General features: G+C 37.4%; 15 protein-coding genes and 1 long non-coding RNA gene across 53 annotated transcripts in view; 7 read left to right on the plus strand and 9 right to left on the minus strand.

Moving 5' to 3' along the window:
• Positions 1 to 6,023: 6,023 nt before the first annotated feature.
• Positions 6,024 to 11,295, plus strand: LOC306996576 (uncharacterized protein). Of its 3 annotated transcripts, XM_079609242.1 has the most exons (7): positions 6,131 to 6,198; positions 6,296 to 6,668; positions 7,804 to 7,836; positions 7,972 to 8,310; positions 8,447 to 8,605; positions 8,702 to 8,730; positions 10,148 to 11,295. In XM_079609242.1, exons 4-7 carry the CDS (start codon positions 8,106 to 8,108, stop codon positions 10,247 to 10,249), a joined length of 495 nt encoding a protein of 164 aa, XP_079465368.1. In that variant the 5' UTR covers positions 6,131 to 6,198; positions 6,296 to 6,668; positions 7,804 to 7,836; positions 7,972 to 8,105; the 3' UTR covers positions 10,250 to 11,295. The 3 variants fall into 3 exon arrangements, with proteins under 3 accessions (XP_079465366.1, XP_079465368.1, XP_079465367.1); XM_079609240.1 differs by lacking the exon at positions 7,804 to 7,836 and having other exon boundaries at positions 6,024 to 6,198; XM_079609241.1 differs by lacking the exons at positions 6,131 to 6,198; positions 7,804 to 7,836 and having other exon boundaries at positions 6,276 to 6,668; positions 8,453 to 8,605; positions 10,148 to 10,285.
• rap1gap2a (RAP1 GTPase activating protein 2a) lies at positions 10,378 to 91,139 on the minus strand. 19 transcript variants are annotated; one of them, XM_079609222.1, is made up of 25 exons: positions 90,830 to 90,959; positions 68,767 to 68,802; positions 36,091 to 36,175; positions 29,278 to 29,313; positions 27,119 to 27,151; positions 26,598 to 26,630; positions 23,704 to 23,928; positions 23,197 to 23,300; positions 22,651 to 22,729; positions 21,644 to 21,697; positions 21,238 to 21,321; positions 21,043 to 21,143; positions 20,712 to 20,841; positions 20,473 to 20,628; positions 20,315 to 20,386; positions 20,142 to 20,228; positions 19,788 to 19,922; positions 17,885 to 18,031; positions 17,646 to 17,761; positions 16,414 to 16,509; positions 16,072 to 16,189; positions 14,718 to 14,817; positions 13,873 to 13,940; positions 13,572 to 13,610; positions 10,590 to 12,277 (listed from the first exon to the last, which is right to left on the minus strand). In XM_079609222.1, exons 3-24 carry the CDS (start codon positions 36,094 to 36,096, stop codon positions 13,602 to 13,604), a joined length of 1,989 nt encoding a protein of 662 aa, XP_079465348.1. In that variant the 5' UTR covers positions 36,097 to 36,175; positions 68,767 to 68,802; positions 90,830 to 90,959; the 3' UTR covers positions 10,590 to 12,277; positions 13,572 to 13,601. The 19 variants fall into 19 exon arrangements, with proteins under 19 accessions (XP_079465334.1, XP_079465343.1, XP_079465337.1 ...); XM_079609218.1 differs by lacking the exon at positions 90,830 to 90,959 and adding an exon at positions 81,185 to 81,257; XM_079609208.1 differs by lacking the exons at positions 10,590 to 12,277; positions 27,119 to 27,151 and adding an exon at positions 10,378 to 10,511 and having other exon boundaries at positions 90,830 to 91,139.
• On the plus strand, positions 90,004 to 94,696 carry xaf1 (XIAP associated factor 1). Its single transcript, XM_079609239.1, has 8 exons — positions 90,004 to 90,282; positions 92,320 to 92,455; positions 92,663 to 92,719; positions 92,807 to 93,038; positions 93,145 to 93,209; positions 93,302 to 93,529; positions 94,188 to 94,252; positions 94,344 to 94,696. Exons 1-7 carry the CDS (start codon positions 90,047 to 90,049, stop codon positions 94,224 to 94,226), a joined length of 993 nt encoding a protein of 330 aa, XP_079465365.1. The 5' UTR covers positions 90,004 to 90,046; the 3' UTR covers positions 94,227 to 94,252; positions 94,344 to 94,696.
• Positions 94,697 to 96,141: 1,445 nt separating this feature from the next.
• Positions 96,142 to 100,337, minus strand: LOC306996573 (uncharacterized protein). Of its 2 annotated transcripts, none has more exons than XM_079609237.1 (5): positions 99,979 to 100,337; positions 98,662 to 98,898; positions 98,075 to 98,530; positions 97,934 to 97,984; positions 96,142 to 97,442 (listed from the first exon to the last, which is right to left on the minus strand). In XM_079609237.1, exons 2-5 carry the CDS (start codon positions 98,798 to 98,800, stop codon positions 96,943 to 96,945), a joined length of 1,146 nt encoding a protein of 381 aa, XP_079465363.1. In that variant the 5' UTR covers positions 98,801 to 98,898; positions 99,979 to 100,337; the 3' UTR covers positions 96,142 to 96,942. The 2 variants fall into 2 exon arrangements, with proteins under 2 accessions (XP_079465363.1, XP_079465362.1); XM_079609236.1 differs by having other exon boundaries at positions 99,975 to 100,337.
• Positions 100,338 to 101,228: 891 nt separating this feature from the next.
• Positions 101,229 to 108,417, minus strand: LOC306997945 (synaptosomal-associated protein 25). 2 transcript variants are annotated; one of them, XM_079611580.1, is made up of 8 exons: positions 108,231 to 108,417; positions 106,912 to 107,086; positions 106,192 to 106,233; positions 105,774 to 105,822; positions 104,717 to 104,828; positions 104,084 to 104,221; positions 101,839 to 101,983; positions 101,229 to 101,739 (listed from the first exon to the last, which is right to left on the minus strand). In XM_079611580.1, the coding sequence occupies exons 2-8, from the start codon at positions 106,963 to 106,965 to the stop codon at positions 101,674 to 101,676; spliced, it is 606 nt and encodes a 201-aa protein (XP_079467706.1). In that variant the 5' UTR covers positions 106,966 to 107,086; positions 108,231 to 108,417; the 3' UTR covers positions 101,229 to 101,673. The 2 variants fall into 2 exon arrangements, with proteins under 2 accessions (XP_079467706.1, XP_079467707.1); XM_079611581.1 differs by having other exon boundaries at positions 101,260 to 101,739; positions 106,912 to 106,990; positions 108,231 to 108,366.
• Positions 108,418 to 108,785: 368 nt separating this feature from the next.
• On the minus strand, positions 108,786 to 114,107 carry capns1b (calpain, small subunit 1 b). Of its 2 annotated transcripts, none has more exons than XM_079611578.1 (11): positions 113,651 to 114,107; positions 113,187 to 113,240; positions 113,063 to 113,093; positions 112,787 to 112,879; positions 110,181 to 110,238; positions 110,030 to 110,094; positions 109,853 to 109,921; positions 109,591 to 109,669; positions 109,317 to 109,433; positions 109,152 to 109,210; positions 108,786 to 109,041 (listed from the first exon to the last, which is right to left on the minus strand). In XM_079611578.1, exons 2-11 carry the CDS (start codon positions 113,231 to 113,233, stop codon positions 109,015 to 109,017), a joined length of 645 nt encoding a protein of 214 aa, XP_079467704.1. In that variant the 5' UTR covers positions 113,234 to 113,240; positions 113,651 to 114,107; the 3' UTR covers positions 108,786 to 109,014. The 2 variants fall into 2 exon arrangements, with proteins under 2 accessions (XP_079467704.1, XP_079467705.1); XM_079611579.1 differs by lacking the exon at positions 113,651 to 114,107 and adding an exon at positions 113,397 to 113,585.
• A 1,173-nt stretch (positions 114,108 to 115,280) lies between these two features.
• Positions 115,281 to 131,699, plus strand: LOC306997197 (transmembrane protein 87A). Of its 5 annotated transcripts, none has more exons than XM_079610361.1 (21): positions 115,281 to 115,541; positions 115,889 to 115,955; positions 116,065 to 116,156; positions 116,240 to 116,359; positions 116,508 to 116,558; positions 117,252 to 117,320; positions 118,292 to 118,354; positions 118,445 to 118,553; positions 119,372 to 119,433; positions 119,599 to 119,782; positions 120,220 to 120,319; positions 121,293 to 121,386; positions 121,545 to 121,612; positions 123,334 to 123,446; positions 125,525 to 125,583; positions 125,672 to 125,775; positions 129,397 to 129,467; positions 130,041 to 130,102; positions 130,317 to 130,369; positions 130,565 to 130,595; positions 131,015 to 131,699. In XM_079610361.1, the coding sequence occupies exons 1-21, from the start codon at positions 115,404 to 115,406 to the stop codon at positions 131,054 to 131,056; spliced, it is 1,752 nt and encodes a 583-aa protein (XP_079466487.1). In that variant the 5' UTR covers positions 115,281 to 115,403; the 3' UTR covers positions 131,057 to 131,699. The 5 variants fall into 5 exon arrangements, with proteins under 5 accessions (XP_079466487.1, XP_079466484.1, XP_079466483.1 ...); XM_079610358.1 differs by having other exon boundaries at positions 115,330 to 115,541; positions 129,280 to 129,467; XM_079610357.1 differs by having other exon boundaries at positions 115,333 to 115,541; positions 121,545 to 121,616; positions 123,338 to 123,446; positions 129,280 to 129,467.
• A 653-nt stretch (positions 131,700 to 132,352) lies between these two features.
• LOC306997198 (uncharacterized protein) lies at positions 132,353 to 138,224 on the minus strand. Its single transcript, XM_079610362.1, has 3 exons — positions 137,830 to 138,224; positions 133,965 to 135,993; positions 132,353 to 133,117 (listed from the first exon to the last, which is right to left on the minus strand). The coding sequence occupies exons 2-3, from the start codon at positions 135,808 to 135,810 to the stop codon at positions 133,095 to 133,097; spliced, it is 1,869 nt and encodes a 622-aa protein (XP_079466488.1). The 5' UTR covers positions 135,811 to 135,993; positions 137,830 to 138,224; the 3' UTR covers positions 132,353 to 133,094.
• Positions 138,225 to 144,246: 6,022 nt separating this feature from the next.
• On the minus strand, positions 144,247 to 169,174 carry LOC306996779 (nesprin-2). The gene is made up of 13 exons (XM_079609657.1): positions 168,763 to 169,174; positions 157,707 to 157,987; positions 157,466 to 157,616; positions 156,370 to 156,552; positions 155,499 to 155,636; positions 154,328 to 154,522; positions 153,010 to 153,235; positions 151,736 to 151,812; positions 151,176 to 151,227; positions 150,614 to 150,777; positions 147,745 to 147,882; positions 147,378 to 147,442; positions 144,247 to 145,949 (listed from the first exon to the last, which is right to left on the minus strand). The coding sequence occupies exons 2-13, from the start codon at positions 157,964 to 157,966 to the stop codon at positions 145,733 to 145,735; spliced, it is 1,866 nt and encodes a 621-aa protein (XP_079465783.1). The 5' UTR covers positions 157,967 to 157,987; positions 168,763 to 169,174; the 3' UTR covers positions 144,247 to 145,732.
• Positions 169,175 to 175,484: 6,310 nt separating this feature from the next.
• Positions 175,485 to 176,681, plus strand: dharma. Its single transcript, XM_079609243.1, has 4 exons — positions 175,485 to 175,497; positions 175,587 to 176,172; positions 176,278 to 176,465; positions 176,563 to 176,681. Exons 2-4 carry the CDS (start codon positions 175,851 to 175,853, stop codon positions 176,659 to 176,661), a joined length of 609 nt encoding a protein of 202 aa, XP_079465369.1. The 5' UTR covers positions 175,485 to 175,497; positions 175,587 to 175,850; the 3' UTR covers positions 176,662 to 176,681.
• Positions 176,682 to 177,199: 518 nt separating this feature from the next.
• clip3 (CAP-GLY domain containing linker protein 3) lies at positions 177,200 to 190,205 on the minus strand. Of its 2 annotated transcripts, XM_079609251.1 has the most exons (14): positions 189,779 to 190,205; positions 187,911 to 188,059; positions 187,597 to 187,736; positions 185,519 to 185,612; positions 185,146 to 185,307; positions 184,816 to 184,934; positions 182,510 to 182,746; positions 182,278 to 182,413; positions 182,021 to 182,167; positions 181,208 to 181,342; positions 180,953 to 181,076; positions 180,186 to 180,250; positions 179,723 to 179,795; positions 177,200 to 179,606 (listed from the first exon to the last, which is right to left on the minus strand). In XM_079609251.1, the coding sequence occupies exons 2-14, from the start codon at positions 188,038 to 188,040 to the stop codon at positions 179,549 to 179,551; spliced, it is 1,620 nt and encodes a 539-aa protein (XP_079465377.1). In that variant the 5' UTR covers positions 188,041 to 188,059; positions 189,779 to 190,205; the 3' UTR covers positions 177,200 to 179,548. The 2 variants fall into 2 exon arrangements, with proteins under 2 accessions (XP_079465377.1, XP_079465376.1); XM_079609250.1 differs by having other exon boundaries at positions 182,278 to 182,746; positions 189,779 to 189,906.
• A 2,526-nt stretch (positions 190,206 to 192,731) lies between these two features.
• On the minus strand, positions 192,732 to 198,422 carry LOC306996584. Its single transcript, XR_013797119.1, has 3 exons — positions 198,284 to 198,422; positions 193,256 to 193,363; positions 192,732 to 192,865 (listed from the first exon to the last, which is right to left on the minus strand). It is a non-coding gene; the product is annotated as an uncharacterized lncRNA (long non-coding RNA).
• Positions 198,423 to 202,303: 3,881 nt separating this feature from the next.
• LOC306996581 (cytochrome P450 2M1-like) lies at positions 202,304 to 206,777 on the plus strand. The gene is made up of 9 exons (XM_079609256.1): positions 202,304 to 202,642; positions 203,782 to 203,944; positions 204,115 to 204,264; positions 204,469 to 204,629; positions 205,318 to 205,494; positions 205,629 to 205,770; positions 205,839 to 206,026; positions 206,113 to 206,254; positions 206,493 to 206,777. The coding sequence occupies exons 1-9, from the start codon at positions 202,451 to 202,453 to the stop codon at positions 206,675 to 206,677; spliced, it is 1,500 nt and encodes a 499-aa protein (XP_079465382.1). The 5' UTR covers positions 202,304 to 202,450; the 3' UTR covers positions 206,678 to 206,777.
• A 2,461-nt stretch (positions 206,778 to 209,238) lies between these two features.
• On the minus strand, positions 209,239 to 254,465 carry gipr (gastric inhibitory polypeptide receptor). Of its 4 annotated transcripts, none has more exons than XM_079609253.1 (14): positions 254,260 to 254,465; positions 218,741 to 218,908; positions 217,897 to 217,996; positions 217,244 to 217,351; positions 216,780 to 216,901; positions 215,293 to 215,399; positions 214,769 to 214,922; positions 213,688 to 213,847; positions 213,434 to 213,494; positions 213,260 to 213,329; positions 211,411 to 211,499; positions 210,617 to 210,755; positions 210,421 to 210,462; positions 209,239 to 209,995 (listed from the first exon to the last, which is right to left on the minus strand). In XM_079609253.1, the coding sequence occupies exons 2-14, from the start codon at positions 218,795 to 218,797 to the stop codon at positions 209,642 to 209,644; spliced, it is 1,563 nt and encodes a 520-aa protein (XP_079465379.1). In that variant the 5' UTR covers positions 218,798 to 218,908; positions 254,260 to 254,465; the 3' UTR covers positions 209,239 to 209,641. The 4 variants fall into 4 exon arrangements, with proteins under 4 accessions (XP_079465379.1, XP_079465378.1, XP_079465381.1 ...); XM_079609252.1 differs by lacking the exon at positions 254,260 to 254,465 and adding an exon at positions 238,265 to 238,470; XM_079609255.1 differs by lacking the exon at positions 254,260 to 254,465 and adding an exon at positions 238,265 to 238,470 and having other exon boundaries at positions 216,780 to 216,929.
• Positions 241,814 to 275,059, plus strand: eml2 (EMAP like 2). 6 transcript variants are annotated; one of them, XM_079609245.1, is made up of 23 exons: positions 241,814 to 241,857; positions 255,107 to 255,351; positions 259,615 to 259,800; positions 260,089 to 260,215; positions 261,705 to 261,806; positions 265,754 to 265,782; positions 266,574 to 266,703; positions 267,245 to 267,394; positions 268,197 to 268,266; positions 268,767 to 268,877; positions 269,047 to 269,142; positions 269,708 to 269,842; positions 270,024 to 270,123; positions 270,317 to 270,471; positions 270,777 to 270,902; positions 271,366 to 271,497; positions 272,107 to 272,174; positions 272,305 to 272,393; positions 273,236 to 273,333; positions 273,445 to 273,532; positions 273,623 to 273,718; positions 273,896 to 274,026; positions 274,639 to 275,059. In XM_079609245.1, exons 2-23 carry the CDS (start codon positions 255,282 to 255,284, stop codon positions 274,762 to 274,764), a joined length of 2,415 nt encoding a protein of 804 aa, XP_079465371.1. In that variant the 5' UTR covers positions 241,814 to 241,857; positions 255,107 to 255,281; the 3' UTR covers positions 274,765 to 275,059. The 6 variants fall into 6 exon arrangements, with proteins under 6 accessions (XP_079465371.1, XP_079465370.1, XP_079465372.1 ...); XM_079609244.1 differs by lacking the exon at positions 241,814 to 241,857 and adding an exon at positions 253,889 to 254,103; XM_079609246.1 differs by lacking the exon at positions 241,814 to 241,857 and adding an exon at positions 254,125 to 254,240.
• A 6,310-nt stretch (positions 275,060 to 281,369) lies between these two features.
• Positions 281,370 to 288,358, plus strand: part of gpr4 (G protein-coupled receptor 4) — a 22,544-nt gene continuing 15,555 nt past the window's right edge. The window contains exon 1 of one of the 2 annotated variants that reach the window (XM_079609258.1): positions 281,370 to 281,502. The gene's annotated coding sequence lies outside the window, so the exon portion shown is untranslated. Of the gene's footprint in view, positions 281,503 to 283,461; positions 283,701 to 288,358 lie in introns of those variants that run through there. The other variant, XM_079609257.1, reaches the window with a different exon arrangement.

Raw genomic sequence — 288,358 nt, forward strand, 5'->3', positions numbered from 1 at the left:
GAGCAAACAGTCAGTCAATGTTATCATGACATTCTCTACATGTTTCTGAGATTTCTCTGTGGAGAACGCAGGAACACCATTTTATGAGTATAAATCCTTTAAAAGAGTTGCATTTCCTGAAGAAAATACTAGCACTAAAATAATAGCTTTAGTTTTCTTTGCCATTCTGATACACTATAGCACACATTTTTTTTAATTAACATTCTATTAAATTAACATAATATTCAATGTTTATCTAGAGATATTCAATGCTTATTCTTCTTTTTTTTTTAAATGAATTGTAGTAGTTGATTTTTCATTTGTTGACACTTGTAAGCCAACTTCACTGTTGTGACCTACCTAACAAATATAAAATACAAAATAAATGAGCATTAACCTTTACCATTCTTTTACAGAACATTGTAAATGTCACAATGAATTGCTAAATTTGATTTAGTACAGAGTGACACTTGTACTAGATATGATGATATAAGCAGTATATGGTACAGAGTTGAATGGGTTATGAACAACTCTGAATTTTATTTCTCATTCTACTTCTGTGTAGTGTGTACTATCCGGCTTGTAAACCCATTGTAAATCTATTAGTGTCACATATCACCTGCTCTCATTTTAGATAAGAACAGAAATAAAATGGGCCTTAGGTGAATCATTTGATGACATAATCAAAAGCCATTCCACTTGCAAAAGACAAATGTTGACATAAAAAGCCCTGCAGCATGGAGAGTTCATTTAAAAAATAAAAATAAAAACTCAACTTGTAAACACCAACCATGCAAAATCCTCTTGTCTGTTAAAGCCTCACGAACCCAGATTCCTAATGTCCAGTTAATTCAAGGCTGAATTGCCAGAGAAAAGACAATGGCCCACTGCCAAACGCCTGACACAAACTCAAAGCACAAGAGAATCGATATGGAACAAACAATCAAATTTAAGTCAGATTAAAAGGCTTCAATGTCTGGAACCAGAACACAAACAATAAATGGAATGAAGCCTGGAGAAAAATGCAGCCATGGTCACATTTCGCCCATGAAAATCTCATGAATTTTTCATTGGAGAAACATTCTTACAAAGTGCCACACCAATGCTTGTTTCAGACAACATGCTGCTATTGATTTCCAATTCGGATTCATAAAATAGCACGAGAAAAAAGATGTGAAATCTTTTTCATAGTTGTAGTTTTAAAATGACAAAGTCTTACACAGAAAAACTTCACTATACATGCTCATAAAACATCCCACGTGATGCAATCTCATTGCAATTCGTATCCGTTTTACATTTTGGCAAACTGGGGGCTAATTTGTGTGAATTCGTATCTCATTCGTAAGTTTTCATACAATCGGTTTACACCCCAGTGACAGGTATATTCAGGGGTGGAGTTAGGAGAGAAGCTTAATCATTTTTCATGCGAAAACGTTTTGCGCATGATTCACATTGTACAAATTCATATGAAATTATCACTTTGCGAAATAGTTACGTTTCTCTGTCATGAGATTGGGTTAGCGCACAGTACAAACTAATTAAAAGTTCTCATGTCCTTCCTTAAATACACAAAGACAGGATGGTAACATGGCTATTTAGTTCGACATACTTTTTTTAAAAACACAACAACAAAAAACAACCTTCTCTAATTGCACAACCTTAAAACAGCATGTACCAGTTGCTCTACATATTTTCTAAAAGTGTGCTTAAGTTTCATTCTCAAGCTGTTGTTGACATCACAAGCAGCACAGACATCGTCATTCCCTTTCTGCCTAATGTTAAAGACCCAGCGTAAGTCTCACAGTATCAGAAAACCAGCACAATAGACCCTTTCTCGCTGTAACACTGCGTGCAAAAGAAAAGCTTTATTGTGCACCAGAATAGACACATCAGGCTCTGTGTCCATACGTCACGCTCAACTGGGTGTTTTGTGTCAGAACAGGCCTTTGTAGCTAAAATCACTTGCAGAGGTGTTGACCACATAATGGTGTTTGCATTCCATGTAATGCATTAGCGTAACATCTTACACTTGTCATTTTTTTTGCCTACTTCTGCAATGTGGGTTCAAGAAACCACAGAGAGCCTCAAGCCAGGGGGAAAAAAGAACCTTGTTGTACATTCAATGAAGGCTGAGGACGTAATCTGATCACGGAGCAAACCGTTTTGCCAAGAAATCTTTCTTTCTTGTGACTGTACCAGTCAGAGGACACTAATCTGTCTTTTCATGTGTGAACAAAAATGATTTGAACATGGCTCTAAGCATTAGCTAACTCCTTTGTCCTGCAAGGCACTGTATACATCGAAAATATGGAAGAAATTAGTGCTTTATTGTCGGTTTAGTCAATTGTACACTAACGTTTGCTCCTGAGCATAGACCCTGTGAGTGTTTGCTTTTACTTATCTTCTTTAAAGCACGAGGGGTCATGCTTATTCTTGCCCATTCCTGAGTGGTCATTCCAGGTTTCCTGTTTTGATTGATAACAATGAGGATTGGAGATCAGGGGCCTGTTTCAATAAGGAGGTTCAACCAACTCTGAGTTAAAACTTGAACTCTGAGTTGACTTACCCTGAGATGGGAAACTCTGAGTTTTCGGTTACAGATCAGCTGAAATTAGTTAGTTCAATCAACTCTAAGTTGACTGACTCAGAGTTAAGCGCGTGCACCACAGCTATAGAAAGCCATTATCAATGGAGCGCAGATACTATGAGTAACCATGGCAACAGCGCCAGACAAAGAGAGGAATTACTGTTATACAGTGTTGGGTGTAATTAATTACCAAGTAATCTAAATATTGTAATTTAATTAAAGGGATTACTGTAATTTAAAATAAAATATGATGTAATTACATTAAATGCTGCATATACTATTGCATATACACAATTCTGTGTAAAACTATAGTGTATTTAACATACATTTTTAAAAGGTATATTTTTAATGTAACCTTCTCCCTCTACACACTTTGGTCAATTCAAGAATAATTTGTGCAATTGTATTGTTAATTTGAAAGCATTAAAAGTGCAATTTCTTGTCTCTCCTTGTGTTTTTCAAGTGGTTGAGGTTGATATGGGATTTAGTAATTAATAATAAGTAGATCAATACTTTCTAAAGATAGTAGGCTAATTACATTAATCTAATTACACTGTTGAAGATGTCATTTGCAGCTATAGTAATTAATTACTATTTTAGAGTAACTGTTATAATATCAGGTGAAACTGGAAGAACAGTTATTCAACCTAATTTTAATTTTCATATAGGCTATGTGCAATCCTGCAGGCATTAAAAGAATGTGGCAGCAGTTGAAAATAAAAAATATAAAAACATAATTAAATCAGGTAAGGCTTGAGAATATCATGGGTGTAGGCCACCTGACTTTATAACATTTGACATATTAAATAACTAAATAGCATCCAGTGTCTAGCAGTGCAGCAGCATTTTTGGCTGAGGGAATTCCTTCATCAGAGTCAGTCACTCCCGAAGATCCAAGGGCCTTCATAAAATGTAAGACGTCTACATATGTGTTATTTTTTATATAGGGTATTTTAAATATTTCCATTTATTTGACTTTGGGTTGGGTTTTTGCAACGCATTCTCATCCTAGGGCGTCATATACTGACACTTTTGACAAATCGTCTACATCCAACGCACATGGCACCCTTTAGCGTCAATATGACACGCACAGAGATTTGTTCGGTTATGGTTGGGTTTAGGTCTGGGGTAGGGTTAGGGTTAGACCGCTAGGAGGCGCCTTCTGGCCCATTTCTATCTGCGTCTCATATTGACGCTAAAGGGTGCCAATGTGCGTTGGATGTAGACGATTTGTCAAAAGCGTCAGTATATGTCGTTGGTCCCAAAAGATTCTGATGGTAATATCTGTCTTTTGGAGCCTCCTGTCCCAACACAACCCCAGGCAGTTGTAAGTGCCTACTCAATACACCAGAAATTATGACAAATAGTAGGCCTATTATAAAGTGCACTCGACCAAATGCTCATCTTCACCAGACGATGGGGATGAAACAGTTTCTGCTGCCATAGAGAGGCCTACAGAGGTAATGTTAATATTATGTGTCTACAGATCAGACAATCTACACATTCACATTTGTATGTGGAGTAGCCTATAGAATCTAAGTTTATATCTAAGTATATAGACTTCATCTTATTAATAAAAAATTAAAAAACAGCAGTAAAAACAGCAATAAATAAATGTAGGCTACAGAATGAATAAATTAAGTGTTTAAACACCGCTTCCTCTTTAAAAAAGGGGAGGCCGCAAGAAACTCTGGGTTTACCGAAGAAAACCTGCTCCCGACCAGGTTAGGTTCACAGAGTAAGTTACCATGGTAACTGACTCTAAGTATAAGTTACCTCTCTTTCAGAAACGGGCTTGACTTACTCTGCTTTCTCAGGTTTGATATACCTCCCATTCTGAAACGGAAAACCCAGAGTTTCCCTCATTTCAGGGTTAACATACTCCGAGTTTTCGCTTAACCTCCTTTCTGAAACAGGTCCCAGGTTCACTTTCAGATCTGTAAAAAGGGAAGGTCACAAAGTTTTCAAAAGTTCTGCCGCAGCACGTACGAGCATATGAATCAGCTATTTTTTAAGACATTGTGTAACTTTGGGTTGGTGTTGTAGGCCTACTGCAGGCGTTCCAAGGAAAACAGACACATCCTGAGATTGTAAGCCCACACTGACGTCTTACACATCTGGTTGCCATTAAGGTTCGCTGACTCAAGTTACTCGCTCGCAGGAAACAATCGCACAGCTTAAAGGAACCTTCTGAGGGAGCTTCCCTTTGCTGAAATGCTGCATTTCACCCCAATGTAAATGATCACATTATCGTCTAACCCTCATGTTGTTAAACCATGATGAATATCATATCACAGAATGCCATTAGTCACTTTCAAAATTAGTGAATTGTCATTTGCAGCTCAAAATTGTATAAGTCCATATTATTTATCTTAAAAATGTGTTTTTTTATATTTTTATCCTTTATTAATCATTATTAAACCAATTCTATACAAATATGTTGTCAGTGCACTTCAAATAAACTGGTTATTGCCTTTATTTTGTCATTCAAACATATAGCCTAGAAAAAGACAAGGCCTGTTTAAACATTTAAATGTTAATACATTTTCTGGCTTAAATGACTGCAGGGCAAACAGTTTACAACTGATCCTAATTCCAGAGCATGCGTTTTTCAAACACCCTGACTTCCTGTTGGGCTGACGTATGACTATGAGGGTGAAAGTTTTTCGGCTTGATGAGATCTAAGTGTATGAATTTGGTTACTGTGTGTGAAAAGCGTTGCACTATACAGAGGACCTCAGTAATAATAATAATTGTGTGTGTGTGTGTGTGTGTGTGTGTGTGTGTGTGTGTGTGTGTGTGTGTGTGTGTGTGTGTGTGTGGAGAATCTTTCCATATTGCAATTATTAGTTCTACTTCTTAACAAAAAAAAAAAACTTTAACTTTCAAGGCTTGTCTTTATCATATAAATTTGACCCTTTTAAAATACAGATTTCAAGCAAATTTATCAAGTGTAATCTACTGTATATATCAAGACATTGTGAACGTCGTTCATCTTAAAGCAACAGAGCAGCAGCAGGTTGTGTTTAAGATCGGCTTTTATCTCCAGCAGCAGCAGCTGTGTAATTGGCCGCACATGCCTTTTTATGCCTCAGCAATATCCACATTTCCCAGCTGACTGCTGTGAAACTATTTAGCTTTGAGCACCACCATGTGGCTGAAAAAAATAGAACAAACTATTTTTTTGTTTGTTTTGTTTTTTTCTTCAGTAAGATATCTGGAAATCATTGGCACGTTTTTATGTTTAAGCATAAATCAATGTATAATAATTAATTGATCATAATAATATCAACAATGTATAAAAATGTCCCAGTGGTGTAAGTATTCTCTATTCACTCTTTGTATCTTGTGCAGTTTTTCTTCTCAGATAAAAAAAATCTTATTTTAAAGATGTTTGGATATGTTTTACTAGAAAATGACAAAATATTAAGCAAATTATTTATTTAATTATTTGCAGTAGGCTATGGGAAGAAACTCTAAACAGAAACAACACAAAGAAAAGAAAAAATCAACTGCACTATGAAGGAAACCCTTCCTTATAGTTTAATTTCCTGCCCATGCAGTGTAAAATTTGCCTTACCACATGCTGGATAGACAAATATATTGCAAGGAAGGATTCAAAAAGTAGCAATGTAAGTCTATCTAGATTCCATCATTCGTCTCCTAGTTTCTGTCCAGTTATAACGGGATGTCAACAGTGATTTAGATTGCGATTCTCTGCTCCAACAGGAAGGAAATGATCCAGATTTCCCTCTAGCGTGTGGCAAACTTGCCTTTCCTTCCTTGAGTGCACATCCGTCCATTCGGCTGAAGCTGCCAGGCGTATTTAAACTGAGAGAGTACATTTCCCTGCAGTGAATAAAGAGAGTGTGGGTGTTTACGGAGCTAGAAAGAGTTTAGAAGAACTAAAAGTAACTTTTGTTGATGTAGCGGAGACGTGACAGAAGAATCGGCTGTTAACTGTAAAAGCGCATCCGAACCTGTATTGTGGCTGCGACGACAGTCGTCAGATAGTAGCCTAGGCCTATGGAAAAATTGTAAAGGATGAAAACCGATTACAGGTGTTCCTTGACGTTTCTGGCATTTTTGTGTATGCTAAAAGGTAAGCCACTCCTCAAATTTATAGTTAAAATCACGGTACTTACAAAAGTAGACTACTTAAAACGTTTTTTCTTAATAAAATTAATGTTTTAGTTGGCTACTGGCTAGTGTAAACATTTACAGTTCTCAAACTTTTCTTTTTAATGTTTTTGCACCCAAAAATGAAAATTCTGTCAACATTTACTCACCCTCGTGTTGTTTTAGACCTGTATGAGATTCTTGCTCTGTTGAACACAAAATAATATATTTTAAATAATATGGGTAACCAAACAGTTTTGGGGAACCCTTGAAGTGGAGGGAAAATAAGTCAATGGTGCCCAGAACTATTTGGTTACAAGCATTCTTCAAAATATCTTCCTTTAAGTGGGAATCAGACTTAAATACCACAATTGAAGACCAGCTTTGGTCAGGGTTGTGTAAAGACAGTTTATCTGCCACTATTAATGCACGGTATAGACTTACCCACTATAATTTCCTCCATCAGTTGTATTTAACTCCGGAGAAGATTCACAAGTTCAATCCTGAGTTATCTGATACATGTTTCCGCTGTACAATAGAGGTGGGCTCCTTCCTACATTGTACTTGGTCGTGTGTAAAAGTACGAGATTTTTGGATTGACCTTTGTAGTGTCTTGACGAAGATTATACAAATTCCATTACCGGTTGGTTGACCCAGAGTTTTGTTTGCTGGGGAACTTCATGAAAATTGATAAAATATTAAGCAGGTCTCAGAAAAAATTTCTGGAGATAGCTCTGGCAGTGGCTAGAAAATGCATTGCTGTCTCATGGAAGTCTGATTCCCCCTTATCTATAACTAAGTGGTATTTAGAATTGAATGGATGTGTGCCTTTAGAAAAAAATAACATATATCCTTAGAAAGGGATACAACACCTTCATTAAAATCTGGCAACCCTATCTAGATCATGTGGATAATGTGATATTGGAATGTGACTGACCTCAAAGACATTGTTAAATTACATGCCTAATGTAGAGCATTGGAGCACCCTTTTGGGGAGGGGAGGGGGGTAATAATTTTTCTTTTTTTTTCTCTGCTTGTTCTTCTTTTGTTGTTTTTGTAAACTGAAAAACTGAAAATAAAGTATTTAAAAAAAATATATCTTCCTTTGCGTTTAGCAGAACAAAGAAACTCAGACAGGTAACAACACAAGGGTGAGTTAATGACATACTTTTTTTTTTTTTTAACTATCCCTTTAATAGTAGCCTAGCCTACAATCGGAACAGGCTATAAAAAGTGCTTTTGTGTAACTAAAAAAAATCAACTCGCTTTTTATACTCTGATTTCAGCATGTGAACTGTGCTCATCTATTCGAGCAAGTCGTGCTTCCAAGTTTGTTCCTGAGGGAAGCAGTCTCGAGTTGAGCTGTGAAGTGCAACACTGTGGGGTCCTTGGCTGGACTGGAGGATGGGTTTTCCAGGAAATGCAGAGCACAGAATTTACTCGCCTCACTCCCTCCGAACGAATCGAGCTGTCTAATTACAGCTCAACAGCCAATAGCACACATCTGTTAGTCCACATTCACAACATCAACCAATCAGATGCTGGAGCATACAAGTGCACAATAACCTGGCAATTGCCTCCGCAATATAGCAATGGGCATGTGACATATGTTAATGTGACTGCAGGTATGTGTATTCTGGACATGCTATTGTTTTGAAATTTGCCTACAGGACATTGGTAAAAAATTAAATGAGAAACTATGAATTGGATCATCAACCTTTAGCTGAATCAAATCCATTTAATGTCTTTATTTCTGGACAGCAACAGTAGACTCATCGTCATCGGGAAGAAACCTCTCTCATAGAGTTCTGCTGTGCCTCAGTGCCTCGATGTGCTTTCCTCTTGTTCTTGGATTAGTTCGGTGTCTGACCGGGGTCAGTCCACCACCACCCCCTGTCCCGCCTCGCTCCTACACTTCCTGTAAGAGCCAACTCTCTATTCTGCAGATGTCTGTGTTTAACTCAACGTGTTATTGTTGTTTAACTGCCTATTCTTTAAATTACTTTTTTTTTCTAGTTGCAGCTAGAGTGAAACCAAAAAATGAAGTAAGTACCTTAGTTTCTTGTGCTTTCTGGTTTGTTTAAAGCAGTCATGGACAGTGGTTTTTTATTTAATAATGTTTTCTGAGGTCCAATGTTATCAAGATTTTTACATAAAACTTTTTTGTGACATTACTGTCGGATACAATGTATTTGGCACTGCATCATCTGTTATTTTCAGTCTCTCTGAAAAGCCTGCAACTGTGTCTTGTTTAAAAATGAATCCACAGTAAAATGAAGTGAATAATTGAATAGTCTTACTGACGCCATTTGAATGGAACTATGTTAAAAATAAAGTTAATCCACGCTTTCTTAAAGGGATAGTTCACCCAAAAATGAAAATTAGCCCATGACTGACTCACCCCTGAAGCCATCCAAGGTGTACATGACATTCTTTTAATGTCCTGGCTCTTCCAAGCTTGAAGTGTCTATGAAAGTCAATCAAAGCGCATCTATCCATTATTAAAGTGCTCGACACGGCTCTGCGGGGGTTAATAAAAGCAGTCTGAAGTGAAGCGATGCGTTTGTGTGAGAAAAATATCCATATTTAAAACGTTATCGACTAAAATAACTAGCTTCCGGCTGACAGCCGTACGCATCGTTTTACGCCAAAAGAGTAAAGGTCCTTGCACACAGTGTTCAATGGTCAACGGTTTTGGCGTAAATCGATGCGTACAGCCGTCTGCTAGTTATTTTAGTCGATAATGTTTTAAATATGGACATTTTTCTTACACAAGCGCATTGCTTCACTTCAGAAGGCCTTTATTAACCCCTCGCAGAGCCGTGTCGAGCACTTTAATGATGGATAGATGCGCTTTGATGGACTTTCAAAAACATACAGCCATTCAGTCCCATTATCGAGCTTGGAAGAGCCAGGACATTTTTTAATACAGTATAACTCCGATTGTATTCGTCTGAAAGAAGAATGTCATATACACCTAGGATGGCTTCAGGGTGAGTCAATCATGGGCTAATTTTCATTTGCGGGTGAATTATCCGTTTAATGTTAGGATCACAAGGTTGGGTAATGCAAAGACGGTTTGTAACCCCAAGAAACATCTCTATGGTTGTGTTGTTGGAGCGATCCTTTGTTCGGGTCTGTCTCGTATTTACCTCTACATGACATGTGTAAATCGGTGGGCGGGGCCAAAGAGGCAATGATGTAGAAGTAGGAGTTGCTCTTCTTCTGTAGAGGCGGTCTTTCGTCGCATTATGATGTCATAATGTGACAAAATCCGAAACGAGTCGTTTTCTGAGCTCGATTTCAATAAAAGCTGGTTTTGGACTGGAAGTTTTCAGTTCTGAAGCTTACAGGATATTTTTATAGTACAATGACCTCTTATATGTCAAAAGATCAAGAGAAAATAGATTTCTCTATTCATGACCTTTGAATGTGATCGATTTCTTGTCATTATTTATGCAGTTGGTGTATGCAGAAGTTGCACTGAAAAAGTCAAGGCGGCAGAATGATTGTCCAAAACAAGTGCCTGAGCCAACCGTTTACTCCTCTGTGCATTTCTCCTGAACAGCAAGACTTCATCTTGCATTCCTATCTCGCATGTGGCTGCGGGTATTTTTGAATACCAGAACAAACATGACTGTAAACACAGTGTCTGACTCTGTACAGTTGCAATGTTAGACACAACAACACTTGTGATCCTTTGAAATGTGAACCCTAGCAATGTTACACTTTGATTTAATATAGTTGTAATGCCGTATCTGGTGGTGTTGATCTCCCAGAGATGCCTGTAAGATGTGCTTTGTGTATATGGATTGTGTGATTGTACCTGAAATAAAAGGAGACATATTTTAGCAAATGGCATTGGATACATTTTTCAAATGATTTAGACAACAGACCACAATTTGACACAAAATACATTTTATTTTATAATAAATTCTTAATGGCACATGCCATAACCAAATATACATATACATCATCTTTTAAATTATCTTTTAAATTGTTTTTGACTCTGTATTTTCTTTTTTTTACGCAACATCAACAACTTTTAAAAGCAATAAATAATGGCAGTACAAACATATATGCCATCACATTTTATGTGAATGTTCTTACTATTGTACAAGAATATTTAACTCGCTCTCTGCAGTCTAATGCCCTCACCAATAAGTACCGCTGAAAACTAACAACTGATTCATGAGGAATGAGAAGAGACACACATTTGTAAATAAATAACACAATTTCCCCCAAAAAAATAAAATAAATTCCTTCAAAACATTATTCTGCCAGCCATGGTTGAATAACGGTGCATTTACGAAAATGGAAATACATTTTTGTACATCCACAAGTCCACAAACCATGTTGATGCGTCTGGTTTCACAGACAGTGCTTAGATTAAGCCAGGATTAAGCCTTGCTTTCACACTGCAAGCGGATGCGGACTGTACTTCACAGTCAACGTACGGCTTTTTAGCCCAGGGTAAAGCAAGGAAAACTACACCTTACCTCCTTTTCATTTAAAATGCAGCATACAGTACATACTCCAAACAGAGTATGTGTGAAACAGGCGTTAGTTCGATTAGGGCATTTAAGTCGCTTTTTTAAATGTGGTTTAAATTTTTTTTAATTTGCATTCAGAGATAAAACAACAGCACTGAAATATTTTAAGATATGCCAGTGCAAGTTATTTAAGTTAAACCAGCTCAAACATGCATTTTAGTCTGGGAGCCTTTTCTGTGAAACCAGGGGGTATAGTGAATCATTTAAATATATATATATAAATATATATATTTGTAAAGTATTTTTTTGTTTTCAATTCAATTGTGCTAATATACCTGTTCAATAAAGTCAGCAGTGGCTGCCAACCCAGTGTTGAACAAATGTATTATAGTCTTTATTATAACTAAATGTATACTAAAAAGATGTTGCTTTAAAATATAATAAAATGTGTCTCTGTCAACCACACAATGGCATGTTTTTTTTATTTTGTTAAAACCTTAACTAACAATAACCCCTGGTAAATCTTCCTCTTTGGTTGCCCCTCAGGAAAGAAATCGACCTCTTCACACATCACTCGGAAATAACAGAACCAACTCATTTCTCAGCAGTGCACGGTTCTCTAAAGTCAAGAGTATTTTAAGGCTTACACTGATGGGCGATGCGTTACAAGACTCAAAATGACCCGTAATCTCTGCAACAGACAGGGTATAGTAGCTGTACAGGAGCTGATAATGCAGTTTTTGTAGTCCTTCTCTCTTGTAACATTTAATGACTGAACTGTTCAAGTATTTCAAGTGGCTGTGTTAATATTGAGCATCTGTCTAGAAAGCAAATCGCAGCTAGCCAAGGACAGTTTTCAACACTTGTTTGAGCACTACATTTAAAATGTTGGAATAACAGAGACATTTGTTGCTTTTTCTACTAAGACTGGTGTCCTCTAAACCCTTTTTGTGAGATATTGTAGTTTTCAGTTGTAGGATCAGTTCTTAACATAGTGTTCAGTTGTGTAATATGTTGAACATTAATAACTGTTGCATCGGCTAGAGAAAATGGTCCCTTTGTTTCTTCAAATCTATAAAAGTCCATTCATAGCCACTGCCTAGAAAGACAAAGAACAGACACACTGGGTAAATTATGTACGTTGAAAGTGAACAGATGCATTAAAGTACATACAAAACTAAGATAGAGAGATATAGTAAATTTATAGTAAACCTCTATTAAATGTAAATCAGTGTTATTTTAGTATTATTTACTATATATACAATAATATTATTTGTAATATGTGACCCTGGATCACAAAACCAGTCACAAGTCGCACAGGTATATTTGTGGCAATAGCCAACAATACATTGTATTGTTATATTGGAAAATTATAGATTTTTATTTTATGCCAAAAATCATTAGGATATTAAGTGAAGATCATATTCCATGAAGATATTTTGTAAATTTCCTACCGTAAATATATAAAACATTTATTTTTGTGAGTGAATGCAGCACAATCGCGAACATAAATGGACAACTTTAACGCCGATTTTCTTAATGTTCCGATTTTTTTGCATCCTCAGATTCCAGATTTTCCAATAGTTGTATCTCGGCCAAAATATTGTCCTATCCTAACCTAACAAACCACACATCAATGGAAAGCTTATTTATTCAGCTTTCAGATGATGTACATAAATCTCAATGTCCAAAACATTTTTTTTTGTGTGTGTGTGTGTGTGTGTGTGTGTGTGTGTGTGTGTGTGTGTGTGTGTGTGTGTGTGTTTTGTGTTGAGTTTTGTGGTCCAGGGTCACATATTTTGAATTATCTTTCTATTTATCTTTTATTTATTTTTTTATTTCAGTTTGAGTCATTTTAGTACTTCAATAAACTTATTTCAGTTAGATGCTAAGGCAACATTTAAAAAAAAAAAAAACTTTTTCAGCAATTATCAAAAATTCTAGTTTTAGTTTTTGTTAACCTTCTGGTGCTCCTCATTTGGGAGTCACGCTTGTGTTCTTCGCGGTCAAAAGTGCTTGAACACCTGAAATGTAACTTTTTTTTCAGTGCTTCACTTTCACTTTCACTTTATTTGTTTATTTATAAAGCACTTTACAACTGCACCCGCAGACCAAAGTGCTGTAAAATCAGCAGCATAAAAAAACATACAACTTATGAATACAGATACTAGCCCAACATCTCAAAGGCTAGAGAAAATAAGTAATTTTTAACACAAGCTTTAAATTAAAAACATTTAAAGATGTGATCATCTAAGTTCAAGAGGGAGACTATTCCAAAGCCTCAGACAGCAAAGGCCTGATCGCCTTTTAACTTTAAATGAGATTGAGGGACAGAAAGCAATGACTTATTATTTGATCTTAAAGACGTGTGCATACAGTAACATGTAAAGTACCTTTTGTCCAGGCAGTGGCTTCTGTCTGACCTAATGACCCTGAAAGAAAGGATGATTCTCAGTGAATGTATTTGCGTTATTCAATTTGCAAATGGAAACAAAATGCACTTTATAGATCTAAGATAACAAATGCACTTTCACCATAAAACTCAGAGTAACACACGTGCTGTTATCATTTCATCATCACCGTTGTTATCAATCTGATCTACCATAAAACTATGGTATTCATCGACTTTGAAACCGATATCAAAATACACACCCACCCGCAATATTAAAGGTTATTCGAGGACAGGGTACTTACTGTGGAGTGGCTCAGCTTGTCGAAGCGGAATTTCAAGTTTGACCTTGGTGAAGTTTTGCTCTTTACATCTGAGGAAAACAGGGGGAGTTCTTTTTTTTTGTTACAATGTCAACATGCAAGAATTTGTGTGTATGCGTTTATGCACCTCATGGCCAAAAGTACAGTATGTGAAAACCACCTTCAGTCTAACTGATGATTTAGACTATTTAAAGGGGTCCTATTATGCTTTTTTACTTTTTTTCTTTTCTTTTTTTTTGTATATTATTAAAAAAAAGTTTTTATATTTAATATTATTTTATTATTATCTTTTTAATTTGTTTGTGCATGAAAAAGATGAAGCCTAAATTCAATCTGTTCATCATATAAAGTGATCAGGTCTCTTCAGAAAATTTGGACTAAACCGCTCAATTCATATGGAGTAGTTTTACGATCTCTTCATGAACATTTTGAAGCATAAAAGTGATAGTTGCGTAGCTGTCAATGGAGGGACAGAAAACTCAAATTTCCACGAAAAGATCTTAATTTATTTGATTCTTTAAAAGTCTTACGGGTTTGGAACGACGTGAGGGTGAGTAATTCAGGACAGCATTTTCATTTTTGGGTGAACTATCCCTTTAATTGCGAGTCTGACTATTTCAACTATTTCCAATTGCCTATTAATACTTAAAGGGGTCATATAATGCCATTTTTGTACTAGTTAATATGATTCTTTAGGGTCTAAATGAAAAGTTTGTAATATACTTTAATTTTATGTGAAATGTTCATCGAGCATCTATGCGTGTGGTTTTCGGGTGTCTGTCCACTTACTTTTAGCCATGTAGTGTATGATTGTTTTGTTTTTTCACCTGTGGGACTGCGGCACATGATCAGTGGCGTTCCGGAGTTCTGGCTTTCCACGCTGAGAGACGGACTGTAGACAGATGAAGCCGTGGACGGGTGACTGCTCTACAGGACACAACACACACCACATGATAGTCTGAGTGAACTGCAGTGGCACTGTTAATACTACTGCATTTGTTATAGATTGTCCTAGAACTAGCTCTGGGGCAGTAATTAGGCACATTGACAGGCGTCAGGCTGAGTGGATCAATGCAAAGGGCCATTTAGAAAGTGTGCGATGGTTATCTGCAAATCAATTGTGTACTGGAAACTTCTAGATGTGACAGAAGCGTAATTGAATTGTTTTCATAGTGAGCTTTTCCGAAGCGATTATCCGCAGGAGCTTTGCTACAGAAAGAAACATACGGCAGGAAGTATTTTCTTGATCATTTTGTCTCAGTTTAAAAAATATCTAAAAGTCCTAGATGTGGCTGAAGCATAATGTAATTGTTTTCAGTGAGCTTATCTGAGGTAATTATCTGCAAGAGCTTTGCTAGAACCAGATACACACTGCAAAAATTAATCATTTTGTTGTTTTCCCACTGTAAAAACACATCCATAAAACTTTTTATTACTCAATGTATTACTCAATTGAACAAACTTTTGGTAGTCTTAGATTAAAACAAGAAATATATTTATTTTTCAAGGTAGATTATATATTTTATAATATATAAAACAACAAAATAAATAATATATATCATTGTATCATCGGCCATAGGTAATGATATACAGCCATATCGCACGGTTACGAGTGTGATGTTGCGTTTATACAACAGTTTGACGGCACACGTGAGTAAATAAATAAGAAACAACATTGGAGTGTCTTTAAAAACCCTCTTTTGTGCAGAACTACTTCCTACTACTACATGGATTCAAATCTCAATTTGACAGTAAAGTCCCTTTAAGACTTAAAGCAAAACAATTCAGTCGAACGTACAGCACTCTAGTACAGGATTTAAGTGAAATATAGACTTAATATAAAGTTATGAATCTTATTTTTCCCCTTAACCAAAATCAATTTGTTCTGGAACAAGTAATAGATTAATAAGACCAAAGATTGCTCGTTGGATATACCCCAAATTAATTATATCTCATGTTTAAACACTATCTACATAAGAGCCAGCGGCAAATTCCTGAAGGACTGGCCGAAATAAAGCCGTTCTCTGCGGGTACATGCGGAGTATATAAATATATATATATATATGTGTGTGTGTGTGTGTGTGTGTACATCTTTTGAATATCCTGAAAGGTCAACACAACTGTGTGCGCTTACGTGTGTGTGTGCGCTTGCGTGTGTGTGTGTGTGTGTGTGTGTGTCACCATTTCCAGCTCCTCCAGTCCGTCTCCATCCCCCGCTGTGCTGCTAAAGCTGCTGGTGCTGGAGGAGGACCGGGAGATATTAGCTCTGCCGCTACACTCTTTCAGCTTCACGAATGGCCTGCAGGAACAATCCAGCATGACAGAGATCACACAACAGAAATCCACAATTCTTTATTTGCTGAAGAACTATCAAATAAACAGGAAGACGTTGCTAAAGAAAATGTGCTTGAAAATTTAAAACTGCACTTCGGAGTCATCAAAGGTCAAAACATCCCAACATTGCATTTAAAACAGCTGTGGCTACATGAGGAACTGGAACTCAGAAACAGCACAAAGACCCACCTTTCTTTGTTTGGGCAGATCTCTGGTGAACTCGGATTGGACGACGTCTCTGACCTCACTTCCTGTGAGTGAGGGAATACTTCTGTTTTTTGGTCACTATGGAAACAGAGAAAACAGTTTATGTAGCATTTTTCAGGAATACTAATGTACAAACGTAGCACACACAGACACACACAAGTGTAACGTTGTGAGCTACATTTGCTGCGTCCCAATTTGCATACTATCCACCTTAAAATTGTAGGCTACCTAGTATCCCAAAGGTACCAAGATGGTCTACTATTTGTGTGCAAAGTACGATTAGAACTACAAACCCAAAACATGCGAGAAGAGTTCTCTGCGTGAAAGTCCCACAACTGGCTACTACACTTCTATTCAATATGAAATCAAATGTGAAGGATGTTAACTGTGACAATATGATTGACAGGGCAGTTTAAACGATGACAGGATACATGTAACTAACTGACAGAGCGGATTATGTTTAAAGACACAATTATGTGTTTTTGTCCACACTTCTGCGTTTTTGTTTAGAAACGGAGACCTTTTTCTATGGTTGCACCTCCAGTCCAGACTACAACGGCAAAAACAAAGAAGTTTAGAAACGCTGCCGACCCCGTTTTGCGTTTTGAATCTCCGGAGGGCGTTTTAGACACAATTATGATGAGGTAGTATGTCTCAAAGCTTGCCTACTCTTCTGCTACACACTCAAAAGTATGTACTTTTTCTCCACCACAAAAACAGTACTTACTTTTAGGGCATAGTATAAGTAGGCTTATTGGGACGCAGTGATCATCTTTGTACAGGTGAAACTCTAAAAATTTGAATATCGTGCAAAAGTTCATTTATTTCAGTAATTCAACTTAAAAGGAAACTAATGTATTATATAGACTCATTACATGCAAAGTGAGATATTTCAAGCCTTCATTTGTTATCATTTTAATGCTTATGGCTTACAGCTATGAAAACGTTTTCACAATATTCTAAATTTGAATTTGGAGTTTTCATAAGTTGTAACCATAATCATCAAAAGTATAACAAATAAAGGCTTGAAATATCTCACTGTGCATGTAACGAGTCTATATAATACATTAGTTTCACCTTTTAAGTTGAATTACTGAAATAAATGAACTTTTGCATGATATTATTTTTTTTTCGAGTTTCTCCTGTATATAGAGTCAGATTTTTGTACATCAGTGTGTGTATATTCTATATAAAATGATGTGTTTTTTGAGTACCCTCGAGTTGGATGTTTCTCAGTTGGACTTTCTGTGCTGGAGTGCAGTCTGGGGAACAAACCAGAGCGCCGCTTTACAGGACTCTTTAACGGAGACTTCGCAGACAGCACTGGAGGCTGACGAACACAAACACACAAATAAAGCATCAAGCTCATGCTCTGCTGCAAGTGACTTATCAGCATACACTTGATAAGATAAGAATTTCATCTGAATAAATGAATGTAGGAGAATAGAAGTACAGTGAAGGTGCTCTTGGTGCACTCCATGCTGTTCTGCTGGAGTCCTCCACCGCTGACGCTGGACGGGACCCCCGCCACGGCTCCTGGACTCTTGTGTTTATGAGTCACCATCGTCTCCATGGAGTGGCTCCTCACACGCATGGCCCTCTGACAGAGAGAGAAAGAGACAGAAGAAGAGGGTAAGAGAAGGACAGAGAACAAACCTAAATGTAGAACCTGTATTGAGTACAAGTACAATACTTTTTTAGAGGCAAATTATGAGAAAACGTGAAGTTGTCAGAGATTCATCACAGAATATTCTTAAACTGGCTAATAATGCATTTAATTTAAATTATTTATTTGTTTATATCAGCCCTAATAATTATAATGAAGTTTGGAAAACGGAATTGTATTTCCATGAAAAGTCAGTAGGTGGAGCTAAACACTAACTTATACTAAAGCCAAAAGTTAAAGAAAGGCAGAAAACACTCTACTCTACTCTACTCTTTAATTTCATTTATATATGTATTTTTTATATATTACGTTTATATACTTTTTTGTGACTTTACAAACTTTCCACAACAAACATCTCTAAAAATATATTTTATATTTGTATATTTTATTTCGTGACATACAATTATATTATACCTACAACATATACAGTTCACTTAATATTATAATACATTATAATATTTTTTATAATATATAAATATATATATATAAATGTATAACTTAATATTATATATATATATATATATATATATATATATATATATACACATACATAAATATAACATTTAAATGTTATATATTATATATATTAAAACTACTGTCAAATATTAATTTAAAAAAATTCTACAAATCAAAAAATTTATAATATGTAAAAACTTGCACAAAAGTACAAACAACCTACAGAGAAATCTAAGAGTCTTGTGTTGTTGTATACATGTTTAATGTATTGATGTATTGTTTAATGTGAACTGGTCATCTGCACCAGTTCGGCTTGGTAATGATACACAGTCACAGCTGCTACGCAGATCAGAACTGCTGGATATGTGTGTGTCTGCAAACTGCCACACACACACCTCCACCCTGCCTGTAAACACCCACACAAGGCAAAATCATGCATATGGTCACTAACACACAAACAGGCCTTATAATGAGAGCTTAGTAGTTCAAAACAGCCCAGTTTCATGCATTTTAATATCTAGACAGACAGAAGGACCTGCAGACAGACCGATCAAGACAGACAAGTACATTGTCTTACATAAAAATGACATTCAGTGGCAGACATTATAACTGTGGGTATACATATACTAATGTTTGAAAGTTTAGGGTCAGTAATGTTTTTGAAAATAAAAATTATGTTCACCAAGGCTGCATTTATTGGATCAACAATACAGTAAAACAGTAATAATATGAAATAAATTATTACAACTTCATTTATCTAAAAATGTAATTGCAAAGCTGAATTTTCAGCATCCTGTCTTCAGTCACATGATTCTTCAGAAATCATTCTAATATGCTGATTTGGTGCCCAAGGAACATTTATTTTTATTATAAATGATGAAAACAGTTGCTGTTTAATATTTTTGTGGAAGCCGTGCTATTTTTAAAGGATCATTTGGTGAATAGAAAGTTAAAAACAAACATCATTTATACATATAAATCTTTTGTAACACTATAAATGTCTTTACTGAATTTAATGCATCCTTGCTGAATAAAAGTAAAATCTAACTGACGCCAAAATATTAAATGGTAGTGTAATGTGAGAATATATTATATCATTTTAGACGTAATTGAGAATTTTCTCTATATAGAATACAGAAGAACAAATCAAAGTGCAACATCATTCAGTAAAACGAATCTTTAGGTTCTCTGAGATTTCAAGGGGTCAAGTGCAAGTCAGGATAAGACATCTCACCTTAAAAGACTCCAGCAGCCCCCCATGATTTTCTAGCTTTTCTTCATCTGAAGCTGAGCCCAGTCCTACTGTGGCCTGTGTCTGTCTGTGCAATTCATCGTGAAGGTTATCTAACAGTGCTGCTCGTGTCCTCTCCTGTCAAACACACACACACACAAATAGACAATGAAGCACATCGACTAATTAAAGAGATAGTTCACCTGGAAATATGAACTCAATGACAGCATTAGTAAATAATGACAGAATGTCTGAGAAAACAAATCTGAACTGTGAAATATAAACTCGCTATAAAGTTGGGATTTTATTCCGTGGTGGAAACAAGCTGTTGTTGATATATGTTTTTTTTTTTCTCACCTCCAGCTTGGCGAACTTGTCTGACTTGTAGCATGCGTTTTCTGCATTGATCAATTTTGCCAGGATAAATTCCCGGAACTCAGGACCCTGGGGAAGAATTGATCTCCATCATCATATGATACAAATCATCATCTCTTGATGCAATATTTAACTGAAGCAATCTTCTATATTACCTTTTTAAAGACTGAAGGGTTTGGAAGAGGGGGGCCGAACGAAGGGACATCCTCTCGCGCTGTGACGGACACCTGTGAACACAGATCAATATCTCACATCAGTGTTGGTTAAGGGATTGATGGCTATCTGGAGTAATTCATTGAGGTGTTTGGCAAACCTTGTACATGGTATGATCAGTACAAGGGTTTTCTGCCTGCACTAACACGTAGGCATGAAGGAAGTTGGAAGCGATCATATCAGGGACGAACGGCGTGGGCCCTTCCTGGAAGACGGCTGCGACAATGTCATTGCCAATATGTCTCTTCCTCTGGAGCTGAGAGAATATGACACAAGAGAAAAATATTTAGAAAAACAAAACAAAAAAAACAGAAGAAATTCTGGATTTGTGTAGCCCACCTGCTGAATGTCTCCTTCTGTAAAGGGAAGCTTTGTGGAAACGTGAAATATGATTTCTCTCTGACGGAACGTAGTATAGACGGACTCAGATCCCGTCTGTCCGTGAGACACATCCAGACCGCCTCTGAAACTAAGCAGCACAATATCACCAGACAAATTAGTTCTGCGGAAGCTTAGGAAGATCAGTATGATTACTCAAAATCACGCACAATGGGTGGACTAAATTATTCACAAATGAACTCTATGATTATTCTTTAATATTAAAACGGGCCTTTTGTGTGTGTAGGTGACCCCTGGCGGCAGTTTTCAGAGTCTAATCTCCGTCTCTCACCCTTTAAAATCCTGCAGTTCAATATTGTCTCCTAAAACACTGAGGAATTCAGCAAAGGCAGGCGTCTCCTCGTTGTTGCCGAACAGCTCTTCCTCTGATGTCTGATGTGAAAAGACAATAACAATGAGAAACTGAAACAATTCAGTGAAAATAGGCTTCAATAAAATGAAGAAAGCTACTCGAGACGACTCTCACCTGACCGAACTTCTGATAGATGACTCCGAACTTGAAAGTGTTGTTCACTTCGTGCTCATCAAAACTGACGATCAGTTGCGAGGCCTTGGGGCGAGAGAAAACAAAAAGTGAGCAAAAGCGCCCGCTGGGGGTAAATATGTGTGTCAGTGCCTTTCCATAATTCAGGCGTTTGTGTTTGCCATGCAAAGCCTCGAGACGGTCAAGGCTTCTCTCAAACACTCTATGTGGTTCAGGCACGCCAGGCAGTGTAAAGCAGATGGATTTGTGAGTCCCCTGGAGCATGGGAACATTTTAAATTCAGATGACTTGGGTACTAGGGTGAGGCGGAGCAAAGCGCAGCCCCATTTCACCCTGACGCCTGGAGTAGGTAAGTCACAGATGGAGTGAGAAACAGAGAAATGCTCACCCTAGGGTAGAGGACGGGGTTGAACTTTAGGCCCGTGACATCATCGCAGAGCAGCTGAAACACACAGGACACATCTGATGTGAGCATCTCGCATCTTTTCAAGTTCAAAGGAGGTCTGCTAAGTATGTGGTCTTGAGAAACTTTTGGAGAATTTGTGTCCTCATGCACTTTAAAAGTTTGATTATAGTTGGACTCTAATCTTTGTTGATTGGTTGGTTGAAATAATTAAAATATACACTGTAAAAAAATTATATGATCAATAAGGTATGACAACATATGTTTTTACATTGCTTTAACTCATCAAAATAAGTTAAGCAATTTTCAGCTTTTTTCATAAGTTATACAAGATTAATCTTTTTAAGTCAGTTTAATGTAATTTAAGTTGAAATGACTTAAACATCCAAGTTGATTGTACTTAAAAATGTAATGAAGATTAGGCTTTGCCATCACAGACATAAATTACATTTTGAAATATATTAACATGAAAAATGTTCTACTGTTCAAAAGCTTGGGGTCAGTAAGATAATGTAATATAAATGTTTTTGAAACAAATCTCTTATTTTCAACAAGGCTGCATTTGTTTGGTCAATGGTTAATACACTAAAAAAGCAATATTGTGAAATATTATTACAATTGTTTCTCAAGATGCTAAAGACTATTCCATTGAAATCTCATGCTTGAATGCTCAAAATGAGTTTTTGTGGAAAAATATATGGTGCGCCTTTTTATTAAATATAGAATAGTTTGTTCCTTTATTTTTGTTTTTAAATGGCCATACTGTGAAGCAAAAACAGCCAAAAAGTATTCAGGGTGCATGGGAACTTTTTCAAAGTATTCCAAATGGCACCTCATAAAATTATTTAGAGAATGCCAAAAGTCTGCAAAGCTGTTATGAAGGCAATGGAACAATCTAAAAGACCGTTTTAATTTGTTTGGTCACTGCATATTTGCATTTATTTTATATATGATGAATTTTGACTGGTACTGCACGTCTTGCCAATACACACCTTGGCTATCTGTGGTACACTTGGTAACTGGAGGAGTCCTTCAAGTGGGATCCGCTCATGAAGGGTCTTTGTTTTTGACCTAGAAAACGACACTCAATAATAAATGCTCAGCTATTTACTATGACAATACCAGAGTTTCAATATGTGTTGGGTAGGGCTGTAAACGATTAATCGCGATTAATCGCATCCAAAATAAATGTTTGTGTTTACATAATACATGTGTGTGTATTGTGTATAATTATTTTTGTTTATAAATACACACGCATGCATGTATATATTTGAGAAATATTTGCATTTATATACTGCATATATATTTTTATATAATTTATATTATATATAAATAGAAGTATTTTATATTTAAATAACACATTTTTCTTAAATATATACATGCATGTGTGTGTATTTATATATACCGGTACAAAATAATTATACACAATACACACACATGTATTATGTAAACACAAACTTTTATTTTGGATGCGATTATTCGCGATTAATCGTTTACAGCCCTATTGGAGTGTGTGATGTTTATGGTGGATGTGTCACCTGAGCATGATGCGGAGTGACTCCTGTCCGTCTACTTCTTCATACTTCAGAGACATGATGAGGTGTCCCATACTACTGGCTGTGCAGTAATAGTTCATGTGCTCCTGAGAAAGGTGTTTACACAAGCGTCATTACATAGGTTCCTTCCTGACAAATTTTGATATGGTTAATTTTCCAATAGACTTTTCATTTCAAGCGTGGCTTGTTCAAGTCAAGCTCTCTGTGAAACAGAATTGATACCAAAATGTAGAGCACAAAATGTTCGCGCCATCACACCTCATGTCCAGTGTTACAGGACTGTGAGTGAATAAGCTATGGCCACGTGAAACATTACCTCAGACGGGACACTTACTTTCAGCTGAAAGGGCATATATTGAAATTGTGTGGCCGTGGTAAGATAACCCATTATAAAATAATGTGTACATGGGTGTTTCTTTAACTATGGGTACTTTGGACTTACAGTATAGAAAATAAACATACTGTCTGCAATAACAAATGAATCCTGACCTTGCCCAGAAAGTGTTTGCGGTAAGCGCGTGAGGTGTTGTTACACTCCAGTCTGTAGCTGGAGCCTCCTCCTCCTCCACCAGGACTAAGACCATCATCCTCCTCCTCACAGAAGCTGCTGTCTGAGGACGTGGGCGTCCCGACTGGAGCCTCGGGATCCTCAATCCAGTATCCGCCAAACTGAGGTAAAATGACCTGAGGGTAGGGACCACCCTTCTCCAGGACCTACATAGCCAATATGAAGAAAAATAAAGGGTCAGCAAAGTCATATAACTTAATAACAGTATATAATAACCTTTATTATTAAATAGCCTAATTCACAAACCTTACAGATTAGCAATTCAGGTACTTAATTATTATATAAATATATCTTACTATTATATGAATAAACATACACTATAGTTCAAACGTTTGGAGTCTCATGCTCACTGAGGCTGTATTTATTTGATCAACAATACAGTAAAAACAGCCATATTGTGACATTTTCTGTAACACTTTATTTTAATATAAGTAACTTTGCAACTACATGCCAACTAACTCTCATTAGAGTATTAGTAGACTGTCTGCTTATCTGCTAACAATTTATTTTAGTGGTCCCCCAACAGACACTACCGACTAAAAGTAACTTTGCAACTGCGTATCTATCAACTTATTCTACTTACCCGAACCCTAACCTAACAGTCTACTACGGTCTACTAATACTCTAATGAGAGTAGTGTAAACTAATTTTGTATTATTTTAAACTGTAATTTATTCCTGTGAAGGCAAAGCTGAATTTTCAGCATCATTACTCCAGTTTTCATTGTCACATGATCCGTCAGAAATAATTCTAAGATGCTGATTTGGTGCTCAAAAACATTTTTGATTATTATCAATGTAAAAAAAAAAAAAAAAGTTGTGCTGCTTTTTTTGAATTCTCAGAATTCTTTGAAGAGTAGAAATTTCAAAAGAACAGCATTTTTTTTAACTAATGTTTTTACCGTCACTTTTGATCAATTTCATGTGTAATTTTAAACGATGTTGACATTATTAATGAATGTTATTATCATAGTGTGAGACAAACAGAACTTGATCGCCTGAGATGGACCCTCACATTTGTTACTTCTCCCCACTTCCTTCCCTTCACACATTCTTCATACTTAGAACATTATAATTTTTTTATAATTTTTCCATGTCAATAAAAGTGAATCATTTAAAATGTTTCAGTGCGACTGGTACAAAGATCTCGTCTCCACTGAAGTAAACCAAATGGTGATCATGGTTCAGAGATACTTTGCTTACTGGGTGTGCACAAACTACCTGCTGTTCCTCGACAAGGTGTGAACTCCCTATGTCTATAACTCCAGTCAAAACTAAGCCCATAATGCTGAATGTCCTCGGATGCTCAGCAGCATTATGTCTTTTTTCTAATGACCGGTCTGCATCTTTTACTCTTTATCTCGAAGCATTTAATGTTAATGTATTGATTGTATTGAATGTAATTGGCATAATACATTTACCTGACTAATAATACATTGTTACATTTGGATTTATTCTGACTTACCGGTACTCTGAAATTATTAACTCTAGTAGATTACGTTAAATCCATAACAATCACAGTTCTACGCTCAGGTTAGTAAACGGACTGGAATTTAGCTTAGGTGGAGCAGAGACGCACACCCAGACTGAAGTTTTAGATATCCAACTAACACACCGGCATTAGTCATGTATACTTAGACTGTAGAGGCTAATAATGGGGTTTCCATTTAAAACAACAGAGTGTTGTTTGACCAATCTAAATAAGGGTGAGCCTCAACCTCTGATTATTGTTTAGTATTATTCTAAGTGTACGTGGAAAACCACGACATGATTATACAAAGTTACCACTAGAAGTAGTTAAGTTGGTCAGCTTGGTTCTATGGTAATGGTCATGACCTCTGGTTAGATATAGTCTTACCTTAATTAAGTGTGTTCAGTTCTATGGGGACTAAATAATATATTCTAGAATGAGCAAGTAGAGTACAGCCGTCTAGGATATTAGTCAATCGCACTGACAAGCCTGTGATTATGTATACCTGGCCGGTTACGAGACTCGAAGTGTTATAGGAATCCGGATGAACGAGTGTAATTTCAACAAAAAGTTTACCTAAATTGAATGATTAACAAACATCAATTAAACCTTTTCATTTTTGGAGTCAGATTAAACAGAGGTTATTAAATTACTTTGCCACACTGAAAAGACAATAACACGCATTAACCTTCTCCTGCCTATCAGAAACTGTCGTCGGACCGATTGGGTGACCCTTACAATAGCTACCTATGAAAACTATGGAAAAATAAAAACACTGTAAAAAGTGGTAACATGCAATTGTTAATTTAAAAAGCGATTTCTACCTGCTTTAAAAAAAAACCCTATAACTTTATTGGAATAAATGAATGTACTTCGCTTTATTCAGAAATATTAAATTATATTTTTGACTTCAATAAAACCAGTTAATTTAGATTAGATAAATATATGATATATTTATATAATAATCTAATATTATATATTATATCTAAATATATTAGATATTTAGATAAGGTTACCATTTTTTTCTGTGTAGCAAAGTATATGAGATTTGTTGTAAGGGACAACAGCTTGAGCTTAGCAATCATTTTGCAAACCTATCAAAATGCAGAACAAAGTGATTGACCAATCAGTATTAGTAATCCAGCGAGCTGTATAATAAATAGAGACAATCTGTTCATTTCGGTCCTAAAACACTTGAGCATAATGAAAACTCTCTTGAGCTAATTTGCTACTACACGAACATAATAATATACAGTACATATAACTGTAGGCTTGATTTGTGTGTGTGTGTGTGTGTGTGTGTGTGTGTGTGTGTGTGTGTGTGTGTGTGTGTGTGTGTACTCACATCCTCAATCCGGGGGTAAGGGATGTAGTCATCCTGTAGGAGAGACAAATAAATTTGATCTCAGGATAACACCGTAGAGCCGACTGCACAAATTACAATCTGTTTATTGCAATGCGAGCATCCCAAGAGCAGGATAGAGAAATAATATCTACAACACAATATGACTGATAAAAACAAACAAAATAACAGCAGCTGCAACAAAAAAAGGCATCTGATTTTTCTCTGCTTGCATTCCAATAATCATATATGAGATATAAAGGTTTTTAAGTCCGCATTTGGACTCTCTGGTAACGTCTGATGGCCATCAACACTGACCTTTACATCACTAAATGTACAAAAACACTTCAAAATGATTGATGTGGATTGATGTTGTAAAACTCCAGACTGTGGCTGATGTTTATCAGAATATTTATAGAGAAGAAAAGACTGAAGCAGAAGATATTATTCATACACAACTCTCCCACTCACACGCATGCACTTGCAGACACAAAATACACAAACATTCAGAATACCAGCCCAACCTTGATTCTCTTAGTCTCCTCAGTTTTGGGAATCTGCCGTGTCCAGGTAAGCAGAAGAGAGTGGAAGAGGAAGAATGCATGACACACTAAAACAGCTATGTTTATAGTCAATGAAGTCTTCCAACCCTTTGTGTCCTTTTCCCCCCCATTTTAAATTGTTTTAATAACACTATGGTGGCTAATATCAAGATATTTGGTCAAAAACTGGTTACCCTGGTAAAATGTTTCCTGTTAGTCTAGGAAAAGCAGTTACCAAGAGATAAATAAAGGCAGAATCTTGTTCAGTTTGAAACCTTTATAATGTTTGGCTCCTGTGATGAGGCTAAAGCTATTTCTATGTTTGCTTGTTATTGCCCTTTGTTGCGAATCTGAATATTGGGACATCGATGACACAATTATTTTGATGATCACGAGGGGACTCATTAAACGTAATGTATATATTACCAATGGGGCTGTATAACACACCATTGACAATCTTCATTTTAGCTGTTACACGGTTAAAGGGGTACTTCAGTGTTGCAAAATGGGCTTTCAATAAAACTTGGCTGCCTATATAGTAGAAAGGTACAAATGTTTTGAAATCGGTGCCTACGTGGAAACAGAGAAAAAAAAGGCTGCTGTTTTCCCTTTTGACAAATAGGAAAACTTCAACACCCATAATGCACTGGGCATGTTTTTGTCCAAGGCCACTCCCACCCAGTCTGCTACAGATACGTTTACCAGAGTAAAACAGCGCCTTTCTTTAGTAGGAAATACTTTTAGTTATAATGGTGTTGACTTGTATTGTTCCCGGGTGCAAGAATTCAAAGAGTAAATTTTAAAGAGTTACTTTCAGTTTCCAGTGAATGATCCAGCGTGTGTAGGGGGAAAAACAATTATTAATTAAAATTACATATTTATTTCGATTAATTTAAATATAATTTTGAATTAATTAACTTTATTTAGAAATTAAAACATTAAGTGTCAACATTTTAAAGTTAAATAAAATTAAACAAAAATAATTGAAAAAATAAGATTTTCTTCAAATTTGATTCCTGGTCAGTTCTTAAAAGTTTGTGGCATTGTTTCCCTTTCATAGACATTAGGGCCCAGATTTACTAACAGCTCGCTCTAGCGCAAACCCTCTTTTGCCGTTAAAAAACTACTGTCAGGATTTACTAATGACACGCAGTGAAGAAAATGAGCTAAAAAGCCTTGGACAGGGTTATTTTTACGGCTGACCTTATTGCATATGCATTAGGAGTTTCCCTTTCAGACGAAACATTTATGGGAGGAGAGTATTTAAATAAATAATGCAAGGTGGTTTACTAAGGTTTGCGCATGTCAGATGCTAATTTGCGCTGCTCTTGGATCGCGTTGGTCATTATAGAAATCACACGAAGAACTTCCCACTCCCATCAGCACTTTATTGGGATTGTGCTCACGCTAATGTGCCCTGTTTAGTAAATCTGGCCCTAGGAATGAAACAATAAACAAAATCTCTTTTAGAAAAAGAAAGTAGGAAAAGGCCAATTCCTTGGGCTCTGTACATGCTACAGAATGGAGCTGACTAAGACACACCTAAACACCTTCGTATTTGATTGAGAACATCACAAGTGCATGTGATCCATTGGAGAGAGACATCAGCCCTTCAGACAAACCATCGATCGGTCACTCATACAGAGATCTGTTCAAGAAGACCGAGGGCTTTAATAACACCCGACTAAGATACCACGCTTCTGCCTCAGCATATTGATCGGCTGATCTTTAGCTACCTGCTGCCCATCATCTACACACCCTCACAAACATGCACACAATGACAGCACAACTGTTATATAACAGGTCAGGGTGTCCCGTTCCCAGTCTCTCACCCTGTGGGGCTCCTACAAAACCCCACCCATAGACTGACCACAGAGAAAAGTTCTGGCCAAATCAATGCCTTTTCAAATGAGCTGAAATGTGTAATTATTCATTCAGAATAACTGCTGATGATTGGTGGTCCACTGGAGAGAGAACACTTAGCCAGCACTCAAGGTCAAAAACATGCTGTGATTATTATATTAATGTAGAGTAAAATGCTCTTCAGCTTAATTACAAAGTTAGTGGAGGAATACTATTACAGGAATCTTAAAGAGCGACACGCACTTATAAGATCATCTGAATAATGGAAGGAGTCTTACCTGCATCCTTTCCAGCATGTCGAAGAACTCCGCCGACTGGGAAACAAAGAAAAATTGAGAGAAGTCAGTATTTGAATGTCTAAATTGACATAGTTTTGTGGTGGTATTTACATCAAACCCATTTGTTTTTTTTTATTTATTTATCTTTTACTTTTTTTATTATGGAAGGAAATTGAAGAATCAAGAAAGAAATATTCCTAAGAACAGGTTAATTTTGACACCACTTGTTTTCTTATTATTACTTTTTCCATGTTAGCAGTAAAGACAACAAAACTTGGGATGCACCATTATTAAAATTCTGTCCAATAAAATTCCGATAATTATTTTCATGTTATGGATGATAAAAGATAACTGTCAGATATAAAAAAAAAATCTGAATTAAACAATCAATAAAACACTAAAAACCAATATCAATCGTTTTTGATTCTACGGATTAATGTGAGCATCAAAATATTATACATTTACAATATGAAAATGTGGATATTTTGAGAATTAATACATTTAACAGTATTAAAAATTATTAGTGCTTTTAAATATTAAAGTTAAGTCATCATTAAATGATGGCAAAGGCAATCTACATAAATAGGTAAAATGAGCATTCTCAATTAAATATAAGATAAAATAAAATAAAATGAACTGATTTATTGTGCATCCCTAATAAATAAAAAACTATGAAAAAATGTATTTATTACAGTTATTTAAAAAAAAAACTAAATAACTTTAAAATATTCAATAAACAAAAAATATTTTTCCCATTTTACAAATAAAATAATTAAATAAATGAAACAAAAAAACATTTTACATTTTAAAAGTAACGTAGGCCTAATGGTCACAAGATCATTTTCTGGACAGCTCTGCTCACTTTGGACATTCTCTCAATCAACATGAGGTGCATGGTTTTTAAATCATACAAACAAAGTTCCCATGTATTCTGGGCTCTCAATCTTACACACCCAACTCACACAGCCTTGAGGCAAAATATACAAGCCTGATCATATCTAAAATCAAATCAACAACAGTCTGGAATTGCACATTTGTAGTGCTATATCATAAACACTGGAATGTGATATGGGTTGAGATATGTTTAATGCATGTCGAATGACAGTAAATTACTCTTTTCTCCCTAAAGACTTAAACCATAATACATCTTCAATGTAAATCAAACGTACCGAACCTTTACAGCCTCATTTAATCAATGGGCTGTGCGACCGACCATTTGGGCTTAAATATTAGAAATGCACCAGATATTTAAAGAATAATTTTTAGTAGACCTGAAGGGCTTATAATAAAACAACCTCAACTATTCGTGATAAACTTGCACAATACTTCAACCGAACCCAGAGTCTCTTACCTCAACAGAGCACCCCTGCATGTTAAGAGGCAGACCACCCCAAAAACATCAGATTATTGTTCAAAAGAAATCCCTTTGGTTTAAGGATATTCGTATGATCAGACAGAGTAACAGATGTAGGTGGGTGGGACAGAGCAAATGTAGATCGGTTAATGTTTAACCCGCCATGGATCCAAGGGCAACTCGGCTTCACAAAGTCAACAAAGTTCAGCCCAGCTGAGGCTTATTTGCCCAAATAACCTTGAGGAATTGAGACCACAACATCAATAGGACACATAATGGCAACTCCTTAATTCTAAGGCAGAACGCAAGGCCAAAGAAGGAAACCAGTGAAAGATGTGTAGATTTTTGGAAAGGCTTTGAACTTTTTGTAATGCAATGTTGCCTGTTGACCTTTTTGATAATATATTGAATATTGAGATTTTTGAGTGAGAAATTCACTTGAGTCAGCAGTCCAATGCAGTAGCAGCTCCTGACATTACATTTAGGTAGAGCAGGTTCTAGGTCTTAGCGCAAATTGTGTCAAACATTTTGTAAGCTTTATAATCTAATATCCTTGCGTTATTCAGCCTGAGGGTGGCGCTCTAATGTTGATTGACAGGCACACATAGAAAGCTAGTATTGCCTTGGTATAGTATTTATTGCCTCAGAATGTTTTTTTAGAATATTAAGTTGAGGTGGAATTCCAATAAGGAAAAGTAAGTCATGTCTGTTCTCAGAACATCCAATAAAATAAAAACAGAACTATTCACAAGAGCATGTTTACACTAAAGGATTTACACAATAAGGAAGAACAGACATTCCAACTTTGATAGCACACGTACATCTCGGAGACGTCTATTTGATGTGCGCGTTTACATCTGGAAGATGTATTTTTTTTAGAGTGTTTGCTCGCCTGCAATACGTTTCCTGTATTTCCAAATAGACGTTTAGAAAATGTCTTTAAGATGTCTATGATTTAGTAAAACTGACATATTAAAGACTGTCTTAAATTACTATGATGCAGTAATGTACACTGAAGCGGATTCATATCGTCTTGATTTGGAGCGAGATTTACGCAAGGTAACGCGAAAAGCGGGACGGTTTAAAATCTACCCAAATGGCTCTAAATTAGAGCGTGTTGCAGTTTTACATTGGAAACTTGTGGGGCGCTGTAGAGCTGGGGAGAACACAGGCACCATCTTCCCCGATTAGTATCATGATAAAAGCCTGCCGTAGCCACACACTAAATTTTGATATATCCCGCTCAATTTACGACTCAAAATAATCAGGAAAATGATCATCATAATGCTGAACACACTTACACTTTTATTATTCATTCAGTTTATATAGAGGTCTATGTGTTAGATTCATATTTTGGTGGGACACTGCCCCACCTGCCCTTATAGATGACGAGTACATCAAATCAAATATAAACACATCAGAGCTGCATGATAAAAAATTCACAGTCTTAAATGATGCCTGCGGTGTCATAGTAAGGTTATAAAGAGACAAAGCTTATCTGCCATGACAACCTGTTAGTTTCACTGTTGTCTCAGGCAAGATTAACAGGATCTTTGAAGCTTCCCCCAAAATACAATGAACTGAGGAACAAGTATCCTCGAGCAGACAAAAAAAGTTATTGATAGTTGATAAAACACATTTAAACCTGGTTTATAATGACTCAAATGGTTTGTTAACACTTTACGGTGAGGTAACACATTACTTATACTTTTATCTAAATGAAAGTTTCTACATGTATGAATACATTTTTAACATGTCAGGTTGTATGAGTTAACATTCCACCGTGTGTGTGTGTGTGTGTGTATATATACTGTATATTGACTTTTAAAAGACCCCCTAAAGCGTGCGGTGGGTTTGGTGGGGGGTAATTTAAAATGAATGGGGGAAAGTCACGTGAGAGGAGGCAATGTCTCCACCGCGCTATGATGGGATACGATTGGTTTGTGCGATAAATCCCGTCTTTTCATACATGTTCCGTGTTCGCGAACCAGTCTGAATGAACAAAATGATGGAGTTAATGGGAAGACTAATGAAAAAAAAAAAAAAAACTACCCCACTTTAGATATCACCGCTTTCACTCGCGTCAAAATCAAACTTTAAATGGTCTGCAAACATGATGACTGTGGGGGGTTTAAGTGAGCAATTAGCTGGGTGAAATTAAAGATACATCTTCATTTCTGTGATATATTATATTGTTTAAATTGTTATGGTTTAAATATAATGTTTAAATTGTTACTGCCTTTAGTTGTTATTTTGGAATAAATGTAAAAATGTTTAAAAAAATGTTGATAAGGTTAATAATTGGTTAATAAATAGAACATTCAAATGTCAATGTAAAAACACAATATATAATTGTATCTGCTTTCTTTATTTTTTTTTATGTAATGTTTAACCAGTAAAATGTGACAACATTAACTGGGACATGAATTTACATTTGAATTTACATTTGATTTAAATAAATAAATAAATAAATAAAAACTGTGAGGACTTTGCTTCCTTGTTTCAGAACACTACTGCAAGCCACTGATATTAATATGTAACATTTCAGGTTGTATGAGTTAGCATTAGATTTATTGGCCCCATTCATTTTCATTGTAAGTGCCTAACTGCAACCTAGATTTTTAGAAGCCAGATCTATTTTTTGAGGTAATCAATATAACGCAACAAATGCTGTCAAATTAATCCCGGAATATTCTTTTAACATGCCTTATTAATAAATGCTAAAAAAAAACAAATTTGATAATGATACCAAATGCATTAGCAAATGTTAACAAATTAAACCTTACTGTAAAATGTTACTTTTTTTAATATAAACACTATATTTACTTGAATATGCCAAGATGTGTTTTGACCAAGTAGTTATAGGTATACATAGACGCACAAATAGAGACAGTGAGGTAATAAGTGCATCTGACACTATTTTACAGTACTGGGTAATAAACAAATATTACATAAAGATCTTTACGAAGATGCACTAGAATGAATGAATAAAGCTTCATCAATAATAAACACACATCCAGGCTAATACCTCTCACATTCTGTTTCCCCCGTCACAGTGTGTTACACAGGCGATCATACCTCTCTCCTCAGATTAGCTGCGTTCCTCTTTGCAAACACTTTCAGTCGCACAAAACAGGAAGAGGATGGCCAAGTCCGCACCCTTAAACTAGTCCTACCAGTGTGTCTGTACTTATGAGTTAAGTTCTCTCATTCTCTCTGCGTCTCCTGTAGTTCTGCTTTGAATATGACCAACAGCTGAGCCACAGATCAAGAGAGCTTATCACATCCACACACTCGCTGTCCTCCCTTTCCTCTTTTCTTCTTTAGGCTCTGGGTTTACATTGGGAGTGGCTACTAACTGTGTGAACAAAACATAATTATAGATCTTAAAAAGACACGTACACATGCAGATTAATATGTCCTTACTAACTGTATTGTGTTTACACCCAAACACAGGTGTTAATGGAGTCTTTGCACATTGTGGGAGTGTTTTTAGGGAGTGTTTTTAGTGTGTGTGTGTGTGTGTGTGTGTGTGTGTGTGTGTGTGTGTGTGTGTGTGTGTGTGTGTGTGTGTGTGTGTGTGTGTGTGTGTGTGTGTGTGTGTGTGTGTGTGTGTGTGTGTGTGTGTGTGGTGGTTTTGGCTACATTGTGTGGACCAAATGTCCCTACAAGGATAGCTAAACCTAAAAAGAGGTACAGTACATTGTGTTTTGTTAACATGTGTTCTGCAAACATTTCCCTGTAATGTGTAAAGTGACTCAGTAGTCTAAGGACAAGGTTAGAACAGGAAAAAAAAACTGGCTATGTGAGTTTTATATGACAAATATACTTTAGAATTAGTGCAGCACAAACTAAAATGCTCGCCAATGCCTTATGCTCACCAATGCTGCATTTATTTGATCAAAAGTACTGTAAAATAGTAATATTGTGAAAAAATATTTCAAATTTTCAATTTATAAGAACTGTTTTCTATTTTAATATATTTTTAAATGTAAGTTATTCATGTGTATTAATGTGCATTACTCCAGTCTTCAGTGTCACATGATCCTTCAGAAATCATTCTAATATGATTTATTTGTGCTCATTTCTTATTATTTGTGCTGCTGAATTGTGTGTGTGTGTGTGTGTGTGTGTGTGTGTGTGTGTGTGTGTGTGTGTGTGTGTGTGTGTGTGTGTGTGTGTGTGTGTGTGTGTGTGTGTGTGTGTGTGTGTGTGTGTAAACAATGATACATTTATTTCAGTATTTTTTGATGAATATAAATGTATAACATTTGTAACATTATAAATGTCTTTACTGTCACTTTTGATTAATTGTATGCATCATTACAGAATAAAAGCCTTATTTCCTTTAAAAATATATATATTACTGACCCCAAACGTTTAACTACTAGCCTACCTTCATGTCATTTCATATTTTCATGACTTATTTTCTTCTGTGGAACATAAAAGAAGATTTAAGAATGTTTGATTTCAACAATTTTTGTCCATACAATGAAAATCAATGGTGTCAAAATAACATTGGACCACATTGACTGTCATAGTATAGGCTAAACCATTTAAGTAAATGATGACAGAATTTACAAGATGCTCACAAGAGAGGCAAAGAAATGTAAGTTCTTTTAAAATAGAAAAAAATAAAAAAAGCAATATATATATATATTTAAAAAATAGCAGGTGATAATGAAACACCTGATGGAGAACTTAATAAATTTCAAGTATAATGTTCAACTAGTTCTGTGTGCTTCAGACGTTTAATCAGTCCGTATGAGAAATGATCTACATAATTAAAGCACTGGCTAACAGGATCATGACCTCTGAGTTCGACTTCATGTCTTCTCATCTTAATATCACGCCTGACGCCTCGGCCTTTCGCCCTCCCTTCCCGCATAAACACCCACCTCTCTCCCTCCTCTTCTGATTTTTCGGCAATTGCGTCTCATTTCAAGGTCACACCGACTGTGCTCCGCTCACGCCACACGATCCATCTCTGAACTCTGTACCAGTTTTAAACAAGACAGAAAATCTTTCCAGACCCTCTTGAGGCTGTTGCACATATAAAAGAGATAGTGATACTGTGCGATCTCAATGGGACCTGAATGCTCCGAAGAAAATGGATTTCTCAGTCCAAATGAATTAGAATTACATTTAGAGGTAACCTTGAATGAAAAGCTTTACCTCAAACACACCGCATGTACCTTCACAGACAGCACCGCAGGTTAATGTGCATGTCTAAGTCGGTTAGAGACATTATGTAAGAGCATGTTGACATTTCTGTAGAGAAACGAGGGTCATTTTATATAGCATGGTACAAAGGGCATTCTCACTTTCTCATGCTATCACGCTAATAGAGGTTAATTTAGTAAAAAGGTGTGACAGAGATGAATGCACCAGATTTCAGCTAGCAGCAGCTAATAGAGCGACGCTTGTGTTGTGTGTGAATGTGGGACCACAGCACTCACCTTCATGGTGGGTGGTGCAGTGCGGGGAGGTGAGGGTGGACATTCTCCCAGAGGCACACTGGAGATGGTCAGCAGCTCTTGCTTCCTGCAAAACACACACACACAGTTACTCCGACTGGAAAACGGTCAGCAACTAACTTAAAATGCAGCAGTTTTGCACAGAAGACTGGCCGGTGTAGATGTAGATGCAGAGGTTTTGCATATTTGAGTGGAAACCAGCATAAAACAGGATTTTTTTTCAAAAGAAGGAATGAAAAAACGAAGGAAAATTTTTGTTTAAAACACATGTGGAAAGTCCTTAGAAATGCACCCTTTACATCCATGTTTTTGAAAAACATTTATATAATTTCCCTTTATGTTGGTTGTACCACTTAGCTGTAATTTTGCAGGCAAAATATTTATTTAAAATATTAATGTATATTATATTAAAAATATATATTTTTTAAATCCCATACATTTTTAAATAAATCTTCATGTTGAGATTACTTAATAAACATGACACCATCATGAAGAAAAAAAATCCTAAATGAAAACAGCAATAGCAAAATTATTATTACAATTAATAATAATAAAGTAATAATTTAATTACTATTATCATTATTACTATAAATGGATGTTCAAATAAACAGATTAACCAATTGGACACAAAATGAGTGACATGTGACCCATTTACATTTTCACTAATTATTTAATATTAATTATTAAACACATCTAAAAATGATGATTTTAGGTTTTAGTGTCCTTTTGAGGGAAATTTGCTTTTATCACTACAGGCAATTCTGATCCCCACAGCCCACACACAGTTAGCAGATGAACACACTTTAGACCCAAGATTTGGTAGTTTTGCACTAAAACAAAAGACTGGCCCTCAGACGTACAGTAGATGTACAGGTAGTACACACACACAGGGTCAGTGCAGTACCCTTTGAAAGAGTATACTGAAAAGAACATGGTTTTGCCTCCAGAGACAAAGGTAAAAGACTTCAGGACAGAAAAACCCAATAACATCAATTCTTCTGTTTGCCTTGGTATCTGCACAGAGACATAACAAGAACAACTAAGAGCAGCCAGCCCTGCAGACAAACTGCTGTAGGTCAAAAAAGAAGAGGGATAAGGAGGGGGGGGGGGCAAGGCGTAAGTCTCCAAGCAGGAACATGATCGCATTTTAAAAGCAGTTCTTTCAGCCAAAGACAAATGACAGAGGGTTTACTTGGAATCAGAGGTTAAAATTAGTCAGGCAGACAAACTCTGGTCTAGAAATGCAGCTCCTTGCAGACGGTCTCAAGTGAGGGTCCATTAAAATCTTCCCTTACATTACACCTCTGAGGGTCATTAAACTCCAAAAACATCGACCACATGAAGAGCTGTAGCTGGAAAATGCCACATTGATGCATATATGAGGCTGTGAAAGTTTCAATGGAAGATGTAGGGGAGTCATTTCAATCCGACAGGATGGAACCAATGACATAAACACAATTTATACATAATATATTTATATCATAATACCACAATAACCACAATGGTTATATGCATTTGCAGAGATTTTGACTGTGTAACTAGATTTAGTCCAACAAAAAAGTTGTAGAACTTTTTATAGGAATAAAGTTGTATGAAAAAAAAAAGTTATGATGTAAAATAAAGACGAAATGTATATGATTCAGCACTATTAAAAATCAAATAACCAAATTTGTGACATTGGTCAGAAAAAAAAAACTATGGTAACACTTTACAACAAGGTCCCATTAGTTAATGTTATTTATTGCACCAAGAACGAGAACTATAACGGTAATGATAAAATAAAGATATAGTTCTAAAAAAGTAATAAATATTAAAAAAGTATTGCAGAGTCTACACCACAACTATAAAAACGGCACAGAGAAACAATATCATTGGAATCCTTTTCAGAAAGATTTTTTTTCCAGCTGACGAACAATAAAAACACTGGCAGCCAATCAGAATCCATCCTGTTTGAAAGAGCTTGAGCATTTAAAGAATACAACTTTTAATTTGAATAATTTATTAGTAAATATTGAAAATAACACTAACTAATATTAATAAATGCTTTAAAAGTATTTTTTTTCATTTTTCTTAACTAATGCAGTTAACTATTGTTAAAAAACCAAATGACTAACCAAAATGATTAAATCAGAAAATAATGTAAAATACAAATTATTTTAATAGTGATCAAATTTATGAATGAAACATGCAGTAGTCTAATGCAGTGACAAAATTTGCTGTTTTGTTGCCTAGAAGGTTTCAGAATGGGCAGCTGTCCTGGGCATCACTAAAATATCACATTAAGTGGAGGGACACAGTCAATGTTAATGTACTTTGTTGATGCGTATATTCCCTTTTTCCCTTTCTGAAATACACCCAGCACACAGAAACCATTCACTTATACTCAAAAGCCATATGTGAGTGTGCGCCTGGATGCCAGCCTTTCCATTGTTAACGGGAAACGGAGTCTACCCATGACTGCAGCTGCTTGAGGGGACATGCTCCAGAACACCAGGACTCTTGTTAAAAATGACCAGTTGTGCTCCAGATTCGTGTCTATACTGCACTGCACCTTTTTCCCAGCTGGGTCACCAGAACAATGCCAGCTGCTGCTATGGATCTAAAGTCAAGAGGACAAACAGATGGACAACAGCAGAGGCTGACGTCAAAGTTTGTGGGACCAATCCCAGTCTACTGTATTTTGACACAGCTCCCTAAAATAAGGCAGATGCCAACATGGGCTGCGTAGCATACAAGTTTCTTGCTAGGATAAACATGGTTTGTACCGACTGACCACACTATGTGTTTTGTGAGGTGAACTGAGAAACCATAGAAATTCAAGACACATTTAGAAACCAAATACTAAAACCATAAGACAAGCATGTTGAGTTTTTTTTTTTTTTTTTTTTTTTTTAAAGCAATGGGATCATAACAGGAAATAAAAAACAAAAAAGTTCAATGTTGTGACATGTTACAATCAGAAATACATATGCGCCGCTTTTACATGCAGTCTGAAACCGGTGTAGCTTTACAGGCGATGTATTGTTGATCAGCATTTTGACTGTCTAATGACACTCTTTGCTGATGTAACTGCATCACTGACTAGGCCTACATCACTCTCACTTTGCATGAGTGGACAGGACCACAAACACCACTAAATGCCCAGTGTTCGATCATTACTCATCGTGGGAGATTTTCAGTCGTTAATGATCTTAAACATACAGTTTACCAAAACAAAAAGAGATAAAACACTTAAGACTCAAATTATCTAGAAAATAATGTTGTAAACAATGTTGTAAAATTACAAAACAATACACTCAAACTAGACTTAAAAATACAATTTCAGTATGAAATGTTATGTTTAATTCAATGCGTTACTTGCAGTTTCTTTGTTCAATGTAAAAAGTGATCAATTGACTTAACATAAAAAAGTGAGGAAACCCGTTACCTTAAAATTATTAAGTAAATAAGCTTCACGGCACGCGTAATTGAATAAATTAAGTTGTGTGAACATAACACATAAGTTAATTTTTTTTCAATTATGCATGAAGTTTTTTTACTTAATAATTTTAAGTTATGTGAACATAACTTAATTTTTTCAATTACGCATAAAGTTATTTACTTAAAGGGGTCATGAACTGGCTTTTTATTTTTTTTCATATTGTTTTCTGAGGTCAACTTTTGACGTTCACTTGGTTTTTACATTTAAAAACATCAAAATGAATAAGTAATAGGCTATTTTCTACCCTGGTTTTGAGCCTAGCTCCTGAAACGCTCGGTTTTTATGGGCGTGCCGCATTGAAGACTTGGAAGTAAACGCCCATTGCTATGATTTGATAACAGTTTTGCATATTATAATGAGTTTCATGTAATGCGCGACTCGGTGGGCGGGGCTAAACAGGCGGTGTTGAAGTAGCCGTTGATCTTCTTTCGCAGAGGCGGTGTTTGATACCCTTTAACGTCATAGATCCCCACTTTGAATAACCTGTCATTCACTGTGCCTGGTGTCAATAAAAGCTTTTATTGGACTAACAAGGACGTTTTCCGTTCTGAAACTTACAGGATATTCTTATAGTATGATGACCGCTTATATGTCAAAAGCTCAAGGAAAATTTTATTTCTCAGTTCATCACCCCTTTAAGCCTACGGGTTTCCTCACTTTTTTAAGTTAAATCAACTGATCTCTTCTTACAGTGTAATAATTTGTGAAATTTAGTAGCAATTTCTACACAAATTGTTGTGTGTGTGTGTGTGTGTGTGTGTTCACTGTGATAAAGATTGCATTTGATTAAGTTCATCAAATGTACATGGGGGATGTGGAAAGAGGCTGAGAGGTTTGCTGTGCTGTGCACAAGGGAAAAATGAAGACCTATAAACAGGCTTATATGAAACTTTTTCCTGGAACTCAACTGCAGAGTGCGTTTATGATGCTGACTTATGAATAAAGCCTTACAGCAGCCGTGAAACACAATTAACAATCACAGTAATTCACCGTTATGGCTTTATTAGAATCTTATCAGCTCATATGGAGAACCGGGAAGTTGTGATATCTCTAGTTGTCCTGCACAAGCTGTCTTCCCTCATTTCCAGTCCATAGTTTCATCACAAGGCTGTATATCTGCCTCTTTAATTAGGCCTGATTCAATACTAATCACATCTGCCCAGTGATTATGATTATCTAATGTTCCGGCAACATGCCTCATGCTTTGATTACACTCCAGAGAAACAAACACAACATACATGCTGAGTAAATATATAAGCGGTCTTGATTCTGATTGGTCAAAATATTCAGAGGTATAATATTTTTGTAAAAAGACTCCAGGCAACCAATTTTCTAAAATAAACAGGATCTTGTATCACTCTGTGACTTCTTTCTTATCGCATAATAAAATAATTTAAACTTGTTTTGTTATTTTACATTAAAAAAAAAAAAAAAAAAATATGCACTAGTGTTCAAATATTTTGAGTCTGTAAGATTTTTTTTAAAGTAAATTTAAAAGTAAATTGTATGTAAACATTTATAATGTTACAGTAGATTTCTATTTAAAATAAATGCTGTTCTTTTAAGCTTTCTGTTCATCAAAGAATCCTTTTAAAAAAATTGCGGTTTCTACAAAAATATTAAGCAGCACAATTGTCTGTTTTCAAAATTGATAATAATAAGAAATGTTTCTTGAGCATCAAATCAGCAAGTGAAGGATCATGTGACACTGAATTGTCCATTTATTCAATGATTTATCAGGAAAGTTCCCGTGTTAGGTTTTTTGTGTGTGATTCTCACATACTGACTATACATTATCACTTACAAATTAAATAGGACAAGGGAGAACACCAGACTAGAGGAAAGGACATATTGCCTGGGGCTGACAATTAAATCCTAATTATAAATGTTATTTTTGACCTTGATAAATACTTATGAAAACCGAAAATTAACTTGATCAGTCCCCCTTTGATGATTGCAAATGGCAAATCACTGTAGTAATGGACTTAATATTCAGCAAATTAGAAAGGAAAAAAACTAAACAATGACAAGCAGAAGCAATTTTATAGTTACCTACCAAAAGCACTGTGTATTTGTTCTGCTCTCATAAACTAATTTAATATGATCCCGCCAGGTTCGTTCTTTTACAGATACAGTCCGCGGCCTAAACATTATCTACAAGCTATTCGATTATGCAATTACTATGACAGTGTCAAAGCTCTGCTCATCAACTGAACTGACAGTTCCCATGCCGAGGTGCTCCTTTATCGTTCTTCTCCCAGCAAGGGATTATGGGAAGCAATACCAGTGTTGTTTAAATAGATAATGTTATTCCTTAGATAACTCTCAGAGTGGTCAGAGTGCAGCTTCCTGTTGTACGTTGATATGTTGAGGCTATTTATAGAAAGTGTTAAATGTGGACTGCAGCCAGTGTCCCAAACATGGTGTACCACATTCAGTCTCACACACACTGGCACACAAACAAATTAAAATGCCATGTAATACAAATGTAATTTTGACAAACTCCCTATGGAAATTTAATTAAGAAATAATTGCTGCTGAAACAGAACGTTTTAACACATGAAAGGAACAATCGATACGGAGTGCTGTTAAAACCCTCTCTGCTTTTAGACCCTGCTGTGCTAACAAGAATTAGAAAGTCGCTCAATAGGGCTCAATTAAGGCATTCAGTCTTTTTTCTTTGATTTTTTTCTTTCTTGTTTAACTTTTGTAAACAAAGTATTAAAAGTACTAGAGGAATATGGCATTGTGCCATGGGGACAAAGTGTTACAACTTTTATTTGATCAAATTCAATCTTAACAGAGAACACGACAATGAACATCCAAAAATAACATTGTAAAAAGACTCCGAGCCCAAAAAGGTCACTCAAGTTCACTGACTAGTTCCTACAACTCCAAACACTAGCAGTTGGCAACCTTGTTAGGATCAATTAAAGATGCAATATACACAGCAGGCTAATTTACGAACCTCTAGAAAATCACCTTTTTTTAATAGGAAGCTGGTTGGGCCATGACTCTTTGCACCTGTTCTCCATTTTACTCTACTGAGATTTTGCCCACCACCTGTAGACAATCAATAACTCACTTAATAAAGCAATTCAGTCACCATTACACATTAGCAAGACTAGCCTCGCTACTATGGCAACTGCTCAGAGGTTGACATCCTATATGGCTAATAACTCTCAGCAGGATGAGAGTAACAATAAAGAGCTCGGAAGAAAATGTTATACATTTACACGTTATTTCATTCCTTTTCCACAGACCAATGGCAAAATAAAACTGTTTTTCAGCTTTAGTTAAAGAAGAAGTTCTGAGGATCAAACAAACAATCTAGATGCGGTCCATGGATCAAAATCAATATGTTTTAATGGGGTCATAAATTGAGAAATACCATTTTCTTTGATCTTTTGACATGTAAGAGGTCATTGAACTACACAGAAAAAAACAATAAGTAAAATTTACTTAATTTCTCTTTGCCAAGTTTTTGCACGAATATTTTGTAAGTAAATTTCACACGCATATTTTTTTAAGTAAATTAAATTTCACATAATGAATTAAGTGTAAGTAACAAAGAAAATAAGTCATTGTAATATCTATTTAGTTGAAGTTTCCTTTGCAATACATTTCACTCAGACAATATAACATTGAATTAAACCTCACTTTTAAAGTGTATGCTTCACTTAAAAAAATCTAAGTAATCAATCCAATAGATATTGTGTGAGACACCATATCTATATTTCATAAATCATGTGTGTGAACGCAGAGACCTCAATACTTGCAATACACAATGACGGTAACATTTGATGGATTGTTTTTGTTTGAATGTGTCATTGAAAATGAACTCCAAAAGTCACAAAATGGCAAGTATGTAAACCTAACAACCAAAACAATGATAAAACAGTGTAAATACAGCTGGAAAACAGTGAAAAATCAACCTCATTAATTATTCAAGGCCCAGTGCATGATGGGAACACCAGTATCAGAAAAATTTAGTCATTTTACTTAATTTTATAACGTTGATATTTACGCTTTCATTTCTACACGATTGAATTGAGTACTAGAATTTACTTAGTTTTTCAAAATTCTTGCCTGACTAACTTTTTCATGTAAATTACATTGTTTTTTTCTGTAGTATTTACTTCACCACAAAATCATTTTTATCAGAGTATAAAAATATCCTGTACGCTTCAGAACCCTAACTTCCTCATTAGTCCAAAAACAGCTTTTATTTAAAACCAAGCTCAGAATATCGTCAGTGTGACGAAAGACCGCCTCTACAGAAGAAGATCAACGCCTACTTCTACATCATTGACTCTTAAGCCCCGCCCACTGATTCACACATGTCATGTAGTAGTAAATATGAGACAGGCGCGACTGCAATGTCAACTACATTGGAGCCGACAGTAATGTTGCAACACACAAGCGTGAGTACCAGTGTTTTTTTTACTATGCGTCACTATTGCTTTGTCTGATGCAATCGCTTGATATTTACTGAGTATTTATACTGCAGCGCCGCAGTCAAACTGAATAGGTGTCATATGCTGTTCTTTCCTTTGCTTCAGCATTTATGGGGTTAATGCGTTGGATTAATTCCGTATATGGAAGAAAGCATGTAGAGAATGCTGATGATTTAGTTGTTTTTATCGAAGCCATTCACTGAAATCCTGAATAAAAGCTTCAGTGACCGACATAATGTTTTATCATCAGTAAGACTTTACAACACATTTCATTCTATTTAAAACACGACACTGCAAATGACAATGTATTTGCGTTTGAAAAGGAACTAATGGCCTATAAGAACAACAGTGTGACAAACAATGGCACATTCATTCATAATGCCATTTACACAAAACACTGTATTCTTATCCTTTGTCCATTATAACTGTGATAACTCCAAGTAGCTACTTACTTATTTTGATATGCACAACTGTTACCCAATCATAGCAGTGGGCGTTTACCTCCAAGTCTCCAAAAACAGGATAGAAAATGGCCGATTTTGATGTAAAATTCTTTAAAACATTGTTAGTAGAACTCAGAGAAGATTTTTTTTAAATGCAGTTCATAACCCCTTTAAAAGAAAATCGTATTTCAGTCTTTCTACTTGTTATTTCTACGTGTTATTTGAGTGAAATGTGTTTCAAAGTAAATCCTACACCCCTCCCCAATGTATCTGTTGTATATTTCAGAAAGTGGGACCCACCCAAGAGGATTTTCATGTTTGGTGCGTCGGCATCTAGTATTATAAATAGTATTACAATTACTATAGTATTGCAATGGTACTTCTTGCAAGTGCAAGTTACAAATCGGAATCAGATTCTAAAAAAGCTAAATAAAAAAAACAAGTAGGCTACTGGCAAGGGAACAGACACCAACCTGTTGATATGTAATCCCTCTTTCCAACTGTCTGAATAAATCAAAATCATTCTCACATCAACAATATCTTCCCTCACCTGTTTGACAGTATTCAATCTGATGTACATTTTTGCCTCCGGCGTGACTCCGGGAGCAGCTCCTGTTTATTTTCCTTTAGACAAACTGGACAGTTGTTAGTTTTTGGAGGCTTTCCACATTCAAAAAGTCCAAAAGAGTCCCATCAGACCAGCACAGGGGCCTTAAGGGGGGCTGGTGAGACGCTGCCATTGAGCAGGGCTTTTGATATCACTGCCTCTATTAAAGCAACCTGTGCTCCTCTGGGGTTTTTAAATGCATTAACCCTTTGTCCATATCTCTAAATCAACAGTCTAACAGGAGACAAAGAGGACGCCACAGGGTTTTGAGAGAGCGAGAATGGGAGAGAGAAAGGGGAAAAGAAAAGTGACTTCTAAAAATACCCTCCTCAGTTCAACTTCTCTGTAAATACAACCTGTCAGTGAAACCGTTTCGGAAGCACTTGTTAAGAGAGACATGGTCACCTCATCTATTCCACTTATACGGATACAGTTCAATGGACCACTACACACATATACACACATGCGACACTTTTATTTTGATAATGAGTGGCAGCTATACTATCGCCCTATAAAAGGTAAAATGCAGAAACTATGGCAACAGTGAAGCTGGGGGAAATGGCTTCAATGTCTTTTGATTGAATCTTGATTGATTTGATATCACTTTTCACACTCTGTCTTCTCTGAATCGGAGTTTAGTTGAGCTAAACTAATCTGTCACAGAACAGATCATATTCTAAAAGATCTGATTTGTTCACAAATCGATTAGGAGGTTGACATTAGGCTTATTTTTTGTATTTTTATTTATAAAAAAAAAATACATAAAAAGCAATGCACTTCTTACAGTGACTTGAATGCACAACTTGCAGCATCTGGTCAACATGTATTTATATTTTTATGTACATTTATGTATTCAAACTGGAGGTATAATGTTTGAAATATCTAAAATATCTAGGTGATACAGAGAAAAAGAATTAAAAAGCAGGATGAAAGCGAAAACCATATTAAGTAGTTTGGCATTTGGGGGGGACATGGGGGCAGGGACAGGAAATTACATCACAGTAAGGAAGACTGAAGACCATCATAATAATTCATAATAATTGTGTGTCAAGGTAAGCAAGTCTCTTAAAATATTAGTTAATTTGACTTTTTTATGACATGGTAAGGATATTCAGGTTGTGGTACAAAAAGCATAATTATATTTATTTATGAATTAATCATAAATACTTTTTTGTTTTTATTTTTGTTTTTACTTTAATGATTAATATGTGGATATATTCAAGGTGCATAGAATTTTAACTTTTTACCTGCTTAGAGTCATTAAAATGAAATGTTGATACAAAATCAAATGTATTTTCAAGCTGAACTAGATTATGAAAAAGATCACTTTATCACTTATTTGTTTTTGACTCTTTGACAAAATGACCGTGTTTTGTTTTCGCACGGCAGTATAAATCAAACTAAAAGTTCAGGGACATTCAGAAGGAATAATATTCCATCCCCTCTCATTTAATGTTTGCCTTTAGTAGGACTGATAAGGAACATCAGAACATAATCCATCACTTGCTCAATATGCTTTGTTGCCATTTGACCCCTTTACTTTGAGTTTTTACAGTGTGTATTTTACTGAGTGATCTGCACCATTGTGCTGGCAGCCAGAGGACTGTTTTACAGCCTCTTCTGGATGAATGAGCTGCATGGTTTTTTCCAGGTACTCAAAGATGACTCGCTCTTACAGTTGCAGACGATGATGCATCTGTGATACCGAATGAGGAACTGAACTGGAATCTTATGCTGGGAATCTTATCCTCGGACCTAGAGGACATATGCGAGGCAGAGGGCAAAAGGTGACCTAGTTTAGTTTAATTTCATGCAGCTGCTAATCAAAAACGCTTTCTCAACAACAGAGAGGGAGAGAGGGGGGCAAAACAACGGAGCGAAGAGGAAGTAAAGGTGGGAGGAGGGCACAGCGGAGGTACATAAGGAAAAAAATGACACACGGAGAAAAGTGAAAAAAGCTGAAGGAAAATAAAGTGTGATGGAAACAGAATGAGTCAGGAGGTAAAGGCAGTTCATGTGAACTGCAGGAGACAGGATCACGGGAGAAATGAGTGATGAAGGTGGAGAAAATTAGATTTCAGTGAATGAAACAGGAAACCAGAAAAACATTTGCTTTGGTGCTTAATGAGCTTATGAAGAAATGCTTTCGCTGCTGCTCTCATATGCAGCACTTGCCAAGATAAATGGAAGAGGAGCATCATGTAAAATAAAGAATCATTAACCAAAATAAAACATGAAACTAGTCAAGGTGGTAGAGAGGCTGAAAACAACAAAAAGAATGCAAAAAAAAAAAAAAAATCTAAAGAGGTATTTGTCTTGTTTTCCAGTAAAAAAAAGATCAAAAGTTTTTTAAAAGAAATAAATTTACTTGAGGAGCAAAATCGCATTAGATAAAGACATTTTTTAGGGAGTATATAGCATCATTTAACCCACGGGAGAATATGAAGCATTAAACTTTCTATTTATTGTATTTGTTTTTAGATGTATGCTACAAAAAATGATTCTTAAATGCTTAAAATAAAATCTGCCAATCAGGTAAAAAAATATATATTTTATTTCTGTAAATATGTCTTAATTAAATTCAACTGGATAATATTTTAAATGAAAAACTTATTTAATACCTTCACATTGTTTTATGGATTTTTTTATATTTATACTGGAAATCGAGACAAAAGCACTGGTAAAGAAGGCTCTTTTTTAAAGAGCTTTTTACAAACTACAAAGAGCATCATCAACATCATTAAATTACACTCTCGATCCTTGTACCAAACCTTTCATTTTAAGATAAAACAATGCAATTACCACAGCATTCAACCCTTTGATTAAGGCAAGAGGGAGCAATGACTTTCCTGACAGACCAAACTTGAAACCACCAGCCTTCAAGGTGATTCACATTATAATGTTGACAAATATGCCCTGCTTATCACTCATTCAAACACAGCAGACCTGTAAAGCCTGTCAGATATAGACTTTCTTCTCACGGAGTGCCCATCTGAGCTGAAGAACGGGACAGAACGGATCAGGAGGGAATAAACAGGGCGACTCCAGCTGGGCCGTCTCGCAGTGATGTCAGTAACCATGCCAGTTATCCATGAGATCTATGCAAATGGAGCCGCACACGCGGCGCCTCTGAACACAAATCGCATTGTGCGCATGGCCCAGAGTGGCATGACACCTGCGTAAAAGAGTTTGTTTGGATGCGTGTTAGGACGTGCCTATGCGGTCAAATCGTTTTTTAATTAATGATTAGACAAAGTATACACTAGGGCCACTGTTAGTGATAATCATGCCAGTTGATATAGAGCAACACGGCTACTGACCAGCCACTGGAGAAGCCTTTAGTAAATGATAGCTGAGAAATAGTTTTGTGGTTTCTTCCTCGGAGGTTTACTTCTACAAACGATCTGACCTGGATGACCCTGACAAGGGGAGTTTGGTGAAAACTATCTGCCCCTCTCTCTCTCTCTGTTTACTCTGTTTAACAGAGCTCTATTTGCTTTTGAACTCTCTGTACATGGACTGTTACACAGGAAAGAAAAATGTCAAGCGATCTTTTTAATATCTTAACTGTTTCTCTTACAGCAATGAGATCTGATAAGAGAGCAAGGAAGCTTTTTCTTGTCCTGAAAAAAAACAATTTGACAACCCCCCAACGCAACAATTTGAATAAAATGAAACCTAAAAATATGACAAATTAAAGTTAATTTAAAGTTAAACAAATTACAACATTAGTATATTAACAAAAAAAAATCTAGAATAACACTGCTCTCAACAATGTCTCAGCTTTGTACCAAATTTACACCAAAGCCTGTGATTAAATGTGTCAAACATTTATCATTCTTGCGAAACTAAAAATTCTATACAGTACATTGACTGTACAGTACATCAACAATTGACTCATTTATGTTACGTCATTTCTCCATCAGAAACAGTTGAGATTGAATGGCACATAATTGAGAACTCTGTCAAGTGTCCTGAGTTATGAATGAGCAATACCTAAGAAATGAAATTTTGCTTTGGGGCATATGAGGAGGGACGCTGCAAAGTACGAGAACATCCTCAAAAGAGCCACATAAAAAATATCCTTTACTATATACTGACCCAATTACAACACACTCTGGGACAAAAATAAATGTATGAAGTGTACATAAAGACCTAAACATAGCCATAAATGCAGGTCAACTAGAGCGCGGCGGCCAATAACAACACCAGAACCGAGCCAGATCAGAAATCACAGGTCAGATTAGTGGGTGGGAGAAAAAAAAAGTTCACCCACCGCTCCTTCTCTCTCTCTTTCTCCTTCTGTCGTCTGGACTTGTGCAGTAGTCCGATCAGAATGACAGCAGCCCGAATGCCGGCTTTTTTGGAGTTCACTCTGGCTTCAGGATCCGACATGCTGTCCGGCCCACACTCCGAAACACACTTTGGACCAGGACCGTCCTGTGCTATTCTGGTATGACCAAGCTCTCTGCCTCTGGCTGAGGGACTGAGAAGAATATACATCTCCGTCTACCTCTCTCCTTCTCATGCTCTCTCTCTCTCTCTCTCTCCTTCTCTCACTCGCTCCTACACCAGTTGTCATTGCCTGCGCCTGTCTGGATCTGATAGGCTGAGCAGACCGCAGGCCCCGCCCCCTTCTCACCAGCTCCTCCCTCTGCTGTGTTCCTGGACTGCTTGCCTTTCTGTTGCCAGACCTTTCCGCACTCGTTCAGTCTGAAATAAATCTGTTCTATTCTGCCCTCTTCATGCAACTACGAAACACGGTCAGACTTAATTGCATCTTGCATCTTTCTGAATCTCAATGTGACCTTTTGTTTAGTAAAACAAAAGATATTTTTTTTTATTTATTTTTTTACTATCACTCTATCACAACGTCCTTGACCCCTTTTCTTATGTTCTATGGCATTTCCTACCAACACAAATAGGCTCAGAACATTCAGGTGTATAACAATAAGGCGGTATTTGTGACCTTCCTCTGCCAAAACAAGAATTCCCATTATGTTTCAGTATATTTGCATCTGCATGTTTGCGCGTCCCTCAGTCCAGCTAAAGGTGCGTATTTCGGTATGCTCCCCCCTGCATCTTGTCTGACCTGTTCTTCATTTTTCTCTGCTGTCTGTGTTTGTCTTTCATCTTCTCTTTCTGTTTGCCTTTTCCCACTGCAGGAAGTTACTCCCTCTTCTGCTGTCTGCCTAGTGTGCTGGGTCGGACTCTTTCCATGCATATCTCGCTCATTGACGGATTAATGCATGGGCCTGCTGAGCAATTGCCCCAAGGAGGTCTATAATACCTGGAGAAGGCTATCCGTTAGCATTTCCATTCATCTCAGTGGCAGTTGCTCAGCTGGTGCAGAAACCCCCAGAGGTACTGGTTAGAAATCTACCCTTTTCTTGCTCATGCCACACTGAATACAAATAAAATATATTATTATAAATATTATAAAATACTATATATAGGGGAAAATTAATCTTGGAAAAAATTGTATATAAATTGTGATGCTGGTTGGTCTTTAACACCCAACATCAACACTGAAAGTATGCAGTGTGTCATGGTACAAATTCACAATCCTTCCCTAGTCTCACTGGTTGCCCAAAGCTTGTAGTCAGATGTACTCTTTGTGTTTAATAAATGGCAATAACCCATCCAGGTTTTTTGTTTCTGTTTGCAAAAGATTAACTACCCATGTCTGCAAAAACAGATGGTTCTCTGACAACATAAAATGAAAGCTAAAACGGAAACATTGGCCAGCTGGTCCTTAATCAATAAGGATTAAAGTCGACATAAAATCAAAATTAACTTTCCTTTTTACTTTCTTAAAAGGCATTCCTTGTCTTGGTCGCACACTGGTCAAATAAAAATATTTATATTCATATTCTTTCATTATAGAATTGCTACACATCTAAAACATCTGTATGTATCGACTGACGTCACCAAACACATTTATTTTTCAACTCCGCTCTTTTAACCGTCATGGTCCAATCAGTTCCACATAAATACTGTACAATTAAGTTCCACCCTAACTTTTTCTCATTGAATATCCCGTTTCTCTCAGAAATACAGTTAAAAAATTCTTCAAACATTCTTTTATATATACAAATACTTCTGAATGTGAATGCATATGAATGCGTTGGAGATTAATATTTTGTAAATAAAGTGGTAAATAATTTTTGGGACAAACAAAGCAATCACGTTACTTCATAAAATTGAGGTTAAATCACATGGATTACTTTTATGATGCCTTTACTTTCTGGTCTTGAAAGTTGTAGTTGCAGAAAGCTCTCAGATATCATCAAAAATATCTTCATTTGTGTTCAGAAGATGAACAACGTTTGGAACAACACAAGGGTGCGTAATTAATGACATAACTTTTGGATGAACTAACCCTTTAAGAAAACTGGGTTGTTAAAATCAGACGTGAACTTGGTTCCTTGACATATTGAAAAGACTGAACTTCAATCCATACCAGACCTGTTTCAGTTCAAATGTGCTGCTTACTTAGTAAAAAGTATACTGTAACTAAGTCTATATGGTAAGATATTGAAGTATCTGTTACTTTGTTATATGTAGTGCTCCCTCGTAAGTGCAAAATAGTAATAAGTTAAGAATGAGACAAAAACCAGCAGGAAGCTGCAACAACAAGTGCTTCAAAAAGCCCATGTGCCCCTTCCCCAGACTCAGGCTCTGCCATGGTAACGTTGCTTCAGATTCTCAAAATCTGCCACCAGGATCCTCATCCCCACGGCAACCCTGAGCTTCCTCTGGGGAAGGGGAAGGTTGACAAGCAAACCGAGTCATGTGATCATTGGAAGAGATGTGGTATCTTGTATCTGAGGAGAGGTACTGGGAAAGGAATATGTGAGGTGTCTGGTAGGGAAGGTGAACCTTTTCCTCTCGGCTGAGCCGTTAAGAGCGATGGAGAGCGAGAGATTCAGAATGGACACAAACTGAGCAGTCTTTCAACAAAGATCCATGAAGCTCCAGGCTGAACCCCTCAGAGAGACACAAACACAAATGCATGAGCAAACACATCCCCCTCTCCCACTCCCTCATCTCCTTACACACACAAACATTACTCCCACTGTCCCTCAGTACCACACACACACACACACACACACACACACACACACACACACACACACACACACACACACACACACACACACACACACACACACACACACACACACACACACACACACACACACACACACACACACACACACACACACACACACTGTAAATACCTTAATATTACACAAATTCTTGTCTTCCAAACATCTGTAGTAGCTCACAGCAACACACATATCCCTCACACATTTCACTGCACTTCACATGACATCCCAGTGGTCTTCTTCATTCATGTGCAAAAACACACTTTGGCCACTCATGAGGGGATGCATGGCCTGAGAAACACCGCCAGTGACAAGAGAATGGTGACAAGATACATCACATAACCTGCAGAGTGTCGGTCAAATGAAAACTCGACTCCAGTGAAGGCTAGACACACGCATGCTAACACGAAGATTAAACACGAAATCAAATCCTACAACTCGGTCCGAGTTGAAATTCTTTGTTTCTGAAGCAAAAGCTTCTGTAAGTGCGGAGGTGAGAAAACTCATAGAAAGATTATACTGCTCAGGTTAGTTACATAGCTATATGTAACATATTTTGACAGTTTGCTAAGCAATGTTAGTTTAATTTAATATTGAAATTTTTTTCCATACAAAACTTGTCAGCTCCACTGAAGTAAACAATACCATTTAAATTACAAATAGGCGTATATTGGACAATAAATCCTATAGCATAAAGAATATTAGACAGAATTAACTTATCCTAAATAATATTAGACAAGAATACATAAATAATATTAGCCGAAAACCTCCTAGCATAGTTAGCATTAGCTAATAATATTGTAGCATGAATAAAAATAGCCAATAATATTCTAGCTTTACTATTAGCCAATATCCTACAACATACACAACATTTGCCAATAATAATTTCCTAAGATAAACAGTGTTAGCCAATAATATCTTTGTATACAAGATATTAGTCAATTGTCACATAAAATAGTATTAGTCAATATCCTTGCATAAAAAATGTTAGCAAATAATATCCATGCACATAACGTTTGCAAACATGAGTTATCCAAACAAATCCCAACGGATAAATGCAAGTCTCGTCTACACAATTTCCCACTCAACATTGTTTCATTCAGAATTATTATTATTAAATGTTTTTTGTTTTTTTAAACAGCTGTGTTAAAGAGAAAATGAAGGTGACGAACACTGCAGAACACAAGGTTTTAAGGTTGCCATCAATCCAGTTTCTGTCTCAAGCTCACACACACTAAATTCATCAAAATGAGAGTAGTACAGTAGATAGGTCTATTAGCCAGCCAATATAGAAATCTGTTGACGTTGTGTGAAGAATGAGACAAGACAAGACAAGGTGACTGAGAGAGCAGCTGAGTATAAATCCAAGCCAAACGCTACAGACAGAAATAACCGAGCACCGCACAGGAGAAACATGTGGCCCTGGAGCCAAGCCCAGCCAAGCCAGAGCTATTTAATGAGCACTATATCAGTGTGTGTTTATACACTTTCACACTAACACACAGGCTCTCATACAAAAAGATAGGGTCATTCACAATCTCTGAAACACACACACACACACACACACACACACACACACACACACACACACACACACACACACACACACACACACACACACACACACACACACACACACACACACACACACACACACACACACACACACACACACACACACACACACACACACACACACACACACACACACACACACACACACACACACACACACGAACCACAGCATCTTACTTTGGAAAGCACCAATTAGCCCTGTTAAATACAAATAAGCAATATTTAAACTGTGGAAGACATAATAAAGTGAAAAAAAATGTGTGCAAAAATGTGTCAGTGCTGAACATAAGTAAAGGGAAATAGTCAGCTGCTCATTATCGCAAAATAAACCTGCAGGTTGGCAGGTCTTGTGAAGGGGTTTATTTTTGTGATAATGGCCTTCTGACTGTACAATATCCAGATTATTTCATGGCTACTTATTAAATACTAAATAAATGGACATGAAATATCGATTTGAACAGAACATAATTTTATTTAACGCAAGATGAAAGCGTCTGTGGCAGTGTTGTTATTGTCATCTAAAACTAAAACTATTAAAAATTATTTTTGTTAATTGAAATAATAAATAAATAAATAAAATAAAAATCCATACCTAAAAAAAACTTAAACAAAAATTAGAAATGCTGCCTTGGAAAGTAACCAACACAGTTACTCACTGGAAATATGTGCCTATGGCAGCATTTCTGCTAAATTATATTCTGTTGATATTATATTTCACGAGCAATTGAAGAGAAATGTCCAGTGAATGGTGCTAAAAGCACGTCTAATTTTACCCGAAACATGAACATGAATCTGATAACGTTTTATATGGTTGCTGTACAGTTGTAATCAAAATTATTCAACCCCATTGCAAATCAGGTTTATTGGCAAAATGTACAGACTTTCAGCTGTTTGCAATGAACAAAATCAAACAAAAGTAATTGTAATAGCTCAACAAATGTTTCGAGTGGTTTTCCCAAATTAAACTAAAATGCAACTTTTAATGACTTCTAGTCTCAAAATTATCCAACCCCTCCATGGCTTCATACTTCAATTAATCCATCTTGCCTTCCACATGCTGCAGGTTTCCATTGCCAGAGGATGCAAATCAGCCCCAGAGCATCACAGAGCCCCACCATGCTTACCTGTAGACAGAGTTTTCTTTTCAGCATATGCTTCATTCTTCTTCCTCCAGACACACCACTGATCCACAGGGCCGAAAAGTTCCAGTTTTGTTTCATCTCTCCACAGAACAGAATCCAAAAACTTCTGTGGCTTATTTATATGATTTTAAAGACTTTTCTTGTGCTTTTGGGTCAGTAGTGGTGTAGTAGGAGGTATGGCATGGGTTTACGTGCCTTACTGTGCAAGCTGAAACCTCAGTGCCTGTTGCCACCAAGTCTTGCAGGTCTCGCGGGTTTTTCTGAACCTGCCTTCTCAGAAATCTGGTTGCAGCCGTTGATAGCTTCCTTTTTCTGCCCCGTCCAGGAAGTGTCAACACTGTTCCTTTAACTTTAAACTTGCAAACTACTGTATGCTTCCAATGGTGTCTCTTGGAATATTTAGTGCTATCTTTTTGTATCATGTTCCTTGTTTGTAAAGGGCGATAATATCTTTTCTTTACTTTTTGGACCATTCTTTTGACTTAGCCACATTTCTAACATGCAGTCAAACATGACACTCAACAAACCTAGCCAGTTCAGATACGTCATGTGTTCTAGCTCAAGAACACCTGCTGCAACTAATGAAGCCCTTGATTAGTTGCTACAAGTGTGCTTGAGACAACACTTGTTTTGCAGATTTGTGCTGTGAAGGATTCTATTCAGGGGGTTGAATACTTTTGAGAAAGCAGAAGTCGTTAAAAGTTGCACTTTCAGTTGGATTTTGGGAAACCACTTTAAACTATTGTTGTGTTGAGCTAATTCAATTACTTTTGTTTGATTTGTTTATTGCAAACAGTTGAAAGTCTGTACATATTGCCAATAAACCTGATTTGGAACAGGGATTGGATAATTTCGATTACAACTGTATATATCACAGCAGTTCAAAAATTAAATGTTTGGTTAATGGCATCAAAAGGTTAAACTAATCGCATTTTAAATAACATACCACCTACACTAAATCCTACCCTAAACCTAACCGAGTGTTAACAAAAGCAAATGTGAGATAAAACACATTTGCTTAAGAAACCATGCCATTTTAGCTTGCGTCTCCAAATCTTTAAGCTTGTCCATCGTGACTTGTGTTTCACGGGACTCGTACCCAAGCGCTCCACATCACAAGTGCACTACTACCAGGTGATCTACTAAGCAAGTTCACTACATTAGAAAAGCCAAACATATGGAGCTGGTTATGTGATGCAAATTTCAAAATGTATTAGTTTACAAATATGGTAAAAACAATTTGAGGTCATAATAACAGTTTTGTGCCAGAAACCGTGTGAAAATAAGCCCTTATTTATAAACAATCTGCCTCCATAATAAAAATTTGTGTGAAAAGAAATAAAGAAATAAAGGTTGTTGGCACTGTACTGCCTCTAGTGTCCATTTCAGCTGGAAACTGAAACTTATGGAAAGATAGTAACGTGTTTCTTTTTTGCCAAGGTGAGGTTTGTCATTCTGCGATGATGACAACCCTCTAGCGTAATGTGTTTCAAAGGACAGGCACTCAATTTACGACTGTGCTTTTTTTTCTCAAACATGATTTAGGATCAAGCCGTCATCACTTAAATCTTCTCGGATCATGTCCCAATGAATGAATGTATTTTAAAATATAGACTACAGAGCACGCATAATCACATACATTAAAGAGATTAATGTTTTCACTGTACATGTTTGTGTTAAAAGATTGTAATGCTATTATTAACAGTCAAGGTTGTTTCAAAGTGTATGTGCTCTTGGCATTACATATAACAATGTTCAGACAAATCTGAATGAAATGAGACAGTAAAGTCGTGACATGTGCTCAAATTTACTGTAATGACATTTGAAAGACAAAAAAACAAAAATCAAGAGGCCCTGAATATTAATTTTTAAATTAACTTGAGTATATAAACTGGTCTATTAAGTCTATAATGCATCATATCTGTAATGTTGGGTTGCCCTAGAGTACTGTTATGGCACTGCACTTGTGTTTCTGTTATTACTTTGAAGGTTAATAAAGGTAATTTTCCTCTGTTCTAAGAACAGCGGGTCCAAAGGTAATATCCGAATGAAGGTCTTCTTCATTCTCTACGGCTTTGCCTCAATAAGCTTTCTGTGATTGTACTTGTTACACCAGTTGACTGTTTGCACAGTCACTTTGGTCCAAAAGCATTTGCAAATTGAGAAAATGGTAATTTTATGGAAATTAAAGCTCGATTTAAGGGTGACCTTTGCAAATGTCATTGATATGTGGCATGATAACTTCTACAGAGAAATTGAGACAGAATTAGTGTCAAAAAGGCTTCAAAGGCTTCAGTTACTAACATCTAGGTAATTGGTCACCTATTTTAAGTCTCAATCTACAGTAACATGTCGAAAACTTCTCAAACCAATGCTGTAAGCCAACGTTGGTAAGCAGAATAATAACTGTGTAATAACAAAGAGCTCTTTTACTGTTTCTTGATCTCTCTTTGTAGCAACTTCCTGCTTCCACTTTACAGAATAACCGCAGTCCCACTGGGCAGAGTGAAGGATTGGTCACCTGAGGAACGGTTAGTAACATCATGAAACCGATTCCTCCTGGCTCATGCCACAACGACACAAAGATTAAAACCTAAGGAATAAAAAAAACTGACGTCAAAAATCTGACGTCTATTAGCTTCCAGGCAAACCCCCGAGGAGCTGTGTTTTTCCCACACCGCTATGCTCTGAACTCAGGAGCGCAAGAATCTCATTGTCACACCTGATCATTTTATGGCAGTTTGCCAGTTTCTAACTTCATCTATGAAAAAGAAATCGTCACTATAATTATTACGACCTCTCTGCTCCGACACAGGGCATCCGGGACACTGGCCGACAGATCATCTATCAGTTGCAAATGTCTGCACCCTGTAGATAGGCAATATGACAGGCTGCCAGGAGGTTAACGTGACAAATCTTTCACTTATAGAAGTACTGAATCCCTGAGAAGAGATATATCGGTGAGAGGGAACTTGGGTAATGAGTATTATCCCATAAATGAGCATCCAATTGAGGATTATGACAGGTATATGATGATGAAGGTAGGTGGAATCAAGTTATTAGAAACTTTTTTCCGGTGTTCTTTTTTTCCAAGCTCGTTTTTTTTATCGTCTGCCATCATCAAACACTTTAATAGCACTAATATTTTAATAATATAAGCAATATTTAGCAGATTTCAAAGGGAAAATCCATATTTCATGTTTTCAATTTCAATATAGCCTACACTACCGTTCAAAAGTTTGAGTCAGCAATGATCTACTAAATTTAATCAATTGTGACAGTAAGGACTTTTACGCAGTTACAAATTAATTATATTTAAAATAAATGCTGCTCTTTTGAAGTTTCTATTAATCAAGTAATCTGAAAAAAATTATCACAGCTTCCGCAAAACAATTAGGCAGCACAATTGTGTTCAACATTGACAATAATAATAATAATTTAATTTAATTATTGACCACCCAATCAGAATAATTTCTGAAGGATCGTGTGATCTTTTTTTATTTTTTTTCTTCCCTGTATTTTTTATCAAATAAAATGCAGCTTTTGTGAGCATAAGACTTCAAAAACATTAACAAAAATCTTAACGGCCTAAACATTTGAAGGGTATACTACTGTACTTCTAAATTTATAGAAACTCGTTTACATTTAAAACTATTCATTTTATAGTTATGTATTTCACTTAAAAGTCACTTTTTTTTTTACACAAACTATAGCCTAATACAATAAAAAAAACAATTATCGGTACATCCCTATAGTTAACATCATCGCTTATTAGTGACGTCAGTGGAAAGAGAGAGACATTTCAGAGGACGTGCTACTACATATAGATAGACTAAAATCTATAGAAAGATTTTGATTGTTGAACGATTTTCAATACTTTTTCTCAGAGGCAAATAGCACAGGCTGGCATTGAAATCAATGTGCTGTGAATTCATTAATAAAAATTTGGAGCAGATATAAAAGACTGACGTTTTCTCATCTTTATGCAGCTACTAATTGCTTAGCTGCCCTTCCGTGCTGCAAAAGCAGGTTATCATCTCCAATTAATTTGGCTCAAGAGACACGGAGTGCACCATTGTTCCACGGCAGCTCCATCAAAATAAGATTCTTTGAGTGAATGCACAGCTTTGCCTGAGTATTAAAAAGACTTCTGCATCTAATCTCTGTCTAATATTTCCCCCCTTCTCTTTCCCTGTCTGTTTTTCTCTTGACCAGACAGACAGAACGTTCCTCTTTTTTTTTTTGCTCCGCCGTGATGCGTCCGGTCAACCAGACCCAGACTGATCTCCCCCTCTCCTCCTCCTCCTCCCAAAACCTTTCTTCCTCTTCTGCTGCAAATGTCATTTATTTAATTTGAGTCATAAATCAATTTGCTCCCATCCTTCTGTTTGTGGAGAGGGTTGACAAAGCTTGGTCTGACAATTGTTTAGCCCCTGCCCCGATTTCCCTCATAGAAGGGCGGATGCTTGCTGAAAAAGAGGAAGAACAACAGGATAGACTGATAGGAGATGAGTAAATACCGGGCGATCGATATGATATACAGCGCAATATACCAATACCACAGCCGTGAGGTTGCCATGTTGAAAAGTAACAGGTAAAATGGCAATAATAGCTACAAACAAGAAATTCACAAGCAAGACAACTGATTTTCTCTCTCTCGGATCTGTGACGCAGACAGAAAGCAGTCACCGGCCTTAGTTATAATAGATTTCTCTCAAGTCATTTAGGATTGCAGATAGGAGGCACACTGAATCCAGCTGCAGGTCTTCTTTCATGCATATCTTATGTAAAAAGACAGAGTGAGAGAGATCGAAAAAGCAGGAACAAAGAGAAAAGGAAGAAGAGGACAACAGAGGTCAAAGTCAATTTAGCGAATATGATAGAAATTTTGGGCATATCCTGTGTGGCTTGTGTCTCATTGAAAGGAGGCACGTTTTAACCTTAATGCAACCTGGTCTTGCCTTCTCAGTCCTTCTGCTGTCAATGGCACCTTGCTTGTGCTTCTGATCCTGATATTTGGTATCGGCTCCGATACTGCACATTTTACTGGATCGTCGGGCTGTGCTATTAATCGTAAGTGATTTTTCGTTTTTGATTTTGGCTTCCAACTAATGAAGCCAATCGAAAACAAGATAATCGACGTGAAACAATTATTTTGCGGCTGCCGCATACGGTCTCGTTCACCTTTCTTTCCTTTACAGCGTTAAGCTTTCGTTTCTCCCTAAAATCCCAAACTTGACATCCAAATCAGCGAGTGTTGTCAAATGCAGTCTACTGTTTCTAAACTGCGGGACGTGCTTGATATTAAACGGTGTTATTAAAAGCGTATTAAGCCACAAAAGAGATCCTGTGCGAGCGCTCCGAGACGGGGTGGAACGTGCAAAACCAAAGTATATTGTGGGCTTCAGATACACGCAAACAGTCGTGATATATGTATATATATATAATAGCCTACAAATATGTCAAAAAGTGTTTTGGTAAGTATCCTCGTAAACACAGTCGGTAATGTCTTAAGTGAATGTAAACACTGAGAAAGAGCACATATGTAACAGTATATTGGATCCGTGCATTAGCTCGTGCGTATACAGTCATTATTGTTTATCAAACAACAAAAGACAAAGATAAAATCACTCACTGCTCTTGATTGAATAAACTGTAGTTTTAATAAGGATTAGTCTATATTTAAAGGTGCAATAGGTGATCTGGGAAATGCTAACTTTAGCCTGCTAGCATTGAAAGCATACGATCCCGCCCTCACTGCAGATCGCCGTCCAAAGCCACGCCTCTTCCTGAACACATGCACATGCACAGACCAGAAGCGAGACGACCAGAGACAGCGTTATTGGGTTATATCGTGTCATTCACTAGGGAGAAAACTTCACAGTACAGTAAGTTACAGTTCTACAAAAACTAACGTAAACAACTGTTTGCCTGCCATTCTCGCTCTGTCCCGCTTAGACTGCTTAACAGTGATTGCAATCAGGATATGAAACTTTCAACCAGAATAACAAAAAAAATGTCTGTAGAGAATCACCTATTGCACTTTTAATTTATACAGATTACTTTATTCAATTTCTTTATTCAATTTCAGTTGTACGGTATTACTTATCTGAATACCACTGTTAGAACAGCTTCCTGAAAAACCTAAACCACCATTTATTTAATTTGTATTTTTCTTCTGTTGTATTTTTGTCGGTTTTGTTTGTAATTTAGTTTCTTTGTTCTTATTGTATTGCTGACTGTTTTACTTGTCTTCTGTTACTATTTTGAGGACTTTTACTTACATTAATTATAGGCCTAATTGTGAAATTTCACTGACATTTAAAATTACTCATATCATGAAATATGACTTATGAAATATTACTCATATCAATATTGAGCAAAATAATAATGCGAAACGGATCGGGTATGGGTCAGAGGGGGCCAACCCAAGTGAGATACTGTGCGCTCACGGTTGTTACTGTTAAGATCCACAAAAGGCAAAAATGCATTATAAAGCGCCATAAATGTTTTTGTGCACTATATTCCAAGTCTTCCGAACTCATTCAATAGCTTAACGTGAAGGACAGATGAATATTTACTTCGCAAAATTAAAGTTCATGGAAAATCTTCCTTCTCTGCGGCTGTCAGTCATTCTCCGTATTCAAACAGCGTGTTGCGTTCAGTTCAGACAGTCAGCACGGTAGAAATCTCTCCGAGATTATTCACTTGATCTGTAGGTAAAGGTCTGTGGATTTGCATAACATTACTTCATCTGGCTGGAGTTTATTGCTGTTTTTAAATGATGTGTTAGATCACAACGCTGGAGTAAAGGGGACTATGAATTGGCATTGTGCGCACTGTGGCTGGAATTTAATACTATGAAGAAACAAATGCTCAATAAACTGCATAATGGATATAATATATAATATACTAAGAAATCTCTTCTCTTTGATGCCCTGAACTTTTGAATATGGAGAACAAAGCGTTGTGAATCCATGTTGCTTTAAACACATTATTCTGCACCCAAGAGGCGCATAATCATAAGTGGTTTATGCAGCTTTGTATTGGAGTCTTTTATATTATTAGCCTATAGTTTTGTGCACTGAAAGATTATTGAAAGCCTATATCTTGTTCTGTTGCATCTATAATATCTTGTTTCTGCATTAATTGCACAACACAATTGAATTAAACGTCTTTTCATTTTATATGATTTATTCTCTTAAATATAACATTTTACATTTTTATATTTATATATACATCTTATGAATTGTTTAGATGTATATAAATCTAAATCTAATAAATAGTTTTTCACAAATGTATTTTATAAGAATACAAGTAGTAATTTGACGTTTATTTTTTATGTACATTTTACCATATTTAGCTAGTTTTATTTTCCCCCTCGCAAATTATGTTTCACTAAATGCTTAGATTTCATAAAATGTTTTGCTGCTGAATTATTCACTCACCTACTTGATAATACATTTTTGCGTTGTAGATTGATTTTTCATTTGTTTGTTGTTTTTCTCTATAATAAAGTAGTGTATTTAGTCAAATGTGTTTAACACATCAAATATTGATCATCAGTTGCACACGCACGCACGCACACGCACACACACACACACACACACACAACACACACACACACAACACACAACACACAACACACAACACACAACACACAACACACACGTAGATAATATATTATACAATGATCAAGAACATACAGCACTGGTATCGGATCGGTATCGGCTGATATTCAGTATTTGGAATATCGAAATTAGATCGGTTATAAAAAAAATTGTATCGCTGTATAAGCTCCGATAGAAATGCATAAATGTGTTTCAAGTAGATGCACAATATAACGGTTATCTGTCAATATTACATATTTTTCTCATTTGTCAGCAGGGACGGACTTTATCGACGAGCGAGGTAAGCGGCCTCTTAGGCCCCAGGGAATCAAGGGGCCTTGACAAATACCAGAAGTCTCTATAAATAATATATAACGTATTAATTTTCTGTCACATTTTGTATATTCAGGATATCACCATCAAAGTTTAAACATTATTATTATATCTGCAAGAATGATTACAGGCCATTAATTCCTAGAGAAATCAATGAATTTCTTGCATTCTCCAAAGCAGAATAATCTCTAGGGGCTCATATGAAGATAAGACTTGGTGAAGGGCATCAAACCTGCTGTGGAAGGGACACAGCAGTTCTCGTTTGCTTGAAATAAGAGAACATCTTATTTTTCACATAGAAGTTATATTTATCATTATATAAAGTTGGTTAAACTGTATCTGCATACTGTACAGTATACACATGTATGGTAAATTGTCATTTATATCAAAACTCTTTATTTCTTATATGTTTACAACATAAAAATTTATGTCAAACTCTAATCTGCTAAATGTGACTATAATATATTAAAATATTAAGATTTTATAAACATCAACATCACGATTTGAAGCTGTTTTCATACAAAAGGCGATATACAAAAAAATTTGACTTGACTTTGTATATGAAACATTTACAGATATTTATCTATTGCAGATGTTTCTATAATATTCTGTACAAATCGATATTTTGGATGTAATAATGTATACATATAATTTAAGTAACTATACAGTATATTAGCTCATAGTACCAATGAATAAAAATCTCCAATATTGACCAACAACCAATTTGGTATTGATATATCATGCATCTTTAATATGCATCACACATATTCATTACATTATATATTATCTTTGCATGGGAAACCCTAAAGATGTGAACTCCATTGAGATTAATGGTAACGCTAACATATAGCTATCTCTCTTTCCAGGTATCATAGACCTCCTTGGTTGGTCACATGACCGGCATACACCTTGGGGGGCTTTAAGTGTGAATCCAGAGCAAAGACAAATGAAGCGAAAACAACCTTACTACACCATCCTCCACCTTCCCTTCTCCGTGTCTTTATCCTTCTTTCTCACCCTGATCCCTTTCGGAAACTCATCCTGTGGAGCCACTGTCCAGCGCACGCTCATCAAAATTAATTTTTCCAAGCTGCCTGACACCACTTCAATCAATAAAAGGAGTCCTTGACACTCTTATCTTTCATGTCACTGAGGTGGTTTTTAATTTTCTACACACTGTACATGCACTAAGTCTCCAGGCTTTGAGATGTCAGCGGATTTTCGACGGATGTGTGGAAAACGGAAAGACTTGTGGCTATGAGATGAATTCAAAACAAAAGCAGACTGACAGTTCACCCGGTGAGTGTCACATCCCAGAAGGGTTATGTGGGATTTATTCATCCAATATCGCAATAACCTTCCACATCTCAAGGACGTTCGGCCCTTAAGTGAAATCAATCAGGGCAACAAAAAAGAAAAAAACATAAAAGGACTAAATCTAAACGCTCCTTTAAGATCTCCGCTCAGGCCCGCCGGAGGTCTCTTAGCCCTCCAATTCAGACAGGAGAGAACCATGAGCTATCCTCCCAGTGGGCCCTAGGCTTCTTTATGGCCCTTAAAAGCCCCATTAAAATCAAGCTGCCAGATGGTGCCCTTATCAGAGCCGTCAGAACGTTGCAATGGGGGCAGAGTAGTAAATATTTGTCAGGAGAGGAGGGCAGCTGCTTCTGAAGACAGATTTGTGGAGGAGTCATCGTTGTACACGAGTCCGCAACGCCGCAACGCCTTCTCGGACAGATTTTGGCACTCGCCGTGTGTTTGTGCGAGCGAGAGAAAGCGAGAAACGGAAAGGTAGGAGGTGAAGAGAAATAATCATTCTACAGTTGGTGATAATCATTAAGCATCTGTAGCTGTGGGTCTAATAACAATAACACAAGCTGTCTCGGGCCGAGGCGGTGCCAAATGCCACCGTCATCCAAAACAGCTGAGCAGGGAATAGCCAAACTATTCCACACAGTCACATTTCAGCGCTGTCAATCAGCGCCAGATGTTTTCAAAGCTAATGATGAACACAGTAGCTTTCATTATGTTTGTCTTTCTCATGGCAACAAGGCCTCTCGTAGCCTGGAATGCTCTACCGTCTGTCTCTGATGTATTGCTACTCTATTGTCATGACCGTAGCCCACGAGAGACTGTTTCACATTGTCAACATGCTGAGCCCTATTCTTCACCGCCTACAAATGATGCGACCCTCTTTCATTAAGTCCCTCGTTCAAAAATAAAGACATTGAGATGATACTATTATGTAAATAACCACATTTTGAATGTGTCAACTGCGGTCTAACGTCACCCTTCACACCAAACACCTGTTAAATGAGTTTCGTTTCATTGTTTAATTTGAAATTCAACATAAAATCTATTACTGCATCTATTAAAAGTCAAACCACAGTAATTCACTTTATAAATTGAAATTACATTATTGTTAAACCGGAACGAGTTGAAAACAGCAGTAATTTATTTAAAGACAATAAAAGTAATGAAATTATTAATTTTAGTTAAATTTAAATATTATTAAGCCTCCTAATAATCGTATAGTAGTATAATTATTATTATATGTAATATATTATATTATTAATTAAAATACTACATCATAGTAATAGTATAATAAAAGCATATTAAAAATTACAATATTATTATTGCACCGGAAATATTTTTCAATATTAATAGTGGTAGTATAATTATTATTATATTTAATATTATATTATTATTTCATATATTATATAGTAATAATAAAAAAAATCATATTAAATGTTGCATTATTATATGCCTGCATTAACAGGTAGTGCACAGTGCTAGCAATGTTAAATTCATGGCATGGGTTCAATTCCCAGGGAACACACAAAATTATAAAATGCAGACCTTGAAAAGAAGGGGGGGGGGGGAAGTATATGTATAAACTATGTCCTCTTGAAAGAAGCAAACATTCAAGAACACTGCCCTCTAGAGGACAATTACTGAAAAAAACTGATTGTGTATGCGTTATACATTCATCTCTGCTGCCCTCTAGTGCCAAACAAGTGTGAGAGATCACGGACACTTATAAAGATATTATGCAAGTGTATGCAAATTATTCTCACAAATCCTTACAAAAAAAGGTCTAAATTGGCCCCAAGGCACACAAAGCAGGTTATTTGAATGAATAAACAGATTTTTAGTGTATAGAAACTTCACAGAGTTTTTGGGGGAAACGAGTGAGATTCATGTACATGTGAATGAATGACTGAAGGGTTAATTACTTAACATGCTACATTAAAAGTGCAAAGAAAAATATTGCAGAAGGTCAGAGCGGAGATAAATTTATGCTCCTTGACATTTAACATTTTGGTAAGAGAGCAAACTCATCTCCATATACCGTCTGGAGTCATGCGTGTTGTTGCTCTCAGTCTCTGTTCAGTGTAATGGGTAATTGTGGGTTTATGCCTCTAATTGTCTCCTGTAGGACTACAGGCATAATTGAGACAGCTGCAGATGTGGCTGGAGACACAGCGCCGTCCCAGAAGACGCCGCATTGAGCAGTCGTACCGCTCTCAGATCAGCCCTATACTCCCCCGATACATGCACAGCAGTGACTCAGTCGGAGCGCTCTCAGTGGTCTTTTCAGTCTAAACAGCCCATTTCAAGTCTCACACAGCAGAAGGTTTTCAGGGGCAGATTGCTGACCCAGGACCAAATTAGTTTATAAATAAAGGACAACAGTCTTTCAGAGTCGCTTAATGTCACTGCCTTCAGCCATTCACAGCACCCCGTAGAACAGGCTGTTGGGTCCAATATTAGATCGTTATGGGGGAGATAATTAAATCACAGGACTGGGGATGGGATCAATTGTGACAGCTGAAACAGCTCTTCAGGCGTCATCTCATTTAGGTGTCAGATGTTTTACCTCCAGTCCTGCATCAAGACAGCAATCTAACTTAATTCCCTGTTTAAACTGGGCATTTATGGTTTACGTAAACACGTGTTTTAAGCATTTTTTAAGGAAGAACCAAATAGAAATCGGAAATACAGGTGAATCTAAAAAAAAATTAATATCGTGCAAAAGTTCATTTATTTCAGTAATTCGACTTAAAAGGTGAAACTAATATATGATATAAACTCATTACATGCAAAGTGAGATATTTCAAGCCTTTATTTGTTATAATTTTGTTGATTATGGCTGTTTTCATAAGAGACTGCTCTAGAGTTGCAGAAGAGATATCAAGAACGTCACATGCTGTGCTTGGATCACTTGCAAGATAATCAGCAAAAGATCTCAATATGAACTCAAAACATTTCTCATTAAATTCTTAAACGATCTATCCTATGCAATCCACATTCATTTTATGGCTCTTACTGTGTCAAATGTTATTTCTGAGGAGAAGCATCTGAAATAAAATCTCTCTTAAATCAGAAATGGATACTCTCATTTACATATTTTATATAATCTACTATATTATAACGTTTTTATAATATAAATATAAAGCATTTATATTCATTAAAATAATATAGAATTATTAAAAATTTGTTATACAGATTACTCTACCGTTCAATAGTTTGGGATCAGTAAAATGTTTTTAATCTTATAGAAAACGTCTCTAATGCTCAACAAGGCTCCATTTTGATAAAAAACACAGGAATAAATCACAGTTTAAAATATATTCAAATAGAAAACTGTTATTTTAAATTGTAATAATACTTCACAATTGAACAGTTTTCACTGTGACGCAAAACTGAGATTTCAGCATCAGTACTCCAGTCACATGATCATTTAGAAATCATTCTAATATGTGAATTTGCTGCTCAAGAAACATTTCTTATTACCAACGCTGAGAAAGACACAAGTGCTAAACAAAATATGCAACCGCAACATAAAATACTCAAGCAGAAACCAGAAAAACTCACCAGATTTTGCGAGGCATCTTACACGTTGCGAGGTGCACCCAAAATACACGGCTCTCTCCTCTCAGCCTCTCCCTCTCTGTCCTTCCATTTCTAAAGCATATGCACATAACACTAAGCTTTATTGAATAAACAAAAGCACCTGCATAAACAGGCAGACACACAGGCCCTGATTATGCTGTTCCTCTAATGTGGCCCTGTCCTTCAGGTGGAGAGAGCCGACCATTCACTTTGTAGTTGCAGATGCGACGGGGGGAAATCATTGGTTAGATTCTGCCCGGCAAAAGCACAGCCACATAGACAACGCGCCCAGACACACCAACCTGTTCTAATACACACACATTTTTTGATGGTCCTTGCATTGTTAACTCATTTCCATGGAGACCAATATAAATAGTAAGCAGTGACATCAGGAATTGTTATTCGTGGCAGAAACACACACAGAGACATGTGACATGACCAAATCTGAAGGTATATAGTAGTATACTGATAGAATTGAGCATGCTGTCCTTCTCACACACACACCACACACACATACAAGCTTAAAGACCACCTGTGCTAATCCACAGCGGGGGGCTTTGATGTCGGTCCGTTTCTGTCTATACCGAGCTCACGATTATTGCCTCCACTCGCCTCTTTCATCCCCGTCTCTCGCCGCCAGACAGGCTGATAGACACTTGAAGGTTGAGACGTTCATAAAGAACAGGCATGAGTGAAGATCTCACACCAAAGACTTCACACAAAGTAGGATTAGCATGGGCACGGGGAGCGAAATGATTGCTGGATCAACGGTAGATGTATTGACTGAATATCCAGGCGCGTCATTAAGGCAGAGATTTAGATGGATCGAGTTTATTCGACACACACACACACACACACACACACACACACACACACACACACACACACACACACACACACACACACACACACACACACACACACACACACACACACACACACACACACACACACACACACACACACACACACACACACACACACACACACACACACACTCACCGGGTTCTCAGGGCGGCAATGCCGGACTTGTCAATCCTGTAGAGCAGGAGAGAAAGAGAAAGAGAGAAAAGATTGACTCAATTAAAAAAATAAAAGACCAAAATCATCAATACACCCTTTGAGACAATAAGATACACCTGCTTTTTAACTTTAAAAAATACATTGTATAATTCCAATAAATAGGAATGCACTCATTATTTATAATTAATAAGCCATAAATGCGGTCAATATGTAAATTGTCATATTCAGCCAACACAAATTCTAACACTAATTCTAATTTAATGCTAAAACTGTGTGATGCTCCAAAAAGGACAAAAACACCATAGGAGTATCATAAAAGTGGTCTGTACGACTTCCCTTATACAAAAAAAGAAGTTTATTCAAGTGTGATATTAGTATAGTTCTTTTAAATAAAAAAAACGAGAAAGTATACTTTCAGTACACTGTTCATGTACTTCTCGTACTTCACAGAAATATACTTTAAAATTGCACTTAAGTATACTTGACTTATACTGACAGAAAAGTTTAAGTACATTTGGCTTATACTTGTACTCTGTCTTTTGATCAAGAAATAGCCTACTTAAGTATTCGAAGTTGTAGCCTATTAAATATTTGTTTCACATAGATTTACATACTGTCTTATAAACTTACATTCAAGTTTATATAACAAGCAGCTTTGGGTTGCAAAGTGCAAAAATAATACATAAATAGTCAACTATGATGTTAAGTTCACTTAAAGAGAACTTACTAATATAGCAGTATAAAACCAAACTAGTAGTTTACTGAGAGTACACTTCAAAGTATCCTTTCATAAACTAAATAATATGTTTATAGTATTTATATCAGTATAAATATTTTCACTTGTAGTATCTCAAAGTTTACAACTACTGTATTACACTTAAACTATGCCTAATTGTATACTTTTATACACTAAAAAGTTGGGTAATTTAGTCCAAAGCACACTAAAAAAGCACACATTTTTAAGTACAAACAACTGATTAAACTTAAATTACATTAAACTGGAAAAAAGTTCCAAAACTTTTATACTAGAATGTTACTACATAAGTAAAGTTTAAGTATATTTTAAGTATACTTTAAGTATACTTAATAAAATGACTATATATTTTACTAAATATCTTGCCCTTTGGTGCAGCAGGATAAACATCCTTCAAAATCGGTTTTGTGTTTCAAAAAAAGAAAGAGTCATATGAGTTAAGAATGATTTAGCAAATATCCTCTAAACAAGCTGGTGTGGTGGGAGATGCAGGTTTGAATTTGGCTTCTCCATGTCAACTGGTAGGCTACAGTAAATAAATTGATAATTTCTAAATCGGATTAAATGGTCTGTCTTTGATCTTGGACGAGTATTTACTCCTATTTAATTTGTTTCTCTGTTCAAATCTATTTTTTGTGTAATTCCACTGAGGCCGAATTACTGCCGTTAGGCCTGATGTGGAGAACAGCATGAGGTTTATCATTTCAGCTAAATGAGTGATGAGCCAAACACATGCTCTAGAAAGTTTATATTTCTGTTTCACATGCAAAAAGAAAAGAAAAAAAACTTGCAGACATATTCAACATTTCCAGTTTCGGAGAACTGTTTAAGGACATCACATTTCAAACATTGTGTCCATTTGAATGTGTGAACATTTACAGCCCAATGACGAAAGAGAGATGTTCCATTCCATTCAGAGAGTCAACCATCAATCATTCACCTTTACCTGCAGCACACACAACTGGATACATTAGAATACAAAAGAAGAGTTGACATTCATTTTCTCTAAGAAACAAGTCCACTGTGCCTTACATTAGCTTCCCTATTATCAACCCAAACCCGAAACTGAAGCGACTAATAAATGTGTATATTTATAAAGAAAGCCAGCGACCTTCACAGCAGCAGGCAAAAAGAAACCAGTTTTGCAAGTCAGATTTTTTATTTGATTGTATTTTGATTATCTGTCTCACTGAAACATGCTCTCTACAATGAAATTCATATTACTCAGAGCAGCCAGTGACACTCATGCAAGCAAAGGTGTGAGATATGAAAGCTGGTATCGTCACGGTCCCCAGTTGTGACGCATCATCTAATCAGTGTGTATTGTTGTCAGACGACAAGCTTTGTCACTGTGCGTCACTATCATTACATCAGCTCTCTGGCCCACCACAAAGCACAGAGGTAGACCACCATTAAAACCGCAACAGTCTGCATGCTCATTGTGCACTGCATAACATGTAAAGAGGTGACGCTAAAAGGTTGCTATATCACTTCTGTTCATCATAGCTTTAACTTAAGATACACCACTGAGTTATTGAATGGCATGGAACACTCATTCTCCCACTAGAATTACATTTGGTCACATACAATCATCTCTAGACATGTGCCGGTATACGGTAATACGATTTATCACGATAATGAACATGCACAATATTGTTATCGTGGGCACTTCAAAGCACCGTGAATAACTATTTATTATGAATTATTCCGATTTTTAGAATACTTTTCCCATCAACTGGTTAAAATGCACAACACCGCAAGAGGAATGCACACACTGATGTAAACAAGCCCAACATGGATAAGAAGCGCATGGCGAAACAAGTGAAGGATACGCGTTGAATGAAAATTCAACTTTCACCCTCTGACAGCAGGTGGCGCTTAACGAACAGCAGAAATGCAGCCATTACCCTGGTAACCCCGTAAACAAAAGCAGCTGTGCTACTTTCTGTTTCTGAACAATATTTAAATGTTTTAAACCGCCATTCAGATTTTTGTATTCGCAATGGTGTTCATTGCAGAACCAAATACTTAAATACTTTTAAAAAAAAATCAAATGTATTTTTATTCACATTTTTATCTGGAGTCTAGATATTGTTTGAAAAAGTTCTGATTATTTATTGTTTGGTCACGCTTTACAATAAGGCTTCATTAGTTAACATTTGTTAACAAACGAAAAATACTACTAAAGCATTTATTAAATCGCATGTTAATTTCAACATTTAATTACACATTATTCAAATCTAAAGTTGTAACTGTATTATTTACCGGACCTGAGCTAACATGAACTAACAGCTTTATTTTTTTTAACTAACTTTAACAAAGAACAATAACTTCTGTAACAAATGTAGCTATTGCTCATAGTTAATGTGTTATTGTATTAACGTTAACTAATGAGACCTTATTGTAAAGTGTTACCTATTGTTCTTTATAATTCTTTTACACTTTAATCAGTTTAAAACGTTTGTTTACGTTATACATTATACATTTGTGTATTGCTTTATTGTATTTAAATGTTCAGTGCTTTTTGTATAAGAAAAAAGTTATTAAACCTATAGTATGACTACACTTTTTTTGCAACTTATTTCAATATCGTGATAATACCGTATACCACGATAAAAGCTTAAAAATGTGATATCGTCACACGCCTAATCATCTCCTTCATCAAAAAAAATTTCACTTGCGTCGCATTGCCCAGCTCCGTCCCTTCAATAGCATCAAAGATGCCGAAACAGTCATCCATGAATTTATTTCATGGCGCCTTGAATACTGTAATGCCCTTTTCATTGGGTCACCAGCTAGCCATTACCAGATTGCAATATATTCAAAACTCCGCTGCAAACATTCTCACCCACACTAAGCGTTCTGCCCACATCACACCTATTCTGTTTGAACTCCACTGGTTAAGGGTGTCCTGACCTATCATATCAAGCAATTACTGCTCACTTTTCAATCTTTACATTACTTGGCTCCCCGCTATCTTTGAAATCTGCTCCTCTCCTAACACTCCGACCCGATCACTTCGGTCTTCTCAATATGGCCTTCTCTCTGTCCATAGCCTCTCTTTCTTGGGTAGATCATTGTCACACCCTAACTCTGAAATTCTCTCCTCTGGTCATTGAATTAAAAATAATAATATTTCTAAATTCAAATCGCAATTCAAAACCTATTTGTTTTCTAAATGTTAAGTAATGTTCTGCTTGACTCTGTGCTGCTGTGCACTACCTTGTCTATGCAATGCCCCTTTTACTCTCTTTGTATTATCTTTCCTGTAATCTGATTGAAATATTCTACTCCACTGTTGTGCTATTGTTATTATTGTCTACCATATTGCGGTCATCTTTTCTTTATTGTATCTCTACATTTTAAAGCATCCTTGAGCAATGGAAATGCGCTATTTAAATAAAACGTATTATTATTCCTTCTTTCCCTCGCCATCCTCACACTCAGTCAAAGAGAATTTCTGTTAACTATTTAGCTCCATGCATACAGATTTTTCCCTCAGATTCTGTGTTCAACAGAGTTCATTCATCAAAGTGTCAGGGGTACGTGCAGAAAATCAAATCCTTCTCCATCCTTTAACCATATAACCTTAATGTTTAACTGAACTAAAGAAACAGAGGGCTCAAATACACAGACCGGCAGTCAAAGAAACCAGGAACAGGTGATCCAATCATCCAACGAATCAGAAACCATGCATGGTAACAAATGAATGAATGAGAACACAGGCAAAACAGGGACAAGGAAAACCATGACAAAGAAACTAACTAAACAATGCAACTATAAACTTAACAAGACATAAACGTGACACAAAGACGAAATATTTCATACTACACCCGTTTGAAGAGCCAAAGCAGAAAGCACTTTGATTCGTCAAAATAATATTATAATAATTATCATCTTGTTAGGAGAAAGAGTTTGCTATTAGATAGACTGTGACAAAAAATGACATAATAAATGATCAACTGTTTTCAACATTAATAACAATAAGAATTATTTCTTTAGCACCAAATCAGTATATTATATTAAAATATCATGTGACGATGATTCCCATCAAGCTGTAATTCCTCTACGAGGAAGTGAACTCTTTTTCCAAGTTGAAATCTCGTAATTACAGTAATTACAAGATGTCGTGAACGCACCTTAAATTGCAATTTTGCCATCACAGGAATAAATTACATTTTAAAATTAAAATAGAATGTTTTTTTGTTTTTTTTCACAATATTACTGTTTACTGTGTTTTTGATCAAATAACTGCAGCCTTGATGAACATAAAATACTTCTTTCAAAAAAATTAAACAGTATTTTAACTGTAGTGTATGTATATGCACACGTCTATCATTTTTACAATCAAACAGTTTTTCTTTTATAAGAATAATTCTAAGAACACACAAAAAAAAAGCTTGGCAGCAATTGAAATCAATTTCAATTTCCTGTCTTTTTTGGAATTTGCCCTTGTAAAGAAAGCATGAGCTTTAAGGCCAATACCAGTTGATTTTCACCTTTATAATGCTGTTAAAAAATACTTTTCTTTGCAACATTTTCTTTTAAAGTGTCTAAAAGATCATTTAGAAAATATATTGAAAACAAAGAAAACAAATAAAAAACACAGAATGATTTACTAGATGGGCAGTTTTACATAGCTTGATGATGTACTCTCCCAAAATAACGTATCTAAATTAAAAAAATGCATCTAAATGGAAATCTATAAAGTGTATTATGTAAATTTAGCCATAGGCCACAATTTGCCATGTTTCTCACTAAAAAGCAAATGATTATATGGAGGGCTTTTTATTAGCAAATAAAAAAGCAGATTTATCTTATTCTACCATAAACTCAAATGCACTGAGCTCAACTGTACTTTACTGAAGCGCAACTTTTGAGTCACAGTTTGAGGCTAGAGAGAAACAAAAAAGTATCCTACCATCCAAAGCCCCCAAATGACACACTTCTTTTCCTCCTGTACATGCTGACCACGGTGATGTCTCTCTCTGTCTTTATCTGCAGTGACAGACAGAAGACTTCACCTCTCTTTCCAGCCTTTTAGGGGAGGCCACCAGGGGGAAGAGTAAGGGACAAGAGGGAAGGAAAGCTGACGCCTCCTCCTACCTGTTTCCCACCCCTAACCCCCCTCTCTTCACTTCACCTCCCTCTATACTTTATAAATGTGTCTGTACGGCTTTTTAGGTCACACCAGCTCCTCATTTTATCCAGCACAGGAAGTACAGCACCATTTATGTAATGACTTTTAATCAATAGAGCCCAATGTGATTTTTAGTGGATGCCTGATAGCATTTTCCCTCAAGTTTTAACTCACAATACCAGACTTATGTGTGAAATTTCTTAAATAAGATCAGTGCCATTTGTTTTGATCTTTTGTAATATGATGCACTGATATATAGACAAAATGTAATATTTTAATTTCTAAATGTGTGGCCAAACATTATTCAAAGACAAAACAATAACGGACAATGACTGAAAGGAACAGAGGAACTTACACAAGGTGACAAACTCAAATACAAACAGATGTGGTCTAATTAGGAACATAATGGAATCACCATGACAACTGATTAATGCAAACAAGAAAGTAGGCAGACAGCAACAAAGAGGAACATAATAAGAGTCCATTAAAACTAAACTAAATCTAAACTGAACATAATGGTGACCTAACGCCCCCCTCCGGAAAGGCAGTAATACATCGATAGGGGGACAGGGAGGGTGGGGGCTCTGGAGGCGGACGAGGGGCTGGCGAAGAACCAGAACTAGGCAGGAGGAAGAGGAACCAGGGCGGAGCAGACGGCGGACGGACCCCTGGAGGAGTTGATGGTGGACACAGCCATGGAGGATCTGAAGCTGGAAGGAACCAGGGAGGAGGCAATGACAGGATAGAAAAGGTGGACATCCAAAGCACAGGTGGTACGAATGTCCACGGCGGAATCGAAGGTGGGAGGAGCCAAGGCAGAGTAAGCGGTCCGACAACCAATGGTGTAGCCGAGAGGTCTTGGGAGACCCTGGTGGAGCCGAGAGCCTGAAGGGACCGGGTGACAACGGAGGTCCTGGAGGGCAGTGTGGAGCCGCAGCGACGAGCTGCCGAGGCATTACCTGAGTGCCGGAGGAACGAGGTGGAGGCGGTATGACCGAGGACCCTGGTGAAGCCGCAGGGAAGGCAGAGTCAGACGGAGCTGAAGGGGTGGAAAGCCGAAGTGCAGCGGAAGGATTGAAAGTACACGGCGCAGGCAGGGTGATGTCCGACCAAGGTGGACCAGGTGGGATGAGGAAGCATGGTGAAGCAGAGGGGACGATGGTCCCGAGTGGAGCCGAGGGAGGGAGGAGCCAAGGCGAAGTCGACTGCTCGACGGGCTGAGTTGGAGCAACGGGCCTAGAGGTCTGAGGTAGAACACAGGAGTCGACACACCTTGGCTAAACTGGGGAACCAGAAGTCCATGGCGGATCAGACCAGGTAAGAGCCAATAGAGGAGCCGAGGAACTGAAGGGTGCCAGCGAAGGTGGTGCAGAGTGACTGACTAGCCTGGGCAGAGGAGGTGGGAGAGGGAGGTAGGTAGGGTGTATTATCCATTGTAATGAAGAATATAAGCTGGGCAATACAAGCAGTGAAAAAGTCTCTAAGCTGGGCAGGACTAGCGGTAAAGAAGGCTCAGGACTGGGTGGAATCAATGGAGGGAGGCTGTCTTCCTCTTCCAGCGCTTCTCTATTTCCCACTGGCTCGTAGGTAGAAGTCGGCGCACACACCTGGTCAGACTGGGCGGCTACTTTCGGCTCCGTTGTGGGCATGGGCGTTTGGTCAGGGTCCGTGGCGTAGATCAGCTTGGTCTCCAGCTCATCGGTGGGTCTGGCTCCTTTCCTGCCATCGGCAAGTGCTCTGGTTCTGCAGTGGCCATTAACGCTGGCATCAGCTGAGGGTAAGCGCACTACAGACATTGGAGGATCGCCTCTCTCAGGGGTTCCTTCTTCCATGTCTGGTAGATCTAGGGGACTATAATAATTCACCCCAGTCCAATAAAGAGACTTCAGTGTCTCATCGTTAAAGTCTGTTTTTGCAGCCAGTTGACAGAAGCAGGCGGAGTACTCCAAGATAGAGAGGGTCTCTCGGGCGAGTTTAATAAACTGTCTGGGCTGCAATATCTATTTTCTTCCTCAATTGGAGGGTCCGTTATACTATCACGTTTTAGTCCAATGATGATAAAGAAGATTCAGGTAGATACGAGTTTATTAAAACAAAGTAAACTCCGTTAATCCACATAAATACGAGACAGCATAACATGCACAAACAATAACGGACCAGAGGTACAAAGGAACAGAGGAACTTAAATACACAAGGTGGCAAACTCAAATACAAACAGATGTGGTCTAATTAGGAACATAATGAATCACCATGACAACTGATTAATGCAAACAAGAACATAGGCAGACGGCAACAAAGAGGAACATAATACAAGTCCATGAAAATTAAACTAAAGCTAAACTGAACATAATGGTGACATCTACACATCAAAACACTTTCAAATACATGACGCATGACGCTAAACTCAAAGCACACCTCCCTATATGTGATGTTTATTGAGCACAGTACAGTAGTGATGCACTTTGATAATGAACGTAGATGTAACGGCTTGAAATTATCACAAATAATTATTTTAATTTCCTCATTCTCAGAAAGCTAGAGAGCTTTTTAAAATGAAGAGAGGACAATTCATGATCGCTGTGGACATGTACTTCTCTCCCGCACCCTTGCATTAACATCCGCTTCGATAATGATTAACGCTGGCATTGGCGGAACATCAATATATGTGGTAATCAGACGAGTATCACTTGAACTTTTCTCACCGGCTTTGTGATTCATAACGAATAGAAAGGGTTGAGATGTTTTATGACTGGTCACAGGCATTGATTAAAAAGGATTTGATCACATACACACACATACAGGCACCCACACACACACAAATGTGACAGACATCATCTATCTAAGTGCATTGGACTTGGCAGACAGAATGCAGTCTGTCAAATAGGGCGCTCCCCACGGCGTGAAGTCAGAAGCTCATAAAGAGATGACTCAGCGTTGGTTGAAATAGCCTGATGCCTTGTCTACCGAACCCCCGACTGTCTCTTGTTATTTACACCTTTATGTAACAGAGAGCAACAAAAGAGTTTGTGCATGAAAGCAAATAAATACTGAAGTAGATATACAAATTTTATATTATTTTGTCTAAATGACAAGGGGAAATGAGCATGTATTTATTCATTATTATTATGTATAATTAAATATATAATTCCAACAGAACTAAAAAAAACAATATAATACCAATATATATGCATCCCTTGTCAGAATAACTTATTTTGCGCTGTATTTTAACAGGCCATTTTGCCTCAATTTACCTTATGTCTGCATTTATAGATCATGTAAGGCTGATAAAAATCTACTGACTTTGAAATTTACTATGTATCTTCTAGCTGTATCCTGAACATTGATACACTATTGGACAGTTTGCCTTTTCCTCTCTAGTTGTGTAAGCAGTATTCCTTCTCTGATAAAGAAGAGTGAAGGGCGTACATGTTGTGAATGAGTTATGAGAGAGAGAGAAAAGGAAAGAGTGAAAGCTGCATAGGCTTAGAAGAACCAGTGCTGCAACAAACTTAAGGTTAATCATACCTTGTAAAAAGAGTGAAAGAGGGAGGAAGGAAGTGGAAAGGGCCCCTCTCTTACACATTTATCTGACTTGGAAACCACTTGTTTCCCGAATCTCAATTTCAAATGTCCTTTGAACTTCTTTTGGCATACATGCAACTAAACTTAGTCCAATAAGAGTAAATGTAAAACTCAATGGAAAATACAATGGTGCTAAATGTTACATATTGGAATAGCACTCTTTGTTTTTTAATGCTTTTACAACAACTGACACAACAAATGGAAAACTCAATCAGATACACAAATGATTACATTTTGACATCACTGCCGGGAAATAATCTGACTTTTTATTAAAGTCTTTGCCGGGTGATTGGTTTGGATGTAAACAATGGGTTATTTCAGGGAGTTTTCAGCGTAACAACGTGCAAGTTAAACAGTGATTGGTTATTGGGAATATTGTGCAAGTTCCTAAGCCATTTTAAGGTTAGGTATACCTATATATAGGGTAAGAAATGCAGTTAACCTTAAAATGTGATTGGTTGAAAAGAATTGTGCTCCAGGACAGATTGGGCAGGACATAAGGCAATGACAACTCATTATTCATAAGTTTCCAACTTGTTGACCATGATTTTGCTGATGGTCCAGCAAACATAAGTCCCAAATTTAACTCCAACCTTAACCTTAACCCTAACCATTAACATTAATCATTGCTGCACCCACTCTGAAATCTCATTGGTCTTTAGTCCTGTTTCTGATTAGCTGTCATTGTGTCAAGTTGTGAAGCCGTTTTGGATACAATCTGAAAACTTCTTGCATCACACCTGGTTGGGACTCCAGGCCTAACTCTAACATCGAAATGCTTCCAGGGGCGCAAGGATGGTGAACCAGCCCAGATCTTTGTCCATTTCACCAAACGACATTAGACTCACGTTAAACCGTCATTGGACTGTGCAGCATATGTTCCATATGTTAGAAAAGTCTAAGCAAGGCGCTTGGCATGATTGTGCTCTACCTAATGGACTGAAGACAGTGTTTTGTGGGCTCAGCAGCCCTGAGCCAAGACTGATGGGGCTGTTTTCCAGCGCTCCCGCTAAATGAACGCCATGCTCTCTCATTAGATTAGTAGGTAGAGAGGGGGTTGTATCACTCGCACACAGCGCTCACACGAACTGGCTCATTAGATCTACTGTCTGGGCTTCCCCTTATCTGTCGCTGGAATCAAGCCGCCAAAACCTGAAAACAGGATGACAATTCTGCTTTGCTTTTATTTCACCTCATTATTTTTTCCCCCTTTATTTCTCCACAAAACCTTCGGGGTTCTACTTTACAATTCTACTTTATACTCTCACCTTCCTCTATTCATTGGATATGCTGTCCTCTCATCGACCTCATCTCTCTCTCATAAGGCCTTCTCACATTTTGACTTCCCGTGCTTGACTTCGTCTCTGATCCACTCATTAGTGATGAGCGGCGCGCTCTCTCACCCGTCTCTGTGCTGCGCGTATGGATTTCGATAGCCGTGACAAAGAGCTCAGCTAGTACACCCACTCACAGCCTGCAACCCGTTTACACCCACCCAACCGGCAAATCAAACACATCCACATATGTGTGTGCGCATACACCGACACTAACAGAAACAAATGCTGGTCTCTGCAGTGCTTCTAGCTCATCTGCAGTCCCTTATGTTTTTGAGTTTACAAAGAGAGATGGACAGCAGAATGTGGTTTATTAGCCTCGTTCATGCTGTCATTAGTCAAAATTAGACGATTGATGATTCTTCCGATGTTCTTTTCTCTTTTCATTTTACACCTTAGCCTTTCCATGTAATACTTCCCAGAGGAGAGGAGAGGAGAGAAGTCGCCCTTCACTCTTGCCATTACAGTGACTCATTATCCATTTAAGTTTCTGCTCATCACTCATTCCCTTCAGCGAATCAAGACAGGGCAGGTACAGAACAGAGGTACGGAGGGGGAGGAAAGAGAGAAAATGAGCTGTGGAGCGACTACGCCGCAAACTAATGAGAGACCGCAGGGGGGGGAGAGAGGGAAAGACACTTGAGAGAAAGTGAGAAAATGAGCAACGGGGAAATGACCGGATGAGTATCACAACAATGGAAGGATGAAGAGAGAATGGAGGACAATAGAGAGAGCAGATGAGGCTGATGCACATGGCAGGACCCACAATAGACTTTGAGAGACATAATTATGCCGTTATGGTGAACTGTGCACACTCTTGCACTGCGGACGGCAACATACAGTTCACTTATTATCACATGCATGCATACAAGTAATCGCACTAGCTCAGCAAAAGCTCAAGCTACAGGTTGCAATAATAACCGCAGTTGTTCGGCAGAATTTTCTGTAATATTAAACCTAATATCATATATCATTTCCTTCTACAACCACAAGGAAATGTGGTTGTGTATTTATTTAAACTGTGTAAACTTCATGCAAAAACTGTTTTGCATCTTTGATGCTTAAAGTCGCTTTCATTTTAGCATTATGCAAGGCTCTTTACGATTGCTCTGTTTGCCAAATCCCGCACAGCCCGTGCAGAATGACTCATATGCATCATCCACATATTTAATTTTTTTCTAAAAATTGAGCCATCGTGCTGAAAACGTCCCCTGGCAGCCACAAACAATGGCATACACTGAGGGAATGAGTCACAAACGCAACACACACACAAGCCAAAAACAAGCTATAACTATTAATTGAAATAGTCACGTAGGTTTTAATGTCACGCGGTTGCGTTTAAAGACTTTTTTTTGTAAGAAAATATGCAAGTTTAAAACTCCATGTCAGTTTAGAGACCCTGATCCAACTCATGGGCACAACGTAAGAAAACAGACACATATACAAACACACCCTAATATATACAGTAGCAGTTTAGTCAGGTCCCACTCAAACCCAAACGCTGCAGTCCATTAGTGTGACAAAATAACCAGGAAATAAGCTCTTGAATTCATATAGCACTTAAATAACCATTAAACATCACCTTACCTTGAATCTGCCATCAGAGGCTCTCAGAACTGAGTAAACACAGCAGTGCTGCATGAAACGACTGGTTCAACACGAGTGAGGAGAGAGAACCGCTCAGAGAAACAGAGGGAGAGAGAGAGAAACAGAGAGAGAGAGAGAGAGAGAGAGAGAGAGAGAGAGAGAGAGGGAGAGGGAGAGGGAGAACAAAACAGTGGAGGGAGGGAAAAGGATGAGAGAATGTGAGCGAATCGTGAGGAGAGAGAGAGATGTGTATAAGAATGCAGGTAGTAGTTGTAGTAGTTGCTATGGCATTTAATACGCTCTGGCCCTCTATGATGGGCTTGTGAGGGAGTGCGGATTATTCCTCAGATGTTAAATTAAAAGAGCCACAAAAGCCAACCTTACAGAAGATTTATGGCACAGGCGAACTCATATACAAAGCTAGAAAGGCATAAGGTTAATAACTCGGGGGCAGAAAGCACCTCTATTGAATTTTTCGATTTAAACGCATCTAAAATTCAACAGATTTATGGCAGCTTATAAGGCCCTTGTATCTGATGCTACTACTTTGGTTCTGTGTTAATTAGGGATGCATTGGTTTTAGAAATATGGTCGTTACCAAAAAGGTAATATCGGTAATTATTTTAGTCATGCTATGGCCAATGGTAAAAGCCTGATATTCAAATTCTGCATTATTATAAAACACTAAACATTTAAATCAATAATTTTAAATGCTACAAGTTAATTTAGGTATCACAAAATTATAATGTACAATATGTAAACGGTTAATCATTTTGAGATTGGCTAAAGATTTCATTTAATAGTGTTCCCAAATAAGTGTTTTTAAAGATTAACTTTAAATGAGTGTGCACAATGAAATGTCCAATGTCAGACGATATTCTATATGCAATATAAAACAGATATCGATGAATTAAAAGAAAAAAAAATTCTACTATCAGCTGATGGTGCCATTATATTATGCATCCCAAGAGTTACATGCAGCATCATAGCGGCCAGTCACGGCAGAATATGCTATACATTTATATTTACTATTTTTATTTATAATTTCATATTTAAAACATACATTTTACTGTATAACATTATTTTGGCAATTGCAATTTCTGTATTAATGCATTTTCTTTTTTTAAATGTATGTATAGTTTTTCACAATACATACATATTGTTTCAATCATGAGGTTTATATAATGTTTATAATTTTTTAATAGTCACATTTAGCAGATTACAGCTGGATAATATATTTTACATGTTGCGACAACAAGCACACTATAAAAAAAAGTTGCTGCCCTAATTTTTTTAAAGTCATTTTAACTTAAATTACATTAAACTTGAAATTAGTCTTAAAATTAGTTGAAAATTGCTTAACTTATTAAGCAATGTAAAAACATATGCTGTCATAACTTTTTGATCATTGAATTGTTTTTACAGTGCAATCGAGCAAATGAAACCTGAATATATCACGCACTGTATGCATTGCGTACATATATCCAAGTACCGGTAAATATATATACATAAGTATATATCCAACTTTCTATAAAGAGTTGGGCGATAATAGTTACACTTAGAAAATAGAAAAAATTATGTCGCCTCTCTGCAGCATCAGAGTAAATAGAGTACTAGCGTCTGTGTAAATGCATCTTCAGCAAAGGAAACAAACAGTTCAGAGCTCAAGTTCTCACAGTAAGCCATGCAATACAACGAGAACATGGATCTGTAGTTTCTTCACATGCAGACACATGTGCCTCACTGGCCAGCATTATAACAGCATGTGGTCAATGCAGTCAGCCACCGCTGGGGTCCAGTCAGATCAATGTCCACACACACACACACAGAACTCTCTCTCTCATCCGCACGTACTGGAGGAACATCAATAATCTGGATTCACGAGCAGTGCGTCATAAATATGAACCATAACTGATGAGTTTTCTAGAAACGTTACAACCAGAAAACCGAATCAACCCCGATCCTCGCTCACCCTGCAATCTTCCACTAAAAGAGCCTGTTGATCATTACCTGGTTCTTTCATTTGTCCGTTTGTTTAGAGCTGTTGTCTCCATCTCCTTCAATCTCTTGGCAGTTTAGTGTTTGAGAGCCATTGCGCCTTCTAATTGGTTCACTTTCTGGGGTTGCCTTGGTAACCCTCTTTGGAAATGTTCTTTGGAGTTCTGCCATAAGGTTTGGTTGAATGAACATATGTATATATAGCATTAACCCGAAAATGACAGCAATTTCACATAAGGTTTCACATTTTATCAACCTGTTCTTTTCCCTGCAATGATATGACCAGATTTTATAGGACTTAAAAATTAGCATATGGCACTGCAATGTTTGACAGCCAGCTAGAGGTGTGACTTCCCTCTGAAAAGAAATCCATCAGCTTGTAGTTTAATTCGAGTGTATATGCCAACAAACCCAATGTAAGATGGGCTGTAGACATGTTAGCAAATAAAAAAGGGTGTGTTTAATCAATAAAATATATATTTTACAATATACTATATTATATATTGTATGCTATCTGTTATACCATTAGTATATTATTTAATATACTATAATATCTACATTACAATATACTAAATACTATATACAATATACTAAAAGAAAGCATATCTTTTTACTTTAGCTTTTAACTCGCAAGTGATGTTATGAAGTATTCTATGTATTATGTTTTCTTATTTTAAATTTACATTTTGTGTTGTTGTATTTTATGTATACTAATGTTTATTTGCATTAATGTGAATACAAATATATTAATAAATTGTTTCAATTATAAATAAATAAATAAATAATTTTGATTTGTTTATCAATATTGAATATGTATATATGTATTTTATTTTTTAAACAAAAACTGCATTATTTTGATGTATATTATAAATAAGTAAATAATAAGTAGGTTACTTTAATTATATATTACAAATTAAAATGTATACATTATAACAGTAAATGAATACAATTAAATTAATGTGCTTATTGCAATGGATTTATTTAGTAAATTAACATAATTTCTCGTATGAAAGGTGCTATACAAATAAAGTTTATTATTATCAATATTATTATTATTGAAATAGGATAAATTAAAGGTGCATAAAATGCATCTTAATAACCGTCACCAAATAACAATCCCAAGGTCACTTTATTGTGAAATTGTTGTGATACTGGTCTGCGATGCATTAAAACAATATTAAGTTTCATGCATTCTTTTTTGGACTCTGAGATCAGATGTCCCAGATCTGCTCATAAAAGCAATCTGATCTAGAGCAGTGATCAGAAACTGATCATATAAATCAAAGGAAAAGAGAGCTTACCTATGTAAGACCAGAACTCCACTCTCTGTAAATGTTGAATTGAGGATAAAACAACCCTGTTATTTGCTTTGAACTGTGGTGCTGGTCTGACTGGTGCAGCAAGGACTTGTGAACTTTAGTATTATATAACGAGGACACACACACACACACACACGCACACACACACAAACATACAAGAAAAACAGGCCTGCAGCAAACAATCCTACCCTTAAATAATTTGCTTGTTTATGTAAAGCAACATCAGGCCAGATTACCCTGGTGGCACCTCTAATGTTGATCACAATTCTGGTCAGACATTGCAGGCGACAGCTGACCCACTCAGGCGGAATTAGGGAATGAACCAGTCTGTGTTAAGTCCTCTGTCCACACCCATCTGCGGTGATAGTGAAAACGCGAAACTCAATACCGTAATTACTGTGATTCCCCTGGCGTGACACAGCTGTCTGCTCTTGTGCGGTTTCTGCTGACAAACATCCATTAGCTGCTGATGTCAGATGTCTCCGAGGCCTTGATACAAAAGCCTTGTTCAATTATTTTGAGAATTTTTTTTTAAAACTAACAGCTCAATAAAATCTTGAACTACAGAGTCAACATAAGTGATCTGCTAATGGGGCCAACCAGGGACATCCATCCAGCAGTCTCTCAGACTCCTAATGTTTCACTAAAGTGACAGTATACGTGAGTTGAGCAATAGTCATCCAGAGAAGATACAAAGCTGAACACCATGAACTCCATATTAATGCATACGCATTGTAAATGAGTAAACTATACTTCACTCGGGAGGGTAACATCTATAGCTTGGATGCATGCAATACAAACAGAAGCCTGAAGTTTTCCTTTCTCGTAGAAACAGGCTGGCTAAAAACAACGGTTAAAATGTGAAATCATTTATGTGTATTTTGGGTGCATTACAAAACTGACCACAAAACAACGGATTCAAATATCTTGTTCAGGAATAGCCTTATGAAACATACCCCTCTATATGTAGTTGTAATCGAAATTATTCAACCCCTGTAGCAAATCATGTTTCATTGCAGCTTTACAGACTTTCAGCTGTTTGCAATGAACAAATCAAACAAAAATAATTGAAATAGCTCAACACAACAAATATTTCAAGAGGTTTCCACAAATTCAACTGATAATGCAACTTTTAATGACTTCTGCAGTCTCAAAATTATTCATCCCCCGAATAGAATCCTTCACAACTGCACAAATCTGCAAAACAAGTGTTGTACACCTGTAGCAACTAATCAAGGGCTTCATTAGTTGCACCAGGTGTGCTTGAGCCAGAACACATTAAAGGGATAGGCCTAGTTCACCCAAAAATGAAAATTACCCCATGATTTGCTCACCCTCAAGCCATAGGTGTATGACATTCCAGGGCTCCAAACTGCGACTAAAATGGTCGCATTTGCGACCAAATATATTTATTTGCGAGTGAAATTTCTGCCAAGGTCGCCATTGGCGACAATACAAATTTACTCCCTTTGATTGTAAAATCTGCATCATACATGCATGTTTTATAACCAGTAGCCTATCGCTTCATTTGTTTTGTTAACGTCATGAAATGAGACGCTTTGTGTGAACTGAGTGAAAGCGCCAAAATATGAACGGGTAAAACGAATGTCACCTTTCGCGCCAGAAAAAAAATGTCAAAGCGAAAAATATTGGACTTCTTCAAGCAATCCTCATCTCTGTCAATCACCAGACACATTATACCAGACCAGACTGCATGACACACCTGCTAACAAAAAATATGCGATATTTTAAATGCGTCATTCTGTTCATAGAACGCTCCATATGAAAGTTTTTTTTTTTTTGCAAAGCCAATCTAGCGCTGGCTCCATGACGAGCCAATAATCAGAGTTGTTCCCTGCACCGCACAGCTTAGTTTCTAGATGTAGAAACTAGAATGTTTTGCCGGACTGGACAAAAGCGAAGCGAACTGGACGAGATGAGACAGAGTGTCTGCGCGCGAGCAATAGTGCGCGAGAGAGACCGAGTGTGTCTGTGCGCGAGCAATAGTGCGCGAGAGAGACCGAGTGTGTCTGGGCGCGAGCAATAGTGCGCGAGAGACTTCAAATAACAACTACAGAATTTTATTAACTGACATCGGGATCCCGCTTACATGGGTACCTTCCAAATAAATCAATAATTTGACACAAAATATTGATTTAAAAACGATTGTATTGCTTCCGTGTCCATGACAACGCTGTTTTTCATGGCAACTGTGTCTTATCAAGAAATAATATACTGCATTCTACATTAGAATTTAACCAAGCCATGTAATAATAGGTAATAATAATAATAACAGAAGATAATATCTCTAGTCAATACTAATAATTATTATAAATACAATGTATATAAAATATAAATACAATTTAAAATATTAATAAATTATTTATTTTTATTTATTCTGGAGATGCACTGAATTTTGGTGAATAAGAATAATAACAGAAGATAATATCTCTAGTCTATCCTATTCCTAATAATTATTATAAATACAATGTATATAAAATATAAATACAATTTAAAATATTAATACATTATTTATTTTTATTTATTCTGGAGATGCACTGAATTTTGGTGAATAAGAGGACCCATTTTATTTTGATGCACATTAGCAGGAAATGTAGCACAATATGAATGTAAAAAGCAGTTATAATTAGGCTATGTGACAAATCAACAAATAATCGTGATAATTAATCGTGATATCAATATTGATCAAAATAATCGTGATTATCATTTTGGGCAAAATCGTGCAGCCCTACTGAGGTATGATCACGAGACACAAATTTTTTTTTGTGACTTTTGTTCAAGAACGGGCAAAGAAATAGCGGGGAAAACGGAGTTCATTACAGGAACTAACCATTTAAAAAAAAAGACACTGTGAGAAAACACGGGGACAGTAACAAGCATAAAAATGCACGCGATCACATAATCGCGAAGAATGCTCCACAGACTCCACCGTTAGCACGTGCAGTTTCTCGTGCATGCGAGCTGCGGGAATTTATTATTTATTATATTAAAAAAATTATTTGACTGTATATAGTTCATAAGTCGGAAGTGATATTCAGTTCCCAAATAAGCTTCAGTTCCCAGAACATTCACAAGATGAAAATGCTGAAACTGTAAGAAGAGGAGAGACACACAACAGGGTGACTAAAGTACATGCATTGTTATGTGGCTCTTAAAAAAATTATTTGGCGCCTGTTTTTTCCCCCTATAGGAGCCATTGGCTCCTTACTTGATTTTTTTGTTTGGAGCCCTGCATTCTTCTTTCAGACGAATACAATCAGAGTTGTTTTTAAAACGTCCATGGCTGTTCCAAGCTTCATAATGGCGAACAGTGAATGGCCGTTTCTGTTTTGAAGTAGATCAACGTGCATCCAATCCATGATAAAACATCATAACAGCAAAAAGATGCATACTAAAGATGTTTGCCATGAAGGGGTTGAACATTTTTGAGACTGGTCATTAAAAGTTTTTTCAATTAAATTTGGGGACACCTCTTGAAACTAGAGATGCACCGATTGATCGGCTGGTAATCGGATCATCGGAATTGTCAGATTTTCACGTGATCGGCCATGACCGGCGACCGGCCGGTCAGTCTGACATATGCCGATTTTATGCCGGTCATCGCGTAACATCAGCATCACACGTGCACACGGAACGCATATGAAGGAAACCTCGTGAATTACGGCCGTTGCACACCGCAAGCGGCGCATATTTTTTCGCCATGCATGTTAATCAATGAGTGCGTTTACACCGGGAGCAGGAGCAGCGCGTGAGCGTCAAGCAGGAGCGTCGCGTGAGCAGCAGAGAAGCGCGGGTTTCTATTTTTTAATTAAAGTGAAAGCACACTTTTGATGGACAAAATAAATATGATTTCACACAAAAAAAGTTTTAACAAGCACTGGAGTAGGCTATGTCAGAAAAGAAAATGAAGACTCAAAATATTTATAGAAAATGTACCGATTTAAACTTGTTTTTATTATTCAGTTTGGGTAAAAGTATTTGGTGTTTTATAAAAAAAAAAATATTTGTGTGTGCTGTAAAGTGGTTAGAAAAAATTTAATCGGAATCGGCTAAAATCGGTATAGGCAGGTCAAACTCATTGAAAAATTGGAATCGGCCTAGAAAATTGTAATTGGTGCATCTCTAGACATTTGTTTTGTTGAGCTATTTCAATTACTTTTGTTTGAATTGTGCAATGCAAACAGCTGAAAGTCTGTGTACATTAAACCTGATTTGCAATGGAAGTGGAATAATTTCGACTACAACTGTATATAAACTATACATTTCAAAAGTTTGGATCAGTAAGTTTTTTAAATGTTTTTGAAAGTCTCTCATGCTCACCAAGGTTGCAAGGTTTATTTAATCAAAAATAAAATGAAAAGTAATATTGTGCAATATTATTACAATTTAAAATAACTGTTTTCTATTGTATTTTTTCATTTTAAACTGTAATTTGTTGTGATGGCAAAGCTGAATTTTCACCATCAATACTCCAGTCTTCAGTGTTAGTGATCCGTCAGAAATCATTCTGGTTTTGGTGCTCAAAAAAACATTTTGTATCATTATCATTTATCAATTTTGAAGACATTTGTGCTGTTGTACTTTCTTTTTTTTTTTACAAAGTTCAAAAGAGCATTATTTATTTCAAATAGAAATCCTTAGTAGCCTAACATTATAAATGACTCTAATGTCACTTTTGATTAGTTTAATGCATCCTTGCTAAATAAAAGTGGACTAATCATTTCTTTAAAAATATCTCCTATTGTAATACAATATAGTAAACAATGATGATAATTGCCATTGTAAAGAATAGGGATGGATCATAGTCTGATCCGGTCAAAAGTTTGGAAACATTACTATTTTCAATGTTTTTGAAAGAAGTACCTTATGCTCACCAGGGCTGCATTCATTTGATCAAAAATACAGAAAAAAAAAGTTTTATTGTGAAATACTATTACAATTTAAAATAATGGTTTTCTATTTTAATATACTTTAAAATATAATTTATTTCTGTGATGGAAAGCTGAATTTTCATCAGCCATTACTCCAGTCTGATCCTTCAGAAATCATTCTAATATGTCGATTTTATTATAAATGTTGGAAACTTGAGCTGCTTAATTTTTGATACTTTTTTCAGGATTCATGAATACATTTTTTAAAAGAACAGCATTTATTCCAAATAAATATTTTCTAGCAATATACATCTTCTATTAATTTTCTTAAAAAAGAAAAACAATACTGTAGGCTATATATTAGTACAAAATATTTCTATTTTAAATATGCTGTTCTTTTTAACTTTTTATTTATCAAATAATCTTGAAAATATTCAACAGTAAACCTTTTTCCAACATGGAAAATAAATCAGCATATTAGAATGATTTCTGAAGGATCATGTGTTTTACTGACAATTATGGCATTCATTTATTTTTCTATTTTACAGAAATATAGTTACAATACTGTAACCATGGTAAAGAGCCATGTTATAAATACCTGTGATTGGCTAATGAAACTGCAGGAGTTATGGAAGATGAGACATTGCAACTAGATGTCAAGTGAAGTGTTGACTGTTTTTCACCACAACACAAGGCAATATGAATGTTGTACTGTTAGAAAACAAGAGACTTTTAGCGAGAAGATGTTATTTACGACACCTGTTAAGTTTCGGTTCTACTTTCGGTTCAGAGTAAGTGAAATCAACAAATCCAACACAGTAAACCCAGTCATCATCTCAGCCTATAGTCTAACTATGGACACTGAAGAACTGATTCTGTGTACTCACTGGTGAGTGTTTTACAATGTATTGTAAACATATTGCATAGAGATTTAAGATCGTCTATTTATGTTCATTGACAATGCAAACAAATGATATCGTGTTCGTCGAGTTTTAGACTAAGTTATATCATCACGACAAATTTCTCTCTGTCAACAGTAGCCACAGCATTAGAAACGAAAAAAAAAAATCTACTTATTTAGTAGCTAGGCTAAGTTACACAACAATAATGACTTTTTCTTAATCGTGTTGATAACTGTGGCCTAAATTTAACAAAGTGAAACTATTTCCATGGGGGCCAGCTATGGCTGACAGGAAACTTTAACGTTACGTGAATATAAAAATTGTGAATTTGAATTAACTATAGGCCTATTGTCGACGCATTTAATTTGCTTTGGTGATTTGCTGAATCATTCAAATTGAACAGGATTGATTATTGAATAATTGTAACGTTACCGCTACATAGGCTAACTTACCTAATTGACCTAAACACTTAATTTGTTAGCTATTATACCTTGTTTGGAAGTTTATGACCAATTCTAGCATCATATTACTCACCCCCATGTCCTTCTAAAACCGTAGGACTTATTTCTTCCTTCCGTCGATCACAACATGTGGATTTTGGAAAGGTATCCAACATGACTGCAGCTTTTATGAAAAAAATAACACAAACGCATAATATCTACGTATCATAGAAGTATGACTCGTGCTCCATTCAAATCTCATGAAGCTATATGATAGCTTTATGCGAGAAACGAGCCAATTTAACTCATAACAACTCTAAAAACCTCTAGTGAGCTCTTAAAGCTGTGACTGGTTCATTGAGTCAGTGTTGAACTGAAGAATCGGATCATTCTGATTCGCGAACAAATCATTCAGATCCGTTCTCTTTTTATTGAAATAACAATAGGGGAATACAAAATGATACAGAAACACTTGAATCTATAAAACAATTCTGCATTTTATATCAAAAATCAATCATACATAACATCACATCACATCAATTATCCTTTTCCATTCAGTCCCGTTCAGACATCTATGATTCAGACCTTTTTTATGAACTCGATCAACCGTTTCATTCAATGACTCAAAAGAATGATTCATTCACGAATGAATGAATGAAGGCCCCATGCATAGTTTTTTTTATTTATCCCAAGTTTCTTTCATTATATTAAAACATTATGAAATGAAACGCAGTTCACTTTCATTATATTAAAAAAAGGAGTGCTTATTCTTCTTAAAAGTATTTTGTGTTCTTTAGAAAAAAGTCATATAGGTTTTGGAACAACGCTGATGTGTAAATAATGGCAAGTTTTTGGGTTAACTGTTCCTTTAACTCTATAATGCATAAAGGGGATCAAATTGACCCAGCATCCTTCAATTGATTATTTATCAATGAAAACATTGTTTGTTTGATATTCCATGAATTCTTCTAAAAACTTGTTTCTGACCCTCATCAATGTAATTTTCATAAATCATATGGGGAACTTTGACTCAACACAGTATTTTTGGATACATTTGTCAATAATAATATTCTCAAACAGTATGCGATTTAAGATGCAGTAGATGAAAAGCTACAGGAAAGGACAGCTGATGGTTCAAACAAATGAAGAGGTGCAAACTCTGCCTAAAAGTTATGCTTAGAAAGGTGCCTTTGTCAGCTAATTTAATTTCCACATGCTCTGTGAGAAATGTGGGGATATACTTTAGATCTATATTAGTTTAGAGATCGTTTTAAAAATAGTACAGCTGTTTTTTTTAATCATCTTTAATGTATATTAGGAACAAAGTGGACAAATAAGCATGTTTGATATTAAAACATTTGTGTATCATCAATTATTTTAACTAATTAATTAATTAGCTAATTAATAAGACGCTTATTTTTGAAGAAAACCATTCATTCCAATACGGGTCATTTTGACCCACTTTATGCATTTGTGTAGTTTTTTTTTTTTTTGGTTCATGCGTTAAGAAAACAGTGCATGTACAACCCAAGCGTTTCCATCCTCCAGTCTCTGTAAAGAGTCTCTTTTAATTTTTTTTTGCAGCAATAAAGAGGTGGCAAAGGCAAACTATGACCTCCATGAACCACACTGTAAGAGGTTTCTGTGTAAATGCCCTGACTGCAATGACACTATCCCTCGAGATCAGCTGGAGGAGCATAAAACCGAACAGCACGCGCAGGTCATAACCACACCACTCAACACTGGTTAACTTTCTGATCTATGCTCCTTTTTACAAGCTCTTAGCCCTGTTTGTCACACACACAAAACACGTTTTTTGATGCATTTTCCTACTGAACTTTTTCCACTTGACTTGCTTTTTACTCATCATTGCAATCTCCCTCCTCTAAAATACTGTTGGTGGTCTCCTTTTCATCATGTCTTACAGGTAAAATGTAAGATGTGCAATAAAAAGATGGAGCGAAGGCATTTGTTGGACCACCAGGTGAATATTTAATCTTACACCTATCTAAGCTGATGAGCTCCGGGTGTTTTTCCCCCCACTTATTCCTTTGTTGTTTCTGTCTTTCAGAAAGACGAGTGCTCCGAAAGACCTCAGGTCTGTGAGTTTTGTCAGCTCGAGCTTCCTCTGAGCAACCTGAAAGAGCACAGAGTGTCCTGTGGGAGTCGGACCGAGCTCTGCTCCGACTGTGACCGTTATGTCAAACTGAGGGACCAGCTTGATCACGCTCAGATCTGCTCAACTACCACTCCAGCGACCTCAAAGGACCTTGTCCCTGAAGAAGATGCATCTGACACTGACGGTTAGCTCAAGACACTATCAGTTTTAAACATGGATATGTTCTAGGTCTTAGTATTGCCAAGTTCTGGGTATTTTCATTGTAAAATACTGATATCTGTTATCTCCAGAGCCGATGTTGCAATGTCAGAACTGTCTGACATACATTTCCTCAGACAAACTGGAGGATCACCAGGTAAAATAAGGAAATAAGATATTATTTATGTACAGTAATTATGAAAATCTCCTTTTTAACGCAGCAAATCTTTTATTATTCCGTTTTACTAGCTGCGTTGCAAGTACCAGATTTTCCAGAATGCAGACGACGACGAGGATGATGACTCGGATGAAAAATTCAAAGCTGGAAATGCCAGTGCTTCAGACGCTGCAGATTTCTCCTTCTCAGCATTGCAAAAGACAAAGAGAGACAGAAACATTGACATGGACCTGAATAAGATAAGCAGCTGTCCGCTCTGTCATCTGGCTCTTCCTGTAAAGACACTCGAGTGGCATGAGGTATAGTCACCGTGCTGATAATGATATTTTAAACTTGTGCGGCCTCAACAATCTGAACAGTCATTTTGTTGTTGATTTAATAAACACTTTGGATTAGTACATTTATTGTACCAAAATTAATACACTACCGTTGATAAGTTTGGGGTCATTAAGATTTTTTGAAAGAAGTCTCTTTCACACTAAGGCTGCATTTATTTGATTAAAATGCAGTAAAAAATTAAAATGCAGTTTTATTATATTTCAAAATGTTTATTCCTGTGCTGGCAAAGCAAATTTTCAGCATCATTACTTCAGTCTTCAGTGTCACACGATCCTTCAGAAATCATTTTAATGCTGATTTGGTGCTTAAGAAACATTATTATTGTCAATGTTGATTCAATGTTCTGATTAATATTTTTGTGAAAAAGAACAACATTTATTTGAAAAATGCTTCATTTTTGATTGATTTATTGTATCCTTGCTGAATAAAAGTATATATAAATTATAAAAAAAAAATTAAAGTGACCCCAAACGTTTCAACAATACTGTAAATTATGTACATTTGAGCCTCTGTTATTCTACTCTAATATAATATACAATATTTACTGATGATTCATTCTATATTTATATATGTATTTATATTGTATTGTGTTTTTTTGTTTTGTTTTGTTTTTTAAAGAAAAAATGTGAATTATACAAACATCTAAACCTGGCATGATGGCTGGTGAAAGCCAAGCTAAATGTGTAAGTACACAAATAATACATTATCATCAGTGTAACTTTGCAATGCAATTGCCATCCATGAATTGTAATAAATGTATGAATTATCTTACAGGGTTGGTGGAAACTGCAAACTCGTCAATCATCACAAATAATAATATAGAAAATTTTGTTGTGGAAATAACATACTGAAGTATTTTGAAGATACAGTAACTAAAAAAAAAAGTTTACAATGCTTCTGTTGCCTGATTTTAATTTGATAATAATGAAACTTTAAAAAGTGACTTATTCGGCCCAGTGAAGCCAAAATAATGAAAAAAGTTTTGCGCTGAGTGCAAGTACTTTATGTTTATACTTTATTTTCTGACTACTGCCTTTTAACCCTTTTTATGATTATTATTTGTTTAAAATGTCCTGCGTGTCAAATCTGGACTAACCTAAAAATAAAGATAACATAAGACAACCAAACTATTTAAGTGCATGAAAAGATGAATGTAATGAAATGAAAAGAAAAATTTTGTGTGCAGTGTATTCTAGACTGTTATTTCTCTCTATTACCATCCGCATACCTTTGTATGAAATGTCTCGAGGATCCAGCTCTACCAGATGAAGTTTATGAAAATCTGGAGAAATGGGGAAGATCACAAGATGCAGTTTCAGTCAGGACGGCCTTTTCTTAATTTTCCTATCATATCTTACTATTAGTTTTAATAATTGTTACTTAATTGATGTATTTAACTGATGTTAAATATATTTATAAAAATGTATTTTAATGGTCTATTTGTCCATTTGTAAATTGATTTCTCCCCCCACTAGTTCTCCTACACTTGGCAAAAGTGCAACAGTGACATCTAGTGGACATTTTCGTATTCCTTTATGAGAAACCAGTGTTGAGAGTGGATTCAAGAGTAGGCCTAATCGTTGTTTAGTCAAAATCTCATAAGTAACTTCAACAGGTTTTTTCTCTCTCACATCTGTTAACAAAGTAGATTATACAAATAACCTTCCTCTCACTTTATAAAGCTTCCACATGGTAAATTAAAAAATGTTGCTGGACTATGGACACTTTCCCACTTTATCATCATCGCAAATCTATTAAAATGTTTCAAACATCCCACCCAGTGCTGGGTAATTTGACTACATAACATATAAGAATACGCATAATCAGACAGTTAGCCTAGTTTCTTTTACTTTTTGATAACATTTATTCACAAAATGGCAGTAAATCAATCACAGATAATTGATTTTAAAATTTTCCTTTCTAAAAAAGAAAATAATTCAGAAAGTCCTCTAGTTTTATGAAATCGCACGTATTGCTGTCTTTGGAAGGCAGTTTTATTATCATTTTAAATTTCCATGATAGCTTTTCATTAAACTCACGAACCCCCTGCAGTTCAATGTTATAAATGAGGTAGGTCAAAAGTAATAAGATTACATTAAATGAGCAATTAGATTATGTTGCTATAACTACAATTTTTGTCATGTAATTGGAATAAGTAACGGACGACAATCAGTGGCTGTTTAAGACTCTTTGATGTCCCTGCACTGACACTTAGAAAACATTAGGCCTACTCTATTAAAGGGTTAGTTCACCCAAAAATGAAAATTATGTCAGTAATTACTTACCCTCATGTTGTTCCAACCGTGTAAGACTTTCGTTCATCTTCAGAACACAAATTAAGATATTTTTGATGAAATCTGAGAGCTGTCTCACTCCTTCAAAGTAAAGGCATTGTTAAAATAGTCCAAGTGACTACGGTGGCTCAACCTTAAGTTTATCAAGTGACGAGAATACTTTTTGTGTAGAGCACGAATAAAATTACATACGGAAGCCAAAACCCATTTTTTCCACTTTTCCTGATTACCTGTCACACTTAATCAAAAGAAGCAAAACACAATACTGATTTTTAAAGTAATATTTCAAATTATACATTTTATTTTCATCTTTGACATTGGGTTTTAAAGTAGGAGACATATTTTGACAGTGCGCTGACTTTTCATTTCTGGGAGATCAAACACAGGTCCATAGGAGCTACATCTAAAATAATGCGCCTTCAATCACAATTCAAAATCGCATCTGGAGAAGAAAAAAAAACAACACACTAAGGAGTCTTTGGAAATTCAAGTGAAGAGAAACTACTAATAACAGATAATGCACATTGGCTAAAAGATTAAAACATTTACAGCAGATCTGTCCAAGCAATGCTTGAGCCAGAAACTGATTTAAAAGAATTTCAGAGTAGCAAACCCAAATAAAGAAGACTGTAAAATCTGATTACATAAATTAAAACCACCCAACTTCATGGCCACTTCGCAATATGTTAAAAAGCACCACAAATATAATTATCTTAAATTACCAGTCAATTTTTAAATACATTTTGCCTCTTATATTACCTGCATAACAGCACATAATTGGTCCAAACAGTCTATGAGACCCAGTCATCTACTGAAAATATCATTCAGTATATATGAGGAACTCTACAAAGAACCTATTACAGCTCGCAATGCTTCTCATTTTGGTTATTATGTTATGAACAGAGAAAACGTTTTAGTCCTGTCAGCTCTGTAACTCAATATATAAGATATTTAAAGATTGCCATAAACTCTAGTGTCACAATATCCTCAGCTTATTGTATTTTCTGTGCTATTAGCATTCACTGCTTATGTAACTTGCTCCCAGTTGTAGCAGTCGATAGCGTTGCGGTGTTCAGAAGCTACGGATGTCCGTTGAACTTGTCCTGCAGGAGAGTCAAGGCGTTGGAGGAGAAGTCACGTAGGACGTGGAGTGTTTCACGCTGCAGTTGTAAGGTGTCACGTGAATACTGCTGCTGGGCGTGGACCAATTTCTGCACCGACTCCGCAACACACTCCAGCGAGCGAGACAGCGACCCTATCAGCAGTGTGGTGCCCTGCTGTTCCTGCAGGCTGAGGGAGGCACTCTGGGATAAACGTTCCTGCAGACTGCGGGGTTCCACGGAAGCAGGTTGGGGAGGGATTCCAACAGGAGCTGGACGTGATGATGATGATGATGAGCCGGCCCCAGAAGGTGCAATAAATGTCGAGGTCCTGGCAGCTGAAGGCCCGTTAAATGTGTTGTGATTAGGCTTTTCTCGAACTTGAATCTTCTCAGAAATGGGACGGCTGAGGAATCCAGGGATGACAACAGGATTCTGATTTGGTTGGTTTCCGGTTTCAATAAACTGCATGTTACCACCTGGAAGGAACAGAAACATGTTCATGCTAATTATAAGCATTGAAATAGAAACCGTTTTTTATTTGGATATGCACCTTTTTTATGATTTATGACAAAAAAAGTGACCAATTTATTTATTTTTTTAACAATAATATACATTTTTCCTTTATACATGAAAAACATATACGATGACTAAGACCTGTCATTATTTATCTACAATAAACAAGAACCTTTTTTCTTTTTTTTTTACATTGACATTAATTTTTTTAAGGTTTTCAAAAAAAAGTTAAATATACTGTAATTTCCTTTCTTTTTTTCCAATATAATATATTTATAAATAAAAATTCATCATGTTTTTAGGGAATTGCACCACATAGTGAATAAAAGTTTTTCAATTAAAAACCTGCTCATCGTAGAAGAGATGCATTTCACTTTATGTACGAACTGCATTTTTTATACATTTTTGATGCATTTTTAAAACGCATGGCAAGTAGCTCTGCATTATTACTTACCTTCCTTTTCTGACGTGTCAGTCTGGAGGTCTATAAGAGGCACTGCTGAATCTATCATTACAAAAACAAATTTACCAACTTATTATTTAAACGTTTAGTAATGAATCACCTTGAACTTACTCACTAAAAAAAGAAACTCACCGCTAAACATCATGTGTGTGGGAAGCACCATATCTACTTTGCTTGGGATACTAGTGTGGAAAGGAGGTGGCATTGGTAAACCGAACGAATGGGGCCTGCCATTTGCCATGTGTGAGGAGCTATGTGGTATCTCAGAGAGACCTGGAATGTCTTCGTCTTCGTCATCCATTTGGTCATCAATTGCCAAACTGCTCACATTTTTGTTAAGGTTAGACATCTGAAGGATCTGGTGCACCATGGTTTCTATGGGTGACAGCTCTTGTGCGATTTGGGTAGCCGTGGCTCCCGATGCCCTCATAGCAGCCACCCTCCGTTTGGTGTCGCATTTGAGGTCTGCCCATTTCTTGATGACTTCAATAATTTCTCTGTGACACTCGCTGACCTCATTGATACGTGCCGTCAGATCCGCCCAAGTGCGGTTTTTCAGATCCTTCGAAATGCCCCTGTTGAACTTTCCTGTTGAAGGCATGAGTTCGTTTAACTAGAATCCTTCATGTATGCAAAGCATCATTTACATACTTTCAAATCGCTGTCAGGTCCATTTGCACTATGTGATATAAAGATAAAAAGGTGTGTCTGTGTCTTACCAACTAGAATATGCCGTTTTTTCTGCACCTCGCTGAGCAGCAGTTCAACCTCCTGGAATGTGAACCGTGACTTCCTTTTCTTAAAGCGCATCAAAGCACCTCCTGGCCCTCTGTAAGGGTATGGCAGAAATTCCGACATCCTTCCTCCTTCGAAAACTTTCGCTGCTACCAATCACAAACCAAATCAAACTGTGCTTCTAGACAGCATCCATCAGAAGGTTTCCATGAATTATATGGCTGAAATAATAAATAAAATATAAAATTATTATTATTCATCCAAAAGCAGCAGCATTTAACTTGTTCATCCTCTTCAACTTGCCTTAAATACAAAAGTAAAAATATATTTATATAAATATAAACACTTTTTATAAATTTAACACATCCTTGCTGAGTAAAAGTATTAATTTCTTTCAAAAAAAGAAAGGAAAAAAATGACTGAACGCAAACTTTTGAAAGGTAGAGTATATTGTTACAAAAGATTTATATTTTAAATAAATGCTACTTTTTTGGTATTTTTCTTTATCAAAGAATCCTGAAAGGTTTTTTTTAAAAAAACAGCACAACTGTTTCCAACATTGATAATAAATCAGTATATTTAGAATGATTTCACTGAAGACTGGAGTAATGGCTGATGAAAATTCAGCTTGGCATCACAGAAATAAAAATACCACACTATTACTGTTTTTTTTTTTATTACAAGTAGCCTACTAATGTGTGTGTGTGTGTGTGTATTTACTATCCCTATGATTAATAATGTGATGACTGCTGCTTGTGTTCTGCTCTTTAAAAGGACAGAACAGCCACAGACAGAGATTATTTGGGAAAAGCACAGATCCACATTTTTCTAGGACCCTTTTACTTTAAATTAACTGTTACGACTAATTGCGGCGTGATCTCACACCGCCTCGCCGGTGTGCCCATATGCTTCCTGCTTCTTTGTTGTTGTCCTGCCTAATCGTCAGAGAGCAATAGGAACAGAGAGAATCGAGCGAACGCCATCACGGACACACGGCGTGTATCTCGAGCGTTCAAATCTGCCATTTCTGTAATATCTCGCGTACAGTATTGGCTCATAGTCATAACGTTACACGTAAAGATAGATTCCATTTTCGTAATAAGCAAACAATCGTCCAGGAAACGCTAACGGATTTGTATTTTGTTTGTTGCTAGCCTGCCGAGTAGGAAAATGGACTACGCACGCATTTCGTAGACCTATTTACGAACGAATTTAGCGTCAAATCTAAACTGCGTACATCAGAACGGCGAATAACTTTCTTGCTATTGATATAAGTGATAGATTGGGTGGTAATTACCTACAGTGTGGTCGAATGTGTCCTAGGATTTGTCGGTGTAGTCTTGCCCGATAAACTTCGTAGGCAGTGATCCCCTGCGTCGCGCAGACTCAGCTCTACGTGTTTTTCCCCCTCCACAACGATAGTTCGCCAACATTCTATAGTAATCCTTCCCTGTGCCTGACTGTGTGGAAGCATTCCTAACTACACACGAACACCCTGTGGCCCAGTCTAAGCATGTGAATGTGCAACTCACAATTAAATAAACGTAAATTTAAGTTGCATTTAATACACATACAAGTTGAATATATCGCGTAAAATATTTGTGGACTTTGTACGCTTCCACCCCCCACCCACTCTGATAGGCTGTATAGTAACTTTCGAGGCTATATCCGGCGCTCCAACATTTATATAAAAAAAATGGAAATATATAAAAATTGTGATTTTCTTGTCTGATATTAATGTAATATTTAAAACATAGGTTTGACATAATTTAAAGGCATATCATTTTATATATGCACATCATAATGGTAAATTCTTCCTAGTAAGAAATACTGGAATTAATTTAGGCCTTAATACATCTGAAGAGATTAAATTAGAAACATTAAATTGTGTTGCGTCTCTATTGTCTTTCTTCTGTGGTTCTCAGGTCGTCATCAATGTACTCATTGAGTATCATGCATATCTAAGCGGAAGTTTGGAAGGCAACCAAATGAAATTCAATATTTGAGTGTTTGTTTAAAAAAAAATACCATTATTTAAACAGTTCACTGATGATGTGGCCATGCAATAACCATGGCAATAACACGCCACCATCTTGAGGTTCTTTCTCAGACACGGGGAGTGGCATTGTAATTGCCTGCAGCAACCGGTAGGTGGGTGTAGTGAGAGTTCCTCAAATATGCCAGCACGAGTCTGGAAAAAAAGCTACGTTGAGATTTGTCTAACGGTTTAAAGGGATAGTTCGCCCCAAAATGAAAAATTGGTCATTTATTTTCTTCCGTGGATCATAGAAGAAGATTAGTTAGGATAATGTTAGAGAAGTAACCAGTTTCATTGTAAAAGGATAAAATCTCAGTGAATGGTGACTGAGTCTGCCAGTCCCTATCATCGCAGAAGAAAAAAGGTTGGAAACAAAACTAATAATATAATTGGAAAGAGTGTTCATTTTATTATATTTTAGTATTACTTTTGATTTAATAAGAATGCAAATAAATAAAATAAATAAACAAATAAGTATGCTATTTGAGGAACCTAAGCAAGTAGGCCATTTTTAGCAGAAAAAATGTTTGTCAATCAGGAAAAGCACCTTGGATTTATGGATTTATTTTTTTAAAAAGTTACTCAAAGTAAACAAAGACAATACATTTACCAATACAACTTTAAGACAGTCTGATTAGTGAGCTGTTATCACCCACAAGTGTTCTGGAGGCTTAAAAAACAAGTTAGCAGTCTAAAACATTTTATGTACAATACATGTTTAAATCACAAGACTAGTTACAGTATATTAACATTCTTTTAATTTTTCTATAAAATAAAGCTATGTTGTCAGAACATAATAATATGAATAATTTACTGTCATATCAGTATGCAGTCATCCAAGTTCCATAAATAGCCTAGTAATTTTAAAGATGGATAACCTAATCATTTGTGTCATTTTGTATGCACATTTTCCTACAGAAGACTGTAAACATGTTTAACAAAGGAAAATCCCATGTTTTTATCTTGATATTAGCTTTGTGGCCCTCTGGTTGGCCTCATTGATGCGGGATTCATTGACCATGGCCTGCAAAAAACAGAATCAAAGAACAAAGAATGGTTAATATAAATAGGTTCAGCTGCTCTTTGTATAACAGACGTCTCTGAACCCTTTCCAAACACTGACCTTGCTCTGTATGCGTTCAATCTGGACATTCTGAGTGTCGATTTCATTGCCCATGTCAAGTGCCATGCTTCTGAGGTTGCCAAGGATACTGCCGACCTGGGCCAAGTTTTCCTCCATTTCATCCTCTCTTACATCGTTTGTCACTCTGTAAAACAGATCGCACACAAAAAGTCAATGACACACTGTCAACTGACTGTTGATCACTATATTATCCCTCCGCTTGCGGCGACTGTTTACATACTTTAATAATAAAATAAACAAATACAAATTAAAGTAAACGACAGCAGCCCCTCATGGACGACTGCTGTCACATATAATAAAACATAAACAAAACACAACATAAGTCCAGGCCTGTTCCTCTCTCACTCTTCACTGTCGCCGCTCCTCCTTTATGCTTCCGCTCCTCCGTGAGAGATGTGAGACCGGTGTGTTGCGCAGGTGTCGCTTATCATTAATCACGCCACCGGCCTCACTCAGTTCTCCCACGGCCCTCGTCCTGCTCGCCACACTTAATTTCCGCTGGTCCCACCCGGCCTCCCTCTCCCGCCTCTTATCACCTGATTCCTCTAACCAGTCTCCGCTGCCTCCCGTCAGCCCCTCTACTACTCCTCGGCATCCCCTTGGCGACGTAGATCCATCTCAGGCATACCATGGGCCAGCTACCCCTGGGCGAGTGGATCCCCTGGCTCCGCCTCCGGCCGCTTATCCCGTCGTTCCTCCTCGGCTCATCACCCTGACTCCTCCACCTGAAACCTTCGGCCTTCCGGCTTCACCGGGCTCCCTCGAACCACCGGCTCCGCCTGGGTCAGACATCGCCCTTATGCCACACACCTACGAGCCAGTCCGGTCGTCATCAGTCATCCCAATGGCCTCATCAAGAAGATCCCTGCCATGGCTTCTCCCTCCTTCGTCTCCTCCGTGGGTCTCCATCAAGGCTGGCTACAGTTACGTTGTATGTCTTTGCCTTTTCTTGCCAGCCTGAGTTCGTTATTAGTTGCCATTGTTACTCATTTGATTAGTCATTCTGCTCAACTGGTCGTGTTTAATTACCTTTATTTGTCTCCTGTATTTAAGGGGCTGTTTACACGACACTGTTTTCAACTAAAAACGTAACACTTTTAATGTGTTTTGGCCGTTCGTTTACACGACAACAGTGTTTTGGGTGCTTTTGAAAACGGGTTGAAAGTGTAAGTTTTAGAAAATGGTCTCTGTGTAAACAACAAAAATGCAAATCTCTAAAGACGATGACGTCAAGCAGATGCGTCATGCACATTACGTGTTCAGTCTATAGTGTTTCATCGCCATCTAATGGCCTAGCAGCAGAATACAGCATTTTTAGTTGTTTTCGTTGATCCGTGTGAATGTGGATCGGTGGAATGTGGATAGGTTTGCACTGCACAACATCAGGAAGATCAGGCCTTTCCTAACTAAGCATGCAACACAACTTCTCGCCCAGGCCTTGGTTATCTCTAGGCTTGATTACTGCAATGCTCTTCTGGCTGGTCTTCCATCATGTGCAACTAAACCTCTACAAATGATCCAGAATGCTGCAGCCCGTCTTGTCTTCAACGAGCCCAAAAGGGCCCACGTCACTCCTCTGTTCATCTCTCTGCACTGGCTACCACTCGCTGCTCGCATCAAGTTCAAGGCTTTAATGCTTGCTTACAAATCGACCACAGGCTCAGCTCCCTTCTACGAGTCTACATCCCTACCAGAAGCCTGCGATCGGTCAATGACCGCCGGCTCGTGGTACCATCACAGAGAGCCACAAAATCACTCTCCAGAACATTCTCATTCACGATTCCTTGCTGGTGGAATGATCTCCCTACCCTTGTCCGGAATGCAGAATCCCTGACTACATTCAAAAGACAACTGAAAACTTATCTCTTCCGTGAGCACTTGACATCATTTTTTTTTTTTTAAACCCTTTCCTTTAATCCTCCCTTGTTTGGCTTATGCTACTCTGAGCAATGCCTGAACTTTGTATTTTGAGCACTTCTTGCGTTGTTTTTGCCTCTTCACGATGACTCGCTTGCTGTAGTCCTCAGTTGTAAGTCGCTTTGGATAAAAGGGTCTGCTAAATGACTAAATGTAAATGTGGATCGTTTTGAAAATGGTGTCGTCTATACACGGAAAATTCAAAGGAAAAACTTCTCTGTTTTAAGTATATCAATTATAAATATATCCACCAAACCGCTTATTTATATATTTGAGAAAGAAATGGTAATGTCAAAAGTCCTGGCACCTTCTAATATATCCACCGCTCATGGTCATCTTCTCTCTCTCATCCACCACTCGAGAGGAGGGCTGGCTAGACACCACCCCATCTTGATTATTACCCCACACCTTCTTATACGCCCCACTTGCTTCAAAGTCCTTTAATCTGAGAGAAACCATGAGAAAGACACAAAGTTACCTAAATTGGTCATTTATGTTGTCAAGAACCTATACCTTGAGATATTATCTGTGAAATTTAGGCAGTAATTGCGGACTCTGACGACACAGTTATTTGGTGTTGCATCTGTTTTGAATGAACCACACAAAAATCACAGTACATTTTATATTGGGTTGGAGTTGATCAGCATACTTCTGTAGTTTAAGTCATGAGTTTCATGAGTTCAATGGTAAAGACCAGTGAGGGTAATTTTTTTTTAATGGTATTATTACTCCTTTCACAACGTTACTTATTAGGGCAATAATACATAACACACACACACACACACACACACACACACACACACACACGTATGTATCCAACTAGTTTACTGTGATTTTTTGAGTTCACATACGCAACCACTGGCATAAAATGACACAAATGAGGTATGCAAAGTTTACATGCAAGCATACTAGAAGCCGAGCCCCTCCAAACATCACATACTTATCACAGGAGCACAGACCGCAGCATTTGCCCAGAACTGTAAGGTTTTTCTCAGCTTCCCTCATGTCCTGGTTGATCTGGTCCAGCCCTTCCTCAATCCGTTCCAGTTGCTCTGGATGACGGAAGGTAGGATCACAGAGTATGGGAGTTTCAGTGGTTAAAGTATGGAGACGAGATAAAAAAACACAACAACAGAACAGATGTCTTAGCAAGAAGCGCCACACACCCACAAGCAACTAAACAATTACGGCAGCTCTAGCTCAAAACGACAAGCAAAACAGATATATGAACTTAAACATGACTGAAAGACATTATATTGTGACAAAAAAAACACTGTGTTTGTTGTGAGCACAGGTGGCACACATTTTAGGTTCATTTTGAATGTTTGCATGGGGAATTGCATTCACATCAGCTCACAAAACAGCAAAAAAAAAAAAAAAAGACAAATAGGAAGCAACGTCAAAGCAGGACAGGTTAACCAATGGGACAGAGGCATGGGCAGAGAGGTGACATCATTGACTGCCAAAGTCCAGCCATGGCTCAGGTGTCTGGGAGGAGACCTACTTTGTACATGGCCAGATGCACAGCCCACAACACCTGGCCATGTCAATGAGATTTTTCTCAGCCTCCTTCATGTCCTTGTTGATCTGATCCAAGCCCTCTTCTATGCGGTCCAGTTGTTCTGCCCATGCGGGGGAGATAGGGGAGGGCATGGGTGGCAGCAGGAAGGGCAATTGAAAGGGGTAGAAATATGCGAGCATGCACATACAAACGAATACATGGTACATATTTCTATATGCACATATATGGCTGTATATACAGTATATGTCGCAAAAGACGAGTAAATAACTAAAGATGAAGAACACATTGTGTATACACCCACATCTTGCTTGCACATATTATCATTAGCATACAGATAATAGCTATACCTGTCATAGAGATGCAACAGGATTAATGAACAACTAATTATGCATTTGCAAGTAATTAGTTCATTGTTTAGCTGCTGTACATTTGATCTCTATTTAATCACGGCATGTATGAAGATAACTCATTATACCTCCCTGCTCATCCAGCATTACAAGCGTCCTGATCCCTGCATCTTTACTCTGTTGAAGAATTACACAAATTATTCAGTACACATTGACATAGATAATTCAGCAATATTCTTTAAAACTAAATCAGCTTTATATGGATGGGTGGGTGGGGTGGCTGGATGGATGGGTGGATGGATGGATGGGTGGGTGGATGGGTGGATGGGTGGATGGGTGGATGGGTGGATGGGTGGGTGGGTGGGTGGGTGGGTGGGTGGATGGGTGGGTGGATGGATGGATGGATGGATGGATGGACAGATAGATCTGATAATATATTTTACTATCAGCAATACAAAACACAAAACAACTGTTGCTGATCACAGGATGAGGTAATTACAATTATTAAACATATTATGCATGCTGTTGTTAATAATGATCACTCACCCCCTCCAACAGAAGCTTCAAGTTTCTGGTGATCTCAAGGGACTGTCGGAGGTAAAGATTGAAAATACAATGTTGACTAAAAAGAACATATTGAAAACTCAGTTCAGCCAGTTTATTAAGTGTGAATCTATGTGCTTAATTCTGATTAGACTGAATAGTCAGTCAGATTGTACTGAAAATTATTGATTGTAGTGAAAATGACTTGAAAGACTTTATAGTATTTTAATATCACTGTAATATTGTTGCAGCCCAATTGTTTTTTATATTAGACTTTTTTTAATCAGTGGCAGGACAATAATAATAAGCACTCTGAATCTGGGTCTGAACCCTGTTGGGTTAATTTTGCCATAAAGACCGGCGAACTGTCCCTCAGCCATTATATAACACCCAGTGGAAAATCTGGTGATGAATAATGGCTTCATTTCTGTTTTCCCCGCTACGTCACAATGGGAATCGTAATCATTCTGCAGGTGCATATAAAATATGTTTAGCATCATCATCCTGGTTGCTATGTACCATGGGAATAATTGAGACCTGTAGTAAACTCTAACAAGGCAACACGGAAAATGTTTGATGTCATCACTGTAGGCCTATTGATAAGCAGTTGTGCAGCCTCACCAAAACAGGACAGCAAAACACACACCATCAGCTGAAGATCTACACCGATCAATGCAAATCAATGTAGAAGTTTGCTACTTTAATCATTGTTGTTGGAATTACCTCATCTGTCACCTGATTGGCCCTCCCCTGCAGGTCCTCCACTTCAGATGCCATGGTGGAGTCGGCAGCCAGCTGAGTACTGCAGCGGGGGGGAGGACAGGTCGAGGGATGCGGTTATTCTTAGAGCAAAGGCTTTATAAACTCAGCATGCCTCAGATTGACAGCAATAATTGGTCTGGTACAACGGAGAAGAAACAGCACAGCATAAAATCAGACCCCCTCACGCAACACCAAAACCATCATTTATTAATTGCTAGGTGCATCTCAGAATCAGCACGCATCCCGAGCATTAGGGTGGAAAATTATATATCTCGACCAACCTTAAACAACTGGAGCTTACACTGTTTAGAGGGTGTGTTTATATTGTCACCAAGTCTTTCACACCTTTATTTTGTGACTAAAAAAACAACCAGCGGTATAGGCATTTTAAACAATGCAACTCTTATTTGCAGCATAAGTTACTTTGAGACATCTTCAATGTCTCTATGTGCAATAATTTGACATATGAACATGAACCAAAGATGGAAATATATGAAGAAAAGGTCAAGATGTTCCACATCAAAACAAACACTTAAACCCATACAGATCTTGAAATGTTTAATGAAAACCCATCACAAATGTTTCCATTTTAAACAGCTTCTTTCATACATTTCCTCAGAGGAAACTGATATTCTACCTCTGTGGGTAGTTTTAATTAGTACATCATGATGAACTTATAGTCTTATGATATTAATTGGGGGGAAATCATTTATAAATTATCCCTGTACATCAATCAACACAAATAATTCTGAAATATACAATATGAACATGCAGATGTATGACTTGTAAGAAACATTTGATCATATGGACTAATAGATCAGCATGTGCATCTATGAAATATGAAAAGAAGCAATAAACTAATGTTTTTATGATGAATTTGCTTCCAGTACACATGAGACAATACACAGATTATATATTTCTATCATCTGTTGTTGTCTCTGTGTGTGTGTAATGGAAGCAAATTGTTTGTGCAAATAATATGTATATAGGGAATATCTAGGGATTAATCTTGAACTAAATCAAATCTGTCATGATTAAGTAATCGTTTGCCTTCGCGTAGGCTATCTATTACACGGGTACAAAAATCTAAAACATTTTTTTTTTTATCAGAATAAACTATAGGAGTGATAAAAAAAATAACAACCTCAAAACAAATAGCATCCCAATGCAACATTAAAGCCTAACATAAACAGATGCCATGTTCTATGATAAATTAGATTGCCAAAATCATCTAAAAGTTTATTTTTCAACTAGACGTTTCAAAAAAGAATGAAACTCACCGTATGACAGCAGATACACGCTTAATTTTTATTTCCCCTGAGGATGACGCGAAGATAAAGCCCGTTTTGTTCACCTATACTCGCGCTCAACACCTGTTTGCTCATTGATCTGATTTCAGCATCATCTACTCAGCGCGAGCAGCAGTTGTCTTCGTCCCAGGTAACTCTGAGGCCACGCCCCCATCATGAAGACGATTGGCTGTTGTTCTATTCATATCTGGTGCTGGGCTGTTTAATTGGCTATTGTGTCTGTCAGTCATTTTCTATTTCAGCCCACTGATGCGATTAGATTGCGTTGCTCAGAGCAACCGGTGTTTGCACACGTAATGAGTTGAGGTCTGCTTTGCTTTTGTGTTTTCAGAACAAATTACGTTTATTTATACATCAGCTTAATAACTCTGCAAAAATGACAGCTCATTCACATCCTCAGTGATTAAATCATATGGCTCTGGAATGTTGTTAAAAGCTATTATCTAAAACATATGAACATGGTTTTTAATCTTTGGTTGAATGCACTTTGTAAAACTATAAAGCCAAACATGGAATTAATGTAAATGACACAATAGGCATGGAATAAACTATGGAAATGTGGCATAAACTTGACAACAATGGAAACACTATCAGGCTGCCCAACAAAGCTGCCATCTAGTGTAGAGGGCACAGTATGATCATGCTGTCATGCTAACAATTAAACTAATAATTATGTCAGTTAATAAAACAAAGAGAGGCCACAAAGAAGAACTGACAAATTAATATAACCATTGTGCAGTATATTCGTCTTCATTCAGGAGTACATAGTCAGCTGCAACCACTGTGAACAAGAAACAAAAGAGTTATATAGAAGATAATTTAGCAGACTCATGGTACAAGTCATAAAATGTTGGTTTCTTGTGGTCTTCAATTGTAGTTCATGTACAGTACCTCTTGAATGTCGACTTTAATGGTGCCATTGTTGTCTTTATCAAGTGTCTTGAAAGCACCTGAAAATAAGAAAATATTAGCAAGGCAAGTCATGCTAAATCTAAAAAAATACTGAGCCTATGATGAAAGAATAAAGAAAGACTGCAAAATATTCTGACAACTTACGACACATGGCATCCAGGCGCACAAGACACCCAATGTAATTATCAAAATCCATGTTGCCCTGTTCATCACTATATCGCCGAACGATCAATTGGAAAAGCTGGTCATTGAGCGGGAACCCTAAAGGATGGAATAAAATAACTAATTAAACCCAACAAAACATATTCTATTCCACTCTGACTTCTAGTATTTTCCCACAATATAAAAAAAGCACATAGAGGCCTTTCAAAACTGCAACATAAGATGTAATAATGTCAGCACTGACAACACTGCTCACCTGCTGCATTGAAAGCTGCAACTAGCTCACAGGACCCAATCATACCAGATTGATCGGCATCGAAAGTCTTGTAAATGCCCTGGATTTAACAAAAATAGTTTGCTTTGAAACATTTATGACAGGAAAGGGAAATCTGTCGGATGTACAAGATAGCTAATACATATCCTAAGTGGCAAACTTGTTGTTAAAGCAATTAGAAAGAAAAATAGGTGTGACCCTATAAGGTCAAGTACAAAAAGTGTAAAATGAACCGTTATTGTACCTGCCACCTCTTGATATTATTCCAAAGATACTTGAACTCCTCAAATCCCAGTTTTCCAGTACTGTCACTCTGAGAGCAGATAGTTAAGGTAAAATTGATGTACCATTTCAACACTTATTCATAAAATGTAATACTTCTGTTAACATTCTGTTAATGATTGATTGTATTGAAGGATACGTCCATTACTGCAACCATGCTTCTGCAGGACTCGATAGAGAAACCATCCGTCTTCAGATTGCCATCTAGAATTGAAAATAAGGGATCGTCTTATTAGCATCTTTTACATAATGCCTCATTTGTGTCATATGTATATGTTAAAGAAACTTACGTTTGGAAATAATCTTGTTAAGGATGTTCATCAGTTCAGTAGGGCTCACCTCCATGTCCTATGATGAGAAAAAATTAATAAAACATGTGAGAACAGCCACACTCTTCTTTTAAAGGGGTCATGACATGAGAAACCAAATTTGCCATGATCTTTTGGTATATAAGAGGTCTTTGTACCATTAAAACGTCCTGCAAGTTTCATAGCTTAAGACGTCCTCCCCATTATAAACAAATCATTTATTTAATCAAGCTCTAAATACAGCTCGTTCTGGATCCATGGTAAGAAGTGACGTCACGGTACGAAGTGACGTACCAGCGTTTGCATATGACCGCCTCCAGCGCAAGGCAACTACGCTCATTTTGTATCATTGTCGCGCCCGCGCACCGCGCGCCTCACAAGTGTTCAGTCGACGGACAGCGAGTGGGTCTGTGTACAGGGAAATTACGATGCCGCAGATGTGCTGTTCCTGGCTGTGGACAAACAACATCTTTGAATACGCTGCGAAAGATCCAGTCGTCAGGGAAAAATGGATGCACTTTATTTTTTGCGGACGTCTCAGTCACGGCAGTGTTAGTTTAAGCGTTTGTTCTATACATTTGAAGGATGACTGTTTTGAGAAAAAATCCCAAAATGATGCTGCCTTTGCCAGAAAACTGTTGCTCAAAGATAAGTCCGTGCCGACTATTCTGGGCTCAACAACGACGACGCAAACTGTAAGTAATGTATTTAAAACTTTAAACTACTTTTTAAATACGCTGAATCCGCAAATGTTCTGGCTGGGGGCGTTAATAATTGATGCATAGGCACTGACGTTAGCCAATCATAACAGTGGGCGTTAACACTGAACTCTTAAAGGGGAAACACCCCCAAAACAGACTGTTAGAATCAGAGGATGAGAAACAGGGTGGGACAAGGTCATAAATCACTACATTTTAAAAGTTTTTTTGTAAAAAGAAACTATAGTAATACTATAATTGCACCTAAGGGAACATAATAATAAAATTTAAAAAAAACATGTCATGACCCCTTTAATACAAGCTCAAAACAATCTCACTTTTTTTAGAGACTAGTAATATCCTAAACAAAGAACTTGTATATAAAATATATTTAAATCAGCAGTTCTCAACCAGGGGGCCACAGTAAACTGAATGACTTTAATTTGATTATTTATTTAAATCTTATTTTATTATTTTAAGTGTAATAAAAATGCTAAATGCAAAAATCAAGTTGTAACGTGGAAACTTATTTTTCCCCATTTCAGTAATTGTTGTTTTTACAGAATCAAATCTTGAATATTACAAAAATCACAAAATTATTCATTACATTTATTTAAGATATATAGATGTATACACACACTCCCAGTTTCTGGCTGTCTTGTCATAGTTAATTTGATTACCGTATGCTGTTTGCAATGCATTATGGGAGTGTAGTTCTTTTCCTTAGTAAAGCCATTAAGTACACAGTCTTGTACCTTTGTCTTTTTGCCTGACTTTCAAAAACTATTTTGCTTCAAATCAAAGTTTGTAATGTTGTGATTCACCTTGTAGCTGATTGGATTGGTTCAAGGCTTATTGGTCTTTAACAAAGACTTAAAAAAAAAAAAATCCCTATGGGAAAAATTTATGAAAAGAATACTTCCGGAAGTCCCTGTTGCACTCTATTGTTATAGGAAAAAGTAACTTAAGTGATTTTCTCTAATATCCCCCCAGTTTCACAGACAAGGTTAAGCTAGTCCCAGACTAAAATGCATGTTTGAGCTGTTTTAACTAAAAACAACTTGAACTGAAACATCCTAAAACATGTCAGTGCCATTGTTTTGTCTCAAGATGCACACCAGTAATGTTTTTTCTAAGGCAGTGCACATTTATAAAAGCTACTTAAATGTCCTAATTGAACGAAGGCCTAATTCTGGTTTTATCTAAGGGCTGTCTGTGAAACCGGGCCATTATGTTTTGATAGTAGGCTAATTTTCCACTAGCGTAAAAAGAAAGTATCCCTTTAACTTTAAAGAGAGCTCCTGGATCTAATGAATCCAGTACTCCAGTAAAGCAGGCTACCACGCCCCTCTATGATTCAACACAAACCAAACCAATTGGGTCACAATGGCAGGAATGTGAAAAAGAGGAACAGCCAGTCATACTTCTTGCCCCCGGACTAGTTTGGTATAGCCACACCCATGTTGTCATTTTGAAGTTAAGTAACTCTGAATGAGATTTACAGGCCTATACGGAAACAAACCCAACTGAAAACAGGGAAAGTCATGCTGGGTGGAGCAAAGAGATGGAATGTGGACAATGGCTTGATGTGGAATTTTCAGGGTTGAGACGGAACATCTGATGAATGTGTTCTAATGTGTCTGATTTGTAAAACTGTAGTCAGACTTTTATGGATCTTTATATGCAGGTGTAGGGATCATTTGAGAAGCATATTCGGATGCAGGTCATAGGGGATGATACATTTTCCACGTGAATGAAGCTGCCTGTGCTGATCTTATTAGAAACTGCTGAACCACAGAATAAACATTCGAACACTCCAATAAAATGGAAATTAAAAACAACATTGGAAAGAACAGATAAAAAGTATGTGGTCAGGAAAGGTCTACTCACATCCCCTGCAAGTTGTTGAAATACTTTGCGAAACTGCCTCTCCTCATCAGTCTCATTCTGGTTTGCATATGCCAGCGGTCTTCTGGGAGGAGGCTGGAAGAGCAGACAAGTTAAGTACTGTGAGAAGTGCATTCAACTTTTTCATGCGCCATGTAAGAAATCAATGGACCACTATATTTGTCTTCCAGGATTCGCCAAAGTGCTTAATGACATGGCACAACCTCAACCGTAAACATCACTATGAAAAATTAGAAATAAATAAATATGCAAACTTACAGGGTCAGAAGGAGCAAACTGGTCGACATTGCTGTGTTGCATGGAAAAAGCAAAACGATACCATGAATTTGTTGAAAATGTATTATTTGAACAAGCAGCAGTAAAGTAGTAAGAGCACGCTTACCTGACAGCATCTACGAGCCCTTTAAGTAATCTTTGGGCCAAAAACATCTTGAGACTGAACAAGACAGAAAAAGAAAATATAAATATGTGATAAGACAAACATAAATATACTAAAATAGATAGACACAGACCAATATCCATTACAGTCAGCTGACTACAAGCCTAATTTATCGTTATCTAGCAGTAAAAAATATTGTTTTATGGTACTTACCTGTGGTATTCTTTTTAAAAGGTAAATCACTGAATGAATAAACAAATTATGTAAGTAGTCTACTCTACAGGCCTAAGGGAATTTATATCAACACAAAAATTGGTAACGCATTACCAATCTAGGTTTAACTAACGTTAAGTTTAACTAAAAACAACTTTAAAGTTACAGTTTAGCAGGCCGCTGTGGTTTAATCCTGACGCACATCCGAAATTAATAATGCTAACCATTTGAACTAATATTAAATAAGAACTTACCAAAACAAAGACGCTGAATGGATCCAGTGAAAAGGTACAGAGAAGAAGAAAGACGCGCAGCTCAGGTAACGTTAAACAGATAAAAGCAGCTGTTTGCAAAAGGCGACCAGTTCTTGATGAATAGAGCAGTTCTCCACACCCAGTCCAGTGATTTGTCAAACGCAAGGTCCTAAAACCAGCCTGGTTTCTCAACAACTGCAGAGGTGATGCGTCATGACGTCAAATTGTAGGCCACAAATCTGTATTCTCAAATAGATAGTAAGCGCGCTCCCTAGTGTACAAATCCTGTACTGCAGACTTGATGTTTGTGACTTTGTTCAAACAGTTTCAATGAAAGAAAACATTTCTAACAACATTTTGTTATTGCTGTCTTTATTTCTAATAAATGTTACCAACTAGCCAATGACTGTAATTGTTTACTAACACTACAACAAATATTGCAGTTTTAAATGACAACAAAAATCAAGCAATACAAATACCAACAATATATGTATTAATTAATTAATTAATTAATTAATTAATTCATTCATTCATTCATTAACCAAAAATCAAGTGTTTTCAAGCTTCTTATTTTTTTTACCCAGAGAGCATTTTCAGGTACTGTTTAATTTAGTTAAATCTGGTTTTAGAGAACTACTTTTAAACTGACTGTAATCATCAAACATTCCCATTTACAATGACCTGACCAAATATGTGCAGAGAATTTATGAAGCTAATAATTAGAAAAGAAGAAAAAAGGTAGCCTATAAATAAATACAAACTGTACTTTCTAAGAACTACCATGAAACCATTTATTTGGGCAATGCACTTATTCAGTTATATTGTAGCATGAGACATGTCAATGAATATTCAGTTTAAGACCTCTCTCACTTTTATGGGAAATGTACTTTTTGGATTTAGTCAATATTATAAAGACGTTGAAAGCACTTTTATTGAATTTATTTAGTTACTGACCAAATTTCAAATTCATAATTGCAAGTTAAAAGCCAACTTTCTTACAACTTGTCTCTCAGTAAGGCTGTCTAGACAGCATTAGAGACTCATTGAATAACCATCATCATCATCAACTTTTATTCCAGACTCATGGTCCATTCAGATGGCTCAGACATGACATACAACATACATTTAAAAAAAATAACCATATACAAGAAAATAAAAACAGAAGAAACTACAATACAGCATTTCTATATAGACACTTATACCAGTGTTTCCATAATGATGATGGGTATGGTATGGCACTAAACCTGGGATTTACTAGTAACATAACAATGCTGTTCCGGGAGTCGTTCAGGCGAAAATATAAGAAATTTATACCTTTAAAATAGTGCTGTCAAATCGATTAATCATGATTAATTGCATCTAATATATATATATATATATATATATATATAAACTTTTCTATATATATATACTTTGTAAGTTCTACAGTGCATATATTTGATATTTTTACACCTGATTGTGCCCCCTTTTATTTTTATATCATTACTTCTATATTGTTTTTGAAGTTGGTTTTCTTTTTTTTCTTTATCTTTTTGTTATTTTTTGTTATGCATAATTGGATAATGTGTAATATTGTATTATTTTATGCATCTATAAATTATTCAATGCTTATTCAATTACAAAAATGACCAATTCAATGCTGGTTCAATGACCATATACGTCACCACCCACCAAGTGACGTCGAACAGGATGTAGATTTACACAAGGAAGTGTATCGCGCTGAAGTTGTAACGTCAACTGCTTCCTTATAACAATGGCGACTGTCACGGCCGAGTCTTTGGTATCGCTAAGAATTAGAGGAGTACTGATTGTTGTCATTCTTCATTTCGTATTTATACCACCGCTGACAGCTATATCAGAGCCGGGCAAATGGATCATGAATGTGGATGATGTAAGTGCATCACCAACTGCGGTATTACTCTTCTTCAGGCTCGGTGAAATCTTGACCCTCGCGTAATCATGTCTTCTAGACTCGTGTGATATTGACAGTCCACTGACTTTGCACATACAACACCAGTTAACACTTACCATATATGTAAAAACATCGATAATATGATGTTATGTGCCTAATACTATAGTGGTGAACATGTATCCTAAATGTTTAGGCTAAGCTATTTTAGAGTTACAAATACATTTCTTTTATAATAAATGTACGTTACATGAAGGATTTTGTGGCAAATGAATACATTTGTGTGTAACTAGTAAGATGGTGAGTATTCTCCTTTTTGTGTATTTCAGAAAGTTAAAGTGAACTACTTCTATTTTCCAAAGACAATGTTCAATGGCACTGACATTTCAATAATCTGTGAGTATGCTCTTTACTTTGTCATTTCCCCCCCCAAAATAATTTATCATGCATCAGTGAATCGGTTATGCTTTGCATTATTTGTATTAATCGACTGAACATGTTTCAGGGCACAAAGGAGAGTGCAATGGTCTCGTAAACTTTAGTGTATCATGGTATTTGCGGAGTTCTTCTTGCCACGATGAAGTGTTTGGACTTAATGTGAGTGAATTGTTATCAAAAAGTGCTGTTTTTGACTACATTTACAGCATTTTAACATGCAAAATTCTCTTTTCTCCACAAAGGCTGATTTAGCAGTATCATATTTTAACAGCACGAATGTACTGCGGACAGGAGGCAATGGTTTCTACATTGGTCACTTGAATGAGCCTATAGAGTGCACTTCTATTATCGATGGAAATAAGGTACATGACAACTTCTCTTTTTAATACATTGATTCTCGAGTGAATGTCCATTTTGTTACCGTTTTAGTTTATTTAGGTCAGACTTAAATTAACATGAATTTCAAAGGCTCTGTCAATAAGCATCTCTTTTTCCCGATTGAACACCCAGTATGCAGTAGAAAACTCTGATCAACTTAAAATGCTCGTGCCAATCAATGAGGTGAGTTGAAATATTACAATTATATATGGGGATAATGTACTGTCAACTGACCATTATTTGCAAAATAAAACCCAGCTGTGTGATCAGGACTTCACTCATCCCTTGGCTGCTCAAATAATGAATAAATAGATATGAAATATTGATTTGAGAATATTGCATGAGATGAAAGAGGCCATGGAGTGATATGCTATGTAGGAAATCTGTTGCCTAATAATCAATTATTCAATGGTGCAGAGTGCTGTGATTGACCGATCAGAATCCATTATTCCAAATAGCTTTGTAATAAGTATTTTATTTGTAGTTCTGATGATCTGACACAGATTCTGTCTCGCTGTTAAACTGACAATTTTTTAGAGCTAACCTAAATAGCCGAAGCATAAACAACCAGAAGACTTTGCTGTTCCTACGAATATCTGGTCTAACCAGTTGTGTCGTTAATTCTTTTGAGTGTGTGTCCGGATTCAGAAATTCATTAACATATTTCTAGTATAGATTTTGTCCAAATAGGAGAGATCCTGCCAAATTTCTAAACCTGTGAAATGGGAGAGAACAACAACATAATAATTTTAGGAAAAAACATTTTGAATCAAAAAAATTTTTTTTAGTTGCTACAGCCCGAAATGTAATTTAAGCTGCAGCCAGAAAATGCAGGAAACGCCTTGGGAATATTGTCTGCTCTCTTTTGTGTTTCAGCCAACCACAGCTAAAGAAAACAGACGAAGGAGGGATGTGGAGAAGAAGATAGAAGTACAGGCGAAAGATGTTTGTTCATTTTCTGTTCAATATTTTTTAGCCTCACACTGAAAATCAGAATTGAAACCTTAAAGGATTAGTTCACTTTTAAAATGAAAATTCTGTCATCATATACTCACCCTTAAGTTGTTTTAAACCTGTATGCATTTCTTTCCTCTGCTGAACACAAAGGAAGATATTTAGAAGAATGTCTGTAACCAGACAGTTTCTGGTTCCCATTGACTTCCATAGTATATTTTTTTCCTACTATGGAAGTCAATGGGAACCAGAAACTGTCTGGTGACTGACATTCTTCTAAATATCTTCCTTTGTGTTCAGCAGAGGAAAGAAATTCATACAGGTTTAAATCAACTTAAGGGTGAGTATATGATGACAGAATTTTCATTTTAAAAGTGAACTAATCCTTTAAGAATTCACTCAAAATGAAAAGTCTGTCATCATATACTCAACCTCCAAACCGGTGTGACTTTTTTTCTCTTGTAGACGACAAAAGGAAATGTTTAGCAGAATGTCTGAGCTGCTCTCTGCCATACATACAAAATTAATGGAGACTGGGCTTTCAGGCTCCAAAAATAGCAACATAAAAACATAATAAAAGTAGTACCTACAACTTGTTCACTATATTCTGAATCATCTCTGAAGCCATGTGATAGTTTTGTGTGAGGAACAGACAAAAATGTAACTCCTTTTTCAAATTTCTTTATATTGTGGTCACCATTTACTTTCATTGTATGGAAAAGAGCAACTTTATACGTTCATGTGAACAACATGAGAGTGAGTAAATGATGACAAAATGTAGATTTTTTTGGGGGGGGTTAACTACTCTATTTAATGCCTTGTTATGATTATTAAGTGATGCCTGTGATGGTATTTTTTATTGTAAAGGATGCAAAGATGCAATATGATGTTCAATGCCAACAAGGTTAAGATGTAAATGCAGATTTATAGAAGTACACTTTTTCATATGTTTGTATGATCAGGCTGCTGGAACAAATTCATCACCTGCTCCGAAAAGCAAAGGCTCTTTATTAGAAAAAACCTCAGTGAGTATGATTTCACAGAATCACAATTCGAAAATGGGTCTTTATTGTGGCTCTTTCTTTACATGCATTTTGTTGTTGTGGCAAAAACAGTCTAAATCGCACACCGGAGTGGTTAAAACCTGGGAAGACAGCCCTTATATGTTCATCATCCGAATTGAGGCGTTTCCAGCTACCAAAGACGTGAAATGGAGCAAACCACGTAAGATTATAATTAGGCTTAAGTGTCCTAACCAGACGCGATAAGATTCCAGCGACAAATAATTTGTCTGTCCACACTAGACGCGACGCGACTGCGAGATGCGTAAAAATCAGTCAAAACCCACAGCCAATCAGAACAGCATGTGGGCGGAGTCTCGCGGCAAGTGCACAGCACCAGAGAGTAATCTTGACGGCAATTGCAAGAAGATGAATAAGTAGGCTACATAATCAAATTCACAAATATTACACCATTTAAACATTATTCAAATACATAGGCTACTGAGTTACTAAAACAATCTTTGTCAAATAATACACTTGTTTGTTCACATTTTGAACGTTCTTGTTTGATCTGAGGTGAATTATTCATTGTTGCTTTTACAGCTACAAAGCTGGGAGCACTAAATGATATTCAAAGTCACATTACACTCTTTTAACATTAAATAAAGCACATAAACAGTACCTGAGATTATCATTGCCACACTTTGTGTTTGTTGTTCCAGGGCGGCGTCGCAGAAAAATAGAAACCGGTTCTAAAATAGAATCGTCGCCGTCGCGGCTGGTTAGGACAAAAACTGATTAACATGGAAAAGATTCCTTTTATTGTGCGTCAGAACAGAAAAATCAGAACTCAAACTACATATGAAACCCATAAAGCCAGATCTTTGATTATCAGCATAATGTCTTGTGAACATGAACAGCCCAGTTTGACATCAAGGGTCCTTTTGAATGACGTGTACAATTACTAACAAATTTGATAAATAAACATATTTTAATGTTAATAATTTTAAGAATATGTTTATATATTTCTTCAAACTACAGTGGAGGTCAGGATGCATGGCCCTTATGACTACATCTCAGCATCTGAATGGCCTTTGATGATTGTGAGTATCTTTGTTTGTTTTTGTCTAACTGCACTTTTTTAAGACTCTGATTCCTATGTTATTGTAGGATTTACTGTAGCAAAATATCAGTGTTTTGTGTAGTATTTTGTTAGATTCTTCTATATGCAAAAGCTTCCACTTTTACTTTTTGCCCGTTGTCCTCAGTTCTACATGGTGATGTGCATCATCTACGTACTTATGGGCGTGCTGTGGTTGGCTCTCTCGGCTTGTTACTGGAGAGACCTGCTGCGGATTCAGTTCTGGATTGGTGGAGTGATCTTTCTGGGCATGCTTGAGAAGGCGGTCTTCTATGCAGAGTTCCAAAGCATCCGTTACGATGGCCAATCAGGTAACGCTAGTTAAAAATGTGTCCTAAAAACAGATTCATTATTTATTCATGTCACATTTCAGCTGCAGACACACAGTATGGTCTCACATCAAGCTGTTTGTTATATTTTATGTGTAGTACAACATACAGTATGTGCACTCAAATTAGGTCAGTTTTTAAATGGTCACTGTGAAGAGAAATGAAGGCTGTTTAATATTTAGCTTGTAATGTTTTAATAAGCATTTGTAATAATCTAGTACATTTAAAAATAAAGCTGCTTTTTTATGTTCAACACAAAGGCAAACTGTTTATATGTACAGTATAGTATTGTGGCCCATTATATCAATAAATCCTTAGGCTTATGTTTGATGTGACTGATTCTGTAATGGTGCTGTAAAGCTTTGATAAGGTTACTATAGTGAATGTAGTCATCACGGTGCATTATTTTGTGTGTGCAGTTCAAGGTGCAGTGGTGTTTGCAGAGGTACTTTCGGCTGTGAAAAGAACCCTGGCTCGAGTGTTGGTCATTATTGCTAGCCTGGGATATGGCATAGTCAAGTAAGTGATTTTAAACCGTGATAAATGGAGGCGTAATAGACTAGAATCTGGTCTAATCTTTTATTCAGCGAGGATGCATTAAATTGATCAAAAGTAAAGACTTTGTTACAAACATTGTAAGTTTTGCAAGAAATATTTCTATTTCAAATAAATGCTATTCCTTTGAACTTTTCTATTCATTAGAAAATCCTGCAAAAAATGTATCACGGTTTCCACAAAAATATTAAGCAGAACAACTGTTTTCAACATTGATGATAATAATAATAATAATAAATGTGTTTTAGCACCAACTCAGCATATTACAATGATTTCCAGGATCTAAAGTTATTTTAAACTGTAATAATATTTCATAAATGTTTACTGTGTTTTTGATCAAATAAATGTAGCTCTGGTGAGCATTAAATTTTTTTAAAAAAGTGACAGACCCCAAACTTTTGAACACTAATATAAGTGTAATTAGGGATGCACAGATATGAAAAATTTGAAAGCTGATAACCGATATATTGGCCAATAAATCTAAATCCAAATTTCTATATAATTTTCGAGAGCCTGATTACCAAACCAAAAGTCTCACCATTAGAACCCATGTCCCAAGCACACAATTGTAATGTTCTCATTTATGTAGCCTATATGACAGCACATGTTGCACATAACAGTATTTTCCTTTTTTTAAGTGATTCCAAACATATTTCAAGCTATTCAAAACCATTATGGAGAACAGTGCGCATCTGAACGGTCTCTGCTGAAGGAAATAGTCCATTTATTGGCTTAAATATTTCAGCCAAAACTTCTTATCGGGACAATAACGGTAACATTAAAAATGAACATTTATCAGCCGATATATCATGCATCCCTAAGTGTAATACTATTTGCAGTTAATTCTGGAAGTGGAGTTCAATTGCAGCAATGCATTTACTATAAGAGTAATCTTCTATACATGTCCCCATTCAACAACTCTGCCTTTTTGCTGCAGGCCAAGACTAGGAGCATTGCTGCACAGGGTTGTGGGAGTAGGATTGCTCTACCTTCTCTTCTCCATTATAGAGGGCATCTTGAGAGTCAACACGGTAAGGAGAGTCTCACCGCTGAATCCAAACACATTTTCACTGCCAATAATAAATAGTGACTAGTGGAGAAATGTCTCCTCCTTTGTGGCAAACCTTCTAATTTAACATGATGCTATTGCACCAAATGTCATGTGAAGCTTAATGTTTCTCTCTCGCAGGAGCACGGTGGTACAAGCAGGCTGCTTTGTGACATTGTTATGGCCCTCATTGATTCTTGTGTTGTTTGGTGGATATCCTTTCACAACTCAGTCTTCTGTTAAGATTGTGTCATAGTAGTGTTCATTTTGTGGTGTTATTACAGTGACTTCTGCATGGTGTAGTTTAGGACAGGTAAATGGAAATGACAGCAGATTCAACAGGGTTGAACTTATAAACTTATAATTGTTTCTACTTCAGTAACAATGCATACAGTACTCTGTGCAATTCTGTTTGTGATGCTATGTTATGGACATTTGAGTCTCATTGCTCTTCTCGGATTCTTTTGGCACTTGTGTTGGTGGTGGCGTACAGTTTAAATAATGCCTTGTGGAATATCTTTTTTTTCCCATTTTCAGTCTTGCTTTCAAGCTAGTAGCATGATGTAAACCTGCCTTTGTTGGGCTGAATGATGGTTATGGGTTGCAAAGTGTGAGCATTTAGAACTAGGGCTGGGCGATGTATTAAATTGGATTGCAAAATCTGGATTGGATTGCAATATAAAATTAAACGACATAGGAATTTAACGCTACTCGATTACTGAAATGCTATTTATTTCATAGGTATATATTCACAGATGCCTCATTAGTGTCTGTTTCTATGGGCTGCTACGTAATTCGTCCACCATATTGGAACAGTCAAATCCCTTAGTTTATTTTATTTTTAATGTAACAATTGGATATTGGATATATTGCATAAATTGCATTTGCTACATAAACCAGCACATTCTGAACGGTTATCCAATTTCATTGAATTCATTAAAATTCATTGAATTGGTAGTGTGACTAATGAACGACATCATGTTAACCGTTCCCAGATGGCGGACATGTCGACATTTATGTAGCGGTCGAATGTGGCATCTGCATAATATACATATCTATGATTATTTGGCCATAAAGTTTCCTGAGAACATGTCGTTACACAGACATAAATTACATTTTAAAACATTGAAATAGAAAACAGTTGATAAAGTAAATGCAGCATTGGTGAGAGTGCTTTAATTTATGCTAAAAACATTTTTTTTTAAATGGTTTTGTTCACAAACCATTTGGATGAAAGGATATTTTAGTTTCATGGAAATTTTTAATTTGCGTTTGTTCATTACTGTACTTCTTGTGTTAATCATTTTGGAAAGTATTTGGTTGAATTGACAGTTCCTTTGAGAAAACAGTCAGCCTTTCAAGCCATCTCTGAGCAAATAAATAAATATTGAGGTTCTGAATATCTTAGAAAGGCAGTCGTCCAGCCCTATGTAGGACCCTCTGATGGTGGTGTGTGTGACAGTGCTACTCTTCTCTCTCTTTCTCTGGCTCTCTCTGTCTTTCCCTCTCTCTTCCCCTGTATTGTTCTGCCAGGCTGAAGATGACCTGGTGTTGCTGGCTGCCATCCCCTTGGCTGTTCTCGACTCTACCCTCTGCTGGTGGATATCCTACGTTTCTCCAATGCTGCTTGTGTGTGTCCCTCTTTCTCTCTTGCTGGGTTGTTTAACAGTGGCCCTCTGTATGTCGGCTGTTAATCGCCCTTTTTTGTCCTCCTCCCCTTTGTGATTCCCTAGATTTTCTCCATTCATAAAGCTTGACTCACCTAAAGGACAAACTCGTCCATGTTACAGCCAGTGGGTCAGGAAGACTCTCTACAGTTCTCTGTCATTTCTGTTCTGTTTTAACTGCATAGTAAGCTGTGACTGATTTAGATTGTGACCATTAGGAAGTTGCTGAGCTCTAGTGATCAGATATAGTCCTTGACACTCAGTCACATCTTCATTAGCCTGGCCCAGACGATGAAGCTCCTTCGGCTGAGGAGAAACTTGGTCAAGCTGTCCCTGTACCGACACTTCACCAACACACTCATATTCGCTATCATCGGTGAGGACACACTGCACACTTCTACGCTATTGTGTGAAGTGTCTTTGACTTTAATCACTGGCATTTCAATACAGTACTGTAATCCTTTCAATGCAGACTGAATTATGATTGGTCTGTCAAACATCTGGGTTACATGATTTATTAATGGAAAGTGAGCCGTAATTGGGGACATTCAATCTCTGTCTCTCTCTCTCTTGCTATATTTAGATTGGCAACTCTTCAAACTATAATTTTACCAAAAAAAAATAACGCTTGCATGCACTGATATTCCCTTCATAATGCACTACCGTTCAAAAGTTTGGGGTCTAAAAGTATGTTTAAAAAAAAAAAACTTTTATTCAGTAAGGACACTTAATTTATTAAATGTGACAGTAAAGACGTTTTTCAATGGATTTTCTATTTTGTAATACACACCAGGGATAGACAATGTCCGTCCTGGAGTGCTGCTGTCCTGCTGAGTTTAGCTTTAACTCTAATCAAACACATCTGAACAAGCTAATCAATGTCTTCAGGATTACTAAGGTTCACAGCCAGGTGAGGTTTTTTTTTTTCAGGATTGGAGCTAAACTCTACAGGACAGCAGCACTCCAGGACTGACCTTGTCTGGGTTTGACCTCCTTTTGCCTTAGGCATATCATTTTTTTTAAGAGGTTTTAATCCATATTGACATGATAGCATCACACAATTGCTTGTCGGATGACGCATCCATCATGCCAATCTCCTGTTCCACATCCAAAGGTACCCTTTAAACCTTATTCACAGCATCTTTGCTTTTGAATGGGTATTAAAGCGAGGCTGTGAGGGACAGACATGCATCTCTTCAATTGGCTGTACTGTTATTTAATGTGTTTTTGGATTGTTCTGCTCACGAAACACTGGAAAAATATATTTCCAAGAAATTTCAGTCGACAAAAAACTCCCGACAATATAAGCTGTGGAAAATTGTAAAATATCTAGGATATTTATACTGCTTTTTACAGCGGATGCCATTGGAATCACGGCAAGTCTATCCCTTACAGCCTCACTTTAATACCCGTCATGGTGCTGCTCTGAATAAGGTCTATTGGATTGAGATCAGGCCATTTGAGAATAGTAAGAATATGAACTCATTGTCATGTTCAAGAAACCAGTTTGAGAGGATTTAACATTTGTGACGTGCGTTATCCTGAAGTAGCTATCAGAAGATGAATCATGCTCAGTTGATGTACTCAGTACTATGAGGCCCAAAGTGTAACAAGAAAATATCCCCCACACCATTACGCCACCACCTGATGTTTACTCCAAATTCAGACCCTACCATCTGAATTTCATAGCAGAAATCAAGACTCATCAGACCAAGCAACCAATTTTGGTGAGCCAGTGTGAATTTGTAGCCTCAGTTTCCTGTTCTTAGAGGACAGGAGTGGCACCCGGTGGTCTTCTGCTACTGTAGCCCATCTGCTTCAAGGTTTGACGTGTTGTAACGAGTGGTTATTTGAGTCTGGCCATTCTCCTCTGACCTACAAGTTATGTTCAACCACAGAACTGCCGCTCACTGGATATTTTCAAACTATTCTCTGTAAACCCTAGAGATGGTTGTGCAAAGATATCTCAGTAGATCAGCAGTTTCTGAAATACTTAGACCAGCCTGTCTGGCACCAACCGTGCCATGTTCAGTCACTTAAATCACCTTTCCTTCCCATTCTGATGCTCAGTTTGAACTCCAGCAGACCATGTCTACATGCCTAAATGAAATTGAGTTGGTGTCATGTGATTGGCTGAACGGGTGGTATCTAATAAAGTGACCGGTGAGTCTTGAAAAGGAAGAATCCTGAAAATATATATCACGGTTTCCACAACAATGATAATAATAAGAAATGTTTCGTGAGCACCAAATCTCCGCATATTATAATGATTTCTAATTCTATTATATTTTACTGTATTTTTTTATCAAATGAATGCAGCCTTTATGAGTGTAAGAAACATTTTAAAAAATCGTACCAACTCCAAACTTTTGAACGGAAGTGTATGCAAATATAATTATTTTTGCTTCTTTTTTTTGACCATGTTCTCATAATGAAATTCTCATTGTCTTTCAGCATCTGTTATATTCATTGTGTGGACAACAAAGACCTTCAAGTTTACCAAGTGCCAATCTGTGAGCACTCTCTTACATGTAATAAATATCTCTTCTGTCTTTTTTAGTTACGTATATTTATTTGACACCTGTTTGCCCTGAACTGTAGGACTGGAGAGAGCTGTGGATAGATGATGCCTTCTGGCGCTTCCTGTTCTCCAGTATCCTGCTCGTCATTATTTTCTTATGGAGGCCTTCAGCGAACAACCAGAGGTAAAGCACTTCACCTCTATCCATGCGCCAACCCCGTTTGTAAACTCCGCTTATAGTGGAGACAAGATCATCAGTCTCTCCTTTAGTGATCGACCGATATATCGGCCGGCCGATACTTTGGGCCGATATTTGCGGTTTTTACCGATGCCAATACACGGCCGTTGCCGATACACGGCTGCTGCGTTCGCCATATTTTTTCCCCGGCATTATTTACAGACAGGCCGTCCACAGGCAGCTCTGTGTTGCTGGAGACGCTGCACTGCCCCTCCCCCACTAGCAGAGAGCTGGAATTTGCTCTTCAAGACAACGATAAGTTTTAAACTTTCAAAGCATATTTTAACTGTTTGACTTGGCTGAAATATTGCCATACACTTTAAAAGTGGGACACATTGCTCTATATGTGCTTGCAACTATAACTAAGCAAGTTTGTGGGTCCACATGGAAAACGCGAATGCCTCTATAAAACGGCTTGTCATTGTATTTAGGGAGCTGCAAATAGGTAAATTGTAGGCAGGCTATTCGTATGCAGAGCCGTCGCATAGGCTGTGCGAACTGTGCAACCGCACAGGGCCTCGCGCCACTAGGGGGCCTCGCAATCTTGCGTTTTTTATTATTACTATTATTATTTTTAATTTTGTCTTTTGTGGTGGAACACGCAATGTAATGCTATATAGAAATATATAGTTTGCATCTTAATTTAATCTTTGTTTTATCTTTGTTTTATTATTTTATTAGTTCATTAACTAATTGTTAACTCAACTAATTTAACGTAAAGAGCTGGATACTAATTAAATAAATGTCAACTAGCCTAAATGCATTGATTAGAATTTCCATAGAATAAAGATTTTTATAGTCGACTAGTAGTCATTCATTTAAGCAATTAGTCAACTAATCTCACGTTTATATTAATTTCTGCTTAAATAGGCTACTGAGTGCATGGAGGAATAGCCTATTCCGCGCTCAAGCGCATGCATAAATCTTGCCCCAAAGCAGGCTAATGATAATATGTCTGAAAAAATGACGAGGCATTTTTATTGTTTATTAATAAAAAATATATATTTTTAAATCAGTGTCGGCTGCAAACATATCTATATACATCTCCGCTGTAAAGTGGATACGCCTTTAGAGAGAAATGCACCTTATGGATTACAGCCTAATCAGCCGGTATTTGCTTTCGATTCGAATTTTTTCGTTTAAAAGCGGACATTTCAAGCTTTATATAGAAATATTCATCATGTTTTTGAGGCTATACACTGTGTTTCAGTTCATTTTTGAGACGCGCTCCAGTTTGCGCATTTTTGAGATGCGCTCGGCCCTGTTTGTTTTATTTTATTTTACAAAAGCACAACGTTTTCTTGTTGTTGAGAGTTTACACAAATAAAAGTAGCTTGCGACTGATGCATTATTCTTTTCTGTATGACCAGAAAAGATTGAGTAGCCTATTTAAAGTTGTTTCCACTGTTGATAGGAAAATGAAAGTGTTCGCGCCGACGCCTGCCGCAGTGCGCGCTCCACGTCTCCACACAATCACTTGGATATGCACCTATAGCTACTAGCGAACATTAAGGCCTATCTAGGTTAAAGTTAGAGCGAGCTGCCATGCCAGACGGATAATTCCTTTTCATGTTTAACAAATAAAATCATGCATTTTCTACCTACAGCGAGTAAGCGCTGCACCAGTTTGAAAAAGGTAAAAGCATAACGAGCGTAGCGAGAGAGGGGCCCAACTGAGGGGGATGCAGAGATGTTGCTGCGTTTTTATATTAACATTTCTGATTGTTTAAATTATCAGCCCTCGGTAGCCCCCTTAAAATGCGGGGCCCCAGGCAATAGTCCGTCTTGCCTGCCCTATTGCGGCGCCTCAGACTATGTTCATGATTATGTTGTATTATTCTACTTGATAAAAACGTATTGCAGCGAGTCGAGCGAGATTATGCGTGCAATAGAACTAGAACAGTTATGCGTGACTGTTCCACATCAAAGAGCAGGGCCTCGCATTTCAAGTTCGCACAGGGCCTCGCACCCCACCTGCGACGGCACTGTTCGTATGCATACGGTAGCTGTTACGAACACTGGTCATACATAGGATTAAATAATGCCGACGTTGTTCCGTGGTATTTGTGGGAGTTTTATTCAGCGACCACCTGGCTGGGGTTTGGACGCGTACGTGTCTCTCCAGTGTTTCCCACAGACTAATTTGTGGCGGTGCGCCACAGAATCAACACCGAACGCCACATATTGCGTTTTTTGGCGGTCGCCAAAGCTAATTTTTATCCCGCCAAAGCCTTATTTGATCGGTGAGTGATGTATGATTGACTGCTGCAGCGCTTGTGACAGGTCGCGTTACTGAACGAGCAGAGAGAGAGAGAGCGCCCCTCCTCCGGCCGCGCGCGCGCATTCTCACTGTACGTTCACACCGCCGCCAGCGAGAGCGGCAAAATTCGCTCTCGCCGCCCTGCCATTGACGTTCTTTTTATTAATGTCCCTGTATGTAAACAGGGACACGTCGTACAATAACGGGAAACCCGCAACAGAAATAATTAACTTTTCCTCCATTTTGCTTAGGAACTAATGTGGTCGGAACCAAAGTTTACAGGATTGTGTTCTCTGGTATCCTCTCAGGAGGAGGACTTCTACATTCCGATTGGTTGCCGCTGGTTGTGGCCGAACCGCGTCATAGCTTATTACCATAAAGTTGACAAATTTCAACTCTTGCAATTAGCGCTGGGTGTGAGAATTGTGCTAAAAAAAAAGCTTCTCTAAAAAGCGTTCTGCGCATTCAGCTGACACAAAACACACTTGATCAATAAACCCAAAAACCTATCCAGTGATGAAATGTTTTCTGTGTTGACCCAAATCTTGAGCGATGTCCTAAACTGCCGGGATAATCACACAAACGCGTACACGTCCGCTAATGACTCCTCCGATTCCCACACTAATGACTCCTTTGAACCGATTCCTTTTTTATGAATGGTTAAAACAACTGATCTATCCAACACTGAACTCACCAGACGTCTGAATCAGTGTAGGCTATGACAAATACTTTACAATAAAGTTCAATTTATTAAACTCTAGTTAACTACATTAGTTAACATTAACTATTATTAAACTGCACTTCTACAGCATTTATTAATCTTTGTTAATGTTAATTTAACCATTTATAGTAGCCTTATTAAATCAAAAGTTGTATTTGTTAACATTAGTTAGCCTAATGCACTGTGGATAACATGAACAAATGAACAGCTGTATTTTTATTAACAAAGATTAATAAACAATAGGCTACAGTAACAAATTTAGCTATTACTCATTTTTAATTATGCTTAAGTATTTTTAGCACTGAACTCTTTTTTTTTACTTGTTAGGGTTAGCACAGGTTACCCTCAACTGTTTTTACTATTTGTTAAATCGTTTTTTTAAGTTCAATAAATGTTCCTTTTTTAATTTGAGACTTGTAACATTTGTCATCATCATGATAATTGTGTCAATTTTATGATGTAAATTGAGGGAGCAAAAGCAGTATCGGCTCCAAATATCGGCTCAAGAAAATCGGCAGCCCATATCGGCCATCGGCACTAAAAAATCCATATCGGTCGATCCCTACTCTCCTTCTGAACCCTCCAGGTATGCCTTCAGTCCACTGGTGGATGAAGTTAGTGAGGAAGAGGAGGAGCAGCTAATGAATGAAGCCTTCGGTAAGAGTTTTAATTAACAAATTAGCAGGTGTGAGACACAAGAAGTGGCTTATATTTAAAGATGATGATGTAATTCTGCATATGGGATCTTTCAATGTATGATATATTTGATTTAAAGTCGCAATGAAATCGCGACAGATCTTTTCTTCTGTATTGTGATATACATCCGAGTGTAACAGATTATCAAAAAAGAGAAAATGTAGGGAGGAACTTGATTATATTCATTGGTTGGTGATTGGATTGGAAATGTGGTTGTTATGCTCAAAAGTGGAGGCAGATGAACTTGACCTTCCATGTGTGGAGTTTAAGCAGACTAGTTGAAGATTGGTCTCTCATTTTCACAGGCATATTCAGTTGGCAGTTTTTCACAAATTTTCTCAAAATTGAAACGTATTCATGGATGAATCATTCACAATGAGATCTATTTGCATTTCACGCCGACTTTAAAACAACATAGTTTAAATTTAATCAGCACACTTGAATGCTGCGCATCATGTCTGCATGTTTGGTTATCAGCCTTTGTTTGCTTGACTGTGTTTAGCCGGTTCTAACCAGTTATTCTTGAATCTACAGAGGGTGTGAAAATGAGAGGGATGAAACCAGAGACCAACGGAAGTGCAAAACTCAGCAAAGTGGTAATGAACAACAATACTTGGCATAAACAATGAATAGCTTTACTGACAATAAGCATGTTGTATTGCCATATATAAGAATGACTTAAGAAATATATAAAACACCATGTTGTGAGAAAACAATCGCTCATTGTGTATTCCTAGATGTGCTGCATGTTTTTTGTCATGTCAAGGCATTCCCCTAATGGTAAATATTTACAATTTGTGGTCACTACAGGATGAAGATCTCAAATGGGTTGAGGAGAACATTCCCTCATCGATGGCGGATGTGTAAGTCCAGGGATCATATAAAAGTCATATTTCTACAGAAATTATGATTAGAATGAGCAATAACTGGTTAATTTTTAAAAGGAAATTCACTTTTTAGTCAGGTTATTTGTACAACCAAAGACATTATCAGTTTGCCTGTAAATCTACTAGCAATTACTGCCGTGTCATTGACGTGTCCTTTTCTTTGTTTTGCAGCGCACTGCCGCCTCTGCTAGACTCAGACGAGGTAAGTGTCTCGTACTCTGATAGGCCAGCAGTGGGCGCCATTTGAGCTTGCAAAGTAGAACACCGAGAGCGATCAGCCTGTCACGTCACAGTGTTTACCCTCGCGCTCTCTCTCCGTCGGTTGTTTTCTTTCTGCTTGGAACAAAAGGAGCGCTGAGGCTTTGGAGGTTTTGTCTGACTAATAAGACCTCACTAAAGCTAACATTGGACGTGTTCATTTCGAACCACAGCCAATACAGACAAATCTCTTAAAGAGGAGATCAGAGATTACATGCTACAATACATGCAGGCTTTTATAGGCGTTTATGTAACCGTGTTGATTATTTCGAGAATTTGATTGTATTGCATAGCCTTTTAAAATTTTCTCCATTGTTTAAAAGATTAACTCTAATGATTTTGTCTTTCTTGCCCCACCCCCAGGAGATCATGACTACGAAATTTGAGATGTCCAAAATGGAGTAAATCTATGAAGATGTATGTATTGTGTGTGTATATATGATATGTGTATGACAATGCACAACTGCTTTATCCTGAAATGAGCTTTTCATAAGCAATGTCTGTAAATATGTGGGGCGCTGGGTAATGCACTAAAGGACTTTTTGTTTTATTTTTAATTGCCTGTTTGTATTTATATTTTCTCAGATAATATGGTGTAAGAGTTTCTTAAAACATAACTGTAAATTGCCTTTGACTGTTGTTTACATATCTACAGCACAAACTGTGATTAAAACACATTAGTTTGTGCATTGTGCTCTTTTACTAAGAGGCTTTTCCACAGCAATCCTCTTAATCACATAAAGATGGGACAACATGTCAGATGAAAGCACTCTTTTCTGGTTTTCTTTAATTCGTCAGTATGCTTTCATAAATGAAGAGTACCTCTCTGACCTGCTGGTATTTTCAGTAAAAGTGGCCATTAAGTGTCATCTTGCTGGTCTGTGGACCATTAAGCAGATTGCCTTTCAATGGATTTATCTAACGTGAGATTTTAATGCACTGTGTCATAGTTAATAAAAACCCCTCTGCGTTTGGGTACAGTTAGAAAATGAGGTGACTAGATTTGGCTGTCTAAAACAAAGGGCAAAGGTTGTTTTTTTCCCCAATTGATCCAAGCTCACCTCTCTCTTTTTGCAGAATCCTTTTTTTCCCCCTAGAACCAGTTAAACTACTGGCCACATGATATCTAGCAGCATGTGCAGATGCTCATTGGAAAGTAATGTATTTTTATAGCAAAAAAACAAAGTTATTACTATTGACCTGTTTTGACATGTAAGTTGAGACGGCTGTTGAATGTTAAATGCTTTGACAACATATGCTAAGTCTGTAAAGTCCACCCGGGTTGTGTTGTCAATTGGTATTGATTTCATCTCAAAGCCACATTCAAAAGTCTGTCATGCAGAGTGTCGGTTTCACCCGCTTGCCAATACAGTCTCAATATCTCTGTCCTGTTTTGTCCCTGTTAAGTCAGCTCAGTGTATCTGTTAATACTTCCACACAGTTCTTCATTAACCCTGACCCTGCGGTGAGCTATAGGGAAATGCTGCACCAAAACCTGTTGCTAGGCATTCTGTTAATCTGCAGTTAACGTGCTAATAGCATGATCTTGGCGAATTAGTGTAAATAGTTGACAACATTATGGTGGGCAAAGATGGGACAGTCATAATCATCTGAGCTTAATAAAATATGTTGGGGATGAAGTGAGATATTAAATTCCAGTTAAAGCATCCAATATAAATAAAGCTTTGTCATCACAGGAATAAATTAATTTTTTTAATTTATTCAAAAGTATTACTGATTTTACTGTATTTTTGATTAAATAAACAGCCTTGGTGACAAAAGGGACTTTCCAAAAACATAAAAAAATTTGAATGTTTCCAAACTTTTGACCGGTAATGTAAATAAATCGTGTTGCTTTGCATACAAATTACTCAGCATTTCTTTTCTAAAATCTGTAAATGGCAAAGGATGTCATAACCTGCAAGAAAACCCAGAGAATTACTTAATGTTTAATGGTGGTTTATTCATATACACAAGATAACAGTCTAAAAACAAAAACACAGAGATTAGAGCACATTCCGTATTGAATTCACAATTCGGGGGGCAGTCTGGCGGGCTGTTATTTTAATTGTGTCTGTATCACATATATCTAGTCAAAAGAAAACTACAAACATAATGGCAATTAATATAAAACTAACAGTCTTTATGATCACGGTACTTTGTGATCACTGAGATTAACATTTCAAAGGAATGTCATTTATGACAATATAAAATCTCACTAGTAGACAGGCAAAACATTTACAATGATGGAATGGTAGCAAGAACTGCACTGATTGATGATTCTGAATTATTGCTTTTCAAGATTTTTTTTAACTATGTGGATTGCATCTCTCACCATGGTGAATCGTGGCGTAAACATGTGATTACTCCATATTTTGGGGGGAGGGGGGCAAAGCTCCTCGCTGAACGAATCCCATGCAGATCTAATCCTCTTTGTGTGGCGTCACACGTTTCCCGCCTTTTTTTCTGGTAAATAATAACAGAAGAGATTTCAGAATATATTACAATATATTTCTACATTTAAAACTTTCATTTTAATATTTAATTATTCACATGTTTTTGTCACAGATAAGAGGTCATTTAGGTTCACCAAAAACACATTTTGTGAACTTTATAATACAGAACAGCAAACACTACACAACTGCATGTGAAAATCCTCGACTTCAAGAACACCATTATTATTGGGTCCACATTAACATTGAGACATGCTATAATTTTTCATTTAATAAATTATTATAGGTAGAGAATACTTCCTGAAAATACACAAACTGGTACTTTGGGTAACTTCACAACAGCTCAATTAAAGCACCTGCATCTTCCTCACTGACCCTAAAATTCACAACTTTTTAAAGGGGTGATGGAATATAACAACAACTTTTTGACACGTGTCCACAACACCAGAACATGTTCCCCACAAACACAAATGCTGAGTATCAATACAGGGATCCCTGATTTAAAGTAACTTCTCTGTGACAGTAACTGACATCAATATCTGTATAACTGCTATTATTTTCAGGCTGGAAACACTGAAAACTACTGTCCGGAGGCTCCTTTTCCTTGGCTAACTGTTCAGTGGCTGAGGATACAACTGCACGCACGATGGAAGCGGCAACCTCATAGAACATCCTCTTCAAGGCCTCCTCTTGTTCATCTGCATTGGTCTTCGCTGACCCAGAAAGGGACCCTCCACATTGAGGGGCCCCATCCCCCCTGTTCTCTACCTCAACACTAGTACCTAGTCCTACTTTAGACTCAGCTTTGTCATTTCCATTTTGCTGTAGATCTTTCGAGTCAATTGGGGCTTGACACTCACCGCTTTGGACAACTGCATTGACAGTATCGCACTTCCCGTCTTGATTTAGGATTTTCCCATCCTTCGGACAAGTTTTGCCACTAGAGTTTATGGTCTCCTGGTTGGTCTCCTCATCCTTCACATCATTCTGGGTTGTTGCTTCATGATTGTGTGCTGCGGTGTCCTCTGATGTAGCATCCGAACATCCATTCTCACCATTGGCTTTTGGCTCTCCCTGGCCTCCATCCTCTGGTGCTGGATCTGCTGCATGAGGCTTGTCTGATGGCTGACCAGATGGTGCGCTAGTGTGGGACCTCTCCTCTCCATCAGAACTCTTGTGCTCGCCTGCCACCTGAGCTTCATTATTGCTCTCACTCTGAGCCACAGTCTGCTCCTCTGATTCAGTCTGTGGGACATCGGTTGACCCAGCTGCATCATCAAGGCAATCCATGTCTTTAGCCTCGCTCTCAGCAGTTTCATCGCCATCTTTCTGGGCTGTTGTACCCTCCCCCATGTCCATGCTGGTACTCTTCCCCTTTCGCAGTATGAAGTTCTTTAGTGACACAGCACGGTTGAAGTGTGTCCTTTTTGCCTTGGCTGTCTTGCCTGAGTCTTTACCCGCCTGTGGTTCATCAGTCTGCTCTTGTTCACCCGCTGCTTCCTCCTCTACTCCACCAGTGTCAGCTGCCTTCTTTGATTTTGGAATAACTCGTTTTTTGAAAGAGGTCCAGATCTCATTTGCATGCTGGTCCACAGACTTTGCATGCTGTGTAGTAGCAGTTGCTCCTTTCTCCTCATCAACGTCAGCATTAGTCTTCTCCTGTGTTTCTACGTCACTGGCTACCTTTACATCTTCCATCTCCTGTTCTGCCTCTGGGTCATTTTCATCTTTTACATCTGAAGAGTCTTTGTCCTTTGGTTTGTGGATTCCAACAACTGATGAATCTCTCTTCAGACCTTGGAATGTCCAAGATCTCTTCAATTTCCACCTTTTTTGCCCAGATTGCTCTGACTTTGTCATGGAATCCAATGTCCCAGTGTCTCCTGCTCCATCTGCACTTGTTCCATCTGCCCCCTCAGCATCCTTGGACTCATCTGTGCTTTTCTTGTGACTTTTTTGAGCCATAAGTTTCTTAAAAGAGTGCCAGCGTTTCATGTTTTTTGTTGTTTGAGGGTTAGACTTGTCTGGCTCGTCTGTGGTCGGAGGCTCTTCTGTTTGGTCAGCCACAGTTGTGCTGGCGTCAGCATCCTCTATTCTGTCTAGTGATTTCGACCGAACCTTGTCATGTTTTTGGAGCCCCCCTGTACCATCCTTTTTGTCTGTGCTTTTGTGTGAGAATATTTTAGCGACAGGATTGCGGATGAAGTCTCTGACACTGGACTTCTCTCCTTGCTTTGGCTTGGCACCAGATGCCTTTTGCTCTTGGGAAGCCTCCTCATTTTCTGTGGCTTTTTCAATAGTCTGCCCATCAGCTGCAGCCTCGTTAGCTTCTGCTGGCTGACTAGATTCCTGTTCTTTAGGGCCTGCAGTATCCCCTTGATCATTCTGATTGGAGGCCTTATCCTGCTCCTCGCCTGTAGTATCCTCAGATCCTGTATGCTGCTCCTTCTTCTTCTTCCCTCCCATTACTTTTCCAAGCCCACTTTTATTTAAAAAAGAGTCCCATATTTTTTCAGAGGCTGGTTTGGATTTGCTATCAGCTGGCTGCTCTGTGCTTGGCGGTGCCTCAGTAGCAGGCTGCGTTTCCTCTGTTGAAGCCGGGGCTTCCTCTGTTGAAGCTGGGTCTGGCTTTGTGGTTTCCACCTCAGCTTTATTCTCAACAATGTCTGCTTGGACAGGCTCTGCAGTAGCCTCAGTTGCCGCCATATCCAAAATCTCCAATTATCAGGAATTTCTCACTGAAAAAAATACTTATTTCCTTCTGTTCTTTATGGAACTGAGTTCATTGATGATCAGCCAACAGCTCTGAGAGTGTTCCTATCCAACGTATTTCCATAAGAATTAGGCAATTCTGCATCATATTCCGTGCTGAGAAGATGGACTTCAAAGCTAGAAGGAGAGGAGACAACAATCAGTTTTAAATTGGCTGTATGTATCAGCATGTGAGAAATGTTTTTTACAATGCTTGAAACTTATGTATCTTAGTTCTACAATTTAGCTTATTAAGCCCATTATATATATATATATATATATATATATATATATATATATATATATATATATATATATATATATATATATATAAAGATCTTATAAACCTCTAAACTCTTCACCCTGGGTCAACTCATGTCGCTTAACACTGGGGCTGGTTTTGTTTCTACACAGAGGATTCTTTTGTGATTACAAAAATGATCTTATGTCAAGCTTTCTTAATGCTTAAAGCAATTTAATGCTTCCTCTGAATGACCCACTTGAGATTTTGAAATTATTTTACATTGTATATTTGGTCTAAGATGCTTGAGGTGAAACCACATGTGACATAGTTACATAATTGATTTTTTCAAAGAACCATATGACTGTATGCACCGTAAAATGAGTACAGTAGCATAAAAAACAAAAGCAATATTCTTTGCCTTGTGAAAAGCCTGATGGAAAGAACATGGCTTAATTGGATTTTGCCGTGACTGAGACTGTTTACTGATGGGACACAAGACCCTGCTTGCCCATCCGAGTGACACTGGGACAATTGAGGCTTGACGGTTTTGTCCCCTCTTTTCATGAACAAAACCCTTCCCCTTTGTTATGCAAACGCAAGAGAAGAGACTTGGAGAAGCTCCCTTGATAAAGCCCTAAGTGTGGGCTCAAACCTTGCTTTGCAGAAGTAGAACCTAATTCTAATGAGAAACAAGGGAAAAGCCAATGCAAATGCTTGAGACAGCAGGTGCCAGTGCTCTTCAAAACCTCATTTGCATTGCTAATGCGTCCCTAACCATCTCCTCCATTTTGTAAAAATGCGTTGATATCAACATCACCCAAGTTATTTTAATTGAAGGCGTTGCGCGAGTAGTACGTTATTTGCCAAAAATGCATCGAAAAGATCTCAAGGAGACATCCTACTTCTGTTGTGTCTGGAAAACATGCTGAACAATACTCATTCATGCCACTTGACTCGGATCACCAATTTATAGGACCTTACAATAGTTCGTAAATAATTTAAAAACATTTAGATTCGCGAAGCTTCCAGTAATCAGCAACATGTCTGTCATCGTGTAAATGTGTGATGTGGGAATTATGAAATCATCATGCAGCGGGAAAACAACAACCTGCGCGCCATACACACACAAGCGCGCGCGCATTCCGTCTATTGTGGCAAAGCCATGCTTCTTTTATTCTCGAAATCTCGTTGGTATCCAATTCAGCGACTAAAATGTTTTTGTTTCATAAAATGGCATTTAATTGATACATTCACCACAGACTGAGCGCAGTTTAGAGCAAATTCACACTTGAGTGCGTCTGATAATAATATGCGAGAGGACAGTCTGGCACGTTTGGCGAAGTTGATCGCATGAATGAATGAACTCGTAACAGTTGCTTGAGCAAACACGCAATTGTGAAGCAGATGTCCTTATTCATAAACATAAACACAAAGCAAGAAAAGCAGGAAACGGATTCGTTGAACCAAATGCTCAATTTTACCATGCCTACGAATTCAAATCCAGGGCGCAGTCATTGCGCGCCTATTGTCCTTTCCATCTAAATCTCTGCACTTCCTTATAATGTCCATTGTAAATGCATTGCTCAGGCGAAGCGTTTAAAACAATACGTTTGTATTTTGACTCAGTAAAGAAATGTAATCAGATCTAGCATACAAAATTAAGTTGTGCACGACAGAAATACTTAAAATTATACCCCCAAAAAGTATAACTAAGAAAAGAGTCTGCAAACCTTGTTTCTCGTGTGTAAATCCGTCCCGTGTGCTGGGGGAAAGGTAATAATCTGCTCCAGACTGGAAAAGACACTGAAACTAAATCCCTGCTCGCATCCTCATGCCTTGACTGAAGAGAGATCAGTGTGCGTGTGAGTGTGTGGAGAATTGCGCGCGGGGACGTGGAGGGTCGAGCGCTGGTATTAACAGACGCGCAGCTGCGGCTCCATCTATCTCACCCTGTTGCCCTTAGCAACCAGGGAGACCACCCCCACCCTGCCAACACCACCACACACACCCGCCCCCAACACTAAGAGGGTTACAGTACGGGGTTGAGATGGTAACTTTAATTTCAGCCACCACTTCCCCCGATTTGCGTGAAATGTGGTGATGTTGCATCACGACCATTCAGATTGGCTGCGGCAGGTCCGCAGATTTTTTTTTGGTTTGTTTTTTTGTACCCCATGATGCAGGGCAACAGATCGAGCGCTCGAGCTAACGTCTGTAACACACTGCTTTTGCTATTTGTCTTACACTTTCATGTTGTAATATTTCAAATTTTTCTGCTAAAATTGAAGTAGTTTGAAAATCTAGTAGATATAAAAACCAATAAAAAACATGGGCATTTTTAAATTTAATGCATTAAGTTACTTGGGTTTAAAATAGAAAGAATTTTCAAATAAATAAAAATGGAGACATATTTCTACTGTCATCTGATGAGGCTTGTGGATGATAGTGATGTCACCCATAGCTAATTTCTAATTGGTTAACCTGATGGTGTTACATCTCACTACACACTCCCCTACAACTCTGTTCAAATGAAAAGGCTCCACAAATAGAAATGTGAACAAACCGACCTCATTATCTGAAGCTAATTGTTGGGGAATCAGAACAAAGGCACGTGTGCACATTGAGTTGATGCAACTGGACAGTAAGAAAGATAAATGTGTCTGCATCCCAGAATGCTCTTGAGACCCTAAAGCATAGAGCTAAGGGATGAAATAGAATATTTAGGACTGTGCTAAGGCCAAAATGGTGTTTTATTGTGTCCCTGCTCAAAATATCGGACACAGTTTGCCCTGAGGACAGAATAATACGCGTTCCACTGGAAATGCATTGCTCTGTGATGAATATTTCATACGATTGAGCATCTGCAAGAGAATTCTGTTCTCCTTCATTGAGCTTTAATTTCCTCATGGAGGATGCCACATCTGTCTGGAGGCATCATGGAGTCAGACATTCAGTCTCGGTCGGGTTCAGGGCGCAACTGATCGACACTGGAGGATAATCATGCGGCCAAAGAGTCATAGTAAAATCATCCTCATTCAAGCGAAGGGGAGGAACATAAGGGATTGGTCAATTTGAAAGGAGTGACCTATAAATAGCAGGATAACAGGGGATTATTTTGACAGGACATAAAGTAACTCTGTTATGACTGTGTATGTGGCGATGCAGATGCTCTACGTGGATGTTTAAAAGACTGTGTTTGTCTGACTTTCACTGCACTTCAGAGATGGTAGATCACTTGGCAGTTGTAGGCTCTAGGCTAAATGGTCAGGATGTGTTTGACTGAGCAATGTGTCGCACTTTACTAGTTGTGCTATAGGCTACATTGTTTTAATGTTATTTTTTTCTTTTTATTAATTGCATAGTTTTTATCACAATGCAATGCCACTGTGAAATGTGATAGATAAATAAATAGTTTTTATCACAATGCATGTTTTGCCACTATGAAATGTGATAAATAAATAGTTTTTTTAACACAATGCAATGTCTTGCCACTGTGTATGAAATGTGATTAAATAGACATAGTTTTTTTTAACACAATGCCTTGTCACTGTGTATGAAAAGTGATAGATAGATAGATAGTTTTTTTAACACAATGCCTTGTCACTGTATGAAAAGTGATAGATAGATAGATAGATTTTAACACAATGCTTTGCCACTGTGTGAAAAGTGATAAATAAATAGTTTGTAACAATTCAATGCCTTGCCACTGTGTATGCACAGTGATAAATAGCCTACACTGTGATAGATAAACAAACAAATAAATAAATTGTGATAAATGAATAGCTAATGAGTTTTTTTCTGACCAGCTTAGAAACACAAATAAGCAGAAATGTCTGGAAGTCAACTCTTGTGAGCAAAAACAACAGGGGGGGATTGTATTCCCACATTATGGCATGTTTCGGTCATAACTGTGGAAACGATATGCGTCACATGCTTCTCTCAACTGCCCACAAAAACCTGCAACTAAACGCATGTAAATGCACATCTGACGTCACGTAGGCTCAAGCGTGAGGATGGGAAGATGTTGCAACGCGGTTGAGAAATGCCCAGGCTTCAGGTGGGGTGGAAGGAGCAAGTGTGTATTTCTGCCACGCTAATGCCGCGCGACAGCATGTGCTTGTGCGAGCAGAGGGGTGAAGATGGGGGTGGGGTGCTTCTGCTCTGACAGATTCAACCGAAGCTCACGGCTCTGACTGTCAACTCCATTTCCCGCTCTCTCATCCACCACAACCGAGGTCTTATTTTAAGAAGCCGGTGTCGTGGCGGGACTGACCAGCACGTGCTTCCGCACGCAGCTGTAAACACCGGGATCAGAAGTGATAAGTAGCACCGCGGCCGCAACGCTGGGTCCCTAAAGGTTAGCCTGAGAAGTACAAGCAGTTTAATCAATCCAGGCTTTGCACACTAAACAGGTGAGATGTGCAAGGGGATGAAATCAGTATTTAAGTGATAAGTTTAGCCTTTTGCTTTGCTACTGGCAGCCCTGTTTAAATATTTCACGTTGGAGAAGGCAGGAAGAGGACTTATCCAGGCTTACTGTCATTGTCAAGTGAAGTGCCTGTAGAGGGGGAATTAAAGGCTGCACAAAATCTCACTCCAGCAGCAGACTGAAGAAAGTCAGGACGTGCATATTCAAATCTAGATTCGAAGGATCCATCAGCATTTATTTGGGCTGAAGCAAAGTCTCCTCCTTTTTTAAGGAGGCTATTTAGGTAATGGCACCTTCCATGGGACATTAATCTGTGTAATTAGGTTTGAGCTTCAGTGTGTGAAATAGATTGCTCTGGCATACTTCACTTCTCTGGAACCTGCAGGAGAACTTTGGAGGAATGGGCATTTTTTTGGCTCTCCACCTCCCTATTTATTTCCTCACCTGCACAAAACATCCATCAGCTCCTGTAAGGGGAGATTACATCAGGCATGATCTGGTCCAAAACAAGACCTGGCCTTGCTAGGGCTGCTGCTGTTTGGATGATGATGATGATGATGATGATGATGATGATGAAGCAATATCATGCACTGAAAGACTGAAAGGTGGTTTTGTGCTTAAAGTCAGCATGAAATGAAAATTCACCCTGTCTGGATATTATAGATCTTACTGTGAACAATTCATCTGTGCATGTTTCATTTTTAAAAAACATTTTCACCCCGTAATGTTTAATCAAAATGTCTGTAACTGGATCTTCAAGTGAAATCTCTCTTTGGTGACGTATGCAGGACTTTTCCAATAAAACCCGCCCCTGCAAGCTCATTTTCATCTGCAACACCCTCATCCTCAGCTATTAGGGAACGTTGATGACCTACTTCTGGCGAGATTCTGAAGTGTGCATACAATGGACACTTTACTATCCCATGAGGCTACGGGAGAGGATTTGTGAATAGCAGTGACGTGACAACTGACGCTGGTAGTTCACGTTATAAGGGCAACATGGCGAATTTAGTACGTCCAGATTTCATACAACATACTTTTTTTAGCTGTTGTGAAGTAATTACTTATTCAAAATAAGTACCTACTCAAGAGGGTATGCGATTTCAGACACAGCCCCCCAAGTCCCTGACCTACTTTTATCCCCCCGATAATCCTCTACATTCGCATGTATGTCACAATACAGAAGAAAATATCTGATACTACTTCCATTTCAATGCAACTTTAAAGGGATTGATCACCTCAAAAGGAAAATTTGACCATTTGCTCACCCTCACTTCATTTCAGACCTGTATAAAAAAAATATTTTAAGTAACACAAATGTTGACCCCATTGACTTTCAATGTATGGACAAATATATATATAGGCTATCTTTTTTGTTCCACTGAAGAAAGATACAAGTTTGGAACAACATGAGGGTGAGTAAATGACTTGACTTACATTTTTGGGTGAACTATCTCTTTAAATTGCAATTATTTGAGAGTAAGGTGCAATGTAAACTTCACAAGCCATTTTTTGCATGACAGCTATTCATTTTTGAGCCGTTTGTCGATTAAGCAATTTTAGATCTTTCCTCCCACTGCCCCGGTGGACAGCTCCGACAAGCTGCACTATTCAGTGACCTTTTATAGTATAGTGCTGATTGGGTAATGTGTCCCTTACGGCCTAAACGTAACGTTAACTTCACGCGTGGACAATATTTGAGGTGCAGCTGTTCTAGATATCCAAACGAGCGCTGTCCTGAAGTGTTGGCTTCAGAGGGATTTCCATGTAATCTCTTTATTAGCAGACAGCCTGTCGATCTCAATCACTGGTGTTGCTGTGCGGGAGGGGGGGTGGTGGTGGTGGGAGCCAAGGTCCCAGCCAATGGTGCCCTATCCTGTCGATTAGCTCTATGCTATCGCATTAAGTTTGCCCATATGTGTTGGCAGGACACAGAAATGGTATTTGAAACCAACAGATCATAATTGTGAAATGCTTCTTTTAGTATTGATCAAAAAAAGCTTTGGTGCAAGGTGGGATTGAAACTTCTGCCCATTAAGCGAGGCATGAAATGTGTGGCAGACATAGTTCTGATGTCTGAATCTCACATCGGGAATAACCAACGAGTCATGCAATGAACAAATGAGCCACACAGATGTTTTCTGTATGAGATTATTCATACAATAAACTGGACATTTCGATGGAAAAAAAAAACTTGGCAGTGGCATTTCTAAATGTATACTGTAAGAAAATGCATATTTAGTAAGGATGACCAGTGACCAAAATATTGCATTGAGAAAATTAAAAACAAAGATTTAATTTATCAGTTAAGAAAATAAATGTATATATTTTAATATTTATAATCGGCTTTTTCTGAAGGAGCATGTGACGCTGGAGTAATGATGCTGAAAATTCAGCTTTGACTTCACAGGAATACATTACACTATGAAATATAAAACAGTTCTTTTAATTTGTAATATTATTTCACAATATTACCATATTTACTTAAATGCAGCCTTTGTGAATATAAGAGACTTCTTTCAATTGGGTAGCACTTAATTTACAGTCCTGCTCCCCATGGACCTACTAGGTGAATTTGATTTCACCAAGTACCACATGTTCCTGGATCAACATCTTTGTTGATCCTGGAACAACTTTCCAATCAACCAATCAGATTTGAGGGACAAGTTTACAGTTTATTTCAAGTTCAGGCTTAAAACCAGGGTGAGGTGCTTCAACATCAATATCATTTCCCTCTGATTTTAGGGAAAAGTTATGGGTAGGGTTAAGTTTAGGGGTAGGGATAGGGTAAGGACTACATTTTGGGACAAGAATATTATTCCAGGATCAACAAAATATGTTGATCCAGGAACATGTACTTGGCAAAATCACAGTGACCGTACAGGTTATGTACTTTGTAATAACTAGGTACACCAACCCTGAACCTATACCCCACATAGTTACCTTATATTACCTAGTACTTCTAGGCAAGTACACTGTAAGAACACATAAGTGCACAAAGTGATTTTTTTATTATTATATATATATATATATCCTAAACCATTTAGGGCTTTATAAGTCAGTAACAATACTTTGTAATTGACCCAACGCCTGTGATGAGACGACTCGACGCCTGTGAAGAGACGACCCAACGCCGCCGATATGTTATGCCCTAAATTTATGATTAACTAACTGTATTTTTGTTTGTACATTTTTTAAATGCATTTTCTGTAAAGCTGCTTTGAAACAATATGTATTGTGAAAAGCGCTATACAAATAAACTTGAATAGAATATATACATTTCCAAACTTTTGTCAGGTACATGTTGTGGTGTTTACAGCGTTATAATGGTTATTGGTGTTGTGTTACTAACATTCTGAAATACACAGGAATTCAAATGGCTGGGCTTCAGGATTAGTTCGGCCACATTTCAGCTGAATGGTGCAAAAACAAAATGCTCTCTCTGTTCTCAAGCGTGGCAATTCCCCTGACACAGGCAAGGCCTGTTGTGGTCAGTGGCATCATATTAATTCAGAGTAACCAGTGCAAAACTGAGTTAGTGATGCTGCCTAATCAGAGTCAGGTTGTCCCAACTCACATTTTTTTAATTTTCTGATACACATCTGCCCTGTCAATTTGTAATACCACATATAACGGATACTGGTGGGGAGTTAAGAGCCAAAATTAAAATGCATTTACATTCATAAAAAAAATAAAATAAAAAAGAATCATGCAAGTTAGGCAGCCCAGATACATTTTTTTTATTAAAAAGCCATCTCCTCTGCCATCTTTCATAGGAACTATTACCGCATAATCCCTTTTCCACCCAATCCAAACACTCTTTATTTCAGCAATTACCAATGTTGTAACAGCAGCACTGACCTTCAATGCTTCGGCAGAGTTCAGAAAAGGCTATTTCCTCTATAGGTTTTATTGCTAGAGAACTCCTCCCTGTTTGTTCATGCCGTCCTCAGGTGGATACTAGAATTTATTTGCTTGGGGTTTATGGGCTCTAAGCTTGCAGAGGTATATGGTTCAATTTGAGACTCCGCTTTTGCTCCTGCCAAGTAAATAAACTCATCATCAAACAAAAGACAGGCTTGCTTGCATGCACAGAACACTTGTTTTTTTTTCTGCAGTGTTGACTACAGAACTCCCAAGAGCTCTGAACGGAGAGAGATGAGGTTGAAAGGCCATCTGCAGACGTTTCCAACTAAGATCATTTGTGTGCTAATTGAATTTGAAACATTCTTTCATAATCTTTTTGAGTGTTCTTCCCTGGCAGCAGCACAAAACCTTCTTTCAGCAAGTCCACCAAGCCAGATACACAGAAAGGCACTGACTGCTTCTCCCCAATGAGAATCACACGGCGTATCACTCCACACTCATTCCAGTGTCACCATTCACAGCCAACCACTTGTTTTCGCTCATCTCTTTTATTTTACAAGTCATAAAAAATGGATAACAGTGCAAAAGTGATTTGCTTTAAAGCCTGGTTGAGTCTTCTTCATTGGACTGATGCAATATATTAAATACAGTGAAGAATGCCCATTTTAAAAAATACTACAGTGATTACAGCATACAATAATACATACAATATTACAATATAGTGGTTCTTGATCAAATATGGTGTTCAATTTCATACTCTCTCTTTACAAAATTGTCTACAACTACATTTTCAGCAATTTTTTTAAACAAAAATTCTTGAAGCAAATGCTCTCTCTCACACACACACACACACGTCATAATCTGCCTCTAACAAACCTATAAATAATGGTTGGCCAATAAATGCTTAATCTGTCAGTAAAAAAAGAAAAGAAAAAAAAGTAAACAAGGCAGTTTTAAATAGTGATGCTTCCAGAGCTGTCAAATCATTTCAATTTTATACTATTCACTTTGACATTGTGAGAAAATTAGTGTCAGAGCAGAATTAAGTGCACTTGTTACATGGGTTTGCACTCACAGGCTTGGATGGCCTGGAGTCCAACCATATTTAAAGCATGTGGACAGTGCCTAAAGATGGTCTTGTATAATCCATGACCAATGTGACGCTGGCCATGCAGCCAAACATATAGCAAAACTTTCAGACTCATTCCATTTTCACGTTACACATGCTTTCATTCTGGGAAGAAAAAAACAACAATATTTAAGGGAAACCCTGAAAACAATCCCAAATGTGCTTATTAACCTCTTTGTCGTTACTGTAATAATAGCAGCTTGCGTCCTCAGGTGGGAGGGGGTCCTTTATAATGTAGGGCCAGGTGGAATGAGTGGGTCAGGGTATTGGACCGATGACATGAGGTATCGTGGACTGAAATGAGGTACCAGATGATCACAGCAAGCAGGAGGGCAAATAGGATGACAAAAAACCCCAGGGGCCACAACTGCCAGGGGCCTCTTTGCCATAGGCTGCTAGTAGAGGTCTTCGGTTTAATCGGGCCACTGGAAACAGAAAAGTATATGATAAAAAGCAATTTTTCAGCATTAATAGAAGAAAGAGACTGCCTACAGGTCTCCGCTTATGGTGATAGTTGGCATAAATCAGCTGTGCCCAATCCTGCTTCATGGAGGGCCAATTTCCCAAGAGGAGCCCAACCTGCCCCAACACTTGTGCCTGGAAGTTTCTAGCAACTCAAAAGACTGATTAGCTGGTTCAGGTGTTTAATTAGGACTGGAGCAAGATAAAGACCCACCAGGAGCATAAATCTATTTTAATTTAAGCTTGGTATGCATTGGTGACGTAAAATTGCTTTAATATGTGCGAATACTGCTCACGGAAGAATTTCTTGAAGGACAGCCTTCATTTAACAATTCTAAAATGTTTCAACGATTCATGTAAAAAATGACTTGAAGCTAGGACACATATGTTTAAATGTTGGTTAATGTTTAAGTGCATTTAAATTGATTTCTCTGACAAGATTGGCCTCACTGGTCAGGGAAGCATATGACTTCAATCTGTCAAATGATTCTCATTGCATTTTTGCGGTCAAATAGACCTTAAACATGCCTTTTTTTGGACACTGCCCAAATGGTTAACTAAGAATATTGGGTATCTAATTATGTTGGACCACAACGACTTTGATAAGACTTTTCCCCCAAAATATCTTAGTCCAGGTTTAGAAAGACAATTTTAGAATTTAGAAAGAGTAAAGGCTGATACTCAGCCTACGGCGTGAGTTCGACGCAGAAGTATAAATTGGGCTTAAATTATGACCGTTTTCATTTGAGTGAAATGAAATCCCTTTAGATTTACATCCTGAATATACAGACAGGCAAATTCACTATCATTCAAAAGTTTGGGGGTTTTCAATGTTTTGAAAGAATCTCTTATGGTCAACAAGGCTGCATTTATTTAAACAAAAATGTGTAATACAGTAATAATGTGAAATATAGATATTTTTAAAAAACTGTTCTTTATACATTTAAATAAAGCAGAATTTTCAGCATCATTACTAGTCTTCAGTGTCACATGATTCTTCAGAAATCATTCTAATATGCTGATTTGGTGCACAAGAAACATTTAGTTTTTAATATCCACGTTATAAACGTTGTGCTGCTTAATATTTTTTGTTTTTGTGGAAACGTGATCCATTGTTTTCATGATTCTTTGAGTAGAAAATTCTAAATAACCGCATTTATTTAAAATAGAAATCTTTTGTAACATTATAAAATGTCTTTTGTCACTTTTGATTAATATAATGCATACTTGTTGAACAAAAGTACAGTATTTTAAACTTTTGAATGCTAGTGCATTTCTGATACCTATTTTTCCAGCTGTTCAGAGAGAGAGAGAGAAAAAATTCAGGGTGCAGTTTATCACAACAAAATACATAATTAGTGCCAACCATATCAAATCAAACAGTTTCTCACCGACTCGACTTTGTACAGGTGTTGTCCTCCAATGAGTCGGGGAAAGAAAGTCTCTGCTGCTGCCTCTAGTGACAGAAAGGGACAAGACGATAATAGCTTGAGATTAACAAAGCCCTTCAGGGACTCTATTGTTTACCAGCTCTTTGGCACTGGCACACATTACAAGTGCAATTATGTGTGGGGTGTGTCGAGGTGTAAATCACATCATAAAAATCATGCAAGGCGCCACATTTGCTACACATTAACAGGCCTGGCTTTAATTCACAAACCCTAGGTGACCACAAAAGTAGTTATGCAGTTTGTAACACATTAGAAGCTACTGTGTGAGGGTGTTTGGGGCGTAAGTGTCTGCACGAGAGAGATATACCTGTGGGTCTTCGTGACATTGGTAATAGTGATGCTGGAGGTCACATGACGGGGACGGTCTCTGGGGGAGCACGTTCTCCTGATACTCAACTCCCTCCTCCTCCTTTCCGGAAGGCAGAGATGAAAAACTGGAGCGAGGCTATAAAGATTCACAGAAGCAACAAACACTTTTGATTGCCAAAGAGCGGACAGCACAGTTCTCACTACATGTGACAGCTTCGCTATGCTACAAAAGGCGCTTGTAAATCGAAAGAGACGGGCTCCATTAACTAAAAAGGTTCAAGGCGGCTCTGTCTTTTTGTGCCCTCTTGTTTTTCTCATTTGCTCTCATTCTTTGAGTCCGTTAATGGGACCAACAGATACGCTGCCTCTACCTTTTCGTGTGACACATTACACAGGCGCTCTTGGCCCTTTAGCAGTGCCAGTTCCCCACTATGTTTGTGCCCACAATTACGGCTGCCATTAAAGAGCCAGTTAGAGCGGCTGGTCTTTTTCCCCTTCCCTGTAAAGCTGCCAATTAGCCATGAGCACTGAGAAATTACAAGAGGCTCTTTGAAATGGAAATGGCCCCTCTCTCTCATCAAGGTTTTTCCAAGGCTTCGGCAGGCAAATCGGCCTTTGCATCAGTGCAGAGGATTCTCTTTCCCAGAAACCAACTTCCCCCCTTCCCTCTCTAAAGGAAGCATTGAGCTTAAGTCGAGATGGTACAGATTCATTCGAGATGGATTAATTAGCAGCACGGCTGAATAATGTGTGCCTCATATATTCCTTGTATACATTTATTTTTTACGATGCCCCTAAAATAGGCTTTTTTCTCCCACAGAAAGATTGATAAATATTATGGATTTGTGATTAAAGATATGAACTAGGCCTGCGCAATATTGGAACAGTTTTTTACTGACATTACGATATTTTGCTTTTCTGCTATATATATATATATATATATATATTTTGTGATAAACAATTTCACTAGATGACTAGAATAGCTCTATTTGGAAAGAAAATCATTAGTCATTCTAGAACGATTTTGAAGGGGAGTGAATCTCCATAGAAAATAAAAAAATTACAAGCATAGATAAATAAATTAATAACAATTGTATACAATACAATATATAATAATTTACATATAATTTATGTAACAAATTATAATAATGTGTTACATTTATATAGCGCTTTTCTGGGTACTCAAAGTGCTTTACATGGAAGGTGAACCTCAACCATGACCAATGTGCAGCATCCACTTGGATGATGCGACGGCAGCCATATTGCGCCAGAACGCTCACCACACACCAGCTTACTGGTGGAGAGGAGACCGTGATGTAGCCAATCAGTATATGGGGATGATTAGGAGGCCATGATGGACAGAGGCCAAGGGGCAAATTTGGCCAGGATGCCGGGGTTACACCACTACTCTTTTTTGAATGACATCCTGGGATTTTTAATGACCACAGAGAGTCAGGACCTCGGTTTTAACGTCTCATCCGAAGGACGGTGCTCTTTGACAGTATAATATCCCGTCACTATACTGGGGTGTAAGGACCCACACAGACCACAGGGTGAGCGCCTCCTACTGGTCTCACTAACACCTTTTCCAACACAACAAAATACAAATAGACGGGGAAGAGAGCATAATTCTGTGTTCAAGTATACCGTCTGTCCTGCTCTGTGTGCGTGCGCACAGAAAACAGCGCAAGAGTTTCAAATTTAGTTCTTTCACGTCTTGCGCTAGAATTGTTTAAAATCGCTTGGATGTTAACCTTAAACATGCAAATAATGAACTTTCGCAGTATGATGGTTAAACTTTGCAATTAATCCGTGAATTAAATGCATTTCGATCCAGCAATGTGACTACTGCGGATGCACACTTTGCGAAATCGATGCTAAAACAATATGGTGCAGCCCTAATATGAAGAGCACATTCAGGCAGTAAACAGATCTTCAGCAAGTCATTGTGAGGTGGAAAAGCAGCATGATGACTATTACAGAGTCGAGACTGTTATAATGTGCACAGCCTGTGACTGTTGTGTCTTGTCTTAATGAGATTTGGCAAAAAAGTCTCCATTCACCGAGCATCCATTCTGCATTTATGACTGCAGCACTAAATATGTAAACTAATGAAGCAGACATCAAATCCAGAACAAAGTAAGGAATGCTGAGCCATGCAGTGTAGAATGAACATACAGTGGGGTCTCAGAAGTCCACTCGTGCAATTTTGTGATTTAATACCATTTATAATTTTTTATCCATTCAAAAAAAACAAAACATTATCAGTTTCCGGTAAAAAAAAAAGAAAAAAAGACGACTTTTTTTTTATTGCAGTCTCAGACTTTTGGACCCCACTGGATATTAATTAATATAGGATTATTTACCTATTAAACATCAATAGCTACAACTTGGGTGATGTGTAACATTCATATTCAACACCCATCACTTAGTGAGTCTGTCCTACCATTGATGAAAAGTTCAATGATTTTATATAATTATTTAAAGTTAATGGCTGTATAAATGACAACTAAATATATTTAAAGGCCAAAGACTGATTTTATGAGCTGCAATTCATTATAAAACACATGAGCAGCAGCAGCAGCTGGCCATTTATTGCCTCTAAATAAGTGACACTGATATACCACTGGTATTAACAGTGACTTTGCTTTTGGCATTAGTTTGATTGATGTCAATATTATTGAATTTGTTGATGCAATCTACGAGAGCCATTAAACCATTTTTGACAGACAGTGTAATGAGCAGCATTACTCACAGAGAGGCTTAAACATATGCATACACATCCATTCAAAAGATATTTGAATGTTTTTGTGGAAACCGTGATAGTTCTTTCAGGTTTCATTGATCCATAGCAAGCAAAAGCATACCTGTGAAACATGCTCCGTCTGGACGGCTTTAGAACAAAGTTGATTCGTCTGGCCCAGCCAAGCGCTGATGCGGTCAGGGTCAAAGGTCACAGGCTCAGGAGACCTAGTTTCAGGTGTGGAAGTCTTAAACTGTCTGGCGTAGTGAGGCTTGCCGTCTCGGATGACTATCAAAAACAAACATGCAAAACATGTTAGCAAAGCATAAACAAATCATGACTATGATGTAAAAGATTCCAGAGGTTGACTGCAGATTAGACAAGACATTTACCATAAAAATGTCTAATCCCTGGAATATAAGCACCAAATTTAACTAGCATAGATTATTGCTGAATAGATTATGATACAATGGGCCAAATCACAATACAGAGGCTCAAAAGTTGAGATCTTTGCCCATCATGAACCTTATAAATTAGGTTTTTAGGTGGCTATTTTTCAAGGATATTAGAAAACAAGCCAAATTGAGAGCAGCTCTTCCATGATTATCAAGTGATTAAGCGGTGAGAGGGACACTGCCTTCAGTGGATGGCACCAGACACTGACCAATCAGGAGCCACGGCTTTACCTGGCACTGGCATCTGGGGTGGTGCCGCACGCTCTAAGCTCTTCTCAACGCCCTGAAAAACACATTCAGTATTCACCTACATTAAAGATATACACAGATGCATGTTATTCACAGCCATTTTTACCATCAAGGTTGGCTTCTATACATTAAGATGCATTTATATTGAAAGTAATGTACTTAAATGCAGTTTAATAGGGTGGCTTAAAGTGTTCTAAAGTCAGCACAATAAGTAAAAACATACCATCTAACTCAGACCTGTAACAATCTATTTACATGTTACATACCCCTGCATGCTACAACGTGCAAGCACACGTGTGCTTATGTCCATGCATGCATACAAAGACACCAACCACCATGTGATCATTTTAGTTGGAGGCCAAAAATGGCTTTGCAAAAAAAAAAAAAAAAAAAAAAAAAATCCCCTAATTTGCATTTCAATTACATTTAGTTTCTAGATAGAAAATGTATGCAAATACACAATGGATCAGCAGTCCATGTTTAAATGTATAGTGTAATGGAAATAATTATAGAACGAAGTTGGAGCTGTCAGATGGACTTACTGGATGCGAGTCCACAGGACTCTTGTAGACTCTCCTCCTCAGAGGATATTTGGCTGGTTCATCTGAGCAAGACACACCTGAAAGGATGGAAGAAAATGTTCCTGATAGGTCAAAGTTAAATTCTGTTTTAAAGTGATAAGCTGATAGAAATGTGTAGCATTCTCAAAGTGTAAAGCGCTACGGAAAGGATTAAACACTCCAGTCCTCATTTGGAGTCATCATGATTATTACATAATCACCTGATTGTAATTCACATGTGAAGCATAAACATCTCTGGAGCACCTGCGGTTGTTTTACACCACATGCACGCGGACGTATAAACAGTGTTAATTTATATCGTGAATGCAGAGTGCTCCAGTTTCATTTTATTTTAACAAGCACTTAGAAATGTTGTGTGGAACGTGATCTATTTAAGGCAGAAATATAGTATTATTATTGCATAATATGCTAATATTTATAACATCAACAGCAACAACAGACGCCAATAATACATACACAACAGAGAGCAACAAAAATAGTCAACAACAATAATATTCAAATTACAACAAAATAATATTTAGGTTGGTTGAAATTTATATAGACCAATGGAAATATCAAAATTGTATTTATATATTAAACAATTACTGCCCTGTGCAATATTTTTACAGAGCTTTAGAGAAAACAATACTGTACATCAGTGTTATAACTAAAACTATTAAAAAGAGTTTTCAGTAACAAATATGAAAAAAAAATTTAGTTGCCAATCCACCATTTAAATTATTATTATTTTTTATTTACACACTAAACTACTACAACTAAAACTTAAATAATTAAAGCTATATAGAAATGTGCATATAAAAATAATAATAAAAAAGGACAAAACCACATAGCAAAATTAAAATAAAAAACTGAAATTACAAAAGCCAATTCAAAATATTAATAAAAAATATCATAGTATATAAATAAAACTACAATAACACTACCGTACATTTCAATGTATGATGTCAAGTGTAATGTGAATAAACAACAACTTAAAGGTATGTGTATCAAACTTACACAGTAAATTAATTAAACAAAAACGGAAAGCTAATCACAATTATTTGCATGTCAATTAATCACCACCTAAAGTTTTATGATTGCCATACACATCTGCACAGGCTTTAAATTGAAGCCCGGACCCGCCCCGTGCCCGAGAACATTTGGCTCGGGTCAGGTAGCAGACCACTAGATCGCCATGGCCTTATTTGCAGGTAATGGATATGAAGATTGGATTGTATTACAGGGGCAATCCCTACCTGCAGCAGCACTGAAGGAGGACGAGTCGGTGTCATCCCGGGAGATTGACCGACCAATGTCCACCGAAGGGTCCCACTCCAGAACCTGGTGATCTTGACTGGATTGAGGAAGGCAGGCCTGAGACTGAGGCGCCATGGTGCGCTCTAAAAAACACTCCTCCTCCAGCATACTCTCAGAGGGACAGCCAGAGTCAGGGGCACACAGAGCCCAGTCCTCTTCAAAAACCTGGGATAACACAATTAAACCTTTTAAAACACTTACTCATCTTCAGTGTCACATGATCCCTCAGAAATCATTCTAGTATGATGGTTTGGTGCTCAATATATATTTCTTATTATCAATGTTTAAAACAGTTGTGATGCATAATTTTCAGGATTCTTCGATGAATAAAATCAATGTAATGCATCCTTGCTAAATAAAAGTGAAAACTTGCACATTAAATAATTTTGCAGTTAATTATATTACATCTATCACACAATTATTTATGCAATACAAATTGTGTGACAACAAACATTCTGAAAGTTCTTAGAACATTCTGAACTGGGGTGAGGGGGGGGGGGTGCGTGCCTACATATTATAGACATTGTGCGCTTTTTCAGAGCTATGGAAAATATACTGTGGCAATTCATCATGAGATGTCTGGTGTGGGATTTTTCTATAAACATCCTATATCTGACAACAGCATAAAGAACGCTAGATTTTTAGCATGTCTTAACGTGATCCACTTGGACCTAAAGAGACAAAGGCTCACACAAGGAACTTGTTCAAATGGACAGTACATGTATTGTACAGTGGCTGCTTGGCTACAAGACAACAATTCAGGCTATTCAGGGGGTGTATTCATCACTCCCCTGCCAGAACGTATGAAGTTGGATGCTTGAGTAGTTTTCCCTTGGGACAATTTTTGGAAATATGCAACAGCCATGCTTTGAGCAACAGTGAACTTGAGATGGCACAAATTAAATTATCATATATAATATATATAAAAAGCTATCAGGGGAGAGAAGGGACTTTTTAAGATTTCATAGTCAATTGTGCATATGGTGTGTGACAATACTGATCTATGGAGGATTGACCAAAAACATTAGCTAAAAGCTACCATAGATATATCATCAGTCAGCTGCTTGGTTGGCCAATATTCAGGGTGGCAAATGAGTTGAAATGATTATACACACCTTGATTCAGACCAATATAAATGGAGCAATTGAATTACAAGTTCAAAAGAGACTGTGAGAAGAGTTTCAGGATTTATCTTAGTTAATTCCAGGTGTCAAGAAAGTTTAATCTCATTTGTGCACATGCAGCGTGGATATATACCAGTCTCATGCTGAGCAGGCGTGTGTGCAGGCCGCCCAGGCCCTGAAAGACACGAGTACAGTGGAGCAGGAGTTCCTGCAGCTGGCCCTCGATGGCCTGGGCGTCCGCCGGCTCGCTCCTTTGGATCAGCTCTTCTCCATGCTGGAGTAAATCGTTCAGTTTACCTGCACTCTCTCCAACCGCCTCTTGAAACCCCTGAGAGACAGATATACACAAACACGTTTAATAATCATACACATACAACATCTTTCCTTGATAGCAAGTTCTATAGATAAACCCCAAAATAGAATAACTCATTTTGAATGGAAAGAAAATTAAGCCCGTTTAGAATCATTCAAATTTCCAAAAGCAAAAATCTCAATAACAATTAAGCATGTTTATGCTCAATTTATAACAGCAATGCTATTTTCTTAGTACTGAGGAATAAAAAATAAATATGCAAGAATAAAAAAAAAACTGAAATAATTACTCTTCATAAATTAACTATAGTATGTTTATTTGTATTTAATTTAAACATTATTTACATATTAATACAACAACCGCAATACTACTAATAATACTCACTTATGATCATTATTGACTATAATCATTATTATCACTGTTACTATCATAGTTATCACTATTATTATGATGATGATGATCATAATCATCACTATTATATTATCATCATCAACATCATCACTATTATTGTTATCACTATTATGATGATGATGATCATGATGGACTATATATCATTTTTATCATCATCATCAACTATTATGATTATTTATTTTTTATTTCTTTAAAAAACATAAAATGTCTGGACTTATTAAAAAAAATGAAAATAAGAGCACCTTGCAGAGAAATATTAATTGTAACTTTTAAGATCATTTAAAATGTATTCATTTTGTATTAATCCCCCCCTCCTCATTTAAGAATAAAAAGGATTAATTTATTTAAATAAACTCTTGAGGATTTTTGCAATAGGTCTCTTGTTTCTCATACTCTCAGTGACCTACTGGTTAATAAAGCTCAGAAATGCCTTTCAGGGATTTGAACCTGTAAATTAGGTGTTAAAGATCCGCACTTGTTGTAACACACAAACCACACTACCCAGACGGCAAACAAACAAACAGAGATCCGATTTCTCTCTGCATGGACCGATCCATGGATCCATGTTTCCTGAGAGTACCTGAAGCTGGTGCATCTTCGAGCAGGTGTCTTTGCCTGAGAAGTGCTCCACTTCAGTCAGCCTGAGGTCCATATCAGCCAGCCACACTGCCATCTCTTCCCTCTGCCTCTCAAAATCCTCCCGCTGGCAGACCAAATGCTGTTGCGCACACACACACAGACAGACAGAGCGAGCATCATTCTGTCTGACCGTCTACACCCTGATGCTGTTTTTAGCACAGACAGAGACTGACAGGAAGACACACCAAAATTATAACAAGGACGTCAAAGCGGCAGACAGGGAGCGGAAATGGCATAAACAAAACAGACACTGTAAAGCCCACAGTAAAGGGGGGCATATGCAGTGCAGCCGAGCATAGACCTACAGTGCGCAGGGGTCACTGCGGCTGAAAGGACAGAATTATGTAAGCTGAACGCAGGCAGAGCAGAGGGCTGTATGGATAAAGAGTTAATGGGATTAAAATGAGGGAAGGAAAGGGGCAAGAGAGACTTACGCGAGTAGAAAGTAGCAACTAAAACGCCTTTCAAAATCGTGTGCTTTTAACGTTTTTCAGCCCCAATAAATGTATTGAGAACCTAAAAATGTGTAAACTGTAAAATATTATAATTTTATTATACTCTATCACCTGTGTTTTTGATGGTTGTCACTGTATTATAAAGGTACAAAACAGACTTTAGTACTTCAGTAAGTTGTTATATTTACATTATGTCAGTGAAATATGCAGGTAGCAACTAAAATGTTGCTACCTTTTTTTGCGGTAAAGTTCTGGCACCACAGCTGCCATTTTATTTACCATGAATGTCATATTGTTTTTACAGTGAGCTTGCTTTAAAAGATGTCACCTTTGAGAAGTTTGAGGGTCTTTATATACCTTTAACCTGCGGCACACAGTCTCTACTGTGTTACTGAGCTGATCCCAGCGCCGGCCGCAGTCCTTCGTCATTTCTACAAGCCGCGCGCCCATAGTACCTCTAAACAGGCCGACCAGAGTTCGACTCTTCTGAGTCATGCCGTCCAGCTGGGTTAAACGCATCCTGGCCTCAGCACGCAGGTTCTGGAAAGAGATACAAAAACAGTCGGTCTTGGGTTACTGAAGACATCATGCCATTAACTAGGAGGTAACCCCCTCTAAAGTGTAAAATTAACCACCGGAAGGTAAAAAAATAAATCCCACCAGTTCTCTGATTAACTAAAGCAGGTTATTTTAAGAAATTTGTGCGAGGGTTTAAGACAGAGGGAGGCGCAATGGTGCTTAGGAGGAGAGCCAAGGAGTTTGATGGCCATTTGGTGTCATTTATCTTCACTGGCACAAGTCCCGGGCTTCAAGGCAGTCTGAGTAAATGCGCTGTCGGTGCGCGTGTAAGTGTGTCTGTGTCGTTGATTACACTTCCATTGTAGAAAGCGTCAAAACACTGGCCGGTATCCACTCAGCAACAGACACCTGTAATGACTAATCTGAGATGGCCTTGCACTCATCTTATACAATAACACAGCAGCTAAGAGATTAAGTGTAAATCTTTGTTGTTGTTTACCAAATCCATTTAAGAGTTTTCACCCTCAGATTTAAACTAGAAAATGGTCAGACTTGTGGTTTTAGCTCTACTGTGTTTTTAGGCCTCAGCATTTTCTTTCTTTTCTTCTCCTTTGTGTACAGGGTCCTATCGGGTTAGGAGTGGGTAAGAGTGTTTGGAATGTATATGCATGTTATTTTAGGATACGTGTAGTAGGTAATGTAAGGGAAAGTGAAAGTGTACTTTTTTGTTTGTGTCTGTGGTGTATGTATGTGGTTTTGAATTTGAAATGAATAAAAAGTTAATAAAAATAAAAATTAATACATTTTAAGATTTTCCATTCACCATGAATACATGTTATTATTCCTTTTCTTTACAGTCTTCTTTACACACACTGTCATTGACCCTAAAATTAAGCATCAAACATCACTGAAATTAGACCCAATGTCTCATTACCTCATATTTTTGTAACTCCTCTTTTGCTGTAACATACAGCACATGGCTGGAGTTCGGGGACGCTGCTATTTTCTCAGCTGATCGAAGCCAGTCGTCCAAGCAGGATAGTTCTTTCTTGAATTCATACCACAGCATCCACCTCCTCTCCAGCCTGATGAACCAATGATAAACAATTAGATAGGACAGTCTGTACAGATCAGTTATACAGACAGGTTTCCAATACACATGAATGCCTACTCACTTGACGCAGCCCTCAAGAGAGAAGGAAACATCTTGGCTCACGTCTCCAATGGACCACCACTCATTAGAGAACTCATTCAAATCATCATGTAGTTGAAAGCTTCTCGTGGGACCGCAGGTCTCAGAGGACTGTAGGTAGAGACCACTTTGGTGGTTCGTATCAACACATGTTTGCATCTCTCCTCTGTCTTCATCACTTCCTCTGGGGCCTACTCTAATGTTTCCATGGTGACTGACTTTGAGTGACGTCTCTTCTAACATCCTGGCATCACCAAGCGCCACCTGTTTACAACAACACAAGGGTTCATTAGGATCAAACACAGCATGATACACAGACATAGTGTGACCCTGTTGTCAAAACTAAGGTCTTTCAATTACAGTATCTAGTCTTCCTTATGAGGATGTTAATGCATTGTGGGATGAATTCATTTCTATGCAACACAAAGGTAGGGTAGGTGAATTGTTCCCGAATGATTTTTTTGTTTCTGCGGGTTCAAATTTTCCTTTATATATTGTCTGTATATATATAAATATAGTCTGTGGAAGGCGTAGGACCATGAAAATGTTCCAATCATTGCTTTCGGTCCAAAGCCCTGCTCACGCAGACATTATACGTCATTAGCTTGTTTCATGCTATGCAGAGTCGAAAGACAACAACAACAACAACCTTTATTTATAAAGCACATTTAACACAATACAAATTGATCCAAAGTGCATAGCAGGACTACACACTACACTATAAAAAAATATAAAAAATTACAAGTTTCCAAAAGCTAAAGAATAAAAAAAATGTTTTCAGAGTAGATTTAAAAATGTCCAATGAAGTAGCAGATCTCACTTGATAAGGGAGAGCATTCCAAAGCTTGGACCCAGCCACAGAAAAGGCCCGATCACCCTCTTTAATTTGGAGCAACATTGTGACATTTAAAAGCAAGTGATTTAAAGATCTAAGTGCCCTAGCAGGACAGTATGGCACAATACGATCACAAATATACCTTGGTGCACAACAAACATTGTACCTTACAAGTACCTTGCAAACAAACATAAGGATCTTAAAATCAACTCTAAACTTAATGGCAAGCCAGTGAAGGGATTCCAAAACAGGAGAAATATGATCCCTCTTAGTAGACCCAGTCAAAAGTCTTGCAGCTGCATTTTGAACAATTTGTAATCGAGATAGTGTAGATTGAGGAAGACCACAATAAAGAGAGTTGCAATAGTCTAATCGTGATGTTACAAATGCATGAATTGCAACTTCTAAATCTTTGCTTGAAAGAAAGTTCTTCAACTTTGCAATAGATCTTAAAGGGAAAAAGCTTCCTCTAATAACAGCACTAATTTGTTTATCAAAAAATAGTGAAGAGTCAAAGATCACTCCAAGGTTTTTGATTTGTTTGCATACATTTTCAGAGCAGGAGAGGAATCTGCCGGACAACCCAAAATTAAAACCTCCGTTTTATCTTAATTTAGCTGCAGAAAATGATTTGTCATCCACTTCTTGATCTTGATATCATCTACACATTCCAATAACACATCAAATGAAGCAGTAGTGTCAAGCCTTACTGGAAGGTAAAGCTGAGAATCATCTGCATAACAGTGATATGAAATGTTGTACTTCTGAAAAATGAGGGCCAAGGGGAGCATATAAAGGGAAAACAATAAAGGTCCCAAAATAGATCCCTGGGGCACACCAAATAAAACAGGCGCAGATGACGAGGAACAATTTCCTACATTTACAGAAAAAGTCCTATTTTCGAGGTACGAAGCAAACCATTGTAATACAGTGCCCTTGACACCTACCATATATTCTAGCCGTTCAAGAAGAATGTTGTGGTCAATGGTATCAAATGCAGCGCTCAGGTCTAACAAAACCAGCACAACACAAGAGCCTGAATCTAGAGCAAGCAAGATATCATTTGTAACCATCAACAGAGCTGACTCAGTGCTATGTAATCATCTAAAGCCAGATTGGAACATGTCCAAAATATTAAAAGAATTAAAATAAAACTGGAGCTGTGAGAAAACAACTTTCTCTAAAAGCTTAGAGATAAAAGGCAGTTTAGAGATCGGTCGATAGTTACTGCACATTTCTGGATCAAGTTAAGGTTCTCAACAAAGGTTGCACAACTGCATGTTTAAAACTAGCTGGAACGACACCTTTGGCTAAAGAGCTGTTTATGATAGCGGTTACCATATGACTAATGGTAGAAATAAACATCCTTAAAAAGACAAGCCGGGATAATATCTAACTTAGAACCAGAACACTTCACAGTAGAGATTATATCAGCTAGTTGAGTTGGAGAGACAGGTTTAAAGTTTGACAGACAACTCATAGCGTTTAATAATCAATCAATTAACATGAAAATTTCGAAAATACATTCATAAAAAAGATACAATAAAATCATTAAATAAATAAAAACATTATCATATATATGACGAATAAAAGGTAACACTTTAAAATAAGGTCTCATTTGTTAATATTAGTTAAATGTATTAACATGAACTAACAATGAGAAATGCATGTGTTACGGTACTTATTAATCTTTGTTAATGTTAGTAAATAATACGGTCATTCATTGTTTGTTCATTAACTAATGTTAACAAACAACTGATTTTAATAATGTATTAGCAAATGCTGTAGAAGTATTGCTCATTGTAAGTTCATATTAAAGGGCACCTATTATGGAATTTCGAAATTTACCTTTCATGTAGTGTGTAACATAGATCTAAGTGAACAAAAACATCCTGCAAAGTTTGAAATATGAAAGTGCACCGTATATAAAGTTATTGTCTTTCAAAAGTAAGAGTTGACTCTGAGTCATTTTTATGAATCGTTAGAAGACCGAAGCTTTTTCTCTGACTAGATGACGTCAACTTGTCAAGTTATTTGAATACGATACGCCCACTTATTGCGCTCCAAGGCCAGGGAAAATATCATGGCGACGAGACGCTGTGTTCTGAAGTGCGACTCAAAAGCCAACTTTTTTCATCTGCCCAAGGAGGAGCATTTGAAGACTAAGTGGCTACAATTCATATATACAACTATACCACAGAAGTATTCCGAGCCTTGTGCTTTGTTCGCGCCATTTTGAAGACGATTGCTTTTTAAATGCAATCAAACTTGGATTCGCGAGCCGGCTGATATTGAAGGAAGGTTCATTTCTAAGTGTATTTGCATCAGCTTCCTCCTCCGTATCACAACCTGTAAGTGTTATTAATAATTGTTGCTTTTATGGTTTATGTAGCATGCTTAATTATTATTTTGTTTGTTGTGTAAGCACCGTTTAGCTTCTAGGTCTTCAATGACAATTGTATTGAGATATGTGAAGTGTTTGTCGTTGTTTTCGGAGTTGTCTTAAAGAATAGAGTAATACCTCGTAGTAACGTAACTGCATTTTTTATTTTTGTAAAAACGTTTTGTTTATGCATCGGGCTAATGCAAACAAAGACTGATTGTGCTTTTACAATATGAACTCTGGGCTATGCTCGCAAACATAACATTAAATTCTTTATCTTATTTTTAGTTTTTTACTACAAACTATAAAGCAGTGGACTATAATCATTATTATAACACGATTTAATTGATAAAAGCATCATTGTACTCTGTGTTAAACAATAAGTATTATCTCTGTAAACACTGCTGGGTCATCTGACCAATCGCAGATTAGCGTCGCGCAAAGGAGGGGTTTGGAAAAATGAGTCGTTGAACGAATCATTTGGGAGTCGGTGAGCAAATCAGGTAAAAATAAATGCATATTATACGAAAACAAAAGTGTTTTTTGACATTGCATGCACGTAAAACTGTTGTTGGGGACTCCCTAAACAACATTAGGAACATTTTAAATGTCATAATAGGTGCCCTTTAACTAAAGTTAACTAATAAAAACCTTATTGTGAATTGTAAAGTTGACAAACAAAAATGAAAAGTGCTAAATATCCACCATTGCATAGTTTTCTTTTTAAATCTCTCATCTAAGAAGAATTTCACGTTCACTGAATCTGGTTAGAAAAGCTGTGGTTTATCTGCATAAACAAATTAAAACTTTCAGACACAGAGGAAAGTCTCCTGTGCTCTAGGGTATCATTTCAGCCATCAAAAATCATAAATCAGTTTTATGCCCATTACCCAAAGGAGTTACGGCGCTGCCGCCACAGCCCTGGCAGAAAAGGAAAAAAAAGCACCAAATAGATTTTCCTCACTCTAATACCTGCATAATGTGGCTGGCAGAACAAGGTCAGCTATGCCAGGCCATGGCTGCTGTCAATCAAGAGTGATGGTCCCAAAAACTACCTTGGGCTGACCTCATGAAAACACTTTTTTTTTTTTATGTTCAAGAATAGCTTAATAGCCTACGTCAGTCTCATAAGTGGTCTGCATCAGTATTTATGAAGGACTTGCCTTGCGAGAGCACTTGGGGAGAAGAGTTCTTTCAAAACTTCAAGCCCAACCAGCTAATAACTCAAAGTTAGATGGGCATAATTTACCAGCAACCTTGCCGTCCGCCTCGGCCGACTCCACTGTAGGTACACACTGACTTCAGGCTCAGCCGAAATAATGGTCCTTTCTCAAGGTCTGCTGTGAGTTTGCCCCAGTGGAGGGCATTAAGGCACTGGACTGAGTCTCAAGGCAGTCAGGTTGAAAATCGAAGTCACTATTATTGCTTTTCTCAACCTGCAGAGAATGCTGCTCTCGCCTGAGGAGTAATGGAGTGCAAACACGACTGCAATCCATACTCTGTTCCTAACCTTTTCAGAAGTGAACAAACTTATAGCAGGCTGCAGGCCATATCCCATCTCATCTGTGAGCTTGTGTCTTGAGGAACAGGCGTGTACGTGTGACACCCAACAGGCGTGCAATGACACAATGACTGTTAATGGGACGTTAAGAATCGGATTTCATGCGGATTTTCACCCCGTAGGCCTATAGTACATCTCAGCCCAGCTTAAGTTACATATCATAATGCTCCAACACACAAACCAAACCAGGGAGATTGTCATACAAGCCTACGACGTGGAATAGGGGTATAGCAAGTTCTCACAGGTGTAAATGCAAAATAAACGTCATCATTTTGATATCCAATCCAGTCACGGACAGCTTGACCATAGTAATCATATACATGTAATCCTGCAAGAAAGTCATGGACAAGGATCATGGTAAATTAATATAAGATAGCAGGATCAAAGCAGCATGAGACACCCAAAGATGTAAATGACAGGCCGGATTACAGATGCTTAGTCATCCCATTCAGCTCGTGCCGGTGGTTTGGCTAGAAACAGACGAGGCAGGTGCATCTGGGGATCTTTCCATAACACAGCCCGCATTTGAATGAGCTGGAGTTGAATAAACACGCAAACTGCTGTCTGCGAGTGTGACGGAGGACAAAAAGCCCTTACATTTAGGCGAAAGGTGATGCAGGATGAGTCTGCATGTGGAAGCAAATGAAAAGTAATGATGCATTCAATACATCAATGGCGTTCAAAATCACTCTCTGGCTCCTTATTCAGGTTTTATAGTCCTGTTTTCCAGATCACATGACACCTTCTCTACAGACACAAAACACCCTCACAGAACATGAATGTCGCTCTGGAGAGAACATCGTTTTTCTTTCTTGTCGCCGAATAAACCTCACGGCAAACTGAGGTAAAGTTACCCTTTCGGTGGCCAATGACAATTACTTCCCTTGGCTTATGATAAGCATGGGAAAGGTCATAACATTTTAAAAAGCTCAGACTGTTGCTGTTTTCATTCGAAGCAGTAAACACCAATCTCTTGCCAAGCTCAGGGCTCGGACTGCATCTCATCCCACACGCCGCCAAGCAAAAAGTATAACCGACAATTTCTGCCCACATTCTATTGATTAATTTGAGGTGGAGGACAAAAAGGTGGGTTTAACAGCACGTCTAATGACTCTAATCAATCACATCACTGAAAAGCTAAATACTAATTAGACTCATGGACCAACATTCTAGATGTAAACTAACTTTCCAACAATAACAATTATGGACTAAGACCACAACATACAGCAAGGAAGGATATAAAAGATAACAATGTTCAATCTAATTAATATCAGTAGATCTAAACTGGTGACCCAAAAAGGAGAGTAAAATTACAATGCTAAAAGCAAATTGGTGAAAAAAAAGTGGTGAAAATCAAGTCTTTAATGTTGTTTATATGTCTATGTGATGTTTTTAATATGCTTTGAGACAAATCATGCGCAAATTCAGTCAACACCATAGCTGAGTATTTAGTGTACCGAAGATAGGCTGCGTCCGAAATCTTAAAAATACTCCCTTCGGAGGCTGCATTCCAATGTAGGAAGGCATTAGGGCGCATCTGTATCAATTGTTAGCTTCACAAGTCAATCAGATGAAGGTTTTACAGGAGACAGGAAGTGAAGGCAGCATAGATGTATCCTTCTCTGCATTTGATATCCCACAATTCTGTGCTTTCCATTCGATGAAAGCTGAGCTAAATAGTAACAATGGTGTCTGAAAGTCGCGGTTGGTGGTCAGTTTGAGTGTTAAAGTACTTTTTAACCTATGCTAATAACTTTTGATGTCATTTCTAGTGAGAAATTACTATTGTAGTAATTAAATATGCTCTAGTTATCCTCCAAGCTCTCTCTATTTTACTGTAGAACATTAAACCGTTACACTGCCTCAGAAGTTTTGTGTGGTACCTTTGTGTGTAAACGCTGCCTGCAAAGTCATTGCCTCATTGGGCAGCGAGGCAACAAATTAGCTGCTTAAGTTTTCGAACCAACCAAAGTCTCAAAAATGTGTTTTGAAACCATGTAAACAATCCCGTCAACGTGCGGGCGGTAATTATAATGACCTAAAATTCCCATCATGCTCTGTGGGCATTTTAACACAATGAGCAAAAGACCACCTTTAAGAAAGGACAGGAAAAACAGCTACATATAGCAGGTGAATTATGCATATGATGTATATTACGGTGTTATGATCAACTATATGTCTTTCTCCGTTGACTTTCTACGATGTTCACAGAGTTTCTAAGGAGGCCGATTTTAAGGCAGCAGCTGTCTGACTCTGAGATAGCCAACGAGAACATGTAACATAAGCAACACATTATTAGCTGTTTGATAACGTAGTCAAGGCTGATCATATTATTTACCGTTATGTGTCTGACGAAGAAAGCAAAACATAAAATGCATTACCATTCTGATACATCAACTTGTAGACAACCCTGTATCATTTCTGGTTCAAACATATGTCTGAATTAAACCAATATTTCCATTTGCCATCGTGTAGAGTTTAAAACAGTTGACAGAGGGGATCAGGTAGTTTGTGCAATTGAGTGGAGGGGGGGTAATTAGCATATTCATGGGTCAGCGTATACTAAATGAAGCATAGGTGTAGTTACATTCAAGCTATTTCAAGGCATTAAGAATTTCTTTTCAAAAGGGGAAAAAAAAAGTTTAAATGTCATTTTGACTATCAAAGACTACATTTATAAAATAATTTAAATAAATGATAACCAATAAAAATAACTGCCTTTTTTGTACTTGCAAAATTTGGAAAAATTTAATTACTATTCAGCTTCTGTCAGGTTAATAATTTTGCATATTGAGCTTATATACACTCGTATGTTTAAGTTAGGTTTTACAGACACCTGGAACCGTGTTGGGCCACCACTTGATGTCCAATGTAAAATCTTCAAGCAAAACCAGTGGTTTAACCTGATGAACACCTCAACCCTGCACAATTTTAACACCATTTGCTCAGTGGGAGTCACAAAATTACGACAATCTAAAATAGTTATGCTTGATTGAGCCAACCCGTTCAGAAATGTTATTTTTAATCGAAAACGTGTGCACACACTTCCACTGAGGTGACAGCGTTCCACCCACTCCCGTCTGTACCGTCCCATGGAGGCGGTCTGAGGGACATCTGTGTTTCCGGTAATAGGTGCTCGTGAAGACGGAGGAGATAAGGACCCTGGTGCTCTGCACCGCTTGAGCTCGAACCCTCTGTTCTCCCTCCCCGTCCTCACAGAGACTGCAGAGACTGCACTCATTGTCTCTTTGGTGCCACAGGCCCAAATCGCAAACAAACAGGCCTTTCTCAGCACCCGGATAGGGAGAAGAGGCCAGTGCCAAGACACCTGATCTGATCCACTACACACACACAAAGCAAGAGATGAACCAGGCCCCCCTCCTCTCCTTGGGCCCCTCAGAGGCCAAGCTGTGTAGAGGGCAAAAGAGCATCGGTACAGCAAACTCGCCTGTGAACTACAGTTCATTATCGTGTCTCAATTCAAGTCCGACCGTGCCCTTCATTCTCTTAATAAGAGTAGAATGCTCTCTGAGAAATTGTTAATTTGTGATTAAAGTAGCTAGATCAGCCTTCAAATCCAATCCAGGCTTCTTCTAATCCCATTTACAGCACTCGCAATCTGGTGAGAGTTCTCAGACAGCATCCTCCTGGAGTTGCCTCCATTTCCCATGCTTAAGACAACATAATTCCAAAAACAACAGATGACAAAGAAGATCTGCTGCTTTGTGACAACATCAAAGCTATAATGAGGACATCATCCATTAATTGCAGCACATATTAGCCACAGGCAAGTTTCTCGAAAGGGACTCATGTTAAGAAGATGAATTTGATCGCGTCATTGAAATGATTGCCCTCTCAGCTGTGATTCCCCAGCTAGCAGACGCCTGACAGGTGTTGTGCTCAGGGAGAATAACACAGACTCATTCACCTGACAATTGAGGATTCATTCAAGGACAGACAGAGAGTTTTACACAGCAGAATGTCTGTTTGCCATGCCTGAAGCAAGGTCATTCTCTCAGGAGAAAGAAATAACGTGCCTTTCTAATCAATTTAAAGAGAATATTATATATATGCGTGTGTGTATATATATATCATTATCATGATATATATTTCATGTGTATCACATATATTATGTGTATATATATATATATATATATATATATAATGATATATTTTACAATAAGCACTCACTATCATACACAAACTTAAATAAAACATTTTTATATATTAAGTAAATCCAAAGCTATGTATAAAGTAAAAGCTGAACCAAACACAGATCACCTTCGTCCCTTTCTGCTTTCATTATATGTGCATGCCAGAATACAAAACTGTCATTCATCCTTCACAAGTGTTGGTGAAATCTGATTCCTGGTTATCAAACAAAGCTCTGCTCAGGGGGCATCTGCAGTTTCAGCAACGAAACTGGCCAGTAGCAACAGGGAGGAGAAAGCTCTTAAAAAAAAAAAAAAGTCTAACAATGAAAGCCAGTAGCAGCATTAGACTGAATGGCCAATTACTACCGATGCATGACGCCATTCATCATTAAACTCAGCATGGTGTCATTCTGGCAAAGAAGTGTGTTTTGTTGAATGCATCTATACCCTGTCCTGAACCATAATGGGTCTGGGAGGGGATATTTAGAAAGTAAAAGACAAAGCAGAAAGCTCTCTTTTGCCCTTTTAAACCAACATACATTTCTTTTAACCAACAATCTTCAAATAATCCCACTTCTGGGGTCTTTCTATAGCAGGAAGCCAGAACAGTATAACCAAAGAAGAGGACAGGAGAAGGAGAACTTCATTCTCTGTGCTCACAGCACTTTTTCCTGACACTGCTTAAACCCTGTTTTGCTGGGCCTCATAATCAAATCATTGGGTTTAGGTCTACATTTGAATAATGAACTACAGTAATAGTAAACATCAAATTAGAGGGTATATTGACGGCAAATCAGATAATTGTTTCTAAAGGGCTCACTGGATGGCCCCGGGCAGATTGAGATAAGAGTAAGATGTCTAGAAAATAAAACACCAATTCAAGTTTTTCAAGCCATGCAGTCCACTCAGATGGATGAAAAGGCAGAACAAGCTCATATGTAGTTGTTAGTTTCACAATCAACTGTCTGAACATTAATTATTTAACACTTTTCATATTCTCATCATGATGTAGGCTAGTAGTAGCCAGTGTTCAGTTTTTCCCATCACAGAGGACACTGTAAACTACATTCTTATGCTAATGATGGCAAGTTGGCAACCACAATGGAGAGATCTGTGATATTAATGATAGAAACATATGGAGAAAGATATGACATCTGGAGGTTAAAATTTTAAATCAAATCCCTGATTTTATTTTATTCGTTTTTAAATGAAAATTAAATGTTTTAAAATATTTATATTAAAACACTTATTCTATTTATACATCAAGTACATACATGAAAACTCATTCATTAGTGCACAAAAATCATCCAGGGGTAGTACATTGTGAAGATGGTTAATAAAATGCATAGAGCTGTAATGTAGACAAACAGCAGCCACTGAAAAACAGCTTAGCCTACTGTGAAATTCCCATACTTCCATTTGAGATATTATAGTTTTACTGACTTGCTAATCACTTCTAATGTGGAAATAAAAAAGAATGAGTGGTGTGTCCAATCTTGACTAATAGTAGGCCTTATGTCTTAAAGCAGGTTGTAGAGGCTCTATGACTGAAAATGTTATTTAAGCCCATTAAAACTAATTAGATAAACAACAAAAGACCTCTGACCCTGAATACAGGCCCAGTTTAAACTGCAAGAGGCATCAGATGCCATTGCGGGAATAATCAATGGGCATGGAGAAGCTATCACATTCGGCAGTAGTCTTGTAACCGGTGTTGTCACCCAACTGGTGAGTCATGCATACCATTCCACAACAACAGAAAAACATTTAAATACTTTGAAAACAATGTCTTGTACAGAGCCAAAGCACTTAAACACGCCTTTTGCAAACTGTCACGTGCAATTACCATCTGGTACAGGTCCCAAAAAGTTTGTCCCTGTGTTTACATACTAGAACAAATAATACTTAAAGAGAATTCGATTAGTGATAAATATGATTTTCGTCGAAAATCTACCCATAAAAATTAAATGATTAAATGCACGTGCTAAATGCACAAACGCGGTGAAGCACGTGAACAATGTCATGTTTGTAAGCGATTAAAAAACAACGGGCCTAAAAAGGCAATAAAAATGGGCGGAATTGTATTTAATTCCTTTTAATACTTACGTGTAAACCTGTCACTCCAGCTTCCAGCTTTTTCCTTCAGGGAATCCCTCGGGGTTTCAGCAATCATATACGTGAGCAAAAGTTTTTATCCGCAGGGAGAAAATACTTCTCATCAGCTTTGAAATGCCAGGTATGCTTTACTAACACACATCAAATAAGAAACAACGCTAAGTTATGTTGTGCGATAAAGAGAAACTCTGTTGCAGGTCACTTAACACAGTCACCAGTCTTTTGAGTTGTAAGCAAATTGAACTGTCACCTGACACAGGTGAGAGGAAGCCACGCCCATCGAGCAGTTCACCCGCTCCTCCTACTCACCTTTACAACTATACGGAAATAAAATATGCAAATTGTTATTTTTGCACTAGAAAAGGTGAAAAAAGAGAGAGAAAAAACTATTCTAAATGAATGTACACAACAAGAAAAAGTGCTAAATAAAGTAGGCGTAGGCCTACGTTAAAAATAATTTAGTTCATATTGAAGACACATGTGCATTTATCTCTGCTGTGATATTATCTCAGAAATTAGCTGCCATGTCATTTAGGAACATTTCATTAATACTTTTCGTAACACATATAGACCTGTAAGCAGAATAGAGGCATGCAAATAGTGTTTATGATACAAAAGAGGCCATGCAACCATTTTAATCAGCATTTTTTTTATCAGTATTGTTGTATTTTTATGAACTTTTTATGAAACATGTAGGGCTGTAGGGAGAATTTGGGGATTTTCTATTATTATTTGAAAGTGCAAATGTTTGCATGTGTGATGATACAGTACTCAATATAATATGCTAAATAACAAAACTAAAATTTGGAGTGATCTAAAAAGAGTTATCTGAAGAAAATGCAGTTAAACTAATTAAAATTAAACTAAAGATAGCCTATATGATTAAAAAAAATCCCCAATATTGAACGTGGTTGAGTGTGTGTGTGTATATATATATATATATATATATATATATATATATGTATATATATATAGCCTATATATATATATATTTATATATATATATATATATATATACATATACATACAGTATTTATATGTGTATGAGATAGATAGATACAAGAGGCATCAAATAATTTTATTCAGTGTGTTTCTTTCAAAATAAGCTGCTCAGTACACTGACTTGGAACTGCAGCATGAATGTATGTTGTATTGGAGGGATGGATTAGCTCACTGTATATTAATAGGCAGATCTCCCAAAGGAGCTCCTTTGTTGATTACGGGGAAACAAAGAAAAAGGTCCCATAAGGGGCCAATGCAGTCTCTGCTGTCTGACAACTGCTGGATATGAACTTGGCAGGACACCATTTAGCCCCCTTGAAGAGCATGTGTGAGCAGACGGTCCTAATACACCAGGGTGCACCAATCCGGCGGCCAACCTTCACTCATGTACCCCGTGTTCACTCATGCAGTCACCATTTGTCTCTTTTCTCACCCAGTAAGGAGGAACAGATCCTGCATATGTTCATAAGTCTGAGCGGGGAGGGGTCCAGTGATTCACCACTCACGTCAGAATGAATCGGTCAATTTTGCTAATTATGAATAAAACACAGTGTAATTATGCAGTGGGGTGCATTTACTTGCTTTATTTATGCAGCTAAGAGAAGCCGCCAAATTTGAATGAGCAGAAAACAATAGAGATGTGTCCATTGAGTTTGAGAGGTGAAAAGGTCACAAGCTTCATTAGTCACCAAGAACAAGGATTTAAAGGGACAGTTCATCCCAAAATTTACTCACCATAATCTTGTAGTTCCAAACCTATATGAACGCAACAGAAGATATTTTGAAGTAGCAAATGTATGAACATTTTTTGCTCTTTTGCAATTTTTGCACTTTTTTTTTTTTTTTTGCCTCTTTGCAATTACATAGCCTATTAATATTCACCTTTGGCTGTGTTCAGATGTTTGCTGTTTTTCTGCAGCCTACAATCAGAAAGCAAGACATAATTATGTTCGCATAAATTAACTCCATTCTTCCAATGAATCATTCAATGTTATTGTAATTATGTAATGCCGTCATCCACATGCAGGTCTTCCAATAGAATGTCTCCCTCTTCTGGTTATTCCGTTTAACACATTCAACGTCATCCTTTGATCTCGGGCTGTGTCAATATCTTCCTTTCGTTGCAGTACTGTAAACCTCGAAGCGTGTCAAATGAGTGTGCTAATATAAGATGTCTTCTTTAGAAGGGTTTCAAAGGACGCCAGAAGCTTTGCTCGCATTTGTTAGCTCACGAGCCAAAGCAGACAGAAATTAGGTCACCACTGTGTTTCAATCCCATGGTTTCAACCAGCAGAGAAACGCGCGGGAAATGAGCATTCTTAACATTCTCACTCAAATGCCTCATATCTTCGTAGCCCAAGAAAGAAAAAAAAGGCTGACTAGTCTGAATCTTGTCTTGGGTGTTAATATTTCAGTTTAGCTCTCTACTCTTTCCTTTGTAAAAATCATCAACAGTAATAGCTAACACATTAGCCTACTCTGGAGAAAGATGATTAAGCGACTCTTGAAACTTATTTATATGTAGAGCAAGTATATTTTGGTTTGTAGCCTATTACTTAATGTTAAAATTCACTGTATTTTTTCTATCTTCTATCTTCTACTTTTTTCAGCGGACACAAATTTGTGTGATAGTCACCCAAAAATTCTGTCATCAATAGGTCTACAGTACTCACTCTCTTCTCGTTTCAAACACTTTCGTTCATCTTCGAAACAAGATGTTTAATGTATGTCCCTCCATTGAAAGTATATTCCCTCAAAAATCTAATAGTTCAAAACATCCATGAATAGTTTTGGGTGAACAGACTTTCAATTGAGGGACAGAAGAAATCTCTCTGATTTAATTAAAGTTAAAGTATTCAATTATTTTCCAAAGGTGAACGAACGCCTTATGGGTTTGGAAACGACATGAGAATAAATGATGGTAGAATTTGGAAACACTTTATTTTAAGGTGACATATTTACACGTTACTACATAATAACAGTAAATTGTGCATGATAACAAATAATTAAACCTAAACCACCAAACCGTAACTCTTTAATAAGTAGCATATGTAGTTCATTAATATTACCACTTATTTGAGGAAAGTACAATGAAACTATGTCACCTTAAAATAAAGTGTAACCCAGAATGTTCATTTTGGACGGGCCCCTTTTGGAGGTGAATTCAGGTTGATTGGGACACATTGTCCCAATCAACCCGAATTCACCCTAAATAATAACATTTTCTTTCAAGTTGATGTCACTGATTTTATACTGCAAATTGCAATTGCTATTACAATGACATAATTACATTTATATGGTTTAAATGTATATGCCAAATGTATACCATCTCATGAACCTCTGTATTATATAACTCCTAGTTTCTGTCAACTGTGATAAATACCTTTCCTTGGCACAAATTTACTCTTACATTTGATCTGCTCTTACTACAGTATATCTAGTGTAAAGTTGAATTTGAAAAGCTGACCATAGGAGTGGTATAATTCCCTTTTCACAAGATTTAAAATAAGTATTTGATGTCCCCTGAGTGTGTATGTGAAGTTTTAGCTCAAAATACCCCACAGATATGGCATTTTAAACTTCACACTTTTTGAGGGTGAGCAAAAACACACATGCACTGAAAATGTCAAAAACTTAGCCTTTCATGTTCAAATCAGAGTTAGATAGAGAGACTCAAGAAGTGACAACATGTAGACAATATTTCTGAATGGTTATTGATGAATTTATGTAGCTTAGATGTGTAGTTATCTTCTAGTCATTGATTAGCATATTCTGTCTTGATAATCTATAAATAGCGTTCCGGGGGCGGGGTTTTTTACATTTTTAGGGTTCGTGATGTCACTAACCCGGGAGGAATGTTGTGTAGTCCTTAAAAAGTGATTTCTTTAAAAGCAAATATATCCCTTTGCTTTGAACTTTGCGCGTCATAACTTTACAGATGTTGTGTATGCTCAACAGCAACATTACACATTAACTAAAGTTAGAAAAGTGAAATCATATAACCACCCCTTTATGCTTGACCTAGTATGGCACACAGTTCATAATTTGAATTGCTTTGTGACGGGTCAACAAATCAAGTTGGCCTGATGCAGACACTCTTACCTGCCTGGGATGAGATACGAGTTGCTTTTCCAGAAGCTTGGCCTTTAATGCAGCAGTTCAGCTCACTGTCACTGACTCACAACACCAGGACTGGACTCACTGATGATCCCTTGAATGCGAATAACAATGATGCTCTTTAAATGTTTCAATTGGATGGTGGTATGTCATTTTTATAAGTAAACAGAGCAACATATTATGTTTTTCCAGATGCATTTATGCAAAAGACACCATCAGGGCCTATTTCCTCAGTAAAGAATGGCTCAGCTAATCTTAAATCCTAACTATTTCTCAGAGAACTGTACTGTTGTTGTGGCCCGAATATCCTTTATGACAGTGTCTTACCTTTGATCATAAATCATTTGATTGAAGTATGTGAACTCCATTGAGAAAAGCGAGAGAGTAACCTTCAAAATCGCCCTTGTTTGTCTATGCTTTGGATTGATTGCTTTAGATTAGAATATTCAAACTTGCCTTTGTGTTTTTGGGATGCACATCTACCTAACTCACTGGAGCTTGAATTCCATCCCCAGATCAGTTTGATTTGGCAGAGCTGTATAGTTGGGAGTTCTCAATGAACATCCAGCTCTGTTTGGAGGAGTTCATGCATTTGTTAATTGCCTATTGGCCCAATTCATATCAATGCTTGTCAGTGGCATTGTGCAAATCCTGGCTGTACAGATGGATGCTTACAACCACACTGATGTTCTCTAGAAACGCATCGCAGAACTGAATATGGGTCAACCATATGATTCAGTTGAATGCTCTGAATCAGATTGTTGCCTTTATCATGCAAATGAGGTTTGTTTAGTGTGAGTCGCTGTACTTGTTGTATGACTGATTTGACTGAAGTGGAAGATACTGGCTGATTAAACACATATGCTCTTTTATCTTGCTATACTGAAAAAGTAATCCCCACTGAAAAAGTAATTGAGGTTATTGTTTATGAAAGTCCCACATGTATCAAAGAGCTTACAAGTTGTTATGATGAATGGAAGGGCCAAGAACCTTTCATTCCTAAAGATTGTATACTCATTCACAGATTCTTGAAACAAAATCCCTGTAACTGATCATCAGGACATTGATAGTAAGTTTGATGTTTAATACATAAAAAAATAAAAAAACGTAGTACAATAAAGGACATGCGGTATTTTCATTTTCTGTAGGCCTATGTGCTGTGTGGGCCTTGCAGATTATCAAATGATCTCATTTGGCAAAGAGACAAAACCAATATCCGCTCAGTGGGATTTTCATGAGTATTCTTTGTAAACCCAAGTAGCTTTAAAAGAATTGAATATTAAGCTGAGTTATATTGGGAGAATCTGCTGGTTTGTAAAATGCACACTAGCTTAGACATTACTTGTGACATCCCTAAGCTACAGATGCGGTTAGTGCTTTAAAATAACCATGATCATTTAATCTTGAGTTAACCCTGATTTATTGGCATGCAACACATATGTAACGCTGAAGGCTTTTGAATAATTCCTCTATCCACAGACAGACAGTGGCCTTCTTTAGTAATAATATGATAATGCAGTCCCTGTTTTTTATCCTGTTCAATGGATATATAAACGATGCTATCATTTATTATAGCTTGTATAATAAAACAGGGCTTTTAAAAAAGGAGCTATTATTGTTTATATTATTTAAAATAATATATAATTGTATTGGGCCTAAATCTGTAGGGTTGTTCAAAATTATGTTGTTCATTTGTATTAGCTTTATTAAAGCTTCTAAATAAAACCACAAGATGGCGACATTTATTCATATGTTTTGGTTTCTGTGGAGCGTTTAAAAAATAGTAGCCTATTCATTATGATAGCATAAGGTAAACTGTAATTAAAACACAAATTAAAATAGGAAAGAAAGAAAGAACATAGGCTATCAAAACACCCTTGACCTTTTTTAACAGGCCAAGGTGCCGTTAAAATTAATGACTTTCAATTGTGTTAACTTCAGAGAATGACGTTCAAAGCGCACGTGTCTCTTTGAACAAGTGTCAAGTTATTTCTTTATGATAAACTGAATTCAATATAAACTTTTTCTAGTATTACCTATAACATGATTCATGTAGTAGCATAATTTATATCCCATAGCCTAAATTAGATTCAGGTTTCCAAAATGCGTTCCATGGGGTTTATTTATTATTATAAACTAATAAAATAGCCTACAATAAAAATAAAACCTTTCAGTAAAAAGTTTTTTAATGCATAATAATATTTCATTGAGTCACTCTAACAAGTCTCCTCAAGTGAGACATTTGTATCATTGTAGGCTATTGTAAATAAACAATAACAATTTCATTACTTTGACGCGTGCGATCACTGCTGTGTGATAAGAACGTTCAGTGCGTCATGTGATCAACTGCTAAATTTAAGTGCTTTCGCGCTTTGACTGTTTAAACAACAAAACACATATTTTTTACAAGCGGAATATCACATTTTTCATGTTATAGTTAACAAGTTTGAGTATATTTTGAATTAAAAAAGGGAAATTAAATAAAAGCAGTGGCAATGACATAACAGGGGATGACGCGTCGCCATGGAAACAATAAAAGTGATAAGTTCTAAATAACGGTCGCCTTGAAAAACTCACGCTGGGGGATCAACCATATTTTAAACACAGGTGTGAAGAAGGTTAAAGTCAGTAAACAAAACCAGTAGCCTAACTTGTAGTATCGAAGTGTGATCAATCATTAATAGGAATCATTACAGGTGTAGACCTATTTCAAGTGTCAGGTTAAAAGGGTTCAAGGGTCTTCAAAGTGGATCTTCAAAAGGTAATTTCCTTTGACTTCCACCTTTACAAAGAGGCGTTGATGGACCGACATTAAATACATTAATACCTCAGTTAAAAAGATACAGGGGGTACAAATAGGCCTACAACTCTCTAGCTCCATGTCATTATTAAAGAGAGCCAGAGGAGAGAGTGCATATAGTCACACCAGCTTCTCTGGGCCGCTATAACGTTACTTGAACATGGCCACTCAGAAATTTTCCAACTTCTCTATCGATTACATCTTGGGAGATGCCAGCAAACAAGCAGCAGAATCACCTGGATTGGATCATCCAGCATCTTCTCAGGATTTCCCAGGGCACTTGACCAAACTTGACCTGCTCTACCTGGATGGATCTAGAGGTCCTTGTGACCATGCAGCACTGATGATGAACTTTCCATCCTCATCCTCATCCTCATCATCATGGGCAGGAATGTACAGCTGCTGTGTTCCAGTCTCATATTATCAACCAGCTTTTAGTTCAAATTACTATGCAGGTCAACAGTGGCCTTTTGCCGTATCAGGTATGCCTTTTTTTAACTTTATTGCATTTTATTTATTTTTAAATTATTATTTTTAAATTCTTTTTTTTTGTATTGTTTTAAAACTAAATTTGTAATCGCCTCCAGGTTGTGAAACAGCTGAGAATCACTGTCACCCAACTGTAGCTCAGAAACAGCGCAGTCGCATCCGAACGGTCTTCACCGACAGCCAGACGGAGCAGCTCGAGCGGCTCTTCGCGCTCACGGACTACCCGACCGCGGAAACCCGGGCGGACTTAGCCAAGAACACCGGCCTCAGCGAGGAGACTGTGCGGGTAAGATAACGCTCTTTAGCTGGAACAATATTTCATATTATGTGCTAACGTTTCCCTCTAGTCTAAATATATAAAATGACTATACATTTTTTTCCAGGTGTGGTTCAAGAATCGACGTGCACGCAGAAAGCGACAGACAACCTGCCCTGACAAAAACGCGAGGCGCGCTCCCGATGATCATCAGGAATCGGATTAATTTATGATTGAAAAATCAACACGCTCAATTACTTTTAATTTTTTTTTAAAAAAGTACTCGTTTGTTTACAAATGTACATTTTTATAAATAAACATTTTCTCAGTGAAAAAAAACTTGAGTTTGGCTTATTTGGATGGATAGATAGATAGATAGATAGATAGATAGATAGATAGATAGATAGATAGATAGATAGATAGATAGATAGATAGATAGATATATAGATAGATAGATAGATACAAAAAAGTTGCTGCCTTACATTTTTAAGTAGGCTACCGTAAACTTGGATGTCTTTAAAGTAAACTTAAATTACATTAAACTCACTTAAAAATTAGTTAAATCTTATATAACGTATACAAAAAGATGAAAAATGCTTAAATTATTTTGATGATTTAAAGCAATGTAAAAACATGTTTTCATAACTTACAATTTTTTACCATAATATAATTTTTTAGAGTGTAGATAGATAGATAGATCGATAGATAGATGGAGGATTAGATAGATAATAGATTATATAATCAACCAAAACAACAGTCAAACTAAGTATAAAACACTAATATTTATTATCCATTTATCCATAGTCAGGATAGTTTCACTTTAAGTAATTAATAGGCTTTTTTTTCATGCTGATATACTGTAGGAAAAAGAAACCTGCAAATGTATACACAGCATGCAGTACAGTTATGTTGTCCATCAAATCCAAAACTGAATTCATGAATAAGATCCACGTTAATCTGATTTACAGAGTATAGTTAACATGAAAACAAAGCACAGGACGTTAAAAAAGTACCTTGTGAAATTATTAAAATATAGATTTTCTCAGACAAATAAATGTTTACAAATGAACTATACCAATTACACAAACTGGATAGAAAATGACAGAAAGCGTTGCTGACAATGCTATGTCACACGTGGAGGGTGAGCCAGTCAGTGCGAGTTACTTACATATGAAATTTCACTTTACAGTCATACTTTTACTCTCATTTTGGCATCAAAAACTGAATGTGAATTGTCCTGAAATTAAGGTAAATAACAGTGATATATTGATGCGTTGTACAACTTTAAGTCACCAAAAAGCAATATACTGTACTCTATAAGTCACAAAATGATAATGCACAATTTCAGATTTTTTTTTTTTTTGTGAGCTGACCTTTGCACTCCATCAGAAGATGCACTATTCTACTCACTACAGTGTCATTGCTAAACCTACCACACAAATTCAAGAATTCTTCAATGAAATAATGGCATGGCGGCTGAAGAAATCAAAAGCTGTTCTGCTCAAGCAATTTTGCAAGTTGCTCTTTTTTGTAAACCAGTGCAGTTGGCCAAGTGTTCACAAGAAGGAGAGTGCACAAGTCAAGTCGTTGTTTTTTATTCTCTCCTTAACCAAATCTGCCCGCTCTAGGATCCCTGTAGTGATTTTCCCAATACTGTTGGTTGATCCCAGGTCATCTATTACGGACAGACACTTTTTTACTCATGCTGTGCTACCGTAGGTGGTATTAAAGTAGCCAGATTGTAGATAGCATGTTGACACAAGAGTAAATATTGCTGTTATTACCCACACGCTTGAATACGATATCATAAGCACATACTGTTTTCACGATCAGGATTTTAAAGAACAGCATTTACAAAACTGATCCAAGTGAAAACGGATGGAGGGAGAGTGAGAAGGGATAGGTAGTCTGGTCTAGCATCTCTTGACTTTAGACGATAGATGAGGATTGATTTTTTTATTTTTTGTTAAAAATAAATTGTACAAGGAGCGAATTGTTCTTCACTTTAAACTATACTACTGCAAATGCATTTAATTGAATTTTTATTTAGATATTTTTTTTGGTGAGAGAAACATGATTGTGATTGAATTTGTATGGTTATTCGGGTTTACAAAATAAACAAACCCTCTGATTTTCACCTCGTTTTTTTATTAAAATGGTCAAGAATGAACATGCCTCATTTTAAGAGTTACATTATTGATGTGTGATTCTTAACAGCACATTATTTTGGAGTGAAAGATACAGTCATTTGCTATATCATGGAGCTTGCGCTTTGGTTTTGTGGTAGATTTTAATTGAATGAAAAGTTATTAACTTATATCTAAAGCAGGCCTCTCTCACCTCATTTCAGAGCAGCTTATGACCTGAAAACGTGCCCATGCCTGCTTATTTCATGCAACATATTCTATATTTGAATCTACACACTTGCAGTTTCACTGTAGATGAAGAAAACATTGGGCTCAGATGACAAAAACCCTGTTCTTTTTTCACATTGGCAGCATGACTACAGACTGCATAAATTGTGACGAGCATAAGATCATTTGATGTTTTTTTAGATGTTTGCTAATGTCACCTAGTTCATTTAAAGGCATTTGAAACTTAGAACCCAAAGTTTATATATAATAAAATACTGAAAAGTAAGACAGTAAAGGTGCATAATACAGCAGCATGTTTCCAAACAAAACAAAAAAGCACCTTTACAAATTAAAACAGACGTACAAGTCTACTTTTGTGTATAATGACTGTATTATCAAGCTTGAATACTGCCAATAATCTACCAACGGTGGTTTAGCAAAAAGAAAAGAAAAAGAAAAAAAAGAGAGAGATATGCATGGCTTTTAGAGGGGATGATTTTCCCTTATTTTGATTTCATAAAAGATTGTTCGTCTATAATTCAATCATCGGAATGCAGGACGTTAGTTACTTGACAAGGCACTATTTTTTTGCTATTGAATTGCTGTCAAAGGGGTGGGACAGCAGTCTGGGTATTTCACAGAGAGAAGCACATATGAACAATGGAAGTACACAGAATGGGTGATATTTTATCTTGAGGAGGAACAGGAAGAGAAAGAGAGAGAGAGAGAGGGGTAGAATTAAAGATGTAAGCAGTGGATTTAGGTCTGCATCTCTGCACGGAGCATCCAGGGAAACCAGCAACAGAACAGCAACCTGCTACAATAGAAACGCATCATGAAAGTAAAATGCTGTTTAATCTTGTAACACAGGATGCATTATAGATTCACAGCTGCGGCCAAAACGGATATGTTACTTGTGGGACACAAGCATACCTGGATATGGAACTTTCAGATGTTATGTCTTTCGGAGATCGCACCGCATTAAAATTCCTCTTCGGCTGGGACACTGTAGAGAAGAGGAGGTTGAAACTTTACAAACATGTACCTGAGACTGCCATGTGGGAATGTTGTCCATTCATATACATATTGTATGAAGCATATTGCATAATAAGAATGATATATTTCTGCTCTTTAATGCATGCAATTAGGCCGCTGAACTACAGGGGAAAACTTATTATTGCTATTACACATTATGGACAGTAAGGAGCGCTGTATGCCAAATTGAATATAATGCAATATGGAGAACTACATGTGAGCTTGTTTTGTTTATTATGTGAATACATACACTCTGATTGTGAAAAATATTGCTTTAAATACAGGGGAAAAAACATTCATATTATTCCATAAAGGAAATATTTTCCAAATTGATAAACATGCTCCTTATTGCTATACTTACTAGTCACCTGGTGGACTTTCTTCACTAGTGTCCCATCCGCCTGGGGATCTCTGGGCCCTGAAATTCTGCAAGATTTATAACAAAAACATTTTTTAAATTAAAACATACTGCTGATGATTTTTGGTGACTAAATCTAAGCAACCTCAACATATGGATGTTTAAATTGACATTTAACTAAGTGTTCCTGTTTTTCACCTTTGGAATTTTCTTTTCATCTTACACCAGATGGTTTCACAAAGACTTCATAGCGTAGGTAGTATTTTAGCACATTTACTTAGTCTTAGGCCCCACCCCTAACATTGTTCAGGTACTTTATCATTATCCTTTCATTAATAGTGAAACCTTCCTGCAAATGCTTTTGCTCTCCAGGAATAAAAACCAAGTGGAAAGCAATGGTCTGAACCAGCATGGTCATAAAAGCAGAACATGTAACTGTAAAAGTCGTGTAACTGTAAATAAAGCCCAATTTGGACAGGAATAGTTTGCTAAACAACGTTTGAGTTGCAATTCTTATCACTCGACGTCTTTGATTTCATGTACCGATTTCATTCACATTCAGACGGGATTAGATTTCTTAGAGAACCATTGAGTTTGCTGTAAAACAGTAGGTCATTTGCTCTGGAATATTTACTGAGGTTGTGTGAGAAAAACAAAACTTGTCCGATTCGGACGGGATTAAAATGGCAAAGTAAGTCTGTGAAACATTAATTTCTCTATCAACCCCCTAACTGGTCACGACTGAATAGGGCTTCAGTTGAAGATTTTACCTCTGAACACGGGAAGGTGGTGCAAAAACTCCATATTTGGGCAAACAGTGAAAGTAACGCACTCCAAATACACTGCCATCATGCTTTCCAGTGGGATGCTCCAACTCCACGCCAAACCAATATCCTGATCACAAGAATGCACACACACATACATGTATACTCATTTCATATTAGTTATTAGGGAAACACAAACTGTGTCCGACTTCTCAAATCATTATATTATACCATTATCTATAGACCTTCACATAGACATACCAGGGGCAAAGTCTGTCTTTCCAAAAAAGCGGACAATCCCTTGTTTTTGGCCTGCCACCAGCACCTGATCCCCAACCTCAACCTTGACTCCATCAGGATCCAAACTGACCCCGGACAGAGACTTCTTTCTTGGAGCTGGTGGAGAAGCAAATCAAATGTGGAACTCAGATGACACACTTTCGATAAAGAAGTTTTCTATTTTATTAAAAGAAGGTAACTGTTTTCTATTTTACCAGAACAAAACTGAATATTAGAATTATTTCTAAAAATATCATGTGACACTGAAAACTGGAGTAATGATGGTGAAAATTCAACTATATTTGAAAATTGCATTGCATACAAACAGAAAATAGTGATTTTAATTTGTGGTCACACATGATTTGATATTTTTAAATTTGTTAGAAGATGAACAGTGTTCATTCAGATAGACAATAGCCTACAGAATCATATCACACATATAAATTAGATTAATTATTATTATTAGTATTACTATGATTGTTTCAAATTGTCTTGATATCTATTTATCACTCAGTGAGCTTATATCTCTATATATTTTTCTCTCTCCACAACATCACCAGAATTGTTTTTATTAATAATAATGATTACTATTAAATCACCCTAAATTAACCTATTGCTTAAACTTATCACTGTACCTGTATACACTACTATATCTACTACACATCTATATATTTAGCTGTTTCTATTGTTTGTTTTTAAGTTTTTGTTTTTTTATGTGTGTGTATATGTGTGTCATTGGTCTCTTTGTATAAGCTGCTGTGTCTTGTTAATAAAAAATATAGAATTATCACTCACTCTTCACACGATCTTTCTCTTTTTTCTCTTTCTTGATTTTGCCAGTGACGCGAGACAAATCCATGCGAGGGGTTTTTGGGGTGGAGGTGACCGAAGAGGGGGTCTGCTCAAGAGCTTTGCTGATTTTTGACACAGGGGCAAAGATGCCTGAAAAATAGAAATCAGATTATTTCATCCGAATACTCAGTCTGAGTCAATTCAAGCTTGCTGTTGTCATTACACATGACTTTTATAATACAGAAATGAAGAGTACACACCTTGTTTCTGGGAGCAGATAAAATAGCGGATCCCACCCACACTCCCGTCATTCTTGCCCTCCGCCTCGTCCAGCTCAATACCAACCCATTGCCCGCTAGCAAACTCAGTGGTGCCACAGAAACGGAGGGTGCCAGTCTGCAGGAGAGAGGCATTACATTTTAAATAGCTTATTTTCTCTAAGGACCTTGAGACCACAATCACATACATTCCCCAAATCTTTAATACACCCACCTTTGTGTCGTCCAGCACCACACGGTCCCCTAGTTTGAGGCCCAGGGAGGAGAGCATGAGGTTGCCGGGGATGTTGTCATAGTTGGGCAGGGTGGCACGGGGTAGGTTACAGCTGAGAGGCACTGCGTCCAGCAGCAACTGTTTCAGCTCTTTAGCCACCATGGCGGCTTCAGCTTTATCCAGACTCATGTCCATGGGGTCAGGGACAACCTCAGCTGGCTCTTGACCCTTATCATTCTATAACATACAGAGAGATTATATTTGTCAGTGATAGTCAAACCAGGCCAACATTTATCTTTTTTCTTTTTGTATTTTTATATTATATTTATTGTAGTATTTTCAGTTTAACAGACAAATAAACAGTACAATCACAGGACAGGACCAAAGACAAATACATGCATAAAAAAAACACAACACAGGCAAGGTCAAAACAGATTTTTGCCCAATGTGACATTATGGACAAGGTTAAACTGTACAAATGGGCCAAATGAGATCAATAAAATAGGTTTAAAAAAAATACATTTAAATAAATAAATAATTATAAAAGATACCGCATAGGCAAATTTGCAATGGAAACACCGGCGAAATTTAAGGAGCGTGACAATTCAAAGAAAACAATTAGATTTCAAATATTGTCATCATTATCTCTGACTTTGACTAATAGTCAAGAAGCCCCCAAGAAATTTCAAATCCACCTATATTTACAGAGAGATACAGAGAGAAATAATAATAAATAAATTACACCTATGAATTTTTACCTAAACAAACAATATTTATCATTTTGAGATTACAGATATGGCCTGCTGAGCCAATGACTGAAGTCACATTTCAGTTTTTAATCATTTTTGTGTAAATATTGTATACACTACTGTTCAAAAGTTTAGGGTCAGTAAGATTAACAGATTTGAAAGAAATGAACACTTGTATTCAGCAAGGATGGATTAGTTTGATCAAAAGTAACATTAAAGACATTTATAATTCTTTAGAAATAAGATTTTAAATTCAGATAAATGCTGTTCTTTACAACTTTCTATTAATCAAAGAATCCTAAAAAAATGCATCAAAGCAATTCGTTAAGGTGCCAATAATGTTCATAATATTAAATGCCAGGTTTATTTGACAACTAGATTAGGAAGGATATGACACTGAAGACTGGAGTAATGTTGCTGAAAATTCAGCTTTGCCGTCACAGGAATAAATTACATTTTAAAATACATTCCAATAGAAAACATTTTTTTAAATTGTATTTCACAATATTACTGTTCCCTGGTGGTATTTTGCAGTTTCAGAAAACAATTTCGCCACAGACCAGGAAAAACCTCTGAAGTCAGTGGCGCGTTATTCAGATGCTACTATAAGGGCGCATGCTTGGCCATAAATGTAGCGTGTGCACAACAAGCATACACTTTGCTTCTCTCATCTACACAGACGTACACTCTAAAAAAAGCTGGGTTGTTTCAACCCAATTTTGGGTAAAATATGGACAAACCCAGCCGTTGGGTTACATTTTTACATTACATTTTTAACCCAACGTTTGGGTTTGTCCATATTTTACCCAAAATTGGGTTGAAACAACCCAGCATTTTTTAGAGTGTAGCAGTTCCCACTTTTGCAAAGCATACATAATTAGGCTACAAGGAAAAATATTGCCACATGAGGGAAATCATTGTGGTGTCCATGAAGATATGAAAAAATAGGCATAAATCTAGCTTACACATTTACCCAAATTATTAAGACTAATTGTAGTAATGACAGATCAAACCTGTTTGATCAATAGTGACAAGACACATACAAAGTGGGTTATCCGTCAAGAACCAGGAAACAAAATTCTGAAGACTGCGAAATCACCTTTACCATCATGTAAGTTGCGTGTGCCTGGCAAATCTGCTGTTATAATAGCAATCCGCCATGGAACAAGCGCTCTTAAAGGGAATGTGAGATGACGCTCTGATTGGTTTATTTCACATTACGCCCAAACCACACCTATGAATAATGAAGCTACTTCAGACCAACCCATTTTAGATTTGCGTCGGGCGCAAGAGTAATTTATCCCGTCGGTATAATAGCAACAGCGAGATCCGCCCACAAAGTTACTTGCTTTTTCGCATTTGATTCTTGCGTTTCAGATCGTTAAAATAGGGCCCGTTTATTTGTTAATATACTTATATACATTGGGTTCCATACTAACATTATTTGGCTACTAATGTATTCTGAAATACAGACCAATCAAACATTGAGCTGAGTGGATTAATAACAAAGCCAATTAGACTGATTAGCTCAAGCGAAGTTTAATTCATCATGCTCACTCTGACAGTAGGGTTGGCTCCGTGCTCGAGCAGACACTTGACAGCACCCAGGCAGAGGTTGGAGGCGGCGATGTGCAGGGCTGTGCCATGATAAAAGTCACTGCAGGTGGAGTTGAGCACTGCGTAGAGAAACAGACACCCCAATTTTAGTGGAAAATGTAATGAGTTGCCAAATGCTCATTAGCCACTTCATTATTTGCTAACAATTTAGCATTTTCTGCCTCAGATTGTATGTGAGAATGTGGCTAGATTGTATCTAAAGCATCTGTCTACTTGAAAAGTTCAGATGCCGTCATGAATACAAACACTCTTTATGCTTTTGGAAGTCACCTTTAGGCTTGCAGGCTTTGAGCAAAACGCGAATCAGTTCTGGCACATCGAAGTAAGCTGCATAATGGAGGGCGTTCATGTTGGTCCAGCGACTGCGCAGACTCACATCAGCTCCCAGAGCTATCAGCTGATTGGACAGCCGCAGCGCTGCCTCGGGATCACCTGAGAGGAAAACACTTTGTTACTAGGAGGAACGGTACATGCTGCAGGCTAGATATGCGTTTATAATGTTGTCAAGTGTGAAATGCGCAGCAAGGTTTGAGCTTTTAAAGGATTAAGAACTCAAACTTTAATTATCTCAATAGATTTGGATTGTGGAATGTAAGGCAAGTCAGGGCAAAGGACTCCAACTGTCAACTCCAATGTCACTTACCTACTCCGTGAGCCCCTGCTTTGCAGCAGTAGTGGATAAGAGTCATATCCGTCAGGCCGTCACGGTCATTGACATGGCAACCTCGCTTTAAAATCTGAAAGTGATAGTGACAATGTGAAATAACATCAAGTGATCATCAATACATGTTGGACTTCCATGCATCTGGAATCCAATTAATAACTAATGCAGCAGCCACGCACAGAAATTCTGGCCCTGAGTAGATGAAGTTTTTCAAAAGCAACTGGGCACTTTCAAAGCTGGACAAGAGCCATATTAGTGAGATGCACTCTAATGGTGAAAAATCATACCAATAAATATTGATAACAAGTGACAGAAGGAAGCCTTTTGCTGAGTCATCCTCAATGTCACATTTTCTCAACTCTTTCACCGTCATTGACGCAAATTTCCGTAATTTGTGTGAGAAAACGCTTCCCCGCCATTGACGGAATTTTCCGGCTTTCCGTGTTTTCACTGTTATATGGTAGGGGGCGCTATGACACATCTTCTGAAAGAGTACTGAATCTCCTGATCAAAACACATGCGAAGATGCAGAAACCAGCGATATCATATGTAATCATATGCATAATGTAAAATAACGCGATCATCAACATTAAAAAGCATAGATATAAAAACTGCCAAATGTTACTGAATGAAATGTCGACCCAGGACGAGCTATAGGACTGTGCAAGCATTAAGAGTGTTGATGGACTCGATCTACTCCATCTGTGTTTTGATCATCTTTCTGAATCCGATCTGGATGTAGTCTTTGAAAAAAACGTGATTTTCTCAGCTTTTCGCTCAAAATGTAGCTTTTTTTAATGAAACTTACCTACATTGAAGTGTTGATAAAAAAAGAATGCATAAAGCTAAAATTGTTTAAAAGCAGAGGGTCTGTTCTTTCTTTCGATATATCGCATGTTCAGATATTTATATAACAAAATATTCTGGGGGCCATGAAAATTTTGTGAAAATTAATGCTGTCGGTGGCTTTAAAAAAAAGAAAAAAGTTAATGATTTAGATTTCCCCGTTGAAAAATATAACTTATAACCAGCCTATGTTGTTGTTTTTTCTGGTCTTTTCTAGTCAGGTTGGTCTGGTTTAAGCTGGTCTTGTCACAAGGGTTGTAAAAGCTTATAACCTTATGAAACTTCTTACATTGATTACTCATCATCACAGGTCAGACTCACAAGACCAGATACTGGTGGGCACTGGGCAGTGAGAGTTCTTCTTCAGCTAGATCTGACATGTGGAGCGGATTTAGGGCAGAACTCAATGGAGATCAGTCAAATGTAGGAAGCTTATTACCACTGCCATCAATCCCTGCAGCTCTACCACCTCTAGGGACACCATTATACAGCAAGGTACCTCATTCTCTATTACCCATACATCTTTATCTTAGCCTACATTTTGTTAAAGCCCTAAAGTTTGAGTGTCTGTACCAAACATTCCTGTGCCTCAAACAGTACAGCGTGGAGCAAGAAACACCAAGGTCATTGATTTGATTCCCAGAGAATGCATGAACTAACTAAATGTGCAATGTGTAAATTAACATTATGACCCTTTCTCTGTAAAAAGGGTTCTCAGTATTGGTTCATCCACTGACATAATTTTTACCAAATAAGTTAGGTAAAAGTTAATATAAAAGTTAATATAAAACTTAAGACATGGCAAAATGATTTGCACATCATTCCTGTCTGTACACTCTGTACTCAAGCATGTAAATTATTGAAGAAAGATTAAAAAGGAAGCTGAGAAACTCTCAAAAAAGGTAAAGAGGACAAAAGCTTTCAACAAGTTTGAACACAACCCATGGATTAGAAACCAGACTCTATCCTCAAAATCAGAAAGACTGAAAAGCTGAATAGAAACTCAATACACCTCTCTATACTGTACTTGTAGACATGGCATTTATTTATTGTTCACTCTCTTCATTCATTCCGTATAAAATAAATGCTATGTTTCAGCAAGATTGCATGAGTAGGTTTTGTAAGTTGCCCATATTTTTTTAGCAGGTTTCTTGTCTAGCCTGCTGTCAATTCCAGAGAAATACGTGAAGCTTTATTAGACTGTCTCTCACCTCATTGCCTATGATGTCAATCTTGTGTTGAACTTGAGGAACCCATTGGCGGATAATGGCAAACAGTTCTGGGATTGTGGTCCGAGAGTCTGTCAGAATCTCCATGCAGGCTGGATCATTCGGATCAAAGAAGGTAAACGCTGGAATAGAGGCAAGTAAAATGCAGGATATAAATACAGGTTTAGTTAAAACACCCAAAAAGATGGTTACCAATACATTGTGCTGTGAAATTTATAAAGAATATTCAGGATTAGATTTATTTTTGTTCTATCTGTAATATTTTTGGGTAGAACTGACTTAGTTGTGAAACCCACCATAGTCTTTGGGCAGTGGAGCCTGTGCAGATGGATGCACTATGGGTTTCTTGCGGGGTTCATGAACAGGGCTGATGAACTCGGTGCCAGGCTGGGCCTCTTCCACATCAGAAGTTTCCTCTTTAGTCATTCTGCTTATGTGATTGGGCCTGCACATATATTCAAACAGACATCTTTCAGTATTCTTTTTGTTTGATCCCTGCTCAATGACAAGAGAATAAGTGATATTAGATGTATAATCATAATCGTCTAGTCTACTCCACAGATATTCCTCTCTGCAAAGGCTCTAAGTTTAGTATGGAGTCTGGTGGAGAGGACGAGTGACTCACTGCTTCATGCACTGTCTGCTGGAACAGAGGAGAGTTCGGGCCTCACAAGACACTGCGCCATCTTACTGGAGATCCATGCTGAATATAACTCACTGCAATTTACTTTGATGTCTCAGATGCCCGTAACTGTATTCTGCTCAGTCAGCCATCAAAATAACATTCAGGAAATTATTTAGACAATTCGAGCCAACGCTAGTATGTGTGCACTTAAGAATCACCACTGTGAACCTGCATTTATTAAATTAATTTGGAAGTTACACTGAATATTAGCAAAGTAGATGTTGAGAAGCTATCAACATGATATACAATTTTTCATATGCAACTAATATATTTGATCATTTTTACCATCTAAATTGATATACTTGCAAATTACATGACCAAGGGGTATATTAAAACTACACTGAATCTAATGTACATGTACATGTCATTTAGAGTAAAACATTGAACATCCATTGCCATAGTAATCAAAATAGGCCTACTTATTCATGTGGTATCTTCAAAAGCCTTTGATTTTACATTGAGTTCTGTAAAGGATGATTCATTTATCAGACTTTTTTTTACTTTTCAGGTTTTATTGTGACCTCCCTTAATGCCTATTTCACAAAATGTCTGGATACTCAGTATCTGATCTACTCTACAACACTATTTTATCAGGGCAATGATCAAAGTGAATATGAGCTTTAGCATCTCTTGCTCTATTTAATTTTAATAATACATTATGTATTCCTACAAAGGTTTTTAATTGCAGCTGGAATATACAAGCCCACACACATTAGCTGTTTGTGGTATAGTGCTTTCAATGTCCTTCTCTTGCATCAGACTGTGGGAGACATTGATGGAGTTAAGATGTCAATTAAACAAATAATCCTTATGTGATGTTGCATTGTAATGATAATTGGCACTTCAATAAGAATTCAAATATTTTTGAAAATTATATCCAAAATAACACCACAATTTCCTGTTGTATATGACTGCTTGGTTAAGATTCAAAGCATTGCCATGGTAATAATAAATAAAAAAAACAGACTATAAAGGCGATAAAATGCATTTCACGACATATCAACTGTAAATGATGAATGTATACAATTCAGTTGTTCATTTTAAAAAAATTTTTTACAAATAGCATGTGACTCTTTAATTTACTGACATAAGAATAAGAAATATTATTTAAAGGATATCTGAGCTACTAGACTGCTGAATATTTAATTTCACGAAAAAAGGGGCGTATTCAGAAATGGATCGTGCACAAATGGAATTGACACTGTCTTTAATCTCTTAATATGATTGATTTAAACGTCGATAAATAAATTACAGTGATCTATAAACTGTATATAGCGACTAGATGTATACAAACAGGTGCATTGTGTCCTTATATTCTGTTATAAAGCATGTCAGTCTTGCTCTGTGTCAACAAGAAAACATGGACGCTCCATCACGCAGCACATGAAAAACAAGCTGGTTTTTCTCAGGCGGAAAAACATGGCCATTTATATTTTGCGTTAAATCGAAGTTGATACAACGAAATAATATCCGTCTTACCTGATAACAAGCCTCAAAACAAGGATTTATTTCCCCCTCTTTTGTCAGTCGTTGTGCTATGGAGGATGGAGATGATGCTGCGCCTTGTCCTTCTCTCTGCCTGCGTCACGGATGTGACTCACGACTGGACCACTCTTCTCTCTGCAGATCCTCAACCAAACTTGATGATGCTCGTTGTAGAGCTTGCTAGTTGTGTCTCCAGCTTTTTCCGTTACAGATACCTGCCATTTTAAATACGAACGACAACATCTGAACAGAATGTATGTATAAGTAGGCTAGGCTACAGAATAACTTTCATGGCTGGCTGTGTCCACATTTAAATTGAATTTCTGCCAGTAATCTTAAACCCGGGCGCAATAAATTGAAGATTGTCTTTGGCGCCTCCATGCACAGCAAACCGTTATGGTGCGTTCATCACACCGGACGCGAATAGCGCGTCAGGCGCGAGTGATTTCAATGTTAAGTCAATGCAAAGACGCGTTACGCGCGTAAAACGTAAAAAAAAAAACGTAAAAAAAAACGTAAAACGCGTGTAACGCGTCTTTGCATTGACTTAACATTTAAATCACTCGCGCCTGACGCGCTATTCGCGTCCGGTGTGAACGCACCATCAGCTATCTTGAAAATATTTTAAATAACACGTTGATCACAGCCATCTCTTTTTTTACGGTCTATGATCACAGCTAAAGGAACGTTCTCGTAACTTTGGCTTACGTTCTGAGTCTGACAAGGTTCTTGATTATATGAATGAACAAGCATTGTTCCAGTAAATGTAGCTAACATACGTTCAAAGTTACTTATTAGCACAAAACATTATTTATATCGTTCATTGAGTGTTATTTTCCCCTGAAACTTTTTAAATGGTCGTTTAAACGTTTAAATAGTCTATCGTATCAGAATTTTCAGAGAACGTTTGAAAATAGCTAGGCCTATACATGATTTTTTATCGCTATGGGGGAGATATGGACAGTGTGGATTTACTTTTAAACTAACATATTTAGATACAAGTTTAACATGTGCAGGATGATGATGTTGTGTTATTATGAAAGAAATATGAACAGTAGCTAATTTCGTTGTTATAGCACAAAATGTCAAATAGCCTATTAAGAGGGGTAAATGGCCCGTAGGAAGCTCCCCCTGGATACATTTTTACAGAATGTATAAATTCATTTTGATATAATTCTTATTAATATTTTATAGGATCATTGTGTCAAAGTGTCATCTTACCCCAAGAGTTTAATTTAATCTTTTTACTATAACTTTTACTTCACAAATCTAAAAAAAAATGTATGTGTCCACGGTGTTGGGGAAAGTTACTTTGAAAAGTAGGCTAATGCAATTCAATATTCAGTTATTCCCTTAAAAAGTAACTACAGTAATTGTGTTACTTAGTTACTTTTTAAGAAAAGTAGTGTTGTGTTACTTTTACTATTGGGCTTGTTTTTTTATTTACAATAAAAACAAAAAATCTAAAGCCATTTTGCTTATGGTTTACCTGAATCATCGAAGGTCAGCAGCAAGTACAACAGTCAATAAAGTGATATTAAATGCATAAAACAATTTGTTTTATTTAACATTATTTAATGATTGGTGGTTTGTGTAGTACTGATTTTGCATTTCACTGATTTCATTCATTTTGAGGAATACTGCATTTTTTTGTGCAGATGAGTAAATACTTGCTCACATTAACTACAATAACCATCATGGTTACTATGCACACAACTCCTCTGCACTTATTCATGATTTCTATCAACATGGGGACAGGAGAGCTGTCAGTCAATACATGGGAAAACAAAGTAACTCGCAATACTTATTTGAAAAAGTAACTCAGATATTTTGTTGTAAATTTAACGAAAGTAATGCGATACTTTACTAGTTACTTTAAAAAAGTACCGTAATCTGATTACGTAACTTGGGTTATTTGTAATGCGTTACCCCCAAGACTAGTCTCCACAAATCCTTCATAAACAAAAAAAATGTATATTAAACATAATCAATGTCATTGTTACAGGCATGTGCAGACAGGAAGATGAAGACAGATAAATATAGTTCCAAACATAGTCTAATAAAAGTCCAAGAGAAGGAAGACAGGCATGAGTACAATACAACTAAACATAACAGTGACCGGACACAGAATAATGGTGAAGGGGAAACTTAAGTAAATGCAAACAAGGTAATGACAATGGGTCATCTTACCCCATGGTACCCTATTATACTGTATATAGCTACTCTAAGTAATATACAGAGTTCTTGTATTCACTCTCTTTAAAAAATTTACCAACTAACCATAGTTAATATACCACAATGTTCCCTTTAAAAACACCAGACTTTAAAATGAGTGTTTGTATAAAGATTAACAGTCAGAAGTGGACAGCCTGCCATTTGTCACAGAGCTGACTATTTGTCTTCACTCACATCAAAATGCACATCCAATTCATTACCCAATTAATTACAACAGTTATTACATTTAAAAATATAGTGTATAAAACAGTTTAATGTTGTCACAAGTAATGTCTCTTATCATTTAGGTGGCAATCGAGTGCTTGAAAGGAGTTAAGTTGCAGTGTTTAAGGAATAGAAGCAAGTCTGTCAGTGTTTGATGAGTAGTCACATTTTGTTCCTGCATGTGGACGGTCAAAAGCTTTGGTGTTAATAAAGCTCAAACGTTAATGAAACCAAGATCTTACCCCATGGTACCCTTTTATAGGTACACCATGTAATATACAGAGTTCTTGTATTAACTATCTTTAACACATTTACCATGGACATCATCAACCAATATTCACAGAATGTTCCTGCAAAACATCACCAGACTTTAAAGAGAGTGTTTGTGTGATTAACAGTCAGAAGTGGACAGCCTGTCATGTGTCACAGAGCAGACACTTCGTCTTCACTCACATCAGTTGCAAGATGGATATAACATTGGCATTGACAAATGTATTATATGTTGTCATAGCTGTCTTGCTTCCGTTATTGCTGTGGAAGAATCGAAGAAAGAAGTCTGGGTGGCTGCCTCCAGGACCCGCTCCGAATCCACTGCTGGGAAATTTACTTCAGTTTGATGTCAAGGAACCATACAAGTTTTACCTAAAGGTCAGTATTCAAAATACTATAATTATGTTAATTAGCAGCTGTCTGTGCTAGGATGGTTGTTTTCAGTACTTACAAAGATGTTAAGGGAACTGTATTTGTGACAAGACCTAAACGAGTTAAGTGCACAGCATACAAAACTAACTAAATAAAATAGAGTATTTAAAAAAAAGAATAATTTCACACTAAAGCATTGAGGGTAATTTTCTTTACTGTAGACTGTGAAGGAATACATCATTAAACTGACATAATATTCTCCTCCCGATTCCCTTGCTTTCCCATCATATTCCCATAACCCACTGCCTGGATTCATTATTGTTTGATCACTTCCATGTGTCTCATTATCTGGATAAACTCTGCATATTTGAGCCCTGTATTTTCACTCACTTGTTACGAAGTCTTGCTAGTGTCACACTGCATTTTTGAGCGCTCTCTCTTGTCTCCTGTTATGGTTCTGACCTTCTGCAAACTTCGACAGTGAGGACTCTGCAGAAACTAAAAAGTGTGTTTCCCAATGTTTTAAAACAGGGATATGGCATTTGTCTCTTTAACCTGATTTTCTAAAAATTTACTACTGCCGAAAAAAACCCTGACAAAGACCGCCAGCAAACGAATGTAAGCGGATTGTTGTAAGCAGTTGTTTTAACCTTTTATTTGGGTGAATTTTATAGCTACCCCCATTGTAAAAAGCTCCAAGCAATCGACTTCCACTCACAATAGCATTAACTATCAATAGCTAACATTCCCTATGCTATTTGCTGAATCGCTACGTGTTTTAGTTTTGTCATCAGGTTGTTTCTACACGTCTGTATGGTCAATAAAATGATCCTAAAGTTTTCTGAGTCATCATTTAAGGTTAACACATTTTCTTTGTATTTGGCTACATGATGTGGAAGCGGCAATAATATCCCTTCCATTATAATTAGACCAGTGTTGGGAGTAACGCTTTACAAAAGTAATGGATTACAGTAACATATTACTTTTTGCTGTAACGCAGTAAGGCATTACTAATAAATTTTCAGTAATACTCGGTACATGTTCAGTAGCCTAACGCTTGCGTTACATAACACTTTTAGTTTTAATTATAAATATAGCTGCAAGCAGCAATCACCGGGGCCAAGCGCAAGAAAGACGACAAGACGACAAGACGTGCCAAAGTGGCTGGGAGTGTGAGACCAACTGCAGCAAGGAGCAATTGAAGACATTTAAAGATGGATTTTGGCAAAATGGTTGAAAAATCACATACAATAATAAAAAATATGATTATCACTTTCGACCAATAGTTGGCGCAGTTACGAAACTGATGTGATGTGGTCAGAGTGAAGTGACAATGACACATACAAAGTTTGGTGTCAATATGTCAAGGCATTGCAGATATAAAGCCTGAATAGTCATTTTGGCATCATGCCTCAACTTTGCCACTGCGGTATACAAAAACGGTTTCGTCTATCGACACGGAATCCATAACTTTTACTCGGCACGGTCTGGAGATGACACGATCCGATTTTGGTGAAAATTGGACGTTCTGTCTAGGAGGAGTTTGAAAAAGTAGGTTTTAAAAGAAAATAAAGATGGCGGACAGGAAGTTTGACTGACTATGGGAAAATTGGTATCTATGTTTTCAGCATAACCCAAGGAATCTATTGAAATCAGTGTCATTACTATAGGCAAATTTATTCAAAAGTTATTAGCATTTTTGGAAATTTCATTATAACTTTTGACCAAAAGATGGCGCTGTCTCATAATCTTTTGAGTACCTTCAGGGCCTTGTACTGATAACCCATACTGAGATTCGTAACAATACGTTCATGCGTTCATAAAATATAGCATTTTAGCACATAATTCAAAATGGCCGACAGCCAAAATGGCCGATATGGGAAAATTGGATATCAGTCAACTCAACATGACGCCCTGAATCTAACGAGACCACTTTTGTGATTTTTGGACAAACCGTTCAGAAGTTATAAGCAAAAACATAAATTATTTATATCTCCGGACCAGTAGGTGGCGCTGCGCCGAAACGCAGCATGTAGCCTCAAGTCATGCTTGTGATGACATGTACCAAATTTGGTCTGAATCCGATAAAGCGTTGTGGAGATACAGCCTTACGTCTGTTTTTGCAAGTGCTACGTAAAATTTATTTGTGCGGTATTCGAGAACGGTTATTCGAATCAACTTGATTTCCATAACTTTTTGTCATCATGGTCTGGAGATGATCTGGTTAAATTTTCGTGAAATTCGGAGCAACGGCCTAGGAGGAGTTCGAAAAAGTATGTTTTTCGGAAAATTCAAAATGGCGGGAAAACTATTATGACGGAAAATGACGTCATAGGGTGCAGTCGAATCGTCGTGAGCTCAGGAATCAGAGGGAAAATAATTTTTTTTCTAGCCCTTATGGTTCAAAAGTTATTAGCATAAACATGAGTGAAACTTTGGACAGCTGGTGGCGCTAGAGGGAATGAGTTGGAGACTCCAAATTTGCTATGGTAATAGTTCAGGCTGTCTTCTATCACTGTGCCAATTTTCATAAGTTTCCCCCAAACGGTTCTATAGGCTGCCATAGACGCCCAGTCGGAAGAAAAAGAAAAAGAAAAAGAAAAAGAAAAAGAAAAAGAAAAAGAAAAAGAAAAAGAAAAAGAAAAAGAAAAAGAAAAAAAAGAATAAGAACCGGAACAGATACACCTTCAGTGCTTGGCCCCTAAAAAAACAACAACAAAAAAAAACAAGACTGAGAGACAAAACGAACGAAAAATGCAAGTAGGCTAGGTTACCTGTTCGTGGTAAGTCACTAGCCGCGTGTGGTGTGATGTCCAAGTTAGTATATAAAGACTAAATGGCAGCGTTTGATATATTTGTATAGCGATTTATTTTTTACAGGAGTGCCGTAAGCATGATTTCGGCCTCTGTGCTCGCGCTGGCCAGTGGAAAAGCGGATGAAGATGGAATGAAGAATCCCAGCCAGCAAAAAGTCGTCTATTAGACGTTGAATAGACGTAATTTTTACGGTCTAATTACGGTCCACTGAAGGTTGAAAATGAAAATTGAAAAGACGTCAAATTTGTCCGACTTTTCAACGTTTAAATTTTTTTTATAACTTTGACGGAATATGTAAAACTCTTTAAATTTATTTGAGATAATAATGAACATGGTTTGGTAGTTTGTTTTCTCTGTTGTTTTAGCATGTATAACAGACTTATCCTAGCTGTCTTAGATTATCAGTTGAAAACATTTTAGATGATCAGTTGAAAACACGTAGTCAAACAGTCCGGCCAAAACTACTTAGTTGAAATCACGTCGTAAACCAGTCCAAGGCCGACCGACATATTTTCAACCATATTTCAACGTTGAAAGACGGTAATTGTTTGCATTCGCAAGATGGACGTGCTCAGGCTACTCTATTTGTTCTGTGTTTTCTTTCTAAGCAGTTAGGCTATGTTTAGGTGGTATTTTTCATGTTTTTCATTATGTTTTCATCACGCAATCATGTTTTTGATGCGGTGGTGACGCGTTTATGTGTAAGGGTGGCGGCGGCGCTGCCGATAAAGCACCTAAAAGCTGTCACAAAGAACCGGCAAAAGCAATGATTATGAATATGTCAAATATAGCAAGGAGACATTTTAATTGTTTGTTATTAAAGATGAAGTTGACGATGCTGACTCGCGATCGTAAGACGTCATAAACCAACGTGGTTGAACGATACTTTGCGACATACGTACGGTTTCGGGAAACAGTCGTGACTAGTTGATTTCTCCAACGATGCATCGTACTATACGATGGCCGTAAGCGAAATCTGCTGCCAAAAACGGGCCTTTTGAAGAAATTCATAGAATTTGACTCTGCTACAAGACCTGGCTTTTTGAAGAAACTCAGAGACTATTTCAGGCTTTTTGATGAAAACCATAGACTCTTTTTTTTTTTTTTTTTTTTTTAAAACCAAAAAAGCTTACAGCACCTGGTATTCCCAGGCGGTCTCCCATCCAAGTACTAACCAGGCCCGACCCTGCTTAGCTTCCGAGATCAGACGAGATCGGGCGTTCTCAAAGTGGTATGGCCGTAAGCGAAATCTGCTGCCAAAAACGGGCCTTTTGAAGAAATTCATAGAATTTGACTCTGCTACAAGACCTGTCTTTTTGAAGAAACTCAGAGACTATTTCAGGCTTTTAGATGAAAACCATAGACTCTTTTTTTTTTTTTTTTTTTTTTTAAACCAAAAAAGCTTACAGCACCTGGTATTCCCAGGCGGTCTCCCATCCAAGTACTAACCAGGCCCGACCCTGCTTAGCTTCCGAGATCAGACGAGATCGGGCGTTCTCAAAGTGGTATGGCCGTAAGCGAAATCTGCTGCCAAAAACGGGCCTTTTGAAGAAATTCATAGAATTTGACTCTGCTACAAGACCTGTCTTTTTGAAGAAACTCAGAGACTAATTCAGGCTTTTTAATGAAAATCATAGAATCTTTTTTTTTTTTCTTTTTTTTTTTAAACCAAAAAAGCTATATAGGTCGCTGCTTAAGCTTAAACCTAAGGAGGTATTGCTTAGCAGGATAATACCTATGTATAATTTTGAAAGATATTTATCTAACTTTATTCATAAGGAGGTATTTGTAAGGAAGGTGACATATATTCAGGTTGTCAACAAAGTTAGACCAATAGGGAACAACATTAAGGATGCTAGTGACATCTCTCTGGAATAAAGAGCGAATATTACGATTATTATTCCTCGTTGTGGTTGCGAAACATAGGGGGAGACCGGGGATGGTTGTAACAATTTTGACCTTTCTGTCAATATCTTGTAGTACTTTGAAGTCAGTGTGTTCAAAATGTGATCCAAACTAGTTACAAGTGTCTGCTATTAAATGACATAGCTATTATCTTTGCAACACAAACAAATGCATGGTTTAGTTTCAAACACGAGGAGTGAAATGTTACAATTCACCCCATAGTCTGGGTTAGTTGTAACATACCCTGAGGTGAGATGTAACATTATGATATCCACCAGGGTAATATGTAACATAATGAAATAAGGATTTTGACAAAAAAAAATATTTTGAAAGGTTTTTATTCAACACTGACATTTCAATATAACTGATGTGTGTGTCACTCTTAGTCTCAGTGTGTTTGTCACTCTCAGTCATAGTAATTGACCATTATAAATTGAACTTGAACACAAACATTGTTTGTTTGTAAGCATGTTTGTTACTGCCAGTGTTAGTATTGGCCATAATAAAATTGAACACTTGAACATTGTGTGTGTGTGTGTGTGTGTGTGTGTGTGTGTGTGTGTGTGTGTGTGTGTGTGTGTGTGTGTGTGCGTGCGTGTCATTGTTGTTACAACTAACTCAGAGTCATGTAAAATGTCCTTAAAAATAAGTTTGTAAACCCCTTTTATATATCACTTATTTCAATAGCTTACTCACCTTGAAAGGTTTCAATTAAATGGCAGAAGATCAACTGTTGTAGTCTGCTTCACATATTAACCCATTTGTCTAAAACAAAAGTATAACACGTTTAGTACAACACATTTGAATAAAAGGCAAAAAACTTCATAAGAAAAAAAAATACTATAATTGGATGCTTCAGCTAACGTTACTCCTGTATTAATACAGTTTCATGCACATGCATGACTATTCATATAACAACATTCATTATGAATATACCACATTTCTGCCAAAATACCATAGTTGCAGTTTGTGTAACTACAGTAATGTTAAATCAGGGTAATCTGTGTAACGTTATTGGAAACAAACCATAACAAACTTTCTTTAACTAATCATAAACTATTTGTTTATTTGTTGCACAATGTTTCTCATGTTTTCCGCTTCAATGTTGTTGGGAATAAGATTTTTCATCTTACTGATAAATGATCCGTGCACTACGGTTCAAATGAGTAGCTCTTTCGTTCCGCATTTAGTGACAACTGTAGTCTGCACCTGTACGAAAAAAGTATGTTATCAGTCTGGGAGCACTGCTTCAGCTGTGACAGACCATCACTTAGCTGCTATATCCCAGTCCCTTAATACATTTGCTATAACAAATACCGTAAAACAGGCGTAATGCTAGATAGTGATTTCAGACTAACGTTAGGCCTAACGTTACTTAGTTTATTGTAGTAGGTAACGTTAAAGCTAGGGTAGGTAATGTTGGAGAGCTAGCCAGATTTGAAAGTGGCACCTCTTCTAAGCTTCGCCCCCTCCTGTCAGTGCTCCGTCCAAAGCTACGCCCCCCCCACAAACATGAACGCGCATCCACATTTGGAGTCAGCTGCATGTACCTACGGCTTGTAACCAAGGGGGTAATCCATCCGCCGGAAACTGAAGCCTCCCCGGGCGCCGCCATTGTAGCAGAACTTCACCTGCTGTTAGCATTCCATTGACTCCCATTCATTTTGGCGTCACTTTGACAGCGAATAACTTTACATCTGAGGCGTCCAAAGACTTCATTTGTCCATTATTTATTTCTAAAGAAACTCGACAATGTATAAAAAGCTCCATTACCTTGTACCTTACGTTATGGCCCCGTAGAAGCCATTTTTGTAAAAAATAGGCTAACGATTGCGTCATAATCACGAGACTCTCTGTCGCACTGTAGAGGAATTACCGTATAGACCGGCGGAGAAGCTCACGGGCAATCGGGGGGACGTGGAGGCATAAAGTCCGATAAAGTCAAGAGAGAAGCCCATAGAGAGTGATAAAGTTGCTCCTGCTGCTAGCTCATGGACAGCTAATGCTCACGCTCTCCGTCTCTGCGAGATTCGGAAGGGGATGATTCAGATTTCTCTCGGCACGCACAGCTACTAGAAGACTGACAGCTGTCAGACACGTTGCTCACGTGACCAAGCTCAGTTTGAGTCTGCGCAGTTCGCCTGGCGATTAGAAAGTGAGTGCTTCAAATGGGCTTCACTTTTCTCCGTTGAAATCTATGGGGTCGCTGTGTCCATCTTATATACTGTCTATGCCTGTAACGCAACTGGCTTACACCGACAGAGAAGCTACTGTTAGCATTGGGATTTTTTTGAGAGGGGGCGGGATTTTTGTTGGTCAGGGGAGAGACGCACACTTCGATTAGACTGGATAAACACATGCAGCATCTTAATTGTTAAGAAAATGAAACGAAATAAATGAATAAATCAAGCCTTTATTACAAAACACTAGGCTATATCATACAGCATTCAGAAAAATGCGCACCCCTAGTTCCTCCGTCTATGGCCCATGACGCGATGAGCATTTACTATAGCTACTTTAAAAAACGCGGGTCAGGAAGCGGGTCAGGTACAATATTTTCTTTTCTTTTTTTTGCGGTCCGAGTTGCGGGCAGGTTAGTTGAAAACGTCGGTCGGGTGCGGGTTGTTTATACATTGACCCGCGCATCACTGCTGTGCACGCAGTGGTGCTCGGGCACGAGACATGAAGGCATCTGATTGGTTCTTTACATTCGCACCGAATGGCAGTGATTGGTCAGAGTTTTTACTGTCCTACAGCTGCTACAGAGGTCAGATTTTTTTTCATTCCTTTTTCTGAACACATAATGTATTGACTACTATCAGAATGGAAGGACCATTTCACCCAGTATAAAAAAAATATGTTTCTGAACAGGATTACCTACCCTAGCTTTAACTTACTGACATCTCTAAACGGTTTTGCTAGTATAGGCCTAATGTTTTAATTAATTACTTTATTGCTGCTAGCGAGCTAACGGGGATAAGTTAACGTTAGCTAGGATTAATTTTCAATCGATCTCACTTCCCGGAGATCATTAAAACAGACTAGGGTACTTATTCGTTATTTAAAAAATATAAAATTCAGTTTTATAATTATATTCAACGTCTCAGTACACAATACTTATTGTTATATATATACATAAAAACTGTATGACTTCCCTTTCATAATCAGGATGCAGCAGCAGCTTCTGTGTTGACTGTCTGTCTGGACCGTTAAAATTTGAACCGTCGCTGCGGAAACCCAACAGTCGGGTTATTTCTAGAAATTACCCAACAATTTTATAAATGACCCAATATTTTTGGAAAATAACCCAACACATTGTGTTATGTGCAACCCATCGGTTGGGTTAAATAAATAACCCAACGTTTTTTAGTGTGTAGACATGGTGCACTCAACTCTGTATTAAAGTATCTCCAAGAATATACTTAAAATACCTATGATTCACTAATATGCAAGTCTGAAGGTGAACAGCTCCGAAGCGTACGTGCACTCACAACGCCATCTTGCGCGCCTTCCCGTATGTCGCAAAGTATCGTTCAACCACGTTGGTTTATGACGTTTCGCACGTGGTGGACTAATAACCTATTTTAATTAATCTGTTTGAGATCGAATTGACGCTAGATTGTGTCATATAAGTTACAGACATGGCATCTGAAGACCATTTCTTTTATTGCCTTTTAATTTTGTAGTTCTGTAAAGCACTTTGGTCAGTCGGTGGCTCTTATAAAACGTGCTATAGGCCTATAAATAAAATGAACTTGAACTTCTAATTTTTCTCAGTTATTTTGCTTTATTACCAGACTCAATATTTGGTTCTTTCTTACATGTAGCACGTTCGCTCATGCGCAGTCTTCAAAAACGGTGCTTTAAATCTCTTGACAAACTACGTAAATTACATTTGTATCTATAAATAAATAACACGGGTTGTACTGAATGTCAGCTTGCTTATTTTGCTAAAGATAAGGATTTATTCAGTCCACATGTCATCCCAGCTGGCATTCGACTGACCTTAAACGTTTAAATGTGGTTGAAATAATGTCAGTTTATGAAAAAACATTAATTCAACGTCAAAACAACGTTGAACACCAAATGGTTGAAATGGTGTTGTTAACTCACTATGGATTCAACATAGAAATATAAATACAATTTGAGTTGTACGTCAAATCAACATTATTTTTACAACCATGAACAATATCCAACCGTTATCCAACACGGACACCTGCATGTCATGTAAACTAGAAACTATGCTGACAGCTCGAGAGAAACGATGGTTTCGAGAAACACCAAATCGTTGAACTATGCTGATAACGACGGAACTTGCGACCATAGTTGGCTAACGATGCTTTCGGAAAACGCACCCCTGAGCAGTCGGGTCCGTAACGGAGAACTGTCAGCTAACAAATTTGTGAATATTTTGCACAAAAAAGGAAAACTTACATAATAGAGACTCAGCCATTCCGCGCTGTACTGTTGCTGCGGTGTCACGTGACAAGCAATGACGCGTCACCATGGAAACAATAAAGTTATGAAACTCACGCATGGGGGTCGGCCAGAATAATTTAAACGTATGTGTGAAAGGGTTAAAACAAAACAAAAATAATAATAATGGCCTTGCCTCTTAGGCTTCCATACTTTTTTGACTGGACAGTTAAAAACAGACCGGTATATATTTTATATGTCTATGACTATGGTTATAAACACCTATGCCGGTTTGAAAACGCCCCAAAATTGGGAAACGCCCCCTTTTGTTCTGCAGAGAGACCTACAATTGTGTATTGCGTTGTCAAATTCAACCTAGAAACAAACGTCAGTTTTGGTTACTTTCTGCGACTCGGCTCAAAAGAACAGTCAAGTGAAATTTGAAGGATGGATATATTGTTGGCATTGAAGACAAATGCAGTGTCTGTTGTCATGACTGTCTTGGTTATGTTATTGCTGTGGAAGATTCGAGGCAAGCAGAGCAGTTTTGGGCGGCTGCCTCCAGGACCCCCTCCGAATCCACTGCTGGGAAATTTATTTCAATTTAATATCAAGGAACCATACAAATATTACCTAGAGGTTAGTAGGCCTATTCATTAACATAATTCAATCATACAATTGGCTGATGGTATGATTGTGTTCAAAGGTTGCAAAGATGCGCAGGTAGCCTGTAGTGTTACACCTGTGCAGGTAAACTAGTTAACTATTAAGTTCACAGAATATAAAAACGTAATGAATAAAATAAAGTATAGGCTAATATACATTCACCTGAAATCGTTGATACACTCTTCAAAATAAAGGTTTAAAGAAAAATAGGTGCTTTCGCAGCGATTCTAAAGAACCATTTTGTGTTGGTGCAGATGCCGCTGTTGGTGACTGTTTGTGTGGCTATGTGTACTATAATATAAAACTGGTTTTAGGCTACTGTAAAAACTACTTTGTCTTTTCTATTTAAAAAAAAAAAACTTCTCAGAATCCTTTTTCACGCATTGACACTGTCCTATGGGAAGAGTTATGAACATGGAGCCAGTCTATGTTCATAAAACCTCTCTTCAGCTTTCGTAAGTTAGCATTTATGTTTCAGGGGTGGTGTAGATTACATCATATAGAATCTGAGACAAAGGGAAAAACAAGTTCATCTATTGCAATTTTCTCCTATCTTTGCCTTGTACATCTGGGCTGCTTTCCAAGAAACACATATATGGAGTACATTCAAACAGAGGGAACAAGAACTCCCCTCTCCCCCTTGCAGCCTATAGCCCTATAGGGTTCAGAAAAGTCAGGGTGAGAGTTTTATCCTACATATCTAGTTATACATCTAAATAAACAAATTACAATGTAGTTTTTGCAGGCTTTGTGAGGTGCATCTACTCCACTGTTACTAGGTGAGCGTCACTATTCTGGGATTTCTGAGCCCCTAGAGAATTTTAAGACGGCTGAAAGTAGCTCCATGTATTTATGTTGCTCAAAGATTATATTCACACACTGAATTGCTGTTTGTAGCACTTCAGTGCTATCTGTATCCAAACTTGCACTACAGACAAAATCATCATCAAAGAACAATGCACTAAATTACATTGTTTTTGACCCCCATTAAAGCAGAATTATGTTAACGGTTGTTAGAGCCAACGGCTCTGGTTAGAGCTAATTTGAAGCGTCATTTGAATACACACATTGAATGTCCCATATCAAACCATATATACCTTTTCTTCCCGTAGGTCAGTAAGAAGTATGGCTCTGTTGTCACCATCTGGTTGGCAAACACTCCTGTAGTGATCATTTCTGGATTTGGAGCCCTAAAGGAAACTATGATTGGTCTTGGTGAAGAATTCAGTGGCAGGTCCAACTATCCCCTGATCATGAAGGCCACTCTTGGATATGGTGAGAATATATATATATATATATATATATATATATATATATATATATATATATATATATATATATATATATATATATATATATATATATATATATATATATATATATATATGTGTGTGTATATATGTGTATATATATATATATATCAGAAACATTTTCTCTATGCGCAGGAGTTGTCTCCACCAGTGGACATAGATGGAAGGAGATGCGCAAATTCTCTCTCATGACACTGAAGAACTTTGGAATGGGGCGCAGGAGCATCGAGGAACGAGTCAGGGAGGAGGCTGAATATCTTGTGGAAATGATCAAAAAATTTGAAGGTTAAATCATTTTTATACAATCTTATATTCATATTATCAGATGAAACAAACTGCATAAACTACAAAGTTTACATCTGACAAAGGGTGCGTCAATAAAACAAAACTATAATGTGTCACATCTCATGTTACAGAGCATGGTGTGAGTTTTTACAAAACTCTAAATTGAAGAAAGCTGATCTCTTTGCTCTTCTTTTCTCCTTAAAGGCTCTGCATTCAGCCCTGCCGACATGCTGTCTAATACCGTGGCCAATGTGATCTGCAGCATTGTCTTTGGTCATAGGTTTGAATTTGAGGATCCACAGTTTAAGTTTCTCCTTCAGACTGTAAATGCTTACTTCAGTATCATCAATAGCCCTCTTGGACAGGTCTGCACTCTAAAGATTTATATATATTAGATATTATCATTCAGCAGTATTTTCTGGTCACAAAGGCTGCATTTATTTGATCACAAATACAGTGAAGACTTGTGAATTATCATTCAAATTCAACATAGCTATTTTAATATATTTTTTGTTCCATTTGAATGTATTCTCAAATATAATTTATTCTTGTGATGCAAAACTGAATTTTCAGCATCATTACTCCAGTCTTCAGTGTCACATGATCTTTCAGAAAAATCATTATGATATGCTGATTTGCTCTTCAAGAAACATTTATTGTTATTTTCACAGTTGCTTAATGCTTAATGTTTTTGTGGACACCGTGATACATTTGTTTTTCAAGATTCTTTAATGAATATATTATATGAATATATATAAAGTTTAAAAGAACGGCATTTATTTGAAATGGAAATCTTTTGTAACTTTATAAACGTCTTTACAGTCACTTTTGACCAATTTAATGCATTCTTGCTGAATACAAGTATAAATTTATTTAAAAAAAGAGAAAAATCTTACTGACCCTAAACTGGTGAATAGTCGTGCACATAAAAAAGAAAAAAAAGAAAAAAAAGAAAAAAAAAGTGAAGTTGTACACACACAAAAAAAAACGTTTTGCATAAATTATTTATTGTATTTTGAGACACAACTTGATGTTTCTTTGTCTTCTTCTCAGCTCTATAATGTATTCCCTAAGTTAGTCAGTCTCTTCCCCGGTAAACACCATCAGCTGTTTAAAGACCTAGAAGAGGCCAGAGAGTACTACAAGCGTGAGGCACAAGCTCGGATGAATAATGTGGATCCCTCTTGCCCACAGGACTTCATTGAGGCCTTTGTGTTAAAAATGAAAGAGGTGAATCATTGAAAGAAAGGGTCATTTAAACACATTTAGCCATGGTCCTGAATACATACCACCATCTGGTGGTGAGAACATGACATGATCAATTAAACACAATGTTAACATTTCATACCCGTTTTCTTTTGCAGGAGAAAGACAAGCCTGACACAGAATATCATATCGACAACTTGGTTTCTTCAGTATGGAACTTGTTCAGCGCCGGCACAGAAACCACTTCATCCACCGTCAGACAGTCTTTACTTCTAATGATGAAGCACCCAGATGTTCAAGGTGAGGTCAAACTAATGCTTCTCTCGCCAAGAGTCAAGTGTGATTTTACTTTCACTTGTTCTGTACAGAGCGTGTTCAGAGAGAAATCGATGAGGTTGTAGGACAGGACCGTTGGCCCTCCACTGAAGACAGACAGAGGCTGCCATATACAGATGCTGTCATTCACGAGGTCCAGCGCAGCATGGATCTCACCCCCATCGCTGTCCCACACAAGACCATGTGCGACACTAAATATAATGGCTATGTCATTCCTAAGGTATTCTTCTCTCGTATACATCATCTTGATTCATTAAGTGTTTATTTACATCTTTCTATTTATGTGTAAAATAAACTTTCTTGTAGGGAACAGTGGTTTTTCCACTACTATCCTCCGTGCTTATAGACCCCAAACTGTGGAAGAACCCAAATTGTTTCGATCCAGAAAACTTCCTGGATGAAGATGGCCGATTCAAGAAGAATGATGCATTTGTTGTATTCGGCATGGGTGAGCTCAGATCTTCATTGTGTATATTAGACCATAATATGCTGCTCTTAGATGAAAACTGAAGTCAACACATACTAAATAATTATGTTTATCAGTGTTTTAGTCATTCTGGGACAAAAATATCCATGCTAAATAATTGATTCCTCAGTAGTTGCCTTTAAAGAACAAATCACAGACAAAAATGGATGATACATAGAGAAAAGATTTTTAAACCAACTTCTGTGTGCTCTCTTGACAGGCAAGCGTGTGTGTCTCGGTGAGGCTCTGGCTCGCACAGAACTCTTCCTCTTCTTCACTTCCCTCCTTCAGCACTTCACCTTCAAAGCCATGGTGCCACCAGAGGAGCTCGACACAACGCCTGCAAATTGCAGTTTTGGCCGCATGCCCCGCTCATACGAGTGCTATGCCATTCCTAGGATGTAGAGGAACAGTCCACAAAATAACAAAGAAAGCATTCAACATACTCTCATTTTATTTTGATGCTTTAATGGAAATAAATATGTCCAAAATGATATTATTGCACAAGTGTGTGTCTGTTTTTTTTTTTTTTGGCAAATACAAAATGTATATTTAGAGTACATGTTCATGTCCTCAAGAAGTCTAGACGTTACCCACTTTCTGCAGAGTACATTCTGGTGAATTAAAGCCTGCAATACCTGATTTTTTTTTTACACAGAAGCGTATGTCTGTGAAATGTTTTGAGGAGATGAGCAACTATTTTTACAGGTCAAACAATACAATGGCACTTTTACAAACAATGCGGTTTAACATCCGAGTTGGCACAGTTTTTTCTACACCTGGGGGCTTTTAACACAGAACATGTTTTTGTGTTTAAAGGTACACTGTGACTGTTCAAAATTATTATACAATACATCTCAATCCTTCATCTAAAGTGTTTTTGTCTCACCCTATTTCACTGGTAAGCCTATTAGCCTATACTTGTTTATATTTTAGACCCAGCGGGATGTTTTTTTGCGGGAAATTGCGTACACGTATGTATGTCACCTGCCCATGCGTGTCTCCTCATATAGATAGAGTAAAGTTGCTCCTACTTTAACGGGTGTATGGTGTGGGTGTGGTATAGATTAATTGTCACAATGAGCAAGAAAGCTAAATCTCGAACCTCCATTTTTAAATAGAGAAACCCTCCCATTTAAAAAAATATATATAGTAGAACAGAAGAATGTATGTGGCAAAACGAGAACACAACAGAGCTCGTAATAAAATGAGAATCAACATCAGGATTTGCAATGTTGTAAAAGCGATGTGGAGATGGCGTTTGTATTACTCATCAGGTGTGTAAGGTATTTTAGTGAACAGATAAATTGCTATGTAGCTCTAACAAAGTTCATTGTAAAGCATTGTCTATTGTAAAGGGTCATTTCATTGTGGTTGCTGTAAGGCTGGGCTAGAATTTATTTTCAAGTAGACCATGTCTAATAGGAATATTAACATCTTCAGGATCCTTTCCATCTAAACTGGTTATATCTCTTAAACCTAGAAGTGTATGTTTTATGAGCAATAGTCATGCAGAGTGCAACCAAAACAATATTCTTTAGTAAAATGAATGCAGTTTTTTTAACCCCTAGAGGGCCAAGTTTTAAAAACGCATTTTTTTTTAAATATTGAAAACTATTAATGCAAATATTTTCTAATATTTGTATTATTTTATAATATATTAATGGTGCCTAATTTAGAGATAAATATAGTCTACATGAAAATGCCCTTGAAATACAAAATATTAAAGTTATATTAATACATATTATTGAAGTAATATTATTGAAACAAAATACAGTAGCCTAGAGGTGAGGAATACCAAAAGTTAAAAGACAAAAACGCAGCTCAACGCAAGTTAAAAGTAGGCTACCATGAGATGGTCTTATTTTTATTTATTTTCATTCCAGTGCCCTGCATCTCGCGTTTTTAAGCGTAAAATAAAAACTGTTCTGTGTTAACGGCCAGTTATTCTGCAATCTGTATGATTGCTGAACAAAAATAGAGGGTGATAGTCTAGATGTATGAAAAATAGCCTAAATATTAACGATTTACAGTGGCTTCATCAGAACTAGACAAACTGTACCAGAGACTACAACAAAGACATCTTATATTTTGACAAATTCATGCCTGACCACAAACTCTTTGCACTCGGTTAATGTCATTCTTCAGCACTCTCCTAGGATGGTAAGAAATGTCGTCAGGGGACGAACGCAACTCTACAACAGATCTGTGCAGTTCTCTCGACGTCCACTAGGTGGCTTTAGATGTCAATGTATCTGGGGAATAACTCAATGTGAAAGCAACAGAACAACGGCCTCCGCTTGATGCACGAAATTTAGAAATTACATAATAAATTGAAACCACAGTGAAAGTTCAGGTAGGCTACAACATACGTAGATATCACTATTATTAGTGAACTCTTCCATTCATAGTCAAAGAAAAAGAACGTGTCCAGTGAAATGAAAGAGTACAAAATGTAAGAATAGATCACTTGTGAGTGGTAAAAAAAAAAAGTAAAATAAAAAAAAGAGGGGATACACTGATTTAGCCTTCATTAAGTTTTGGGAAACAATCTGTTTCCATGTTTGATAATGTTGTTACTGTTACCTAACTAAATTACCCTCTAATCCTTTTAGACATACAGTTCACAGTTGGTTTCTGTCATGGCACTGAATGAAAAGGGATTAAGCCATCGAGTGGAATGCAGAGACATAAAAAAGGAATTAGATTTCCTGCTGTTTAAGAGAGTGCCTAGACCTTCTGGTTGAGCAGGTTCCTTCAGAAACCATATGCTGATTTGTTGTTGCTACTCAAAATGTCTTATTATTATCAATGTTGAAAACAGTGTTGCCACTTAATATTTTTGTTGAAACTGACACGTGTTTTTAAGGATTCTTTGATAAGAGCATTTAATTGAAATAGAAATCTTTTGTAACAATGTAAAATTATTTGATCTAACTTTTGACGTTAGATATTTTTGATCTAACGTTTGAATGGTATGTGTGGCTTAAGCGTCCAAATACTTTTTTTGGTGACTATATTGATGGTTATTTTTGTGTTTTCGTAGGCTAGGCGATGTTTGTGTGCCTTACCATTTAACTCTCAACAGATAATCCTCATTCAATCAAAAATATGACTTTGTGGCAATGAAGACATTGAGTTGATCCACAGTGTTGGCGCATAACATAATTCATCTTGTGTCCAAATTGAGGTATAGAGGTAAATATCAAATGAGAAAAAAACAAAAACAGGTCTGTCTGGTGTAATGTGAGAAATGTGATGTAGGAATATCCGTTTTATAGTTCAAAAACAATGCGATCTCTTATTCCAAGACACTCAGTGATATCCAGCTTTGTTTGTCCAATCAATGGCCAGCACGGTCCACGTCATTCAGCAGTTGCTCTCGGAAAACATGGTTGCGCCCTCTGCGGCACACTGGGGTAACGCTGGCACTTCCAACCCGTTCAGAACCTGTTTTCGGGCAGAGATGTAACAGTACGCCTTGCCTTTCTTTGCTCCAGCATGGTAGTGTTGTTGAACGGTCAGGTGGGCGTCTGTGGGTGCTGGGTCTGAACACAATTGGCAGCCACTGTCCAGAGGGCACTCTGGAGAGCAGGCTGGGTCATGGTGGCACAGAGGACTGGCACCTCCCTGCTGTGTGTTGCTACCTGTATTACGCTGGTCATCCAAAATGCTTATTCCCAATCTCCATCGCTGCCATTTCTTTTTGATTTCTGACTGCACCTGAAATCAAAGACATGATAGATAAAATAGCAGTTATGTGAATATATATAGCCTAAGAAAGCGGGGTTATTGTCATTTTTAAAAATCAAAACATTAACAAATAAAAATGATAAAATTAGATATAAAAAAACATTTTATTTCAGCTAATAAATGAAAAAGCATTCATAATTTTAATTTAGCTGAAGTACTAAAATACATTTTCTAAAATTAAACCGTTATAGACAGAACGATAAAAAAACAATCAATAAAAATGACTAAAAACGTAAAAACAGAATATATAAAAATAAAATCTAATTAAAAATATTAAACTATAATAGCATATCAATGATAATACAATACCACTAATTATATATATATATATATCGTTTTTATTTAATTTAATTTAAATACATTATATAGAGTATACATTAAAAATATTACAATACCTCTTTATTGACAAAGCAGTATAGTATGGCCACCAGAAATCCCTGTGGGGCAACAGCAACAAATGTGTCAAAATGCATTAACTGGAAGGATATACACTACATTAAAATAGTGCATGGAAAACAAAAAAGTAAGTACACTTGATGATCTAGGCCATGTTGTGACACGGTCTGTCTCGCTCGGTCCCCTTAGTTGTACCTGAAAGGAATTGAAGAAGAGTTCAAAGAACAGGTTGACATTGCGAAGTACGCCCTCAGTCTGTTCCTCTGTCATCACAGCAAACACCACCTCATGAATCCCTAACAGAGGAATGAGGGTCAGCGTCGACTTGGCTAACCTGAGGGACCAAGAATATTACACACTGATTATTCAAAAACACAATCCGGCCCATCTCACTTCAAAATGTCACCAACTTAATCTCATTGTTTCAGATTTTAAAAAAAATATCAAAACCTTTTAGGTTTTATAAATGTTTGAAGAGAGATTTCATAGGCAGATAAGTTGTCAATAGTGAGGCACTGTGGGTGAATCAAGGATCTAATTAGCCTGGGTCATTATTACCAATATATATGTGCTTGTTATATTTCAATACACGTTTTATTCCACTATGGATAAGCAGCATTTAAGCTTAAAGGCTAAAAATATATTCTCTGCTGGGAAAAGAACAGCTCTCTAAAAAATATGCTGCCCTCTGACATTTGAAGAAGAGGATGAAACATTTCCTTCAAAATGGTTGAAACATCAAAAGCTTGCTAAGGCACTTTATGTGACAGTTCCAGTTTACATAACATGGATGAAATCAGAAATACCGGCTACAAGGAAAAACCAACAGATCAGGTTGTTTTAAAAAGCAAATTTGATATTACAACAAGCAACAGACTAACAGATACTGATGAACATAAATTCATTTGTTGAAAATAATTTGAAAATAAACAAAAAAAACAAAACACTTCATTATTAAATTAATTTAAAACAACAAGACAAATTCTTACCTAAATTTATAATCTGTATATCTCATCTGATGTGCTTTTAATTTGGAGATGAGGATCTGAATAATCCTTATAAATATGAAAAAGTTCACCTGCAAAATATGATTATTTATATATAAATAATTACATGTGGAATGCTCAATGTAAAGGTACACAAAACTTCTCATTCTGGAGAATGCACAAAATTGCATAAATTATCCCAACTGAGTGTGACGGATCCGTTCAAACCAAGCCACAATCATTTCGGAGTGCAGAAAAACATTTCCTCAACACAATCTCAAGAGTGCTCTAGACTAATGAGTCATCCATGTATAATGCAAGAGTGACTGGTTATTTAACTGGTTATTCATATGCTGCGTTCTAGTGTTGCACCAGCCATTCGTAAATTCGTTCTTAAATTGGAATGTAAAGTCTACACTAGAGGCTTAGTAACTAGTTTGTAACTAACTCTGTACTCTATTCGGTTGCACCATTTGTTTATAAAGCTAATAGGTCGTAAGCTCTCTATAAAGTAATGCGTAGTCATAATGTGACATTTACCCTCAATGATCCAATAGCAGCCTTCAAATACGTAAGTTGTGAATTACATCATGAATAACATATGTTTTTTTATATGTAAATAACATTCAGAAAATGTATTTGAAATTTGAAAATTGCATGACATTATATTATTTAAAATGCACAACATGGACCGATGCATATAGAGGAGCGCATTAGGGCGGGTTCTTGTTGAACAGCCTCTAACAAAGTGATCTGCACATAATGTTCTCTCTCAAGTGTACATGTCAGCATTAGCATACAGCATGTCTAAAGAATTGAAGTCTGTTGGGTAAAACAAAAGCTTTTTTGATGCAGTTCAGTCTGTCTGCTATTTTATTCTAACCATTACTCCTGATGGGAGACTTCCGTAAATATTTAGTTAAAGGGAAACTGTCGCCAAAATTGAACCTAGGCTCCTTTTGTTAATCTACCCGAGTCAAACTTTCGTTGCATTCGGAGATCGACTACTTTTGACTGACAAAATTCCAGCCACCGGAAACATTAACTAATAAAGTGAGTCGTACAAAAGCTTTCTTTTTTAGTAAACTTTCTGTACACAAACAATGTAGTCAATGCTCAAGTTCATGTGTATCCCCTGGTGATACTGCAAGCACAGTTTCATGTTGTGTCGAGCCGCCTTAGTGTTTTAAAAATAGTGATTTTGATGCTATCATAGAAGTGCCCCTAGCACTCCCATTCAAAAGGCATTTTGAGCTAAAACGAAAATACGCTCAAATCTTAAAAGTGGCGTTTCCATTCTGATTATGCTTTTACACGAAGGTTTGACTCGGGTAGATTAACAAAAAGAGCTTATAGGTCAATTTTGGCGACAGTTACAATTTAATAGAGTTATGCTTTTGTAATGGTGGAACACAAAAATATTTAGGTAATAAGTGCGGAAGTTGTAACAGTGACCATTTAAGTCAGGTTGTATGCTACAAACTTACGCATAGCTGGTGCAACCGGCCCCAGATGACTCAGAACTTGGAATTCTCTCCCCTGCCACTCAAAAATAACAACTGGAACATACTAATAAAGATGCAGCAGATCTGTCAGCTCTGACTATGATGAGAAGCACCATTTTCTGTCATTTCCAAGATGGTAGAAACTAATGCAATGTTCTATTGGTTGAAAATGTCAAGTTTTGAGTTATCTGGAACACAGGTCGGGATTGGGAAAAATTTCCAGTATTTAGTAGAAATAAAAGATCTGTAAGCACATATACTGTAAGCCTATGTGAATGACTATAAATACAATCCGAGAACAAATTAAAATTTTAGACAAAATGAGATAAATACACAGGGAAACTCACTAAAATTGCCAAAAGGATTGGCGTTCGGATGATCCACCAATATGCCATATTTTCGTTGATCTCCCAGCACCTTGAGAAATGTGTAGGGACATTTGTAATGCTTAACCAAAGTTGCTCTTAATCTTTAACCAAATGAAAGAAAGCTGTTGCATCAAGACTTCTGGCACATCTTACCTAGTGTTCTCATACAAGTAACGAACAACTATCCAAGGCACCACAAAGAGCACAGGCGTTCCTGTCAGAAAACAACAATACACCTGCCTCACATTTGTGCATATTAGCATTTCATTTTTAATTGAATTGTGGTAATTGTTCAAACTCATTCTATGTATGGAAATGTATGCGTTTAAATTAAAAGTTTTTTTTAGTTATTTTGATTTTATACTATATTTAATGTTTTTTATAAATGTATTTAGTTTGTTACACACCCCAGCCGATGAAGAGGTACACACAGAAGTAACTGTTCTCTGAGAAGACCATCAGCACCACCAGGTTGTGAAGATATAGACCTTCTACCAGTAGCCAATAGTAGTTGGCCCCAACACAATACTGCATCAGGACCTGAGCCACACGGCAGCCTGACATCACCTGTGGGAGTTTAATGTGGGTTTACTGTATTAAACAATGCACTTGAAGAGTTTTGTAGCAGGAGCGTTTCCTCAGAGGCAAAATTGGATGAAAATAAATCCACAGTACAAAGATAAAACAATGCAAATATTATAATATATGAAATTAAAAAGTGTATAAATAACACTTTTTTCTAAAATGGCACTGTCCAACAGTGACACCAGCGGTTAAAGTTACAGCGGGATGCAACGTCTTTCTTGCTTCCCCTAAGCTCAATGACTTTTAACAGACCCCCCTAAAGTGTGTCATGGGTTTGGTGAGTTTAACTGGGAATGAATGGGGAAAAAGTCATGTGAGAGGAGACAATGCTTTCATTGTGCTTTGATTGGCCTATTACCATGTTAGTACTATACAATCTGGAATCATAAATGGGTCTGGACAATTAAATATTGGTGTTAATGGGAAGACTAATTAAAAAGTAAGTATACAACCCTAATACATGGATATCTCGCTTTACAACACATTAAAAACAAACTTGAAAATGACTTGAAAACATGATCTTTTTTGTTTTTGTTTTTTAGTAAGCACTCAGCTTGGTGGAAACCGTTGGTAAGCTACATCTCTGAATGTGACCAGTGTTTACTGATCTTTGATGATCAGTATTTTGATGACTGATGATACGATAATAATAACTTATTTAGTTTTTATTTTGTGATAAATGTAAAGATGCTTAAAAAACTTAATTAGATTTATATGTTTAATGAATAGAACTTTAATTACAATGTTAATATGAAAATGCAAAACATTAAGTGTAACCGTCACATGAATTTACATTTGATTAAAAAAATACTGAGGTCTTTGCCTCCTCATTCCAGAACAGCAACTGTTTCGCAGCGTGTAATTACTGTAATGTAATTGAGTCAGTACTGTATTTCTGCTTACCTCGTCACTCAGAACGATTGAAACATCCTTGTTGTCCCTGAACTCTGGAGCGTCTTTCATGAGAAGCGCGTCTCTCGTGAGGATGGACACAGCTCGCAGGATGAATGAGGCAAACAGGTTGGTGTGGATGTAATTACGTGTGCAACGCAGCTTCCTGCAATATTACACACAAACACATTATGGCTTTTCACACTTGAAATACTTAACCCTTGGGTCAATCTAAACCCTGGGTGAACAAATCTTGCTTCAGACTGCTCATTTTAATCAATCCTATAGGTACTCATAAACTGTACATTCATACACTGTAAATTCCTGAAGCCTGGATTAACGTTCTTATTTGGAGTGTCAGTGTCATTGATTGGGCGAACAGCACCCGACATGTTCACATTAAGGCTCTTGCTTTTCTGTCTTTTAATTCATCATATTGCAGGATGATGAATTAGGCCAACAGCTTTATATTGTTTTTTCTTCTTCTTCTGCATGCCATGATCTGCTCACTTTTCTGGAGGAAAGCGGTCACTCACCTGAATATGAGAAGTATGACGAGGGCTAAAGACAGGCTGGCCAGGGACAGAGAGTAACCAACTGTGTACATCACCCTGAAATAGGCCAAGATCATCATCTGATTCTCCTGTGAAGACAGCGAGTGAAAGAACAGCACTATACAGACACGAGCCAATTTAATTCATGTGACTATTCTGAAAGAAAAACCTTCTCAAATGTCTTGTGTGGGACATGAAGGCAAAGCTTCAGAGCAATTCAGACATTTTTCTAATTCTGCCATACTGACAATCACTGAAAGCTGCCTTAGGCAGAGTGTAATGACATCTTTATATTCACAAATCACACCAGCGAGTAATAGCCAATAACTCTGCGAGCAGGAGATAAAGTCTCCTTCGCCAATAAGAAATGAGAGCAGAGCTCTGCAAATGACACTGTGGGACTGCTTTTCAAGTGCTTTAGTTCATGAAATTACAGAACCGCATAAAAATTCACACAGCGAGTTTCATATTTTACATAAATTCTCCAAACACCACAAATCAAACTGGTTTCTTTCACTGAGACTATTTCCAGTCGTTTTGAACAACAACATGTACTCGCCAGTGTGAATCATGAAAATAAAGATGTCATTACTCTCTGCTTGAGGTGGCTTTTAATGGCTGTCAGCATAGCGGAATTTAAGAATGGACTCCCTTACAATTCATGAATTGGAATTTTAATGAACTGGTACCACAGGAAGTTAAACCAGAATTTGAACTTGGATGACAGTAAGTGGAATTTACTGAATTGCAACTCCCATTCAACAAAGCCACAAAACTAATTTAATTGGTCCAGGATCATTTAAATAATTACATGATTAATTTGACTAATTATGCCTATTTATTTCCTGATCTGCAGATATTTGTCTCGAACCAAGTTCAACAAGATTTTAACAAATTAATATATACTGAATAATATAAAGCATATATTATGGAAGCCATATACTTATATATTTAATTATCTCACCCATAGGGCATATTCATTCAAAAGTTTGGGGTCAGAATTGTTTTTGAAGGAAATTTGTTTTCAATTTTTGTCTGCAAGGATGCATTAAATTGATTTAAAAGTAATACAGTTTTTTATTTCAACTAAACAGCTTTGAATTTGTATTCATAAAAGAATCCTGAAAAAACACTGTTTTTTTAACATTGATAATGATAAGAAATGTTTCTTTAGCAACAAATCAGCATATTTATGATTTCGGAAGGGTCATGTGACACTGTGAAGACTGGAGTAAATTGATAAAGACAGCTTTGCCATCACAGTAATACATTTATTAAAATATATTAAAATGGAAAACAACTATTTTAAAATGTTTAAATTATATTTAACAATATTACTGTTTTTTTTAATTAAATAAATGCAGCTTTGGTGAGCAGAAGAACAAAATAAATTATTACGGACCCCTGACAAAATATACATGTACATTAATTTTAGGTGATATATATATATACTGTATATGTCTCTTTACCTGTGCTATCTGCTGGTTGCCATCTGCATTGCATTGTGAGTGGTCTCTCCATGTGCGGCTGTGGTTGACAGTGAGCCACTGGCCATCTGGACCACATTCCCGTGACACAAACCCATTACGCACTAAAGAGGACAGTAATGCATAACAGGTCTTCTTTTACTCCAAACATGTCTAGTATTGGAGAGTCTTCTATGAACCTTTTTATTAATTGAGTGCATGGAAATGACAACCAACAGCATAATTTATGGTAGTCACTCATTCTTATGTTAGTATGTTCTAAATTTGTCTTATGAATTTTACCTGGCAGAAGATAAACGAGTTTAAGATAAACAATAAAAGTAACATTTTCACATAAACAAATATAAGATCCTCTTTTAAAAATGAATATGGTGAATTGCATGACATTTATGAAGCATATTTTTTTATTTTTCTATGCCAACAGGCACTATTATTGGCAGTGGTACCTTGATCATACCAAGGCAGATACCAGGGGCACGGCACTTTCACCGTTGTGTTGGGAACTCCATCTGTCCAACAAGCGTACATATCAAACATGCTTTTGCAAAACAAACCTAATGGAGAAAATAGAGTTGATGTGAATATAAAGGTGATCCAGAGAGTTTTAATAACTTTCCATACTCCTGCCAGAGCTTATTTCATATATAAAATTGTATATCTAATTGTTGCATTCCATGTTAGAAAAATGATCCTCATTGACACTCCTTATGCAAGCAAGAGTTATATGGCAAGAAAGATTTCTGGCAAACACAAACATTTAGAGTGGTTAGTGTATGCCTGTGTGTTTACTTCTCTTTATATACATAGTAAATCTCAACTAGTTGTTTTCCAATGTTGATATAGAAACACACACACACCACACACACACACACACACACACACACACACACACACACACACACACACACACACACACACACACACACACACACACACACACACACACACACACACACACACACACACACACACACACACACACACACACACACACACACACACACACACACACACACACACACACACACACACACACACACACACACACACACACACACACACACACACACACACACACACACACACAGCTAATGCCTACCCGAAGGTGTGGGTTGATGTGAGCTTATCTTCAAGATGCACTCGTTCCGATACCTGTTCCATTCCTGCACTGTGTCCTTCACCGTCTTCCCACTCACACTCTGAGATAACACATGACACCATGAGGTTACAACTTCCGTGAAACTAAATCAAAATTGGCCTTATTTACTGTCTTAATACATGTTTCTGGTCTTATTGTACACAACGCTGCATGCAAGACAGTTTTCCATGTTTTTTGCCTTGCAATTACAATGAACATAAACATGGAAAAGTGCACACAAAAGCACTATAAGGCCATGTGTCCATCAAAGAGTTTTCAATGAGAGCGCCTCATGTTTGAAAACAACAGCACCGTGATGAGGCGCTAAGCGTCTATTTCATGCTAAGCGCTTGGCTTTTTTTTCCGTCTGGTTGCCGAGAGTTAAAAAAAATTCAACACTGTAAAAAGCAGCGCTCATCACTGTCACTTCACTGTCACCGATCAACCGTCCTCTCTTTCTACGTGGTTCAGCCATATCTTCATCCAAATCAAGGGACACAGCAAGTACTTTACTGTACGTCAACATTTCAGAAACAAACTATCTGCGAAATCAGAAACTAGTAACACTTCCGCGGATTTTCCATAGCGCTATCGAGCAGCTGGCTAAAAATACTTTGGTGGACACACAGCCAAAAAGTAATACAAGTAGGCCTATAGTATTGCAGGCCATATGAGAGCTTTATGGAAAACACACACTCAAGAATTAATGCATTTTTAGGAACTATTCCTTCAAATACATATAGACATATACATTTTGCAGCAAAAATGAATAGCTTGTTGTTAATCCATTTCTATTGATCAATACCTCAGCTCTGCACAAGACGGACAGAGTGAGGAGGAAGATGGTGGAGGTGCTCTTCATCACTGAGACAGGTACCAGGGGCCGGACATCTTAGAGCTGGGCCCTCGTCCAACCAGAACCAGAGCAGGCCATTCTTTCAGACCTGTACGCCACTAGCTGCGCCCTTCAGGACTGAAACATAGCAGAGAATACTAAGGGCAATCTGACAGCTCGAAAATAATTAATAACCAGATGGCTTCAAGCCATTATGTGGTCTTATTAAATCATTAACACATGAAAGTACTCCATGTGGCCAAAACCCGCTTTAACTTCAACCTGAATACTGCTCGATTCTTTTCTTCCCCTCACATCTACATATATACTGTGTGCACTTCAGTCTCTATATAGTCATAAAAATACAGTCATTATACAGAAACAGAAATCTGCCTTTTAAAAATAATTAAATACATTAATACTTTAATAACACTGTTAAATGTAATCTTGTATAAATCTCTATATAAATATGAACATATTTTTATATATTTTAGTTATTTAAATTTATAGAATTAGTATAGAATTTGAAAATAGTATAGAATTTAATATTAATAATTATCCGTTTATTAGACCATCCCAACTAAAATATGTCTGCGGAAACAGAAGAGTTAAATACAGAAAGAAAATTCCATTGAAATTTGTAAAAGTACAGAGCATTTGAACAGGAATTATGGATGGGAAAACTATTAAAAAATGCATTAAAGATTAAGATAACCATTTACGTTTAGTCAGAATCGGTTGACTGAATAGAATAGGTTGCCCTTCAGCAGTCAATATAATCCAGACGCTGTTGCTAAATCTCAACTTAAATCGATAATGGTTCAAGGAGGAAGGTCATTTGATCTCCAAATGAACACTTGACTGAAGTCACTTCAAGCGTGCCCGAAAGGAGGAAACGGTATGCTTGATCGAGATGATGTGTAAATAAATGAGTGTCCTGCTAAATCATGTATGATCAGGTAGGTGTTGAATAATTGAGTTGGTTTCGTGCTAAACAGGCTGGAAAGTGCTGAGGGTATAAACACAAAAACAAAAAAATTCCGGAAGAGGACATTACTCACTCTAATCACATTGCTAGGGGAATAGAAACAGTTTCCTCCTCCTCTTTCCCTTGAACTTCACCTGTAATTTCAATAATTCAACACAGAGGGGACAACTTTGACCTTGAGTGCGGTCTGTAAAGTCTTAATGCTTGAGGTGATAATTATGATTATATAATTAGTTTAGTTAATTATATAAACATGGAAAATGGTAATATTTTCTTTATATAAAAAGTTTCCCTAAATAGTGGTGAAGCCGTTTCAATTGGTTTTGTTATTTTAAAAAATCTAATCAAATACTGAATTTTATTATTTACTTTTTTTTTTACAAAACTATTTGCATTAAATAAACTAAATAAAATATTTTGACACAATCCATATTTAACCATGTTTGGAACAATTCATGTCAAAATACAATAATATCAACAACAAAACATGCAGGAAGTCTTTTCTCTGCCCTTTTAAATCCTGTTGCCTATTTTAGTAAATAGTTGGATTTTATTTTAACTGCATTTAGCATTGTTTTCCCCTATAGTGACCAGGACTAAATGTGTCTTCAGCAGATCTCATCAGCCTTTATTTATGTAATGATTGTGTTGTCATGTTACCATGATAGTTCTGGGCACATTTTTAAACAAATAAGTCATTTGTAGGGGTGTGCTTCATGACTCTTAGAAAGAGTATGCAATAATTTACTCCTGATGGCCAGGAACCAATTCTGCAATGTTTATATTGCCTCACTGTCATGATTCTGCCCTCATGTCCTTGATTTTTCTCTAGTCTTGAGGCAGGATCATGACAGACCCATGTTTTGTGTGCAAGCACATGGCCTGTTTGGGCCATGGGCTTGTTGTCTCGTTATGTAACCCCGCCCCCTTGTTATCCTCGTCTTGTGATTATTGTCTAGTCAGTTTCACCTGTCTTTGTCATTAGTGTTCCATATATAATCCCCATGTGTTTGCTGTCCTTTGCCGGTTCATTGTTTGATGTGTCACATTTTGTGAGTGTCTACCCGTGAGTACCTTGTCTGAGAAGAACGTCTTGATCTTGTGTTTGCTGTTTGTTCATAGTCTAGTTTTTGTCACGTGTTATCCAGTTAGTTACCCCTCGTTTGTATTGCCTCTGTTTTGCCCCCTCGTGGGTTTTGTTTTCTGTTTTTGTCTTCAATAAACCTCTGTTTGAGTTATCTGCTGTCTGCGATTGGGTTCATCCTACCAACCCCGTAACAGAATGAACCGGCCAAGAAGGAACCCAGCAGACAGCAGGTCCTCCCGGCTCCGGCTACAACCGGAACAATGGTGGTTGTCGGCTCCCACCGACAGAGAGCGGGTCAACTGTCCGGTCCCGTCCGAGGGTGAGTGGATCCTGAGGAATTATGCCCGACTCTGGGATCATTTCTCCCAGGAGGATCTGCAGACTTCTTCCTCGGGACCTCCACCCTCTGCCTGTCTGCCTGTGATCCCGGAGGGTCGTGTTTTGGCCGTTGTTTCGCAGGGGAACCAGGCCAGTCCTACCGCGACTCCTGAGACACCTTCCACGTCCATCAATCTTCATGGTAAGCGTGGAAGGCACCCGTCGTGGGAGTCAGCATCGGAGTCTTCCTGCTCGGAATCCTCCTCGCCTGCTGTGAGTTTCCCAGTTCCTGTAACGGATCCTGCTTCACCTCCCTCTCCGGTCCCCAGTCTGGCCACAATCTCTGCTCCGCGTCCCAGGAAGAAGAAGAGGAAGAAGGGAGCTTCTGGTTCTCCATCTCTACCTTCCTTTGAGTCCGCGATGGCACCCACGCCAGCCGCGGAGAGCGCAGCACCCACGCCAGCCGCGGAGAGCGCAGCACCCACGCCAGCCGCGGAGAGCGCAGCACCCACGCCAGCCGCGGAGAGCGCAGCACCCACGCCAGCCGCGGAGAGCGCAGCACCCACGCCAGCCGCGGAGAGCGCAGCACCCACGCCAGCCGCGGAGAGCGCAGCACCCACGCCAGCCGCGGAGAGCGCAGCACCCACGCCAGCCGCGGAGAGCGCAGCACCCACGCCAGCCGCGGAGAGCGCTGCACCCACGCCAGCCGCGGAGAGCGCAACACCCACGCCAGCCGCAGAGAGCGCAGCACCCACACCAGCCGCTAAACGCGCTGCACTCAAGCCGGCCGCAGTTAGTGATGTTTCTGAGTCTGCAACATTCAACGCCTCTCCTGACTCTGTGGTGATGAGTGTCGCTTCTTCTTGGGGAAGCCTTGACTCCAATACGGCCTCTATGAACTCTGTTCCTGGTCCTGCTCCCTTTCCGCCTGTCAATCCCCTTGTCTCTGCTCCGTTGCCTGCTGCTGTAGTCCCCACTGTCCCCGGTCTTCCATTTGTTTCCCCTGTCATGGCTCAACCCCGGACTGTTTCCCCCAAGACATCTCCTCGTGTGTCTCCAGCCAAGTCCTCCCGGATTCCCCGTCCTCAGCCCTCGTCCCAAAGACCCAAAACCCCCAGTCCTCCTATCCACCCTGAACTGCCCCTTAAGGACTTTGTGTTTCCCCCACCTCCTCTGCCTTGTTTATTGTTTTTGATTTTGCACCCCAACCCTGTAATTGTTTATTCATGTATGCCTTTGCTGTTGTTCGTCATGTTTTGTTGGTTTGTGTCAATGTCTCAGTCTGTCATGTCCCGTGTTTGATGTCCCCTTGAGGAGCGTCTGGTAGCCGCTCCTTAAGGTGGGGGTTCTGTCATGATTCTGCCCTCATGTCCTTGATTTTTCTCTAGTCTTGAGGCAGGATCATGACAGACCCATGTTTTGTGTGCAAGCACATGGCCTGTTTGGGCCATGGGCTTGTTGTCTCGTTATGTAACCCCGCCCCCTTGTTATCCTCGTCTTGTGATTATTGTCTAGTCAGTTTCACCTGTCTTTGTCATTAGTGTTCCATATATAATCCCCATGTGTTTGCTGTCCTTTGCCGGTTCATTGTTTGATGTGTCACATTTTGTGAGTGTCTACCCGTGAGTACCTTGTCTGAGAAGAACGTCTTGATCTTGTGTTTGCTGTTTGTTCATAGTCTAGTTTTTGTCACGTGTTATCCAGTTAGTTACCCCTCGTTTGTATTGCCTCTGTTTTGCCCCCTCGTGGGTTTTGTTTTCTGTTTTTGTCTTCAATAAACCTCTGTTTGAGTTATCTGCTGTCTGCGATTGGGTTCATCCTACCAACCCCGTAACACTCACCTTAAAGGTCCTTTTGCTTAATTCATAGAGTATATTTAACCCCAGGATATCCACTTGTGCCCCAGCCAAAAATATAATCACACAAAACACTGGACACGACTGTAAATCACATCAGTTTGCCAACCCTTATGGCACATCAACCGACATTTCACAAGCAACCATTTAAGGATAAGAAAAGATATCTTTAGATATTACATCTCTTAGAGGCAAGTGGAGAAAACACTCGCCTGCCAGTTAAGCTTGGCAAGTGTGTTTTATACCACCAGGCATGTCAGTTTCCAAAAGACAATCAACCGTTTTTACAGATCAACACTGCTGAGAGGAACATCATCACGGTGCAGGAAATCAGTTAATGTTCTACGTCCTGCTGATTATAATGTGGGTTTACTATTCATCTTTCATCACAATATGAAATAACAGCATGAAAACAATAATTTAGCAGGTAAAAAGTAATTTAGTTCATTTCATTCATTTACTTGTAATACACTTGAGCCCTATTTGGATGGGACTAGTCCAAATCTGTTTCACAGACGTACTTTGTGATTTGAATCCTGTCCAAATCTGCTAAATCTACAACCTCTCTGAAAGTTCTACCGCAAATTCTACTGTTTTTCAGCAAATTCAAAAGTCCTATGAGAAATCTAATCCCGTCCGAATCCCGGAAACTCATTTTAATATCGGTGTCAGGTAAGAGTAAGATACTTGTCTAGATTTCGCAGCGCATTTATGAAAGTTTATTATAAACAGCCACTGCTATAAACTTGTGAAGTTTATTTTTATAATAAATTGATATTATATCAACAAATAATAAATTAAAAACATATACTGTACACCATTCATGATGCACGCAAGCACACCCTCTGTAATGCCCACATCAAGAAAACACATACACACTCCTCTGTAATGAATACGGATGTTAGTCGAGTCTGAATCGGTACATGAAATCATAGACGTCCATAAGAATTGTAATGTATTGGAGAGTTATTTTGAATTTAAGTTGAAAGAATGTGAGTAATGTGCTTAAATATATTATGTATGGCTAAAAATCTATTTAAAAGGTAGGGTGAATTGCCCTAATGTGGGACACTGCCTAATGTGGGACACCTAAGCTCTAGTGTTTGTAGGTCCCACACAAATACATGAATGACAGTGAAACTATGGGTTAGAAAAAGCTGTGGTGTCATGTTATCAAAATCACATGACCTATCAAATGTCCAATCATATTTTAGGGTGGAGCAATCATCAAACAGGAGACACCTTGTGTGAAGACCATCCGAAGGTTAATGACATAGAGTTTTAACAAATTTGATATTAAGGAGTTAAATACATTTTAAACAAAGCAATCCTGCTACTTTTTAGCCTAATATGCTTATGAAATGTTTGTCCATCAAAAAATAGTGGAACTTTGTGTGCATAATCTATATATTTTATATTTTTATAAAATTTCCTAGTGTCCCACATTAGGAAATGTGGTTTCCAAATCCGGGACAGCAGGATCAGCCTAATGTGGGACAGTACTTCAATGAGTCAAAAATGTGTGGTGGGGAATGATTTATGGGACAAACATGGTTATTTACATGGTTTTAGTCTTGTAATGCAATATTTGAATACTGTTAATGCAGATTTTTACAGTCATGTTTATTTTTTTATTCTTTTTTACTTTTTTTGTGTGTCTATCTCTCTCTCTCTGTGTGTGTGTGTGTGTGTGTGTGTGTGTGTGTGTGTGTGTGTGTGTGTGTGTGTGTGTGTGTAAAAGGTAGGTAGTTGACTTAAATGAAAAATAGCTCTGAATTTAAAAACGCAGTAGAAAACCAATAAAGCCATTCCACTTTATTTTATGCATCTGATTAATTCAATGAAATGTATTTCAGATCACAATGGCAAAGGTGAGAAAGACAGGGACAGATTGTCTGATGCAGAAAGAGAGGCAGAAAAAGGGAAAGTTGTTAAGTAAACTGAACTAGATAATATTGTATTATCGGTCTGATGATGTTCAGTTATCCATGTTTCATCCATCCATAACCAAGAAAATGACTAACTAGGATTTAAGAGAGAATCTAAAATAAAATAAGATTTTACTATTCTACATGTATCAGTGTGATTTTTGGTCTTTTATCATAGATTTTTCAGTGTCCCATATTGGGAACACAACTGTCCCACTTTAGGAAAGCTGCAGATTGTCTCAGACGACTTGCTATAAGAGCACTAATATGTCTATAATTTCTCTTATGAATGAGTTATCTGAATTTTCTCTTTTGATTTGATTAGGAAACATACTGGGGTTTTTAAAAAAGTATTGGGTGTGGATTTAATGTTTTGGTTACACATCGCAATATGTCACAGAAGTCTGAAGTGCAAAAAATGTCCCACATTAGGGCAATTCACCCTATATAAAAAAAATCAGCTTTCTGGACACACACATTTTTTATTTTATTTTAGGGCTTTGGGTAATTTTGACCCGCGAGGGAAGGATTGTTTACAGAATGGGAAGAAAGTATAGGGGTTAAAGTCTGCTCACCAAGGTTGCATTTATTTGATCAAAAATATGGTAAAAACAGTATTATTGTGATGTAATTTATAAATTATTTGATGTTATTTATAAATTATTTGATGTTATTTGTTATTTGTTATTTATCTGTTGGATTTACCGGTTTAAAATTTAATTTAGCTTTTTTAATGAGCTTCAATGAGGACCAGACTTTGTCTGTCTATGCAAAACTATTAATGTAACCATTATTTTGTAGGGTAACTTTAATGATTGTTTGCTGAGATACATGACAAAAAATGTCAGTGCAATTTCAGGAAAGGGATCAGGGATCAGTCCTGCACTTTTCTTAATGCTTGAGAGAAACAGAAATTGAAAAGATTTTTTCAGAGTAATATAGCTGATGTTTCAGGCAGTCCTGCACTCAGAGACCTTCACACACTCACAGTGTCACTAATAACAAGTGCAACACCAACTAAACTTTAAAAGCAGCAGCAACATTAATGAGCCAGATTCGCTACGGCTATTTACTTGTTTACACAACTCAACGTCCGCCTGCAATCTGACCTTGAATGCACCAGACATCATTTATTACCCAGTGAACTACCTATCCTACTGTGTGGCATCTAACCAAGGCTGTAACCATGTCTTGAACATTGTTGTAAAGGAAAAGAAATGAGAACGATAGAAGTTCTGTCTAATTGTAACTGTGAAGTATCAATTGAAACTATTTACAAATAATTTTAAAATATGCACACATTCACTCTTATTTGTATGTCTAATAAGTTGAAAATGCAACATTTCTTGTCTTGACATATTCAGTTATGAATTAGCCTACATGTTTGCATATTTTGATACAAAAAAGCAAAATTTTATATCAAAAAGTAGTTTGCATCACTATATCTTACTGTAGTTGGTTTAACATTTCTGTGAACAGCAAGGCCCACCTTCTTTGGATTGATTGATAATTTTGACGAGCGCTGTTAGACCACTGAGGCAGTCTAGCCTAAAAATTTAACTTAAAAAAAAATGTTGTGCACGTTTAATTAATTTTTTAAAGGGTTACATCATACTTATGTTAAAAAAAGTATACTTAAGTTCAGTTTATTAAGTTCAAGTGTTTATTAACACTAATATTAACACAAATATCAAAGTAGAAGTATACTTATAAGTGTACTATTTCAATAGACTACTTGGGATTGGGACTAAATTGGCCTAAAAAAGTATACTATATACTTAAAAAGTAAACTATAGTTTATAACTTCGTTTTATGTTTTTACTGCAACTATAATACAGGTGAACTTATGTCTACAAGTTAAATACCTGTAGCCATCGCCAGCATTTTTGATAATTTTCACAAAACTTACATGGCCCCAAAAATATATGTTGTATGAATATCTGAACATAATATATCAAAAGAAACAACAGAGCCTCTGCTTTTAAACAACAAAACAATAACAACATCAAAAACAGCTTGTTTCTGCATCTTCTCCTGTGTTTTGCAATGGAGATTCCAAGGCGTAATATCGCCCACTATAACAGTGAAAAAATGTATTGCCGGAAATTTGTCAATGGCGGGGGAAAGAATTACATGTACATAGATTTGAAGTAAACTCATATTTGCACTACCTGTTGACTACACAAAAAACTGATATAATTTAGAACATATGTTTTCTTTATAAATCAATATTTTCAAACAATATTGTATAAGACAGTATGTAAAACTAAGTAAAAATGTATTTATAGGCTACTGAATCAAAAGACTAAACACAACTACAAGGCAATCCAAGTATAGGCTACTTAGAATACTTAATTATACATTTAAGTATATCTGGATAAAAATATTGAGAATAATATGCCACATTTACTTAGACTTTTTTGTCAGTATAAATCAACTTAAGTGTAATTTTAAGTATATTTCTGATAAGTACATAAAAAGTAGACTGAAAAAAAGTAACTTGCTAACTTTTCATTTAAAAGAAGTATACTAAAAAGCACACTTGAATAAACTCTATTTTTTGTAAGAGTTGCCCTATATCAACGGTGTGCAGCATCGTATTTCTGTCAATTAATGTGCACAATTACATAATACTGAAGTTATTATGGGTAAAGGGTACTTTTGTTATGTGGCTCACCCAGAAATGATAGCCAATGCTTTAGACCCCTGGCTAGCTTGATTTAGATGATGCTTTCTTAGTTCAACAAGCCAGATATAATTCATATAAATCATCAAGGTCTGTATTGAGTTTGATGGGTGACTGTTGTTCTCCACTCCGAGGAATGCAGAATAGGCACATTTGGAGATCTACTGTATGACTGCACTGAAACACAGGACCTCCTTGCACTGAATTTAATGGCATACACTCTCTCTGTTCAAAGCAGCTTGTTTAACATTCCTATACTACATCTTTCAAAGCCATCTACGAAGATCAAACATGGTTTTCCCAAAACCAGACCCAAAGTTAGAAGGGTCAAAAAGAATAAAAGCGTGTCCATTAGCTGTATCAGTTTATTTATTTCTACAGGACTGTAATGTACCCTCAGTGCAGTCCTTGAGAGTGATTCAGAATGACTCCATTAAATCAAAGGTTTTTTTGTTTTAAAAACTGGAATTGGCAATAAGTCCACAAAGATTTTAGAATATCAAACTTAAAAAAGCCAACATGCAGAACTTTAGAAATCTTTGAGATAAGATTTTGTATGAGGTTATTTTGTGCACAATTGAAGATTCCTCCATTTAGTGTAATACAAAAAAAGTTATGTGAAATTATAAGGCAATACATATAGGCTATAATAATAGTATAATGACTTGAACTATTTTGCTATAAAACAATAGTCATACCAATCCAATCTCATAAGAACACTTAAATAATTTACGTTTCATTTGAATTAAGCAGATCCTACAAAAACATAAATGTTCATACAAATTCGCCACCAATCTATTTCACCAAAATGTAAAATAATTAGGAATTGCCATGAGAGTGTGTTGGTGAGTATAAAGTAAGTTACTCCACTGAGACACATCCCAAATGTCCAAGTCCTCCATCAATGATCCTACGTGCCTCTACTTACACCAAAAACAATCATTTCCAAACTCATCCATTTGTTTTGTGCTTCTGAAATGAGTAGTTTGATTTCCCATTATGATTCAGATTAGTATTACAATCTGAATCATAGGAAATCAAACTACTAATTTCAGGAGCACAAAACAAATTGATGAGTTTGGAATTGATTGTTTTTGGCCCTACAAAGGCAAAGCGTAGTACCCAAACAAACACTAAAGCAAATAAAAATATATTTTTAAAGTATATTATATTTAAAAAATTATATTTTATAATTACATTTTTTATTGTTTTAATATCAAATTTCCTTTTCTCTCCTTTCTCTGCCTTTGTAGGGAATAACTCTCTATGAAACATCACCTTACAAAATGTTAACTTCACCTTACTTTATTTTAAATGAAATTCTCTCATTTCAAATGAGAAAATCATGCAGATTCTTTTCTGACATGTTCCTTATTTCTAATTAGAGGATATGGTGGAAACCCGGTGATCCAGAACAATGCAATATTATTCAATGCATTGCACATCCACTCACAACATGTATTGCACAAGAGTAAACAAAACATAATCTGAGAATGTACAGTCTCATAACAACTTTCATTTGTTTCTATTTTAGGTAAATGCAAATGCAAGATCCTCCTGAGACCCACAGCTGTACAGGAACATTATTGTATGTTCAGGATCAGTCTGGCATATACAAATAGAAAGCACGATCAGAATAGCACCACTTTACGATCCAGGAATAAATACTGATGCTGGTGTCCAGTGAGAGAAACGTGAACATAAACATTTAAAGACAAGAAAAAAGCAAGGAGCATAAAATCTTTTAAGGGGATTTGAAAACAGGGAAAATAATCAAATAACAAGAGACAGGTCTTTCCATGAACTGTCATGACAAACAGACAATTCTGCAAACCAAATCATGGATAGAAATTGATAAATCGCAAATCAAGCAAATAAAGCTGGCAGACAAAAGTACTGTCTGCATGATCTAAAAAAAAACAATCAATGATAATCTGAAACTGAACTCTTGACTGAGTGAGCTGTGAGCATATTAACTGCTTTCACTTTAGAGTGGAAAACTTTCACATGAACACACACATCGTCCTATTAATTATAACGATTATGACGAAGTGTTGAAAAACATTAGCACTGTGTATTTTTCTGCTCCTGCTGCGGTGCCAAGGCCATCCCCTTTTAACTCAGCTCGTATAAATGGGTTCATATTTGCACACAAGATTTGGTACTAATCGTAACCATAAAGTAGGCTACTACATCACAATTCATTTTCATACATCCTCTTTTTCAATTTTATATCCCGCCTTTAATAATTCACACATTCTTTTTTTTTTTATTAACCCATTAGACATTTGTCAAAAGTCTACATTTGCCACATACAACCATAAGTTTTACTAAATTATTTCAGATGTTATACATTTTTAAGTTGTAAGCACTGGTTATTTGTATTATTTTTTTTATAGCACAGTTTATTGCAATAAAGTCTGTCTTCTTCATCGATTTATGTTCATCCAAAACCATTGTGCTGTGTATAAATATTACCACCACTGTGAAAATTTGAGAAAGTGTTTATTTTTAGGCTACCACAGACCTTCATTTGAAGTTACATTGTTTCTTGCATGCAGCTGACATATTTGATTATTTTAATATAGCCTACATTTTCTATATAAATATGGGATCAAATTCCCGCCAAATATATAGCGGTCAAGTATAAAAAAATAGTAAGCGTGAATCAAAAATTTAAACAACATGTAAAAATATATTGCATAAACTGAAAAAAAAAGCAAAATGATCAGAATAGCAAACAACGTGGTCACGGATCAAAATATAATAAGCGTAAATCAAGAAATAACAAGCATGAATAAAAACTTTAAACACATTAAAAGTTATTTTGCACAAAACTTAAACTTATGGTCATGCTTTCTTAAAAAGTATGTTTTCCTTGGTTTTATTACTGTGTACTTTGTGCTTTCTTGCATTTTCTGCTCATATTTTACTCTTTTGTCCGCTTGTGCTGTTTTTCTCTTCGCTCTTCTTTCTATGTTCTGCGCTTGCTTTCCCAAATGTTGCAGTTCGAGTTTCATGTAAATTAGGGCGGGTTTAAGCGTCACCATTGGTCCACTAGTTCTAGATTGACAGCTACTCCTCTAGCCAATCAATCGAAGAGGGGAGTTGACGTCACACCAATGCGACTCGTGGCTACTGATGCTTACTTGTTATAAAGGAGAAGACGACCAGCATCAACTCAGTTGGCAAAAAAAAAAATCCGTGGCAGGACACCTTTAAACTGCATGTGTGCCTGCAACTCAACCTGTTGCCGGTATATACGTATACCTGGCAATATGGTAGCCTATTGTTAACTTCATCATCCTAACGACGACTGTTACAGTTGCCTGTCTGATGATCCATCATTCACCTCTAATGCACTGGACCTGGCCGTTTTACTTTCATATTTAATCAATAACAAGGATGGGTAATGTCGGTCCTGGGTCTAGAGTTTAGCTCCTCCAACCCTAATCAAACACACCTGAACCAGCTAATCATCGTCTGTAGGATATTTAAGACAGGTGAGGTTTTTAATCGGAGTTGACGCTAAACTCTGCAGGACAGCGGCACTCTAGAAACAAATACCTATCGCTGATGGAGATGTTGCTGTATTCAAATTTTAAGCTATATTTAAAACATTAATCCTAAAGTAATATGCAATTATGTAGCTATGTAAGTAAACACAATACGTTTATAATAAATCACTGTATTAAATTCAACTGGTTTCTGTATATCTTCTCTGTAACACAATCATTTTCAATCTGGTCAAATTTGACGAGGTTAATAAAAAAAGGTAGGCAATGCGTAGCGGTGACAGGTCAAAGTCCTAAAGTCTTCAGACAATGGCCGTTTTAGTTTTTGCAACGAATTGTAATGTTTCATAACTGCAGAATGTTTTACTACATCAGCCTTAGCATATTGACATCATGAGGCAAGTACTATTGTTTAACACCAATTACAAGTATGCAGTGCACATTTTACATTCTCATGTATCTCAAAAAAGATGAATTTAATTATTTATGTCCAGAGTTCAGATAGCTTTAGCCGTCTGTTGTGTTCATGTAATACATATATATATATATATAGACAGTTCTAGTTCTGCTATTCAGGATGCCTGTTTTACGTTGCACATTCTGACACTGTGAGGCCACCGTAGGTGGGCGTTTTGGACGTGTGGGTTCCGGAAAATAAACGAGTGAGTTGATACATTGAAAGTTGAAACTAGTCTTCATTTTTTATCAACATAACATTGGCGACGAGGATGGCTGATGCCCCGGTTTTTTCTCTTCCACCTCCGGACTATTTTCTGCCCCTCCCTGGCGAACCTGTCGTTCCTTGGAATCAGTGGAGAACGTCTTTTGAACTGTACCTTTTAGCCATTGGATTGGATAATGCCACTAGCGCGAGGAAGCGCGCTATCCTACTGCACTTGCTCGGAGCGGAGGGGAACAGGATTTTCAACACGCTCGATGGTACTCTGGACACTTACGATGCTGTGATTACGGCTTTGACTGGACATTTTGTGAAGTCACAGAACATCCTCTTTCAGCGGCTGGAGTTCAGACAAAGATGTCAGCGCCCTGGTGAGTCTGCTAGGCAGTTTGTAGCAGATTTAAAAGCCTTAGCACAGCGCTGTAATTTCGGCGTCATGAGAGATGAACTTATTCGAGACCAGCTCATTGAGAAAACATCTAATCCCAGAGTCCAGGAGGAGTTGTTACTCAAAGATGCAACGCTGTCACTTGAGGATGCATTAACATTCGCCTTACAAGTGGAGGCGGCCACTCAATGTGCTGCTAAAATAGCAGAAAACAAGTCTCATACTGCTGTTATTGAACAGCCAGTGCAACAGCTATCAAGCTCAGGCAACCTGGCTGACCCTGCTGCTATACAGGTCGCGCGCCCCCAGCAAACACGCCAGCAGAGACGCTGTGGGAATTGTGGCTCCACCCGTCATGCCACAAGGGCTCAGGATTGCCCTGCTAGGGGCCAAACATGCAGACGCTGTCAGAAACCTAACCATTTTGCTAGATGGTGCCGGTCTGCTCCGGCTGACTACTCTGAACAGTCAAATGACCCGGTGGTACCAGTGCGCACCATAGGCCCCCACCCAGGGACCTTCTCCAGGTGCCCCGTATACCTGGATGGCCGCTGTGTCCCTCTTCTCCTTGACACTGGGGCCAAGGTGTCACTGCTGAATATTGACACCTGTAACCTACTCTTCTCAAACAGACAGCTGCAGCCCCCATCCACTGCTCTCTGTGGCTACGGCCGCAGCAAAATCGACGTTGTTGGCCTACTTTACCTCCCAGTTCGCTACACCTCTACAACTGTGGACCGCTTCCCATTCCACATTACACGCCACGGTGAGAACATCATGGGCCTTGACCTCTTTCTCAGCCTTGGTTTTACCCTACAGGACAACAGCGGAACACGAATATTACATGTGGGCTCCCCTTGGCAACAAAGCCGACCTGAACTGTTCAATGGCCTTGGGTGTCTCACCTCATTCACACACAAACCACTCCTGGACCACAGTGTGCCTCCCGTGGTCCAGCCCCTTCGGCGTGTTCCCCTGGCTCTGCGGGACGGCGTTACACAGGAGCTCCAACGCCTCCAGGCTGATGGCATCATAGAACCCATTGATGCCTCTCCGTGGGTGTCCAACCTTGTCATCGCCAGGAAGAAGTCAGGTGGACTGAGAGTCTGCGTCGACCTTCGCCAGGTCAACAAGGCAGTGGTGCCTGACAAGTACCCTCTTCCGACGACAGAAGAACTCACAACCCACTTCTATGGCTCTCGGGTCTTTTCTAAGTTGGACTTACGTCAGGGCTACTTACAAATCCCTTTGCACCCGGAGAGTCGGAACCTGACGGCTTTTATCACCCACACTGGCCTGTATCGCTATACAAGGATGCCTTTTGGGCTCAGTTCAGCGCCAAGCTGTTTCCAAAAGATCATGTCCACAATTCTCGCCAGCTGCCCCGGTACCGTGGCCTATTTGGACGACATTGTGGTACACGGGCCAGATGTTGACACACACAACGTCCGCCTGGAACAGGTCTTTGACTCCCTCAGCCGCCACCATGTCACCTTGAACACTGAGAAGTGTACGTTCTCCGCACCGGCCATTGATTTTGTCGGTTTCCGTGTGTCGGCAGATGGTATCTCCCCTCTCCAGTCGAATGTGGCAGCCATCACCGCAGTCCCAAACCCCACGACAGCCTCGCAGCTGGCTTCGTTCTTGGGGATGACAGCCTACTACATGCGTTTCCTGCCGCAGTACTCCTCTGTCACGGCCCCGCTGAGGATGCTGCTCAAGCAGGATGCTCCCTGGACCTGGACTTCAGAATGCCAGGCAGGGTTTGACGAACTGAAGCGTCTCCTCACCACGTCTCCGATCCTGGCACACTTCCAGCTGGACTGCCCCACATTCGTGACCTGTGATGCGTCTGCTGTGGCTCTGGGCGCCGTTCTGTCACAGCTCCATGATGGCGCGGAGAGGCCCGTAGCCTTCGCCTCCCGGGCGCTCAGCCCCACCGAGCAGAAATACTCAGTGGGTGAGAGGGAGGCCCTCGCCTGCATTTGGGCGTGTGAGAGGTGGCATTTGTACTTGTATGGACGGTCTTTTACCCTACGGACGGACCACCAGGCTCTGACAGCCCTGATGTCCACTTCGGGCGGAGGACACAGACCCCTTCGCCTCTACAGATGGTCAGACCGCCTGCAGCAGTATGACTTTCAGTTACAATTCACGCCTGGAAAGACTAATGTTGTAGCAGATTTTCTATCCCGCCCTGCCGCCACCCAGTGCTCTGCTTTCTCTCCAGAGGATGAGGAGGAGGTAGTACACCTGGTCCACTCACCACTGAAGAACACGGTCTCTCTCCATGACCTGGAGTCCGCCTCAGCAGCCGAGCCAGCCTTCAGCATGATTCGTGATTATATCAGACATGGTTGGCCTCCCCGCGTCCCTCCAGAACTGGAGCCATACTATCGAGTGAAGCATGAACTGTCATGCTGGGGTGAGGCCTGCATCGCTCGTGGCCTCTGTGCTGTCATCCCAGTGGCCCTCAGAGGGTGTGTCTTGCAAATGGCACATCAGGGACACCTCGGCATCGTCAAAGCCAAACAACGGTGCCGTGATGTCGTGTGGTGGCCCGCCATGGGCCGTGACCTGGAGGGACTTATCCGCTCCTGTGCAGCGTGCCTCACCAGTGGGAAGACTGGGCTACCCGCTTCAACTCCACTGCAGCCAGTAGACTGGCCGTCTGCACCATGGGACCACTTGCAGCTTGATATCTGTGGTGAGCTGTACAATGTGCCACACCATCAGAGGTTCCTCGTGGTGGTCTACGACCTGCACTCCAAGTGGCCTGAGGTGGCTCCCATGGGTACGGTTACCTCTGCTGCTGTGGTCAACTTTCTCGACCAGCTGTTTTCCCGCTGGGGCTTGCCTTGTGCAATTACCACGGACAATGGTCCTCAGTTCCTGTCCTTGGAGTTTACCACCTTCCTCGCCAACAAGGGTGTTACCCATATCCGAACTTCCGTCTATCACCCCCAAGCCAACGGAGGGGTGGAACGATTCAACCAATCCCTAAAAAATGGACTGCGTGCTCACATGTCTGAGGGATACTCCCTGATGGCCGCACTGTCACAGACCCTCCTCCACTACAGAGCAACTGCCCACTCTACAACAGGGGTCTCCCCTGCCGCACTCATGTTGAAAAGGGAACTTGTGCTTCCTCTGTCAAGACTCCGTCCACCAATGGCCGCGAGACCACGGCCATGCTCAGCAGCAGTAAAGGCTCACGTCAAGAGACAACAGAGTTCCATGAAGCGGAGGTTCGATGAGAAGCACAAGGCTAAGTGGCCTGTTATCAGAGTGTCAGACTGGGTCAGAGCCCGCCGGCCCCACAGAGCTAACAAGCTGTCATCATTCTGGTCGGCTCCGTACCAGGTCAGTCGGCAGCTCGGCCCAGCTTCATTTCAGCTGACTGATGGCTCCCGTTGGCACGCTAGCTGCCTGCGCAGAGTGCCCTCCCCTATTTACCACCCTCACCTGGCAGGGGTGGAGCAGAGCAACCCAGCAACTGAGCCGGCCCCTCGTGTGCCGGATCCCACTGCGGCACCTCTCGCCCAAGCTGTTCCGGCCGCTCAGGACACCGCTCCTGCTTCAGCCCCTCTGCCGGCCCCCCTTGTTCCTGAGCCCCGCCCTGTCAGGGTTCGTACGCGCCCTGGGCACTTCGAAGACTTTGAAGCTACCTTCCACGTTTGAACATTCGGAGGGGGGGGGAAATGTTGTGTTCATGTAATACATATATATATATATATAGACAGTTCTAGTTCTGCTATTCAGGATGCCTGTTTTACGTTGCACATTCTGACACTGTGAGGCCACCGTAGGTGGGCGTTTTGGACGTGTGGGTTCCGGAAAATAAACGAGTGAGTTGATACATTGAAAGTTGAAACTAGTCTTCATTTTTTATCAACATAACACCGTCTTCCCCTGGAAGCAGTGCTTCTTTGTTGTTATATTTACTCAGAATGAAGTGCATCACGGGCGCGCACGTGCATGACTTAATCACGCTGGTATGCCAAGCGAAAATAATTAATTTAATAAATGCACATAAAGCACAAATAAGAAATTGAACAGTATATAAAAGTATTAGAAAAATAACATTTTAGTATATTATAACGGAATTGAAGAAATTGTACAAACATAAACAGCTTGTACTAAATAAGCATCACATAGACAGTATAGAGCTGGTAAGTCCCGCCCCCTCCGCTAACCCCGCTGGACCTCAAAGTTGAAAAACCGTCAATGCAAGTGAATGGGAGAAAATAATTATTTTCTGGTCCCGTTTGAATTGTGCCATGAATTTGAACATATGTTGACTGTGAATTTTTTATATAATCTTTCGTGTGAAAAATGCTACAATTTAGCGGGTAGAAGTTTGATACGGGTAGACTTTGTGTGAGAGCACTTTGTGGACTACAACTCTTCGCTGCTTTCGACGCGTTTGAAACGTCAACACCACTAGCTCACGGATCCCGCTAGACATGGCTGTGTCTTTGGTGCACTTCACCGCCTTCTTTCAGGGAGAGGACAAAATCGTTGAGGTTGGCGAAAACCACGGGTAAGTCAACTTTATGGGGTGACGTCACATAGGCGACATGTAGTCTTTCTCGTTATGTCTTTTCCACAACTGCTAGCCGACGAATCATACCATATACTGTCAAACTTGTAACATGAAAGATTATATAAAAAATTCACTGACAACATATGTTCACATTCATGGCACAATTCAAACGGGACCAGAAAATAATAATTTTCTCCCATTCACTTGCATTGACGGTTTTTCAACTTTGAGGTCCAGCGGGCTTTTACGGAGGGGGCGGGACTTACCAGCTCTATATAAACGAAGCATCAGTAGCCACAAGTCGCATTGGTGTGACGTCAACTCCCCTCTTCGATTGATTGACTAGAGGAGTAGCTGTCAATCTAGAACTAGTGGACCAATGGTGACGCTTAAGCCCGCCCTAATTTACATGAATCTCGAACTGCAACATTTGGGAAAGCAAGCGCAGAACATAGAAAGAAGAGCGAAGAGAAAAACAGCAAAAGCAACAAAAGAGTAAAATATGAGCAGAAAATGCAAGAAAGCACAAAGTAGTACACAGTAATAAAACCAAGGAAAACATACTTTTTAAGAAAGCATGACCATAAGTTTAAGTTTTGTGCAAAATAACTTTTAATGTGTTTAAAGTTTTTATTCATGCTTGAATTTCTTGATGCACGCTTATTATATTTTGATCCGTGACCACGTTGTTTGCTATTCTGATCATTTTGCTTCTTTTTTTCAGTTTATGCAATATATTTTTACATGTGTTTTTAAATTTTTGATTCACGCTTATTATTATTTTATACGTGACCGCTATATATTTGGCGGGAATTTGATCCCATATTTAAAGCCTTATGGACAATATAGGCTAGAGCCGGTCAGGGAGAGAACGAGAAGAGTCGTGTTGGCCGCAGTTGAGACATGTTCGCTGGGCTTTTCTCAAGACAATCCCACGTTCTGTAGTTTCACTTGCACGCCGTTAATTGATTTTAAGCTCAAAAAGACTTTAATGGTCTGAACGCCAAAGAAAACAGATGATGAAATTGATTATTATGATAGACTATCGAAAATTAAATATCATATTATGACCATTTGATTTGATTAAAATTCCATCAACCGCGTCTAATGGCACAGCACCTTGTTGCCATGAACATCTTTGATTGGCTATAAAATGTCACTTACATAAGAGCACGGTTACATTAATTCAATAGGCTACGTCAAGCAATGGCATTTCTTCTCTGATTAATAATAATTAATAATCTGCTAAATACCACAACACAGACAGAATTAGCCCGATAGTAACTAGTCAAGTCAAGCATATTGACAACGTCAGGTCAGGAACCAAGCACAACAGCATGAGAATCAATTTACCCAAGCAGTTAAAATATTTTATTACTCAGGTTAAAAAAAAGATAATCGTTTTAATTAGCTATAGTGTCCATACTGCATAAGCTTATAGTTATAGAACATAGAGATAGACACACATAACACAATTGCACTATTAAATATTCAACGTCCTACCGTTCAGAGAAACATGTTTTTGGATAATAAGAAATGTTCTTTGAATTCCTTTGGTCGTGTTGAAATGGTGGTGTCAGCCAATCCAATTTCCTTAGTAAATGAGAAAAGTTGTTTCGCTCGGCTTCTGGGCGAAACGAATCATTCTAGAAGTCAAAAGTCAGAAGAAATGAAACTGCGCTTCCACACGTTCATCACATAGACAGTATGTATGAGAGCGCGCGCACAACACAACGTGTGGACGCGCGTCACCTACAAAACACAGTGAGACAGAAGGATGTTCTTTTTCTTTAAAGGGGTAGGAGCTGAATAAAGTCATAATTCATGAGAATAAACTAAATCGATCGCTTTTTCGAAATGAAACCGACTTAAATCGTGTGAAGGCTACTGAAATTACAATATTAGGAATACTGTATGGCCAATAATATTAAAGAACATAAAGGCTAAAATTGCACTTTGGTGTTGAAATGTTTGTTTTGCAAGAAAACTTTCCTCTCAATAGCTCTGCCTTCTGCTTGTTCAACATACCAAAATAGGTCATCTATCATCAGCTATCATCATGCATTCTTGTTCTGCATTTTGCAAAACAAGAAGTAAATATTGTTCAGACTATTGAACAGCATTCCAGGTATTAATATAGCAATTAACAAATTCACGACATGAGACAAACTCTTATTTTCTGACATATATAAACCAACCATTATATAGATATGCGTTTAAAATACAACTATCATAATGCATTGAAATAAAATGGTACATTAACAATACAGTGAGTATATAAGCAATAATTGATTTAGTCTCTCTTGATCACAAGTCTTGTAATAGAGTATCCTAATCAACTTTCTCTGTGGAGGCATACAAATAGAGCAAGACTTAAATGGAGCTCACGTCTAAAATGCATAAAATAAACAAAAGTTAGCCCAGTGCTAATATTTTGCCTTTGTATTCCTGTAAATCACAAATGACTTTTTCACCAGGCTAAATGTTTTTGTTATGTTTACATTAGCAACTGAAAATCTGCACTTTCATTTTAATCCACAGCACAATTACTGGTGAATTTGGGATGAATGTGTCATCTTAATTATACTTTCTAATTTTAAACAGTATCAGTTGAGTCACTTGGTATAGAAGGTTTGGCATTCTAACCAGTAACCCTGCCTTAAACACAAGGGATTTAGTCTGTTTTTCACACCCAAAGCAAGGGCACCATAAAGACGATAGATTAAAACACATTACTAAGCAGAGTGATATGAACCAAACCCAGTATGACTCAAATAAATATTGCCAAGATGGAATGTACATCTGTATTAATAGTTCACTTCCCAATAAAATTCATGATAGTTAAATTTTAATATAAACTACTATTGTTTAATCTATACTCTATCTTATGACACGTGATGCATTCACAGAGTGTTAAATCACAATTTCATGCAAAAGGTGAAGCTCCAGTTTTACAGTGAAATATTTTTCCTTATTTTATGTGTATTTTACGAACATTAAAATCTACAGGTGTGAGAAATAATTTGCATGTGCCTGGGATATTCAACACCATAAACACAAAAAATGTTTCTTCCTGACATTCTTCCTGAGAGTGAGTGCACACTTCCAAAATCTTATGTAATCTAAAAAGGGTTGTGTTATTGTAGCTAAATTAAAACGGGTAGAATGAACCTATGCACTATAATCTATTCAATAGGGTGAATGTGCATTAAAGTTGTACCTAACGTCTATTGCAACTAAAGATACAAGAGCAACAAAGACATTAGTACAGTTTATTTACAAACTTAAAAGCAGAAAATAGTCATTTCAAAAACAGGAGAGAACTCCTCTCCTGTTTTTGAAAATGTAACTTAAGCCTCAATAATTAACTTAATTTTAAATCCTAAACTATTCAAATATAATATGCTCAGATATATTTGTTTCATTACAGTTTAGCCTAATCAACATATATTTGAGGTAAAGTATCAGTTTTTAGAACCACATTTTGACTTTGAACATCAACCAACTGGTTTTCTCTCTTAATTTTCCATTAATTGCATCTAGAATATTTTAAATACAATAGATTTAATTGAGGATTTTGATATACTGTAGGTAGCTTTAATAAAAATGACAGCACCAGACCTAGACAAATCATTTCAAGACCATTATCAGAAGGTTTCATCCAGGCCAATATTACTTGTTCTGCTTCAGTGGCCACTCAATATAAAAGATAAATAGTTTTAATTTAATTTTCTGGTTTCACAATAAGCTTAATCATCAAATTGAATTAGCCAAGGATCTCAAAACATTTCAGTTGAGGGGGATAGGTTTTTAAAACAATATGCTGTAAAAAGCTATAGTATGCGACATTCAGTTTAAGGGTGCAGTGCAGATTCATTTTGCATACTATATTTAGTCTAATGTATTAAGACTCGAGGTGGACAAATGGTTGATTTTCTACAGTAAGTTGAGTTAGAACAAAGATGACAAAATCAATTTTGAGGTCACAGGATAGGAACAAAGTGGCTAATGAGTAATTCAGGATCTCAGGATCTTCAAATAATTTACTTAAGGTTAATCTACATGTTAAATGTAGATTAAGAGGCCAACCAGTTGACAATTCTGGACAATTACAGTACATTTCTTAAAACATCTGCTCTGAGATCCTTAAAAGAATAGTTTTAGATTAGAAAAATACACCAAAAGAAGGTCATACAAGTTTAAAATGGCACGAGGCATGGTGAATGACTGGAAGTTCATTATTGGGTGAACAATTGACAGTGTATATGTCAGAAGTAGCAAATCTTAAGCTCCAGCGTAAAAAGACTGAATAGTCTGGGATAGAAGTTAGCTATCCATAAAATGGTGTATCGACCTGTTCACATCAAGATATATGGTAGTGAAGCTCTAGGCATTGTTTTTCAGAAACACCTTTTGTTATACTGGTTAAAACTCTCTTCACATCCTGATAGCAATCAATACTAGAAGAAGAAAAAAAATTACATAGATCTTCTGTGGAAGTCTACGGACCAAAAATTGTTCTTCCAATCATTGCATTAGGATAGGATGTCATGATTCCTGTCGACCAATGTATTTCCATACCTTCGCACAGACATTACTACATCATACATACATCAACGCGTTCCATGATTCCAATGCATTGAGGCGTCACCGAGCGTCGCAAACAAACAGCGGCCACTTTTATAGTTCCTCCTGCACCAAAACAACGAGCTCATGCTGCGTTCCAGAGGCGTCACTAGGCACTTTTTGCTTCAGCAGCCCCCCTAAACTTCTGCCTAGCCCCCCTAAAAATGTGTGATTCAGTGTAGGCTACACAAATTCGGGTTCGCTTCAGTCTCGTTATAATCAGATTCAGCGCGTTCTTCATCTTTTAATCCGCAGCGGCGCCGAGCACAGCGGACGTCAGAAACAGAGGACAGGGTGTGTCGTGTGTGTTCATCTGAGCCTCCATTGGTCTGTCACTGCTCGTCAATGGCAGAATATTTGAGATGACCAATCAAATCAAGTAGGCGGGCTTTATGTTCACATAAGCGGCTGAGCGCGAATTTAAGCAGAGCGACTGACGCTTCAGTTCACGGTCAAGTGCAAGATAAGATGTAAGTAGCTAAACTAAACATTTCATATTTAACTTTTTTTTTAGGTCATAAATGTTAAACGAATGACAAAAATAATCAGGCAAACTAATAAACTTTTGTCTAATTTCGCCATTTTGAACTGAAAATAGGCCTATGTAACGTGACTCATGTATGTAATAGGGTTTTCACCGACGTCACGTTGTGGGCGGTAACCCGGATGCGCGGCCATTATGAAGGCACTTGGATGCAAACAACAGCATTGCACCGTTTATGAACACATTGTTACACTAATAAACCACGGAAAAAAACAAACATGTGGAAGCTGCAAAGTCTTATAGAGAAGGACTTTGTTAGCAGGAAAGAGCGTGACATTTTGACGTTCAGAAAATTATTATGTTTGAAACCACCGCAGTCAAGAGCGCGGAAAAAAAGCTGTACATAACAGCCTCCTACAGTTCTGCCGCAGGCTCAAGACGTAGTCCAGCGTGGCGGCTGCACATTTCCATGTTGTAAAATTTAAATAAGGCATCTCTAGGCCTATTGCAAACGCAAACCCCTCTATCAACGCAACGTCATTGCCAAAGAGCTGCATGGACACACAAATCGGATCTGACCAGTTGCGATACACAGTGTGGACATCATTTTAGATCAGATTCCAACCGGATACAAAGATAATCGGATTTGGACTGACAGCGTGAATGTAGCCAATAGTGAACTACGTCAACATTTTAATCATAGTCAATGCTTCATTTACACGTGGCTGATGCTGTAAGGTTAAGAGGCTAAAAGCAGGTTTAAAACTTGCCCCATTGAAGTCAACAGGGTGCAAATTTTTAAAAGAGGATAACACCGTTTAGGCAACAGCGCTTTTTGTCGTTGTTCTCTGTATTGACAGCACTCCAAATTTACAAAAAAATGAGCTCAATGTTAAAATTGACAGGAGTTCTCCTTTAATGAAACTAGTTAATAGTAAGCATTAGACCCTAAACTAAAGTGTTACTAAAAAAAAAAAAAAAAACTCATTGGGGGCTAAAATGAAAATCCTAGAATCGCCCCTGCTGCGTTCACTTCATGCTATGACATAATTATCGTAATTAAGAGATGTCAACCTGAGACATTAGTTTTCGGAGCAGTTCACCAGAGACTGTCTTATTATTGAAATATGAGGGTCCGTGGCTCTACCATTGGAAAAAGTGTAATGGCTAAACTTGGAACACGTATCCCTTGATAACCAATCATTAACCTTAATGTCATTAAATTTGTGACAGTCATTGTTTACGAATACCACAGAAGTGAACAAGAAGTGCCGTAAACGGAACTAGCCTACCTGTTGCACAATTTTCTGTAACTTCTCTTTCATTTTGTAAAACCATTTTGCATTTACTCTGTGTGAAAAGTTCAATCCAAAACGAACGTTTAAGAGCAAAGATTAGCCTATGGGCTGTCGATTCATTAAATTACAAGCTTTTTCCTCACAAAAGCGTTTTATTCAGAGTAGTAAAGCATCTCCAACATTGACATCCATTGAAAGAAAAAGAAAAAAAAACTTTTTTCAGCTAAGGTTGCAGGCTTTGAGTGGCTTTGGGTTGTATTTCTATGGCAACACTATCAGCGGCTAAATTAATCTGCAGCTTTCAGGTGGTAAAAGTTCAGGTGGTAAAAGTAAAAAAGCTCTAAGTTGTTTACGTTCATTATTACTACTGTAATGTTATGTTCTTTGAGACATGAGGTAGTTAATGCCAGTTCTCATGATGCTTTGCAGACACTGCTGTGTGCGTTCAGTGTTTTGGACGAGGTGTGACTTTAGAGGCTCTGAAGGGAGGGTGGGATCTTATGTTTCAAAGCTAGCTTGCTGTTGCTATAGCCTCTCCAAAATTGTCTAGCCTACCTTTAAATTCACGCAAACAAGTAATTGTTCCTGGTTGGTTTAAAATGAGATGGTGACTCATACCTGTAAATTTCCAGTTGTCACATTCTATGAGGGTGTGAGCATATCGTTTGTACAGTACATACTGGCTTCATGACAATAGCCTTATTGGCAAAGTGTTTTTCTTCACTCATCCATTATTTAAATGAGAGACATTTGTGGAGCACGCTTATGCAGTGAAGCTCCAAGAACTAGGACTTTATCCTTTATCAGTATATAAACTCTAAGGGAAGAGAAAAACATCATGATGTCTTATGCTAGATGTCATTTGCCATTCTTATCAGTAAGAGCAAAGTAAATACAGCAATGCAGCCGTATACAGTGCAACAGAGATGAACCTTGGGTGCTGAGGAAAAGAACCATAAATCCACAGTCTAAAGGACAAATAAATGGGCAATGGATCACTTGTGGGCTACTCATCATCACACGACAATCAGAAATAAAGCATGAGAAAAAGCTATTTTTCAAAATATATCCTTGACTTAGTGTAGACGTCGCTGGTGTTGGAGAAAAGCATGAGTTCCAGACACAGGTGCTTTTCTCCAACAGTTGAAATTTACACTGGCTGACACTTTCTACCGAGGCTGCCAACTTGGGCCAAGTAGCAGCAGAGCTTTGAGAGAATATGAACTAACAAGACAAAACAAAACAAAATCTTTTCACAATATGGTGACAGTTGGTCTTGGCAGTGCTTGCTTAATGCTAAATATTCTGCTTGGAACGCATTCCAATGCAGTCAGGTCTGTGACGACGGTGGCCATGTTGTAATGCTGTTTGTTGTGCACATTTGACAAACCTATTTCTAGCATTTAAAAAAAAAAAAAGGCAAATTATTCAACTGTTACAGAGAGACTTGTATGTTCTGGGACGACCACTTTGTCAAACTTTTGTGTAACGTTCAAGCAAAACGTCAGATGATGAGCTATGACCATGAAATGCTGTCCTCAGTGAACTCTACCCAGATTTGAGCATTATCCTTTATTTCAGTTAAGAATAAGAATAAAGTCAAATGGAAGGGGAAAAAATGTATGAGATGTTATCAAAAATTATTATTCCTCTTCTCTTATAATAAAAATGATGTAGGCTATATACATACTTTCAGAGGTGGGTAGTAACGAAGTACATTTACTTCGTTACATTTACTTGAGTATTTTTTGGGAAAAATTGTACTTTTAAGAGTAGATTTAAATGTGGGTACTTTTTACTTTTACTCGAGTACATTTCTAATAAAAAAACGGTACTTTTACTTCGTTACGTTGAGCGATGTTCCTCTCGTTACTTTATTTTAATGCAATACGTGTTGTTAAATGCGTAGTTTATTCCAAGCGCGCTGTATCTTTTTTCTGGGCATGAGCGATGCTCAATTCACATATGAATCACTCTTTTGAGTCGATTCTGTTCAAAGACTTCATCAAACAAGTGGGCAGATCTGTCTAAATCGGTTCGCGAATCAGTTTGTATGATCTGTTCAGTTTCCTGCACGCACTGAATCGTCTGAAGCGCTTTCAATTCACACTCGACTCGGAGTCGTAACAGGAAGATTTAAGAACATCAAGAGCGTTGGATGAAGTGGCCGTGGACCTACAGTACAGTCAAGTGAACGCAAATCTGCAAATGCATAATTTTTGCCAGCGATGAAGATCTCTATTATCTTCGTATGCTGAGGACGATATATCCTGTGGAACGAATATCGTTCCACAGGACGATATTCGATTTAATTTCATTCAGGTAATACATTTTACAACCAAACAGATTATTACGATATGATAGCACTACTTCAAAGTATGACATTACCCGTTTTTTTTGGACATATACACTTTATACAATAAATAAGCTACCATTGTCCACATATGAAATGAACACCCGCCATCCCGCGGTAATGTGTGTGTATTGCGCAGTCGCGTGCGAACTCAACTTGAAAACGAATGCCTTTGCCTGCCTTAGACACTGTTGACCAGTTTAAACATGCTTGCAGAAATATACATTTGATTACATTTTGGAGAACAGACAGAAGAAGATCCGTCGATGTGCGTTTGATCGTCGTTTGTGTTCAGATGTTCAGTAGCAGTCAGCGCGAGCACATGTGAAGAGTTTTAACTCTTTCTTCTCTGTGTCAATGTTTCCCTTTACATGCCTTTAAATGCAAAACTCTGCAGATTCACTATATTTCGACATTGTCTAATAATCCAACTGTAGTTGTATAAGTTACTATTATACAAACCAAAGGACAGGCAATGATTTTCGGGCTACAGATGGCAGAAATAATGCTTGTCTCTTCTGTTTTTGTGGCAAAGATAGCCTATCTAATTATGATAATAATAGTCATTTAAATAAAAAATATCTAAATAATATCATGTTTTATATATATCATAGTATAGGCCTATGATCCGAAGTAACTAACTATAGCTACTTGAGTAGTTTTCTCATTGGATAATTTTCTCATTGGATACTAATTATGATAATAATAGTCATTTAAATAAAAAATATCTAAATAATATCATGTTTTATATATCATATATATCGGCCTATGATCCGAAGTAACTAGTAACTAACTACTTGAGTAGTTTTCTCATTGGATACTTTTTTACTCTTACTCAAGTAACTATTAAGATTGTTACTTTTACTTTTACTTTGAGTAAATATTTCTAGAAGTACTTGTACTTTTACTTGAGTACAGTTTTTGGATACTCTACCCACCTCTGCATACTTTACACCTACCTGAATTTTTTTTTTTTTAATAAATAATTTGGGGGTCTGTTGCTCTTATAGCCTATTGCTTTTTTGTATTGTCCTTGTATATAAAAAAAAAAATCAATTTTTTTTGTTTATCCTTCATTGCATAATCAACATGTCTAGAGTTGGATTATTTGGAGTTGGACAGCAGTTGAAAACGTTAAGCCTGCTTAATATTAGTAAATCTTTTCAAATACTCAACATTCCTCTCTTTAATCTTTGCAACTTTGAATTGCCATAATACCTTCCACTTATCCTCAGCATTTCAATCCGAAGTTCCGACTGACAAAACAATGAATCACAGATGTGTCGATGTCCTGCTGATAAAGCCAAAATAGTATTTGCAGGAGTAAATGGAACATTTTCATTTCTGCTATTCTCTGGACATTTATAATATATGTTAGTCAGATGAACATGACTGGAAGCTAAATAAGGCCATCTGAGTGTCTGGCGCCTTGTAGCAAGAAATACTTTCAGTCTGTACGGCCGGTGCTGGAGTGAGAATTTTCACGACAGTTTAATTCCCCCCAGTCTGAGGTCGGCAGGTCAACCTGTAATAGTGTTTATTTACCACACTTTAGCTCTTTATTGTATTACTGCTGGATTAAAATGAAATGAGCAGTTAGAACTGCTCACATGACTCTACATAATGATGGGTTTAGAGACAAAATTAAAGATTTTGAACACAGTGAACACTATTCAAGCTTGTGTAGTTGTAGTCTCCACTGGAGCAAGCCTAAGGAAAACAATGAAAAATGTCAATTTAAATACTATGAGGGCAAAGAACTGTATACAAATATATATTTAAAGACAAGCTCAGACCTTTTTTTTTTAAACACTCTGATTATGAGTCAGTTGTCCACACTCCTCTTATGTGAGTGACACCAAGTTTGATTAATAAGGTAAAGAATTACTTATGGATGTGCTATGGGTGATTTCTGAGTTTATGTAACTCGCATCACACCAGGAGACTCGGTTATGTTTTACTGAAGGTGTGGGCTGAGAGATTGTTCTCAGTTCTTCTAGCACTGCTTAAATCACATATGGCCTTGTATAATTATTAAACTGCAAAAGTCTGCAATTAAATAAAATAAGACGAGAGTAAAATATGCTTTGAGTGTTTTAAATGCTGGAAGTTTTACTGGTGCTGCTTCGATTTGATTTTGTGCCTTTTTTGTTTTTAGATAGGCTATCATTGTTATGTTTTTAATATTTGACGTTTGTCATATCAAAGTTTGCAATCACAATATTTGTCAAAAAATTGTTTGCTTGACTAAAGATTTTACATTTTTTAAGACAAAAAAGGTTTGGAAACAAACCTTTGCTAGTGACTATTTCACAATATTCTCACGCAAGCAAGACAGCAAGTAATTACACTGAGTGGTATCTCCTTATTTGATTATGAGAATAAAATTTAATTTTATGAAAGAATTATAGGAGGAAACTTCCTCAAGCAAACACTGACACTCAATTAACCAAATCAAATTAAACCAAAGCGCTCTCTGTGGACTGTATTTTTGTGATTCCCATTTCACAACATTCACACAGCCACAAAAGAATCTTTCAGGGGCATAATTCTCCATTTATTTTGTTCTGTCCTGTACTATAGTGTGTCAGAGTATAAGTGTTAAGCATGTTGTCTCAGCTGGGCTTGATTCTTAAAGAGAGCATGTAATGAAATAGCAATAATCAAGCTATCTAAAATAAACAAATAAATAAAACCACAAAGATCTCTTTATAAAGATGGCTAATGAAATTGACAAATGAACTATCCATGGGTCTTTTTCACTGATCAATAAGAAGATTATACTCTCCATCTGGGATCGCTCCAGGCAAGCATGCTGACCAAAGAGGCACCCCAAGCACCCAAAAAGACAAAGAGGAACTGTTTGTGTGTGTTTGAGGGAGAGAATTAACATCCTGTGTTGATGACGGAGCCTTTTGAAATGCTGGTAAATCATAATAATTGCTTGACATTTAACATGGGATGGAAGATAACATGATGTGACGTATACTGTTGCATGCCATACATGCTAAAAATATCATAATGCCTTTTAATAAAAAGAAATGCTTAGGAATGTAGTTACTGTTGGCCCTCATGATGGATAGAAGAGTGGGAAAGTAATTATTACATTGATTATATAAATAATTCTTTTTTAACTTTTACATAACTACTGATCCTTGTTACGTGATTTAATATTATTTATTTAAACTTCCATTAATTGTCTAAAAAAAATCTAAATGTGCCTATATGAGAACAGAAAATAGTATGTTTGCGAACTATTTGCAAACCATCCTAAGGAAGAATTCTGCATGTGCTTAATTGATGCAAAATCCAAGAATCTTCCAGCAACACGTCAGTGAGCCGATCTGACGAGTCTAGTTTGCCAGCAGAGATTTATGCATTCTTAATTCCCATTATTACCTCAGTATGGCACCATTATATACAACCCACTAATCACCAGAACTGACAGAAATGGACTTAAATGTAAATAACCTGAATATAAAATGACAATTCAGTCAGATTCTTTGAAAATATTCCTTTTAGTGATCATCCTGGCAACTGCTTTAATAACATTTAACTCAAAACCATAATTTTCTTTCATCAGTTTTTTATTCGCATAGAGAACATTTCTCAATCATTCTAACAATTTATTTGTAGATTTTTTGATCAGGGTTTAAGACTTTTTTAAGGTCAAATTAAGAAAATGAAGGAATAGGCTATATTAAAAAGGAAGACAAATAAATAATGTTTTTCTTTAAATGTAAATGTCTAAGGAGAAGCACAATGAGTTGAATTAGCCGTCAGAGTTTGAAAATACAACTTTATGAAACAGATATTCATTACTTTTTAATTCATTTTTACAAAAAAAAGAGAAAAAAGTATAGCTTCTACTCCCATGGGACTACCACTAGAACATAGGAAAAACTTTTACTGTACCTTCTGATCACTCTGCAAATGTTCTTCCTCAGTATTTTTGCCATGGTTTCCAGTGCAAATGACTAAAGATTCTTAAATCAAGAAGCATTTAATTTAGAGGAGTCTGAGAAATCTATCAAAATTAAGTGAACAAATATCTGCCAATGTTCTCAGAAAAATCAACTTAATTCGAAGTGAAGTTTATTGTTTATGCTTTAAGCATAATCTCAATTAATTTTGTTTAATTTTACATTTGTATCTCAAGTAAATGTATCTTGATTTAAAGATGTTTAGAGATTTTTACTGAAAACAGGAAAAAAATATTATATATTACTTTTTTGCAATGCATGCAACATTTAATGCCATGATTTTATGAATTTAAGACTCTCTACTAATTTGTCTAGGGGAAAATTAAGACTTTTTAAGACCTTTTCAGACGCGCAGAAACCCTGTTTAACGCATTGAACCCACTTCTTTTGCATGTCATTTCTGCCTTCAGGCGATGTCATTTGGCCTTTTCTGTAGTCTTGCTTTGAAAATCCAAGCACTGATTTTTCTGTTGATTTTCAAGAGGTTATTGTGGAGAATAACATGACAGATAAAAATGATTTGTGAAATTACTTCATTAACCACAATAATGAACAGTAAATAATCACAAGATGCCAGTTCTTTTGAAAATCAGGAGAGGAGAATAATCTCACCAGAAACCATAACGGCCCATTCACGATGTTTGCTCTTCATGCTCTAGTGCAGGGGTCACCAAACTCGGTCCTGGAGGGGCCGCTGTCCTGCAGAGTTTAGCTCCAATCCAATTAACGAAAAACACATCTACTGTATAACAGCTCAATCATGTTCCTGCATGGAGATTGGAGATCAACCTTTCTTCAACCTTGGTTATTAACCTGCTGCATTAATATATTGGGGATGGAAAACTCTGATGCTCAATGGGTTTGCCAATGTAGGCAGGAATTTCATTGCAACTCCAGATTGAGTTAAAGAAGAATCAAAGTAACTATCACAAGGACACACAACAGCCAATCTTCTTCTGCAAACTGCCACCTTCCTACAGCATGTGCAGAGAAACAGCTGTGTGGTTAAGTCATGCAGCACGTTGTTATAAGAAAAGACATTGGCAAACGAAGATAAAAAAATATTTTAGCATTTCTATACAAGAGTGCTGTTCCTTCAGAGATCTCCATAGATCTCCAAGCCATCTCAGGCTTGATTTCCAGGCTAGATAAGTCATGTGTCCTACTTACTTTCTAATGGATTGTTTGTGACCCAGCTAAAATGTTGAGTTAGGATTGGGAAGTAAGACGCAAATGTGTTCAGGTATAACCATTGTTTGGCAGGTCTGTTTGTTTACCATTTCCATGGCAACAGTGCCATGTGCTCAAAGAACTTGTCCTGAAAGGTAGGCTATATAAAAAAAGAAATGCAAAAAAAAAATAAGGATGCCATCCTTTTACAAATGTACTTCCTCGTCAAAGATTACTTAAGACTTTGTTGGGCAGTCTCTTTGACATGACAAAACACAGTAAAAATGGTTAGCAATCAGCATGTATTGACCAAACTGGTCTGTGTTGCATCTCAAATTACATTTACAATTTTAATTATGAGTCAACAATTGATCATTGAAATTCTCTCTACTTTAATTAGTATAAGGCATTAGGCAATAACTTTGAATCTTGACACATATTAGACTATATTATGTACCAAAATCTCCCATATGCACTATAACAAGTCATACTTGCAATTTATACAAAACCTCTATATTAGCCAGTCAGATCATTTTACCTTGCTTGCATGTTTAAAAGGGTTTACAAGCATACAAATGATTGCAAGATCTAAAAAAATGCAAAGAAAATGTGATCTAACAGGTCACATGCAAGTCAACTGTCCTGAAACTCTCACACGCTGACCCCAGGCTATAACACATGGACACAGTGATGCCAGTCTGAACCGCTCATTGTTGTGTGAGCTTTGCTATGTGTACATATACAGTCAAAGCAACAATTCTTCAGACACCAGATATCATTTTTTATATATTTTTTACTAATGGGTGCAGGACACTAGTTATTTTATGTAGCCTAAGTGAGGATTACAAAATAAAGTGAACTGTGAAGTGTTTTTTCTTTAACTGCTTTACACCAGACTGAACAAAATTAAGCAGTGCTTGGTAAATGCTTGACTATTATTTAATTGTGTACTAAAATTTAACAACAGCTGACCGTTTTTAGACAGTCTAACAGAAGGATGGCCAAAACCAGTGAAATATCAACTGATTTGATAACTCTGAGTTCTTGTCATATTTTATTACCATTTTCAAAACAAATAAACTGTGATGTGAGAAAAGTTGAAGGTGAATACATTTTGGTTTGACGGTAGCAGTGTGGTAGAATTGGTTTATACAAACACGACTCATTGACACCTTTTCATGTACAGTAGATCCTGGATGATACACTGCAGAATACAATGCATCATTTAATCTAGTGTGACAACGCCAAACAAACCTAACTACTTCCATTGAAAGTGTGATCAATTCATTAGGAAGTCATAAACATTAATTGGAGTTTGCTTAATGTAAAACTATTGCACTTGAACATTCACTACACATAATATTGCTGTTCCACACAGCTCCTCGAACCACTGGAGAAGATGCAACTGTCATTCAAATGTATTTATGATAATAAGCTTTGAAAGAGATAATCAAATGGCTGCGCACAGAGATCGGATTTTGTTGGCATGAAAACAAATATTTTAATAGGAGAAAGGTAGTTTCTTTCTTACAGCTGCTGAATCATATCCTCACATCAAAATCAAAGCACTTTGTAATTTAAGGAAATTAGACCTTTTAAATTTTAGTTCATGAGTTTGTGTGCCCATATAATCTCAGCATAAGTGGTAAACAGATTTGGTTTGCTGTCTGCTATAGAGCGGCTCAGAGAGGATTTACTTGAGCTCCGATTGCCCCCCTATTACATAGGCAAAATAAAGGATGCTGAAATAACTGACTACAGGAAGTGGTAAGAGGTTGTTTTAACCTTGGTATTAATTAGAAGATTAGATGAGAGTACTCGTCCCAAAATTACATGAAATAACTTCAAACAAGTTCCTCAAGCCTTTAAAGTGCACTTCAAATTATGAAGTGTATCAAAAGTGCAATTTATGCCTTTTAGAATGATGTAAAATCCATATTAAAATCACAATGCATATCATTCTCATTTTGTCCACAACCCAATTAAAACTTTCTGCTCCATTCAGCCATCCACTAAAACTCTGGACCTTACACATTGGCACATATTGGGCATTTGCCATCTATATAAAAGCTCTGTTCTCTCTCCCTGCTGGCAAGTTACCAGGGATGAGATGAGAACTGAATTGAGCAATGGTGCATATGCAAATAAACCCCAAACATCAAGTCAATACACCAGTTATCAATTTGCCGGAACTGCCAACTATAATGATCTTGCATTAGCATGACCAATGAAGCCATTAAGCCAATGTTAACAATAACCACTTTTGATTCATGAATGACGAGTGTGACAGGGCTGCTCAAAAATGGTTTGAGAATCAGTTGGCTTAAGTCACTACCTGATTAAATGGTAAAATGAACGTTAGCATTTCTCTCTGAAGAGACGCCTCTGTTTTGGCCTAATGAAAGGGAAAATTATAAACAAACACAAAGATGGCTGTTGTGGCCTCAATGTCTGAATTCACCTCTCACTGATGCAGTAATGAATAGATGTTCAGTGATCAGGCAAAATATGACAGCAGTAACTAAAGTAATGGTACATGAAGGTAACAAAGTGGTAGACTGCAAATTCAATTGCCCATACAATATCTATCAACCCTAATTACCGGTATTACATATCAGCAGCAACAACGTTTTTAGGATTGTTTACCCTCTGCAAATAAAATTAACTATAAAATCATAAAAAAGGATTGCTTAGCATACTCTCCTATGTTTGCAAGCCTTCCTCCACTTTCTGAAGTTGTGATTACTTGTCTTCGTGTCCAATTTTTTAACTAGAAAATAATATTAGCTACGATAATTCCAATAGCATGTGAAGGCAGCATTAGGCCTACAACTCCTCGTGTAAACAGAGAAGTTGCCTTTGTTATCAATCGAACAAAGTTCACGCTGGACTCACCACAGGAATCAATATAAAGCATAGGCTATTGCCTAGGAAGTGCACGCAACACCCAACAAAGACCTACAAATATTGGCTAAGAAAAAAAGGGTATATTTTAGTCCACTGGTGGACCATCAAATAAAAAAAAGTGTAGGCCTATATCCTTATTTTGTAATGAGTGTTTTGTAGTAGCCATGTGTTGAACCTAATAAAATGTTTCTTCATCGCTGGAGTTTGCAGGTTTTGTTTCGATGGATTGTCGGTAGCCTACAATAAATATCCAAGAGCTCGTTTTGTTCTCGGTGATAAAGTTTGCAGTTTGTGTGGAGCGAGAAAAGTTTCAAACGATGCAGACAGTAGGCTACGAGCACGAGTTGAGCTATCCAAATGATTCAGCTTGGATTGCGAACCGATTCAAGCCATTATAAAGTAGACCATTTAATTGAAAACGATTCAAAAGAGTTGTTATTCATTCGTGGATTGGGCATCGATATTGTTAGTTCTAACAGCCGAAAGAAAATACTGGACACACGACATGTTTGCTTTAAAATGTGAGCTTCTCATGTCCGTATACGGTAAAATCACTCATCATTAGACAAGGATATGTCAGTAAGAATATGGAGGATAGGCCTGCTATGGCTCGTGGCATGATACGAGTCACGTTTTATTCGATATAGGCTTAGCTTAGGTAAATTTAACTGGCTCACCTCAAGAAAATCCACGGTGCCCCGAAAGGATTGTGATATGAGATGAGAGAAAAATATATTTCTATCCTTTTGCGTCCTCTAGTAGGCTAAGTGTTCCCCGAGAATATTTTTTTTAAATGCTTTTTGGGGGCCTAAAAATGCAAACTTTTGAAAACATAGGCTATTAGCAAAGGAAACGCGTACGTGCTGCCTACTGGCCTGGCAGCGTTTTTAATCATTTTCGCGGATCCGTTTTTATGACGTAACTGTTCAAAGAAATGTTATCTGTATATTTTGTGCTCTGTAAAAATCAACATAGCCTATAATGTTTATTTTTTTCTAGTGTTAAGATAATCAAATATCTAGCCTGGCCCTTGTTCTCGCAACAAAACCATATGGAAATTTGTTGCTCAGGTATGGGCTTTATGCGTTAAACGTTATGGGACGCCAAAGTGTAGCATATTCTGTGAAAGTGCCAAATATAACATTTTGTAGCTCGACATCGAATAGCCCATGTTTTAGTCAGACTCAGACCTGCACTGCCATCTAATGTTAAAGAGTAGAAATAACAGTTGCTTGACTGTCAATGACATTTTATGACACCAGCATCATTAGCTAGTAAATTCCCAAGATATATATCTTTAGACCTGTTACAGGCAATAAGGAAATAGCCTATTTATCTCGTGTTGCCTATGTGCAAAACAGTTAACTATCTCGATATGTTTTTTGTCCTCAGGGCTTGTTAATTTGACTAGCCTCTCGTCTCATATCTGAATATATTTAAATCATGCTAATAGTGGAAGTAGTGACTGCATATTATGGGACTCCACTCCAAGAGTAAACATGCTCTCTTGTTCCCTCTGGGTAGCAGCAGATCAGCGGTGAGGCTGTTGCTATAGAAACGCAGGCAGCACAGGTTGTCGTCGGCTGTTCGGTGGAAAGGTGTTGAAGGCGCTGACTCGTATGTGAGGAAAGTAAGCTGGCGGATCTGAAGACCGGCGATTAAGAGAGAAATAATAAGGGAATTGATCAGAAGAAAGGACATGTCGGAGCGAGTAGCCTCTTGTGGGAACCTGTATGACACGAACACCCTTCTGCTTCGGTATTGCAACGGTAAGTTTGGCAGCGACTTGACTGAGCATTCATAAGGAATGCGCGAGAGAGCCACGCACCAGATCGTTTGTTTTCGTTTACATTTCAGACGTCTTGTCTTTGATATCAATCAGTTTTATATCAACATTTCAGCAGTGTAATGTTATTGTCATGCCAATGCGTCACTGTCTGCGAAGGGCACAACAAAAGAAGCTGTCTCAGGGTTATGTGATGAATATTATTTGTTTAAATTACTGACCAGTTTTATAGCCCGTATACATGCAAATTTAATTCTCCCGTAAAATATTTTCTTATCGTATATGTACGATTTGGATCAGGTTCATGGTACAAGGGATGGACATCTACCCAGATTCAGGCTCTTGAAAGATATTTGAGATATACAATCCGAGCTGTACATGTGTTGTTTACATTTTTAGTCATTTTCTCAAGCTTTTGATATGCTTGAAGCCTCTCATCCTCAGCAAACCTGATTCAGCTTGGTTCACTTGTGCTTTGTTGTTTGTTTTCAGCTAAGGTTTTAGTGAAATAATGTACTAAGTTGCTTGTTTATTGTGAGCCATCTAGTGAATAACATTAACCTATTAAGATGGATTTACCAGGGCTATCCCTATGATAACAATACATCATAAACATTATGTCTGTTTTGAGCATTATCATGACTATTAATACAATGATGTAATCATTAACAAACATTAGCCAAAATATATTTTATCTGCAAAGCGATGGTTCTCAACTAGTTTTTCTGTAGGACCCATATTTTGAATTATGTAAAGTGGTGACCCAGCAGAGCACCAGATTTGATTATCATACAGAATTTTACCATGACGCATAGGCAAAATTGACACACATGACACGCGTCTGACAATTTTGCATACTGTGAACAACAGCAGAAATGTGATTTACCCTTATAAAACACTAGGCTAAATATTGCATTATCCACTTTACCAACTGATGAATGTGCGTCAAAATACCATAAAGTTTGTTGAACACGTGTCCTTTGACCTCAACGACAAAAAATATGGATAAGATATTTCTCCTGGCTATTAAGGATTGATTCTGCTGTCTTAGCTGAATGATTACATGTTTAGTTGCAATTTATTATTTCCATTTCCGTTATTTCCGTTTTTCCCAGAGGGGGGGGTATATGGGATTGGCTGTCTCTAGCGGCCAGTCGATTAATTGTCGTTTAAGTCATTTCCGTGTTGGATTCAAGAGAGAGACCGGATGGTTGGCTTGGCCAAAACACACTTACAGTATAGCCAATCAAAAGCATGGGGCGTATGAACTCATTAAGGGGGAGGTGCCTGTGCCAGTGTGTTTAGGCTTGTTCGACTCGAACCGGCGCTGCATAGACCGATCGGTGTATAGCCTATGACATCAAAGTACCGCGAGAGCTATTAGAGAGCAGATTACTTTGATTTCATTAACCGATCGGTCTGTGCAGCGCCGGTTCAAGTCGAACAAGCCTATTGTGAATCTGGGGGCGGGGCTATCAAATATGGGGTGTGATCCGTTTCGGTTGGGGTGTGTTTGTTTTTGGTGATTTCAAATATCAACAGCTTTTTTCAGAAATCGCTTACTGCACCTTTAAGATCAAACACATAAAATGATTGTATTGTATTTATCTTTATATATACATTATTTATTAATATTTTTATTTAATAAAAAAATGATGAAATAAAAAAAATTAAAGCACAATTAAAATGCTAGGGTAAAATGAACTGTTTAATATTAATTGAAGGTCTTGTTTGAGAATTCGATATTATCACTATGTCTTCTTCATAACAACCATTGTGCACAGCTTGTTGCTCTTGTCACTTAGAAATGTCTGTTTCATCAGTTCTTGTGAATTACAGGTTCTCTCAAGGATAGGTATCAGTGTACATTGTGGTCATTGTTTGGGTTTTCCAGTAGGTCAGTTTCCGCGACAGATGGTTTGGTTGAACGACAGATGGATGGGTAGACAGTATATGTCATGATGAGGCTGGGTCAGAGAGGGTGTCTATCCATGTTGTACAGTTGGATGGTTTAGACTTATTTTAAATGTTGTACATGAAGATCTTAAGGTCAGACTATGATATTAACAAGTTGAATGCATTTGATGTGAATCGTATTGATGAGCATGCGCCCCAGGGGTATGAAACAACAAGTCATAAAGTGTCAAACTGACGTACACTTCAGTGTGCTATTAACGGAGAGGCTGGTCAGTGCACTTCCTGATAGTGCCTGGCTAACAGGTCTGGAGCCGAGCCAAACCTCCCTCTCTGCCAACAGCACATCCAGCAGTTTTCTACCGCATAGGAGACAGGGAACAGCGTCCTGTTACAAACATCACCCTTCTCCTCTAGTACACACAGCACTGAGGGTGGGGGAGGGTGAGGAAGGAAGGTCCAGACACGGGATCAGCCATCCCAGCAAGCCAAGGGGAAGGTGGGAGAACGAGTCTTTGGCCAGGCAGGCGTTTGGCACCTTTAGGAAACCCCTAGAGAGCTGCAGCGGATCAGGCTGTCTGAGCGGGTGACTGACAGGCGGACATAGTACTGACTGGAATGGCAGGTAGGAGGGAAATACAAGCAGTGCGGGATGATGAATATTTCAGTGCGCTTGGTTACTGAGCATCCGGTTTCCTCCAGACTGCTTTTGTCTTTCAGCATCACTATAGCTCCATCCTGCTTTCTTCTCACCTTCCACTTTTGCCTCCTATTTTCTTTCACTTTTATTATTTCAGTTGACATGCTCACCACCTGCTGATGCCACTTTATGGATGGGATCTCCATGTGTTAGCGGGTGCAGGCACTAACAGAGGGTTATTATGCACACTTAGCATGCAGCCGTTGCATTGCCTTTGAGATTGAAACCGAGACGGAGACACTGTTATATGTGCAATATGAAATTGAGGAGCTACATTTGGAAAAATTTAAATGGGACAGGAATTTTCCTTCTGGTTTTGATTATTGTGTGATTTTTGTTATTTTGTGTATAAGTTGTATATTTAAATGCAATATATACCCAATCGCCGACACTTTGAATCAGAATTTGAAACTTGCTCAATTGTCTACTCATGCTTTCAACTTTTTAATAATTTGTTAATTATTGATGTAATCTCTCTTTTTAATCACAGATGTTTTCATGTTGAAAGTTTTCCAACACGTAAAAATGCAACAAAAATGATTAGTGCAAACTGCAAACAAATGACTAAGCTTTTCTTAGAACTACCATCACTTTTTTTTTCAATAACCAACAGGACATTTTAGTCAATGTATGAAGTGACAGGTGTGCTAGAAAGGTAACCACACATGTACAAATACTTTTTATCTTTAATATTTGCATTGTTTTATCATTTCAAATGTTTAGCTGAAAAAATGTTGTGCTATAATTCATTAAAGTAAATGCTATTTGTTTTTATATTCCGTTATGCAAAGATGTACAGTTTTGAAGTGTCCAACGAGTGTGTAAATTAAAATGAACTTTCCATATGTCAAATGTGCCGTCGATCCCTCAGCAGCGTCAGTAAAAAATAGTCAAAATTTACCTTTAATTTAATTTGCTGAAACGGTAATATAACACTATATATATAAATGTATATAAGAAATTAAAAAAATTAAATATGACCAACTTTACTAGATTTGTGATGTTGATTGTTGATGTTTCACAGTCTGTGAAAAGGGTCCATCGTTTAAAAAGTCTTAAAGCATCAGTTCTCGCATAGCCCACTAGGCGGCCTCAGCTAAAGTGGAAAGCAGGATGACTTAAAATTATTTAATATATTATTATTATTAATCAAATTTATATTATTAATATGTAAACTGAAGTCATATTTTTTTTTTTCACAAATCACAATTTTTTTTATTTTCTTTACATAGTTCTTGAAATGTCTAGAATCACAAAATTAATTTTTAGCAATCCCAGTTTCTGTTAATACAAATTTGTAAAACAAGCAGCGTTATCATAATTGCATCAGAAATACCAGAGGTAATATCTTCCCTTATATTGGGGGGCCTTTGATTGTATATTGGATTAACGGGAGACTTGGAATGAGAACCACTGATTTAAAGGGATAGTTCACTCAAAAATGAAAATTCTCTCATCATTTACTCATTCTCATGCTGTCCTAAACCTATGTATGACTTTCTTCTTTGGAGCACAAAAAAATATCTTCTTTTGTTTCCCACAGAAGAAAGTTTAACAGGTTTTGACCAATTGAACTACAAATTCCAATCAGTACAAATTCGAATGCCATAACTATCTGCTTGTGTCTTTCAGATGACAACGTATCAGCTGGGAGTGGGATGGAGACGGATGACCGTCTCTCTCACCTGGAGCAGAGGGTGCAGCTGCAGGAGGACGAGATTCAGCTGCTGAAGGCGGCGCTGGCGGATGCTTTGAGAAGGCTGGGCTGCTGTGAGGAGATCACACACACCAGCAGCAAGAAGCATGGACCTACTAAAGGTCAGAGCTTCATCGTGGCCCTCTGCTTATTATCATTACGTGTTTAGAGCCTGGAAAACTTGACAATTGGAAGATATAATCTGATAATCTGCGTGTAACCTTTGCTAAGGGTGCATTCTGAGATGTAACCTTTGTGTTAGCATTCAAGGTTCTTAACTGTTATAGGATATTTCAAGCAGGGATGTATTGTAATTCATTATATAGTGGTGACATAAATAGTTTCATGTGGGAGGTGAATATTTGCATGTAATCTCGCTGTGTTCCTCTGTTTCTTCCTTCCTGATTTAGTTCGTCAGATACTGCAAGCTCTGCCATCCAAGCCTTTGACAAATGGGTATGTGCAAACAAAGCGCTTGAGTGGCTACCCTTCCTCTCCCTCCTCTCCGAAAAAGGAGGTACTGATGTCTATCAAAAGGTAAGCAAGATATATATCATTTTTATTGCATATTATCTCTACACATTTTCAAATGCCATTTTATTGAAAGACATGCTGGTATCACACATTAAAGTAGTACATAGTGGAAATATTTGCGGTCCGTGTATTTTTTGATAATTTAATTTCCTGTTTGGAATGGAATAACGAGAAATGAAAACCAGCTCGTTTATTTGTTTTTTTGTTAAGTTAAAAAAAATAGATTTTGGCTCGATTTTTAATTTTTCGTTTGTGGTTTACAAATCAGTTTATGGGTTCGATATTTCATTTGCACACATGGGCGGCACTGAAACGCCGCTTTCATCTGATTGGTCAAACCACTTCTCCTGTCAGGCAGAATAAGAGTCAGTACGAGGTGCGGCACTAACATTATTGCACTTTAATAAAATAATGTCTGAAACCAGCACTCACTGTTATACGCACAATATTTGAAGCAGAAATATGTTGCTGGTCACGTAATTCGCGCTGCTGTGACTTGCAAGCGACCCCTTTTAATAGCATGATGTATTTCCCATTGATAAGTACAGTGAAAATAGTTCCGTCTCTTTGGATAAAAGGGAAGTGGAAATAAAAATCAATAATAGGCTGAACTAGGCTACCATGATATGTCCGTAACATTTACCACTCTCGTCTTTTATTTACATCAAAAGGCAGGTTGGCGTGTGTGACACATGTAGCCTATAAATAATTTAGAAAATTTAATAGAAATAAAGTTTATATTTATGAATGTAAGCATGTGTAGCCTACTCAGTTCACATGAAAAGAAAGAGACAGAAAAGAGAGAAGCTAGAATCAGTGAATGTTAATACTGTCAAAATTAGCAGGGTTTGGGATTAATTCATTTCAAATCATGTCGGTTGAAGAGCGCAGCATACCTTTAAAAGTGAAGGCGGAGCGGTTTGACCAATCAGATGAAAGGGGCGTTTCAGCTCCGCCCACGTGTGCAAATGAAATATCGAACCCATAAACCGGTTTGTAAACCACAAAGGAAAAATGAAACATTGAGCCAAAATCGAATTGTTCGCTTTTTTAAACTAAAAAAATAAATAAATAAATAAACGAGCTGGTTTTCATTTCTCGTTATTCCATTCCAAACAGGAAATGAAATTATCAAAAAGTACACAGATCATTTGCATTTATTCTACACCAAGTCATTTGTTGCACAACAACATCAGTGCAGTATTACTTCTCCACCTCAAGATGGCGGAATTGAGTAATAAACCATTTGGAACATTTAGCCTAAAAGATCCCTATATAATTAAGTACCTGAAAACTTTTACAGAAGAGAGCTTCTTATGATTTATTAATAGTCAATATAAAAATTCATAATTAATATGAATCATTTGTATTCATGTGGACTTGAGAAAACGCTTGTTGTCCCACCATAACTGTAGACTGGCATTCCTTTGATGTCCTTCTTTCCTGTCCTCTGCATTGTGCCTCACTCATTACTCTTGTCTCTGTGTGTCAGGAAGAGCATGTCCACAGAACGCCTTTCCACGGTGAAGAAGGAGATGGCCGATTCCCGCAGAACCACCTCATCTGGCAGCTTAACTAGTGGAAAGAAAGACAGGTACATTTTCATCTAAAGTCCATTAAACTCAATGATTTTTCTGTACACAGAGATGAAAACTCTTTCCTTTCAAGCCTTGAGACTAGTACAAGATGTCAACACAGCTAAAAATAGAGGCTACTTCAGTGTCTAATTAGATGACAAAGCCAGACTTTTGGTCAGCAAGACTCCAGAGACAGTAGGGGAAGAGAAGGACCATCTATAGACAGCATTTTATACAATAAAAAATGTTGACCATGATTTGAGCTGAATCAGATGATGATATTATTGTTGTATTTGTATTGCTGATTTAAAATATGTTGTGAAATGTACGGCTTTGCCTATTTTTTATTTAAATTTAAATAGAATGGTACTGCAATTGTTAAAGGTTATACTATTGTGTGTTCTGGTTCATAGAAACAGAGTAGCCATGTTTTATTACCTTAATGTTGGTACATACAATATACACTTCTGTTCAAAAGTTTGGGGTCAGTAAAGATTAAAGATCCATCCAGCTTTAAAATGATCCAAAATGAAAAGATTACAACAGTAAAAGATTTATATTCCTAAGATTTGTATTTTAAATAAATTATGTTCTTTTAAACTTTCTATTCATCATTTCATCCTGAAAAAAACATCTATCATGGTTTCCACAAAACGTATTAAGCAGCACAACTGTTTTCAACATTGAAAATAATGAAGATTGTGTCCAAATCAGCATATAAGAATGATTTCTGAAGAATCATGTGACACTTAAGACTGAAGTAATGATACTGAAATTTTTGAATTGAATATATTACATTTTAAAATATATTAAAATAGAAAACTGTTATTTTACATTGAAAATATATTTCACAAAAAAAATACAGATTTTTTGATCTAATAAAAAAGCATAAAAGACGTCTTTCAAAAACATTTAAAAGATCTTACAACCCCAAACTTTTGAATGGTAGTGTTAGTGTAAACTGTTTTGTTTCTTGTTAAGTGAGATATTTCAACTACTAAGTGTGTTTGTTGTGCACACACCAAGAAGGCTTAGGAACAATGTGATCAAATAGTCATAAATAATTTATGGTGAGTTTACATGGCGTTCCAGGAAGGAAGGTAAACACTGATGTTCAAGCTAAACATCTGTCAATAAAAGTGTTATTGACCAAGATCCTGACTGTCAGAGCTGAATAGCAACTACTATTTTTTTCATAAAAAGAAATCCAACCAGGCTACCACTTAATATAGTGTTCAGTTCAATAATTTTTCTTCTTCTTCTATTTTATAGTGAAAAGGAGGGTAAAAATTACATTTGAATAGAGAAAACTTTAAGCTTGTCATCATATGAGTCCATTAAACCTTTGTTGCTATCGCAAACTACTACAGCTTCAGCCTAAAGGGTTAAGTATCAGTTCAAACAGGTTTTCCACCAACGGTTTTCCTGCAGGATGTTTGTACAGGAGATAATCCTACACCTTAGTAGTTTTATATTTATGGCATGATGGTTGTTTGTGTGGCACAACATGGCAGCTCTTCGTAGTCACTTGGTTGACACACACACACACACCACTGAAACAGTCTCCTGACCACAGAGTGCTTCATGTTACTGCATTAAAGCACTGGGGGGTGTGGTCACCCAGAAAGGGGCTGTCATGCACACTGAGGAAGTGTCCTCCCATTGGTTAGTGAGGTCCATGTTCCTGCAGAGCTTAAGTTAACTCAAACAAGGAACTCAGTCTTTTGCCTGACGCTTCTGCAAACTCCAGCTTGCACTTAAATTGAATAACGGGGAAAACAACATGAAGAAGTCACCAAGGTAAAGCTCATGTTCTTGTTAAGCTCTTTCAGGTCTTCAAAAGAAATACTTTTGGTAGTTATAGGGTGTGGTTGTTGATTATGGGAATTGCTTTCAGCTTCCTGCAACAAAGCAAACATTGGTAGACAAACAAGAATATTCACAGCATCATGGGTTCTATAGATAAACAAAGCGAACGCACCTGGGGCTAAGTTGGTGACGTAGGCTAACTTCCCAACTGGGAACAAAAGACTATAAGCAAACTTTAAAAACACTGATGGAATCTAACAACCTTTTGCTTACGCATTTTACTTTGCTGTTGCAAGCCTTCAGTGTTTGTTTGTTTTTTAGGGCAATGTTGCATCATTGTGTGAGTCATTTAGCAAAAATGTAAATGTTTCCATCTGGTTTTGATTGCTTGTCTCCAACTGGTATTGTCAGGCTGAATCCTTGTTATCCATTCAACTCCCATTCAAGTAATGTAATACAGATAATGCATACATTTTACTAATTGCTTTAGTGCATTGCTTAGCTAGCAATTTGAGTTAGATATTGATCTACTGCTGCTCAGCTGTATGTATTAAACATGAAACACACACACACACACACACACACAGTGCTTTGAAGGCAAATTAGAGTGAGTGCTCTACATTAGGAAATGGTTTGAAGGACATCATGTCCAGAGAACTTCAACAGAAGCTTTTAGTGAATCACTTGCTTTAGACATTTGTTTTATTTTGTAAAGATACGGTTCATGCATGTATCTGTAAAGATACTGTCTGATGATTTTTAATGTATAAAATCCATGAATCGTCAAATCGTCACCCGCACTAAGTGGTATGGATGGGTGTGTGCATAGTCAGTGAATTAGTATGAGGTCACGCACATTAGTGGTGCATACTCGCTGCATTATATCGAGTTTGGTTGCTACACAGCCTAGGGTCATTACTGGTAGAATAGATTTTTCCGGGATGTGGTTTTGAGAAAATGTTGCCAGAGTAGCTGCCATTTTGTGTGCCATCACCTAAAATCAGGTGTGTGGAGCACTGAAATGTTCCATAAATGTCCATAAACAACACAAATTGCTTACAATTAACAGCATGCTTGCTGAGGGGGAAAAATTAACCATGTGGATCCAAATAATATGAACTATTCATCACATTCCTCACATATTTTCCAAAAAAAAAAAAAAAGTTAGATGGCTGAATTATATATATATATATATATATATATATATATATATATATATATATATATATATATATATATATATATATATATATATATATATTAGGAAATATTGTTCAAATGCACAATAATTTTTTATATATATATATTAGCCTACACCACCCTAAACCGGTGTTATTAGAGATTGGCTTGCTTTGGTTCAATCTTTGCTTTAATGAAGTGTTTGGATGGTTTCTGCATGCCTGGACACAAACAGATCATTGTGGGAGCATTTCTTTTCGACGGCACCCACGTTCCTTCTGCCTTCCCTTTACATAACATTTCATTTTACTTTCTTACTATAGAAAGGTCCAGTTGTCCTGTTTGCTGTCCATTCTGAGGATCCCTGAGTTCCGCAAACGTATTCCAGCAAATAATGCTGGATTGATGGGTCTAATTTATTACTTTCAGCTGTCTAAGACAGGCTGTCACTCATGACAGTCTTGCATCAGCACAGAGGAAGTGGAAAACTGTGTGGTTACGAAAAGCGGCTACAAAATGCACGCACAGACACAAATTGAACATTTAATCTTTTTTTATATATATTTATATATCAAGGCCTCTACATTTAGAGCAATTGTGTCCATGTTCGTTCAAAGCAAAATCACCACCAGTGCTGGCACCTCACCAAATGTGTTTAGTCATGTAAACAAGCTCTGAAACGCCCTGTATTTAGTTGAAAGCAGTTTTGGGTGCCCCTCTCCTCCTGTCGCTTCAGCTCAGTGTTTTCTCCATTGCACAGATCTATGAGAGGCCACATGAAAGCTGGGTCAGTATTAATGGATGAGCTCAATGAATTAGTCATCCTCATACAAAACACAGACAGCAAACAAAACTTTTCAGAAATGTTTCTTAGAAGTTTTTGTTTAACTTATTATGGCGCTGTTTTTGTCTGGCTTGTTGTTTGTGAAGGAATGAATGAATGAATGAATGACATCTTTCTCTTTTGGTCTTTCAGCAAAACCAAAGAGTGCACCTTCAATGCTGGTAAGTTTCCATCTATTTTGAAGTAATTTGATTAATATCACCCAATAAAAACAAAAGTCTTTTTTATATTGAGCGAGAAATCAGTAGCTGTTTGGTATTGCCTTTAGTGCTTTGTGTCAACTGTTAACTGAAAATAAAGCTGAAATAAAATGTAAATATAAGATGACAAACTTATATTAGAAAATAAATTAAAGATGCTGCATGATTAAGTTTAAGCTAGGTACTCAGAATTACTAAAACTGATATCAAATAAATTGAAGCTATATAGAAAAGAATAAAACAACAAAAGCGTATAAAAAAATTATAAAATAAAAAGTATAAAAATAAAACCTAATTCAAAATATTATTAAATGGTATATAAATAATACTAAAATAACACTGCTACATATAAATTGTGGGAGTGAGTAGGCCTATACAACAAACTTTTTAGTCCATTATAGTGTTTCCTTTTCCAGTGGAGGAAAAACTATTTAAAAAAAAATTCATATATAAATGCATGTAATATTTGTTTAGCTATGTTTAACTAGCAGTGCAGGGAGAGACTGAGCCTTGTGCTATGGTAAATTATATATTAGCCTGACTTGATCCCATTATCGTGTGCATTACCGATAAAAACTATTATGGATCGACGTAATGCTTTCAGCCAGTCCCATTCTGTAATGGGCAAGTTGGTTTCTAAGTGAACATGATTCTGTCAGTAGGGCCAGGATAATTTGACAAATCATCCTTAACAAACCATGTTTACTGCTTCTTTCTGTTTGGCCACTAACATTTCTGTCCTTCTTGAACAGATGATGGTTACGTTAGGATGTTCATACGTGGACGTCCAATCACCATGCATATTTCAGACCAGCAGAAGGAAGCCTACAACCTTGACCACAAGGCGGCGCTGCCAGAGCGCAAGCTAAAGCTTCAGTGGGTGTATCCTTGTGATTTAGCTGAAAATTATTTTATAATGTAACTAAAGTGAATTGTGCATATATTCTAATGAATAATGATGTATTCTGATAGATCATTTTGAAGTTGTACATTTTATTCTTATTATTTTACAATAATTTAGCCAATAATTGAATTAATGGATATCAACTTTTCAAGTACAATTAATAATTAAAGTGCATCAGGGATTTTCAATTCAATTTCAGCTTATTTCTTAAAATAGTTTGAAATGAAATGCAAATAAACCCATTTGAAATGTGACACAAAAGTGCTAATTTAAAGCTACAGTCCGTAACTTTTTTTGTGTTCAAAATGTATATAATAAGCGAGTACATCATGAATTAAATTTCCAAACCGTGTTTTTGTCTTATCCTGAATCCCTACGGTACACCTATAATAAGTGTTTTCAGACTGGTTCGTGTCGTACCACTTCTGTTTATTAACCGCTAGAGCGGCAAAAGTTACGGACTGCAGCTTTAAAAGCACGTATCAATGAAAAAGCTTATTTCTTAACACACTTCATTAGTTACGGCTATAGGGGAAGAGACTGCCGTTCCAACCTCTACCTGTTGCCGACGGGAGAGATTGTGTACTTCAATGCTTCGGTGGTGGTGCTATACAACGTAGAAGAGCAGCAACAGAGACACTATCTGGGCCATAATGATGATGTCAAGTGGTAAGTTAAATATATATTGTTTTTATGGTTTCCACATACTTTTGCTCATTTACTCTACTGTTAATGAAGATTAACAGCACTGGTGGAACTACTACGGGAGATAAATCAGTCTAGCGTTGATGTCATACAGAGAAAAAAGTATTTTCGATTTCCTGCAGATTATTCTCAAACTAGGTCGTTGTTCAAAGGTCCAAAAGATGTTATCATTGTGCTTATCAGCTTCATGAACAAATATATTGTACCATGTATCGCCATCATTCAACAAAAAGAGCCAATGTACTCAGGAAGTGTTGCTAGTTTCTGAGCAAATTTGCATTTTTAGTACCAGATCTTGCTTGGCTTAACAGACTCTTATCTTCAAGATAAGCGAATCCAAATATATTCAAATGTATCTGCAATCAAACTAGATCTCTTCTGCCTTGTGTTGTTTGTATGCAGTTTGGCTGCCAGGCAATGCTTATACTATTAACTGTTCAGTGATTATTTTATGTAGATCTCTTCTGTTGTAACCATAGACTGTAAAAAAATAACAGTTGTAACTGAGCGACAACATGCTATTTCTTGTCAAACATTTTGTTAATTAACGTTTGTTGCTAATTAAAATAACACTGGACTGCTTTCTCTGTGACAGAAAATCCCTGCTGGTTTGCGAAATTGTTGCAACCTGTTTACTGTTTTTTTTTTCTGGGAACAGACTGCATTCATTTACTGTTCCCGAGAGAGAGCGAGAGAGAGAGAGAGAGAGAGAGCGATGGGAAATCTTTTCTGACAAGCACTAATCCTGACAATGTTCTCTTTGCAGTTTGGCCATCCATCCAGACATGGTCACTATAGCAACAGGACAAGTTGCCGGAACATCCAAAGATGGCAAAGTTAGTTCACATTTAAAATTGTGTAGCAGCATCAAGATTTGTTGATCTTTCTGCTTAATCCTGCCTTCTGTGTGCTCAGGAACGAAACTACTGTGCTCATAACAGTTTACATCAGTGTTTTAGCAAAGTATTTTGCAAAGTATATTAGCATTGTATATTAGCCGTAAAGTATTATACTTTTATTCAGCAAGGATGCATTAAATTGATCAAAAGTAACAGAAAAGACGTTTATAATGTTACAAAAGACTTCTGTTTCAAATAAATGCTTGGTATCCATCACAGGAAAAAAATAACGTTTTAAATTATATTTAAATAGAAAACTTTCACATTGCAGGATTATTTCACAATATTACTGTCATTTACTAAATTTATGATCAAAAAAATGCGCCCTTGGATGAGCAGAAGAGAACATTTTTAAAACTATGAACTATTCCTTTAATCTGATTTAAAGATGCTCCGTTCATATCCATATAATAAGTGAATCTTTATTTCCCTATCAGCTTTTGCAGCCTAATGTCCGTGTCTGGGACTCGGTCAGTCTGAACACTCTTCACGTGATCGGAGCAGGTGTGTTCGAGCGAGCCGCCACCTGTGTTGCCTTCTCAAAGTCGGTAAGCCAACTTCCTTTTTTAAGTTCTTGATAAATAATCTGTGTGCTTTGATGCCATATGATATATGAGAAAAGTGCACAATGGGTATAGGCAATGAATATTTGAACAGTGATGAATGGCTGAACGAACAATGGTATTTACATGGATATAATACCTCTCCTCTTCACAGAATGGGGGTGCTCATTTGTGTGCGGTCGACGATGCAAATGACCACATTTTGTCTGTTTGGGACTGGCAGAAAGAAAAGCTGCTGGCGGAGGTTAAGGTGAGGTGGCATGCTGTATTAAAGCAGACCTGCTGTACAATTTCCTTGTGTGATTATGTCTTTTAATAACAGAAACCTGAGTGTTCACAGACCAGGCGGTTTAAAGCCCTGGTCGCCGCACATGTACGCCACCATGACGTCTTTTTGACGTGTGCATTTTCATCTGGAAGATGTCATGTTTGTCCTCTTAATCTTGTAATGTAATGACTTGTGCGGCCTATGAAATTACTTTCCTGACATCAACAATCCGTCTTTATATTTTTAACCCCTTCCCACCCACTTTCCACAATTGAATAAATTCGTGATGTATCAAATCAAGTTTTTCTTTAGCTTGGAATAATCAGTTTCAAGCGGTTTCAGGTAAATTTGAAAGTATTTAAATGTTTAAAATGCTAAAATTATCACGTTTGCTCACAAATTTGACATATTTTAATAGTGTGCAATAGTCACTGATGCCCTGTGACATATGTGCTTACTGAGAAGTAGTAAGAAATTTGCCACTTAGTTTTAGATTAAGGAAGGATGCATCTTGTTTTGTGTCAAATATCCACTCACAATTTTGCAGTGTTCCAATGACTCGGTGCTGGGCGCTGTCTTCCACCCCATGGAGGCCAACCTTATTGTCACCTGCGGGAAGTCTCACATCAACTTTTGGACAATGGAAGGGATTACTCTTACAAAACGCCAGGGACTGTTTGAGGTTTGCATCATTTACTTTTCAGTATTCTGACTAATATACAAGTCAGTGATGTCTTTGAGTTTATTGCCTGCATGTGAATTTTATTTTATTGCATTCAAAATCCCCATAGCACAGAAATCTAGGAACATTTATGATGATTTTATATACCGGTTATGTATTCATATTTTTGGTATGCTTTCAGAAACATGAAAAACCCAAGTATGTACTCTGCGTCGCTTTTGCTGAGAATGGAGATGCAATCACTGGAGATTCCAGTGGAAACCTCTACATCTGGGCTAAAGGTCAGCAAATAATTATACCATTATTTGCTCTGCCAAAAATAATTATCCAAATAAATGACACATTTTACAGTAATAAATTGCATTTAATCCATCTATTTATGTAACGGCAGTTAGAAAAACAGCACCATCATCTGTCTGGCTGTTATTAGTGGAGATATGCAGCCTATGATTTGATGATGAACTTGATTTAAAGGGGGGAACCGGATCAGCCAGGTGGTTTCGGGAGCACATGAGGGTGGGATCTTCTCTCTGTGTGTGCTGAAGGATGGGACGCTGGTGTCAGGAGGAGGGAAAGACCGCAGGGTGCTGCAGTGGGACCATGACTACCGCAAAAAGAGCGAGATTGAGGTGAAGTTGTTGTCTTGTTCTTTCATTTCTGTGAAATACATTTTTTACTGACTTTCATAGTGAAATGCAGAGAGAAACACTGAAATGGATACGTACTTTTAATGATCGCCATATACCCTCAAAAACGACTTTTATTGGTATGATGTTATCGTATTTCTAGTCCTGAAATGTAATCCGGGCATCTTATTTATTAGATTCAGCTACATCAGCACCGAGTTCACTCAATTTAGAACAATTCGTACAAATCATGTTTTAGCTGAGATGTACAGATTACACGTTCCTTAACATAGTTTCTCTGTAATCAGGTCCCTGAGGCTTTCGGCCCCGTCCGCACTCTTGCTGAAGGAAAACAGGACGAGCTGTTTGTGGGAACAACCCGAAACGCTATTCTACGGGGCTCTTTTTCTGGTTCTCTCACTCCTATTGTTCAGGTATAGGTTGTCAGATTATATGACCTTGTGTTCAGATGCCTTTTGGCCTTATATCTTTGCCAAAAGTCAACAAGATTACAAAATTTTTCATCAGTCTCATGTAGCCAGACCTCAGATTATAAACGGCATATGCCATGGACAGGGCCGTCCCAAGCATTCTGCTAACTCGCACTGGTTAGCAGGTCCCCCTAAATTGCGGGCCCGGTGCAGTGTCATCGATTGCACCCCCCTAAAGACGGTCCTGGCCCTGGACCATATTGTAGTTTATACTGGCCAAAAAAACGCACACTTGAACAGAAAGAGACCAGATGTAAAGCAACCAATTACAGTTATGTGTGTTTACATGCCTGATGGGTATTTATCTGAAATGGATGGTACCAATAATCAATTCTACCTGTCCAAAAGAAATAATCACAGGGCAGTTGTCATTCTTACCCTGGTCTCTGTTTTCTATCTGTGAAAGGGTCACACTGATGAGTTGTGGGGCTTGGATGTGCATCCCAGTACTGAGCAGTTTGTGACATGTGGTCAAGACAAGCAAGTCTATCTCTGGGACACATCTTCTCATCTGCCTCTATGGAGCAAGGCCATCGAGGTGTGTATGAATCTGTTTTACACTTACATTCCAGTGATATGTATCAAAAATAATCTCATCTGCTTTGCATGTTTTAGTTTGTATACTGTATGTTCACTTTGAGGACAAATGTTCGTTTTAGACGTTAGAATGTTCTGTTATGCATATTGATTTTAGATTTCTATTGTTTAATATTAATATGTTAAAATATTGCAAATTAAATTACAATACTGCATATAAAATGCAATATTAAATTTTTACATTGTATAAAATGTATATTTTTTTATATTTATTTTTTGTTTAATATATATTATAATATAAAAAACAATATAATAAATCAAAATATAAAATCGTATTTTATTTGTTTACATTATATCAAATATTTATTTTTAATATATATTACAATATTAAAAAACAATATAATAAATCATCATATAAAATGTAATTTTATTTGTTTACATTATGTAAAATATATTTTAATGTATTTTTATTGTTTAATACTGATATTAAAATATAAAATTATTAAAATATTTAAAAAATATATATATATATATTGTGTGTTTTACGTATTATAATTTTTTTTTTTAATATTTATGTATTTTTATTGATTGATTTTTATATTTATTTTAGGACCCTGGGCGTACCATTGGATTTCATCCCAATGGCCCTGTGCTTGCTGTGGGCACCATGACAGGAAGGTATGGTTGCACATGGGAACTTTAAAATGATAAAAAATATTATCTTATTTCTATATAAATATTGACTTATTTGATGCATCAGTATTCAAACCTGTATTTTTATTTTATTTATTTTTTTGCCATCTCACAGGTGGTTAGTGCTGGACACTGACACCCGTGATCTCGTCTCTATGCATACAGACGGCAATGAAATCATCTCCGTTATTAAATATTCTCCAGGTGTGATCTTTTGTGCTTTTAGCCATTAGTCACAACTATTCCTCATTCACTGTTTCTTGGCTCTTAAACCTATTTTCTCTCTAGCGAAATACATGAATATATATGAAACAAAACTTGCAGAATCTGCGAAATGTTAATTGTAACAAAATAAGAGGGATCATACATGTTATTTTTTATTTAGTACTGTCCTGAATAAGATATTTCATATAAAAGATGTTTACATAGCCTATAGTCCACAAGACCAAAAAAAGCTGAATTTATAAAAATGACCTCGTTCAAAAGTTTAAATACCCCTGATTCTTAATACTGTGTCGTTACTGGGTGATCCATTTTTTGTTTTGTGATGGTTATTCTGTATGATTTTGAGATCTATCTTTTCACACTGAGGACAATTGAGGGACTCAAACACAACTATTGAAAAAGGTTCAAACATTCACTGATGCCCCAGAAGGAGACACGATGCATTAGGAGCCAGGGGGTGAAAACTTTTTTTAAATTTGAAGATCAAGATAAATTGTACTTAATTGTTCTTCCAGGAAACTAACATGTAAAAATGAGAAGAAGAAAAAATATATTTAAACAAAATAAGAAAAATTTGGACATCTTCGTCCTGTTAAAAAGTTTTAAAATATGCAAAAGATGCTGGAAAACTGAAGTTTTCTGAAGAACATTGGGCAGTTTTTTATTTTTGTGGAAACGGTTATACTTTTTTCAGGATTTTTTATTAAAAAAAGAAAGTTCAAAAGAACTGCATTTATTTGACATAAAAAATGTCTTACTGACCAGTCTTTTTACACGGTAGTGTATGTCCAAAATCACCTCTGACATCCTCTATCTCACAGATGGGGCATACCTGGCCGTGGGTTCCCATGACAACTTTGTTTACATCTACTCCGTTACTGAGAACGGCAGGAAATACAGCCGTGTTGGCAAATGCACTGTGAGTTTAACAGAGAAATTACTTCAGCATCTCTTCAAAAAGCTCTCTATTTCAATGGTAAGTAATTAGGGACCATTAGCACTTATTTAATACCATGTCTTGTTTCCGTAGGGACACTCCAGCTTTGTCACTCATCTCGACTGGTCCACCGACAGCCAGTTTATTGTAACCAACTCAGGCGACTATGAGATCTTATACTGTGAGTTGTTTTCTCAGCTAATAGCTTTGTCAGTGAATGGAGCTCAGATGTTATTGTTTAATGGCTGGTGTCATGTTTCCTGTTGAAAAGGGGAAGCATCCAGTGGGAAGCATGTAACTAGTGCAGATGTAGTGCGTAATCTAGAGTGGGCCACCTCCACCTGTGTGCTGGGTTTCAATGTGTTTGGTAAGTCACACCGTACACAGAAAAGAAAAGAAAAAAAGATCAGCTTCCATTTCATTATTTTCCTGGAAATGGCTGTGAAATAATAGTTTTGGGATATTGTCAAGTTAACACATTTTTCCTCTTCTTGTCCCTTTCCTTTTTATTTTATGATATTTTGTTGCTTTGTTTTATTTGAAGGGATCTGGCCAGAGGGTGCTGATGGCACAGACATTAATGCTGTATGCAGATCACATGACAAAAACCTCCTTGCCTCAGCTGATGATTTTGGCAAAGTGCACTTGTTCTCTAACCCCTGTTCCCAGCCAAGGGTGAGTTTTTCTCTTTATGCGAAATTTGTCACTCAAACAAATAGGGGTGTAACGATACCCTCATGACACGATTCGATACATTTCACGATACTATATTATTGCGATACTCTAACACATATGATAAAATGTTAAAATGGACTGTTGATTAAAATGCTAAATTTGGTTTTACATTGTGTGTGTAAATGAATAGGGTTGGACTTCATGCAGATGCACAGGACCCTAGTGACACCAGAATAAAAATATTAATGATTCTGAAGCTGAAAATGCAGAATTATTTTAGACGAATATGCTTGTCACTTACTAGATATATTTAAAATAACGTTGGCCACTTTTTACTGGTAACATAAGACATTTGGCCTTATCAGGACCCACAAATATTCCCCCATTGCATTATTATTCATTATATCCAACATTATATATAGTAATGTAGTACTGACACTAAAACTCTGAAAACTTGAATTTTCTTCACACAGTAACTTTATTTGGGGGGTGAACTATCCAAGATACATATTTTTGCATTTTTGTATTGTGATATATTGTGACACGATATATTGTTACACCCCTACAATCAAATCATACTCCTGTAAAACATTTGTTTCCCTTTATCCGCAGGCTCCCAGCCATATCTATGGTGGGCATAGCAGCCATGTGACCAACGTTGCCTTTCTCCATGATGACAGTCATCTTATTTCTACTGGTGGGAAAGACACCAGCATTCTTCAATGGGTGCTCGCTTAGTCACATCTGAGCCGTCCTGCTGCAACCTCACTGTAGACTTCTGCCCACTAGAGGGCAGCACTGCTGTGCCTAATTCCCTTTCCTGCTGTCCTGTTTGCCTGTACTGTGTACTATTTCATTAGGGTTTCCATTAAGTGCTGGTACAGAGTCAGTTTTGTCTCTTGTCGAGGTGTAATTACCATGATTGTTTGAGGGGTTGAGGCTGAGCTTAAATCGGTGATAATTGGCGAACTCTTGTCTAAAGTCAATTGTTCGCTTTGCTGAATCACCACTAGATGGAGCTCTGGTGCAGAAGCATGTTGTCTACTGTTGACACTATTTAAGCCTGTTTAAAGAGTTTTAGCTGCGTTTATCTGTGTTGCTGAAGCCTATAGAAGTATATAATGCTGTCACTTAGTGGAGGTTGTATTTTAATATTGGAAATACATAATAATGCTGTGGCACTTGGCTTTTGATGCATATCTAGGGGAGAACTTAAGCTGTGCTTTGCCTTTTATTTGTTAATAAAGTTTACCATATAGCAATGGATTTACTCCTAAAATGTGTCTTGAAATGTAGAATTTAAAAAATATACATATTATAATATATATATATATATATATATATATCAAGCTATAGTAGTTTCATTTATATATATACCATACTACTAACTGCTATGACCTATTAACAAAATGACAAGAGGAAAGCTCTGTTGCTGTTTCTTTAGTCATGGCTTTGCTTTTCTATCTCCTAGTTGAGGCTTATTTAGAAATATGTTCTGTATTTACAGCCAACATTTACACGGAGACTGTCAGAAAGGTCATCGGTTAAAACTTTACAACATAAACAGCCACCTGCAACATCTACAATTTCAAGTGTTGACATCCAGGCCTGAACATAACTTATGCGATGTGTATATCTGGCCATATTTTGGGCAAATAATAGTTATTTGGTGTTAATTAAAGTATTTCGTACTTTTTCCTCATGCAAAGTCTTATTCAGTATGTGTGTGGGTACATGAATAGACTGTCCTAGTAATTCCTTGAAGCATTAATTGCTTGCTTCAGTGGCAAATGATGAAATTGCAGAACATCTGGCCTTCCATTCCTTCCTTCCTTCTCTCTAATTATACTGTAAGTGTCTTTGGAATTGAATGGGGAAAGTGTTTTAGCAATATTCATTACACCCATTCACCCTTTTCTACGTTGTTATAGCTGAGCACATCACTGAGGCAGAGTGAGTTCTGGTATTAGTTTACACTGTGAAAATTGCCTCTGTCTTTTAATCAAAGATTTTATCTGACGATTAATAATTAATTGAGCATTGCAGCAATCAAATTCTCTGATGTCCGCTGTGCAACAAGCTGGCATACCTTCATCTCGACATACTTCACAGTCAGTGCCCTAGAATAAACAAAATATATTCCTAACATTAATAGCAAACAACATTCAAAGAGGAAGTGCAAATCTTGGATAATTGGTTGCTCAGCAACGACACAGAAGATATTGGCTTTTAAAACCCTTGTGTGTGGGAGCACTAATCTACAGCTCTCCAGCTCCTGAATGGAGGGGGAAATAATATCTGCTTCTTAGTGGAATGAAAAGCTGTTCTCTCTTCTTTTTAGACAAACACTTCTTGAGAAGAATTAGCCCTACCGCTGTGATGAGCAGCTACGTCAAGTGTTTTCAGCCCAAGATTAAAACTAATGGAAGCTCAAAATAGACCTGCTTTTAAGTTATGAAAAATGGAGGCATCTGTCCAATAAATGTGTTTATTTTTTGCTTTTTATATTGCTAGAAATTGATTTTGGCACAAGATGATTATCAAATGTTAATCAGTAAAATCAAAACTGGATTGTTTCTTATTAGGATACTAACGACTCTAAATTACAGTGGTTCCCAAACTTTTTAACAACAACCCATCAGTAAAGCTCAAGTAGCAACTTAATCTAAATTAAATCAAATTATAAATGTTGTGGGTAAAAAAGACTGGCCTAAACATTCTACATTCTAAATTTCAATATTTTAAATCCAACATTTGATGTAAAAACATTTATTAAAAAACAACAACGTGAAATTACCACTATAACCAGTAGATGGCGGCAGATGAGCACTTAAATTTGTTTTGTTTTTTTTCGGGTATTTTGTTTTCGAATTTGACGGAGGCCCTAAAGGGCCCTTTTGCAAAAATAAAAAATACAGACTATACAAGAAAAAGGGTGTGTGCGCACAAGTCTTTTGCGCACTTACATGTTACAAATTCCGGTTTATGTATACTATAACCTATTTCCTTTGCGTCACTACCATCTTACTATGAACAAAACGAGAGCATGGATGCGCATAAATTAATAGAGATCTACTATCAAGGCCTTAAGTCCACAATAAAACATCCTCTGTTGCGGCCTAGAAACAGTGTTGTGAAATGGGCTGATAGCGCAATATGCCACTCAGTGCGAATTGTCCTATATGCTAAGTTCAGTGCATAAAAATAGATCGGTACAGTAAAAAGTGCTAAAAATTTGGATTCGCCTAAGCGTAAGAAACCAAGCAAAATCGCGTTTTTGCGTAGCTACCCCATGGAACCTGCTCACGTCCTCTCTAGGGTATGTATACCCCCATTTGGGAATTACTTAGGGTTGCCAGGTCTCCAAAATGAAACCTGCCCAATAATCAAAACTAGCCCAATCTCATTCTGGGGGTAGAATTTTCATTCCGGGGGTCACTTCAACCAGCGGACTGCAAAAACAACCCACGGCAACAGTGTAAAAGCAGCCCAATTCCGCGGGTAAACCGCATATCCGGCAACACTGGAGTCATTGCTCTAGAATACTCTATGCTGATTGGTCAATGGTGCCAACCAGGGCCGTAATGTCTTTCGTAACGTTCACTGTCGGCCATGGTAACGTGCTTTTCACACTTGATATAGTTAACCCTGGGTTTTCTTTTTTTCTTTCACAGAAGTTCAGTGGAAATCCCGCCCTGTGCTAAGCTAATTTAATTGGTTAAGGTTTGGCTACGGATAGGGTTAGGGATTAGTGTTTGGTGTGGGCAGTCAGGACTGTAATTGACATGACAAATGAAATTTTCAGAATCGGAACTGGTTTGGGGAAAAATACCACGCAACCCCGAGATATCTTGCTTCATGTTTCACACTGCTCACACTTTAAAGGGGGTTAATAATTAATCGTGGGTAGGGCCTACTCATAAACTGATGTTTCACATTGTACATTAGGCTATAAACCCTTGATTAACGTCCTTATTTGCATATTCGCAGTATCAGCTGTCATTGATTAGACGATTACTAGGACGCATGATTTTGGAAATTTAAATAACGATTTACAACACATGGACCAATTATTTATATAATTATTTAACAGAAGACTGGGTAGTGATACTTATTGTAGTGATTTTTGTAAAGCTTTTTTTTTCCTAAAAGATTTTCCTAAAGTTATTGTTTGGTTTGGAATTAAGGGGCCATTCACACAGAACACATTTTTTTGTAGCCTAAAAGTTAAACTTATTTTAACTTGAGCCCACGTTTTTATAACTCCGTGTCATGCGGGAGATGAGAGCGCAATGGTCAAACACGTCCATCTAGTGCATGTTCACATATGAATATAAATACAATGTAAAAGCAGTGCGTGGAATGTGAAAATGCATTCTTTGTAAAGCAATCTAATATAATTATATGGAAATGGACTCCTTGCATTCGGAACCCACAGTAAGTCGACACTCTTTATATTAGCATTAAGAGCAGTAACGATGTTCATTAAAATTTTTATGACTATTGGGTTAAATAAATTCCATGCCATCTCTGTGCCTCGCTGTTCATGCTATTTACATTATTGAGGCAGAACAAAGCGGCATTCAGTCCATTTCTCAACAGAGAGGAGGTCAAGGGGTGAAGAAAGCAATTTTCATATAACCTTTTGTATCAGCGCTGCTTTCATAATATATCAGAAATATTTGGATTACTTTGTTATCTTTTGTTTAGATATAACAGATATAATTCAAATGTTTTTAGTCTGTTCGGCACTAAATATAAGTAATGTGTTCCGTTTCTAGAATACTGGCCGCTGTTATTATGGACTTTTTAGACATCTAGACTGTTGTAGCCACCCAGACTCCAGTTTGTGACCTGACAGGCTTGTCTCATCCTGAACCCACAGTTTTCAGTCTGCTCCTTGGAGACGAGGTGACAGAACAGAAAATAAGCAATGCTGTCATCTGGGATTGCAAGTCAGCGTCAGGGAGGAAGGGAATTCTAGATGTCCCTAAACATGCTGCAGAACAGTGTCCTAATACAAGTGTGTAACGGGTTCTGACCACTTCAGATATAAATTCCACTTCCCCACTGCGCATTCCCAATGCTGATTTATACATGCTGTTAAAGACATGCTGACACTACAGTTATTTTTTCCCTGATTTCATCAACTTATAGCTGAAAATGTAAATCCATCCCATGCTGGCGTTGACCACCATTTTTTTTGCTCTCACATTTTGCCTGAACACTGCAGATACTTTATGGATGTGACACTGAGGGTTGATAATAGTGTAATTGGATTTCTTCACAGCATGCCTTCGGCACATCAGTGCTGATTGATGTTACACTAGATTCAAGTCAGAGTGGAGAGATTGTCTCTGATATTTTCTGAAATATTAATGGAATGGGTGAAAATATGTGAAAACAATACAACGACTTACAATAGAGCGTGTGCTATATGACCACAGACCACAGGGTTGTGTGCCATTCAGAATTGAATTTAGATTGCCTTATCATTGCCAATTCCGTTCCTGAATCTCGACCGAGGATGTCGTACTGAAGATATGAAAGTAAAATTTAAATAAATTAAAATTTAAAAGAATTCATGTAAATGTCATTTTTAAAGGGGTGATGAACTGAGAAATAAAATTTTCCTTGAGCTTTTGACATATAAGAGGTCATCATACTAAGATAATATCCTGAAAGTTTCAGAACTGAAAACTTCCTTGTTTAAAAGATTTATTGACACCAGGCACAGCGAATGACAGCGAAGTGGGGATCTATGACGTCAAAGGGTATCAAACACCGCCTCCGCAGAAGAAGATCAACACCTACTTCAACACCGCCTGTTTAGCCCCGCCCACCGATTCTAGCATTACATGCAATGGCTAAACATAGGCCTACAAGGTGATCATTGCTAAACCGAATAGAGCTACCAAGCAATAAACATGCCGTTTACGAAATATTGTGCAGTGCCTGGTTGTGAAAAGAAGACAGTCGCTATAAGCTTCCTTCGGATTCCAATATTAGGAATAGATTTAAATATAATGCTTTAAACAATAGCCTACTTGTCACGATTCGTTAATTTCAATAGCTGTAATAATAAAAACGTAGTAACAGTTTTCGAGAGAGTTCCACATGTAATACTAGCTATTTCATATGCAAGCATGTCAGCCAATCACAGCAGTGGGCGTTTACACTGAAGTCTCACAGCAGACACGCCCCTTAAAACAGCGTTCAAATCAGATGCTAAAATCAGGCTTGGAAAAATGCCTTTTATTTCTAAATTATGGAAAAAAAAATATGTAAAAAGCATACTGACATTATAAGGGCACCCCAGGCACCATTATAAAACAAATGTTTGACAGACAGACAGACAGACAGACAGACAGACAGACAGACAGACAGACAGACAGACAGATAGATAGATAGATAGATAGATAGATAGATAGATAGATAGATAGATAGATAGATAGATAGATAGATAGATAGATAGATAGATAGATAGATAGATAGATAGATAGATAGATAGATAGATAGATACCTGTGAAGCTAGACTATGTAAAATTAGAAGCTGTGTGTGTGGGGGTGTGTGTGTGTGCATGAGTGCGTGCGTGCATGCATGCATACGTGCGTGTGTGTGTGATCAAGATAGCCACACAACCCAACCCTATATAGTTGTAAAGGGAATTAACATTAAAAACATTACACAGAACTTGCATTTTAAATCATTTCTTGAGGCTATTTCTGTGTCAAGGTAAGAGCATTAAGAGTCTATGGTTGGGTCACTACCTCTGATACAACCAATTTAATTCCGCAGGTGAATTTAGCTCTCTCTAATTTGAAACAGTCATATTGAGCAATACAAGTATCGAGTAGGAAGGTCCACTGCAAGGTCCAGATGTTTTTGAGTTGAAACCAGGCCAGTGCAATGAATACATCTCCTCTTTCAAGCTGTCAAATACTAATTCTGTTGCTCTCATCCCCTTGGAGATTTCACTGGCTTTGTTTATCAGACTTGTTTGTGCAATGCATTTGACACACCATTTGTCACAGCTGTAGGTTGGCTTGACGTAGCACTGCCTCATTACAGAGTTATTGTGACCTTATGTGACTGGATTATGGAGCCTAACATTCTTAACACTTTTAAATGCTCATTACTGCTCGCTAATAAGTATATAAACATTATTATTTCTCTAAATAACTGTCATCAAAGCAAAGTTATCTCAAACAAGTGATTTTTCAAGAGTGTTTCCAAGACTGACAACACCCTGAGAGTGATGCATTCTTTGTTTGTTCATCAAACAGTCAAACTGCTTTTATACTCGAGCACATGATGTTTTTTATTTTTTACTTGGTGCAACCTCTAATCATAATTTCTACAAGAGAGTGCAGTTAGGGGAGGGCTTGAGTTTTAATGGACTCTAATGTGTTTGTTTGACCCTGGGGAAAACCATCGTGATACAGTACACGCAGGTGATTCAGTCCTATTTGCAGGTAAGTTATGTATTAAGTGAGTTTCTGCTATAATAGTTTAACGTTAAATTATTAGCTACAACAATATTGTGTTACAACAATTTATTACGGATTCCATAATATTTTATTAATAACTGCAACTGACAAAAAACAATCAAAGATTTACTTGATTGTATATTTTCAAACTTTAACAAATTGTGTCTTACAATAATTTTTTTCCCCATAAAAATGATTGTTTTTCTCTATTTCCAGCATGCACTATAATATGACAGAATTGTTTGACCTTTTGCTGGTTTTATTTACAATGAAGTGTTGTGGATTTTGTCAAATTTAGCAATGTGTCTTGTGATGTCTGGATGAGTTTTTTCCTCTATTAATATGGCCATTTGATTATTACTCTTATTGTGGTTGAAGTAAAAAATTGTTGAGGTATTCATTTATTTATATGGTCTTATTGTTGGTTGGATGTTGTAAGTAGAGTAAGACAAGCACTTTGCTCTTCACAATACATTTTTTTAAATTGATGAAGCACATACTATTGAACATTTTGCATCTACTGTAATTGTGTTAAAAAGTAGACATATAGCCTACTTTTGTGTACTTCTTAACATAACCAAACCAATCTGCTAAAACACGCTTGTGATAAGGTCAAGTTTGCCTGCAGGAGATATATACGTAACAACAGTGCTTGAGTGCTCTTCGTGAAGTAGGGGAGAGCGGGACACAACCTAGCGCTTTTTGACTGTCTCAGTTTGTGTAAATATACTTACGGTTCAGAGAATTTATTTTTTCCCATATCAATTTCACACAACTCTAACAATTATGTGGTTTTGTTTATTAATAGCCTAGAGTGTATACTTTTTTTTCTTGATATAGCCTGTACCCCAAGTGTCTTCTGCTGGTAAGATCAGCATTAAATAACTATCTCAACTGTTAAATATTGGAGATTAAAATAATATCAGATTTGTCTAATTTAAAATAAACACCAAATATAGAGATTAATAATTAACATAAGTAAGACATTTACTTTTGATATGGTTAAATAAATGTTCAGTGATATCTTCCAAAGATTTCTGAATTTTGGCGCAATTTTTTCTCTAGTGTTGATATGGCAAATAGTAAATGCTGTAGGCTACACTAAGTTTCGTCATGCTGGCATGTGTGGAAGTATTCGAAACAAGGGTGTTACAACTAGTCCTGCGTTAGGATGTGCCCCAGTCTCCCCAGTCCTTCTCGAACTGTTGGCTACACTCTAACTAACACACGGTTTGACCCTTTTCACATCAGGGTTTCTTAGAAGTCGTCATAGTTGGGTAAACATCGCTGAATAGAGACTACATTAAATATAATTATTGTTGTGTTCCCATTTGCTCAAATAACAAAGGGAAAACTCCACAGTGTTATCACAACTTTCAAAAATAGTAAAAAAGAAATAGTGAAAGATTGATAATGGCAGCCAGAAGAGAGAAAGATGTAAATTTTACCGTCACTCCCATAGACGCTGTAGCCTATTAGAAACACCCTCACAGAAACTTTTTTTTAAATTGCAAATGCAAAATAATACAAAGTAGGCTAGTGTTATGTACATAAGCCTACTTTAAACATTTTTTAAAGCTTTGATGACCGTTAAAACAAATTCAAATGTTTGTTAAAAAGAGTCAATCCCCTTAAAATCACCACTGAAACACGTGTCCAGGTATTTAAAGTAAATAGAAATGCTTAGTCACATTTTACATTATATTATTATTTTATGGAGCTATTTGTTTTATAGTCTACCTTAATGTATGCTATTAGCCAGGAACAGTAACGTTAAATGAACCGATATGGATCGATAAAGCAAACGATAAACGTAAGATAAGAGCTGATGTCAGGTTGTCTTTTGGTTTAGTGGCATCCCATCTCAAATGGCCAGCAGTATTTCAATGGGACGGTCTGTTGGATAACGCAACGCACGTCACATTTCTCCTCAACCTCCCGCGAGCTGCTCACTTTCAGTTTGCGCTTTGCAACTTCGCGGTTGTCTCTGCTTTTCCGCTGGTGTGATGTGAAGATAATGATGCTTTAATCTAACTAGTTCTCGATGTTTGTCCGGATCTTCATTTTGATTAGGGAAACGAGAGTTTTGTTGGGTTTATCGCTGCGCGTGCTGTTTGGAGATGCAGAAAACATCACCTCTGTCACTGTCAGTATGAGTGATTGTCCTACGGAAACACTATCATGTAAGTGTCATCATTTAGATTTTTCTTGGGTTATGCAAGTCTCATGATACATGGTTATGTTATAGGCTATAATCTGTGAAATCTTGTTTTCTTGAATAATTACTTAAAATAAGTGTTCCAATAGCTCCTGTTGAACAACTTTACAACACAATTGTACTTTTGCCTTATTGCCACGTCTTAATATGCCTCCAGATCTAAAATTATGTAATTTAGGCGTGTGCTATTTGGACATTAGGTTGATATTGCATAGACATAATAAAAGTTATTGTGGTCATTCTATGAGGTGCCTTTTCCATTTTGTAAAGATTGTTTTCAAAATATGATGGGGAAATAGCAATGAAACGTAGTAACGGTTGATGGCACCAGTGTTGACAGTTTTACAGTTCATTTAGTCATTAAAAGCCTTGTGAGGTGAGCTTACGAAACTACAGGGTATTTACAGTAGGTCTATTAAAAAGGGAAGTAAATGCTGATAATTCTACAGATGTTAAGGTTTTGTTAAGCAAATGCTTACTGTACAAAACCATCACAAAATAACACAGTAAAAGTAGAATGACTCATTTACAGTATGGCTGCTTAGAACAGAGAACACAATATAGGAAACTGTATTTCAGATATTTTCCATGAGCCATAAATTTAACCTTTTCAATAAGGGGTCGTTGTAAATGACAACAGTCATCCTGTACTGTAGTTATAATAGCTTATGTATTAATACATTTAGTTTGATGCTCGAGTGTTCTTTCCACTGAATTCCTCTGTTGAACACATTTGGGTTATAGTGTGTGCAACGGCACGCTCCATTTCTCACGATTTAACAAGCAATTTAACAAGCTATAAAATGCCTTTGGCAGTGTTTACAGCAAGTCAGTTGTATTGTGTACAATGCAATATATTTTCAATCACATTTGTGATAGGAAAGGATCAGTTAAACAGTCATTGCATTTCCCTTTTTGGCAGCAAATGATCAAAATGTATGAAAACGACACCACAGCAGTTGCGTTTCATATCTCATTTCAGCTCAGTAGCCGTAGATGTAATACAATATGAATTCGATACAGTGGCTCTGCATTGAGATGTGTGTATTCTCTTCTCCTCCTTGCTGTAATTTGTGGCATCTTGTTCTCTCCAGCGTGTGGCTGGTCTTTTAGAGGCAAAGGGCATGTGGCACGTGAAATGGTTTTCTGGAATGTCTTGGCCGATATGGTGTCTCCCTCTCGGTTTTGTTAGGAAACAAACGCAACATTTAATCAGTCCTTTTAAGCAAACAGTAATTGCCCTCTTGGGGATGCGAGATAAGAACTAACATTAAAAGCATGACTAGAAGAGAAGAGTAATCTTCCCGTGAACCAATGAGGTGTCTGCTCCAGTGCCACCCGCCTGAGCTAATAAGAGTGTTTGTGAGGGTAATGTCTGGTTTGAGCACCAGATTGTGTGAGGAAAGCTATAACCCAGTGGCATGGTGGCCCCACAAGTGGCTGTTTTCAAACTTACTAATGAACTCATAACATTTAAGTGTATAATTAAATATGTGGAGTAATTTGTAGTTTGAAACATCTACAGTAGTGGCAGATTTTATTGCGCCAACAGTTCACAGCGAAGGTTGAGGTTAATGACTGCTTCAACAATATGCACAAGTCTTTATGTGGTCAGTCTTTCTTCCCTCACCTATCATAAATGCAATGCAGTTTCGTGGAAAAAGCGAACTCTGATGTAAAGTGTGCATCAGTGAGTTCTATTGAGCGCTTTGATCTGTTTAGCAACCTGACACTGACTTCAGCAGAAACATGCCACACATGTCAAGCTATATCATATTACAGCATCAGACATTACGCTTATCTTGCATGCCCATCTCACTTCTCAGAACCGGAAGCTCGATCGGGATCATGATTAACACGGCTGAATTTTTGAATGGCTGGATCAGTAGAATCCTGTGCAAACATTCCCACCGTGTCAAGTGGGTTATGTAAAAAGTGAAAACGCTAACAGTCCACCGGGTCTCCGATGAAGCACGTTGTTGTTTGTCTCTCTCCACATTAGACGGTGTAACTCAACACGTTCTGTATTGGCTGTAATCTTTAGCCCCTTGTGGTCCTCTGGACAAAAGTAGAAGCTTTTAGTGAAGCTATTGGTGTAGTCACTTCTGGCAGTATTGACGTGTGAGAGTAAAATACGGAGGTTAGGTCACCGTCGACAGTTTAGATGGCTCAGGACAAAAGGGTTTATACCTTTCCTTTGGCACTTACAACTACAGCTTTTATCAGGCTTTCGTCGATGGCAGAAACAGAAATGTTGAAAAATACAGAAGCTGATTGATAAGATAAGCTTCTAAAACTTATGTGTAATTCACAATTTTGAAATAAGGATGCTGTTGTCTGCATGTTCAGTGCAGGTCAGAGGCCTCAGAAGTTGTTTAGTCCGTTTTTCCTCGAACATGCACGTTCCAGTTAATTATTGTCAAGTTAATGTTTATTATCAGCATTGTTATCAACAAGGAGTTTTGAAGGACCTATTAAGCTTTTATTATTAGACTTTTATTAGAAGGTAATGACTTCTAACTTTTAACATCCATTTTTAACCTTTCCATTGCACAAAAGGTTCTTTATAGTGGAATAGGGTTATTTACATTATTAAAATGAAAAGGCAAAGTCACATTGGCAAAATTTCTGTGACATGTCTTGACCAAAAAAGGTCCATTGTCAACATTGTAGCGATGCATGAAGCACAGCTCACACAGGATCACTTTCATACCAAGAAGTTTTCGGTTGGTCAACACCAAAAATTTGCATGACCAACTTGAACGTGAACAAAACTTGCCATGACGTTATAATAAATCATGGGGTTTCCTATTAACATGACTGGATTTCGGCCCCCAATTTTTGCCAAGCAACGGTAAATGTGTAGCCTGGGAAAAACCTGACGAACTTCTGGCAAATTTGAGATTTGCTCTGCAAGTCCGTCTGGCCAAGAGCCCATTCAAGCCCATTTCCATTTTTTCCAAATCGAGGCACCAATCAGAAACGTTGAGGCGGGCTTTACACGATGACGATCGCTCTGATTGGTTTTAGGTCTATCCAATTGTGCCCCCGAGAAAGGATTTGAGCGACGTCCGTTGGTGACGCCCCTTTGGAAAATGAATGAACCTTCCCCAGACCCACTCTGTTACAACTGAGAAGGGTCTGGTGTCAACCAGCCTAGTAAATGTGACCACACCTTAAGATTTTTTTTACTTTTAAGAGCTGTACACTGAAAGGTTCTTTGAGGAATCCAAAATGGTTCTTCTATCTTCTATTTATTTTTTAGAGTGTAGGAAAGGAGAAAGTACGCACAAACAATCACAAACATTACCAGAAATGTACAAATGACCTTTTTGCTTGAGGATATAATGACAGTAAACATTATATCAGTTATGGGCTTCATTTGAATACACTTTTGTGACAATGTTGTGAGTCTTGGAGCAGATTTTCCTCTTTTTCGTGGTGATTTTCAACTCTTTACCCTATCTTGACCCTACTAAACTATTTGGCCACTTCACTGTCACATAAACTAATCCGTCTCTGCTTTGAAGTTCTTCTCAGCATGACACTGCATCTAGTTTCCTTTTAAACATCGCTTTGGTTTTTTTGCTAAGCAGGTGCCAGCAATTTCCTCGTCTGTGCTACATTGCTGCCAAGTTACAGCCTGTCAACACGATCGCAGATTAAACAGAACAATAGCAGAAGTGGACCAGATGCACCAGATGAGATGTGGAGGTGTTTCCTCTGAGCTTTATCAAAAAAACAGCAAGAAGCCAGCCGAGTGAGCAAGCATGAAGCGAATTACTCTCTCTCTCTCGCTCCGTTTCTCCCCGTTCTTCATGTTTTCTGTCTTCAGAAAACATATCGTCATGTTGATACCTCTTCTAATTGCGATTCGGGGTAAAGGTGATTAGCATTTGTGACCGTGCCTAAAGCAGCCGACCAGTTTAAGCCAAATTAAACCTCACCAATAAAACTCTTGACTGGGGACTTGAGTGGAAAATGTGGCACTTTTATTGAAGTCATTAATTCGCCTTGCAGGATGCCTGCCCTGGTCTCTCTAGAGACACACGGCCGCCTCTCCACTGGAGCATAAAACACAGTTAGGAAAGGATTAAATACCTACCCTGAATCAATACCTAGGGAGACAGGCAGTTCTTACTCAGCTCACCTGCCATGGTCATCCTGCTATGTGGTCGCTGTGTACTGATATAATGGACCGTTCCTTGTAAAGCACATTGCCCCTCTCTTTAATACGAGAACAAATAAAAAGGGCCAATCGGTGGTTACAAAGGAAGATTTTGTTAAGTATCGCTTAATTTAACAGTTGAAGTGAGTATTGATCCGATTTGGCAAAATCAGAATTTAATCTATTAATTAGTTAAATTAATATGGATGTAAAAACCTGAAATTTTCACAGAAGTTGTTCTAATGAAGCCCATAACTGATGTTTATTGTCATTATGACCTCGAGCACAGAGGTTCATTTGTGTATAATTCAAAGGTTAAGAAGTTTCATTTTGTGTATCCCTGAATGTTTGCATATTTGCTTATGTGTGTGCATGTGCATCTGCATAGAAGGAAGTCAGTTTAGTTTTTTTTTCTTTGCTTATGTAATATATAACTTACACAATGAGTTACTGTA

This window comes from Phoxinus phoxinus, assembly GCF_949152265.1.
Source record: "Phoxinus phoxinus genome assembly, chromosome: 4".
In the NCBI taxonomy this organism is placed as follows: Eukaryota; Metazoa; Chordata; class Actinopteri; order Cypriniformes; family Leuciscidae; genus Phoxinus; species Phoxinus phoxinus.

What these genes read in the sequence shown, in the direction of transcription:
- clip3 (XM_079609250.1), bottom strand. Translation starts at nt 188,040, where the DNA reads ATGACTAAAGAGGAAACTTCTGATGTGGAAGAGGCCCAGCCTGGCACC. An exon ending in CAAAGCCTGCAAGCCTAAAG is followed by an intron (nt 184,935 to 185,145) that starts GTGACTTCCAAA and finishes TTCTCTACGCAG; the next exon opens with TGCTCAACTCCACCTGCAGT. An exon ending in GAAAGTCCACCAGGTGACTA is followed by an intron (nt 179,796 to 180,185) that starts GTAAGTATAGCA and finishes TCTTCTCTACAG; the next exon opens with TGTCCCAGCCGAAGAGGAAT.
- capns1b (XM_079611578.1), bottom strand. Translation starts at nt 113,233, where the DNA reads ATGTTTTTGGCCCAAAGATTACTTAAAGGGCTCGTAGATGCTGTCAG. An exon ending in TTCAACAACTTGCAGGGGAT is followed by an intron (nt 110,239 to 112,786) that starts GTGAGTAGACCT and finishes TTCTCATCATAG; the next exon opens with GACATGGAGGTGAGCCCTAC. An exon ending in TAACAAGATTATTTCCAAAC is followed by an intron (nt 110,095 to 110,180) that starts GTAAGTTTCTTT and finishes TTTCAATTCTAG; the next exon opens with ATGGCAATCTGAAGACGGAT.
- LOC306996779 (XM_079609657.1), bottom strand. Translation starts at nt 157,966, where the DNA reads ATGTTAGAAGAGACGTCACTCAAAGTCAGTCACCATGGAAACATTAGA. An exon ending in GTCCTGTGGACTCGCATCCA is followed by an intron (nt 151,228 to 151,735) that starts GTAAGTCCATCT and finishes TGTGTTTTTCAG; the next exon opens with GGCGTTGAGAAGAGCTTAGA. An exon ending in ACCCCAGATGCCAGTGCCAG is followed by an intron (nt 150,778 to 151,175) that starts GTAAAGCCGTGG and finishes TGTTTTTGATAG; the next exon opens with TCATCCGAGACGGCAAGCCT.
- gipr (XM_079609253.1), bottom strand. Translation starts at nt 218,797, where the DNA reads ATGAAGAGCACCTCCACCATCTTCCTCCTCACTCTGTCCGTCTTGTGC. An exon ending in TCTGCCTTGGTATGATCAAG is followed by an intron (nt 216,902 to 217,243) that starts GTACCACTGCCA and finishes TGTCCTCTTTAG; the next exon opens with TGCGTAATGGGTTTGTGTCA. An exon ending in GTCATACTTCTCATATTCAG is followed by an intron (nt 214,923 to 215,292) that starts GTGAGTGACCGC and finishes GTAATATTGCAG; the next exon opens with GAAGCTGCGTTGCACACGTA.
- xaf1 (XM_079609239.1), top strand. Translation starts at nt 90,047, where the DNA reads ATGTCAAGTGAAGTGTTGACTGTTTTTCACCACAACACAAGGCAATAT. An exon ending in CTGATTCTGTGTACTCACTG is followed by an intron (nt 90,283 to 92,319) that starts GTGAGTGTTTTA and finishes TTTTTTTTGCAG; the next exon opens with CAATAAAGAGGTGGCAAAGG. An exon ending in GGCATTTGTTGGACCACCAG is followed by an intron (nt 92,720 to 92,806) that starts GTGAATATTTAA and finishes TCTGTCTTTCAG; the next exon opens with AAAGACGAGTGCTCCGAAAG.
- LOC306997197 (XM_079610358.1), top strand. Translation starts at nt 115,404, where the DNA reads ATGGCGACTGTCACGGCCGAGTCTTTGGTATCGCTAAGAATTAGAGGA. An exon ending in GGATCATGAATGTGGATGAT is followed by an intron (nt 115,542 to 115,888) that starts GTAAGTGCATCA and finishes TGTGTATTTCAG; the next exon opens with AAAGTTAAAGTGAACTACTT. An exon ending in CACTGACATTTCAATAATCT is followed by an intron (nt 115,956 to 116,064) that starts GTGAGTATGCTC and finishes AACATGTTTCAG; the next exon opens with GGCACAAAGGAGAGTGCAAT.
- LOC306996573 (XM_079609237.1), bottom strand. Translation starts at nt 98,800, where the DNA reads ATGTCGGAATTTCTGCCATACCCTTACAGAGGGCCAGGAGGTGCTTTG. An exon ending in AAAACGGCATATTCTAGTTG is followed by an intron (nt 98,531 to 98,661) that starts GTAAGACACAGA and finishes TGCCTTCAACAG; the next exon opens with GAAAGTTCAACAGGGGCATT. An exon ending in TGACACGTCAGAAAAGGAAG is followed by an intron (nt 97,443 to 97,933) that starts GTAAGTAATAAT and finishes TGTTCCTTCCAG; the next exon opens with GTGGTAACATGCAGTTTATT.
- rap1gap2a (XM_079609205.1), bottom strand. Translation starts at nt 49,599, where the DNA reads ATGTATATTCTTCTCAGTCCCTCAGCCAGAGGCAGAGAGCTTGGTCAT. An exon ending in TCACTCCGCATCATGCTCAG is followed by an intron (nt 22,730 to 23,196) that starts GTGACACATCCA and finishes GTCGTTTTCTAG; the next exon opens with GTCAAAAACAAAGACCCTTC. An exon ending in GAGAAACATCCAACTCGAGG is followed by an intron (nt 16,510 to 17,645) that starts GTACTCAAAAAA and finishes CTGTTTCCATAG; the next exon opens with TGACCAAAAAACAGAAGTAT.
- LOC306997945 (XM_079611580.1), bottom strand. Translation starts at nt 106,965, where the DNA reads ATGGCATCTGAAGTGGAGGACCTGCAGGGGAGGGCCAATCAGGTGACA. An exon ending in GGTCTGTGCTCCTGTGATAA is followed by an intron (nt 104,222 to 104,716) that starts GTATGTGATGTT and finishes GGTTTCTCTCAG; the next exon opens with ATTAAAGGACTTTGAAGCAA. An exon ending in TTGAACGCATACAGAGCAAG is followed by an intron (nt 101,740 to 101,838) that starts GTCAGTGTTTGG and finishes TGTTTTTTGCAG; the next exon opens with GCCATGGTCAATGAATCCCG.
- dharma (XM_079609243.1), top strand. Translation starts at nt 175,851, where the DNA reads ATGGCCACTCAGAAATTTTCCAACTTCTCTATCGATTACATCTTGGGA. An exon ending in GTGGCCTTTTGCCGTATCAG is followed by an intron (nt 176,173 to 176,277) that starts GTATGCCTTTTT and finishes AATCGCCTCCAG; the next exon opens with GTTGTGAAACAGCTGAGAAT. An exon ending in TCAGCGAGGAGACTGTGCGG is followed by an intron (nt 176,466 to 176,562) that starts GTAAGATAACGC and finishes ATTTTTTTCCAG; the next exon opens with GTGTGGTTCAAGAATCGACG.
- LOC306996576 (XM_079609240.1), top strand. Translation starts at nt 6,611, where the DNA reads ATGAAAACCGATTACAGGTGTTCCTTGACGTTTCTGGCATTTTTGTGT. An exon ending in ATTTTTGTGTATGCTAAAAG is followed by an intron (nt 6,669 to 7,971) that starts GTAAGCCACTCC and finishes CTCTGATTTCAG; the next exon opens with CATGTGAACTGTGCTCATCT. An exon ending in GCCTCGCTCCTACACTTCCT is followed by an intron (nt 8,606 to 8,701) that starts GTAAGAGCCAAC and finishes TTTTTTTTCTAG; the next exon opens with TTGCAGCTAGAGTGAAACCA.
- LOC306997198 (XM_079610362.1), bottom strand. Translation starts at nt 135,810, where the DNA reads ATGGCGGCAACTGAGGCTACTGCAGAGCCTGTCCAAGCAGACATTGTT. An exon ending in CAATGCAGTTGTCCAAAGCG is followed by an intron (nt 133,118 to 133,964) that starts GTGAGTGTCAAG and finishes ATTATTTACCAG; the next exon opens with AAAAAAAGGCGGGAAACGTG.
- eml2 (XM_079609245.1), top strand. Translation starts at nt 255,282, where the DNA reads ATGTCGGAGCGAGTAGCCTCTTGTGGGAACCTGTATGACACGAACACC. An exon ending in TCTGCTTCGGTATTGCAACG is followed by an intron (nt 255,352 to 259,614) that starts GTAAGTTTGGCA and finishes TGTGTCTTTCAG; the next exon opens with ATGACAACGTATCAGCTGGG. An exon ending in GCAAAAAGAGCGAGATTGAG is followed by an intron (nt 270,472 to 270,776) that starts GTGAAGTTGTTG and finishes CTCTGTAATCAG; the next exon opens with GTCCCTGAGGCTTTCGGCCC.
- LOC306996581 (XM_079609256.1), top strand. Translation starts at nt 202,451, where the DNA reads ATGGATATATTGTTGGCATTGAAGACAAATGCAGTGTCTGTTGTCATG. An exon ending in CATACAAATATTACCTAGAG is followed by an intron (nt 202,643 to 203,781) that starts GTTAGTAGGCCT and finishes TTCTTCCCGTAG; the next exon opens with GTCAGTAAGAAGTATGGCTC. An exon ending in GAAGCACCCAGATGTTCAAG is followed by an intron (nt 205,771 to 205,838) that starts GTGAGGTCAAAC and finishes TGTTCTGTACAG; the next exon opens with AGCGTGTTCAGAGAGAAATC.